Source organism: Megascapheus bottae, chromosome 5 (assembly GCF_031878675.1).
Source record: "Megascapheus bottae isolate mThoBot1 chromosome 5, mThoBot2.hap1, whole genome shotgun sequence".
Classification (NCBI taxonomy): domain Eukaryota; kingdom Metazoa; phylum Chordata; class Mammalia; order Rodentia; family Geomyidae; genus Megascapheus; species Megascapheus bottae.
Window position 1 is genome coordinate 68,185,093 of NC_143513.1, and position 288,358 is coordinate 68,473,450.

Consider the following 288,358-nt stretch of genomic DNA (forward strand, 5'->3'; position numbering starts at 1 on the left):
CAGCCTCCTGAGTAGCTAGGATTACAGCCATGAACCACAATGCCCAGCTCAGTTCCCCCCCCCCCTCTCTCTCTCTCTCTCTCTCTCTCTCTCTCTCTCTCTCTCTCTCTCTCTCTCTCTTTCTCTCTTTCTTTTTTTTTTTTTTTTGCCAGTCCTAGGCTTGAGCTCAGGGCCTGAGCACTGTCCTTGGGCTTTCTCAAGGCTAGAGCTCTACCTCTTGAGCCTCAGCACCACTTCCGGCTTTTTTCTATGTATGTGGTACCGAGGAATCGAACCCAGGTCTTTGTGCATGCTAGGCAAGCACTTTAACCAGTAGGCCAAACTCCTGGCCCTCTTTCTTTCTTTCTTTTGCTAGTCCTGGGGCTTGAACTTAAAGCCTTAGTGCTATCCTTGAGCTTCTTTATAATCAAAGGATGGCACTGTACCACTTGAGCCCTAGCACCACTTCTGACTTTTTCTGAGTAGTTTATTGGAGATGAGTTTTGCAGACTTTACTGCCTGGGTTGACTTTGAGCCATGATCCTCAGATCTCAGCCTCCCAAGTAGCTAGGATTACAGGCGTGAGCCACCAGTGCCCAGGCTACCTGTGAAGTGCAATCTCAGCCTCCTGACTAACCAGGATTACTAGTGCCTGGCTTCCTCTTGTTTGTATAGAAATTATTTTGTTTTTGTAGTATTCCCACCATATCACCAATGGAAACTAAGACTGTCATGAATGCTTGCAGCCATGTTAATGTGTAGCTAGAAGATCTGACAGTACACAGTTGCTGAGTACAGGGACAGGGAGAAAATCAGGCATATTAATCAACTTTCTGTCACTCTGACACAATGCTGAGGAAAAGAAAGGAGGAGCCCGAGCTTGGTGGTTCACATCTGGGATCCTAGCTACTGAGCCAACCTGGGCAAGAAGCCTCTAAGATATTTGTCTTCAGAAAGCAGCAAAAGGCCAGAAGTAGAGGTGTGGCTCAAGTGATAGAATGCCAGTGTTGAACTAAAAGGTCAAGCCCTAGTATCAGTATAAAAAGGAGAAAGGAAGAAGGAAGGAAGGAAAGAAGGAAGAAAGGAGAAAAACAAAGAAAGGGTTTCTCAACTCATGATTTTAGCCACCACCTCTGGAACGATGCAGCTTGCTGGAGCAGAAGAAAAGAAAGAACTTGCATATGGGGTCTTTAAGTTCCCACTTGGAAGTGACACAGTTCTCCTACTAGCCAAGGTGGTCATGTGGCTATGCTTATTTCTGAGGGAGGCAAGAACTGTACTGTCATACCATTTCCTAAAGGAGAGCTTGAAATAGTGGTAGAATAACAGGAATAACTGCCACAGCTGGGCATTGCCTTTTCTAGTGAAAGGAGATCCAGAAGACAATAAAGGAACAGGCTAAGTATGGTGGCACACATCTTTAATTCTAGCACCCAGAAAGTTGAGGCAGGAGAATTATTAAGTTTGAGGGCCAGCCTGACTACCTAATGAGACTGTCTCAAAACAAAAGGGACTGGGGCAGGAGTTTGGCCTAGCAGGGCATGCACCAAGCCCTGGGTTCAATTCCTTGTATACCACATAAACAGAAAAAGCCAGAAGTTGTGCTGTGGTTTAAGTGGTAGAGTGCTAGCCTTGAGCAAAAAGCTCAGGGACAGTATCCAGGCCCTGAGTTCAAGCTCCAGGACTGGCAAAAAAAAAAAAGGCTGTGCATTGGTGGCTCATATCCACCAGTCCTAGCTACTTAAGACGCTGAGATCTAAGGATAACAATCAAACTATTCAGTAAAGTCTATGAGACTGTTCTCTCCAATTTACCAAAAAGCTAGAAGTAGCATTGTGGCTCAAATGATGAGTAGAGCACTAGCAAAGAAAGCAAAAGGGACAGTGTCCAGGCACTGAGTTGATGTGTGTGTGTGTGTGGCAAACAAACAAAAAAAGAGGCTGAGGGATAAGGAGCACCAGAGTTAAGTGAAGACAGCCATATAGGCTTCCCTGACTACCGTCCTCAAATTTCTTCATCTCTGCACTAAGATTTCTGTATTACCTGTCTAGGAACCCAAAGCTTTGAGGATATCTGAGCAAAGCACACAAACTTTTCTTACCACTGGCCACATTTTCTTCTGCCGTTTTAACTCTTAAAGAGATTGCCCTAGCCAGCGGAGATTCATGCCTGTAACCCTAGCTACTTGAGAGGCTGAGATCTGATGATCAAAAGCCTGGGCACAAAAGGCCCTGAGACTCTTTATCTCCTGTTAACCTCTAGAAACGAGAAGTGGGGCTTGACTCAAGGGTAGGGTGGTAGCCTTGAGCTGAAGAGCTCAGGGACAGTGCCCAGGCCAAGTTCAAGCCCCATGACCCACCCAAAAAAAAAAAAAAGCAGAAGAAGAAGAAGAAGAAGAAGAAGAAGAAGAAGAAGAAGAAGAAGAAGAAGAAGAAGAAGAAGGAGGAAGAAGGAGGAAGAAGAGGAAGGAAGAAGGAGGAGGAGGAGGAGGAGAAGGAAAAGGAAAAGAAAAAAAGAGATTGCTCAAATAAGATAACTGTCTCAAAATACATTGGTGCCAGAATTATCAAAATGTATACAGGACACATGGGTGTAATCTCAGCTATGTAGGAGGGGCCAGAGAGTTGCTGTCCAAGGCTGTCTAAAGCAAATAAATGTAAAACCCTATCTGAAGAAAACAAAACAAAGGACAGGGGCAAGGCTTAAGTAGTAGATCACCTCCCTGGCAAGCACAAGGTCTTGAGTTCAAATCTCAGTACTGCAAAAACAACAATGGAAAAAACAAAACAAAACACCCAGAATTCAGCACCCTGGTGTATACCCAGGTGTATATATATATATATATATATATATATATATATATATATATATATATTTGCCAGTCCTGCAGCTTGAACTCAGGGCTTGGGCACTGTCCTTGGACACATTTTGCTAAAGGCTAGTGCCACTTGAGCCATAGTGCCACTTCTGGCTTTTTCTATGTATGTAGTACCGAGGAATTGAATCCAGAGCTTCATGCATGCGAGGTGAGCACTCTACCACTAGGCCACACTCCCAGTCCCTATATTCTCAATTTTTTTTTTTTTTTTTTGTGGGTCGTGGGCCTTGAATTCTGGGCCTGGGCATTTTCCCTGAGCTCTTCAGCTCAAGGCTTCCGCCCTACCCCTGGAGCCATACACTACTTCCCACTCCAACATTTCCTCTTTTTAAATGCGACTTGAATTCAGGGTCTGGACACTGTCCCTTAGGTTTTATTTTTTTCCTCAAAACTAACTTTGAAACTCAGCCTCACTTATAGTTTGGAGATAAATGTCTCAGCATCTTTCCTACCTGGGCTGGCTCTGAACTGCAATCTTCCGTTCTCAGCTCCTGAGTAGCCAGGATTATAGGTGTGAGCTACCAGCACCCCCCAGAATCTGACACTCCTATGGAAAATTACAGATAAAACTTCTGTAGGCTACGTTCTGAATGTGACCCTCATCGCCCACATTGATGTATAGTAACTTAGTTTCTAGGTGTATATGTAGTGTCCTCCTTAATAGGGTAATCGTATTAAATAAATAGTATCTCAGTCAATAGCAGGGTGCAGTGGCAGGTGCCTGTCATCCCAGCTGTGACAGGAAACCTCAACTGGATCATGGATCAGGTGCACACCTTCCAGGAAGCAAGACCCTATCTCAAAAGCAGAACCTCTGTCTAGCAAGTGCGAGGCTTTGAGTTCATGCCCCAGTGCCATGAAAAACAAATGATCAAAACATTTTAAAAATAATATTCAAAGAAGAAATGAACTGAAGCGCTTGTAACTTCTGGGTCAACAAGGGACTGCAGTCGTTTGATCATGAAGTCATCTCAGCTCCCTCAAGGTTGTGAGTTTTGTTCTCATAAGAGACAAAGATAAGTACCAAAACTTGCTTTGTTTAAAACCACTCTTGTTCACATGGTAACAGTCCATCAGTTCCAAAATATACAAAAGGAGCTACAGCCCCATGAAGAGGTTACCTCGACAACTGGTGTATAGAGTATACATTTTTAAAGGCATGTAGGAGGATTTAATTTCACTTTCTTCCAGAAAGTCTGGGTAGGATGAGTCAAGAATTTTAGAAAATGGTGGCTGGGGCTGGGAGTTTGGCCTAGCAGTAGAGTGCTTGCCTAGTGTGCAGAAAGACGTGGGTTCGATTCCTCGGTACCACATAGAAAAAGCCAGAAGTGGTGCTGTGGCTCAAGTGGTAGAGCTCAGCCTTGAGAAAGCCCAAGGACAGTGCTCAGCCCCTAAGTTGAAGCCCCAGGACTGGCAAAAAAAAAAAAAAATGGTGTCCAAGTTTGGGGTAATCACAGTGTCAACTGGAAGTGATCATGACAAAGCTACTGGCTTGCTAGGTATGGCTCAAGTGGTAGAGTACTTGCAAGCACAAGGTCCTGAGTTCAAATCCTAGTGCCTCTAGAAAGAAAATAAAAGTGTGTCCATTAGAAATCATTTCATTGGGGGTTGGGGATTTAGCTCAGCAGAAGAGCCCTTGCCTGGCAAGTGCAAGGCCTTGAATTCAGTCCCCAGCTCCGGAAAAAAGAAAGAAATCACTTCATTGAAATAGTGCTCTCTCATCAGAAATTCTACAAAAGATATTCTTGTGTAGGAGATAGGCAAGATTAAGTATGAACATTCAAAGAGAGGAACTATAGATTTCCTAACCTTTATGAAATTTATAGACATGGAAGATTTTAAGAAATAAGTTTGCTGGGAAGTGGGGTTTGGCCTTAAGCTGAAGAGCTCAGGGACAGCACCCAGGCTGAGTTCAAGCCCATGACCTACGGGGGGAAAAAAAAAGTTTGCTTTGAAAGGCGTCTACTGCTGGGTGTTATGGCTCACACCTGTAATCCTAGCTACTCAGGAGACTGAGATCTGAGAATCAGGGTTCAAAGCCAGACCATTTAACCCCCAGAAAACCAGACGTGGCGCTGTGGCTCAAGAGGTTGGGCGGTAACCTTGAGCTGAAGGACTCAGGGACAACACCCAGGCCCAGAGTCCAAGACCGAAGACCAACAAAAAAAGAAAAAGATGTCTACTATTATATTTAGTAAACTTTCTGGTGTGGAATATACAGAAACTACTAGGAATTTGAAAAGGAGAGAGCATTTCCATCTTCATCCAAGGTGGTAGATTTCTTTTCAACCTGGTTCCAGGAGAACCAAAAAGACTGTCTTTGTTGAGTGTTTATGAAACAGCCCTGATTTTGGAAAGGTCAAAGGGTGCCAGCCTCCTCTGGACCGCTCAGGACAGTGAGCACTCCAGAGCAACTGTGTGTCCTGGGTCCTCACGCAAGGTATGGTTTCCCCGGATAATGGTGTTGACTTCCTCCTGACTGCACTGAATGTCACAAGACCCTGTCTAAAAAATATCTAAAGCAAAAAATGTTGGTGTGGTATCTAAAAAAATATCTAAAGCAAAAAAGGTGGTGTGGCTCAAGTGGTACAGTATCTAGCTTAGTAAGTCAAAGGCCCCGAGTTCAACCCCCAGTACCAATGGGGGAAAAAGAAAGAAGAAATATAGATGCATCTTATTGGTGTCCCAGTTGGGGAACCAATTTAAATGCAAGTGTTCCCCAGACCTCTGCTGTCCCCTGAAATGTCTTCCTAAGACAATCACTTCATCTGGATGGCTGACTAGTTCTGATTCACTGAGTCTGGCCCAGGAATGGTCACTGAAGGTATGAAAATGATGCAGAACCACCCCAACTGGCTCCAGAGTGTTTTCAGAGGCTGAAGTTGTACAGCCAGAGGGAGACCTAAGGAGGGAAGCTTCTGTACACAGATTCTTCCTTCCGATCCATTTTCCAGCCCACGGTACCTAACAGCAACTAATGAAGTGAAAGTCCAGGTAGTGTAGCTTTCCACTGGCTGAAGACACAATGGGCTGTTGAAGTGCCTGAGAGTGAGTGACTCTTATTTTGCCATTTTGGTTCTCATACCCATGCCAACAGGAGGGGAGAGAAAAGGGAAGGAGGGAGAAGGTGTCTGCCCCTCCCCCACACTCTGGTGCTCCTGTATTAAGCCTGCTATTTATCTCTATGACCTAAATCACCGCACACAGGCAGGTACCAGAGCTAGGAACAAAGAAGCCAGAGCCTGGTTTAAGGATCCAAACCACCCAGTCAAAGCTGCTCAGCTATCCTGCCTGTCTCCATTCCCATAAAGTGGGAAATGTGTCTTTCCACAAAAACAAGAAATCAAATGTGGTGGTGCCTATCTTAGGAGAATGATATAGTAGGATCTGAGTTCCAGACGTGCCTGGGCTGCATAGCAAGAGTCTAGCTACAAAAAACACTGGGCCTTTCTCCATCTATCCTTCTGCCTCCCCAGCCAGTTTTTGTTGCTTCATCACGTGATCCTGCTTCATATGGCATGCCGTCTCCTCTAAGGAACAATAACAAATGGTCTGATCAACTAACCACACCTGAATAAAGGCAAAGTCCTGGGATTCATTTAAAGCATGGGAGAGTCGGGGAGGGGAAGGGGGGTTCACACAGTAATCCTGGTTTTTCAGGAAGCTGAGATTTGAGGGTTGTAGTTCAAGGTCAGATGAGGAAGATAAATCTGAAGGACTCTCCAGTTAACCAGCAAAAAGCTGGAAGTAGCACTGTGGCTTAAATGGTAGAGCTCCAGTCTTGAGCAAAAAAGCCAAAGGAGCATCAGACCTTGAGTTCAAGCTCCTGTACCAAGTACGCACAACCATGGGAGAGAGGAAAGAGAAGCATTGAGGCACTCCTGCCACCAGGGCCTCCACCCTTCACCCTCTTAGCATGTACTGTGCTGTCACCTGTATTCCATTAACGCTAAGATTCCTCTACTTCCTGCCTTTCCTGGCCTTGCCCTAAAAACCAGAAGGCCAGATCTGTCCTGGTTGTTCTGGGACCAGGTTAAGGTCATGACCTATTTCACCTTTCTTCCTCTGGTATCCATGCCACTCTGAGAAGCACTGTCAACCTCAGAACCTTCCCAACCACAGAGGGTGGAAATCTCTTCCTGTGGCATTCACTTGGTTCAGTCCAAGGTTTTGGCAGGCTCCCTGGGGAGGAGGCAGCTGAGTCCCAACCCCGGAAGAGGCCAGGCTGCACTGGTCTTCCATTACCAGCGCACAGGCCAGGCAGGCACCACATCTCACCTTCCTCTTTCCCCCACCTACACCGATGATTTCCACAACGCGGGTCAGCTGGGTTTTCTGCATTTTATGGTCTTAATCTTAGCTGACCATTTTTTATTGGCAGCATTGGTAATAGATGGCAGAGAGTATGGCAACACTAACCAAAGTCACAGAGTCTGTGCCATGGCTGGTGTTTTCATCACAGTGCACACATCCACACAGGAGTTGTCTGGAACGGGGGCGAGAGCCCTGGGAAGGAAAAGGCTGGAAGAAGGAAGGAAGGGAAAGAGATATGGGTTAAGAGAAGTAGTAGCCAGGCTTGGGACTTCCCCCTGAACCTACAAGACACAGCTCCTCCCAGAGTCTGAGAAGGGCGTGGCCAGATGTGTGAGGTCTGGGGGTTGGAGGCTATGGGTGAAAGAAGGGAAGAAATCGTCAGTGCCCAAGAGCAGGTAAGCCTAACCCACAGGCGTCACAAGGGGATGGAAGAGATCCTGACTCTATGAGGGGCTCTGCAGGCTCTCTAGAATCTCCGGTTAATGGCCTCCAGGATGGGCTAGGGATCGAGTGTCCCAGGCTATATGATTCTGTTCCCACTCCACAGTGACTTGGACCTTCTCTTGGACTCCCGATGAGAAGGTAGGTGGTGGCTCCCCTCAAGGTAACTGGAGGGCACCCCCACTCATGAGGCTCATCCCTGGAGTCCTAGCTACTTAGGCTGAGGTCTGAAAGGCAAGAAAGTCTCTGAGTTCAAGGTGTAGGACACACACACACACACACACACACACACACACACACACACACAATGCTCATGACAGCAACTAACTCCCTCAATGAAATAGGTGATTCCTGGCATTCAAGGATGGGAAGTGCCTGCATTAGAGAAGGAAGAACTACTCTGTGGGCAGCAGAGGCTCAGAAAGAGATTGGAGTCCTCGGTGAAAAACAGTTGACAAAATGGTTTTCAAAGATTCTCCCAAAATGTTGGCAAATAGTCTAGATGTTTCATCCCTTGGACTGTGGGTGCTGGTGGCTCACACTTGAAATCCTGGCTACTCAGGAGGCTGAGATCTGTTGCGGCAGGAAAATACGGAGACTTATCTCCAACTAGCCACCCCAAATCCAGAAGTAGAGCTGTGGCTCAGTTGATAGAGCACCAGCCAGCCTTGGGCAAAAAAGCTCAGGGACCGTGTCCAGGCCCCAAACCGGCCACACGCACATACAACACTGCCGGGAGTGGACTGTGGCTCAAGAGGAAGAGCACCAGCCTCGAGGGAAAAAATGAACAGAGAGCGCTAAGCCTTGAGTTTAAGCCCTAATACTATCACGAGGGCGGGGAGTGCCTAAGCCTTCTTCCTTCCCTTCTTCAGAGACGCTTCCTCTCGGAGGGGCCTAATCACTCAGCTGTGAACTGGAAGCATGTTCAAGCCACGTGACTCTCCTGGAAACACCTTCCCTGGGCACCTGCTGCTCTCACCCCATGCAATTTGAATCAGGTCCTGCCCTGAAGAAAAACCATCTGTACTGATCCTTCGTCCTCTTGGAAGTAGAGACGTTCCCTCTGGTGGTGAGGAGTAGTGGGCTAGCACGCTTGCCAGCCTGGTGGTGACATAGCAGCCTCAGCTGCCTGGGTTTTATAACCTGCCATGCATTTTTGGCAGAGGGGCCTAATTTTTCTCTTAATTATAAAAACAATTAGGGACATTTAGAAAGTATAGAAAAGAAAAGCAGCACATACACACAAACCTATAATCCTATAATCTCACCACACAGAGGCAGTCCCTATTAACATTTTGATATATTTCCTTCCTAGCTTTTAAATGCATTTTTTATAGCTGAGATCATACTGTATACAAAATTTCATGCTCTAGATTTTTTTATTTTTTTACTAATTACAGTATTTTCCCATGTTAAAAACATTCATTTTTCCATATTGGTTTTTTATTAGGCAATACATGCTCACTAAAGCAAATTAAAATAATTCAGAAATATATAAAGGAAAAAAGTCAATTTTTCTTCTTCTGCAGTCGATGTGCTTACAAGGAATGTGCTACCACACCCACTTGTTTCAGAGGCAGGGTCTCATTAACTTTTTCCCAGCAACTTCTTACTTGCAATTCTGTCTCTATCTCAGAAGTAGTTGGCAGTACAGATGGGTGCCACTACACCCAGCAACTGATTACTTCTTTTGTTTTTAGTGATAATAGAAATTTATTTCTCATAAGTTGGAAGCTAGGAAGCCAAAGGTCAAAGTGCAGGAAAATTCAGAGCAGTTAAACTGGTTTCCAAAAGGATGCCATCTTTGTGCAATTTCACCTGTAGGATAAAACCTGTGTTTTCATCTTGAAGACTGGGAGACAAAAGAGATAATTAGCTGTCTTCAGTCTGCTTTTATGAAGACAAGTGTCTTTTTTTTTTTAACCAGTCCTGGGGCCTGAACTTGAACTCAGGATCTGAACACTGACCTTAAACTTTTTCAAGGTAGGGTTTTTTTTGTTTTTTTTTTTTTTTTGCTAGTCCTGGGCTTGAGCTCAGGGCCTGAGCACTGTCCTTGGACTTTCTCAAGGCTAGAGCTCTACCACTTGAACCTCAGTCACACTTTTGGCTTTTTCCTATGTATGTGGTACTGAGGAATTGAACCCTGGTCTTCGTGCATGCTAGGCAAGCATTCTACCACTTGGCCAAACTCATGGCCCCTCAAGGTAGGGTTCTATAAATTAGCTACCACTTCCAGCTTTTTCTGTGTATGTGGTACCAAGGAATCAAACCTAGAGCTTTCTGCATGCTAGGCAAGCACTCTACCACTAGGCCATGCTCCCGGTCCAAGTATTCTTATTCTTATTCTGTTGTTGTGGAGTTTGAACTCTGGGCCTGGGCACTATCTCTCAGTTCTTCAACTCAAGACTATCACTACCAATTGAGCCACAGTACCAGGTTCCAGTTTTCTGGTGGTTAATTTGAAATGAGAGTCTGATGAACTTTCTTGCCTGGCCTGGCTTTGAACCATGATCCTCAGGTCTCAGCCTCCTGAATTGCTAAGATTCCAGGTGTGAGCCACCAGTGTCCAGCTGCAAGGGTTCGTTTCCTTTTTTTTTTCCCTGTGGGTAATGGGGCTTGAACTGGGCCGGGGCGCTGTCCCTGAGCTCTTTAGCTCAAGGCTACTGCACTACCCTTAAGCCAAGCCCTACTTCCCATTTTCTAGAGGTTAATTGGAGATAAGAGTCTCAGGTCCTTTTATGCCCGGGCTGGCTTTGAACCTTGATCCTCAGATCTCAGCCTCCTGAATAGCTAGGATTACATGATGGAGCCACGGGACCCGGCTTAAGTGTTCGCATTCTTTTTTTGCCAGTCCTGGGCTTAGGCTCAGGGCCTGAGCACTGTCCTTGGATTTTTCTCAAGGCTAGAGCTCTACCACTTGAGCCTCAGCACCACTTCTGGCTTTTTCTAAGTATGTGGTGCCAAGGAATCGGACCCGGGTCTTCGTGCATGCTAAGCAAGCACACTACCACTAGGCCAAACTCCCGGTCCCAAGTGTTCATATTCTTAAAGATAAAACACTCAAGCTTTGACACTTGGCAAGTCTCATATAATATTTAATATCATAGTGTGGATAAATATTATCAGGTATTTTCAACAATGGCAATTTAAATTATCATAACAATTCTATGAGACCAGTTCAATTTGTTATCACATCAGTGCAAAACTCCTGAAGAAGATACGTACCTGGAAAACTTAGCCCAACACCTACTGGAATGGAGCATCCCAAAGTTTGGCACTTACATATGTGTTATCTATTCCTAGGTCAATTGTGTTTACACACATCCAGGCACCACGCAATGCATGGTGAACATTGAGGATAGTCAATGGTGGAACATGAGGAGGCAAACTACAGTACTTAGTCAGTCCAAGAGGTAGAGAGTTTTATCCTGCTGTTATCCATCTGTTACAATAAAAACAAAAGTCGCAGGCCAGAAGTTTTGCCTAGTGTTGGAGTGCTTGCCTAGCATTCACGAAGACATGGGTTTCATTCCTTGGTGTACCACACATAGAAAAATCTGGAAGTGGAACTATGGCTCAAGTGGTAGAGCACTAGCCTTGACAAAGCCCCAAGATAGTGTTCAGGTCTTGAATTCAAGTCCCAGGACTGGCAAACAGAAGGAAGGAGAAGGAGGAGGAGGAGGAGGAGGAGGAGGAGGAGGACCGGGAGGGGGAGGGGGGAGGGGAAAGAGGGGGAGGAGGAGAAGGAGAAGGAAAGGAAGAGGATGAAGGAGAAGAAGAAGAAGAAGAAGAAGAAGAAGAAGAAGAAGAAGAAGAAGAAGAAGAAGAAGAAGAAGAGGAGGAGGAGGAGGAGAAGGAGGAGGAGGAGGAGGAGGAGGAGGAGGAGGAAGCAGCTGCAGCCTAGGACATCTCGTCTGTAGTGCCCCTAATATCAGGGGTCCCAGTTCAGCACATGGCAGCATCCCTAGCTCATACCTGTGCCTGGGACTTCAGATTACAGGCAAATATGAACAGTGGATATAGCACTCCAGAACTTCACCACTTAAAGTGAATGAGCACTGAGGTTATATTAAAGCCAACAGTTTATACTGAAAAGGAAGAACCAGAAAATATGAAGGAGATATTTCTCCAGGGGTGGGGGATGCCATCTATATTACTTGGATTCTCTAAAGAAACGTAAGCAATAGGATAGATGATAGATAGATAGGTAAATAGATAGATAGATAGATAGATAGATAGATAGATAGATAGATAGATAGTAGAGACATACATACATACATTCACACATACATACATTCATACATGGAGAGAATCTATAGATCTTTATATTGATACATATATCGATATGAATATATATGGTGGGATTTATAATGGGAGGGAATAAAGGTCAAGAAATACCCCACTTCTACCAGTCTGAGAGTTGGAGACCCAGGAAAGTTAGTGGTATCATTCAATCTAAGAACAAAGGCAAATCAGGGGAACTAATAAAGTAACACCAGCTCAGGGTCAAAGGCAGGAAGAGGGGGAAGAAGACCTATTAATGTAAGTCCTAACAGCTGAAGGCTCAAGAAACAAGTACTCTGCTGTGTGAGGGAAGAGCAGTGTGAAAGCCCGGAGTGGGTGCATTTGTCCTGGATATGTCCGATGGTGCCCATTCCTGTGGGTGAGGGTGGATTATTTACACACTCCACTGATTCAAATGACGATCTCTTGGGAGAAACACCCCTGTAGACACACCCAGAATTAAAGTTTAACAAGCTAACTGGGCATCCTTTAATCCAGTCAGTTGACAAGATAAATGAACCATCACAGAATCCTACAAGAGGAGCTGTGGGATAAATGGTATGTGTCTCTTAAAGTTGTGATACAAGCTGCACAAAAGCCTTTAAAAATGTTTCTGGCTTTAGGGTCAGGAGTTTGGCCTAGTAGTAGAGTGCTTGCCTAGCATGCACGAAGACCTGGGTTCAATTCCTCGGTATCACATACATAGAAAAAGCTGGAGGCGGTGCTGACTCTCAAGTGGTAGAGCTCTAGCCTTGAGAAAGTCCGAGGACAGGACTGGCAAAAAAAAAAAAAAAAAGTTTCTGGCTGGGAGTTTGGCCTAGTGGTTGGTAGAGTGCTTGCCTCGCATGCACGAAGACCCAGGTTTAATTCCTGGATACCACATACACAGAAAAAGCTGGAAGTGGTGTGGCTGTGGCTCAAATAAAGAGCTGTAGCCTTGAGAAAGCCCAAGGTCAGTGCTCAAGGCCCTGAGTTCAAGGCAGGGCTGACAAAAGAGATAGGGGGGGGAGAGAGAGAGAAGAAAAGAGAGGAAGGAAGGAGGGAAAGAGGGAGGGAGGGAGGGAGGGAAGAAGGAAGGAAGGAAGGAGAGAAAGAAGGAGGGAGGGAGGGAAGGAGGGAAGGAGGAAGAAAGAAAGAAAAGAAAAAAAGGAAGAAAAAAAGAGAAAGATATAATTTTTTTTTTTTGCCAGTCCTGGGGCTTAAACTCAGGACCCGAGCACCGTTCTTGTGCTTTCCTCAAGGCTTGAGCTCTGCCACTTGAGCCACAGCACCATTTCCAGCTTTTTCTATGTATGTAATATCAAGGAATCAAACCTGGGTCTTCGTGCATGCTAGGCAAGCACTCTACCACTAGGCCAAACTCCTGGCCCCCAGTCCTAGATATTTCTTATATTATGGCTGTCCTAGGCTTGAACTCAGGGACTGGGCACTGTCTCTGAGGTTTCTTCTCAAGGCTATCACTTTACCACTGGAGCCACAGCTCCACTTCCAGCTTTTTTTTTTTCTGGTTAAGTGAAGATACAAATCATACACATTTCTTGTCATGACTATCTTTATTGTTTTTTTGCCAGTCCTGGGCTTGAACTCAGGGCTTGACCACTGTCCTTGGGCTTTTCTCAAAGCTAGAACTCTACCACTTGTGCCACAGCACCACTTCCAGCTTGTACTATGTATGTGGTACCAAGGAATTGAATCCAGGGCATCTATGCATTCTAAGCAAGCACTCAACCACTAAGTCACATTCCCAATCCTTGAATCACTCTTCCAACTTTTCTTTTTGAGCCACAATGCCACTTCTGGTTTTCCAGTGGTTAATTAGAGATAAAAGTATCTGGGCTGGAGGGAGGGAAATGGGGATCAAGACATGAGAAAGGGTATCAATGTTTGTGAAGTAATGCATCTTCTGTCTGGTGAATATAATGTAACCCTTCTATTAATTACAATAAAAATATATTTTTTAAAGTATCTGGGTTGGCTTTAAACTGTGATCCTCAGATCTCAGTCTCCTGAGTAGCTAGGATTACAGGCAGGCAGCCACAATGTAACTTTTTTTGCTGGTTAATTGAAGGTAATCTCAGACTTTTGTACCTCAGACTGATCTTTAGATCTCAGGAATTATAAGTATTAAAGCACTGGCATACAGCAAGTTTTGTTCTGTTTTTTAAGTTTGAATAGTTGATATTTCAACAACTTAACAGTAAATAACTTTCATGGCTCCAGTCATCTCTATATATGCTTTTTTTTTTTTTTTTTTTTTTGCCAGTCCTGGGCTTGAGCTCAGGGCCTGAGCACTGTCCTTGGACTTTCTCCAGGCTAGAGCTCTACCACTTGAGCCTCAGCACCACTTCCGGCTTTTTTCTATATATGTGGTACCGAGGAATCAAACCTGGGCCTCTGTGCATGCTAGGCCAGCACTCTACCACTAGGCCAAACTCCTGGCTCCTATATATGCTTTTTTATAACTAAGTATTCTCCTCTGCGGCCCATCTACATGTAAACATGGTTTCTGCAGTAACATGTGGCCCTTATACTTTGTTCTTCAGGGCCAGGAGTTTGGCCTACTGGTAGAGTGTTTGCTTAGCATGTACGAAGTCCCAGGTTCAATTCCTTGGTACTACATACACAGAAAAGGCCAGAAGTGGTGCAGTAGCTCAAGTGGTAGAGTTCTAGCCTTGAGAAAACCCAAGGACAATGCTCAGGCCCTGAGTTCAGTCCCCAGGACTGAAGCCAAAAAAACCTAAATTCTTTGTTCTTCAAGCACAGTTGCGTAGGTGTTTGGGGTACAGATGGGGACAGTGATGACACAATGACATCACAGAGCCCAATCCATACTGGGTTTAAGAAGCAATATTATAAAGGAATGTGCCTTCTATCTGGCAAATATAATGCAACCCTTCTATTAATTACAATTAAAAATTTTAAAAAGAAGCAATATTAATAAGAACAGACTCCATAATGATTTTTTTGCATTCCCAGAAGGTGACCCAATAATCTGAGACCCCACATTTACTTCCAACCCCTTCCACTTTCCCTGGTGATTTCCTAGTAGACAGTTCCTTAATCTCAGGCAGTCTAAGTTCTGAGCTGGGAGAGTGCCAGAAGCTCTTGGATTATACAAGTGCAAGACACACAGGTGGCTGTTCAGCCCATTTATGGAGTGGGCAGGATTCTGTCTAGAGGTGTGAGACTGGAAACACAAAGTCAGGTTTGCCGTTGGATTGACCCATAACAAGGATTAAATAGGCTGCCAAAGTCACACGTGTCAAAAATAATGACGTTTACAAGCCCTGGGATAGCCTGGCCTCTGCTTTCTGGCACGCCTTGCCTCAGGCGTGTGGGGTTATGAGGATCCTGCACGGAATGCTTGGCAGCCGAGCAAGGGCCTCGGCGTTTACGGGACAGCAGAACCCTCCTGCAGTGGAAACACTCAATAAGCCCTCCAGGCCTCTACTCTAACCTACAGCTCCAGAGGCAAAGGATCCTGGGTCTCCAAGTCATCTCAGCCCTCCACCCTCCCCCTCCGCCTGCTGCTGTGTGGCAGGGCCCAGGTCCCCAGCTTGTAGAAAGTTCCTTGGTGGCACCACAAAGATTTGCATTGTATCATTATTTATACAATACAGAACACTGAACAGCTCTACATGTTGTACCTTCTTAGAATCCACTGTGACACCTGGCATAGACAGATGCTCCCCAAAAATGCTTTTGCCAAACCTTAACAACGCACTAAATACCTTACTGAAAACCAGTTCATGTCATGGCACTCACAGGAACTGTCTATGTTTTTATGATGCACTCACACTGGAGGGGGCTTAAGGCTCTCTGTGTAGCCCAATGGAAAAAGTCACACTTTCTTTCTATTAAAGAAGTATAAAAGTGAAAATAAAGTCATTAAAGAACATATGAAATACTGAATTTGTATGACATTTTCCAAATAAAATATTTCCAAAATTTTAATGAGAAATCTGAGCTTACTTCCATAAACATAAAATTTAAAAAACATTTATAATGTATTTTATTTAACCTAGTATATCCCCATAATTATGATTTCAGCATGTCATTAAGACAAAAATCACTAATGGGATATTTTACATTTCAATGTCTCATTAAGGCTTTGGGACATCCGGTGTGAGTTTTCGACCCACAGCACATTCTACTTTGCACCACCCACACTTCAAGTGCTTGGTGGCCACCTATGGCCAATGCCTGCCGACTGGACAGCATCTCATACAGCAAAGATGGTAAATATAGCAGGACTGTCTCATGTGCGTGCGCGCGCGCGCGCGCGTGTGTGTGTGTGTGTGTGTGTGTGTGTGTGTGTGTGTGTACTAAGACTTGAACTCAAGGACCCCACATCTCATTTAGCTTTTTAGCTCAAGGCTACCGCCCTACCCTTGAGCCACAGCGCCTCTTCCAGTTTTCTGGTGGTTAACTGGAGATAAGAGTCTCCTGGGCTTTTTTGAGTAGCTAGGATTACATAGGCATGAGCCACCACATTCGGCTTGGCCCATCACTGTTTGTTTAAAATGTTCTTTTCAAGTACTTGCTCTATGCTGGTGCACGACCACTTGAGTTACACTTTCACTTCCTACTTTTGGCTGGTAACTTGGCAGTAAGAGTCTTACAGACTTTTTTTTTGCCTTGGCTGCTTTCAAACCTTGAACCTCAGATCTCATCCTCCTGAATAGATATGATTACAGGTATAAGCTTCCAGCACACAGCTAATATTTCTTTTGGGAAAATAATTTCTTGTAGGAAAATATGTATCTTTGGAGAAAGGAATCTTGAAAAATCTCCTGGGGATACATGTGTGACTGGCGGGAACAGAGCTGGTATGACAGAGAAAGCTGATCTGCCTGCAGCAAGGGACGATGGTGCTGGTTTGCCCTAACTAGAGTGGATACCAGTGGGCCAGAAACAGGAGGATGAAAGAGAAGCCGAAGACATGAAGAAGAACCAAAGGCTGGAGAGAAGCCAGAGCTGGTGAGAAAGAAAGGATTTTTTAAAAACTTACAATTATTACTACATATTGCTGAGGTGAATGGGGTTCATTGTGATATTTGCACACATGCATACGATATACACTGGTCATGCCCACTTATCCTTTCTCCTCCTCCTTCTTTCCCTTTCTCCTCTTTCCCCCTAGATTCCTCCTCTGTCCCTAGTAACCCTTCTATTTTTAGGGTGTTTTTAAGTTTCCACATATAGGAGAAAACATATAATGCTCATTTCCTTCCTTCCTTCCTTCCTTCCTTGCTTGCTTTTCTTTTCTTTTTGCCAGTCCTGGGGCTTGAACTCATGGGACTGAGCACTGTCCCTGAATTTCTTTAGCTAAAGGTTAGCATTCTACCACTTGAACCACAGTGCCACTTCCAGCTTTTTCTGTTTATGTGGTACTGAGGAATTGAACCCAGGGCTTCATGTATGCTAGGAAAGCACTCTACCACTAAGCCACATTCCCAGCCTATAATGCTCATTTTCTTTCTTTCTTTCTTTCTTTCTTTCTTTCTTTCTTTCTTTCTTTCTTTCTTGTTTCTTTCTTCCTCTCTCTCTCTCTCTCTCTCTCTCTCTCTCTCTCTCTCTCTCTCTCTTCCTTTTTTTTTTTTTTGTTAGTAGTAGTGAGACTTGAATGCTAGGCCTGGATGTTGTCCCTGAGCTCTTCAGTTCAAGGCTATCACCCTACCCCTTGAGCCACAGTCCCACTTCCGGTATGTTAATTGGAGAAAGACTCTCGTGGTCTTCAGTGCCTATGCTGGCTTTGAACTGTGATCCTCGGATCTTAACATCCTGAGTAACTAGGATTACAGGCATGAGCCCCTGCTTCTGGCTATAATGCTCATTTTCTTGTGTCTAGCTTATTGTTTAATATTGCGTCCTGCAGTCCAATCCATTTTCCTGTAACTGACATTATTTCCTTGGTTTTTTTTATCACTGAATAATAGTCCATTGTATACACATATCATGTTTTATCAGTTCATCTGATGATGAACACATAAGCAGTTTGTTTGGCTTGGATATTGTGAGCTGTGCCCCAGTTAACATATATGTATGTACAGGTATCTCTTTTGTATGCTAACTTTTATTTCCTTAGGATAAATGTCCAGTAGTGCTACAGCTGGGTTATATGATGGTGGTTTTCTGAGGAACCATGATAGCTATACTAATTTCCATTCCCGCCAACAGTGTGGAATGTAAATTAATGGGCACAACTAACATCAGTGGACACTAGTTTTGTTACCAAATAACTCAGCTGTGCTAACTGCAGCTCTGGATAGGTGAAAGTCAGGCCAAAATGTCATCTTGAAGCCACCAGATACTGAAGCATGGCAGAATTGGAGTGGAAAACCTAGAAGCCTGGGACTAAGTAGATGTGAGAGGCAGACACTGCCTGGTTACCCAGTCTGCTCCAGCAGGTGTGACTGGGCTGAGAAATTCAAATTGTCCATCTCCCCAGAGACTGATCATTGTAACAGTGATGAGTACCAGGCCGGCACCAGACCAGCCTACCAGACTACCAAAGTCCACAATCCTCTCCCGTAGAGACTCCTTTGGTTTCATTTGGCATTTACCTTATGGCTAGAATATCTCAACAGAATGAGTTTATACCTAGCTCATATATCTCCTGACTAGCAGGCTGATTTGAGTGACTTTCTGTAAGTCTTTGTTTCCTCTTCTGAAAAATGGTATGTTTACTCCATAATATTATATTTCTGGTTTTGCTATGTGATAAAACATATAAACTGTAAAATGTCTTACATTGACCATTTATGTATACATGTATGTGTGTGTGCACATTGGTATTGGGTCTTGAACTCAGGGCCTTGAACTCAGCTTTCTTGCTCATAGCTGGTGCTTTACAACTTGAACCATGCCTTCAATGATGTTCTTGCTTGTTAATTGGAGATGGAGTCTAATGGACTTTTCTGTCTAGGCTAGGCTAGCTTTTTTTTTTTTTTTTTTTTTTTTGTGGGTCATGGGGTTTGAACTCTGGGCTCATGTTCTTTAGTGCCTAGGCTGGGTTTGAACCATGATCCACAGATCTCAGCTTCCTGAGTAGCTAGGATTACAGGCATGAGTCACTGGGCCTGGCCCAGGTTAGCTTTAAGCTGAGATCCTCCAGGTCTCAGCCTCCTGAGTAGCTAGGAAACTTGAGCCATAGTATTTAACTTAGCCATTAAAAAAACTTACATTAATTATACATGGGAGGATTTCCTGGTTTCATTTTCATATATTTACAGTATGTTCCAATCAGTCTCATCCCCATCACTCTTCTAGCTCAGTTTCTGACTTCCCCAATTTCAACAGGTTTCACTCTATTATTTTTTTTTCTATGTATGTGGTACCGAGGAATCGAACCTGGGTCTTCGTGCATGCTAGGCAAGCACTCTACCACTAGGCCAAACTCCTGGCCCCTCACTCTATTATTTTTGTAGTTACAAATAATCTGTTTCTATATTGACCAGTTTAAGTGTTCATTCAATGTAACTAAACACCATAGTTATTCTGGAGGATTAACAATGTACATCTGGCTGGGAATGTGGCTTAATGGTAAAATGCTTGCCTAGCATGCATGAAGCCCTGAGTTCAATTCCTCAGTACCACATAAACAGGAAAACCCAGAAGTGGCACTGTGACTCAAAGTGGTACAGTGCTAACCTTGAGTAAAAGAAGCTCAGGGACAGTGCCCAGGTGCTGAGTTCAAGCTCCAGGTCTGGATAATAATAATAATAATAATTTAATAATAAAATACAACTGTGGCCCACAGTGCTGCGGATGAGCAATGATGCCTCCGTCAGTTTGAGGTTTTGGTCAAACTCCTGTCTAATCTCTTGGTACAGCGCTAGCCTGCCCCAGCTGCTCTAGCTGCTTATCGCTGGGTTGGTTCTGTGTGGAAACCTGATCTTGAGAGGAAGAAGCAAAGGGACTGGCAGGTTTAGGACAGCTACTTCCTGATAGATCTGCCTCCAGACACTCAATGTCCTCTTAGGGAGGAGTAAGCCATATCCAAGTCCTTCCCAGCAACCAAACTGGGATGAAAATTACAGAGTGGACTTTAATTTAACTTCTACTGCCTATGAACTTACAATATTCAAGATCACTGATGGGGTTGTTTTGAGGATTTTGTGTTTCCTGTTTTAGTTTTGGTTGAGTCAAAGTTATCTGCCATATAATCTACAAAACCAAATTTCAAACTGGATGCTGGTGGTTCTGGCCTGCAATCCCAGCTACTGAGGAAGTTGAGATCTGAGAAGAGTTATTCAAAGGCAGACTGAGCAGAAAAGTTGGTGTGACTCTTAACTCCAATAACCTGTCAATAAGAAGTGAAGCTGGGGGTCAGATGTGGTGGCTCATGCGGTGATCCTAACTACTCAGGAGGCTGAGATTGCGGTTCAAAGCCAGCCTGGGCACTAAAGTGCATGAGACTCTTCTCTCCAATTAATCACTAGAAAATGAGAAGTGGTGTGATTCCCGTAGCTCAAGGGATAGAGCATAGGGCAGTAGCCTTGAGCTGATAAGCTCAGGGACAGCACCTAGGCCTAGAGCTCAAGCCCCAGGACAAAACAAAACAAAACAAAACAAGAAAATCCGCTTGATTGGTGAAATTAGCTGTGAATTGAAATCAAAGTCTAATTCTAAAAATTCTCTTTGGCCTGCACTGCAATCTGAGGCCTAGCTGGCTTTTGAGAGCCTTTTGTCATCATTATTATGAGTGAAGTTCTAGCTATAGATTCAGGCATAGTTAATGTAGGTGGAGGCAGAACGATCTAGCAGAAAGAGCATCAGCCATGGGCTGGGAATGTGGCTTAGTTGTAGGGTGCTTGCCTAGCACGCATGAAGCCCTTGGATTGATTCCTCAGTACCATACAAACAGAAAAGGCTGCAAGTGGCACTGTGGTTCAAGTGATAGAGTGCTGAACTTGAGCACAAAGAGGCTCAGGGACAAAGCCCAGGTTCTGAGTTCAAGTCCCAAGACTGGCAAAAAAAAAAGGAAAAAAGAAAAAGGAAAAGAAAGAAAGAGAAGAAAGAAGAAGCATTAGCCAAAGAGAGCAGATTTTCAGAGTTCAGGTCAGTCACTTAACTGTGCACGTGGTAAATTAGTTCACCTTTCTGTCTCTCTTGTCTATGCAGCAGAGACAATGATCCTGACTGTGTACAGTTGAATCCTCTTATACTATAGGTCCCACACAAGCTTGTTTTCACTTTTCCACACATTTAGCCACTGGCAAGAAATTCAGTTGTATATATTATCCTCAGATTTAATGCCTGCCCAGGGGTCCATTTATTTCTCAGGCACACTTTAATGACTGCAGCTGTAGATGAAAGCCAGATTCTGAGCTAGAAAACGTTTCCCAGAGGCTGGGTCCTTCGAGCAGCAGTGTCTGCTCCCAGGTAATAATCTGTGAGTACAGCCATCCTTCAATGTTCATGATTTAGTTCCAGGACCCTTCCCGCCATGGATCTCAACATCTGAGGATGCTCAAGTTTGCTACATAAAATGTAGAAACCAGATGCTGGTGGATCACATGTATAATACATACTAAGGAGGCTGAGATCTAAGGGACATGGTTTGAGGCCAGCCCAGGCAAAGAAATCCAAGAGTCTGTTATCTCCAAGTAACTACCAAACCATAGCTCAAACCATAAAGCACTAGCCTTGAATAGCAGGAGGAAGGCATGCAGGAGTGCAAGGCCTGACTTCAAGCCCCAACACACACACACACACACACTAAAAAGACTTGACCCAGACCTTTGTATATCCTACCATATACTTTATTTTATTTTATTTTTTTGGCCCCTTTCTCTTTCTGGCCCCGCTTGCTTCCGCCCGGCTCGCTCCAGCTTGCTCTTGGCCCCTCTCGCTCCGGCCCGCGCTCGCTCCGGCCCGGCCAGCTCTCGCTTGCTCCTGGCTCTGCTCGCTCCGGCCCCCTCTCGCTCTGGCCCCTTCTCGCTCCGGCCTCGCTGGCTCTGGCTCGGCTCGCTCCCGCACGCTCCGGTCCTGCTCGCTCCGGCCCCACTCGCTCCGGCCACCACTCGGTTGGGCTCTGTTCACTTCAGCTCAGCTCGCTTCTTTCGCTCTCTGTCGCCGTCGCAGTCTTGTCTCTGCCACTTTTCCGGTTTGGTTGTGTCTCGTCTCTGCCACTTCCGGCTTGGTTGTGTATGTGGTACCGAGGAATCGAACCCGGGTCTTTGTGCATGCTAGTCAAGCACTTTAACCACTAGGCCAAACTCCCGGGCCCCCTACCATATACTTTAAAATCATCTTAAGTTTACTTATAATCCGTAGGTACCTGTTTATGGAAAGAAAAAAAGGTACGTTTTCAAAACAAATGTGATTTTTGTTTTTCTGAATATTTTCAATCATCATTTCCCTGGATTCAAGGATGTGATACCCACTAGAAACCAAGGATCAGCTGAACTTCTCTTCTGCTCTCTAGTAAAGAGTCTATGAGTGCTATACATTGATGCAGCTTGTGCTTCTGCTTTGAGTCCATTCATGTAGTCAGGGGAGGGAAAATATTGGTTGGAAAGGACTTGCATCTGGTTCCCAGTCTCAGAATTATGAAACCAGAGTGGGGATCAACAATAATGATACCATCAAAGGAAGGTAAAGGGCCAGGAGTTTGCCCTAGTGGTAGAGTGCTTGCCAAGCATGCATGAAGACCTGGGTTCGATTCCTCGGTACCACATATATAGAAAAAAGCCAGAAGTGGTGCTGAGGCTTAAGTGGTAGAGCTCTAGCCTTGAGAAAGTCCAATGACAACTCAGTGTCCCTGAGCTGAAGAGCATCCAGGTCCAGAGTTCAAGTCCCACAACTGACAAAAAAAATGTTAATATCTAAAAGACAACTAGATGCAATATTTCTACTGAGAGAAGCAAACAGCATCCAGCATCCTTGTCCCATCCCAAAATGTTTAAATGAAAATCTAATTGAGCCTGTAAATTTAATTACCAATCTCTAGGCTACGTACAGGTCGGGTCTTAAGCAGTAAAATCTAAATTACTCTCTAACACACACACCACTTCCTTATGTCATACTGAAAACCAGAAATATTGATACTTTCTTTTGAGTGAACCATGAATGAATATATTGTTGGCATCATCAACTTATGAACAAGTTCTTTTTCCCCATAAAGTAAGGCAATTTCAATTTGCCATAAAAGTAGTGTTTCATGCATTAATCAGGATTGATTATTCTTTACTTTCACACTGTTTTTGCCAGTCCCAGGCCTTGAACTCAGGGCCTGTGTGTTCTTAGGCTTTCTCAAGGCTAAAACTCTACCACTTGAGCCACAGCACCATTTTCACATTTTTTTCAATGTACGTGGTACAGAGGAATCAAACCCAGGTCTTCGTGCATGCTAGGAAAGTAACTCTACCACTAGGCCAAACTCCTGGCCCCGACTTTCACAATTTTAATGCTGCTGCCAGTGCCTTCTCAGCATTTGCTCTGAACTCTATGTTTATTATATCCCTCAGGGTTTTTGCACAGATTTGGGATTAAAAGACATTATCTGAGTCCAGCCTGCCACCAGTATGCCACCATAGTGTCCTGAGAGTGAGGTACCTCTGGTCGAATAATAGTACATGGCAGTGCCAGGCTCAGATAGGCAGTCCAACTGCTGGAAGTTCAGGCCTGGGGAAAATCTTGATACTTTATTATCATCATCTGCTGCTAGAACCCAGAGTTTAAGACAGGCTAAATCCATGCTGTTCAATCAGCTATTCCTGAGCTACCATATACTACTATGAACTAGTTGATACTTTATCCAGAATGCCTTAGTTTTCACCTAATATCTTAGGTTGCTTCCAGGATCCCATGTAGAACACCATATTACATTTTTCAGTTTCTCATACTTTCCTTTGTTGTTGTTTTGTTTTGTTTGTTTGTTGCCATTCCTGGGGCTTGAACTCTGGGCGCTGCCCTCAGGGTTCTTTTGTTCGAGGCTAGACTAGTGCTCTACCACTTGAGCCACAGCTCCACTTCCAGCTTTTTCTGAATAGTTTATTGGAGATAAGAGTCTTATGAACTTTCCAGCCCTGGCTAGATTTGATCCTTAAATCTCAGCCTCCTAAGTAGCTAGGATTATAGATGTGAGCCACCAGTGCCTGGTTATTTTCTGTTTTTGATGGCCATAGCAGATAGGTATAGGCTAGACATATCATAGGATACTTCTCAGTTGAGAAAATTTAAATTAAATGGGTTTATAGGTTTTTGAGATTATTGAAATCAAAAGTTCATATCACCGAGATGCCAGGGGTTCAGGTCTGTAATCCTAGGTATTCAGGAGGCTGTGATCTAAGGATCACAATTTTCTAGACAGGAATGCCCATGATATTCTTCAATTATCCAGCAAAAAGCTGGAAGTAGATGTGTGGCTCAAGTGATAGAGTGCCCAGTTTAAGTTTATCTCTCAACCTTTGAAAGGTCCATACTGTCCACATGAATTCTCACTGCGCTAGGCCTCGGTTACCTAGCTAAGGTCATCCGTGAGCTTGTTATTTTCTTCAGAGACTTAGGCTGGTGGCTCATGCCAGTAATCCTACTTAGGGTGCTGACATCTGAGGATCACAGTTCAAAGCCAGCCCGGGCCCAAAAGGCCATGGAGACTCTTTATCTCAAATTAACCAGAAAACCAGAAGTGGCACTGTGGCTCAATGTGGTATAGCATTAACTTTGAGCTAAAGAGCTCAAAGACAGCACCTAGGCCCAGAGTTCAAGTCCCGTGACTCACACACATACACACACACACACACACACACACACACACACACACACACACCCCAGTACTGGGACTTTTACTGTGGGCCTTACTCTCTTACTTGTTTGTTTGTTTGTTTGCTTTTGCCAAGGATGGTACTCTATCTCTTAAGCTGTGAGTCTCAGACATCAAGCTTCCTGAATAATTAGCATTATAGATACAATCCACACAGATATGCTAGTTCTGGAGTTTGAGCTCAGGGCATGGACATTGTCACTGAATTTTTTTGCTCTACCACTTGAGACACAGTCCATTCCTGGATTTGGGGGGAGTTAATCAGAGATAAGAGTTTCCTGCCTGGCTGGGTGGAAAAATGTTTGCTTAGCACACATGAAGCCCTTGGTTCCATTCCTCAGTACCAAAGCAGCCATACATCCAAATGCTCAAAATTCAACATTTTCAAATTAGAAACACTGAAAAGTTTCTTCTCTATTAATGACCTCCCACTGCCCATTTCCCCTCGCAACAGGCCGCTAATGTCATCAGTTTTGTGTATATTCCTCTAGGGATGTTCACTAGTGCATTCCTTAATGATATAAACATGTTCTACAAAATTTATCCTTAGATGATTTCACGGTTACAGGAGCATCCTAGGGTGTACTCACCACAAATGAAGCTGGGTGGAACATCAGTAGATGATACTGATTGCATTTGGGCCCACCACTATATGGTGATATATCCCTGGATACACACAGATGTTTGCTTATGTATTTCTCCTTTCCCCTTTTAAAATTACAAGTGATATGCTGGGTGCTGATGACTTATGCCTGTAATCCTAACTACTCAGGAGGTTGAAATCTGAGGATCAAAGCTAGCTAGCGCCAACAAATCTGAAAGACTCTTATCTCCAATTAACTAGCAAAAAGCTAGACGTAGAGGTGTGGTTCAAATAGCAGAGTACCAGCCATGCATGGAAAAATCTAAGTAAGAGCGTGAGGTCCTGAGTTCAAGTCCCAGAACCAGCACACATACACATATATACCCCCCACCCACACCCTCAGTACAAGTGATAGCATACTGCCTGCATAGTTGTTTTGTCTATGATATTTCTCTCTTGTGTTTTGTGCATATGTGCCTTGGACATGATTTCATGGACTACTTCCTCATCTTTTGTTATAGGAACATATTTTTTTTTAAATTTCTCCACTTGTCTCCAACATCCAACCAACCGCCAAGTCATCCTAGTTGCATATTATTTTTCCTACAGTGTCTCTATTCCTGGTACTAATTAGTCTAGACAGTCCCCATTTCCCTGGATTGCCACTTTAGCTTCCTGTTTACCCTGCGCTCCTTTGGTTCATTCTATTTTGTTCAACTCACCTGAAGCACTGCTCTGATTAGGTCATTTCCCAGCTTAGCAATTATCACTATTTTCTCATTGCCTACAGAAATGAAAAACGAATTCTCTCCTTTCTTCTTACTTTCCATCTTCCTGTATGCATTGTACATTTGAGTCATCAGTCTGATGATTGTAGAACAGACTCTGGGAGTTCTCACGTGAATATTGTCTGTGATACTATTTTACCTTGACATATGCAAACATTGACATCAAGTTTAAACCCTGCTCTTCCTTCTGGGTTCAGCTTTCCCTGAAGTCCTTCTGATCCCTGCTATTCTCAATTGAAGGAGATGCTCATGCTTAGCCTCATATAAAACCAACCCAGCACTCACATCCCTTGGGAAGGGTTCTTCAAATTATGTGCCCTCCAAGCCTTGCTTGTATCTCCGTAGTCCCAGCCTTACAGTTGCAGCTCTAGCCTCCAAGAACCTGATTGGCAGACTGTAATGTGTATTCTGTGCTTGTCTATATTGGCTACTGGAACACAAAATCATCTTTTCCCTTGGTTCTAAGCTCCTTGAGACAGTGCCATTGTTGACCTGCGTTGGATTACACCCACCAGATAAGATTCTGTAGAATTCTTTAAGTTGGAAGTATTTGCTCCTTGGATTTTCTGCAAAACAGGCAGTTTACTAGGGGTTACTTGGGAACTTATGAAACCCTAAAGCTGGGGGTTCTGTGTCTGAGAACCAGAAATTGGAGCACATGGGGACCCTGGGAAATCTCTTCTGTGTGCATCTATCTCACTCTGTAGCTACAGAAACTATTGCCTAGTTCATCTGGTGAAAAGTGACTACTCTCTATAGCTTACAAAGCCACCTAAAATGTAACACAAATACAAAGAGAGGGAGTGGCACATAGCTACTCAGGAGGCTGAGATCTGAGGAACCAGGGATGGTTGGAAAGTTGAGAGAATCTTACCTCTAATTAACCACTAAAAAAGCTGGAAATGGAGTGGTGGGTCAAGTGGTAGGATACTAGCTTTGAGTGCAAAAGCTAGGTATAGCTTAGGTATAGTTAACCTAGAACCCCAGAACCGGCAAGAGAGAGAGGGAGAGCAGGGGGGAGGGGAGGGAGATAGGAATAGGACAGACACACAGACGGATGGATGGATGGATGGATGGACAAACAAGACAGATAGACACAGACACCATAGATTTCAGTTTCAACTTCAAAATCTCCATGAGGAGATCTAATTGGCCCAGCCTGAGCCAAGAACTAACTTCTGCACCAATGATCTGTGGTCAGAAGACAATGACAGTGTTAGGGAACTCACTGGTATTTAAGACCTTATCTCTATAGCTTGGTCTTTAATGTGACTCAACCCACTCCTAGACCAATCATCTGTGGCCAGAAGACAATGACAGTGTTAGGGACCTCAGAGCTATTCAGAATCTTATCTCCATAGCTCATCTTTAATGTGACTCAGCTCTCAGCTTCCAGCTTCTGTGTCTCTTGGCCAAGCATTCTAAATTCCTGTGACAGAGAACACACGTGACCCAGCTCCAGCCAGGAAACTATCAGCCAAAGGAGGGTGGTTAGAGGGAGGCTGTGAGTAGAAAGTGACTGGTTAGGGCCATCTCTGTGAATGGGGGCAGTTTCTGGAGAAGGGAGATTGTTGAAATGAACAGCCACTCTAGGTGACTGTTAGACTGTTAGACCCACACCGTAATCCTAGCTACTCAGGAAGCTGAGATCTGAGGATTGTGGTTCAAAACCAGCCTGAAAGTCTCTGTGAGACTCTTATCTCCAATTAACCACCAGAAAACTGGAGGTAGGGCTGTAGCTCAAAGTGGTAAGAGTGCTAGATTTGAGTTGAAGAGCTTATCTAGGTCCAGAGCTCAAGCTGAAGCTATTAGCTCCTGAAGCTATTAGCTAAGTTTAAATTACTGGAAAATCTACTCAATCATTCTCAGAATTCAGTAAGTCTGAGCCTGATGAAACTTTCTTCCCAACATCTCTCAAATATTTGTCTATCCCCAGCCTCTAGGACCTCCACACAATTTTCCCTGAGGGCTGACTTGAATGTTCTGTCTTCCCTGCCTCTGTTCAACACTGCTGACTTGCCAATACTGGGCTTTCCCTATTACACGTCTACAACCAAACGTGTCCTCTTTCTAGGGCAACTTCCCTTTAGATGACTGCCAAAGTCACTTCCATTTCCATCTTTCCATCATTTATTTAGGAATTACCTCTTCCCTTTGCCTTCCTAATCTTTCAACATTGCCAGCAGTTACGAGGGAGTGCTGAAGTTTCCATGTTTACCTCCTTCACAGATCCTTTCCTCTTCACCCTTTCATTTCCATACCTACCCTTATTCTGGTCTTGTAGGAAGTTATATTTCAAGGATTGATATGAAGGGTGTAGGTGGTTCATTATAATAATCCTGTCTACATTGGAGGCAGAGAATTAAGGTCTGAAGCCAGCTTAGACAAACACATCCCAGAGACTCATTTCCAATTAGCCATCAAAGTTAGAAGTGGAGGCTTGACTCAAGCGGTGCAATTCCAGCCTTGAATGAAAAAAGAAAGCCCAAGGCTGTAAGTTCAAGCCCTGGTATTGGCATACACACAGACAGACTGATATGAGAACAGTCTGGATAGTATAAAGAGGATGTGTGACCCATCACCTGAGAATTCCAGGAGTCCTGCTTTGGCCAGCCTTCTCCAATCTCCGTGAGGACCAGCTACCTCGTGAAAAGAGGGAGGAAGAATAAAGTGGCTGGCCTCTTTTTGAGAAGGGCAAAGACTTGCCCTATCACCACTGTGGAGGTACTAAAGAATGGGAGGGGGACTTAACTATGTGGAAGTCTTTTTTCTTCCTCCCTCTCTCTCTCTTTCTTTCCTTCCCTCCCTCCCTCTTTCTTTCTTTCTTTCTTTCTCTTTCTTTCTTTCTTTCTTTCTTTCTTTCTTTCTTTCTTTCTTTCTTTCTTTCTTTCTTTCTTTCTTTCTTTCTTTATCAGTCACTGTGCTGGCCAAGTTAGAACCTTTATAAGAAAAAAGACTCATAGTCAGCAAGTGCAGTGGCTCACGCCTGTAATCCTAGCTATTCAGGAGGCTCAGATCACGGTTGAAAGCCAGCCTGAGCACTAAAGTTCCTGAGATTTTTGTCTCCAATTAACCACCAGAAAACTAGGGTGAAGGGGTGGGGAGGTAGCCTTGAGCTGAAGAGCTCAGGGACAATGCCCAGGCCCAGAGTTCAAGTGCCATGACTGACAAAAAAAAAAAAAAAGGGCTGGGAATTTAGCCTAGTGGTAGAATGCTTGCCTAGCATGCACGAAGATTCGGATTCCGTTCCTTGGTACCACATACATAGAAAAAAGCCAGAAATGGTGCTGTGGTTCAAGTGGTAGAGCTCTAGCCTTGAGAAATCCCAAGAACAGTGCTCAGGCCCTGAGTTCAAGGCCTAGGACTGGCAAAAAGAAAAGTTCTAACCTGAAATATGGAACATACTTTACATCTTCACGTTTTTTTGTGTTTTTTTTTTTTTTTTTTTGGTCAGTCCTAGGCCCTGAACTCAGGGCCTGGGCACTATCTTTGGGCTTTCTCAAGGCTAGAGCTCTACCACTTGAGCCACAGCACCATTTCTAGCTTTTTGCTATGTATGTGGTACCAAGGAATCGAACTCAGGTCTTCGTGCATGTTAGGCAAGCACTCTGCCACTAGGCTAAACTTCTGGCTCTCTGAGCTTCTTTTGCTCAAGGCTGGCATTCTACCAATTCAGCCACAGCACCAGTATCAGCTTTTTCTGCCTATGTGGTACTGAGGAACTGAACTCAGGGCTTCATGGATGTTAGGCAAACACTCTACTACCAAGAAAATTCTCAGTCCCACATCTCCAATTTTAACAAGATTTTCTCCTCTGTGTTTTGGAGGAGAAACTGAAATTTTTGCTAGCCAGCTATTGGCAGCACCTCAGGAGGAGTAGGAAGAGAAGGCAGGGAGGAACTGCAGCGTCCTTTATATTCCAGTGGCTAAACTCATGTTTTAGATCCACCGCTGGTGAAGCCACACTGCCATGATTTTAGCCCTTGATTGAAACAGTCAAAAGCTATGTGTCGACTCTCAAGGAGGCCATTAGGATCTGTCTGCCTTTTTTCATTTTTTCAATGGTTGATGGAAAAGTATGTCACATCTAGGAAACAGATTCCTTAATCAAGAGGGGGAGCAAGTGGAGATAACAGAATTTTGTCTAATCAATAGGTAACAAATCTACATAGGAAATTATAAGCATCTAATTCAGTGAACTGAGTCTGGGAAAGCCAAATGAACACAGCATCCACATACCAGGGACTTGGTGGGAATTGTTTGGTTGGTTTTTTTGTTTTGTTTTTGTCCTGGGGCTTGAACTCAGGGCTTGGGCTTTGGTCCATGGCTTTTGTGTTCAAGGATAGTGCTCTACCACTTGACCTCTTGAGCCATAGTTCCCTTTCTGGCTTTTTATTTTGTTGTTGGTGGTGGTGGTTGTGGGACTTGAACTCTGACTCTGGGCTCTGTCCCCTTGAGTTCTTCAGCTCAAGGCTAGTGCTCTACCACTGTGAGCCACATCCAGTTTTCTGGTGGTTAACTGGAGATAAGTCTCACGGACTTTAGTGCCCAAGCTGGCTTTGAACCGCAATCCTCAGATCTCAGCCTCCTGAGTAGCTAGGATTACAAGCATCAGCTTGTAATCTGTGTACTCATAGTATAACAATCTCAGTTGTGTTTCTTAGCAAAAAAAAATTCTCTGGCCAAGGAAGTCTTAGCCTGTTGATATAAAAATCATGTAATCTTGTAAAGGTATGCCAACTTGGGTTAGGGGCAGTAACCTCAGTGTGCTAGATTTGTTTTTCTCAGTGTGTTTGAGATGATGTTACTTATCCCTAAAGTTTGAAACTAAATATAAGGTTGCTGGAAAAAAAAAAAGAATCAAATCCCACTGGGTGCTGGAAACTCAGCTGCTATTTATCCCAGCTACTGAGGAAAGTGACATTTTAAGATCTTTGAAGCCAGCCCAAGTAGGAAAGTCCGTGAGACCCTTATGTCCAACTAAGCACCAAAAAGCCAAAGTGGACCTGTGGATCAAGTGGAAAAGCACCAGCATTGAGGAGAAAATACTCAAGGACACAGCCCAGGCCCTGAGATCAAGCCCTAGAATTCTTCCCCTCCCCCAATCAAATCAACAGTATTTCTTCTTTTGTGTTAACTTTGGCAACACTCTGTGTAATTTGATATTTTCAATATAATATTGTAAACACTTCTAATATTAGAAAATTAGCAAAGATTTCACAAAGGGCTAAGTTGGATCTTATCAGATATTATCTATTTTATAAATGTTGACATGATCCACTATTTCTTTTGTGCTTGATAAATGGATAAATTTGTAATCACAAAGATGCTGGGGATGTGGCTCAAATAACTAACTCAAATAAATGAATAACAGGTTGGCATTGGGCCAGGAGTTTTGCCTAGTGGTAGAGTGCTTGTCTAGCATGCACGAAGACCCGGGTTCAATTCCTCGGTACCACATATTGAGGCTCAAGTGGTAGAGCTCTAGCCTTGAGAAAGTCCAAGGATAGTGCCCAAGCCCTGAGCTCAAGCCCAGGACTGGCAAAAAACAAACAAACAAACAAACAAACAAATGAAGAAAACAAGTTGGCCGGGCTGGCTTTGTGGTAGAGTGCCTGAGTAGCATGCATGAAGACCTGGGTTCAATTCCTCGATACCACATACACAGAAAAGGCTGAAGTGGAGCTGTAGCTCAAGTGGTAGAGTGTTAACCTTGAGCAAAGGAAGTTCAGGGACAGTGCCAAGGCCCTGAAATCAAGCCCCATGACTAGGGGGAAAAGAAAAAACAAAACAAAACAAAAAGAGTTGTCAGTGAGGCAAATGCAAGGCTCTTAGTTCAAAACCCAGTACCACATACTGTGCCTCAAGTGGTAGAGCTCTAGCTTTGAGACGGTCCAAGGACAGTGCTCAGGCCCAGAGGTCAAGCTCCAGGACTGACCAAAAAAAAAAGGGCCTAAGTATTCAATCTTGGGGGACAAGGGAAATGTTGGGACATGAAAGAACAATGAGAATTAATTATTCAGATTAAAGTTCCAGCAAGGGAGAGGGCAGAAGTGAACAAAGTTCTGGGAACTGTGAGGCTGGAAGGGGCAGAATTCCCTGATTTACATGATGTGAGAGCATCCCACTGGGTTGCAGCCTGAGAAATAAGAGCAAAGTGGATGAGGTTAAAAAAACAAAAAACAAAAAACAGCAGCATGAATGAAGTCATCAAGAACCCCAAATGCATCTCAAACAATTTTAGACATCAGCCTACAGGTAATGGGATTTAACTGAGCATCTTAAGCAGGGAAATAGCAGGATTTTTATTTGTGTGTGTGCCTAAAACTTGAATCAAAGCCTGGGGACTATAGCTGAGTATTTTTGCTCAAAGTTAGCACTCTACCATTGAGTCTTAACTCCACTTCCAGTCTTTTGGAGGGAAATTGGAAATAATACTCTTACACACACCTATAATCTTAGCTACTCAAGAGGCTGAGCTCAGAGGACCTAGGTTCAAAGCGAGCCAGAACAGGAAAGTTCAAGAGACTCTTTTCTCCAAAAAGCTGGATGCAGAACTGTGGCTCAAGTGGTAGAGTGCTAGCCTTGAGCACAAAAGCTCAAGGACAGTGCCAAGGTCCTGACTTCAAGTCCCAGACCTGGCATACATATATACATACACAAAGTCTCATAGACTTCTTGCCCAGTTTGGCTTTGATCTGGAATCCTCAGAGTAGCTAAGATTATAGATGTGAGCAATTGGTGCCAGGCTATTTTGTGTGTGTGTGTGTGTGTGTGTGTGAGAGAGAGATGGAGCATGAACTCTGCCTGGGTACTGTCCTTGAGCTCTTCAGATCAAAGCTACTGCCCTACCCCTGGGCCTACGTGCTGTTTCTGAGCTCTTTAGCTCAAGGCTACCACCCTAGCCTTGAGCCAAGCCCCCTTCCCAGTTTTCTAGAGGTTAATTGGAGATAAGAATCTCAGGTTATTTTGTGCCTGGGCTGGCTTGATCCTCAGATCTCAGTCTCCTGAGTAGCTAGGATTACCAGTGTGAGCTACCTGGACCAGGCTATGGATTTTTTTGTTTTTGTTTTTTTAAAGGACATTCAAGCTGAGATATAGCGAATGGATTGGAGAGGGCAATCCTGGTGGAGGACACAGCTTTTTCTGCATATGACAGCAGCCTGAACCAAGAAAAAAAAATGATAAGGAATAATGATAAAGATCGAATTCTGTGTATGTGTGAGGGAGCACAGGGTTTCTAGCTAGAGCACTAGGGAGTTGATGGTAATAATCACTATCTTAGAAAACACACAAGAGGGTGTGTGAGGCAAACATTCAACTTTTGAATATGTCAAAGTATGGAAGAAGATATTTTCTTGACAAGTAATGCTTCCTAATTAAGCCATTTTCTGATGCCCTGTAGGATATTTAGTAATTCCTTAGTGTGATGGTTCTTACACTCTGGTGTGCCTAAAAAACCACCATTTAGAGCTGGGTGTGGGTGGCTTACATCTGCAATCCTAGCGACTGAGGAGGATGAGATCTGAAGATCTCAGTTCAAAGCCAGGCAGGGCATAGAAACACACGAGACTCTCCTCTTTACTACCAAAAAGATAGAAATAGTGCTGTGGTTCCCAGTGGTAGAGCACTACTGACCCTGAGCACCAAAGCTCAGGGATAGGGCACAGGCCTGGAGTTCAAGCCCCGGGACGAGGGACACAAACACACACAGCCCACAGTTAGGAGTGGATATCATTTAAAAAGACGAAAGCAAAGTAGACTCCTAGACCATCGAGGCTAAAATACTATTCTGCTGGGATCAATCTTTGGGATTCTGACGGGGACAGCCTTCTGATATCACTTCAAAAGCGGCAAAAACCACATTTCCAGTCTCCAACACTCGGTGAACAGCGTGTACTACATTTATGAAACATACATTTATATATGAATTACATATATTACTTCTTCTTTCAGTTACTGGGGGTCAAACCTCATGTTGCACTGAGCTCCGTCCCAGCCCGGCTTTGTTGTTTTTTTTTCTTAAAACTACTTTGTTTTCAGCACGCGGTCATTATCTTTATTTGGAGGGCGGGAGAACAAGCTCCCGGGACTTCTCCCTAACAGGTGCACCTCCGGGGCACCCAGGACAATATTCGGCTCAAAAATGCCCCCCCTCCCGCGCCCCGAGAAACGTTCGCCGAACCCACGAGTCTGCTTTGCAGAAGCACTTTTAAAGTAACTGGGCAGGGCCGGGAAACGCGGAGGCAAAGCCGGGCGGGGCCGGGCGGCGCCGAGCCACGCTCGGGGAGCCGCTCGCGGGTCTTCGGGGCACACTCGGGAGGTCCCCACTCCGCGGTGGCGGAGGACGGACGGTCCTCTAACCAGAGCAGCGACCATCTTGGGCCGCGCGCGCCTCTTCTCGGCGCCGTCCCCGTCCGGCTACTCTAGCTGCCTTCGTAGTTCTGACCTGAGTCGAAGCGGGAGAAGCCGCAGAACTCGGGGAGGCGGCGGAGGGCTGACGGGGCCCCGCCGGGAGCCCCCCGCCCGAGCCGGCCGCGCCGCGCCGATCGCGGCATCATGGCGGCCATCGGGCGGGGAGGCCGAGCCGTGCGTCGCGTGCGTGCCTCCTCCTCCCCCTCCCCCTCCTCGGCGGCGGCAGAGGCGGCAGCGCTCGCCATTGCCGCTGGTGGCAGGAGGCTGCGAGGAGCCGGCGCGGTCGCAGTCTCCACGGCGCAGGCCCACGGTAGCGCAGCCGCTCTGAGGTGAGTGCCCTACCGCGCAATCTCCAGCTATTTCAGCCCCGGCGCAGCCGCAACACGCCGCCCGCCCGCCGGCCGGCCGGCCCGCCCCGCAGCCGGCACCCTGCCGCCCCCGGCTCCGGGCCTGGGCCCCCGCTGGATTCGGCCCGCCTGGGGCGGGGGGCCCCGGCCCGGCCCAGTCAAACCGCCACCCCGAGGATGAGCAGGCCGCACTAGGCCCCAGGCGTCCTGACGGGCCCGGGAGGGAGGCGCTGCCCTCCCGAGAGCCCCAGGGTTCCGGCTTCTCCTGCCGCCTTTCGCTCTCGGGGCCTCGGCCTCCTCCCGCCGTGGAACCCCGGACCCGGCCTTCCCGCGGGCTTCAGAGCGGGCGGCCCGGGAGAGCGCGCCGGGCCCGGGAGTGGGAGCGGGAGGTGGGCGGGCAGCGCGGGACCGGAGCGGCGGCTCGGCGCTCGCCCCCTCGGCTCTTCCCGGGTCCGGTCAGCGGGCGGGCGGGCGGGCGGACCGGCGGGCGGCGGCGCGCTGGGGCGGGCGGGGCGCGGGACCCGCTGTCTTCCTGAGGGAGTGTAGGCTGCCGGTTCGGGCGACCTTCGAAGCTTCCCTCCTGCCGGGGCGGCGTGGGTTTGTTACCCAGGTAGACCGGAGGACGCTGAAATATGGCGCGTTGCCCACCTTCTCGCAAGTTGTTAGGAGGCGACCCAGGCGGCAGTTGGAGGAGGACGGCGCAAAGTCCTTTTGTACGCAGAAATAAGGAGCGACATTGTGTTGTGTTTTTTTTCCTTCTGCAGCGGAGATGTGCCCGCCGAGGGGCTTTGATTCTTTCCGTGCCTGGGGGTGGCGGTCCCCTGGGTCGGGGAGCGCGGGTGACGCGCCCCTCCCACGGATCGAACCTTTTTCTGCTGGAGAGACAGGAGGTCCGGGGGGGTCTTGTGAATGATCCTTGGGGGGATCTGAAAGCTTTGCCATGAAGGGCCATATGCACTTGAGTGTGCAAGGATGTCCACTGCGCCTCTCACCTGTTGTGTGGTGGTTACGGGTCCCAAAGTTTCTGCGGTGCCTAGGGCCGTATCCACTAGAACTTGAAGTTTGAAAGAAAAAAAATGTTTTTTAAGGCTTCTCTTTGATATAGGCTCCAGCCAGTTGGAGGAGCTGTTGCCTGTCTTCCATCCTTTTCTTCCCACCATTCAATGTAAAATAACTGTGTAATTATTTGTTCACTTTAGAGCTAGTGTCAGTCGTGTTGAATTGTTCATGAGGTCCGAGCAAACTTCAGATAGTCTTGAGACTTTAAGAAAAGGCCATAAGGAAGAAGATCGTAGGAGTAGCCTGTCGGCTCGGACAGGTGCTGGGTAAGAGAAGAGGGGTAGCTTTTGGTCCAGAGCATCTTCTGGGCTGATAGTCTTCCTTTTCCTTTGCGTTTCAGTCCTGTTTCTTAAGAAATTATAATTATTATATATATATATATATATAATTGAACTGGATTGTTTCTCCACTCCGGGGAAGGGAAGTTCATCGAGATGAAGTGTGTTGTGTGTGTGTGTGTGTGTGTGTGTGTGTGTGTGTGTGTTTTGTTGAATAGTATTTTGACTTGGTAGTATTCCAGACAGTAAAAATATGGCTATGTTGTACCTTCATGGAAGTGTAATTTCCTCATGAGTACAAAAGGAAACATACAGTTATCACATGTAGTGTATTTACTCTTGAGTCTAGAATTGTGTATAGTTTTTTTTTTCCTGTGTCCAGAGCTTGTCTCTCCCTTTTTCCCTTTCTTTTTTCTTTTTTTTTCCCTTTATTTTGTGTTGAGAATGGAGCCTAGGCCTTGCATATGCAGACCATCTACCACTGAGCTGTTTTTCTTCTGATTGTTTCTCCTGACTGTTGCTTTCAACAGAGCTTCTGACCCAAACAAAAACAAAGCAGTCAGATTAAGAATAACTGTTTACTTAATCTTTTGGCACACCTTATTTGAAATATTTTTGATTTTATCACAATCTCAAGACAAGCATAGAGGAGTAAAATTTACTTTTGCTTAGTAGTGAGTGGCCCATATTCTTATTTAGAAAAAAATCCGTATCCTCAAGTCAGTTTTCATGCAAATACTTTTCTTAAGTTTTAATGAAATTTTAACTTCTGGAGTTAGAAGGAGCTATAACCGTGGGAGATAATGCAGGCCCTTGTTCAGATATAAAGGGAACAGAAAGGATTTCAGTTTTTCCTCTTATTTATTCTGGAGTACCCGACATGGTATGGTTTTGTTTTGTTAAAGCATAAGCATCCACTGGTAATTAGGTAACTGAAGGTGAACTTCTACTGATTTAATAAATAATATACCTCAGTTGCCATTGCCTGTTTTCTGTAAATCTAACCACACTTCTAGATTGTACATTTTAGACGAAGTAAGGACAAATGTGTGATCATCTTAAGGGACATTTCTTGTTATCCTAGAATTCTTTTTTTTTTCCTTCTTAATTGTTGTGATATATAGATGGGTTACAGTTACATTCATCAGGTAGTGGATACATTACTTCCTGAATGACGCTAGAATTCTTATTTATAAGCCCTATTTATAAGGGCTTCAGTACATATTGCAGAATGAGAGTAATGATGAACAGCACTTAACTGAAAATGAAAAAAATTTCATGAATATTTGAAAGGCCTACTGATTTTTTTTGGTGGGGGAGGGGTAGGGACTACTATGAACTGTCAACCTTAAATACACTCTCCAGGAAGTTGTATGTATGTCAGCTTCTGTTCCATGTCTTTAGCAAGTCCAGCGCTTTAAGCTAAAGCTGGCTTATTCATTCACTCACAGTTGGAGGTGAGGGGCACTGACTCTGAGCTGTTGAGATTTGTAAATGTCTACTCTAACCTTAGGAGTTTAAGGAGCAACCTTGCTAGGCCTGCCATCATTCCAGAAAACTTTTGTGTCTAGCTATGTGAGATGCTTATTATCGCATAGATAAATCATACAGGGAAAAATCAGTCTTATAAATAAGGACCAATCTTGTGTGAAAAGCATTCCACAAAGCATTTTATGCTAAAGGATATTTTGTTTAATGTTTTCATATTGAGAGATAAAACTAGTATTTTTTTCAACTCAGGCTTACGCATATGTAATTTTCCATTAGTGCTTAGTAATGAACCAAATGAAAAGGAAACCTATGAGATTTCTTTAGAAACGTATAATTTATGTCAGGTCCAAAGTTCTTTGAATCTGTGGATAAATGTTAAATTTTGCTAATGTGTTATGTATCATACCATTCATGTTTAACCATGGTGAATTGTCCCCTTCTATGTTTTTTTCATATTATTTTTTATTATCAAGGTAATGTATAGAGGGGTTACAGTTACATTTGCCAGATAGTAGGTGCATAACTTTTCACAAATTGATATCCCTTTATAATTGTTTTTGTCTCCATTTCCCCCCCTTTGTTTTTTTTTTAATTTTAAAGTATTTTATTGTAAAGATGGTATACAGAGGGATTATAGTTATATAAGTTTGGTAATAAGTACACTTCTTTTTTTTTTTTGCCAGTTGTGGGGCTTTAATTCAGGGCCTGAGCACTGTCCTTGGATTCTTTTCAAGGCCTGAGCTCTACCACTTGAGCCACAACACCACTTCGCACTTTTTGGTATGTATGTGGTACCGAAGAATTGAGCCCCGGTCTTTGTGCATGCTAGGCATGCTCTCTACCACTAGGTTAAACTCCCGGCTTTCCCTCCACTTTCATCCATAAGTTTTTTTGTTGTTGTTGTTATTGTTTGGTTTTTTTTTTTTGCCTGTCGTGAGGCAAAACTTTGGGTCTGGGTACTGTCCTGAGCTTTTCAGCTCAAGGCCAGCACTTTACCATTGTGAGCCATAACACCACTTCCGTTTTTCTGATGGCTCATTGGAGATAAAAGTCTCACAGACTTTCATGCCCAGGCTGGCTTTGAACCGCAGTCCTCAGATCTCAGTCTCCTGAGTAGCTGGGATTACAGGCACAAGCCACTGGTACTCAGCTCATCCATACTTTATTCTGTCTGTCTGTCTGTCTGTTTGTCTGTCTGTCTGTCTATCTATCTATCTATCTATTGTCTGTCATGGGACATGAACTCTAGGCCTGGGCCTGGGCCTTTTCCCTGAGCTCTTCAGCTCAAGACTACCACTCTACCTCCTTAAGTCACAGTGCCACTTCTGGTTTTCTGGTGGCTAATTTGAGATAAGCATCTCATGGACATTAGTGTCTGGGCTGGCTTTGAACTGTGATCCTCAGATCTCAGCCTCCTGAGTAGCTAGGATTACAGGCGTGAGCCACTGCAGGCTTCATAAGTTTTTGACTTTTTTCCTTCAGTACTGGCGTCTGAACTCAGAACTTCTTGCTTGCTAGGCAGGTGCTCTTTTGAAAACTGGAGCCAACCTATCAGCATTTCTTTTTTCTTTTTAAAATTAGTTATATTAATTGTACAAAGGTAGTTTCATTGTGCTACATCCAGACATGCATAATATACTTTAATCAGGTATCCTTAGCCATTGGGTGATACCAGTCTAAATTAAAAAATACTTTCATTTTATTAAAATCACCACTAAAACTTTATATTAAATATTTGTTATAAGAAACAGGTTATACATGGATGTTTTGCAAGTGATCTTTGCCTACACCTCTTTGCCCTTTGTGTTTCTGCTATTATTCACTTGAAATGTTTTTTTTTTCTGAATCCAATACATTTTTTTAAAATTATCTCTCATTGTTAACATTACAGGTACAAGAATTCAGTCCAAGTTACTTGAAAATATTTTTGAGTAGGCATCATTCATTTTAAAACTCAAGGAGAAGCAAAATGTCATACCATTTCATGGTACAATTTTGTGGTTCACATGGTTTTATTCTTATTTGAATTATTCTTTTTTTATTATTGAGGTTAAGTAGTTACATAAAGTTTTACAGTACTGTGGCATAGTTATACTTAGCTAATGTCCACCCATCACCATTTTAAGGTAAGCAGGCTGAAGAGAAATAGTAAAAATTGTTAAATCAATTTCAAGTGTTTTCAGATTACAACATTGAGGTTTTGAAAACGTAATCCTAGAGCAACAAGAATGCTTTGAAATTAGAACATAATGTGGACAAATTTGGAAAATGAGTTTTTGGCAGTTCAAGAAAAATGCATTGAGCTGGGCACATTCTCCTACCCCTTGGCCTAGGCATTGTCCCTGAGCTCTTCAGCTCAAAGCTACCCCTTGAGCCACAGCACCACTTCCAGTTTCATGCTGGTTAATTGGAGATAAGAGTCTCAGATCTTAGCCTCTTTTGTAGCTAGGATTACAGGCATGGCCACAGCTTCTGGTTCAGTGAGACTCTTACCTCCACTTAACCACAAGAAAACTGGAAGTGGCGCTGTGGCTCAAGGGGTAGGTCAGTAACCTTGAGCTGAATACCACAGGGACAGTGCTTTGGCACAGAGTTCAAGCCCCATGACAGACAGAAAGAAAGATGCATTATGTATTACCTGGGGTAGCGGGCAGTAGATAGATGTTATTTATATTTTTCTAAAGTGTAGAATTTAGAATTTGTATATTATATATATTCCCTGGGAGATAGATTATTATTTATATTTTTCTAAAGTGCAAACTTTACAATTAGACTAGTATTTTCAGTTATGAACCATCAAAGAGTCTTCATCATGTGGTTCTTTATGCCTGAAATGTCCAAAAACATGAGCATTTATATGATATCAAGTTATAAACTTTGAGCTGAAGAGTCTTATGTCTAAGTATATTAAAAGATAAGCTAGAGCTGTGAGTTTTGCCTAGTGGTAGAGTGCTTGTCTAGCATGCACAAAGACCCGAGTTGGATTCCTTGATACCACATACATAGAAAAAGCTGGAAGTGGTGCTATGGGTCAAGTGGTAGAGCTCTAGCCTTGAGAAAGCCCAAGGACAGTGCTCAGGCCCTAAGTTCAAGCCTGGGGACTGGCCAAAACAACACAACAACAAACAACACACACACACAAACACACAAACTAGTTGCAGTTGTAGCAAGTGTATTCCACTCATTATCCCTTGAAACAAATCTATTGTATCACTAATGGTAATAGTTTAGAAAATAAATAGGAATGATCTTCTTTTATCTCAAACTGGTAGTTTGGTTTTCCTAGTTAAAAAAGTTTAGAACTCTATACCTGCTACCAAATGATCAGATAATATCTTGAGACTAAGAAACTTCCCTCCTAATGAGGGAGGCAGTGTGTATATTGAAGGAGATTGGTGGGAGAAGTGAGAGATGATGGGGTAGAGGAATGTAGATTGGTGTGATTACTGGGAACTTTTTGGAAGTAAGGTGTTTTTGTTTTCAGAGGAGCCATGAAAAGTACTTTTAGTGGTCAGTTTGGTGATTTAGATGTGCTAACGGGTAATTGTATAGTATTTAAGCTTGCTTGTGTCTTTGGTTACAAATGTGTTTGTAACTAAGAAAAAGTTTGGTGATAATGTAAATAAATTTTAAGTTCTCTTTGAGTGATGCCTGTTAAATATACAATGTTGGGCCCTTTCCTGCCCCCCCTCTGGAATTTTTGTAAAGAATTAGTTTAGTATCCATATGTGTTAAGATCATAAAAACAAAACCAAAAAACTTGTGTTTTACTTTTAGAAAGACAGTCTTTGCATTTTAGAACTTAAGAGTCTGTGTTGCTGCTGTTGAATGCTAATGTGTCAGCAGGGGAAGTGAAGAAATGTCCCCATGAAACGTTGCTTAAAGCTGTTGAAGAAGTGGGCTAGAAATGGGAGCTAGGATGTAGAGGTCCTTTGAGAAATAACATCCTTGAGAAGAGGGGCTTGGCTCAAGGGTAGGGCGGTAGCCTTGAGCTGAAGAGCTCAGGGACAGTGCCCAAGCCAAGTTCAAGCCCCATGACCCCCCAAAGAAAAAGAAAGAAAAAAGAACATCCTTAAGTGTATTCTCCCTTTGGAGCTTGATTAGATATTGATTAAAGACAAAAAATATTCTAGTATGTGTCAGGTACTGGTGCCACAGAGGCTTTGTGTAAAGGGAAGAAAGATAGATGGCTCTAACTGTAATACTGCTAGTTGAAAGCAAAATATAGAACTGGAGAGGGAGGGAAAAATTCCCTTTGGGCAAGGATGAAGTGGATGACTAGGAACAATTTCTTGAGGACTCTATAAAGAGTTAGCAGATGCTTTACTGGTGGAAACCAGGGTAAAGGAACATCAAAAATAGTGCAGTTTGAAAAATAGCAACTAAATTTTACTTGTAGAGTAGTAGGAATTGAAGTTCATAAAGGTTTTTAATCCATGTATACAAGAATTAACTTTATTGTATGGGCATTTGAGGGCCATAAAGATTTGAGTAGGAAATCTACTTTGGTTTCTATTTATTTATTTATGTATTTTTATGTATTTACTTATTTATTTTTGGTTTTGACTTTTTTTGTCAGTCGTGGGGCTTGAGCTCTGGGCGGAGACACTGTCCTTGAGCTCTTCAGCTCAAGGCTACTGCCCTACCGCTGAGCCACAGTGCCACTTTCAGTTTTCTGGTGGGTTAATTGGAGATAAGAGTCTCGTGGCCTTTAGTGCCCAGGCTGACTTTGAATCTTGATCCTCAAATCTCAGCCTCCTGAGTAGCTAGGATTATAGGTGTGAGCCATCTCGCCCTGCTAGGTTTTGACTTTTTTTTGAGTGGTTAATTGGAGATACGAGTCTCACAATGACTTTTCTGCCTTGGCTATCTTCAAACCTTGATCCTCACATCTCAGCATCTAAAGTGGCTAGGCTTACAGGTGTGAGCTACCAGCATCCAGCTTCTTTCATTTCTTTTACACTGACTTTAGAGTCTTGAAATTTAAGACTCATATAATTAACTTCACTGTCCAATCTCTTAAAATACAAATTCTGTTCAAGTTTTTTTTTATATTGTAATATATAGCGGGGTTACAGTTAACCTCTAGAAAATGGGAAGTGGGGCTTGGCTCAAGAGTAGGGTGGTAGCCTTGAGCTGAAGAGCTCAGGGACAGTGCCCAGGCCAAGTTCAAGTCCCATGACCCCCCAAAAAAAGAAAGAAAAGAAGAGGAAGTAGTAGTAGTAGTAGTAGTAGTAGTAAAGGCATCAGAGGAAGATTTCGATGCTCAAACTAACAACTTAGGAATTTGCCAAGTTTTAGGATTGTTTGATTTTCTTTTTAACATTCCCAGACTCAGACAAGGTTATGACTATTCATATGATACAGATTTTGGGAAAGGTTTGGGGAAAGGATCAGATAGCTCCCCAGTTGGTGTATATACCTGTATGTACATGTGGAATGTGTGTATACACACATGTACACACATATGTATAATTGGGGGCAAGATGGGATTCAAATTCAAGGCTCTATGCTATCTTGGCAAACAATCTACCACTTGAGCCATAGTCCTAACTGAAATAACTTTTTTTTTTCTTGACAGTTCTGGGGCTTAAATTCAGGGTCTGGGCACTGTCCTTGAGCTTTCCCAAGGCTTAGAGCTCTACCACTTGAGCCACAACACCACATCTAGCTTTTTCTGTTCATGTGGTACCAAAGAATTGAATCCAGGGCTTCATGTATGCTAGGCAAGCACTCTACCACTAGGCCTACACTCCTGGTCTTGAAATCACTATTTTATTAAAGGTAGAACAAGCTTTTAAAGAAACAAATTGGCTGATAGGTTGTACTCACTGAAAAAAGTTACGATTAGCTGGGCACTGGTGGCTCACACCTGTAATCCTACTTTGGAGGTTAAGATCTGAAGATCACAGTTTGAAGCCAGCCTGGATAAGAAAGTCTGAGATTCTTCCCTCCAATTAACCACCCAAAAAGCTATAAGTAGAACAGTGAAAAACCTAAGGGATAACTCCCACATTCAGAGTTCAAACCCTTCAAGCCCCAGTATCTGGGGGGAAAAAGTTAGGAGTTGCATATAGTTTAGAAGACTTCTAAGGGGTACAGATGTTCTAGTCTACTTACAAGAGACAAAATACTTGTTCTCCCCTTCCCTCCCCTCTGTCATTCATGGGGCTTGAACTCTGGGCCTGGGTATTGCCCTTGAGCTCTTCACCTCAAGGCTAGTGCTCTGCCTCTCTACCACTTGAGCCACAGCTCCACTTCTGGCCCTTTAGTGGTTAATTGAAGGTAAGAGTCCATGGAGTTGGGCCTGGAGTGTGTGCTTGTGGTAAAGTGCTCCCCTAGCATGCATAGAAGCCTTGGGTTCGATTCTCAGTACCACATACACAAGAGCTGGAAGTGGTGCTTTGGCACAAGTGGTAGAGTGCTAGCCTTGAGAAAGCTCAAGAACAGTGCCCAGGCCCTTATTTCAAGCCCCAGGACTGGCAAAATAAATAAATAAAAGTCCCATGGACTTTTATGTCCAGCCTGACTTAAATCACAATCCCAGATCTCAGCCTCCCGAGTAGCTAGCATTACAGGCTTTAGTAGCCACTGACCTCAGGCTTCTACTCTACTTTCTAATCAATGAAACAAAGGTAATTTAATCCTCCGTTAAAACTTTTGCAGCTGAGTGCCAGTTTCTTAGGCCCTTAATCCTATCTACTCAGGAGTCTAAGATCTGAAGATTAAAGTTCAAAGCTAGTCTTGGAAAGCTAGCAGGAGAGTCCATGAGACTTAACTCTAGCTAACCACTGAAAGGCCAGAAGTGGAGCTGTGGCTCAAGTGGTAAGAGTGCTAAACTTTGAGGAAAAAAAATAAGTTCAGGGTCAGCACTCAGGCCCCGAGTTCAAGCCCCAGGACTACCACAAATGCCAAAACAATAGCAAAAATAAAACATCACAACTATTTTTGTACCTTTTAGCCAACCCTTGTCTATCACTTTTTTGCTACTACCTGTCCCAACCTCTGGTAACTATTATGTTTGATTTAATCGTGTGTGTTGTAGGTCTTTCTAAAACAGAGAAGTTTACACTTGATAGAGGGCTTTTTTGATTGGGGCAAGGGAGTTACAGGGGCTTGAACATTTTTTTTTTTTTGGTGGGTCATGAGGCTTGAACTTGGCCTGGGTGCTGTCCCTGAGCTCCTCAGCCCAAGGCTACCACCCTACCCCTGGGCCTACGCATTATCCCTGAGCTCTAGCTCAAGGCAACCACTCTAACCTGGAGCCAAGTCTCACTTCCTGGTTTTCAGGCGGTTAATTGGAGATGAGTTTCTGGTCCTTTTGTGCTTGGACTGGCTTTGAACCTTGATCCTCAGATCTCAGCCTCCTGAGTAGCTAGGGTTACAGGCCTGAGCCGCTGCACCCAGCTGAACATTTATTTTTTTAAAAAAATTCTAAGTGGTCTTGGGGCTTGAACTCTGGGCCTCTCCCTCCTTCCCCCTCCCCCCCCTCTTCCCCTCCCCCCAGTCTCTTTCTCCCTCTCTCTCTCCCACTCCCCAACTCCCCCTCCCTCTCTCTCTCTCTCTCTCCCCCCCCCCATGGGGCTTGAACTCAACCTGGGTGCTGTCCCAGAACTCTTCAGCTCAAGGCTACCACCCTGGGCCTGAATGTTATCCCTGAGCTCTTCACCTCACAGCTACCACCCTACCCTTGAGCCAAGCCCCACTTTCCATTTTCTAGAGGTTAATTAGAGATAAGAGTCTCAGGTCCTTTTGTGCCTGTGCTGGCTTTGAACCTTGATCCTCTGATGTCAGCCTCCAGAGTAGATAGGATTACAGGCATGAGCTACCACACCCAGCCTGGGCACTGTTTCTGAGCTCTTTTGCTGAAGACTTGGTTGCTTGTTTTGAGCCATGCCTACAGCCTGACTTTTTGCTGGTTAATTGGAAATCTGCCTCTCCCCTCTTCCGCTTCCCCTTCAATTTTGTTCTTTCCTTCAATTCTGTTCCTGAACGTTTTTGCTCAAAGCTAGTAAGTACTTCACCATTTGAGCCACAGCTCTACTGGCTTTTTTTTTTTTTTTTTTTTTTTGGATCAGTCATGGGGCTTGAACTCTGGATCTGGGTGTTGTCCCTAAGCTAGTGGCAGGCTAGTGCGGTACCACTTTGAGCCACACTGCCACTTCCTCTTTTTATTTTTTCTCTTTATCTTTCTCCTTTTTTCTCCCCTCCCCTTCCTTCCCCTTCCTTCTCTTTTCTTTTCTTTTTGTAGTTGGAGATAAGAGTTCACAGAGGGGCCTGGAGTTTGGCCTGGTGGTGAAGTGCTTGTACCACCTATGTAGAAAAAGCTAGAAGTGGCATTGTGACTCAAGTAGTAGAGCCTTAGCCTTGAGGAAACCCCCCCCCCCCCCAAAAAAAAAAAGACTCACAGACTTTCCTGTCCAGGCTGGCTTCAAACCTCCATCCTTAGATCTTAGACTCTTGAGTAGCTAGAATTACAAGCATAAGCCTGATTCAGCCTCCAAAGTTTAAAGATAATTTAATGTTAACATACTGCTGATGTTTACATTTCTGAAGTCATAAGTGAAATTTAGACATTCAAGCATATTACTCAGAAATTTTCTGTGTGATAATTGACTTGATTCCCCAAAAGCTTTATTCTTTGAAATTAGGAGACATTTTTATTAGCTTGTCCCTTGTTTGTTTTTTGGCCAGTCCTGGGGCTTGAACTAAGGGCCTGGGCACTGTCCCTGAGCTGCTTTTCCTCAAGGCTAGCACTCTACTACTTGAGCCACAGCACCACTTTTGGCTTTTTCTGCTTTTGTGGTACTGAAGAATGAAACCCAGGGCTTCATATGTGTGCTAGGCAAGTACTTTATCACTATGCCACATTCCCAGTGCGTTGTCCCTAAGTGTGTGTGTGTGTGTGTGTGTGTGTGTGTGTGTGTCTGTCTGTCTGTCTGTCTGTCTGTCTGTCTTGGGGTTGATAAAATCCAAACTGCTACATTCATACTAGACAAGTACTCTACCTGAGTTATATCCCTATCCTACCCACTTTTGATTGCCATGCTCTAAATAATACCTAAAGCTAGTTGGCTTTGCTTGTAGAGGTATTGTACAAAGAATGATACAAATAAACATAAATAAGAATAAAGTAAATAAATATATGGTTTGTAATTGCTTTTGTTGTGGATTATCTCTTTAAAATTGATACATTGTATACAATGAGCTATAGGATAATATTTTTGACAAGTATACAATACAGTTCAAATAAGTAATTAGCATATCCATAAAACATTTATAATTTGTACATGTAAGCATTATAAACTCCCTCATAGTTATTCGGATACCCTACTAGTTTAATCCTTTTATTGAACTCTACTTTTGTACTTATTGGCCAACCTTGCTCTACCCCTATTTTGCTACTGCCTTTCTCAGCCTCTGGTAACCACTGTTTTGTTTTTGTTTTTGTTTTTGTTTTTGCCGGTTCTAGGGCTTGGACTTAGGACCTGAGCAGTGTCCTTGGTCTTTCCTCAAGGCTAGAGTACTACTACCTGAGCCACAGCACCACTTTCTGTGAATATGTGGACTGAGGAATCAAATCCAGGTCTTTGTGCATGCTAGGCAAGCACTCTATCAGCCTGTAACCACTGTTCTATTTTACTTCTGAGAAGTATCAAATATTTGGGCTTCTACATAAGAGAAAATATTTAATCCTAATGTTTTCTAGATTATCTGTGGTGCTGCAAAATAGATTACATTTGCTAAGTATACATACAAGGTCCAAATGAACTTCTACTTTTTGTCTTTTGTTTGGGAACTTTTCCTTCTCTTTTCCTCTCCTTACTCTGCCTCTCTCCTTTCTTTGTCATTTATTTATTTATTTATCCAGTCCCGGGACTTGAACTCAGGGCCTGGACACTGTCCTTGGGCGTTCTCAAGGCTAGCACTCTACCACTTGAGCCACAGCACATAGAGCCTTTCTCTATGTATGTGGTGCTGAGGAATCAAACCTAGGGCTTCGTGCATGCTAGGTGAGCACTCTACCTCTAGGTTATGTTCCTGGCCCCCTTTCTTTGTATTTCGCTAAAACCATTCTGAAAAGTTTTGACAATATTCTTTTTATAAAAACAGCTCCCAGGGCTGGAGTTGTACCTCAAATTGAGCTCAAGTGATAGTAGGCTCAAGAGCAAGGACTAGAGTTCATTTTTATTTATTTATTTATTTATTTATTTATTTTATTTGTATTTTTTTTGCCAGTCATGGGGCTTTAACTCAGGGCCTGAGCACTGTCCTTGGACTTTTTCTCAAGGCTAGAGCTCTACCCCTTGAGCCTCAGCACCACTTCCAGCTTTTTTCTATGTATGTGGTACTGAGGAATCGAACCTGGGTCTTCATGCATGCTAGACAGGCACTCTACCACTAGGCCAAACTCCCGGCCCTAGAGTTCATTTTTAGCATAGCACAATGAACAACTAAATAAAACAGGCTCCAAATAAAAGAATCCAGCTGGATACTAGTGCTCAGGCGGGTAATCTTAACTACTTAGGAAGCTGAGATTTGAAGATTTCAGTTTGAAACCAACCTGGGCATGAAAGCCATAAGAGTGTTATCTCCAACTATCAAAAAAGCCAGAACTGGAGCTATGGCTCAAGTGGTAGAGCTCTAGCCTTGAGCACAAAAGCTAGGACTGGCCAAAAGAAAAAAAAAAATCAGCTAAGGTGGAGCTACATCATAGAATGTTGGCTGAAAAGCCAGGCTCAGTGGCTAATGCCTATAATCCTAGCCACTCAAGAGGCTGAGATCTTAGGATCATGGTTCAAAACCAGTCCAGGCACTAAAGAATGGGAGGTGTTTTTTTGTTTTTTTGTTTTTTTTTTTGCTTTTTCTTTATTATTTCTTTATTTATTTATTTAGCCAATCCTGGGGCTTGAACTCAGGGCACCGAGCAATGTTCTGGGGCTTTCTCAAGACTAGAGCTCTACCATTTGAGCCACAGCATGACGTCTGGCTTTTTCTATGTATGTGGTACCAAGGAATTGAACCTGGGGCTTTGTCCATGCTAGGCAAGCACTCTATCACTAGGCCACACTCCCAGCCCCAAGAATCAGGAGACTCTTATCTCCAGTTAATCACTAGAAAAGGTAAGTGGGGCTGTGGCTCAGGGGTAGGGTGAACATAGAAATAGTGGAATACTTAATATACATGCCTTATGCCTTGTTAATGATAGGATAATTATTAAGATTGATAGTGTAAGTTTATTTTTTCTTACATTTTTCTAGGTTACACTTTCAAAGGGGGTCAAGTTTTTGTGTAAGGCTGGTTTTATACTATTTTGTACTTCAGTTGTATGTACATTTGTATATACCTCTAACTCCAGCAGAATTATGTATTAACAGATTTTCCTAATAGGTGAAGGGCAAGGATTTTATCTAATCTTAATCTGCTCTAAGGACTAGATATTCTGAACTAGTCTTTCTGTTAAATACCTGAAGAGCCATTGGTCCACTGTGTCATAGGGCACAGTAGGTGTTTTGCTTTGTTTTTGTCAGTCCTGGGGCTTGAACTCTGGGCTTGGGCACTGTTTCTGAGCTTGTTTTGCTCAAGGCCTGCGCTCTACCTCTTGAGCTACTATACTACTTCCAGCTTTTTTTGTGTATGTGGTACTGAGCAATCAAACCTAAGACTTTTGCATGCTAGGTAAGTACCTTATTACTAGGACATACTCCTGGCCCAGTAATTATGGTGGTGGTGTTTTTGCTTTTTTTTTTTTTTGCCAGTCCTGGGCTTGAGCTCAGGGCCTGAGCACTGTCCTTGGGTTTTCTCAAGGCTAGACCTCTACCACTTGAGCCTCAGTACCACTTCCGGCTTTTTTTTCTATGTATGTGGTACCGCGGAATTGAACCCGGGTCTGCGTGCATGCTAGGCAAGCACTCTACCAGTAGGCCAAACTCCCTGCCCCTGTTTTTGCTTTTCTTTGTGCAGGCTACTTGGAGTCAGTGCCCCTAAAGGTTGTCATAAATGTAGTTATAACTCTCTTCACCCCTAACTGGATGATCTGCTGGCTAGGATTCTGCTCTAGTTATCTGTTTTCTTTTTCTTTTTTTTTTTTTTTTTTTGCCAGTCCTGGGCTTGAGCTCAGGGCCTGAGCACTGTCCTTGGACTTTCTCAAGGCTAGAGCTCTACCACTTGAGCCTCAGCACCACTTCCGGCTTTTTTCTCTATGTATGTGGTACCGAGGAATCGAACCCGGGTCTTCATGCATGCTAGGCAAGCACTTTAACCACTAGGCCAAACTCCCAGCCCCTAGTTATCTGTTTTCTTTTTTTTTTCTCCCTCCTTTCCTCCCTCCCTCCCTCCTTCCCTCCCTCCCTTCCTCCCTTCCTCCCTTCCTCCCTTCCTCCCTTCCTCCCTTCCTCCCTTCCTCCCTTCCTCCCTTCCTTCCTTCCTTCCTTCCCTCTCTCTCTCCCTCCTTCCCTTCTTCCCTCCCTCTCTTCTCTCTTCCTCTCTCTCCCCAACCTCCCCACCTCTCCCCCTCCCTCCCCCTCCCTCCTTTCTTTCTATCTTATATCTGTCATGGATTTTGAACTCAGGGTCTATGTGCTCTCTCTGAGTTCTTTAGCTTAAGGCTACTTTGAGCCATAGCTCTACTTGGTTACTTGGAGGTAGGGTCTCATGGGGACTTTTCTGTCCAGGGTAGCTCCAAGTATGATCCTAAGATTTTAACCTTCTGAGTAGCTATGATTACAGGTGTGAGCCACTGTCACCAGGCCTTACCTGTGTTTTCTTAAGAGTTGCATACTGTATCTAATTCTTTTTCTTCATAATAGGCCATTAATATTTAATATTTGGCATTTTCTCTAGTCCTGGTTAACATATTTCTGTGTTTTTAAAAAAATGAAGTATAGGGGCCAGGAGTTTGACCTAGTGGTAGAGTGCTTGCCTAGCATGCATGAAGACCCGGGTTTGATTCCTCTGTACTACAAACATAGAAAAAAGCCAAGTGATAGAGCTCTAACCTTGAGAAAGTCCAAGAACAGTGCTCAGGCCCTGAGCTCAAGTCCATTACTGGCAAAAAAAAAAAAAAAAAAAAAAAAAAAAAAAGAAGTACAGGGGACCGAGAGCATGGCTTAGTGGTATAGTGCTTGCCTAGCATGCACAAAGCCCTGGGTTCGATTCCCTGGTACCACATACACAGAAAAAGCCGCAAGTGGTGCTGTGGCTCAGGTGGTAGAGTGCTAGCCTTGAGAAAGCTCAAAGACAGTGCCCAGACCCTGAGTTCAAGCCCTCCCCCCCAAAAAAAGTACAGGGTTTGGGGACATGCTTGCCTAGCATACACAAAGCCCTGGGTTCGATTCCTTGGTACCACATACTCAGAAAAAGCTGGAAGTGGTGTTGTGGTTCAAGTAGCAGAGTGCTAGCCTTCAAAACAAAACAAAAATGAAGTCCAGGCCAGGAGTTTGGCCTAGTGGTAGAGTGCTTGCCTAGCATACACCAAGACCTGGGTTTGATTCCTTGGTACCACATACATAGAAAAAGCCAGAAGTGGCACTGTGGCTCAAATGGTAGAGCACTAGCCTTGAGAAAGCCCAAGGACAGTGCCCAGGTCCTGAATTCAAGCCCCAGGACTGGCTCACGCGCGCACACACACACACACACACACACACACACACACACACACACACACAGAGAGAGAGAGAGAGAGAGAGAGAGAGAGAGAGAGAGAGAGAGAGAGAGAGGGAGGGAGGGAGGGAGGGAGGGAGGGAGGGAGGGAGGGAGGGAGGGAGGGAGGGAGGGAGGAAAGAAGTACATAGTACCAAATACAGAGGTAGCTACACACACACACAGAGAGAGAGAGAGAGAGAGAGAGAGAGAGAGAGAGAGAGAGAGAGAGGAAGTACATAGTACCAAATACAGAGGTAGCTATTCTATTCACATTTTGCTTGCCGCTTGTCATGTCATACTTGCTTCCATGTGGAGATTTTTTTTTTTAAATCACCACAAATAAGTCTTTACCTTTTTTTTTTTTTTTAAATGGGTCATGGGGCTTGAACCCTGGGTCTGGGTGCTATCCCTAAGCCCTTCAACTCAAGGCTACCACCCTACCCTGGGAGCCACGTTGCCCTTTCCACTTTCTAGTGGTTAATTGGAGATAAGAGTCTCATCGACTTTAGTGCCTGGGCTGGCTTTGAACGAGATCCTCAGATCTCAGCCTCCTGAATAGCTAGGATTATAGGTGTGAGCCACTGCACCTGCGCCCAGCTTCTTTATCTTTTAAAACTTACAGTGTTCCTTTTTACTAAGGGTTTACAACTAAATTGAGAGCCTGCATTGTCTTGTACAACTCAAAGAATCTATTGTGAGGCATAGCTCTAGTTTTAGTTGTACCTCATTGTTCACTCTTTTTCACTTGTACACTCTTGAGGAATATGTGATAGATGTTATTTTTTCTAATTGCTTCCTTTCCTCTGCCTCTACTATACATCGTTCCCACAGTAAGTGTCAAGCTACAGATGCACATAGCCCTTTTCTTTTGGGCAATAGCTCTAATTTAATGTCCCCTTTAATAGAATACTTTTCTTAACAGCAAAATCTTGGCAGCCAGAATTAGAAGTGACACTTTTATTTCAGCATATTACTGCTGTTGAAATAGGCAGTTGACTTGTTTTGACCCAAGTGAGCTTAGTTCTAAGAGAGTAGGAAGGTGGGTGACGAGCAGTTTTTGGCGGTTTGACAGGCAGCTGCAGGGTGCCCATTGTGGCCAAGACCAAATGGCTGCAGGAAAGCGTATATGGCAAATTACATTTGATGGCCTCTTTTTCTCTTCTGTTTTTGAGAATTATATTAGAGATTACATTAAGAAAATGATAAAGAGAAAACATATTTTATAGGACACTTTTGGAAATTTTCTCTCCCTTGTCCAGTGAGCTATGTTTTTTTTTTTTTTTTGTGGGTACTTATTCTAAATGGATGCAACATGAGTAATGATGGAAAAATTTTTGTCTATTTTTTTCAATTAACAGGAAACATTGTGTACATGTTAACATTTTAGAAATCTGTACCTTTTTAAGTTTAGGGATACCTTTTGTAAGTTAAACCAATTCTAAAATGGAGATGTTATTTCTAGTCTTAGGTGAAGTCATTTTAATTTTAAATCTAACCACTTTCTAATTTTGTTCCTTTCAGTGTTTTACTTTGTACTCCTAGATGAGGATTTTTCTAAAGATAGCTTATTTTAGTGAATGATACAGTAAACATGGAGATTTGAATTTTTGATAGATTCAGTTCAAACTTAAATTTGTGATACTTTTGAAGTGTTTATGTGCAAGAGTCCTTTTTTTTTTTCCTTTTCTCTTTTTTTTTTTGACCAGTTCTGGGGCTTGAACTCAGGTCCTGGGCACTATCCTTGAGCTTTCTCAAGGCTAACACTCTACCACTTGAGCCCCAGCACCACTTTGTGTGTGTGTTAATACTGTGGTTTGAACTTGGTGTCACATGCTACCACTTGAGTCACACATTCACTTTTTTTTTTTTGCCAGCCTTGGGGCTTGAACTCAGGGCCTGAGCACTGTCCTTGGGCATTTTCCTCAAGGTTAGCTCTCTGACACTTGAGCCACAGCACCGTTTCTGGCTTTTTCTGTGTATGTGCTACCGAGGAATCGAACAAGGTCTTTGTGCATGCTAGGCAAGCACTCTGTCACTAGGCCAGACTCCTGGCCCCACACATTGGCTTTGTGTGTGTGTGTGGGGGGGGAAGGGGTCATGGCGCTTGAACTAGGCCTGTGCACTGTCCCTGAGCTCTTCAGCTCAAGGCTACCCCCCTGCCCTCGAGCCAAGCCCCACTTCCCATTTTCTAGAGGTTAATTGGAGGTAAGAGTCTCAGGTCCTTTTGTGCCTGGGCTGGCTTTGAACTTTGAGCCTCCTGAGTAGCTAGGATTACAGGCATGAGCTACCAGGCCTGGCTCACACATTCACTTTTTTTTTTTGGCCAATCCTGGGCTTGAGCTCAGGGCCTGATCACTGTCTTGGACTTTCTCAAGGCTAGAGCTCTACCACTTGAGCCTCATCACCACTTCTTTTTTTTTTTTTTCTAGTATGTGGTACAGAGGAATTGAACCCGGGTCTTTGTGCATGCTAGAGCACTCTACCAATAGGCCAAACTCCCAGCCCTCACATAGTCACTTTTTAAAAGTAGTATAGCCAAGATTGAGCCACATGAAATTGCTAATCTACAAAAGGCAATTTAATATTTAGTCCAATAGTGTGTTTTACCAGTTTATAAAAAATAAGGGCTGGGTAAGCCAGTGGCTCACACTTATAATCTTAGTTATTCAGAACACTGAAATCTGAGAATCGAGGTTCAAAGACAGTCTGGGCAGGAAAAGTCTGAGAGACTCATATATAATTACCCAAAAAGCTGGAAGTGTAGCTCAAGTGGGAGAGCACTAGCTCTGAGAAAAAAAAAAAAAGCTCAAGGATCCTACAACAGATGAGTAGATCCAGAAAATGTGGTTCCTATACACATTGGAATTTTACATAGCCATTAAAAAATAATATTGCAGGAATATGGATGCTCCTTAAACAAATCAAGTGAGGTAAGCCAAGCTCAGAGGCACAAACAAGACATGTTTTCTTGTATGCAGAACCTAGATCTAAAATACATAGGATTCTAGAGATCCACACAACAGAGACCAAAGGAGGATATTCCTAGGAGAAGAGCACAAAGGTACAATGCCTATGCGCATCTGATCATTCCAACATTCACAGAAGTGAACTCTAGGAAATAGTTTTGCTTGTTTGTTGTTTTCCACTGCCAGTCCTGGGGCTTAAACTCGGGGCCTGGGCAATGTCCCTGAGCATCTTTTGCTCAAGGCTAGCACTCTACTACTTGAGCCACAGTGCTTATTTATTTCCAGCTTTTTCTGTGTATGTGGTACTGAAGAATTGAACCCAGGGCTTCATGCATGCTATGCAGGCACTCTACCACTAAGCCACATTCCCAGTCCCTTTGTTGCTGTGTTTTTTGTTTGTTTTGTTTTGTTTTTGTCTTGTTCATTTATCAGTGTTTAGAAGAGTAAGGGGGAACACAGCATGGTACCTACTAAACACTATGTTGAAAATGAACTATTCAGTGGGCACAGTCACTCACACTTGTAATCCTAGCTACACAGGAGGCTGAAATCTGAGGATCGATTCAAAGCCAGCCTGGGCACTAAAGAATGACAGACCCTTATCTGCAATTAATCACTAGAAAATGGGAATTGGGGCTGTGGCTCAGGGCCAGGGCAGTAGCCTTGAGCTGAAGAGCTCAGGGACAATGCCAGGCCCAGAGTTCAAGCCCCCTGACCCACAAAAAAATAAAAAAGAAGAAAATGAACTATACAACTTGTAGTTGGGGATGGAGGGAAAAACAGAGAGGGAAGGCATTACTTTTTTTTTTTTTTTTTGCCAGTCCTGGAGCTTGAACCCAGGGCCTGAGCACTGTCCTGGGGCTTTCCTCAAGGCTAGAGCTTTATCACTTGAGCTACAGCACCATTTCCTGCTTTTATTTTCTATATGTGTGGTACCCAGGAATTGAACCTTGGTCTTCATGCCTGCTAGGCAAGCGCTCTATCACTAGGCCAAACTCTGGGCCCAGACATTACCTTTATAATAAAAAAATTAAAAATTAAAAGCAATTAAGAAAAAAGTTTTCGGGACAGTGCCCAGGCCCTGAGTTTAAGCCTCAGGATAGGCACTGGGGGTCAAGGGGACTTATTTCCATTTCTTAGGGTTCACTTTTGCATGATCAGGTGCACATAGGCTGGGTGCTGGTAGCTCGTACTGTAGTCTAGAAACTCAGGAGGCTGAGATATGAAGATCAAGATTGGAAGCCCAGACAAGAAAGTCTGTGAGACTTATTCCAATTAACCACCAAAAAGATGAATGGGGAGCTCTAGCTCAAATGGTAGAGCACTAGCCTTGAGCACAAAAGCTCAAGGCACAGTGCCTTTTCCCTGAGTTTATATATATGTATATAGTTTACTTTTACATGTGCATAATACACATATACATACTGTAAAGCACTATACCTATTGCCAAGATGTGAATTCTGTTCCTGCCACTCCATTTACCCTAGATCAGTAACCTAACCTCTTGGATGTCAGTGACAGTAATAATGCCTCATGGAGTTGGCAAGATTACCTGACTGTACAAAAATGCCTAGTATAGTACAGATAGTAAGGGCTCAATAAATGTTACCTGTTATTGCTGTGTGAATGAATGCTTTACAAGGCAGGCATTATTGTTTCACTGATGAAATAAACATGTGAGTTTCCCCAAACTTACATAACTAGAAATCAAGAGCAGGAGTATCTAACTCCCGAATTCTAGCATTTTTTTCTGCGTACACTAAAGCAGGGAAAGAAGAAGAGGAGGACAATTTTTATAGTAATTTACATAGTTAAGTACATTGTTTCTGTGTGTATGTGTATGTATGTATGCACGCACGCATGCACATATACATATGTGCCAACACTAGGGCTTGCACTCGGATCTTTGTGCTCTCGCTTGGCTTTTTTTTTTTTTTTGTCATAGTTGGCATTGTACCGCATTAGTCAAACATCTAGTTCTGACTTTTTTTTCTTTTTTTTTCCCCTTAATTGTAATTAATAAAAGGGTTACATGATATTTTAGTTCTGACTTTTTGCCAACCATTTGGAAATAAGAGTTTCTCAGATTTGTCTGTCCAGATTTCATCCTCCTGGTAGCTAGGATTATAAGCATTGAGGCACCAATGTTTGGCATCCCAGGACACTTCTCAATCTCTCCAGTGTTTTGGAGAGCAAGTTTCACTTACTTTGTGTAGTTACTGTGTGTGTGTGTGTGTGTGTGTGTGTGTGTGTGTGTGTGTGTGTGTGTCCCACCATGATGTCCATAGAGGCAAAAGGATACCAAGTTTTATGGTAGCCTGGGTTCTGGAGACAAAGCAAGGTTCTGTTTCCAAAACAAAATAAGAACTTTCCAAATACGATGGCCATATCTGGAATCCTGACCTGCAAGAGGATTTCCTCCACTTCTGGCTTTTTGTTGGTTTATTGGAAATACAATTGAATTTTTCTTCCAACCTGGTCTCAAACTGCTATTTTTAGGTCTCAGCCTGCTGGGTAGCTACACTTACAGTGTAAGCCACATTACCACACGAGCACCCTTCTACCATACATTTTTTTAGAGAATGTTCTGTAAGCTTTTTTTTTTTTTTGGTCAGGGGCTTGAACTCTAGGCCTGGATGCTGTTCCTGAGCTCTTCCGTGTAAGGCTAGAGCTCTACAACTTAAGCCACAGCGCCGCTTCTAGTTTTCTGGTGGTTGATTGGAGATAAGAGTCTCACGGACTTTCCGGCCTGGGCTGGCTTTGAACCATGATCCTCAGATCTCAGCCTCCTGAGTAGCTAGGATTACAGACATGAGCCACTGGTGCCCAGTAAACCTTTTTTAAATGATGCAAAAAAAATGTTAGTAACATGGAGAATTTTATGTTATATTAAATGGAAAAAACCCAACAACTTGGAAAACAGTTGATGTTATATAAACTGGCTTTGGTTTAAAGCAACAAACCAGACAGGAAACCAGGAGGTTATGCTTAAAAGCATATGCAACAAATTGTTTACTTAGTAATAGCTATCTCCAGCGTTTTTCAGGTTTCACGTTTCAAATAGAAGAGTTTTCGTTTTTGCCCGTCCTGGGGCAGGAACTCAGGACCAGGGCATTGTCCCTGAGTACTTTTGCTCAAGGCTAGTGCTCTACCCCTTGAGCCATAGCTCCATTTCCAGCTTATTTGCTGGTTAGATAAAAGTCTCAGGGACTTTATTTACCAGGCTGACTTCAAATGTAATCCTCAGATCCTCAGATCTCAGCATCCTGAATCACCTAGCTGAAGTTTTCTTTTCACACACACACGCACACATTTTTCTCAGTTACTCACAAAGACACCCCTGGCAGTCTGTAATCCTAGCTACTTAGGAGGCTGAGATCTGAGGACCTTGTTTCAAAGCCAGCCCGGGCACTAAAGTCTTCAGCAGTCTTATCTCCAGTTAACCTCTACAAACTGGAAGTGGTGCTGTGGCTCTAGGGGTAAGGCCGTAGCCTTAATCAGAAGAGCTCAGGGACAGTCCAAGACCTGAAGTCAAGACACTTCTCTAAGAATACATTTTTGTAACTAAAGATGAGAATTACATTCGGTCGGCTGTGGCTCACACCTGTAATCCAAGCTACTCAGGAGGCTGAGATCTGAGAATTAAAGTTCAAAGCCAGCCCAGGCACAAAACACGTGAGACTCTTGTTTCCAATCACTAGAAAATGGGAAGTGGGGCTGTGGCCCCAGGAGTAGGGTGGTAGCTTTGAGCTGAAGAGCTCAGAGTTCAGGCCCATGACCCACCAAAAGAAAAAAAAAAGATGAGAATTACCAGTCATTGTTTTCTTTTTAATCTTCTTGCTAATATAAAGTACCTGATAAGAACGGAAAAAATGATTACACTGCAAAATTTTTCTAGATCCATGACATTGGTATTTATACTTTTGTAATTTTGTACAGATATAAGCCCTTTGGTTGTTATCTCAAAAAAAATCATGTGAGGCGTGATAACGAATACCTATAATACCAGAAGTTGGGAGGCTAAGGCAAGAGGATCAAGAGTTTGAGGTTACTGAGCTGCAGATGAATTTGAACTCATTCTGCACTACCTTGCAAGAATCTCTATTTCAGAAAATCCAAAGAAAGGGAAAAACATATCAAACCTTCTTTCAGCTGTCTCTTCCTTCAGAGACAGTTTTCACTAAAAGTTGGTTGTGTAGTGACAGATCCAGCAGAAATGAGGCCTGCTGTGGAAGCAGGCAGGCAACAATGCTGTGCTTCACAGTATGCAGACTGAATAAAGTGTCCTTTGTGCTAGCCTCAGACTGAGGGGCGGAACTTGTGGCAATTTATGTTATTTCTCCTTAATGGAAATTGAGGCAGCCTCTAATCCTGCTATCAAATGACAACTACTTATTTGATTTTGGTAGTTTGGGAGCAGGTGTCGACAGATGATTATTCTGCAAAATAATAATAATGATACCAGGCCAAACTGCATTTTGACCCAACCATCAAGTGGTTGTATACCAAACTAACCATGTTCTAAAACAGACATAGCCTTAGCTTATAAGTACCTAGATGTATATTTTCTAATACTTTTTTATTAACATTGTCACTAATACTTACCAAGCATTGTGCCAGACACTGGGTGGTAAACCTTAATGTTTATATTCAATGTGGATTGATGGCCTTCCTCTTTCACAGGTTGGGTCAGCCTTAGCTTTATTTTGTATCTGATTAAGTTGCAGCAACAGCTGTTCAGAGACAACTGGGTGCTGTTCCTTTAGTCCCAGACTCCCTGTATATTTGCCATCTAGGTATTCATTGTTGCCCTCTTGCCATGCTATGTGCTTTTCATAAAGCTGTTATCTCTGGGGTTTTTTTTGGGGGGGGGGGGGAGTAGCCAGTAGTGGGGCTTGAACTCGGGGCCTAGGTGCTGTCCATTGAGCTGTTTTTGCTCTACTACTTTGAGCCACAGAATCACTTTCAGTTTTCTGGTAGTTAATTGGACATAAGAGTTTCACAGACCTTCTTGTCCAGGTTGGCTTTGAACAAGTGATCAAACTTCAGTTAGGATTAATTAACTAGGTCTGTAGCTAGTATTGCTGGCATGAATCACCAGCACCCAGCTGAGGAGGGTTTTTTTTTTTTTTTGCCAGTCCTGTAGCTTGAACTCAGGGCCTGGGCACAGTCCTTGGACTTTTTCTTTTTCCTCAAGGCTAGAGCTCTACCACTTGAGCCACTGCACCATTTCCAGCCCTTTCTATGTGTGTGGAACCTAAAGAATCGAACCTACATGTTTGTGTATACTAGGCAAGCACTCTACCACTAGGCCAAACTCCTGGCCCATTTTCTTTTTTTTTTGGTGCCAGCTCTGGGGCTTGAACTCTGGGGCTTGAACTCAGGACCTCAGCACTGTCCTTGGGCTTTCTCAAGGCTAGAGCTCTATCACTTGATCCACAGCACCATTTCTGGCTTTTTCTGTGGATGTGGTGGATTGAACCTGGGTCTTTGTACATGCTAGGCAAACACTCTACTTCTAAGCTAAACTCCCAGCCCTGTTTTTGTAGTTGTTTTTTAAGATGGCAAAGACTACTGATTTATTAATTCAGCCCTGCAGCACAAAGGATTGGTTATTTATTTATTTATTTATTTATTTATTTGTGGGTCATGGGGCTTGATCTGGCCTGGGTGCTGTCCCTCAGCTCTTCAGCTCAAGGCACTTGCCCTACCCTTGAGCCAAATCCCATTTCTTTCATTTTTTTTAGAGGTTAATTGGACAGTCTGAGGGTCCTTTTGTGCCAGGGCTGGCTTTGAACCTTGATCCTCAGATGTCAGCCTCCTGAGTAGCTAGGATTACAGGCATGAACCACCACACCTGGTGGTTTTTATTATTATTATTATTTTTACCAGTCGCAGGGCCTGAACTCATGGCCAAGGTTAGAGCTTTACCACTTAAGCCAAGTACCACTTCTGGCTTTTTTTCTATGTATGTGGTACCAAGGAATTGAACCTGGGTCATTGCATGCTAGACAAGCACTTTTGCCAGTAGGCCAAACTCCTGGCACCTAGGATTTTTTTTTAAGGTCTTATAATCCAATGGCTTTTAAGAACGTTTTAGGGACTTGTAGGTAGTGTGTCCAAAGAGTAAATGAGAGCTTTACTTTGGGAGAGCTTTTTTTTTTTTTTTCTTCTCCAAAATATTAAATTAGTCTAACAGACTTTCTCTATGTATGTGGTACAGAGGAATGGAATCCAAGACTTCATGCATGCTTGGCAAGCACTCAACCACAGGCCACGCTCCTTGCCGCCCCCCCCCCTTTTTATTATAATCTAATTGAAAACTTAGACATCTTGTTGCTTGTGTTTTACATTTTTCCCTTGGTTTTAGCACCCTCTAGTGTTTCAACTTTGATTTGCAATACCGCATGAAATGGTCCATTTTTTTGTTTGATTGGAATAAAAAAATATCAATTTACAAAACTATGTTGTTGTCATTTTTAGGAAAAACAGTTTTTCCATCCTTGAAAATATCTGTTATAAAAGAGCAAGAACCACACGTTGGTGGTTCACACCTATGAATCATCGCTACTCGAGGAGACTGAGATCTGAGGATCACCTAGGCACAAAAGTCTGTGAGACTCTTGTTCCAATGAATTACTCAGAAAAGCCAGAAGTTTTGCAGTGGCTCAAGAGGTAGAGAGCAATGACCTTAAACAAAACAAGTTCAAGGACAGCAGCCAGGCCTTGAGTTCAAGCCCCACTTCTCCCCCCTCCCCCCACACCAAAAAACAAAAACAACAACAACAAAAAACTTTCCTGCTGGGCACCAGTGGTTCATGCCTATAATCGTAGCTTTTCAGGAGGCTGAGCTCTGAGAACACTATTCAAAGCTAGCCTGGCCATGGAAGTCTGTGAGATTCATCTCCAATTAGCCATCTGGAAACCAGAAGTGCTGTCGCTCACTGTGGTAGATGGCTTGCCCTTGAGCTGAAGAGCTCAGGGACAGTGCCCAGGCCCAAAGTTCAAGCCCCATGACCGACCAAAAAACAAAAAATCTCTCTGACAGAGAGGTCTTTGTATGGTCAAACTTCTGGTGTGATCTGTAAACAGTTCTGTAAACAAGACCAGGCTGGGACTGTGGCCTAGTGGTAGAGTGCTTGCCTAGTATACCTGAAGCCCTGGGTTCAATCCCTTCGTACCACATAAACAGAAAAAGCTAGAAGTGGCACTGTGGCTCAAGTGGTAGAGTACTAACCTTAAGCAAAAAAACAAAAAAAGTGGTGCTGTGGCTCAAGTGGTGCTCTGACAAAAAAAAGCAAACAAACAAACAAAAAACAGGCCTGCCTTACATAACTTTAGATACTTCTGTGTTGTATGTGCCTTATTTTGAACTCAGGGCCTGGGCACTGTCCTTGAGCTTTCTCAAGCGTAGCACTCTACCACTTGAAGGACAGCATCAGTTCTGGCTTTTTCTGTGTATGTGGTACTAAGGAATCAAACCCATGGCTTAATGCATGCTAGGTGAGCGCTCTACCAGTAGGCCACATTCCTGGCCCTGCTCCTGTCTTTATATATGAAATTATAAGACATGTCACACATATCACTCACCATATACTGTGTCTGATTTTATGCCGGAAAACACAAAGAATTTCAGCTTTCTTAAATTTCTGCCACTGAAATAAACATTCTTCACAAAAATAATTATATGAATCTACTTCATAAATAGCAACTCATTTTGTCTTCACAATAATTCTATGAAAGTGATCTGTTATTCTCTCCATTGACATTTAACCAAATTAAGGCAGAGATATCACATGAAAATTGTGTGAGATGGCAACAGTTGTCAGAGAAGGGATTCAAACCTAGTACCGTGTACTCAGCCAGCTTATTGCAGCAGTGAGGATCTTTGTTGCTCCCTATCTACACTTTTGTTTTCTGTGGTTCAGTTAAAGGCTGAAAATACTATATGGAAAATTCCAGAAGCAAGCACTTCATAAGTCTTAGGTTGTATAATATGTGGGGTGGAGGGGTAAAATTTTGCCCCATTCTGGTCCTGGGTATGTTAATCCTTTCTCAGTCTGACCTGCCTGTGGTGGAGAGGCAACCTTCTCAGATAGGAGAACATGGCAGCACTTCTGTCCAAATAACTGTTACTTTACTTGCTTAATGTCCCCAAGAAGGTAAGGAGAGTGATGCTGGCAAATCGCATGTGCCAAGGTAAGGTGTAAACACTCTCCTTCACTGACGTAAAATAAGTTTGTCACAGATACACATGTATGGAGGGAAAAAAACAAACATACCCAATATATAATATAGATTTGAAGGCAGTCAAATGTTAGACATTCAGTGAGGCTCTTGAAATGTTCCCCCATGGATAAAGGCAGACTACTGAAGTTGGCCAATAAGTAGAGGAATGGAGGAAGTTCGAAGCTGCTATGCCACTACATTTTCTTTGGTGTGTATAAACTACCTGGCATCTTCATTGAATCATATGACACATCATTTTATGATGTTTAACAAGACATATGGCTCTCCTGGGACTTGAACTCAGGGCCTGAGCACTGTCTCTGAGCTACTTTTTATTCAAGGCTAGCATCTACCACTTAGCCACAATGCCACTTCCAGCTTTTTCTGTTTATGTGATACTGAGGGATCAAATCCAGGGCTTCATGCATGGTAGACAAAGACTCCACCACATTCCCAGCCCCCAATGTATTTTATTTATTTATTGTTTGGCCAGTCTTGGGGCTTGAACTCAAGGCCTGGGCACTGTCCTTGGGCTTGCTCATGACTAACACTCTACCATTTGAGCCACTTCTGTTTTTTTCTATGTATGTGGTACCAAGGAATCAAACCCAGGTCTTTGTGTGTGCTAGGCAAGCACTCTACCGCTAGGCCAAACTCCTGGCTGCCCCTGATTATTTCGATTATTTTTAAATTGTATTTTCATTATCTTTTTTTTTTTCTTCTTGTCCTAAGGCTTGAACTCAGAGCTTGGGCTCTGTCCCTGAATATCTCTTGTACTCAAGGCTAGTGCTTTGCCACTTGTGCTACAGCTCTATTTCAAGCTTTTCCTGGGTAGTTCCTTGAAGATAGAAAAGAGGCCTTGGAAATGGGACAGCACAAAATCTTACAGAGAACTTATAGAAACTGTAACTGTCTTTTTTTTTTTTTTTTTTTGTCTAATCCTGGGGCTTGAATTCAGGGCCTGGGCACTGTTCCTGAGCTGCTTTTGCTCAAGGCTAGTACTCTACTGTTTGAGCCATAGCACCATTCCTGGCTTTTTCTGTGTATATGGTACTAAGGAGTTGAACCCAGGGCTTCGTGCGTGGTAGGCAAGTACTCTACCACTAGGCAACATTCCCAGCCAAACAACATGCGTTCTTTTTTTTTTTTTTTTTTTTTTTTTACAACATGCGTTCTTGACTTGAGGATCACCATCACTTTCACTCTGCTATTTGGGAACCACTTATTTTGGAGAGGCATGTTTTCACAAAATCAAGTGCCTGGGATTCCCCAGCAGATCATACAGCAATGTAAACACAGTTGACAATAATGTAGAACTGAGAGCTTCATATCAACAAGTTATCTTTTTATTATAAAAACAACATATATCCCATTGTGTGGGAGGATAAAATGTATTTCTCTACAAGTCAGATATTACTCCTTTAAGAGAATGTTCCTGGTTAAAGATATTCCCATCCCTTCTCCCCTCGTTCCTCTCTTCTTCCCATTCCTTGATTCCTTCCCCTCCTTTCCTCTCTCCTTGGGCGGTAGAGATTAATCTTAGGTCGGTCAGTCGTGGGGCCTGTGCACTGTCCCTGAACTCTTCAGCTTAAGACTACCACTCTACCTCTTGAGCCACAGTGCCACTTCCACTTCCTGGTGGTTAATTGGAGATAAGAGTCTCATGGACTTTAGTAACTGGACTGGCTTTGAACCATGATCTTCAGCTCTCAGCCTCCTGAGTAGCTAGTTGTGAGCCACCACACCAGGCTAATTTCCAGCTTTTTCTATGTATGTGGTACCAAGGAATCAAACCTGGGTCTACTCTACCATTAGGCAAAACTCCTGCCCCTTCACTTCTATTTTCATATTGACTTTTGGTTGTTTTATTTTTTCCTACTAATTTTTGGTCCATTACCATTGTCTCCTAAGAAGTTAATACTATTGTTAGTTTGGACATTTTGACTCATAAGTACAATTTCTATTCTAGTGATTCACTTTAGCTTCTAGATGTGTCTATAGGATGTGATTTGGACCTCTTGATTTTCTTCTAAACACAGTAGCCATCCCACTTGGTTCTGAAAAGCTTGAAACATCTCAGCTTTGTTTTGGGGTATGTAGAATACAAGTAATTAGAGAAGCTGGTAGAATGGGCTGGGGAGGGAGGCAGGAAGAGAAGAGGCACTAGGGAGGTGTGACAAGCCTGTGAGCGGACAGCCCTATTGATTTATGCTGCGAACTGCATTCTGGAACAAAGAATTGAAATCCATTATGTCAAGCAGAAAGCATACAAATCCCTTTGAAAAGCAGTTAGATGCCATCTAATCCCAAATCATTTAAAAGCAATTTTGAAGTACCAGAATTCTAAAATGCCCTAAGCAATTTGTCTCCTAGACTAGAACAGTGAAATGAATGGAAAAACAGCACTTTATTGGTATCTTCCTCTTATATATATTGTATTTAATTGTGTGGCTGCTAAATTGCATTTTAGGTAAGTACAAATCTGGGGGCTAAGATATATCCTTATTGTGAAACTCATATTAAACATAGAATATGGAAGAAACCTAAATGCTGCTTATTAGGTATCTCCCTTTAAATTTACTCTTCTCCAAAATATACTGTAATTTGAGACTCATCAAAAAGCTACAAGAATAGTACAAATAATTCTCGTATACTCTTTACCTAGATTTTTCTATGTATTAACATTTAATCTAGTTTTCTTTATCCTTTTTCACTCTAAAAAAGTTTTGTCAGTTACCTCTTAAAAAGCTTTGTGTAGGGGTACGGGAGTTTGGCCTAGTGGTAGAATGCTTGCCTAGCATGCACGAAGACTCAGGTTCAATTCCTTGATACCACATACATAGAAAAAAGCCAGAAGTGGTGCTGTGGGTCAAGTGGTAGAGTGCTGGCTTTGAAGAGAAAGCCCACAGATAGTGCGCAGGCCCCCGGCACTGCCACACACACAAAAAAAGCTTTGTGTGGGCCTGGAGTTTGACCTAGTGGTAGAGTGGTTACTTAGCATGCACAAATACCTGTGTTTGTTTCCTTGGTTGCCACACACTCAGGAAATGTCAGAAGTGGTGCTGTGACTTAAGTGGTAGAGCACTAGCCATGAGAAAGCCCCAAGGACAGTGTCCAGGCCCTGAGTTCAAGCTCCAGGACTGTTTTTTTTTTTTATTAAAAATTTATTAACATTGATTTTTATATCGTATTTCTAATGTCATGTTTGACAAACAAGTATTCTAAAAGGGAATCTATATACAGTCACTGGCACTTAGATTTTTAGAATGTAATTAAAATTAAGCTGAGGGTTTGTATGTCATATTAATGTATGTAATAAAACATTATGTCTATAGAGTATATAGCCCATCATAGATTTTTTTTCTTCTTTTTTTTAAAAATTGTAATTAGTAAAAGGGTTACATGATATTTGCCAGATAGAAGATGCATTAATTCACATACATTGATACCCTTTCACATGTCTTGGTACCCATTTCCCTCCCTCCCCACACCCCCCATCATAGATTTTTTTTTTTTTTTTTTTTTTTTGCCAGTCCTGGGCTTGAGCTCAGGGCCTGAGCACTGTCCTTGGACTTTCTCAAGGCTAGAGCTCTACCACTTGAGCCTCAGCACCACTTCCAGCTTTTTTCTATGTATGTGGTACCGAGGAATCGAACCCGGGTCTTCATGCATGCTAGGCAAGCACTTTAACCACTAGGCCAAACTCCCGGCCGCCATCATAGATTTTTCATGTCTATGTAGTTATGTTTATATCTCTTAGACCATGTCCATAACATTGGGTACCCAGACAGGACTGGTTTTAAGAACAGGTTTTGTGTAAGCTGAGCTCTGGGGTGGTGCTGTAGCTCAACCAGTAGACCAGTAGAGTACAGAGTCTCAGGGACATTGCCCAGTTCTTGAGTTCAAGCCCCAAGAGGACTGGTTAAAAAAAAAAAAAAAAGCCTTGTGGCAAAGCATTTGCCTAGCAAGTGCAAGGTACTAGGTTCTATCCCTAGTACAGAAAAGCAAAAAGCTAAAAAAAAAAAAAAAAAAGCCAAAACAACAACCTTGTTGAAAGCTTAAACTCAGAGGAGCAAAGCATTTTACAAGCTTTCACAGATGGAAAATTAGATTTTTACAATAGTACAGAGTAAAAGAGGATAATTTGCATACATAGAAAGTCGTTCGTTTTACATGTAGCCATAAAGATCACATTTCTATATATGGCTGCTTTGGGTGGGAAAAGGGAGGAGAGGAGAGGAAACTACATAGACAGAGATATGATGTGATTTTTGTTTTGTTGGTTTTGTTTTTATTGTTGCTTGTAGGACTTGAGCTCTGGGCCTAGGAACTGTCCCTGAGCTCTTCAGCTCAAGATACCACTCTACCACTTTGCGGGCCACAGTGCCACTTCTGCTTTTCTGGTGGTTAACTGGAGATAAGAGTCTCATGGACTTTCGTGCCCAGGCTGGCTTTGAACCTTGATCCTCAGATCTCAGCCTTTTGAGTAGCTAGGATTACAGGCCTGCGCCACTGGTGCCCAGCGAGTTATGGTTTATTTTAATAGTCAAATGTCAAGTTTATGTGTAGGTTAGCACAGAGAGAGGTAAAATTAGAATGCAAATTTAATACTTCAGTATAAATCCAATTTGTGGTGCCAGGAGTTTGGCCTAGTGGTAGAGTGCTTGCCTAGGATGCATAAAGACCTGGGTTCAATTCCTCTATACCACATACATAGAAAAAGCCAGAAGAGGGGCCAGGAGTTTGGCCTAGTGGTAGTGTGCTTGCCTAGCATGCATGAAGACCTGGATTCAATTTCTCAGTTCCACGTACATAGAAAAGAGCCAGAAGTGGTGCCAAGGCTCAAGTGGTAGATAGAGCTCTAGCCTTGAGAAATTCCAAGGACAGTGCTCAGACCCTGAGTTCAAGCCCCAGGACTGGAAAAGAAAAAAATCCAATTTGTAATTTTAAATCCAACAGTTTACCTTTACGACATACATAGAAAAAAAAAAAACAAGTGGTGCTGTGACTCACGTGGTAGTGTTCTAGCCTTGAGAAAGCCTAAGGGCAGTGCTCAAGCCCTGAGGTCCAGGCCCAGGACTGAGGGAGGGGGAAGTGGTAGACCACTAGTCTTGAGCAAAAGAGCCCAGGGACAGCACCCAGGCTTAGAGTCCAAGCCCCACCACCACCAATAATGACAAAAAAAGGAATTCATTCTTAAGGATTTATCAAATAATATAAAAGTTTTTTTAAGAATAAATATGGACCGTTTTAATTATTCTATTAATTTATTTGAATATAGATCTTACCAGTGTAAAGTATAATATAATTTTTTAAAATTATGGTAAAGTATACATAACAAGTGAAGTTACATCTTAAAACTTTTTAGATATCCCCCCACTCCCCACCCCTGTCCTGGGCTTGAGCTCAGGGTCTTAGCACTGTTCTTGGGCTTCTTTAGAGCTCTAGCCTATCACTTGAGCCTCACTACCACTTCTGTTTTTTTTCCTATGTATGTGGTACCCAGGAATCAAACCCAGGCCTTCGTGCATGCTAGGCAAGCACTCTACCACTAGGCCAAACTCCCGGCCCCTAGCTGTATATTTTTAAAATGTTGAATACATTTAGATAGTTGTGCCTCCAATCTCCAGGATCTTTTTTCATCTTATAAAAGTTAAGACTAACTAGCCATGGTGGTTCATGCCTGTAATCCTAGCTACTCAGGAAGCTGAGATCTGAGGATCAAGGTTCAAAGCCAGCCAGGGCACAAAAGGACCTGAGACTATTATCTCCAATTAACCTCTAGAAAATGGGAAGTGGGGCTTGGTTCAAAGGGTAGGAGATAGCCTTGAGCTGAAGAGCTCAGGGACAGTGCCCAAGCCTAGACAAAAAAAAGTTAAGACTACATCTGTACAATAGTTTCCTCATTCCTCTTTCCCTGGCAACTTGTTTCCTAGAAAAGTAGCTTAGGCAATTCTAAAACTACTTCATATATGTGGAATCATATCACATTTGTCTTTGCTACTGACTTATTTCATGGAGCAAAATGCACTTGAGGCTCACTTATGTGAACATGTGTCAGAATTTCCTTTTTCAAGAACACGGGTGTCAGCAGGGTGTGTGGCCTAGTGATAGAGTGCTTGCATAGCATGCATGAAGCCCTGGGCTCGATTTCTTGGCACCACATACACAGAGGTTAGAAGTGGTGCTATGGCTCAAGTGGTAGAGCTATCTTTGAGAAAGCTCAAAGACAGTACCCAAGTCCTGAGTTCAAGCCCCAGAACTGGCCAAAACCAAACCAAAACAACTACAACAAAAAAACATGGTTTCATATGGACTTTGAAAAAACAAACAAGTTTACTGCAAAATTGAACAGAAAATAAAGATTTCCTATGTGCTACCTGCCAGATACTCTGTGTGCCCTCTTTATTGCCTCCTCTCAAATGCCAACATCCTGCCCCACAGTGGTGCATTTGTTCTCGTCCATGAACCTGCTCAATAACATTGTTTTCACCCAAAGTGGACAGTGTACATTACAATTTATTCCTTGTGCATTCTATGACCGAAAAATATGTATGTGTCCGCCATTATAGGTTCACACAGAGGAGTTTTGTTGCACTGAACGTTCCATATCCGACCGTATATGATTCCCTCTTGTCCCAATTCCTGGAAAGCACTGATCTTTTCCCTATCTCTATAGCTTTGCCTTTTCTAGAATATCATGTAGTTGAAATCAAGTAGTATGTAGCCTTTTCAGGTTGATTTCTTTCACCTAGTAATTGTCATTTAAGTTTCTGCCATTTCTTTTCATGTCTTCCTGGTGCTGAATAGTATTTCACTGTCTAGAACAAAACTTTTCTATACTCATATTTACTGAAGGACATGTTATTTGCTTCTAAGTTTTGGCAATTGCAAACAAAGCTGTTACAAACATTCTTGCTCAGAGTTTTCTAGAGACCAAATTTTTTCAGTTCTTTTGAGAAAATATCAAGTGCAATTTCTGGATCATATGGTCAGAATATGTTCAGTTATGGAAGCAGCTTACTGATTTTTGAAGTAACTCTACCCAACAGTGACTGAGATTTCCCATTCCACATCCTTGCCAGCATTTTACCCATTCTAATAGGTTACATAGTGATGTCTTACTTGTTTTGTTTTTACTGGTCCTGGGACTTAAACTTCAAGGATTTTTTCACTGTACAGAATGATGATTTTAGTTAATGACAACATAGTGTATTGTTGAAAAATGGTGAGAGTAAATTGTTTTCACCTCCAAAATAATTATGTACAGTAATGCATATTATAATTTGATTTAAGCATTCTGCAGTATATGTGTATATAACTCAAAAGATATGTTGTGTGCAATACAGGAACAAAATGTATCTGTCAATTTAAATAAATTTGGAAAAGAAAATAAGATATGTCTTTTTTTGGGGGGGGGGCGGTCAAGGATATGTTCAGAGACTCCCAGTGGATGCCCCAAACTGTATAGTACCAAACCTTAAAACTAAGCACTTGTTACAGTGGCTATAACTTATATAGTCTGAAGTGCAATAGCCAAACAAGCATGAATTTATTTTCCTTCTTCACAGCTTTGTGCATGATTAATTTCACTTTACATATTGTTTGCTTTAAAATATTTTCAAAAATAAAGATTTTCAAATAAATAAAACATTTTCAAGTCAGGTATCAGTGGCTCACAACCTATAATCCTAGCTATTTAGAATTCTGAGATCTATTGCCATTTGAACCCAGTCCAGGCAGGAGTTTGTGAGACTCCAGTTTCCAGTTAACTACCAAAAAGTAGGAAGTGTGGCTGTGGCTCAAATGGTAGAGTGTTAGCCTTGAGCAAAAAAGCTCAAGGACAGGGCCTAAGCCCTGAGTTTAAGCCCCAGGACCAGCACTCCAGCATATACACACCGTGTGTGTGTGTGTGTGTGTGTGTGTGTGTGTGTGTGTGTGTGTGTGTGTGTGTGTGTGTGTGTTGTGATGCAGACACACTGCTGTCTATACCTACATGTATATAGCACACTTTAATTATATCCCCCAGTTACCTTCTTTTGTCTTTTTCTATTGATCTTGTATATATTTGATTAGATATATACCTTAGTATTCACTTTTAGGGGGTTGCTAATATAAGTGCTAGTGTATTTTAATTTCAACTTCTATTTGTTTATTGTAAGTATATAATATTGACTACTTATTTAATTTAAGTCTTTAATCTGTTGTCTCCTGGGAGGTTACATGTATTAGAAACAGTGTATTTGCTGCTTTTTGTGTGTGTGCAGGTCCTAAGGCTTGCGCCTGAGCACTGTTCCTGAGGTTTTGTTGTTGTTGTTGTTGTTGTTGTTGTTTTGTCAGTTGCTTGGCTTGAACTCTGGGCCTGGGCACTGTCCCTGAGCTCTTCAGCTCAAGGCTAGTGTTCTACCGCTTGAGCCACAGCATCACTTTGAGTTTTTTGGTAGTTAATTGGAGATGAGAGTCTCAGAGACTTTAATGCCTGGGCTAGCTTTGAACCATGATCCTCAGATCTCAACCTCCTGCGTAACTAGGATTATAGATGTGAGCCACCAGTTCCTGGCTTTGTTCCTGAACTTTATCTTGAGCCACTGTTCCACCTCTAGCTTTTAAGGTAGTTTCCTGGAGATAAGAGTCTGAGTTTACTGTCTGAGCTGGCTTTGGACCATGATAATCAGGTCTCTGCCAAAGTAGGTAGGATTGAAGGTATGAGCCACTGCTGCCTACCTAGTATGTGCTTTCATCATTGCTGTGACTAAATAGCTGACAACACAACTTCAGGGAGTAAGTACTTATTTTGCCACAAGGGTTTAGAAATTTCAGTTTTTAAATTGCTAGTAGAGCATCATGAAGTAGTTCACATTATGACAACCAGGAAGCAGTCAAGGAGTACAAAACGAAGCCAGAGCATGACACAGCACTCAGTGAGTGTACACTCCCTCATTCTTCTAATGTCCAACTTCCTCCAAGTAGGTCCTACCTTTCACCACTGCCTTCTAATTCTGTCATATTATGAATCCATCATAGATTAATCTATTGATTAGGTCAGAAGCCTGGCCTATGATCGAATTGTCTATCAAAATGTTCTCTGTCTCTTTTTTCTCTCTCTCTCACACACACACACCCATAAGTGTGATTTTTTTTTTAATTTGTAGGTATTTCTTAATCCATTCAAGTTGAACCCCTGGCTTCTATATATTTACATCATATGCTGTAATCTTGTTATCACTATTAGTTCTGAGAGTTTTTGTTGACAGGTTTTCTACATAGATAATCATGCCATCTGTTACTCAAGAGCGTTCTTTCTTCCCAGTCAAGGTTTTATTTGCTTATTTAATCTGTGTGTGTGTATGTGTGTGTGTGTGTGTGTGTGTGTGTGTGAGAGAGAGAGACACACACACACACACACACACACACACACACACACATACACACACACGGGACTTCAACTCTGGGCCTGGGCGCTGTCCTTGAGCTCAAGAGCTCACCACCCTGCCCCTTGAGCCACAGTACTACTTCTGGTTTTCTGGTGGTTATTTGGAGATAAGAGTCTCATGGACTTTTTAGTGCCTGGGCTGGCTTTGAACCGAGATCCTCAGATCTCAGCCTCCTGAGTATTACAGGTATGAGCCACTGCACCCAGTGTGCTTCTTTAATCTTATTTCATTAGTTAGAATTTCCCGTACTGGGTTGAACATTGCAGTAAGAGGAGAAATCCTTGTTTTTCCTTGGTTTTAATGTGAAAATTTCTAGTTCTAGTTTCTCACTAGTAAGTGTGTTAGGTATAATACGGTTTTGGTTTTATTTTTGGTACATTTTAAAAAATCAAGTTAAGGAAGTTCCTCTTTGTAATTTGACTTTTTTTTTTCTCTTTTTAAGGTAGAATAATATGTGGTACATATTTTGTTCCCCATTAACCCACTGATGGACGCTTGGGTAGCTTCCACCTTTTGGCTATTATGAATAATGCTATGAACATGGATGTATACAAATCTCTTTGAGATCCTGCCTTCACTTCTTCTGGGTAAGTACCAGTAGTGGAATTGCTGGATTTTATAATAGTTGTATTTAAAATTCTTTTGGAGCCAACAGACAAAATTTTATATACAAGGATGTTCACTATGCTGGTGTTCATAATAACAGAAATATGGAAATCTCTTTGCTTCATCAGTAGACAATTGGTTACATAAATTATCCAATGAAGTATAGGCCTTTCAAGGAGCATAGTTTTGTATGCAGAAAATAATGTTGAATTATTATATTTTGGTAGGGGGAAAACATTGGCTTGGAATATGAAGAAAATACTAAATATGGGGTGGGGAGTTGGGCCTAGTGGTAGAGTGCTCACCTAACTTGCATGAAGGCCTGGGTTTGATTCCTCGGTACCACGTACATAGAAAAAGCTGGAAATGGTGCTGTGGCTCAAGTGGTAGAGTTCTAGCCTAGAGAAAGTCCAAGGACAGTGCTCAAGTCCCAGGACCAGCCAAAAAAAGAAAAGAAAATACTAAATATTTCAATCACTAAGTGATTGTATGTCCACTATATCATATGCTAGTCACAGGATGGTTTATCTTTTTATTATATATTATCTTTATTATGATGATATTTAATGTTTTGTGACTCTAGGTACATACATACAGTGTGAATTTCCATCAAAATAGTATCATATAAGGAAAATATTCTACCATTTTCCTCTCGTATTTGAATTAAGTTTCCTATTTCCTATGCTTGGGTAAATCAGAGATTTGTTAAAGTTCTTATGTCCTGGAAGATACTCTCTTTTCGTTTAAACACTGTGTTACATTATTCACTGAATCCTTTTTTTTTCTGATGGTAGATCTTCATGGAGGAACACGGAGTGACCCAGACTGAACACATGGCTACCATAGAAGCCCATGCAGTGGCCCAACAAGTCCAGCAGGTCCATGTGGCCACTTACACGGAACACAGTATGCTGAGTGCTGATGAAGACTCCCCCTCATCCCCTGAGGACACTTCTTATGATGACTCAGATATACTCAACTCCACAGCAGCTGATGAGGTAACAGCCCATCTGGCTGCTGCAGGTAATGTTTGGACTGGAAGGTCTTTTTATTTTTTTTTTCTTCCTTTTTTAAACTTAATATCATTCCTGTCTGAAAGAGCCTAGGATTTAAGGACTCTCAGTTTAAAGACTTATATTTTAACTCGAACCTAAATTATTCTGAGACCTGAGTTCTTTGGTCATTTAGTATTAGGGTTATGGCTTTGGTTTTGTTGTCTTGTTCATTATGACAGTCTTGGCTAGTTTTGTTTTGTTGTTTCTATTTAAACAAGGTCTCACTTATATAGCCCAGTCTGGCCTGAAATTCATGGTCTTCCTTCTTCAGCCTTCTGGGTACAATCTTGTACTCCCACACTTGGCTTCTTTTGGTTCCTTCCCTCTCTTCTACCCTCCCCCTTTCCCCCCCCCAGCCTGGGGCTTGAACTCTCAGGGCCTGGACACTGTTCTTGGGCATTCTCAAGGCTAGAGCTCTACCACTTGAGCCACAGTATCACACCTGGCCTTTTCTGGGTATGTGAATCGAGCCTGGGTCTTTGTGCTTGGGCATGCACTCTACTATTAGGCCAAACTCCCACGCTAGTTTTTTTTTTTTTTTTTTTTTTTTTTTTTTAAGACTTGTTGCCCCGGGCGAGGTAGCTCATGCCTGTAATCCTATCTACTTAAGAGACTGAGATCTGAAGATCGGAGGTTTAAAGCCAGCCCAGGCACTAAAGTCCATGAGACTATTTCCAGTTAACAACTAGAAAAATGTAAGTGGTGCTGAGGCTCAAGGGATAGGGTGGTAGCCTTGAGCTGAAGAGCTATGAGACAATACTTAGGCCCAGAGTTCAAGCCCCAAGACTGATAAAAAAGGAAAAGATTTGTTGTTGCTGCTGATGTTGTGATGGGATTTCAAACTTAGGACTTCCTACATGCTAGGCAAGTGATACTTCTCAGCCCTAGAATTTCTAGTGTGGATTGTTGTTTGTTTTTGTACCTCCATCCTTTTTTTTTCACCCCTCCTAAATTACCACTAATTATTTCTTGTTCTGGTTCTAAAAAATACTTTCTTTAGATCTCTATAGTAAACATTACAATTTTACATATGGTAACTCAGCATTTGAAGTATTTTTAGAGCTATTTCTTGTTCATGTTGACCATTCTTCTTACATACTGTTAATATGTGAATGCATGTTGGATGATGTCTTTGGAAAATTATTTTTAGAAATTGTCATTTTTCGTGCCAGGAAGTTAGCCTAATGGTAGAGCCAAGTGGCTCAAGTGGAAGAGCTCTAGCTTTGAGAAAGTCCCAGGACTGACCAAAAAAAATGAAAGAAAAGAAAGCCAGGTAATGGTAGCTCATGCCTATAATCCTAGCTACTCAGGAGGCTGTGATCCTCAGATCACAGTTCAAAGCCAGCCTGTGCACTAAAGAATGGGAGACTTTTTTTTTTTTTTTTTACCCGTCCTGGGCTTGAGCTCAGGGCCTGAGCACTGTCCTTAGACTTTCTCAAGGCTAGAACTCTAGCACTTGAGCCTCAGCACCACTTCCAGCTTTCTCTATATATGTGGTACCAAGGAATCGAACCCAGGTCTTCGTGCATGCTAGGCAAGCACTTTAACCACTAGGCCAAACTCCTGGCCCTAGAGTGGTAGACTCTTATCTCCAATTAATCACTAGAAAATGGGAAGTAGGGCAATGGCTTAAGGGGTAGGGTGGTAGCCTTGAGCTGAAGAGCTCTGGGACATCGCCCATGCCCAGAATTCAAGCCCCATGACCCACAAAAAGGAAAAAAAAAGTCATTTCTGCCAGGCACTGGTGATTCATACTGTTAATTTTAGCTGAATATTCAGGAGGCTGAGATCTAAGGATTGCAATGCAAAGCCAGCTTGGACAGGAAAGTTCATGAGACTCCTATTGCCAATTTACAACCAAAACTAGAATTATGGAGTTGTGGCTTAAAGTGGTAGAGTGCTATCATTGTGCAGAAAAGCTCAGGGACAGTGTCAGGGCCTGAGTTCAAGCCTGAATTACAAAGAAGAGTTACTAAGAAAGGAAGGAAGGAAAGAAGGAAAGTCATTTCCTCTAGAGATGAATTTTGTTTCTACCTTGTGTCAGAGACCACTAAAAATACTGGATCAACTTAAACAAAAATAAGATTTTGAGATTTTTCTGAGATCCTAGATTGTAAAGCTGAATTGCAGTTTTTAAAGTCATTTTGTGGGGGCAGTATAGCCTAGTGGTAGAGTGCCTGCCTAGCATGAATGAAGCCCTGGGTTCAATTCCTTAGCACCAGATACACAGAAAAAGCCAAAAGTGGAACTGTGGCTCAAGTAGTAGAGCACTAGTCTTGAGAAAGCCAAGGACAGTGCCTGGGCCCTGGGTTTAAGCCCCAGGACTGACTGACATACATAAATACATACATACATACATAAATACATACATACATACATACATACATACATAAAATCATTTTTAATATATAGCATGATAATGAGAAGACTTCATATGAACCACGAGTCATAGGAACTGAGTCTGCCTTTGCTTAAGGAACATTAACAAAAGAAAGTTTTAACAATATGCTGTGTTTAGGGAAGGGGAGGTGGTTAATAGCAAAATATATATGAAAAATGTGTTTTTTGTTTGTTTTGGTTTTTTTTTTTTGAGCAGGCGTCATGGGGCTTGAACTCTGGGCCTAGGCACTGTCCCTGAGCTCTTCAGCTCAAGGCTACTACCCTACCACTTGAGCCTCTGCCCTACTTCCCATTTTCTAGTGGTTAATTGGAGATAAGTCTCACATTCTTTAGTGCCTGGGATGGCTTTGAACTGTGATCCTCAGTTCTCAGCCTCCTGAGTAGCTAAGATTACAGGCATGAGTCACTAGGCCCAGCTTATTTGAAATGTGGGGGTTTTGCATATATTTTGTGAAATACTTACACTTCCCAGAAGAGGGCATCCTAACATAATGAATCCAGATGAATTTAGGATGTTAACCTAAAGCAGTGCTTTTGAGATACAGCATTGGTATTTTGGCTTTGACAGGAAAAGTGGCTGGAGATACAGCTAAGGAGTAGAATTCTTGCCTGGCATATGTAGAGGAAGCTTCAGGTTCAATTCCTAGTACTACTCTCTCCCATTTTCCCCCCTGTCCCCCCCCATCCCCCCAAAAAAAGATCAGAGCCTGGTGCAATGGCACATGCTTGTAATCCTAGGATCACTTGACCCCATGAGTTAAAACCAGCCTGAGCAACATAATGAGAAAAAGAATTTTTTTTTAATCACGAAAGGACTTATAATTTAATACTTTCATGTGGTGGTGTAGAAACTGGTCTAGATAATAAAAATGACTTGTTATTTCATCATTTAATAATTATTGAGGAATTATACTATATGTCTTACTAGGTATATAGTACTACAGTTGAATAAGCTTGTCCTGAAGGAGTTTTTAGTTCCATGGCAGAGAAGCCTACAAATAGTAAAGTAATACAAACTTTTAGATATAAATAAACTAATAGTAAAATAAAATAAAACTTTAGAAGCCAGGCATTGGTGGCTGATGACTATAACCCTAGCTACTCAGAAGGCTGAGATCTGAGATCAGGGTTCAAAGCCAACCTGGGTAGAAAAGTATCTAAGATTATGCTGCTCAGGCTGGTTTTAACACCTAAGGCCAAGTGATCCTCCTGTCTCAGGTTCCTTAAATAACTAGGATTTCAAGCATGTGCCATTGCACCAGGCTCTGATCTTTTATTGGGGGGGTAGGATGGGGGAGAGCAGTGCTAGGAATTGAACCTGGAGCTTCCCCTACACATGCCAGGCTAGAATTCTACTCCTCAGCTATATCCCTAACCACCTTTCCTGTCAATACCAATATACCAATGTCATATCTTCAGTTAACCAGCAAAAAGCCAGAAGTAGAGCTGTGGCTTGAGTAGTAGAGCTGTCATTTGGGGTGGGAAGCTAAGGGAAAGTGCTCAGGCCCAGAGTTCAAGCCCTAATTCTGACACATAAATAAATAAATAAATACATACATACATACATACATACATACATACATACATACGTACATACATACATACATACCACTGGATGCTCTGAAGAAAATATTGATGTAAAGTAATGGAGAGAGGAAGTAGCATATTGCAGCTTCCTGTTTTATAGTCTGGTAAGGCTCCTGTTCGGGGGTGAGTTGTGCTGATGAGGCTCAGCACAGGGTAGTGACAAAGAGTGCATTTCATACTGAGGAAGTTAGAAAAGTAAGAACTTCCAGATGGTGGCTCATGTATGTAATCCTAGGAGGTCAAGTTTGGGAAGATCAAAGTTCCAGGCCTGCCCAGAAAAGAAAGTTCATGAGATCTCATCATAGCCTGTACAAATCTAGGTGAAGCTGTGAGCATATGTCATGCCAGCTATGTGGCATGATAAGGAATATAAATAGGAAGATCATAGTCTGAACTGGCCCTTGCAGAAAGTGAGACCTTATTTGAAAAATAGTGGAAGCAAAAAGGACCGGGGACATGGCTTAACTGGTAGAGCACCTGCCTTGAGGCTTTGAGTTCACACCCTGATACCACCACAGGAAAAGAAGGAAATCCTGCCATATATAATAACATAGGTTAACCTTGAGGACATTTTGCTAATTGAAAGAAAGAGAGGAGAGTGAGGAGGTAGAGAGGAGGGAAGGAAGGAAGAAAGGAGAAAGGAGTGAAGGAGAAGAAAAAAAAGGGAGAGAGGAATAAAGACTGCAGTATGAATACATCCATTTCCTACCAGCTGTTGGTAATGGAAAGCAAGCAGTCATCTTGATTTTGCTTGCTTTGGGTATTTAGACAGGCTTATTTAAGTCAGACTAGTGATATTACCAAGACTCATATATCAATGTTCATGTACGTTTATAGGTAAGATTATTGTAATCAGCTACACAGAGCAGTTTACTTAAAAAAAAAATTTTTTTTTTTTGGTCAGTCGTGGGACTTGAACTCTGGGCCTGGGCATTGTCCTTGAGCTCTTTAGCTCAAGGCTACCACCGTGACAAAAGTCAAATGCCCTTTTAAAGGGGTGAGGGTGGGGAGTCATCTTTGTTGAGATAGTAGAGGTTTGAGTAGCATTACCTTTCGGCTATTTTTTCTATTATATATTTGCTCCAGGGCAAGCTAGATCAACTTTTATTAACATTTTCTTAGAGTAGGAAAATATTTCATCTTTTTTTGCCAGGGTGCTTTCATCAACTTGACCTTGTAGTCAGCACCTGCATTTTTGGCATTATTCCCAGATACACATGAAGAGTTTTCCAAATAAGTCTGTATTTTTCCAAATATTCCTCATATATATTTATATTGGAATTCCAAGTGTGAGTGTTTCTGTCCAAATTCCTTAACTTGGCAGTGCTTGGGGTAATGGGAATGGCACATAGGAATAGAAATGAAATTTTCAGTCTGTAACTGGTTAGGGTTTTGGCAAGCCTCCTCTCAATGTTGCAATTATTCCTAGCACTTCTAAGAATACTGCCTTAACAGTATAGGCAAAACAAAACAACAGCCTCATATAAAATTCAAGCTAGAATGTAGTTGCAAGAGGCAAAAATTGTTTGCTTTATAAAAAGATCCATTTTAGATGGGTGCTGGAGGCTTATGCCTATAATCCTAGCTACTAGATCATGGTTTGACTCTCCTTGGGCAGGAAAGTCCATGAGATTCTTACCTCCAACTACCTACCTACCAGAAGACCAGAAGTGGAGTTGTGGCTCAAAGTGGTAGAGTGCTAGCCTTGAGTGAAAAAACTTAGGGACAGCACCCTAGCCCTGAGTTCAAGTCCTGTAGGACTTGAACAACAACAAAGATTTATTTTAAGTTTTATTGGTAAACCACTATGTCTGATTAATGTAAAAAATAGTATATATTAATAATATCAGGAGACATTCTATATTCATGAACACCATTTGGGTAAGAAATTCTAGCTTTTTATCCTGTAATTGTGTTCTGACTTCTACAGTTACAGTCTCCTGCCTAATCCCGGCATATACTTATTATTTCAGGTCCTGTGGGAATGGCTGCTGCTGCTGCTGTGGCAACCGGGAAGAAACGGAAACGGCCTCATGTGTTTGAGTCTAATCCATCTATCCGGAAGAGGCAGCAGACACGTTTGCTTCGGTGAGGCTGCTGCTCCTCAGAAACTTCCATGCGGATAGCAGTTACAACATACATTACTAGGTTCCTCCAGACACCCGATTAGAGTCCTTGATGATAGATTCAGTTAGACTTGAAAATGAAATACAGAAATACAGTTTAATCAATATATCAGTGTATAGTAGTGTGATATTTATCACATTAATTCGTTCCGAGAAAATGTGTATGCCTTTTATGTGCCAGGCAATGTTCTAGGTAGGCATTGGAATGTAAAAATAAACAGCAAGTTCTAACAGAGGAGGAAAAAAATGAAATGAACAAAATACTGAAGACAGCCAGGCCTAGTAGCTCACGCCTATAATCCTAGCTACTCAGGAGGCTGAAATCTTAGGACCCAGGTTCAAAGCCAGCTGGGGCACTAAAGTTTGTGAGACTTACCTCCAATTGGCTCAAGGGGTAGGGCAGTAGCCTTGAGCTAAAAAGCTCAGAGACAAAGCCCAAGCCCAGAGTTCAAGTCCCATGACTGACAAAAAAAAAAAAATACTAAAACCAGGAGGTAGGAGCATAGTAATTTCTCTCCTCTAGGGATGGTTTGAAGGAACTGGAAGAATAACCCTGTGGATATCTAAGGGAAGAAATTTCTGGATGAACATTTCTGGCTCTTCATAGAGAGCCAAGGCTCTGAAAGTGAGACTCTGAGATGGGACTTGGTAGCTTGTTTAAGGGACAGGATGAGAAGATGTGGTCAGAGTAGCCAAGAAGAGCCCCAATTGAGAGATCTTCTATATCAGGGACTTGAGTGTTGTTCCAAGCAAAATGGAAGTCAGTGAAGGCTTTGACCAAAACACTGATAATCTGACAATGCATTTGAATAATCATACAGGCTAGTCAATTGAGTAGACAAGTGGATGCAGACAATGATCAAGAAGTTATTGTAATTCTAGGCCAGAGATGAAAGGCCCAATGTGGCATATGGGTGCCAGTGGCCCATGCCTATAAATTCCTGTTACTTAGAAGGCTAGTTCTGTGGATCATGGTTTGAACTACCAGGAGGCTCAGATCTGAAGATCTCGGTTCAAAGCCAGCCCAGCGCTAAAGACCAAGACCTCAGAGGCTCTTATCTCTATTTAATTACTAGAAAACAGGAAATAGGGCTGTGGCTCAGGGGTAGGGTGGTAGCCTTGGGCTGAAGAGCTCAGGGACAGCGCCTAGGCCCAGATTTCAAACCCTATGTCCCACAAAAAAGAAAAAAAAAGGGATAACTCCCAGGCTCTGAGTTCAAGCCCTAACATATTCTCCTCTTCCCCCTGCGCCCCCCCCAAAGGGGGAAAAATAAGAATCATTTATTCTTGAATTTTCCATGTTAGTGAGACCAGGAAGAATGATGATTGCTGTGTTCAAAATCAGCACAAATTCCCTGTAGTCCTACATAGATGGGTTAGTCATTGGTCATACATATTTCTGCTGAACAAGATTTCGTACCACATTCTCCTTTTTTTCACATTTTGGGTAAAAGGGCACAGAATCATCTTAAATCAAAGAAAATTCTATCCATTTTCTGTCAATGTAATTTTTTTTGAATTTCTTATTTATTTGCTTATGTGTTTATTTATTTATTTTTGCCAGTTGTAGGGCTTGAACTCAGGGCCTGAGCACTGTCCTTGGACTTTTCTCAAGGTTAGAGTTCTACCACTTGAGCCACAGCACCACTTCTATGTATGTGGTATTGAGGAATTGAACCCTGGTCTTCGTGCATGCTAGGCAAGCATTCTACCACTAGGCCAAACTCCCAGACCCAATTTCCATCTTTTGTGACTTTTTATTCTCTTTTTGTTCTGTTTCAGGAAGCTTCGAGCCACATTAGATGAATATACTACTCGAGTAGGACAGCAAGCAATTGTCCTCTGTATATCTCCCTCCAAACCCAATCCTGTCTTCAAAGTATTTGGTGCAGCACCTTTGGAGAATGTGGTAAGTCTACAGCTGTGGTCTCACATGGTCTTTGACTTGTGTGGGTTATTGACTTTTGACCCACTTTCTAGTACAATAGTTGGCACTTTTGCAGGACTGTCTTGCAGAGGTAGAAGTTAAGATTTACTTTTTTTTTTTTTGCCAGTCCTGGGACTTGAACTCAGGGCCTAAGCACTGTCCTTGGGCTTTCTCAAGGCTAGAGCTCTACCACTTGAGCCACAGCACCACTTCTGCCTTTTTCTATGTATGTGGTACCTAGGAATCTCCCTGGTCTTCATGCATGCTAGGCAAGCACTCTTACCTCTAGGCCAAACTCCCAGCCAAGATTTACTTTTACAACTACTTCATGAAGCAAAATAAAGAAAGATGATAGGAATTTTACCTCAGGAGATGCAGTGAGAATAGAGAACAGTTAGGAAACCAGTGTAATTTGTGGAAATCAAACCTCAAATTGGAAAATGGAGAGCCATATGCATATATACACAGGAATGAGTTTCCATGGTATAAACTCCTTTGACCAAATTAGGTTTTTAAAGTTACAAAGTGAAAGTTTTATTCTTCATTTGTTTACTTACTCAACAAATAGCTATTTTACATTGTTACGTACCATATAAATCCTTCAGAGGTTCAGGATTTAAATCAAGGAATATTGAGACCTACAAACCTAGAAACCTCACCTGAGGCCATAGAGGAAATGAGACTGGCACTGGGGCTGGAGATAGAATACGATGAAGCCTGCAGGGTTTTGTGGGCCACAGCTGAGTTTGGCTTTGGGCCAGGTGGCTCTAGAATTAAAGGTCTGAGGGCAGCTCTGCTGTCAACAGTCAATTCTATACCTCAAATAAGAATCAAATTTTAGTTTCATTGGAGGTGCTACACTCTTGTGTGTTTGTGGCATGATTTTCCTATGTAGTCCAGGCTGGCCTCCAAATTTACAGTCTTCCTCCTAACTCATCCTCTTTAGTGCTAAGATTGTTCATTCTTAGTAAAAGCCTACATCTAAGAATTTGTCTTGATACAATAAAGTTCAAAGAACTGGGTGTTGTGGTTCATACCTGTAATCCTAATGACTCAGAAGGCTGAGATCTGGAGAGCATAGTTTGAAGCCAGCATGGACAGGAAAGTCCACAAGACTCCTCTGCAATTAACCACCAGAAAACTGGAAGTGGCACTGTAGCTCAAAGTGATAGAGCGTTAGCCTTGAGCAGAAGAGCTCAGGGACAGCTTCCAAGCCCTATGACTGACAAAAATGAAAGTTCAGAGACCCAGAACCCAGGCTTATACCTTATCAGTTTTTTCCTGTGGGCTTCTAATACAAAAAAACTACATTAGAATACTAAAACATCGAGAATAAAAAATAGAATTCCCTTGCTGGGAGTTTGGCCTAGTGGGAGAGCGCTTGCCTAGCATGTATGAAGACCTGGGTTTGATTCCTCAGTACCACATACATAGAAAAAGCTGAAAGTGGTGCTGTGACTCAAGTGGTAGAGCTTATCCAAAGGACAGTGCTCAGGCCCTGAGTTCAAAAAAGAAACCAGGATATCCTAGCTACATGGGAGGTGGACATTAGAAGGACTGAGGCCCGAGGAATTGAACCCAGGTCTTTGTGCATACTAAACAAGCACTCTATCACTAGGCCAAACTCCCAGCTTCCTACTACAATCTTTTGAGTCCAAACCCCTGTACCACCAAGAAAGGAAGAAAAGGAGAAGTGGGGGAGAAAAGCAGGCAAGCAAGCAAGCAAGCAAACAGAAGCAAATTGTCTACAATGAGTCTATAAATTTGTAATGTTTTTCTTTCATCCTCTTAGTCATAGAAGATTCTGTAACTACAACAATCATACTGCTTAATCAACAGCAATACCAGTAATACTTTTTTTGTGTGTGTATGTGTGTAGGGGGTGGAGTTCATGGGACTTAGACTTGGTTAGGGCACTGTCCCTGAGCTCTTCAGCTCAAGTCTACAGCTCTACCCTTGAGCCAAGCCCCACTTCCTATTTTCTAGAGGTTAACTGGAGATAAGAGTCTCGGGTCCTTTTGTGCCTGGGCTGGCTTTGAACCTTGATCCTCAGATCTCAGCCTCCTGAGTAGCTAGGATTACAGGTGTGAGCCACCATGTCCAGCAACAGTGATGCTTTTCTAAATGTTTGGAGTGGAATAATAAGAATCTTTTTGTGTATGTGTGTATGCCAGTCCTAAGGCTTGAACTCAATTCTTGCCTACTGTCCCTGAGCTTTTTTTTTTTTTGCCAGTCCTGGGCTTGAGCTCAGGGCCTGAGCACTGTCCTTGGACTTTCTCAAGGCTAGAGCTCTACCGCTTGAGCCTCAGCACCACTTCCAGCTTTTTTCTATGCATGTGGTACCAAGGAATCGAACCCGGGTCTTCGTGCATGCCAGGCAAGCACTCTACCACTAGGCCAAACTCCTGGCCCCTGTCCCTGAGCTTTTTTGCTCATAGTGCTCTCCCACTTAAGCCACAACTTTACTTCTGGTTTTTGGTGGATAATTAGAGATAAATGACAGACTTTCCTGCCTGGAATGGCTTTGAACCATGATCCTCAGATCTCAGTCTCCTGAGGAACTAGGATTACAGGCGTGAGCCGCTAATGCCCAGCTGAGATTCTTTGGTTTATAATCCTTACGAGATACCAGTAAGGAAACCTGACTTGCTGATACTTTCGTCTACTTAGCAGAAGGCCCAGAACCCAAATATTGTTGGAACTTTGGCAAACCTAATCTTGTCTGTCTGTCTGTCTTTCCTTCCTTCCTTCCTTCCTTCCTTCCTTCCTTCCTTCCTTCCTTCCTTCCTTTCTTTCTTTCTTTCTTTCTTTCTTTCTTTCTTTCTTTCTTTCTTTTTGTTCTAAGATAAGCCCTTGAGCCCTAAAGCAAGTTAATTTGAGCCCTAAATGTAAGTTAATTTCCTACTGCCCCTGGAGGTGCCCTCACTGCTTCCCCTTGAGTATTCTTATATGTGAATGAATTCATTACTAATGGTCATAGGACCCTGCATCTACATGTATATAGATGTATATGCATCTGTGCTTTGCTGCATGCTTTGCTGCTGCAGGGTTCTCTGTCCTTGAGAAACTTTTCTGTGTAGTGGAACCAAGGAACCCTAGTTGAGACCTGGGCTAGTACTACAGAGACATCACACCTTTGATGTTCACTGCCGATATTCCCAGCACTTTTTGCACTCCGCTCTCTAGTATGTGCCTCTTTTCAGTACAGCCTCTTGTACACTTGAATCTCCTGTCTGTGTGATATTTGGCTTTTGTAGCAAGTAGTGGTTTTGACTAGGTTACTTAGAACTTTAGATACATAAGTCCCTGAGGATCTTCAAAATGATTTTGAGAATCAACTGCCAGTTAGGTGTAGCCTGGGAAATGGAGAGTATTGATTGCTGTTCCTGTTAGATCTGTAACAGATGATACACCTGTGTTGACAAATATTTTAACTGAAAAGCAGTATTTCCATAAAACTTTTCCCATTAACTTGGTTTCTGCTGTTGTTACATGTAATTTCATCATCTTTTCATTTAACTCTGTTCAGTGTAATGTCTTTGAGGCCACAGGTATTTTTACCTGCCAGTTGTGGAAGGGTTTGTTCTTTGGCCCTCAGTGGCTCCGGAAGGTCAGCCCCACCTACTCTGTTGTTGCTTGGCACCACTCTCCTTCCTGGTTGTTAAGCATCTTGTTTACTTCTGTCCTTAATTCCCTGCAGGTGCGAAAGTACAAGAGCATGATCCTGGAAGACCTGGAGTCTGCTCTGGCAGAACACGCCCCTGCGCCACAGGAGGTTAACTCAGAGCTGCCACCTCTCACCATCGATGGGATTCCAGTCTCTGTGGACAAAATGACCCAGGTAAGAGGCGGGAAGTGAGGAGGAGATGCAAAGAGGCATGCATAGTCGTGGGCGGACCTCTGCTTTTCCTAGCTTTGTCCTTGGAGATCCAACTAGAGTAAGATGCCGACTTGGAGTGTGCTGATCAATCATGAGCAGCCTTGGGGAAGCTGGGGAATTGCTGGAGGAGGGTCCTGACTGAGGACAGGCTCGCATTCCTCCTACTGGCAGTTCCTTTTCATTGGGAAACTTAGCTTGCTTGGAACTGGTGGAGTTTAATGCATCACATGGGACGTGTGTCAAATGGGACATGTTAGTATCATGGGCTGAGCTGCTGCTCTATGTAAATTCCAAGTACTGAAACAAACATCAAGTAAAGGTTCCCCTTCCACCCCCCGCTTGGAAAATAAGAACACAAAATTCAGAGTGACACTTCAGGCTGTTGAAATAGTTTTAAGAAGGGTAAATAAGACTGATAAAGGGAGAAAGGTTGATGGAGTACATTGTATGCATGTGCGGAATCCTACTTGTATAATTAATGTATACTAATCAAATACTTTGTGTGGGAGGATACTGGGACTTGAACTCAAGGCTATGAACTTGGATTTAGCTTTTTCACTCATGGCTGGCATTCTAATGCTTGAGCCATACTTCTCATTCTTCTTTGGGGGGGTGGAGGGAGAGTCTGTCACAGGTTTTGAACTCTGAGCCTGGATGCTGTCCCTGAGTTTCTAATGGTTAATTGGAGATAAGACTGTTAGGTTTGTCTGCCTTAGGTAGCTTTGAATGATGATCCTCAGGTTTCAGCCTCCTAAATAGCTAGGATTATAAGCATGAGCCACCAGTACCTGGCTGTTCAAACATTCTTTTAACCATAAACAATAAGGAACATCTCTTGAGTCATTCATTCTCTCCCTCTTTATCTGAGAAGGGTTATCAAAGTATATTTAGCTTAATGTATCAGCATACCCAAGCAATTTTACTGGGATTGTTCCTTTAGTTTTTTTTTTTCAAGACTCTCAATAGCATGATCAAGATCACTTTATAAGGTATACTTCCCACATTTTTTCTTTCTTAGATCTTTCTGTGTCTCATCCTCAGTGTTTCTTATTTAGCCTTCTGGTAGTATTTAGGTTGACTGCACCTTTCTTCCTTAAATATTTTCTTGTCCTGTTCTCTGTGACCCACAAAGGACATCCTCCTACCTCACTTGGCCCTTCTGTTGGCTCTTCCGCTGTTCATCTGATGATCACTATTGGTATGTTCCAGGGCCTGGGCCTTAGTTCTGTATCTTTAGTGTTTCTCCAAGTGATTTCATCCTGAACAATCTTATTTTATAAAAGTAAACAGAGGCCGGGAGTTTGGCCTAGTGGTTAAAGTGCTTGCCTAGCATGCACGAAGACCCGGGTTTGATTCCTCCGTACCACCTACATAGAAAAAAGCCAGAAGTGGTGCTGAGGCTCAAGTGGTAGAGCTCTAGTCTTGAGAAAGTCCAAGGACAGTGCTCAGGCCCTGAGCTCAAGCCCAGGACTGGCAAAAAAAAAAAAAAAAAAAAAAATGAAAGTAAACAGAGAAGGGAGAGGGGGAGAGAGAGAGAGAGAAATACTAGTGGCTCATGCCTGTAATCTTAGCCACTTGACTTAGGAATCCAAAATGATTTGAGGCTAAGAAGAGTCTACAATTGAGACCCCCCTTTTCAACTAGTAGTTAGTGCCACAGTGTCTGTCATCCAGCTTGAATGGGAGGCTAAGACCAAGATGATCACAGTTCCTGACCAGGAGAGAAGTCCTCTGGAATCTACCTTAGAAAAGAAGCTGAAGGTGGTCACCGGTGGCTCACACCTTTAATCCTAGCTACTCTGGAGGCGGAGATCTAATGATTGTGGTTCAAAGCCAGCGGGCACGAAATACTCTTATGTCCAATTAACCACCAGAAAACTGGAAGTGGCCCTGTGGCTCAAGTAGTAGAGCAATATCCTTGAGCTGAAGAGTTCAAGGATAGCACCCAGGCCCAGACTTCAAGCCCCACAGCTGACAAAAAAAAAAAGAAAAGAAGCTGAGTATGGTGGTACATGTTGATCATTCCAGCTATGCCACCTCTCAACCTACAAACCACTGTCTAAAAATTAGGAGTCTGAGACAGGCACTGGTAGTTCATACCTGTAATCCTAGCAGTTCAGGAGGCTGAGATCTGAGGATTGAGATTCAAAGCCAGCCTGGGCACAAAAGTCTGTGAGACATTTATCACCAGAAAACCAGAAGTGGCTCTGTGGCTTAACGTGGTAATGTTAGCGGTAGTGTTAGCGTTGAGTTGAAGAGCTCAGGGACAGCATCCAGACTCAGAATTCAAGCCCCAGGACAGGCCAAAAAAAAACCCATTAGGAGTCTATACTGATGTAATTTAGTATATTGGCCTAGCTCACAAAATATAAAAGCTATGGATAAGACCCTCCCATTTTATACTGGGGGCTGGTGGCTCATGCCTGTAAACCTAGCTACTCAGGAGGCAAAGATTTGAGGATCATGGTTCAAAACCAGTTGAGGCAGAAAAGTCCATGTGACTCTTTATCTAGAGTTAACCCCCAGAAAGCCAGAAGTGGTGCAGTGGCTCAAACTGATAGAGCATTAGTCTGAGCAAAAGAGCTCAGGGATAGCACTCAGGCCCTGAGTTCAAGCTCATGACCAACCAAAAGCAACAACAACAAAAGAACATCATTTTGCTGGCTCCAGTGGATCATGCCTATAATCCTAGCTACTTGGGGAAGCTGAGGTCTAAGGATCACAGTGCAAAGCCAGCCTGGGTAGGAAAGTCCATGAACTCTTATTTATCTCTGGTAACCACTAAAAATGCAGAAATGGAGTTGTGGCTCAAGTGATAGAGTGCTAGCCTTGAGCAAAAAATGCTCAGGGACAATGCCCAGGCCCTGAATTTCGGGGCTGGCACCAAAAAAAAAAAAAAAAAAAGAAAGGAGAAAAATAACAGAAAGAGACAGACACATAGTTTGGTAGTGTTTGTAATGATTAAATGAAAACTTTAGCTACCTTTAAGAATAAATCACTAGAACTCAGCCTATATGCTATAAAACCAGAAGTGGCACACTGACTCAAGTGGACAGTGCCCAGCTCTTGAGTTCAAGCCCCAAGACTGGCCAAAAAAAAAAATTTAGATGAAATAGTGTCAAACTTTCTAAGTTATCTAGGATAGTCTTGAATTCCTGGGCTAAATTAATCCTACATCAGCTCCTTTTAAATCAGTTAGGAAAATTTTCTAGGATATTGCAGACTAGAACAGGGATCATGTTCAACATGTCTTGTGTTACTGTTAGTCAGTAGTTTGAAATGAGATTCTGCCTTTATAAACTCTCAAGCCATGCCAATGGGTATTTGAGTCAAGGAATTGCTTTATTTGCTAAAGAATCTTTAACAATAATTACTGTTTTGCTAATAGAAAGTCACTTCTGCTCTTTATGATGGTTGAAGCCTTTAGAATTCTCATGTACACTCACAAAGTCTTTGGAGGAAGCTGGGTTCAGGCAGTGGCTCCTGCCTATAACCCCACCTACTTAGGAAGCTGAGATCTGAGGTTCACAGTTCAGAGCCAGCCCTGGCAAGCAAGTCTGTGAGATTCTTTATCTCTAATAAATTACCAAAAAGCTAGAAGTGGAGCTGGGGCTCAAGCAATAGAACTCTATAGCCCCGAGCATAAAGAAGCTCAGGTCAGTGCACAGACTGAGTTCAAGCCCCAGGTTCAGCACATATACACAATCTTTTGAGGCAAAGATAATATTATAGATAATAATATATTCTTATAATATATGTTATATATGATATATACTGTTATATATGGTATTACATATCATATATAATATTATAATATCTTTTCAGGCAAATATAATATTATAGAAAATTCATCTTCGTAAAAGACCTGAACAGGTTCAAATCCACTCCTCTTTCCCTTCTCCCTTCCCTCTACTCTCTGAACTTGCTGTCCTTCTCTTACTCTCACTGGGGCCATTTCTATTGCTTTACTATTCCCAGGAGTGATGATGCAACAGGGTAGTAATTCTTCATCAGTTTCAGAGAAAATTAAGCACAGCAATTGCTTGGTTAGAAAGAAGTTATTCACAAGACATGCCCTGTATAACTTGGAAAACTTGCAGTTAATTTACCCAATCGTCCAGAAACTAGGACATACTAAATCCACTAGCACAACAATGTTCATTGCCGCACTACTTACCATAGCAAAGATATGGAACCAACCTACATGCCCCTCAGTTGATGAGTGGATCAACAAGATGTATTTATACACAATGGAATTCTGCGCTGCTGTCAGAAAGAACGACATCGCCCCATTTGTAAGGAAATGGAAAGACTTAGAAAAAATCATATTAAGTGAAGTAAGCCAGACTCAAAGGAACATAGGCTCAATGGTTTCCCTCATTTGTCATAATCAGTAGAAACCTTGGGCTCTTCTAGCAGAGATTTACCATAGAACAAAACCTAGATTCATAAGGCCATATAGAATTACGCTAAATGAAATGACCTCCAGGATATAGAAACAAAAGCCATATAACAAGTGATTGTTGTCCTTAACACACTATGTTATCTCTCATCTCCTTTGCTGTCCCTTAGTTATCTCATATTATTACAGTATTTCACCTGGTTATCTGATATATTGGATATATGCGTATTTGGTTATTTGAAGTCGGATAGGGAAGGGAGGAAAACAAGATGAGGGGTGGGAGGAGGGAAATGGGGACCAAGACATGAGAAAGAGTATCAATGTATGTGAAGTAATACACCTTCTATCTGGTGAATATAATGTAACCCTTCTATTAATTACAATAAAAAAAACATGCAGTTATCAGTTTAGGTTTTTGAGGGTTTTATTTGGTTATTGGTAATAACTGGGGTTTGAACTCAAGGCTTCATACTTGCTTAAGCAGGCATGCTAATGTTGAGCCATACCCCCAATCTTGAGGGTTTGGTCCTATTTTAACAAAGCATAGTAAGTCTAGTCTTTTTTTTTTTTTAATCATAAAGTAAAAACAAATGATAAGTTGAGTAAAATAAGGTAGACTTGCCAGGAAAATAGTTTTTGATCATTATGTACGAGATGTTTTAAGTGGATAAAATCATAGAGACAGAAAATGGAGAAGTTACTAAGAGTTGGAGAAGTAGAAATCAGGAGTTAGGGCCTGGAGTGTGGCATGGTGGTAGAGTGCTTGCCTACCATATACAAAGACCAGGTTTCAGTTCCTTAATCCCAGGTACATAGAAAAATCCATTGGTGTTGTGGCTCAAGTGGTAGCTCAAGAACACTCCTAAGTTCAAGTCCTAGGAGTGGGAGAAAAAAAAAATTGATCTATCTAGAACAAATTAATACGCCCTTGAAATTAATAAGAAAAAGATTTAAAAATTAAGCAAATCAGTTCATAGAGAGAAAAAATAATCAGTAAGCATATAAAAGGATTCTCAACTCACTAGTAATGAAAATTAAAATACGAAGTTATGCTGAAAGGCACTAAAGACAATGAGACTCTTATCTCAAATTAATCTCTAGAAAATAGGAAGTGGGGCTGTGGCTCCTGGGGTAGGGCAGTCACCTTGAGCTGAAGAGGTCAGGGACAGCGCCCAGTCCCAGAGTTCAAGCCCCATGACTCACCAAAAAAAAAGTACGAAGTTATTTCTCACACATCAAATGTGAGAGAAGGCATGAGAAAGGAGGCATTGTCCTGCACTCTTACTGGGAGTGGGACTGGTATCTATTACAATACTTAGTGTATATGTCCTATAAATAGCAGCCCTACTTTTCAAATTTGTTGTAAAGAAATAACATGTGGGGCCGGGAGTTTAGCCTAGTGGTTAAAGTGCTTGACTAGCATGCATGAAGACCCGGGTTCGATTCCTCGGTACCACATACAGAGAAAAAAAGCCAGAAGTGGTGCTGAGGCTCAAGTGGTAGAGCTCTAGCCTTGAGAAAGTCCAAGGACAGTGCTCAGGCCCTGAGCTCAAGCCCAGGACTGGCAAAAAAAAAAAAAAAAAAAGAAAGAAATAACATGTACCTGAAGTATATACAAGTGTTATTTGTAAGTGTAAGAAATTCTGTAAAGAACTAAAATAGTTATTAATAGAGATGTGATTGATAAAATGGTAAACCAATAGTATGGATGCTAAATAACTGTTGAAAAAAGATTATTAGGCCGGGAGTTTGGCCTAGAGGTTAAAATGCTTGCCTAGCATGCATGAAGACCCGGGTTCGATTCCTCGGTACCACATATAGAAAAAAGCCGGAAGTGGTGCTGAGGCTCAAGTGGTAGAGCTCTAGCCTTGAGAAAGTCCAAGGACAGTGCTCAGGCCCTGAGCTCAAGCCCAGGACTGGCAAAAAAAAAAAAAAAAAAAAGATTATTAAACTTGTACAACCATGATAAGATCTACATAAGGGAATGTTAATTGGAAAAGGCAAATTGTAAGATATGTACACTGTGCTTTTTGTTATTCATAAAACTTCAAAAAGATATAGCATGTTTATATAAGTATGTAGAATTTGGCTTACAAGGAAGGGTAATTTACATTTTTTAATGAAAGAATATAGCCAGAAACTGATTAATCTGAGACTCTACAAAGACAAGATTAGATTTTAAGGGTAACCTGACAGGGTGTGAGGTACAACAGCAGATGTTTGGATTGAGAGAAAACTCTGAAGGAATCTCTAAGTATCTTCATTGACTTCACTCATTCCAAAATTATTAATCTTCCCATGTTTTCTATAGGAATATGTGTTTGGAGAAAAACTGGGTTTGAGAAAACCAGTATTTCTGTTTGCAATTATAGGTAGACGTTTTTCTTTTCTTTTCTTTTCTTTTCTTTTCTTTTCTTTTCTTTTCTTTTCTTTTCTCTTTTCCCTTCCCTTCCCTTCCCTTCCCTTCCCTTCCCTTCCCTTCCCTTCTCCTTCCCTTCTCCTTCCTTCCTTTCCTTCTTTCTTTCTTTCTTTCTTTCTTTCTTTCTTTCTTTCTTTCTTTCCTTTCTTTCTCTCTTTCTCTCTTTCTCTCTTTCTTTCTCTTTCTTTCTCTCTTTCTTTCTCTCTCTTTCTTTCTTTCTTTCTTTCCTTTCTTGTCCTGGGGTTTGAACTCAGGATCTGGGTACTGTCCTTGAGCTTCTTTTATTCAAGGCTAGCACTCTACCACTTGAGCCACAGCACCACTTCCAGCTTTCTCTGTGTATATGGTATTGAGAAATCAAATCCAGGGTTTCATGCATGCTAGGCAAGTGCTCTACCACTAAGCCACATTTCCAGCTTCTTTCTTTTCCCCCTGGCCTCATACCTGCTCTACTTCCTTGGTTTTTTTTTTTTGCCTGGCACTCTGCTACTAAGCTGCACCTCCAGCCTGAGAGATACTTCTAATAAGGATAACTACCTTCATCGTCTCCTTCAACAGACAGCTCTGATCAACAATGCAAATAATCCAGATAGTGGACAAGGAAGTCATTTGGTTTTATTTCCAGTGATCTGTCACCTGTCAAGGGAGTTATGTTCCAGAGACCCTTCATAGGTGAAAACCTGTGATGTAACTACATTAGATAGTTGTCTCTCGCTATATCTGTTCACTTATTGCTACTTCATGGATTTTCATCTGTTGCAAGGGCTTCTGGAACATAACTCCTGCAATACATGGGCAATCCCTATTTATTTTTAACCCACAACACAAAAAAAGTCTCAAGTAAACCTTAATATGGGGAGGGACAACTGCACTCTCTAATGTCCTTTAAGTATTCATCTGGATATATAATTGGGCCTTTCAACCTAGAAGTTCATAATTTTAAATTAAAATAACATCATATTCTGAAAATGACTTCTGCCACATTCCTGTTTACCTAGAAGGTATACAAACCTTGGGAGTTAAAACCAGCCTGTATTATATACAGGGAAACCTTGTCTCAAAAAACAAGCAAACATACAAAAAACACTTTTATTTGAGAGGTGGGAATGAGGAGAATAGTGGTTGGAGTCCAGTTTAAGAAAGAAGTTGGCAAGGTCCCATCTTAGTAAGCCAAGAGAAGTGCTCCGGCTTTACAGGAGACTGTAAGTAGGGAGGATCACATTTATTCATTAACATGCTTGATCTCAAAAGACTATTATAGTAGGAAAATTAGTTGTCCAGTATAAAAAGAGTTAAATAATTCCTTTCCAGAAGTCACCACTGTGTCCTCATTACCAGTTAGATTAATTACTGGTCTTAGAGTTTTGGAAACCAAAGCTACTCAGTGTGTTTATGAAGGGAGGGTTGTTGTAATCCACAGGGAGACAATCAACAGGATCAAAAAAGGTAAAGCCAAAGCTCTCAGGCTGTCCTTTAATTGGGCTGGATAAGCTTTCTTGGTTGCTCTCATTCTGACTGAGGGCTCTAGACCTAAAGTAATCCAACTTGGTCAATAAACTCACTCCAAACCAGCAGAGGGGAAAATATAACTCCTTCTAGGACACAGTCTAAGAGTATCAAATTCAAGTCAGTGACAAACAACAGATCATGTGGATATCAGACAGTTTTATAAAATAAGGTTTTAAAAAACTCTAAAAAGCCTGAACCAGTGGTTAGCTCAGGAGCAGAGCACTTGTTTAGCATGTTTGAAGCCTTGGGTTGGATCCTCAGCATTACATTAGACGAACCAGAGAAATACCAGTCATGGTGGCTCATATCTCTATTCCAGCTACTAGGAGGATTAGGCTCAAGAACAGAAAGTTCACATGACCCCATTCTATTGATTGATTGTGCTCTGGGGGCTTGAACTAGGCCTGGGCATGGTCCCTGAGCTCTTCAGCTTAAGGCTACTGCCCTACCCCTGGAGCCACAGGACCACTTCCACAAGACCCCATTTTAACCAACCAAAAATTCACAAGACCCCTTTTCAAACAGGTGTGGTGACAAGATCCTAAAATCCTAGCTATTTAAGAAGCATTATTTTGCCATACAAAGTATTGAATCCTGGACCTTCCATATCCCAGACAAGTGCTCTGTCACTGAGCCATTTCCATTAGCCTGCTTGTACATTTGTCTGCCTCTGCTGTTTCCTATTTTATCCATCTTGAAAAACTTAAGGATGAATGTATACATTTGAGTGGAGGGAATACTTTAGGAAGGAAACAAAAGGTAGCCAGGTGCTGGTGGCTCACACTTGTAACCCTAGCTACTCAGGAAGCTAAGATCTGAGGATAGTAGTTCAAAGCAAGTCTAGGCAGGAAAGTCTTTGAGACTCTTTATCTTCAATAAACCACCAGAAAATTAGAAATGGAATGTGATTCCAAATGGTAGAGCTCTAGCCTTGAGTGAAAAGAGCTCATGGACAGCACCTAGGCCCAAAGTTTAAGCCTCACAACTTATTTCAAAAAACAAAAAACAAAAACAAGCTGGGCTTGGTGGCTCATGCCTGTAATCCTCAGAAGGCTGAAATCTGAGGATCAGGTTTCAAAGCCAGCCTGGGCACAAAAGGACCTCAGACTCTTATCTCCAATTAACTTCTAGAAAATGAGAAATGGGGCTTGGCTCAAGGGTGGGTTGGTAGCCTTGAGCTGAAGGGCTCAGGAACAGGGCTCAGGCCCAGCAGTAGGATGGTAGCCTTGAGCTGAAGAGCTCAGGGACAACACCCAGACTGAGTTCAAGCCCCAAGACCCACAAAAAAACAAAAACAGAGAAGCAAGAATTCATGAGATACAGAGATTTATCTTACAGAACTAGAGCTGCTATAGGCAATAAGTGGGAACTGATTTAGCATGAGGCCACATTGTGGTGGGCGTGTAGCTGGGTAGAAGCGTATAGTTTAGTGATTAAAGGCCATTTGGCTTTTTAATTTTTATTTATTTATTTATTGCCAGTCCTGGGGCTTGAACTGGGCACTATCCTTGGGCTTTCTCACCATTTCCAGCTTTTACTGTGTAGGTGGTACTGAGGAATCAAACCCAGGGCTTTATGCGTTCTAGGCAAGCACTCTACCACTAGGCTGCACTCCTGGCCTGGCTTTTTAAATTTTTTTAAATTTATTTTTTGGTCATGGGCTTGAACTCTGGGCCTGGGCGCTGTCCCTGAGCTCTTCAGCTCAAGGCTACCACTCTACCCCGTAAGCCATGGCCCCACTTACCATTTTCTAGTGATTAATTGGAGATAAAAGTCTCACATTCTTTAGTGCTTGGGCTGGCTGGATTTGAACCACTGGCTTTGAACTGTGATCCACTGATCCTCCTGAATAGCAAGGATTACAGGCCTGAGCCACTGCTCCAGACTTTTTAAAAAATTTTTTGACATTCAATCTATATAGCATTAAGGAAAACCTCTCTGGCAAGGATATGTAGGGTAAGAGACAGCTAGGAGAACTATATGTTTATAATTTTATGTAATGTATATATTAATATAGTTTATACTTTTGATATAATTTGTCATTTATTTGTATATGTAAACTATATATTTATATAAATTTTAAATATATTTTTATTAATTTAGAGACAACCTCTCAGTTTACTTTCTCCAGTTTCTTTAAGGATGGATGGAAAGTTCTATCCATTCTAGAGGTGATTAGTGGCATTAAAATTAAGGGAACCCTAAAAAATCTAAGGCCTCCAGGCATGGTGATTTATGCCTGTGATCCTAGGCTAAGATCTGAGGATCGTGGTTCAAAGCCAGCCAAGGCACTAAAGAATGTGAGAATCATTAGAAAATTGGAAATGGGGCTGTGGCTCCAGGGGTAGGGTGGTAGCCTTGAGATGAAGAGCCCAGGCCCAGAGTTCAAGCCCCATGACCACCCTCCCTTGCCCCCCCCAAAAAGCCTAAGGCCAGGAGCATAGTCTAGTGGCAGAGTGCTTGCTAGCATACACAAAGCCCTGTGTTTGCTTCCCCATACCACATGCACAGAAAAAGCAGAAGTGGTGCTGGGTCTCAGTGGTAGAGTGCTAGCCTTGAGCAAGCCCCAGAACTGGCCATTAAAAAAAAAAAAAAGCCTATGATGTCATTTTGTTCATTTGTGAAAAATATAATATGAAGAGATATAAAATGTGTGAGAGAAATTAAGCCCTTTTCTGCTCTGCATATGTGAGGGTACAAAAGACAAATACTCTTAAGAAACCAGGGAAAATGACTTTGAGATGCACTTTCTTAAAATAACTAAAGGAATGACCTCATGAGCTAGCTGATAAAATGGCTTCACAAATGGATACATTTCTTTTCAGTCTGCTGCTTGATGCCACAGAGCCAAATATATACAAAGTGTGTTATATCATATCCTGTAGTCTGGTCAGGAGACTGTCTGCGAGTGTGTGTGTTGAGGGTGGGGGGTGGGGGGTGGGGACAGTTAAGAAGAGAAGTAAACTGGCAGGGGAAGCACAGGAATTAACAGTATAAATCTTTATAAGATCCATCTTTTTTTTTTTTTTTTTTTTGCCAGTCCTGGGCTTGAGCTCAGGGCCTGAGCACTGTCCTTGGACTTTCTCAAGGCTAGAGCTCTACAACTGGAGCCTCAGCACCACTTCCGGCTTTTTTTCTATGTATGTGGTATCGAGGAATCGAACCTGGGTCTTCATGCATGCTAGACAAGCACTTTAACCACTAGGCCAAACTCCCGGCCCCAAAAGATCCATCTTTATAAGGTAAACATTACTGATCTGGGTTCCTAATTTTCCACTATCTAATCATTTGTATTACCTTCTGGTAAGATAAAAGTATATATTATAAGGCTACCCGACAGATAAACTCTATAGTAAAGTGTTCCTATAATCATTCTGTCTCATATATCCTCCTCTTTTTACACGAGTACACTCCCTTTCTCCCTCTTTTCCTCTTTTCCTCTTTTTCCCTCCCTCCCTCTTTTCCTCCCTCCCTCTCTTTCTCCTACCTTCCCTCCCACCATAAGTCCTTGAACTTTACTCCTTGCTCAAAATGCCCTTCCTCTTTCTTCTTTTCTTTTCTTTCTTTTTTAAACAGTACTAGGGGGGCAGGAGTTTGGCCTAGTGGTTAAAGTGCTTGCCTAGCATACATGAAGACCCGGGTTCGATTCCTTGGTACCACATACGTACAAAAAAAAGCCGGAAGTGGTGCTGAGGCTCAAGTGGTAGAGCTCTAGCCTTGAGAAAGTCCAAGGACAGTGCTCAGGCCCTGAGCTCAAGCCCAGGACTGGCAAAAAAAAAAAAAAAAAAAAAAAAAAACAGTACTGGGGTTTGAATTTAGGGCTTTATACTTGCTAGGTAGACTACCAGGTGAGCCATATCCCTCAACTCTCCTCTCTTGTGTGACAGAGGCAATGCAGATGTGTCTTTAGTAGATGCAGAATGCTGCTCCCTTCAGTAGTATTGTAGGCCCTTGTCTGTGTTATAGACATCCAAGTTAAAAAGAGAGGAGGAGGTATAGGAAGAGTTCAAGTTTATAAATTGGTGAGCTGCTTTTCTTGCCTTAAATGCTAAACAGTTTTTACAAAGTAAATTTCCTTTTTCCTCAGCATACACAGACTGTGGTTACCATGCCAGGAAATAAAGAAGTATGGCAGTGGATTCTGATTTAAAACCTGCTGGTTAATGGTTTTGACTTGTAAAATAAGTCGGAGTATACTGTATTTAGAACCACGCAGGAGCTGGGCTTGGACTTGGGAGGCTGAAACAGGGGATTGCAAGTTCCTGAATTATATAATCGCAACTTACATGCCAAGCTAGGTTATATATCAAAACTTTGTCTCTAAAATAATGCATACAGATTTCACTACTGTCTATATATGAGACTCAACAACACCAGAATGGCTTTTTCTAGGAACTTTCTAGAAGAGTTTTAGAGTCATTTTCCTGACTTTGTAAGTCTGTTTTCATATATTTTATAATCAACCTTACTAAGTTCACTTGTTGTTTATAGTAATTTTTGATTTATAGCTCTGGGGGTTATTGTATCTACAGTAAGGAAGATTTTGCATGCTCTTTACCTGTTACTCTTCTCTTATCTAATAGCATTTGATTATCACCTCCAGAACAATGTTGAAAGCATAGATCCTTTAAATACTTGAATGTAGAAGAGCTGTGAGCTCTAGTGCCAAGTGTCTCAGGAGAAAGAAGTCAAACTTGGGGGCAGCTACTCAAGTTCATGTAAGGAAAAAGATCACAAAATGTAGTTTTCGGTGCTCTTACATGTATATTTTTCAAGCACCCAGGCCAGCTCTGTTAACCTGTGGAAAATAACGGTTCACAGCAATCACATTTGGGATTTTCTCGGACCCTTCAGGAAGGCTCTTTGTCTCATAATCTTAGTGTTTTGGAAGACAAAACACATCTTTAGGTATCTTTCATGAGTACTGATAATCACTTTTCTCTTCCAGGCCCAGCTTCGGGCATTTATCCCAGAGATGCTCAAGTACTCCACAGGTCGGGGAAAACCAGGCTGGGGGAAAGAAAGCTGCAAGCCCATTTGGTGGCCTGAAGACATTCCATGGGCAAATGTCCGGAGTGATGTCCGCACAGAAGAGCAGAAGCAGAGGGTGAGGGTTTTCTTGGTCTGAGTTGCTCATTGCTTTTTCATTATGTATCGTTACTTCCATTTTCATCATTTCTTAGTGCTTAAATGTTTAAAAATATGTAATCCGTTACATTCCTCTAGATAAGTTTTGAATTTGCACCTTTTCTTTATAATTGCCTTTTAGGGGCCAGAAATTTAGCCTAGTGGTAGAGTGCTAGCGTGCACGAAGATCTGGGTTCAATTCCTCTGTACCACATACATAGAAAAAAGCCAGAAATGGTGCTGTAGCTCAAGTAGTAGAGCTCTCGCCTTGAGAAAGCCCAAGGACAATACCCAGGCCCTGAGTTCAAGGCCCAGGACTGGCCAAAAAATAAATAAATAAATAAATAAATAGATAGATAAATAAATAAATAAATGCCTTTTAGAGCACAGTTCATTTTTTGAGGTGCTTGGAGAAACTAAAGAAACTTGAAATGAAAATATTAATGAGTTGAAGACTTAGAAATGTCACTATTAAAAAATATAAATGTTTGGCCTAGTGGTAAAGTGCTTGCCTACTAGCATGCACAAAGACCCGGGTTCAACTCCTCATTAACACATACATAGAAAAAGCCAGAAATGGTGCTGTTGGCTCAAGTGGCAGAGTGCTAGCCTTGAGGAAAAAGCCCAAGGACAGTGCTCAGTCTCAAGCCCCAGGACTAGCCAAAAAAAAAAAGGAAAAGAAAAATATAAATATGGAACTAGAGAGAGATGAAATCTGCCAAATGAATCTGTTGGTAACAAAACTTGGGGAAGCAGTATTAAACTAGATAATATCCTTTTTTCTGCTTGCTTTATTTATCTATTTATTTATTTTGTCAGTCGTGGGTCTTGAACTCTGGGCCTGGATGCTGTCCCTGAGCTCTTAAGCTCAAGGCTAACACCCTATCCCGTGAACCACAGTGCCACTTCTGGTTTTCTAGTGGTTAATTGGAGATAAGAGTCTCATAGACTTTTGTGCCCTGGCTGGCTTTGAACCCTGATCATCAGATCTCAGCCTCCTGAGTAGCTAGGATTACAGGTATGAGCCACCGTCCTCAGTTGACTTTTTTTTTATTCCACTTGGGATTTTAGTGATTTAAAAAAAAAAAAGATCACTACTGTAACCCCTTTGTACAACTACATAATGATAATAATGATGATGATGATTACTATAGTCAGAAACATTATATTAAGCCACCATGCCCAGCTTAGTAATCTTTTTTTTTCCCCCCAGTACTGGGCCTTGAGCCCAGGGCCTGAGCACTGTCCTTGGGTTTTTCTCAAGACTAGAACTCTACCACTTGAGCCACAGCACCACTTCTGGCTTTTTTCTATGTATGTGGTACCAAGGAATCAAATCAGGGCCTTTCTGCATGCTAGACAAGCATTCTACTACTAGGCCAAACTCCTGGCCCCATAATCATTTTTTTTTTTTTTTTTGCCAGTCACGGGGCTTGAACTCAGGGCCTGAGTACTGTCATGGGATGTTTCTCAAGGCCAGAGTTCTACCACTTGAGCCACAGCACCACTTCCAGCTTTCTTCTATGGATGTGGTACCAAGAAATCAAACCCAGGCCTTCCTGCATGCTAGGCAAGCACTCTACCACTAGCCAAACTTGTGGTCCCGGTAATCATTTTTTTTAAGTGATAAGTTTAAGAGTAATCTGCTTTCCTCAGAATAGAATAGGGTCCAAAATCTGAACCCAGTGCTGAACCCAATTTAGATCAGGAAGGAAAGCAGGGAGAAACCTTTGATTCAGAATTAGTTTGTGGGAAATAATCCTAAAAACATTACTCTGTATGAGGTCTAATCAATAAACAGCTGACTGTTCCATAAGTAAGACTAAATATCAGTGTTTCTTATGGCTTAATATGTTCTTCTGATCTTTTGGTCACAGGTTTCATGGACTCAGGCACTACGGACCATAGTTAAAAATTGTTACAGACAACATGGGCGGGAGGATCTTTTGTATGCTTTTGAAGATCAGCAAACACAAACACAGGCCACCACCACACACAGTATAGCCCATCTTGTACCATCACAAACTGTGGTGCAGACCTTCAGCAACCCGGATGGCACGGTCTCGCTTATCCAGGTGGGTAGTCCTGCCAATTACAGGGAGATGGGTCTGGGAACATCTCATCTCAGACTAGAATAGGCTTTATTATGCCAGCTCTTGTCTGAACTTTATATGCTCCCCTAAATCCCCCCAACTAAAGTTGACTTTTGAACTATATTTTGTTTTTACTTCTATGGTGCAGTGTTTTGTTCGTTGGTTTGTTTCTGCATCTAAGCAAATATTCTGCTACTCAACCAAATCCCTGACCTTTCAACAGGATTCAGTTACATGTTTTTTTCTTAATTCAGAGCTGTATTTGCCTTCTTGCATATTTCCAAATATAGCACCTGAAAATTGGTTCATTTTTTTTATTCTTTCATTATCAGTGGCCAGGAAATACTCCTTCTAAATTACCTCTTCGGTGGTGAAGCATGATTTATTGATATAAAGGGAACTTCTGAAGTTCAGGTTAGGATAAGAGTTGGATAATAAGTACATTTCTTTTGAAGACAGCAAGTAGTATTTTCCACTATATACTTGTACTTGTCCTTCCTTCCTTCCTTCTTCCTTCCTTCCCTCCCTTCTTTCTTGCCTCCCTCCCTTCAAGATGTAGTCTCAGTATGTGGCTTCAGACTCTCAGCTCATTACCTGACTTATGTAGCTGTAACTCTTGTATATCACCTTTACAGTAAAATATAAAGAAAAAATAAAGAGTTGGAAATCAGTCGACACTGGACACTGATGATGAAACACAATAGCTCTTCTAATATTGATTTATTTGGTTGAAATAAAATTCTAGAACTCATGCTAATCTGATGTTCGTTTGCTGGTCCTGGTGCTTGAACTCAGGTTCTGGGTGCTGTCTTTGAGCTTTTTTGTGCTCAAGACTAGTGCTCTGTAGGTTGAGCCACAGCACTACTTCCAGCTTCTTCGAGTAGTTTATTGGAGATAAGAGTCTCATGGGGCTTTTTTGCCCAGGCTGGCTTCAAACTGAGATCCTCAGATCTCAGCCTCCTGAGTAGCTAGGGTTGCAGGCATGAGCCACAGTGCCCAGCTCTAATAAGTTTAATAACTCATTTCATATCACAAAGCATGAATCATTATCCATACTAAACTTATGATGAGCTCTTCCTTGTAAGTCAAGATGAGGCAGAGGGCCTGTCTATTGCTAACTTACCACTTCTCATGTTTTTCGGTAGGTTGGTACAGGGGCAACAGTAGCCACATTGGCTGATGCTTCAGAACTGCCAACCACAGTCACTGTTGCCCAAGTGAATTATTCTGCTGTGGCTGATGGAGAGGTAAGAAAAGATTCTGTCTGCATCTACTTAAGTATTTGAGTGGACAGGGAGACAGAGAGAAGTAAGGATCCAGAAGTAGCTTCTATATCTTTAACGTTATGTAATTGGGGTTCTTTTAAGATCAGACCATGACAGTTTAAGAAAGTATCTTGGGCTACATATGTTAATTGAAACAATTAGAATTGATAGAGTACTACAACCCAAACTCAACAGTTAGGAACTTACAGTTTTACATTTGCAATACAGCTTTTCAATAAGGGGTGGTTATCCCTTAATACTTTTATGAGAAAGACCTTTTGGGGATCTGGTATGCTATAATATGAGTAGTTATAAGAAACAGAAGAATTCTCTTGCCTTAAGCAGTTTAAAGTTAACTAAGAATAAAATCTATAGACATTTAGAATTGAATAAGGATGGAATTTCAAAAAAAAAAAAAGGTGTTAACTTAAAATATGCAGCTTTCTGGCCGAGAGTTTAGCCTAGTGTAGAGTGCATGAAGGCCCAGGTTCGATTCCTCGGTACCACATACATAGAAGAAAGCCGGAAGTGGTGCTGAGGCTCAAGTGGTAGAGCTCTAGCCTTGAGAAAGTCCCAGGACTGGCAAAAAGAAATACAGCTCTCTGGGCTGGGAGTTTGGCCTAGTGGTAGAGTGCTTGCCTAGCGTGCACGAAGACCTGGATTCAATTCCTCGGTTCCACATACATAGAAAAAAGCCAGAAGTGCTGTGGCTCAAGTGGCAGACCTGCTGCTTTGAGAAAACCCAAGGACAGTGCTCATGCCCAAGTCCAGGACTGACAAAAAAAATTAATAAAAATAAAAATAAATGCAGCTTTCAGCTAGGAGCATGGCTTAGTGGTAAAAGCCCTGGGTTCGATTCCTCAGTACCACATACACAGAAAAAGGCAGAAGTAGTGCTGTGGCTCAAGTGGTAAAGCTCGGAGTTCAAGCCTCAGGACTAGCATTAAAAAAGAAAGAAAGAAAGAAAGAAAGAAAGAAAGAAAGAAAGAAAGAAAGAAAGAAAGAAAGAAAGAAAGAAAGAAAGAAAGAAAGAAAGAAAGAAAAGAAAGAAAGAGAGAAAAGAAAGAAAGAGAAAGAAGGAAGGAAGGAAGGAAGGAAGGAAGGAAAGAAAGAAAGAAAGAAAGAAAGAAAGAAAGAAAGAAAGAAAGAAAGAAAGAAAAAAGAAAGAAAGAAAGAAGGGGCCAGGCCGGGAGTTTGGCCTAGTGGTAGAGTGCTTGCCTAGCACGCACAAAGACCGGGGTTTGATTCCTCGGTACCACATACTTAGAAAAAGCCAGAAGTGGTTTGAGGCTCAAGTGGTAGAGCTCTAGCCTTGAGAAAAATCCAAGGACAGTGCTCAGGCCCTGAGCTTAAGCCCAGGACTGGCCAAAAAAAAAAAAAAAATGAAAGAAAGATAGAAAGATCAAAGTGGTATCTGATGATACTAGAAGAACCAAAAAGCTATCACCACCATACAGATATTAAAAACATGAATATTAAATAGCACCATGAACACATACAATAGTTTTGAAAATTGCATGATACATTTTAATGGGTTTTAATGTATATCAATTTAACTGAAATATGATAGGCTCAAAAAACAAAGTAGGAAAAGATAAATAAAGAGTATGTTCTGCTGGGTGCCAGTGGCTCACTCCTGTAAGCTTAAATACTCAGGCACTGAGATCTGAGGACTGCAATTTGAAGCCAGTCTGGGCAGGAAAGTCTCTTGAGTTTCCTATCATCAGTTAACCAAGAAGGCCAAAAGTGAAGCTGTGGCTCAGATCTTAGAATACTAACCTTGAGCGAAAATCCTCAGGGACAGCTAAAAGGATAGCACCTGAGCTCTGCAAAGCAAAGGATATGGCATGGGAGTTATATTCCTGCCAAGATGGGAGTTATATTCCTGCCAAATATGGTAGTTCGTTCTGTGCATTAGGTGTAAAAATGTAGGCTGGCCACAGTGATTCAGTCTAGTTAGAGGTATGTGGAGCCAAGACTTGATGATCCTTCAGTATAGTGGGTCTCTCTAACATGCCTAGAAGCCAGTGGGACATCATCTGAGTGTCTTTACTTCTTGGGACTTGTGACACTTTCTTGGGGACAGGATGACATCCAAGTTCATTGGATTCCGGAGAGACATTTAGAGACAATAATGCAAAGCTGGATTTATCACCTGCTATGCTTCCAATTTAAAAATCTCTTCCTCAGCCAGGCATCAGTGGCTTACATCAGTAATCCTAGCTGAGATCTGACCCAGGTCATGAGACACTTATCTCCAGGAAAGCCAGAAGTAGAACTGTGGGTCAAGTGGTAGAGAACTAACCTTGAGCAGAAGCAGGTTAAGGACTGTGCTTAAGACCTGAGTTCAAACCCCAGGACTGGCACCCAAAAAAAAAAATCTCTTCCTCCATTTCTTCCTGTTTCTCTTCTGTCATTTACTCTTATCCCCATTAATCTCATGCCTGTCATTTGACTTCCTTAAAGTACACTGCAGCCAGGTAAGGTGGCAACATTTGGGAAGCTCAAAGTTGAGTCTGAGGCCACATAGTGAGGAAGGGGGAAAGGAAGGAAAGGAGGGCAAATAGAAATACAATATACAGTAGAAAGTCTTCCAAAATATTTTATGTTTTTGTTTTGTTTTATTTTGTTTTTTGGAATAGAGTCTTGCTATGTAGCTTCAGCTGGCCTCTACTGTCCTGTTTTAGCCTCCTGAATGCTGAAATTACAAGTGTGTAACATTTTACTTGGTCCAAAAAGTATATTCAATGGTTTCTCTATGTTTCCTTCCTGAATTTATGCAAATGAAAACAAATATGTGTGTGTGTGTGTATATATATATATTTGAATTTATATATATATATATGTATATTCTAATACCCCTATTCCTTTTATATAAAAGAAACTTATTGAAAACTATATCTCTGCATTATAGGTCACATTGATTTAAAAATGTATTGTTAAAATACCTTTAAAAATCAAAACCACCAGGTGATGGTAACTCATATCTATAATCCTAGCTTTTGATGAGGCTGAGGTCTGAGGATCTCAATTTGTAGCCAGACTGGGCAGAAAAGTCTGTGGGAGTCTTATCTCCAGTTAACCACCAGAAAAATGGAAGTGGTGCTGTGGCTGAAAATGATAGACAGCTAGCCTTGAACAGAAAAGCTCAAGGACAGCACTAGGCCCTGAGTTCAAACTCCACGACCACTACCACCACCAACAACAACAAATCAAAATCTTTCTGTGCTTTAATTTTAATTGACTTGTCCTTCTTGTCTCAGGTGGAACAAAATTGGGCCACATTACAAGGAGGTGAGATGACTATCCAGACGACGCAAGCATCAGAGGCCACCCAGGCCGTGGCATCATTGGCAGAGGCCGCAGTGGCAGCTTCTCAGGAGATGCAGCAGGGAGCTACTGTCACCATGGCACTCAACAGGTGGAGGCAGGGGTGGGGAAATCAGTGAGCACTGCAGGTCTGTCCCTAGACAGACATGCCATTCCTTAGTCAGCAGTTGGAGCTAATGCCGTCAGCCTGTAGGATATTGTAGGTTGGTTTTATTTTAATTTTTTAAATTTGTTTTTGTAGTTATGAGAATCAAACTCAGGATTATGTGTTCAAAGGGTGTTGTGGAATGGGATAGTCCAGTAAGAAATTGTTTGCACAACTCAATTATAGGTTTCTTGCTTGGTTCTTTCTATGGCGTACTAACAGAACAGATCATCTTTGTATCATTCCTCTTTGTTCATGACACAATTTTATTTTCAACAGACAGGCATGTTAATTAATCATTAAGAATGTGAGCTTTGAAGCCAGACTGTCTGTATTTGAAACAGCTCTGTCACTTGCTAGCTGATTGACCTTGGCAATTTAAACTGTCAGTGCCCAGGCTTTCCTCTTCTGTAAGCAGGGGTAGAGGGGGAGAAACTGTAACTACCTTGTGGGGCATTATGAGAGCTAAGTTACTACAGTTAAGATCCTTGGACATGTTATAAGAATTACTGCTATGTACAGCAGCTATTAGTTTCCCGTAGTGAGTAAACTTGTTGAAGTTGTAAATAAGTGTGTTCCAGCACATAATCTCAGCTCTCAAAAAAGCTCTTATTAGAAAAACTGAGGTCAGTAAAATACTTAGCAAATTATATTAGAATATACAGTAAACCCACCCTACTGAATTTATTGCACAGTTATGATTGAGTGCCACAATCATCAAAAGATATTTCAAACCTAAAAATGTGTAATTCTCAAACCCAATTTATGTTCTGTGTTAGCAGCAGTTGTAGTTTAATCATTGTGTGAGCCCCTATGTGTTTTCCTGCCCTTAATTCTTATGTAACAATGCTTCCAAAAAAGTTAATGGTGCCCCAAAAGTAAAGTTACAGTAATCTTCCAAGCTAAAAAAGATACATGATGTGCAAAATGACATGCAAGGGTGAACATTTGAGATTCATTTAAAAGTAGCATGTCTTAAGCAGAAGTTGGATAGCATTATGGAAAAATGGACCAAACATCGGCAGTAAAACGCTGTACACAGTTTTCCCTCAGCAATTCCTTGAGACCCTGTTCCCACAGAATTGTTTAATTCACATATAAATACTTTAAAGTTCAAAGGAGGGAGTCACCTGCCCCAAAGTATAAAAATCATCTGAAGTTTAGGTCAATGGTGATAGATGGAGAGGCTTGGTGGATTTCTGTGCAAATAGTATTCCTAGAAGCCCTTTCTGAACTAGCACCCAGTAGAGCTTCTGGGGTTACACAGGTTCTTGGTTGAATCCAGGGCCAGTACTTACTGTTAGTTGCCCTTGAGGAAACCACCTGCGCATTGGTTCCTTCCTCACTATTAGAAGAATAGTATTCATCATACAGACTCAGTGAAGTGGTCTATGTAAAGCACTTCTCAAATCAGGCTGTAGTGGCTCACACTCAGGAGACTGAAATCTGAGGATTGCAGTTCAGAGCCAGCCCAGACAGAAACATTTGTGTTGACTCTTACCTCCATTTAACCACCAGAAAACCAGAAGTGGGACTGTGGCTCAAAGTAGCAGAGCACTAGCCTTGAACAAAAAATGTTCAGGGACAGAACCTAGGCCCTGAGTTCAAGACTTACAATCAACCAAACACATACACAAAACACATAACATACCATACACCATTTGTCCCCTCAGAGTTACTAAGTGAGTGACCTGAGATTGAAATGTTCACATTTCCCTATATAGTGGCTCAGCCTTACACCTTCCTTTAAGAGAGAACATCCCCATATGGGGCCGGGAACTTGGCCTAGAGTAGAGTGCTTGCTTAGCATGCATGAAGACCCGTGTTTGGTTGCTTGGTACCATGTATACAGAAAAAGCCAAAAGTGGCACTGTGGCTCAAGTGGTAGAGCACTAGCCCAAGGACAGTGCTCAGGCCCAGAGTTCAGCCTCCAGGACTGGAGGGTGAAGGGAGGGAGAGGGAGAACATCCCTATGTAAACTTCCCAACAGCCACACTCATAGGAAAAGCCGCCTCCTGTTAGTCTAGTAATCCATCACTGTGACTTTAGGCCTAACAAGCCGTCGTAAAGACCAGCAAAAAGTGATCCCTCCTACAGCAGACACCTTCAATGTTCCAGTGAAGTATGAATGTCCTGGGAACCCTGTTCATAGTGGAAACTCTGAGACACATTCTGGCTCCCTTTGCTATGAGGACCAGGACTTGTTTCTAAAGGCTGCAAGGGTAATGGTGCCCCATGGGAGCTTGTTAACAAACTTGATTGCAGCTGAGGTGGCTACAGTGTTTACTCCAAAGGAAGGAGAATGTGGTTCACTGTGGCATGAAGGAGGTGTAAAGAGATGTTGAAATCTGTTTGCAATCAGGCAGACCAATGCCCCAATGAGTCTAGGCAAGGTAACATGTTGCAGCTTCTTATAGCTATAGTTATAGCTTGCTATAGTCTAATATCTTTGTCAGAGGGAGGGGTGGTTTAAGACAACCCCTTGGTGATTGCCTCTCTGTAGAAGAGATGCAATGGAATTCTCTATCCCCTGTCCTGGTAGCCTCTCCACCCCAGAATTTGTTTTTGGAAGTCATCATTGAAAGATACACAGAGAAATCTGGCTTTTGTTCTTGTGTTAACAAAGAAATTTCATAATCTACCCCTTCAGCCTGTCTCTGTTTCAGGTACAGATGGAATAAACATGGTTCTCTAATAACCACCTGGACTGCTGCTGCACTGTAAACAGCAGATGTGGGCACAGGGGAGAAAAGAGAGGCCAGCTGTGGGGAATGGCAGGTGGGGGACTACGCAGGCACAAGGCCTCCTCCAGCCATTAGAGGGAAGGGGATCAGAATGGATGCAGGACACACCTGGTTTTCAACCATGCTGTTAAAAGAGTTTTGTGCAGCATGTCAGAACATGTGCCTGGAACTCCACAGTTTTAACCCATCCTGCCTTCATAAAAACCCAATGCGGCTATTTTCTTTCTTTTTTTTAATTTTATTGCTATTAGTAAGGTGTTGGACAGAGGGGTTACTATTTCATGTTAAGTAATGAATATTTCTTTTTTTTGAACAATGTTACCCTTCACTTTCCCCAATTTCTCCCTCCAATCCAACTATTGTCAAAATAAATCAGCACTTTTAGAAAGGTGATGGAGAGGGAATAAAGGGAGAACAAATTAAGAACAGACAATCGTAGCATCAGGGTAAAACAAATAGAACCAAATAGCTATTCAGCCCTATAACCAAAGAGAAAAGAAAATTACTCCATCATTCGTTGCATACAGTGAAGAGTTGAAGTTCCACTATTTTGGTTAGGCTATTCTAGACTTACAATGCTCTTAAACAAGTCTTCCTGTGAAGACAGTTCTCAAATACACCCTACATGCCTTTCATAAATAGGTACACAATACTGCTAGGTAGACTAAGGCTACATTTATCATAGTCAGAGCTTGCTTCACACTGTTGATATCGATACAGAGTATTTCTTGTCTCTACTGTACACAGGGATATGGCAGCACTGTGTGAAAACATGCTTCACTCACTTCCCTCATCAAGAAGCCTGAAATTTCTTCTTCTTTAGCAGTGGAGACCTTTCTTTAAAAGGACTGAACCATATTTTTAAATAAAATTTCACACTGCTGGGTGCTGGTGGCTCATACCTGTAATCCCAGCTACTGAAGCTGAGATCTAAGGGTCACAGTTCAAAGCCAGCCTGAATGGGAGCATTCATTGAGACTCTTAATCTACAATTAATCACACACACAAAAAAAACCTCAAAAAACAAATGGAGCTGTGACTTGGAGTCTTGAGTGAAAAGGCACCCTGGCTCAGAATTCAAGCCCCAGTACTACAAATAAATATTTTTCTCTTTTTATTTTTAACTCATATATAATTATTATATCTATTTATGGGCACCATGTCATATTTTATTAAACTTTCTTTTTTTTCTGGTTGGTCGTGGGGCTTGAACTCTGGGCCTGGGCACTGTCCCTGAGCTCTTCAACTCAAGGCTACAGCCCTACCCCTTGAGCCAGAGCATCACTTCTGGCTTTTTCTATGTATGTGATACTAAGGAATTGAACCTGGATCTTTGTGCATGCAAGGCAAGCACTCTTACCACTAGGTCAAACTCCTGGCCTAAACAATTTTTTTTTTTTGACTTTTCCCCACTTTTATATGTCAGATAAACCTGTTAAGAAATAGTTTCAGGGCCGGGAGTTTGGCCTAGTGGTTAAAGTGCTTGCCTAGCATGCATGAAGATCTAGGTTCGATTCCTTGGTACCACATACATAGAAAAAAGCCGGAAGTGGTGCTGAGGCTCAAGTGGTAGAGCTAGCCTTGAGAAAGTCCAAGGACAGTGCTCAGGCCCTGAGCTCAAGCCCAGGACTGGGGAAAAAAAAAAAAAAAAAGAGTTTCAGTTGAGCTTCTCTATGAAGCCTAACCTTTTTAGATTGATGAATCTTTTTTTTCTTTTCTCTCTTTTAGCTTACTGTCCATAACACATATTTTGGAATTTGGTAATAATGTTTTATATGGTATGCAGTGTTTCTTCAAACACACACAGATTTTAAGAGCAGACGCTATCAGATTTGTTTGCAAGTGATGAAAACACTTAATATTAACATGGTTAATTGAGATTACATTACTAAAGGATTTACTTTTGGGGTTTTGTAGTTGGTGCATCAGTTCATGAAATTTATCTTGAGCATCTGGCAAGTCCATTTTATTAATGACCAGTAGTGCAGGTTTTGCATGAAGTTCTTTGTACAACTCCAACTCTTTTGAAAGCAGTATTATGGTTTCAAAGGCAGTTCTGTATTAAGTTTGGGAAGAAAGCTGAAATCCAGAAACATCAACAACAAAAAGTAGTTGTCTTGTTCTCTCTATATGCTTGAGGAATTTGTGGCCCATTCCTTTGTTCTTAGTGCTCCTTCTATCAAACCTGGGAGATCAGCCACTGAGATCTGTTTGAAGTCATCGTCCATAATCTTTCCGAGTTCAGGCTTTAATGTTGTAAATGCATAATCTGCAATCATAGGTTTTGCACGAGATACCTGGCTTAGCAAAGAGGACTTTCCAGCATTTGGGAATCCTGCTAGGCCAATATCAGCTATCAGTTTTAAGTCAAGGTTAATTGTTCGTGTCTGGCCTTTCAAAGGTAAGAAATTTGTAAGTAATTTACCACCAAGGCCACCTTCAGCTACCAAAATCCTGTCTTCTTCTTTGTTGAGTTCTCCTATAATTTTACCATTTTCATTAGTTATTGAAATACCCATAGGAACAGGAATTTCACAGTCTTTTCCTTTGGAGCCTTTCAATGCATTCACCCGACCGACTATTTGCTCCTTGTCCAGCCACAAACCGTTTCTGAGGATATTTGTCTTTCAGTTGTTTTAATGTCATTCTTTTATGGGCTACAACCCATACATCACCACCTTTTCCGCCTTCTCCACCTAATCGAGGGTAACCCATTCCGCCACTTCCACCCTTGGTGAAGACTCTCAGCTTATCAATGAAATTTCCATACTTTCGGAATAACTGGCAGCTGCAGTGTACCATAACGACTCCGGGCTAAGACCCTAAACAATTATTTTTAAGATGAAAATCTTATTAGCTTATTTTATTAAAATAAAGGCTTTAACATATATACTGATATTAGCCCAATAAAATAAGATATGATACAGATCAGAAATCTCTGAAAACATTGGGCAAAGTCTCTGCAACTGCTGAACACTTAATGATTAAAAGTTAATGGGAACCTTTTATTTGTTGTCTGATTTGGAAATGGTTTTTCTCTAAAGTTATAATGATGGCTCAGAAACATTTTAATCTCTATTTACCTTTTTAAGTAAAGGTAGTCTTTTTCTAACAGTTTCATTTGGTTGTTTCCTATGAAAACGGGTACTAGTGGTTAGAATCATAGTCCCACTGACCCACAAGGCGTTGTCATTGTTTTATGTCCTTTATAACAACCCACCCATCCTGTTGTTACTCTGCTCCTGTTTGCATGGAATAATTAGTCGATCAATCTGTAACCTCCTCTAGACACCTTATCTCTTGGCATCCCAGATTGCTTTAGGTTGTTGTTGGTATGTAGCTTTTCTTCTACCTTTTTTAGAAGGGAATTAAAATATTTATAGCTTCAGATAAACTAAAATGGACAGGATTGGGGGCAGATACACTGTGTCAGGGTCCAAGGAGCTCCCTTCCTCTCCATTGCCCTGAAAACACATAGCCTGTGTTAAGGGTGTATATTTTATCACTTTGGAAACTCTCAGATCAGAGTATTGATATATCATTAAAAAAATCCATAATAGGCCCACGAGTATGGCCTAGTGGTAGAGTGCTTGCCTGGGTTCAATTCCCTGGTACCACATATACAGAAAAGGCCGGTGCTGGGGCTCAAGTGATAGAGCACTAACCCTGAGAAGGCTCAAAGACAGTGCCCAGGCCCTGAGTTCAAGCCCCAGGGCTAGCAAAAAAAAAAAAAATCCATGATAATTGAATACCTATAATCCCAGCCTGCTTGGGAAGCAGAGATTAGAAGGATTTAAGTTCAAGACCAGCCTGAGGAAGAAGCTAGCATGAATCTTAGTGAATAAGATGAGTGTAGTGACATGGGCATATATATAGGAGGCCATAGATTCAGGCCAACCCTGAACAAAAATGAAGACCCTATCTAGAAAATAACCTAAAAGCAAAAATGATCAGAAGCATGACCCAAGAGCAGCTGAATTCAAAGCTCAGTACCACTGAAATTAAAAGTTTAAAAAAAGATACGGCCGAGCAGTCCTAGCTAGCTACTCAGGAGGCTGAGATCTGAGGATCATAGTTCAAAGCCAGCCCAGCCACTAAAGTCCATGAGACTCTTATTTCCAATTAATCACCAGAAAATGGGAAGTAGGGCTGTGGCTCAAGGGGTAGGGCAGTAGCCTTGAGCTGAAGAGTTCAGAGACGTTCAGGGACAATGACTAGGCTGAGTTCAAGCCCCATGACCCACCAAAGGGGGGGTGGGAAAAAGATACAAAAGCTGGCCACCAAAGGCATGCGTCTGTAGTCCTAGCTACTTAGGAGGCTGAAATGTGAAGATCACAGTTCAAAGCTAGATTGGGCAGGGAATTCCATGAGACTCTTATCTCCAACTAACTACCAAAAAAAGCTGGAAGGAGAACTGTGCCTCAAGTACTAGAATACTTGCCTTTAGCAAAAAATAAAAAGTTCAGGGATAGCACCCAGGCCTGAGTTCAAGTCCCTGGACTGGCACCAAAAAAAAAAAAAAGATGTGAAGTAATACATAAGGGTTAAATGCTATAAAATTGGGTCTGTAGTATTATTTGCTGGTACCAGTTTCTTAGAAAAATATTTAAAATTAGACTAGTGATTATGTTGTCTCTAGTGAGTACATAGGAGGTACTTTATAGTTAAGCATATGGTGAAATGTATGAGGAGTAGCTTTAGCAGTAATTTCAGATTAGAGGTGTCTTTGGACTCCAGCTTTGTAATGCAGATAGTATGGATTAACGTGCTGTCAGTGTTAGGTGTTGTAGCACCATGACTGCATTAGCAGTGAGAATGATCTTAACTTGTATCCACGCTGTATAGATAATCTATGATTACGCTTTTTGCTCTACTTCAGTTGGGTCACAAATTTTTTATGAAGAAAGCAAATAGCTTAAAATGTATAATCATGGCCAGACGAAGGGGCTCATGCCTGTAATCCTAATTACTCAGGAGGCAGAGATCTGAGGATCAAGGTTCAAAGCCAGCTCGGGCACAAAAGGACTTGAGACTTTTCTCCAATTAACCTCTAAAAAATGGGAATTGGAGCTTGGCTCAAGGGTGGGTTGGTAGCCTTGAACTGAAGAGCTTAGGGACAGTGCCCCAGGCCAAGTTCAAGCCTCATGACTCCCCCCCAAAAAATTAATAAATAAATTGTGTGTGTGTGTGTGTGTGTGTGTGTATGTGTGTATAAAAAATCATGACCCTAAACTGAGTCATAAAACTGGTTGCTGGTGGCTGATGCCTATAAACTTAGCTACTCTACTTAGAGGATGAGCTCTGAAGATCAAAGTTCAAAGCCAGCTCAGGTAGAAAACTCCATGAGATTCTTATCTCTAAGTAACCACCAAAAACAAGTAAGTAGAACTGCGACTAAAGTGGTAGAGTGCTAGCCTTGAGTAAAAAAACTCAGAGACAATGCATCACATTTTGTTTCTCTCTTCCAGCTAGGAGTAGTTTCTACAATTAACCAAATTCTATAAAAGAGACCATAATTTGCGTTTATCATTTTGAGTAGATATCAAAAATACTTTCATAACAAAATAACAATATTGGGCTGGGAGTTTAACCTAGTGGTAGAGTGCTTGCCTAGTATGCACAAAGCCCTGTGTTTGATTCCTCAGTACCGCATACCCAGAAAAAGTCAGAAGTGGTGCTGTGGCTCAAGTGGCAGAACACTAACCTAAAGTGAAAAGTATCCAAGGACAGTGCCAGGGCTCTGAGTTCAAGCCCCAGGACTGGCAAAAAAATAAAAATGTTAAATGTAAAAAGCAAGGTATAGAAACTATACATGGCTGGGCATGTGTAGATGCATAGCTTAAGGGTAGAGCACTTGCTTAGAATATCCAAGGCCTTAAGATTGGATCTCCTGTTCCACAGGGTGAGGTATATCAACAGAGTAAAACAAAATGGGAGAAAATATTTGCAAATTAAAGCCAGGTGCTGGTAGCTCATGCCTGTATTTCTAATGACTTGGGAGACTAAGATCTGAGGATTGTTTCAAAGCCAACCCCAGAAGGAAAGTCCATTAGGCTTTTTTTTTTTTTTTAAGGGGGTGTGGCTCGTGGGGCTTGAACTCTGGGCTTGGGCGCTGTCCCTGAGCTCTTCAGCTCAAGGCTACTGCCCTACCCCTTGAGCCACAGCACCAGTTCCAGTTTTTTAGTGATTAATTGGAGATGCATCTCATGGACTTTAGTGTCGTGGCTGGCTTTAAACCATGATCCTCAGATCTCAGCCTCCTGAGTAGCTAGGATTACCAGGGTGAGCCACTGTGCCCGGTTTCCATTAGACTTTTATCTCCAATAAACAGTAGGTGGAACTGTGGCTCAAGTGGTAAAGCACCAGCTTTGAGTAAAAAAGCTGAAGTATAGTACCCAGGCCCTAAATTCAATCCCAATTACAGATGTGCATGAGCACGCCCACATATAAGCACACATATTGAAACTAAATATCTGAAAGAAATTGTAGAGAGAGTTTCTGAAGGTTAGCAAAAGGAAATCAACTCAAAGATGGACAAAGGACACAGGCATTTCTCCAAAGATACTGACAGCCACTAAACATGATCAAATATGCAAGATTGCTGGGCCAATGGCACTCCTGTAATTCTAGTTTCTGGGGAGCCTGAGATCTGAGGACGGAAGTTTGAAATCAGCCCAGGCAGAAAAGTCCATGAAACTCCAAAATTACTAGCAAAAAAAAAAAAGCTGAAAGTGTGACTCAAGTGGTAGAGCTCCAGTCATAAGTGAAAAAATTGAATGAGAGCATGAGGGCCTTAAATTAAAGCCCTTGAATTACAAAAAAAAAAAAAAAAAAAAACCAAAAAAAAAAAAAAACCTGTTCTATAATATAGCAGTTCCATGCTGGCTAAATACTCTGAAGAGTTAAAATCAAAATCTCAAGGAAATACTGTGTGCTCATGTTCATAGCAGCATTAACTGAAATAGTACAATAATTGAACTATGGATGCTACCCAAATGACCATCAAAAAGAATATATGGCTGAGTAAGCAAAACACAGTATGTATGTAAAATGAAACATTAGAGCCTTAAAAAGGGGAAAAATTCTGACATGCTACAATATGAATGAATTTTGATTATTGACTAAGTGAAATAAGTCAGTAATAAAAACATAGTATGTGATTCCATTTAGGTGAGATAGAATAGTAAAATTCACGGAGACAGAGCTAGAATTAGGGGCAGAGGTGGATGTGGGGGACGAGGAACTATGTTTAATGGATACTGTTACCTTTTGCAAAATGAAAAGTGTTAGAGGAAGATGGTGATAATAGTTAAACATTAAGAATATTTAAAGCCAGACACTGATGGTACATGCCCATAATCTGACTAAGCTACTCAGGAAGCTGAGATCTGAGGATTGCGATTCGAAGCTAACTCAGGAAAGAAAGTGAGACATATCTCTACTAAACTTCCAAAAAATCCAGAAGTGGAATGTGGTTCAGGTGGTAGAGCACTGACCTTGAGCAAGAGAGAAGCTCAGGGATGGAGCCCTGAGTTCAAGTCCCAAGACTGGCACCAAAAAAAAGAAATGGTATTTAATAAGCTGTGTGTGGTGGTATATGCCTATACTCCTAGAACTCAGGAGGAGCTGCAGGCAGGAGGATTGTGAATTTGAAACTAGCTTAGACTACATAGTGCAACCCTGTCTCGGAACTCTGAAGGCTGGGATAATAGTGGAGTGTGTTAGGTATGCGCAAGCCCAGCCCACCAGGTTCCATCCTCAGCACGACAATAACAACAGAACTATATATACTGTATGATTCTGATTGGTTAATGCTTAACTATGATACTTTAATTTCCCAAGTTTCCTACTTGTGTTGCTTTCATTATCAGGAAAAATAAAACCCTTTAAACAGATTTAAAAAAAATAAAGCTAGGAAAGTTCATATGAAGGGGAGAATTTTTTTTTTTAATTTAATGAGACTTCTCTGTCCATTTGCTTTCATTTACTGCTTGTTAGACTGCTCACAGTGACAAGGAAGTCTTCCCAGACAGTTCCTGATCTGTTGCTTTACAGGTCTGTGTCTTTCTTAGATGAAAGGGATTTTATCCACATTACTTTGTCTAGTCATGACATGTTTACTCCAGCCAATCCCTGCCTCCTCACCTATCCTCACTTAGAGCCTGTGATTTACAGATGACTGCCTTAGAGGCACCAAAGCTGAATCAACTGGCTTATTTGGGAATTAAACACAGGATTTTGCCCACTTCTGCTAAACTCACACTGCCGTGTGTGTGTGTGTGTGTGTGTGTGTGTGTGTGTGTGTGTGTGTGTGTGTGTGTGTGTATGTGTGTGTGCACGTGCGCGCGTGCGCGTACACGCCGCACACACGTGCACATACCAGTCCCTAGGCTTCAACTCAAGGCCTGGGCACTCTCGAGCTTTCTTACTCATGGCTAGCACTCTACCACTTTGAGTTACAACTCCACTTCTATCTTTTGTGGCTTATATTTAGAGGTTTATTGAAGATAAGAATCTTACAGACTTTCCTAACCCAACTGGCTTGAAACCTTGCACCTCTGATCTGAGCCTTCTGATATCTAGGATTACAAGCAGAGCCACTTGAAACCCAGTGGTGCTGCATTCTCTACCACTGTATGCCCACTTTTGATATGTCCTCAGGAACAGCACCTGATGTCTTCCTGCCAGGAATACTGAATTGATCTGTTATTGTTATTTTCAGGAGGTTTTTTTCCTTTTTTTTTTTCTTACTGGTACATGAAACATAGTGTATAGCATCAAAGAAGCAAGAAAAATGGGCCTTTATGCACATCGTAAAAATATAACAGGGATGGTGCCAGTGGCTCTTGCCTATAATCTTAGCTACTTAGGAGACTGAGATCTGAGGATCATGGTTCAAGAAAGTCTGTGAAGACTCTTATCTCCAAATAGCCACAAAAAAAAGCCAAAGTGAAGCTGTGGCTCAAGTACTAGCCTTCAGCAAAATAGCTTGAGGACAGCACTCAGGCACTGGGTTCAGGTTGCATGGCTGACAGCCCCTCCCCTCAAAAAATTATAATAGCAAGGAAAAGAAAGAAGGGGAAATAAAAGCTAAAATTCTGCAGATGGTTAATGTTTTTATGTTCTTCATAGTGTAGGATGTTTGTAGATGTTTGTATCTAGAGGCAAGATGTTTGGGATTACAATGATAATTTTAAATGAGAAGTTTTCAGTTTTCAGAGATGTCTGCATATATACCAAAGCAAAAGGAGGGTTTGGACTTTCTGGTTGTTAGTCATACATTAATTTGTATTTTAAAAAACATGACTATCATGAATTATTATCTAATATTAATAACAGATTGCTTGCTCTTCATATTATTATCTATCCTTGTCTTAAAGGGAGGATCTCAGATGGAGTGTTATCATAATGAGGAAAAATTAAAGGAAAACCTTGTGATTCAAAACTGAAATGTATTTGCATTGTAATATGGATCAGAGCGTCCCCTGCGATTCAGTTGATAAGGAGAGACTGTGGTGCTAGGTTCTAATGGTGAGGCCAGGCGAGGCTAGACTGGGCTTGGATGTTTTCTGTTCTCATTCATTACCTAGGCTTAAAGAAAATTTCTTATTAGCTTTATAAATATGTAAGGCTTGGAATCCCTCTGTCTATATTATCATTTTAAACTCCTTCCTGGCTTTATCCATTAGCACTGGTATCAAATACTTGATGGGTGTCTCATAACCAGGAAGCCCATAGTAGAAAGAGCTAAGGATGGATGGTTTGTCTTGCGACAGGTGCCATACTTTTATTCATCTTGTATATCCTCCTCTCTTCTGTCCCTGTATGCACAGCGAAGCTGCTGCCCATGCTGTCGCCACCCTGGCTGAGGCCACCTTACAAGGCGGGGGACAGATCGTCCTGTCTGGGGAAACCGCAGCAGCCGTCGGAGCACTTACAGGAGTCCAAGATGCTAATGGTAAGAGATCATAAATATTTTATTGAATTTATTCCCTGTTTCCACTTAAACCTTCCTGACACAGCTGGCAACAAACACTTCAAAAAGAGTTGAGCTTGGTTTGAGTTTCTCTTCCTTGATAGTCATCGGAACATCTGATTCCTTTCAGTGGTAGGAGATGCGAGGTTTCTTAATGAAGAAATTCCCTAGTCATCACTGCCTAAGTGAACTACTAGTTTTAAGAAGAGAACCATTTGCTATGACAAAACTTGCTGTGAGGCACTGGAGAATTTTCTGTGGGGCATATTTTTCCTCTCCTCTTTCTTTGACTGCAGCAGAGATTCTTCTGTGGGTGGGTAAAATATGCTGGCTCCCATTAGAAAAGAGCCACCATTTTGCCTAGCCCCAGTTTGAGCAGCAGACTATGATGAAGGTGCTTTTCTGCTCTGCTTCTTGTTATGTGTGACCTTACCAATGACATCTGGATTTAGCCAGTAACATGCCACCACCCTGCCCTTCTTTCCCAGCTCTTTGACTTCCTAGATACTAGTGAGCATCCCAAAGAAACGAAAGAGATAAAGTTCATAGACATGTGGTGACAAAGCTTACAGTTCCATCCCAGCTCTTTGAACTCCTCCAGCAGGCTCTAGAAGTCAGTGGCCTGGGCTGCCTGGGGAAGTACCTCAGAAGTCCAGGTCAAAGAGGAGGGCCAGCCCTGATCTGAGACTCTACAATTGTGCTACTGAAGTTTGAAATATAGAATGAAGCAGGTTTTAGGGAAAATGTTGCTTAAAAGTCTTGGAAAGAAGCAGATAGGTAACATACTCTTATTTAGAAAGAAAGCTCCTTAATGGCATTCATTGTGCTGGAAAAAAGTAGTAGCACTTTTTTTTTTTTTTTTTTTTTTTGCCAGTCCTGGGCTTGAGCTCAGGGCCTGAGCACTGTCCTTGGACTTTCTCAAGGCTAGAGCTCTACCACTTGAGCCTAAGCACCACTTCTGGCTTTTTTCTATGTATGTGGTACAGAGGAATTGAACCCGGGTCTTCGTGCATGCTAGGCAAGCACTCAACCACTAGGCCAAACTCCCGGCCCCGGTAGCGCTTTTTTTTATAGTCATTCCCTGAGAACAAAATACCCTGCTAAGTTGGAATTGTATCTTTCTGTATCCACCTTTGCACTTGGGAAAAGGGAAGAATAATGTAGGAAATACAGAATCATTATAGCTTCAGAGAATCTCTTTGCAGAAGGAACTCCTACTCCCCCACCGTCCCCCCTCCACCCCAATTCCAGAACTATAGTTACAGACAGTTTTTTCTGGATGGCTGGTGCTTTTTAAACTAACCTAAATGGACATAGGGCTGATTTAGCAGAAATGCTGCTGGATAAAGGATATCTTACAGCTGTTTGTTAAGTTAAAATGGACCTCAGATGGAATTAAAGAAAGTCTTACTCTTGTTTGCTCACCTTTTCTCTTCCTCATCTGAGTCCTAATCTACTCTGAATGAAAGGTCTGCAATTTAGCCTTATTGCATTCTGCTTAAATGTAGTTGATCTTGAGGTATTCAGTAGAAATTTTGTTACTGATGCTAATGGACTTGACCTATCTGGGAAAGAACTGACTATTTTATAATCCCGGTTCCTCCCCAACCTCACTTGTTTGGATGGATAAATTTGCAGGCAAATCCAAGGATATTCTTTTTTTTTTTTTTTTTTTTTTGTCAGTCCTGTAGCTTGAACTCAGAGTCTGAGCACTGTCCTTGAGCTTTCTCAAGGCTAGAGCTCTACCACTTAAGCCACAGCACCACTTCCAGCTTTTTTCTATGTATGTGGTACTAAGGAATCAAACCCAGGTCTTCATGCATGCCAGACAAGCACTCTACCACTAGGCTAAACTCCCAAGCTCTCCAAGGATATTCTTGACCTGTTTAGTCATACAATAAAGGTGGACCACAATCACTACTTGCCCCTTTGCAGTAATCTTCATGCTGTTGCCTGCATTTTTGCTAAGAGAAAATTCAGATCTACATTCTAAAAGCCCGTGCATGATTCTATCTAAGCATTAGCATGTGTATGTAGTCTCAGCTACTAAGGAGGCTGACAATTACTCAAGCTGATCACCAATCTAGACAACATAACAAGATGCTTTCTGAAAAATACAACAACTAAATACAGTTCCCCCAAAGCAGGCCATCCTGTTTGCATCTGCTGATGCTTGCTGAACTCACGCCTGTATAGTTGGACTTACCCTTTCTCATTGTAGCTTCTGTATCAAATCAAATGCAAATTAAAATAGCGTTCTGCCTAGCCCAGCAAATTTTACACAAAGACAATCATTTCATCTACTCTTGGGAATCTAGAGCATTAGTCTGATAATGGAAATAATCCAAAATAATTACGATATTTCTTCTGTATTTTGACCTTTCCAAGTGCTATAGGACTTACTCTTGGACTAGAATCACATTTTCCCACATGAAACTGGCCTATATGGTTTCTGGATAGCCTGTTAGAGATTCTTTTCTTATTCTTTCAGATTGTGACCCCATTGCTCAGCTTTGTCACTTCAGCACTGACACACTTATGATATCTGCCAGTAAATCAAATTTGCTTTTTTTTTTTTTTTTTACTGGAACACTTCACAGATTTGTATGGCATCCTTGCATGAAAGCGGTGACTTTTTCTTTAGTGTGTGTGTTGCTGACGCGAACACAGGTTTACCTTTTTTTTTTTCTCTTGCCTTTTAAAATTAGAATGAGTATATTATTAGGAAGAATCAGAAAATGGCAGAGCATGGTCCTAATTATAGGTATAGAACTAACTTTTATCCCTCTGGGATAAAAATGAATCACTAATTCCAGAGTGCAGATACCTAACCATTCAGCTAGCTGATTGATTTTTCTAGGAACATTTTTTAATATAGTTCAGTCCTGAAACAGTTTATGGAACAAAGCTAGTAGAGATAAAAGACAAGTATATGCTGAGTTTGATGGAATATAGTACAAGTGGGTAGTGGCTGGGATATCAAGGGTATAAAGTGGTATCTTGTAGGATAGTGTTTAAGATACTGTGATATGTGTGGCAAAGGTTTAAATTCTGGGTTACCAAGGAAGAACTGACAAAGACAAGATATTCTGCACCCGAGCCTGCAGATATCCCTTTTTTCTGATCATTAACCCTATCTCAAATCTATAGGAACTGCTCAAGCACTAAAATTACTGTATTTGATTTTATGTCCTCAATTGTTTTCAATGGAGGAAATTGAATCTTTGATCTGTTAAAACTGTGTCACATGGTTCAGTTTGGTCTGATTTGGTTCTTTAAATTGAAGCAAATTTTAAATTTTCATAGGTACCTTTTCATTGAGAAGGAGGTAGAATTGCCTGTGGCTGAGAAAGACAACCAAATAAATTCCTAAGGTACCTTAACATAAGAAGTCATGAGCTGGGCATCAGTGGCTCAAGCCTGTAATCCTAGCTACTCAAGAGGCTGAGACCTAGAGGATGGAAGTTGGAAGCCAGCTCAAGCAGAAAAGTCAAGACTCCAGCTCCAGTTAACCAGCAAAATGCCAGGCAGGAGGGCCTGAGTTCAAGCCCCAGTACCAGCACCCCCCCAAAAAAAAGTCAGGCACTTTAGCCCATTCATTTCCCTGTGCTCTATCTATCTGTCTCTATGGGTCCCTGTCCTCCCAGGACTCTTAGCTTCTAATATCAGCAAATACAGGCACTTCTGGAAGAGAGAGGGTTAATCGACCTTTTATCTTCCTTTTATTCTGCAACAAAAATGATGAAAGATAAGAGTTATATTGGCACTTGGCTACCTCCGCCTCTGAGCTTATGTTTGAGATCTTATTTCGGATTCATACAGCTTTGTTTGCAGGGAGTTTGGCCTAAGTGGTAGAGTGCTTGCCTCGAGTGCACAAAGTCCTGAGTTCAATTCCTTGGTACAACACACATAGATAAAGCTGGAAGTGGTGCTATGGCTCAAGTGGTAGAGCTCTAGCCTGGAGAAAGCCCAAGAACAGTGCTCAGGCCTGAGTTCAAGCCCCAGGACAGAGCAGAAGAGTTCATAAGTAATCGAACCTCTTGCCAGAGCCCCTGAGAAAGCCTCAACATTTTCTAAACTAGTTGGTCCTTTTTCTGATGATTTCATAAGAACAAAGAAAGGACAAAGACTGCAGTTAGTCTGGCCTTCTACATCCTGATAATAAAAATCCTGGGCTTTTTGTCCTGATGGCAAAAATCATCCATAACTCTGCCAAGAGAATTTCAATGTTTAAGGTCTATTTTAATCTGGCCTTTTTTTTCCATTCATAAAAATTGTTTTTGTTTTTGTTTTTTAAAAAAACATTTTTAACTTAAATATGGTTGTTTTGTTAGTATTGCTTTGTAATTTATTTTCAACTGTCAGAACCATTTTCATGTCATTAAGTCATTTTTTTAAAGATTACTTTAAATGCTTGGTAATATCTATCATATTGTCCATAATTGGCCAATTCTACTGTTAATAACCTAGATTACTAAGAATTTTTACAATAAAAAGTATTTGCTTGTTTTTGTACAAAGTCGTGCCCCACCTTTGATTATTTGGTCTCCTCTGTGCTTGCTTCCAGCTCCACAGTACTGTCAAGAGCCTACCTCTTGACTCCTCACCAGCACAACTGCAGTATTTTTGCTTATTTTAGATTTAGCAATAACTGTATCTTACTTAATTTGCGACCTTTATATTAGTGAAAAATGTTTTCACTTCTTTCATGTTTAATCTGCATTTATATTTTTCTTGCCTTATTTTGGGGGGGAGTCTATATATCTTTCTCCTTTGGCTTTCTGGGTTGTTTTTGTTTTGTTTTGAGAATAGGCTCTTAATCTGTAGCCCAGGTTGACCTCAAAACTCTTTATCCTCCTGTTTCTACCTTTCCAGGGCTGAGTACCTGAATATGCCACCATACCTGGCCCTTTTATCGTTCTCTTACTGATCTGAAAATGCCAGCCCCACCTGTGTTTAAAATGAGCCCTGTTTTGTTTTGTTTTTTAAGCGGTGGCTCGTAGCAATTCTGGAAGCTGCAATCTGAGGATTGAGGTTCAAAGCCAGCCTGGGCACTAAAGAATATGAGGCTCTTATCTCCAATTAATCACTAGAGAAAGGGGAAATGTGGCTCAGGGGTAGGGTGATAGCCTTGAGCCATGACCCACCAAAAAAAAAAAAAAAAGCCATTTTTTACATGTTGTAAGTAGTTTTTCTGAGTTTACCGTTCCTTCTATTTCTTTTGTAACTTTTGTATTTACCTCATGATTTTTTTTTTGCTTTTATTTTCATGAGTTTTGAGGGGGGGGGGTTGTTTCAGTTTATTTTATTTTGAAAGAGTCTCAAAATTTTGAGAGTTCTACTTTAACCTCCCAACTGTTGGGATCATAGGCATGAACCACCATAGTAGGCTATTTTTATGGATCTTATTTTTTGTTTTATCTGTCATAAGGCTTGAACTCAGGGCCTGGGCTCTGTCCCTGAGCACTTCCTCTCCCCCTGTCCCCACTGCCCTACCCCTTGAGCCACAGCGCCACTTCGGTTTTCTAGAAGTTAATTGGAGATAAGAATCTCACAGACTTTTATACGGAAGCTAGCTTTGAACCTTGATCCCCAGATCTCAGCCTCCTGAGTAGCTAGGATTACAGGTGTGAGTTACCGTGCCTGGCACCTTTTTTTTTTTTTTTTGCCAGTCCTGGGGCTTGAACTCAGGGCCTGAGCAGTGTCCTTGAGCTTTCTCAAGGTTAGAGCTCTACCATTTATACCACAGCACCACTTCCAGCTTTTTTCTATGTGTGTGGTACCAAGGAATCAAACCCGGGTCTTAATATATGCTAGGCAAGCACTCTACCACTAGACCAAACTCCCGGCCTGTCCCTGAACACTTTCGCTCACACAATTCTAGCACTTGACTACTTTGAGCCACAGTGCCACTTCCAGTTTTCTGTTAAGTGGAGATGAATTCTCACAGGCTTTTCCTGCTTTGAACTGTGACCCTCAGATTTCAGCCTCCTAAGTAGGTAGAATTACAGGTGTGAGCCAGTGATGCCTTGCTACTTTTATGTTTAATAAATCTTCTCTATGCTTAAAATTAGATAAATATCTTAACTATTTTCTAACATGGTCTTAATTTTTTTATTTTGAATCCTGCAAAATACCTGAAATTTATTTTAGTGTGTAATATTAGGTAGCAAGATCGAAATATGCCCTTTTATTCATTTGTGTGCGTACACGTGTATGTATATTTGGGCAGTACTGGGAACTGAATTTAGGGGCTGGTACTTGCTAGGCAGGTGCTCTACCATTTGATTTATACCTCCAACTTTATTTTATTTTACCTTAGTTATCTTCAGTGTAGGGTCTTGTTTTATTCTGGGGCTCACCTGACCTACAACTTTCCAACTTGTGCTTCTCCCGTAGCTGGAATAATGGGTAAGCGCTACCATGCACAGCTTCCTTTTTCCTATTTCCCCAGTTCTTTGTACCATAATCTTTTATCATTGTAGCATACTAGTAGTTATTGAAAGGCCTATTTTTCTTTCTTTTTTTTTTTTTTGCCAGTCCTGGGCTTGAGCTCAGGGCCTGAGCACTGTCCTTGGACTTTCTCAAGGCTAGAGCTCTACCACTTGAGCCTCAGCACCACTTCTGGCTTTTATCTATGTATGTGGTACCAAGGAATCGAACCCGGGTCTTCATGCATGATAGGCAAGCACTTTAACCACTAGGCCAAACTCGCGGCCCATATTTTTCTTTTTTTTATTATTTTAATTTAATCTTAATTTTAATTTAAACTTTCAAAGGTTTTTTTGGGAGAGTTAGCTTTACACTAATTTTGAAGTTCATTTAGAGAAAGCCTTTTATCTATACTCTTCATTCCCACAACCTTTTAGCAGTACTACCTGCTGTCCTGGTCAAGACCTGGGGTCTTAACCTTCTGTCCTCATGCTCTGAAAGAAGGGGAATAGATGAGAGAACTATTTAAAAATGAAAAGCTGATGACAGAGCATTAACACTACACTTACAGAAAGAGCATCCCTGCATTTATCTGCAGAGCAGCAGGGCTGACTTTGCTCAGGCTTCTGCTGGTGCTCTTCCTTAAGACTTTCAACATAAAATTGCCCATACAGGCTTGCTATACTGCAGAATAATGAAGGCACATCTTCATTTGCTGTCTTTTCCTTATGAAAACATGTCTTCACATTCTCCTGACTGTTTTTCACTGCACTTACTTAAAAGTTTTAAAAATAAGCCAAGAGCTGGTGGCTTATGCCTGTAATACTAACTACTCGAGAGGTTGAGGTCTGAAGATTGTGGTTCAGAGCCAGCCATAATAAAGTCCATGAGACTCTTATCTCTACTTAACCACCAAAAAAGCTGAAAGAGAAACTATGGTAGAATGCACTCTGAGCAAAAAGCTCAGACACACTGGGCACTGATGGCTCATGCCTGTAATCCTTGCTACTCAGCAGGGCTGAAATCTGAGGATCAAGGTTCAAAGCCAATCCAGTCAGGAAAGTCCATGAGACTCTTATCACCAATTAATTACCCCCAAGAAGCCAAGCTGTAGCTCTAATGGTGGAATGTTAGTCTTGAGCAAAAGAAACTCAGGGATAGCACCTAGGCCCAGAGTTCAAGCTCCAGGACCAGCCCATCCTCCCCTCCTCCCCAAAAATATTTTTTTAGTGTATGTTTTCCTAATTGAATTTAATCTAAAATTAGCTAGATAGAATTACTTTTTTGGTATTTTAACCAGATGCCAATGACCCATGCTAGAGATGTGGTTCAGATGGTAGAATGTCAGCTCTGTAAGCATAAGCCAAACATGCATATGGTTCTGAGTTCAAGCCTTGGTACTGGCATAATAGCTTTTTGATCTTTTGGGGTGAAGGCGTGGCTTAAGCACAAGGCCCTGAGATCAAATCAGGAAAGAAGGAAAAAAAGGAAAGAGAGAAAGAAAAACTTATTTTAATAATGGATCTTTTGAGCCGGGTATACACACCTGTGACCCAGCATTGGGAATCAGATTCAGGAGAATTGTGAGTTCAAGGTCAACTCTGGCTACCAAACAAGTTGGAAGCCAGTCTGAACTATATCTTGGGACACATGTACACACACTTAATCTTTTTTTTTTGTTTGTTTTGCCAGTCCTGGGTCTTGAACTCAGGGCTTGGGCACTGTCCTTGAGCTTTCTCAAGGTTAGTGCTCTACCACTTGAGTCACAGCACCATTTCCAGCCTTTTCTTTGTATGTAGGCTGGGTGTAGCTGACACCTGTAGTCCTAGCTACTCAGGAGGCTGAAATCTGAAGATAGTCTGAGGATAGCAGTTCAGAGCCAGACTAGGCAGGAAAGTCCTATGAGACTTTTATCTCCAATTAACTGCCCCCCCCCCCAAAAAAAAGCCCAGAAGTGGAGCTGCGGCACAAGTGGTAGAGCACTAGCCTTCAGCAAATAAGCCCAGGGACAGCACCTAGGCCCTAGGTTCAAGCCCCAGCACCCACTCCACCACCACCCCAACACAAGTTCTATGTACAGAACTGACTGCTGCCAGGGGAAGTCAGCATTGTACTGCAGCATCCTGGGAACACTGGCAATGTTTACTGACCTCCATAGCTCAGGAAACAGGCTTTCTTTGCAGACAGGGTTTTCCCATTTGAGTCAACCTTTCTCTTAAAATGAATAGTTATTGTAGAAACACATTGGTAGATGTCTTACTAGGAACCACAACAACCCTCCCTCCCCCCCCAAAAAAAAGGGCACTATTTCTGGTTTGCTCTATCTCTGCCTGACTCTTAAGCACTGCGGGTAACTATTAAGGAGCGTTATCTTTTCCTTTCTTTCTCTGCTAATTTATTTTTTAACTTACTGCCACCTGTCTTCCCCTTGCAAATGACCTCTCACTATCTTCATCTTTCTACCTTCCCCAGTAATGAATAGAACCTACCTTACAAGGCCTGTTGTACAGAAGAGGCAGCTAAAACTGTGGTTGGCCAGGTTCTGTTAGCCACATAATGGTGAAACTGGCAACCCAACCCCTATCTCCAGTGCTCTTTTCACTGCCAGTGTAATTCTGTTCTTTACCCTTCACTGCTTGTTGCCACCTAGGAAGCAAAGAAGGTGTAAAACAAATGAAAATTATGGTCTTCAGTCTTCTTCTAGATAAACTAGCACTTGGTATGATGACCATTTTGCAGGGTTAACGACAAATACAAGATTTCAAAACCTAAGATCTATAAAACTGTCAAAATCTGGTGTAAACCAGGTGTTGTGGTTAGCTACTTACTTGAGAGAATCACAGTTCAAGATTAGACAAGGCAAAAAAAATTTGTAAGACCCCTTCACAATCAGTATCTGGGCCTGCCTGTCAGCTTTGTGGGAGGCTGTGGTCAGGAGAATCATGGTTCTAGGTGAGAATTCCTCAGTAAAAGAAACTAGGCATGGTGTTGCACCCTTATCATCTAGCTATGGTGGAAAGCATAAAATAGGAGGATTGTGGTTTCGGAACAGACTTGGGCAAAGAGCAAGACCCTATTTTAGTTTGGCCAAGCTCTGGTGCAATTCAGGAGGCAGAAATCTGAAGATTATAGTTGAAAGCCAGCTGGACAGCAATGTCTGTAAGACTTCTATTTCCAGTTAATCACCAAAAGCCAGAAGTACAGCTGTTGCTTAAGTGGTAGGTTACTAACCTTTAGCAAAAGAAGCTCAGGGACAGTGCCCAGGCCCTGAGTTCAAGCCCCAGGACTGGTACAATAAATACAGAAACAACTCTGCAAAGGGCTAGAGCTATAATTCCATTGGCAGAATACCTGCCAACCAAGAGTGAACCTCTGGGTTCAAACCCTGATACCGCAGTAGAAAAAAAAGAAAAAAATAGGCACACACCTGTAGTCCCATCTACTTGGAAAGCCAAATTGAGAATATTGCTTGAGCCTAAGAGATTGTAAAAATAGGACTGCAACTGTCCAGTATAGTAGCCATTAGCTAAATATGTCTGTTTGAATTCAAATGTAAATATATTAAAATTAAATGTAAAGTCGTTCAGTCACATTAATCATACTTGAAATAGTTAGCAGCTATACACAACCTGAGGTGTCATTTTATTTTCAAGTATTCATATTTGAATAGGCACATGTGTGTAGAGGTTTCTGTGGTGGATTGTACAGAGATTTCCATCATTACAGATAGTGTTGACTAATAGCTATAGCAAAAATATGTGATTACTTCCAGCAAGTTGTATCCCCTTCACATACAAGGGGGGCAGGCAACTACACTCCTTTATGAGGCTTGTTTCTTAGTGACCTTCTCAGCTCATAGACAGCATGGCTTTGCATTACCAAAAACAAAAAGAAGCCATCCATGTGACTGCAGTAATCCGCAGCCAGTGAACAGCAGGACAGGAGGCTTGCACGAAGAACTGGCCTATTTTTATACACTGCAGAGCCCTGAGCTAGAGAACCTGAGACAGGAGGCAATGGCAATACCTAGACCCACATCCTAGTGTATTTGTGCATGCTGCAGGCCACTTGCATTTTTCCACTCACTCCACACACAAGCTCAAGTTGCATTTTATAATTAAAGGTATCTGTAGCCAGCCAGCTCTAATGGATTTATAGTAGCCACCAAAAGATTCAGTTATCCAAAGTCTGGTGGGTCAGAAAGCTGAAAGAAACCATTGCTGTTAGATGAATTTCAGATTTCACACTGCTAAGCCTCTGTGTGATGGGCTCTCAAATCTGGAATACCCAGATGGCTGTACACTTCTCTTCATCTCATGGCACTGAAGGAAGGAAGGGGCAGCTTCATCATAATTTGTCATTGCTGAAGCTTGTTCCTTCTTCCTCCCTAATGACTTCCTGAAGTCTAAAGTGCCTTCCAGAAGAACTCTTGGAAGTGGCAGTTTTCCCCACCAAGTCTCTTCCACCCAGCATGGTGGCCATGCTGGGAGGCAAAGGTGATTTGGTGCTACTCTCTTTAGGGCCTTTGGCAGCCTAAGTATACCATGACTACTGTCTACTGTCACTATTCTTTCTTTTTTTTTTTTTTTTTTTTTTCTTGTCAGGCCTGGGCCTTGAACTCAGGGCCTGGGCACTGTCCTTGGGCTTTCTCAAGGCTAGAGCTCTACCATTTGAGCCACACCACCATTTCTGGCTTTTTTCTATGTATATGGTACTAAGGAATTGAACATGGGTCTTTGCGCATGCTAGGCAAGCACTCTACCACTAGGCTAAATTCCCAGCCTGTCACTATCATTTCTATTGGTTCTACCATTATCATTTTTAAAAACTCTAACATGATGGTTGGCTCTCATCTCTAAATCGTAGCTGTTCAGGAGGCTGAGATCTGAAGATCACAGTTTGAAGCCAGTCAAGGCGGAAAAGGTCCTTGAGATTATCTTCAATTAGCCAGCAAAACGCCAGGCTGGAAGCATAGAAGTACCAGCTGTGAGCCAGCACAAGGTCAACAAAAACAAACAAAAGAAAGCATTTCTGAAATATATCCTCAGGACCTAGGCCTTATTTATTTAGGAGAGGAGTTAGTGAACATTGTAGATCATACTGTGGATGTCTACTTGAGGAAACCTATGGTAGACACGAAATCATGTTCCCCAGGCTTACTGAAGTTCAATTCCCTCGGAGTCCCAGGCCTTTTCTATCACTCCTCAAGCATAGCCCTATAGCTGGAGGAATTCCACTGGCAGGGTTCTTTAGTTTTTTTTCTCCTGTTCTGCAGGTGGGTTGAGCCCAGGTTTCTTCTTGCAGAGATATGTTATCCTCCCAGTCTACATACTAGTGAGGTCTAGTTTGTCTTTACTTGTATACCAGGAATTACTAATGTAGGCTTTGCTATTGAAGACTTAGAACTAAAGTTAGGCCACTAGGCCTTAATCTCCCGTCTGAATATCTGATATCTGAAGCTATCTTTGTAGAAGGCTTTAGTTTTTCTGAGGCCAAAAAGAAAATCTCCACATAGCGTCAGCCTTGACATACCTTCATTTGCTTTTGTGATAAGATAGCTATCCTCAGCTTAGGAGACATTCGGTGAAATAGGCACCAACCTGAGCCATGCCCATTCTAGGCAGAAGAGGACGGAAGTCAGAACTCCTGAGCAGAGATTTCTAGAAGGTCCTCTCCAACTGACAGATGGACACCAGTGACCATGATCCTTCTTACCCAGGGGACGATGTCTTCCCCTTAGGCCCTCCATTCTAAGTCTGTCTTAGATAATTCCACCACTTTATAACCAAGGTAGAACTTTAGTGTCTGTCATTAAAGGCAATATTCTGCAAAGGGATTTTTTTTTGTCATACCAAATCTAAAGCCATATTGGGCAAGTTTAGTTGGCACTATTTCTATTCAGTAGATGGAAGAAAAGGTGGTTTTAATGAGCCTGTTAAAGATGCAGTAGTAAAAATTCACATCCTAACAGGACAATTTCTTACAGAAGAAAGGTTTTAAAGTTCTTGTGTAAAGGGGACTTTCCGCTTTTTATTTATGCTTCTATTAGGATTTTGAAGGAATGTCAGCACACTATTATTAACTCTAATAGCTTGCACATCGCAGCCTGGATGGTTTGAGGCCCTCCAGCTCTCAGGTTACCCATGTAAATACAGGGATTGACTTCTCTGTGCTCAGCTCTACCATTTGCTTAAGAAAGAGCAAATGTGCACAACCCAGCAGCAGCCTGGCAGAAGCAGGATATCAAATGAAGGGGAGGTTATGGTTGGAGTCAGTGAAGTAAATGCCTGAGTGGCACCTGCTTCATTCAGCAGATCTGCTTTCCTGGGGCCTCCCACTGCACATCTGCTCCTGACAAAGCCTCTTTTCTCCTCCCGTTGGTCAGACACAGAGTAAAGGCCCAGCAAGGAGTCATGTTGGTTTTCTTCTGTCAGTACAATTGCCTGCGATGTTATAATTGCACCAAATCTTCATTATTAGAATGGCCCCAATTTAGAGATTTTTCAGAGCCTAAATGGAGTTTTTGAAGTGAAATTGACTTTAAAAAAAAAAAAGAAAGAAAGAACTTGGCTGTTTTAAGCTAGCATTTGAGTCTGAGAATCATTGAAGGGGGCCTAAATATGGAAACCGAGACACTGTTTGGAGCAGAACTACAAAGGCCTTGCTATCAGATTGGCTCAGTAAAGAGGCATCCAGCAATCTTTTCTGACTTTGCATAGTCCTACCTCTCTGTTCCTCTCAAAGCACTGTAGTATACTTGTACAATGCTTCTTCTTAAATGCTAATGAATTTCCTCACATATGTCTAGGGGGCTAGAGATCATTGAAATAAGTTACCGGGGTAGAATGGAAAAGGAGGAAAGAACCTGTGATATAAATAAGGGAAATGCTCAGGAAATATTACAGGCAACTGTAAAGCATCTGATTTCATATTGAGTTTCCACCAAACAAAGGCAACTTGTAACAGTGTTAGACTGTGTATGTACACGCATGCGTGCACATTTATGACGTAGATTTAGCCCCATGGAAGCTCTAGAAAGGTTTTGTTTTGTTTTGTTTTGTTGCCAGTCATAGGGACTGAACTCAGGGCCTGAGCACTGTCCTTGGGCTTTCTCAAGGCTAGAACTCTACCACTTGAGCCATAGCACCACTTTCAGCTTTTTTCTATGTATGTGGTGCCGAGAAATCGAACCCGGGTCTTTGTGCATACTAGGAAGCACTCTACCACTAGGCCAAATTCCTGTCCCCTAGAAAGGTTTTTGAGCTATGTTCTAGTGATTAAACTTAATTAAAATCACATAAAACTAAAGAGGTTTTTTAGGGTGTGAGGGATTGTTTGTTTTGTTTTGTTTTTTCTAGTTGTTGTACTTGAACTCTGGGCCTGTGCGCTGTCCCTGAGCTCTTCGGCTCAAGGCTACCACCCTACCCCTGGAGCCACAGCGCACTTCTGGTTGTCTGGTGATTGATTGGAGATAAGAGTCTCAGGGACTTTTTATTGCCCGGGCAGGCTGGCTTTGAACCGTGATCCTCAGATCTCAGCCTCCTGCTTAGCTAGGATTAGTGAGCCAGTAGGCAGGCAAAACTAAAGGTTTTGTTTCTTAAACATACTAGCAACATTTCGTTTACTCTGTAGCCACAACATTTCATTTACTCTGTAACCACCATGCTTGTCACACACATAGTTGACACCTACATTGTAGCAGAGAGACTATTGCCCAGCCTTGATTGAACCTTTCTACTTGTCTTGACTGCTTCAGGAAGCCTTGGAGTTCCAATTTCAGTATTGGTGAAAAAATTTGCATGAATACTTCTGAAACTGCTCCTTCTAGCCATGTTGCCTAGATTGTATTCTTTATCTTTTTGTATTCATACTTTTCTTTTTAAATTCATGTTTTGTATTTCATATTTTTCTCCCTATTCGTTCCCCTTTCAAAAAACTAGTGGGTGATATAGCAAGTAAGGAAAACATTTCATTTTAGGAATGTCTGTTTTCAGCTAGTCCTCTTGGCTTTCTCAGCATTACTGTTGAAAGAGACTAGAAAGTTATTTTCTTATTAAATATTAAAACAGCCTCTGGATGACAAGAGACCATGTAAACTGGGGGCCAAGGAAGAATATGTGAATCACATAATTATAGTGTTGCTTGGGCTCATAATAACCCTGAGTCAGGAGTAGCCTGTGGGTTTTATAAATGCAGATACAATCAACTCTTAGTTGTCGCATACAGATTATCCCTCATGCAGATTACTTGTGACACATTTTTAATCCTTGGATAGTTCTTCTGAACAAGCTAGTGTAAGCATAAACCATCTCCTCCAGCTGCTAAGTACTTAGGAAATATAAACTAGTTTTCATATTAGCTTAAGAAAAATGTAATTAGGAAGGTAAGTCTACAAGAATATCACATTATAAGTGCCAGTTTAGGAAAGACTTGAAGAGAAACTAATTTTTTTTAAATGCACCCTTAGCACTCAGTAAGCCGGCATGTGTAGTGAAGGGTTTGTAAGATGCTCTGTGATGGACCTCAGAGATGCTTATACCCCGGGACATGTGGGGAGCTGCAGAAACGCAGCAGGTTCTAGTGACACATCTTGCCCAGTGCTTCTTAACAGTTCTGTGTTCTTGTCAGGCCTCTTTATGGCAGACTGTGGAGGTTACAAGTGGATCCTGGCAAGAAGTTTGCAGGTGGGTTCATCTGTGGGGAGAAAAGGAAGCAGCTGAGGGTGGAGTTACTCTGAGGCTGCCATTCCAGGCTCTGTTTCCTGCATGTATGGTGTGATTCCCTCGGATGCAGCCCCATCATCTGGTCACCTAATAGCTTTCATAATCATTGATAATTGGTTATTTCTAGTGTCATTATTCCTCCTTTTTTACTGATTAGCTGGGATTCTTTTATAAGGAACTTATCCCAGTAACTATTTGCCTATGTTAAGTACGGTTCAGATTTAAAAAAAAAAAAATTTAAAGGGAGACCAAATACTTGATCAGGATGAAGTTTACTGGGCTCAGCCAACACCAGGACTCCACGATGGCGTCAGTCAACCGATGAAGGAGAAAAAATCTCATGGATACACGACTTAGGGGAGCTGCTAAGCCGGACACTGAAGTGGGCTTTTACCCCTTAAGCACCGTTGGAGCATTTCAAAAAGGTTACTACTGGTATTACGGCAAGCATGTGAGCATGAAGAAAGCAAGCCTTGCTGGGGTTAGCGTGGTGCTGACAGCTTACCTGCTTTTCAGCCACTTCCTTTCTTACAAGAAACTCAGATGTGAGCAGTCATTCAGATGCCATCGAAGAAGGACTACACATGAGCCCCGCATTGTGCACTCCTGACCATGGCATTGCGTCCCTGGCTTTCAGGGGAGTGGGAGGGGGTGTCTCGGGCACTTCTGAATCCTCTCAGACCCTGAGAATTAACACCCAAGGGGATTGACTAGTGGGGTCGGGGTGGGGGGGGTGATGGGGAATGAAGACTCACTGAGATAGATTTTTTTTTCCTGTGTGTCTATCAAAGCTCCTAACTGTCTGCTTGTTTCCCCTTCACAGTCTGCCTTCTTTAGGTATCTCACTGCCTATAGCAATGTAATCTTACTCTTCATATGTTCTTAGACAGGTTGAGAGTATCCCATCTTTTCAGAATTGCTGCTCTACATGATTATGCAGTGCAAGCTTCGGCACCACATACACTAAAACTGAAATGATATAAAGAAGATGAACATGACCCCTGAGCAAGGATGGCACACAAATTCATGGAGCATTTTACATTTTTTAAAAATATGATTATGGGGCCAGGAGTTTGGCCTAGTGGTAGAGTGCTTGCCTAGCATGCACAAAGACCCAACTTCGATTCCTCAGTACCACATACATAGATAGAAGCTGGAAGTGGTGCTGTGGTTCAAGTGATAGAGCTGTAGCCTTGAGAAAAAGTCCAAGGATGGCGCTCAGGCCCTGAGTACAAGCCCCAGGACTGGCAAAAAAAAAAAAAAAAAAAATACATATATGAGATTATGAGGACCAGGAGCATGGCCTAGTGGTAGAGTGCTTGCCTACCATGCATGAAGCCCTGGGTTTGATTTCCTTGTACCACATACATGAAAAGGCCAGAAATGGTGCTGTGGCTCAAGTGGTAGAGCACTAGCCTTGAGAAAGCTCAAGGACAGGGCCCAAGCCCTGAGTTCATGTCCCAGGACAGGCAAAACAACAACAGCAAAAACAAAAAATACACACACACACGATTATGAGAGTTTTTATCAAAGTAAGAAGTTGAAAAATCAAAAGTATATCTTTGAAAGCTACTTGTCTGTGCACTCAGAAGAGCAGGGTTGGGTGGCAGGCACACGCAAGTTCCTGGTACTATTCTTGCTCCTTTTGTGCTTATTTGAAACTTCCCATAATAAAGTGTTTGAAAATAACAGTATCAGAGATCTCTGTCCCTGAGTCTGGGTGAGTCCTGTGTGGATCTGCCCACTACTCATTCTTGCAGCTCACTACTGCAGACCTTCTGACAGCTCTGTGGCTTGTGAGCGTTTCATCATTTCCACTCACTTCCTGTTTGAAAGTAGTGGTTGTCTTGTTGTCTTCACTGCCCATGCTCACTGTTCTGTGGGCTTTGGAAACCTTGAGTGTGGTTCTGGGCATTTACTGGACATCTCTGTGCCTACTCTGTGCACGTGGATTAGGTGTCCTTCTGAGTCCATGGGATTCCATAGGCTTACTTGGCAGTGCCCATCCCTCGCTGCTTTCCATGAAAGCCTTTCTGGCCAGGTCAGCTAGCTCAGCCCCACACCGAGCTCAGTCCAATGGCTCTGAATTCTGAAGCACACAGCTCTTGATTTCATAACCTTCCTAAGCATCTCCAGTAATTCAAGAGGACACCATGAAGTTCTGTATCCAAAATGTGTTTTGAGATGTAGTTACAAAAGTGAAAATGCCTTGCCAACTCAGAAGGCTGAGATCTGAGGATTGCAGTTCAAAGCCAGCCTGGGCAGAAAAAGTCCATAGGACTCTTGTTTCCAATTAATTGCAAAGGAAACAAACAAACAACAACAAAAAAAAAGCTGGAAATGGAGCTGTGGCTCAACCGGTAGAGTGCTAACCTTGAGCAAAAAATACTCAGCTCCAGGACTGGTACCAAAAACAAAATGCATTCTGTTTTGACATTTGGGTTGCAACTCCACACCAGTGGCTCACGCCTTTAATCCTAGCTACTCAGAAGGCTGAGACCTAAGGATTGTGGTTCAAAACCAGCCTGGGCAGAAAAATCTATGAGACTCCCATCTCCAATAAACTACTTAGAAAAAGCCAGAAATGGTGGTGTGGCTTAAGTGGTAAGAAAGCTAGTCTTGTGCACAAAGAGGCTCAGGGACAACTCCCAGTCTGAGGCTCAGATCATAGACTGGCAAAAACATTTGGCTTGAGGAATTCCATGATGGTCTGCAAAAAATAGGGCCAAGGACAGAGTGGCTCTGCCCCAACCAGACAGAGGTGCTGCCATGCTCATTGTTACAGGAAGTGACTTTTCTAAGTATGCCTTGAGATTATCTGGCAAAAAGGAAAACTTGGTTTCCCTTGGTGTCATGACTCAGAAGTATAAGAAAAGAAATGCTTTATCTTTCTTCTCCTTTGTCTTACTATCTCTTTTAAGAGTCACCTGGACTGCCTTCTGCTTGAATTTGACTTTTTATGACCTATCATCTCTTTTTTGCTCTACATTTGTCTTCTTCCCATCTGAACCTTGTTTAGACTGCCACTTCTCTACTTGCCACCTACCTACTGGGCTACCTTTCTTACCTGACTTCCCCTTACCTTTCTCTACTCTGTATCTGTAAAAAGTATGCCTCTTTTTCTTCATATCATATTTGATTTCCTTAGACATCAGCCACTGATGTAAATATTTTTCCAGGCTTACAAGTGAGAAATTTTAATTTTTTTATTCAGTGGGCTTCAGATCTGGAACTTAGGTTATGAGGATAATGCATATTGATAAGGTTATCCCTTCTATCAGAGAGATAAAGGGGTTTTTTTGGCCAGTCCTGGGGCTTGAACTCAAAGCCTGGGCACTGCCCTTGAGCTTTCTCAAAGCTACCATTCTACCACTTAAGCCACAGCACCACTTTTGGCTTTTTCTGTGTATGTGATACCAAGGAATCAAACCCAGGGCTTCATGCAGGCTAGGCTAGCACTTTAGAACTAGGCCTTGCCTCTGGCTCAAGACAAAGATTTTTAAATCTTGAAAAAAAAAAAAAAAAAAAAGGCGGAGGACAGGGAAGCTGGATGCCACTGGCCTAGCTCTTCAGGAAGCTGGGATTGTGTTTTGAAGGCTGCTTAAGAAGTCTATGAAACTCTTAGCTCCAGTAACCACCCTAACGCAAGAAGTAGAGCTGTCGCTCAAGCAGTGGAGTGCTAGTCTTGAGCAAGAATGCTCAGGGACCCCCCAAAAAAAAAATGCTCAGGAACAATGCCCAGGTACTGAGTTCAAGCCCTAGGACCAGCACTAAAAACAAAGGTTTTTTAAAAAGACATCCCTCCTGCCTAATTAGCCTTAGAAAAAACATGTAAATACCCATGATGACTATTTAAATCCTCCCAAGTAAAGTATAAGGCACTGATGCCACATGCCTATAATCCTAGCCACTTGGAAGCCTAAGATTGGGAAGATTGCAGTTCCAGGTCAGCCAGAGCAGAAAAGTCTACGAGAGTGGATCTCAACAGAAGAGGCTAGGCAATGCCTGTCACCACAGAAACAGAAGCAAAAGATAGGAGGATTGTAGTCTAAGTGCAAGCAGGATGCTAAGCCTTACCTAAAAGTAGCCAACTAAAAAGGGGTGAGAGCCAGGCTAAGTTTCTTGTACCTGTTATCCTAGCTCAGGAGCTTGATCTGAGGATCAAGGTTCAATGCCAGTCCTGGCACAAAAGTACCTGAGACTCTTACCTCCAATTAACCTCTAGAAAATGGGAAGTGGGGCTTGGCCTGAGGATAGGGAGGTAGCCTTGAGCTGAAGAGCTCGGGGACAGCGTCCAGGCCAAGTTCAAGCCCCATGACACACACAAAAAAAGGCTGGGAACAGGATTTGGAACACATGCCTAGAAAGTATAAGACACTGAGTTTAGGGGCCGGGAGCATAGCCTAGTGGTAGAATGCTTGCCTAGCATACAGAAGACCTGGGTTCGATTCCTTGGTACCACATACACAGAAACAGAAAAGCTGGAAGTGGTGCTGTGACTCAAGTGGCAGAGTACCAGCCTTGATCAAAAAGTGTCCAAGGACAGTGCCCTGAGTCAAGCTCCAGGAATAGCAAAAAACAAAACAAAACAGAGTTTAAACCATCACTACCCTAAATAAAAAGCTTCATGAGATGCATAATCTGTGCATTTATTCCTTCTTTATTATCCTTTCCATCTACCTTTTGTTGGTTCTCCAGCAAAGCTGGTGTTTTCCTGACATGAACAGTTGGCTTTTATCTCAATAAACTACAGAAGGCATTGCACCATTGATTTTGTTTTTTGTTTTGTTTTGTTGATAATCCTGGGGCTTGAACTCAGGGTCTGACACTGTACCTGAACTTCTTTTGCTCAAGGCTAGCACTTTACCACTTGAGCCATAGCTCCACTTCCAGCTTTTCCGTGTATGTGATACCGAGGAATTGAGCCCAGGGCTTTGTGCATGCTAGGCAGGCACTCTAGTAGGCCACACTCCCAGCCCCTTTGGGTTTTAAGAGTTATTTCTTAAAGCATCAACTATTGTGTTTTTGTTGTTGTTTATTTAGCTCTATTTTTTTTCTCACAACCCTATTTTTCTCCCAACTAAAGATATTTCCATGGCCAACTTGGAAGGCCTTTGGGGTAAAAGATTCAGTTACAGCAAACAACAATTCCCAAAGGTTTCCTTGCTTGGAGGCAAATGAAAGGCCTATTCTTCCACCAGCCGTCTCCCGTGCCCTATCTTGTCGTTGGGTGGGGGAGAGCAGGCTACAGCCCTGGATTCTGCTTAGCTGATGCCTGTCCTGCTACAAATTGGAAGAGCTTGGTATTTGTTGCAATGATGATATCATATACTGTCTCTGATCATATACTTATTTTTTTTTTTAGTAGTGCTGGAGATTGAAGTCAGGGCCTTACATGTGCTAGATAAGCACTTTAGCACAGAGCTAAGCCCTCAACCTCTTGGTCATATTTTTGACATGCTTAATATTGACTAGCATTTCGGCCCAGATTATTTATTTATGGGTGCACTGGACAGGCAACTGTTCTGTCTCCATTATGGTATAGTTCCTGTGCCAGTTGTGAGCACTTCAGTGTCCTAGAGGAACACTTTGGGTCAGCCTTTCTGCCTGCTTTTCTGGCTTTTATCTCCAGTCTTCATATCTTTGGAGGCCTTGGGCAAATAATATGGCTCCCGTAGGGGTTCACTCCCACAAGATATGTGCTACCTCTGCTTCTGCTCTGTTTCCTTAGAGCTTTAGCAATTAACAGTGCTGTGGACCTACTCTGTGTCCCACTCTGTACCAGGCTCTACCTATGTGAATTTAACAGCCCTGTGAGATTAGTCTTTGCCATTTTGCACTTGAAACAGGTTTAAAAATTGTCAGAATAGCAACATCAAGATTCACACATGGGAGGGCCAGGAGAGTGGCCTAGTAGTAGCATGTTCAAAGCCATGGGTTTGATTCCTTGATAGCACATACACAGAAAAAGGCAGAAGTGGTGCTGTGGCTCAAGGGAAGAGTGCTAGCCTTGAGAAAGCTCCAGGACTGGCAAAAAAAATTAAAAAAAAAAAAAAAGATCACATAGAGGTCTTTCTGACTGGGAATATGTAATGGAAATACAGTGGCCTATTTTATCCTGCCAGAACAGTTCCTGAGGTGCCACACAGCATTTTAAGAATGTGTCCTTACTGGGTGCCAGTGGCTCACTCCTGTAATCCTAGCTATCAGAAGGCTGAGATCTGAAGATTCCAGTTGGTCTGAATCCAGACCAAACAGTAACATCCAAGAGACTCTTATCTCCAAGTCAGCACCAAAAAACCTGGGTGGCTCACGCCTGTAATCCTAGCTACTCAGGAAGCTGAGCTCTGAGGATCAAGACTCAAAGCCAGCCTGGGCACTAAAAAGTTTGTGAGACTTTTATCTCCATCTAACCTCTAGAGAATGGGAAGTGGGACTTGGCTCAAGGGTAGGGCAGTAGCCTTGAGCTGAAGAGCTCAGGGACAGCACCCAGGCCCAGAGTTCAAGTCCCATGACAGACACCCCTCTCCAAAAAAAAAAACTGGGAGAGATAGAGGTGCTAGCCTTGTGCAAAAAAGGCTAGGGTCAGCACCCAGACTGAGTTCAAGCCCCAGGACCAGCACATACATGCACATGTGTATGCACGCCCCCACACATACACAAGAACGTCATGCAGAAAGCAGGTTTTTCATTAGTCTGTAGTAAAACACTTGAAAGCTCTTTGGTCTGCAGAAAGCAAGGCTAGAGGGAGTATAGTCCATTTTTCTAAAAATCATGAGAAATATGATTGATTATAAATCATATTCAGTTGTGTAGTGCCTACTATGACTGTTTGGTACTCAATGATATAGTCCTGCCAACAGTGTAAACTAGAGAAAGCAAAGCCATTTAAAAGCAAGTCAATACAGACCTGGTACCAAGTAAGTGATAGAAACTAAAAATCAGAGCTGGGCATGGTGGCTCATGCCTGCAATCCTAGCTACTCAGGAAGCTGAGATCTGAGGATCAAGGTTCAAAAGTAGCCCAGGCACAAAAGGACCTGAGACTCTTAGTTCCAATTAACCTCTAGAAAATGGGAAGTGGGGCATGGCTGTAGGGTAGGGTGGTAGCCTTGAGCTGAAGAGCGCAGGGACAGTGCCCAGGTCTAGTTCAAGCCTCATGACCCACAAAAAAAAAAAAAAAAAAAACACCTAAAATCACCAAAAAGAAGAAAACTGGTGGGTTTATCTATCTGCTGTTAGCCCAAGAAATACTATAGGAGTCAACAGAAGAGTAGAATTAGACCCACAAGGAATAATCTAGGCAGAATAATCTGCCTGAACATATAGTATTTAGGGTACATTGAAAGGCCAACATGACTGATGGAATTATAATGTAGTGTATTGGTGTGAAAGACTGGTATATAGTCACTCAACTAAGCATTTCAAGATTTAGCTACCTAGACAAAATGGTATGTGTCTGTAAATCCCAGCATTCGGAAAACTCAAAACAATACTCAAGAGTTCAAAAATCACCCTGGGCTACATTGTGAGATTCTATCTCAAAAACAAAAGGGAAGGAAGGAGAGGAGAGGGCTGGGGGTATAGGTAGATCAGGAAGTAGAGTAGCTGCCTAGCAAATTCAGTGTCCTGAGTTCAAATCCTAGTACTGTCAAAAAAGGAAAAATTAAGCTGGACACTGGTGGTTCATGACTGTAATCATAGCTACTCAGGAGGCTTAGTTCTGAGGATAACAGTTTAAAGCCAGCCTAGGCAGAAAAGTTCATGAGACTTTATCTCCCTCCAATTAACCACCAGAAAAGCGAAAGTGGAGCTGTGGCGCAAAGTGGTGGAGTGCTGGTCTTAAGCACAAAAGCTCAAGGGCAGCACATAGGACCTGAGTTCAAGCCCTATGGGTGACATTTTTTTTAAATGAAAAAAAAATTGTTTTTTAAACACCTGCCTAGAAAGTGAGACATGTTTGGTAAGTTGTGCTTGTGATCCTAGCTTCTAAGAAGGTAAAGATCAGCAGAGCTGTATTTCAAGGCCAGCCCTCACACACACACACAAAAAAAAAGCTGGAAAAAACCCAATTGAACCAATAAGCTAGGTGTGGTGGAATGCATCTGTAATCCCATCTAAGTGGAAGGTTGTGGGTAGGAAGGTCCTGGTCAGACACCTGCAAAATAATTAAAGAGCTAAAAGGGGTGGGACATGGCTCAACTGACATAGTGCTTGCCTGGCAAGTGGAAGGCCCTGAGATCAGACCCCAGTACTAGAAAAAAAAGAGTCCTGAGGAGAGACAAAAGTGTCTGAAAGTGAGCATGACAAAGTGCTTTGGCACAGATCATTAAGGCTGGGTTTGCAGCACTCCAACTAGAATACTTTTTCACTGCAGGCCCAGATGAAGTGCATGCATGGGACGTCAGGAAAGCGGTGAAGGCTCCTCAGGCTGCAGGAAAGATTCACACAGATTTTGGAAAGGGATTCATTATGGCTGAAGTAATGAAAGACGAAGATCTTAAAGAGGAAAGTTCTGAAATTGCAGTCAAGACTGCTGGGAAGTACAGACAAGAAGGCAGAGCTTACATTGTTGAAGACGGAGATATTATCTTCTTCAAATTCAATTCACCTTCACAACTGAAAAAGAAATAAACTTAGCAATTAGCTAATTGCCAAAAGGCATGTTTGGGTTTTTTTTTTTTTAATTAAAATTTCTGGAAAACCTGAAGGGACAGACTTGGGAAGGGAATCCTGTACAAATTAATTTTGTTTGCCTTAATATAAAATATTGTGTACCTCCCATGAGCTACAAGTTACTCAATGTGAATAGTTCTTCGCCTGACTAGGCCCTAACTCCAGGTTGTAAAGCCTTGATGGTCCATTCATGTCCATTATATATACCATGCCAACACATCGCAGTGAGGTCTGGAAGGCCTCCTGTGGGAGCTCTAAATAATGCATGTTTGCCAGTACCTCACATATCTATGCCCTGCAAACCCTTGAAAAAAATCTTAACTGCCTATTAAAATGTATGTTCTCAGCTGGGCATGGTGGTATTTACCTGTAGTCCTATTTACTCAGGAGGCTAAAGCAGGAAGATCATTTAAGCCCAGGAGTTTGGGGTCCACCTAAAGAACAGAGCAAAACCCCTTTGTTAATAGTTTTTCCTGTAGATGATTGAACTACTTTCCTTGTTTGTTTTTTGTAATACTGATATTAGAATTAGCCCTTGCACTTGTGCAAAACGCTGTACCACTTCACCCCTGCCTCTGGTCTTTTTTGGGGGTGTGGGGGAGGGCGGTGCATGGAGGATGGAACTAGGTCTTAAGTCCAGTCTGGCCTCAGACCATGATCCTTCTATACTTTCCACAAAGTTGAGATTACAGGAGTTTACCACCAGTGCCCATCTTATTTATTGAGATGGAGTTTTGCTAACTTTTTCCCCAATCTTGCCTTGAACTGCAGTCTTTACCTCCTGAGTAGCTTGGATTACAGGCATGAGCCACTACACTCTGTAAGGATGTTGAACTTTAAAGAGACAAAACACTTTGCAAAAAATGATTACCCTAATGAACTGACTGTCCTGCTGTCAGGTTGATACTCTCAGTGAGCATTGCACTTTCAGAGAGAGGACATTACACACACACACACACACACACACACACACACACACACACACACACACACACACACACACACACACAGAGTGGGGCGAACATCCACGGGTGCAGTCTGGGATTCTGAGTTCAGAGCATGCTCAGATCCATCACTTTGTATAGAAATTCTGGAAGACCCCTCTGCAGGGACTGAAGCAGGGTCATCACAAAGCAAAATGCCTCCAGGCAAGCCATGATAGGTTTGGCCATGCAGGGAGTCTCAGAAGTGAAGTTTGGGTTTACCTTTGAAAGGAAAGTTGACAGGATTTGCTGATGAATTGAAATTGAATGTGAAGTTAAGAATGACTTCAGAGTTTGGGGCCTGAGCAACGGAAAGTATGTAATTGAGGTAAGGAGGAAAGGGAAGACTGGGAGGAGTATGTTTAATCATTTGGGTACAAAAATGATACCCAACAAGTTTAAAGGAGGAAAACAAAAATCAAAGCACAGCCAGTCAGGTATATCATGCAGGGAAATGGTACTGGAGCTAGCAAGTCTCCCCAGGGAGTTTGCAATGGCTGCTGATTGACAGAAAGAGCCCAGCGTTGGGAACTTTCATGCTTTCCCTGCTCCCGCTTTCCCTGCATACCCCAGCCAGGCAGTATGAAGAGCCAGAGAGCAGTGAGCCTTGAGAGTGATTCTCCTTTCTTGGTCATCCAAGGGTTTGCTGGGGCATGGAAAGACCCCAGATCTAAGGCCAGAACACCTGGCTCCACCATAAACTTATTCGCGGGGAAATCTCAGCCTGCAGTTTGGAAGGATTTTTTGCTTGGGTTTGGGACTATTGGGGGGAGGGAGGTGGGAATCAGCCTATATTTTGGAAGTGTTGTTTGGGTTTTGAAGTTTTAGTTTTTGTTTTTTAGATGGAGACTTACTATGTTACCCAAGCTGCTCTTGAACTCGGGTTTAAGCAAGCTTCCTACCTCTACCTCTCACATGGTGTAGGCATACATCAATTTATCTATCTATGTTTGCAAGAGAAGTGTTGGTTGTTGTTTGATACTTTCTGACAGGGAGTCATTATATAGCCCAAGTTGGTCTCAAACTCATCATCCTCTTGTTTTAGTCTCCCTACTGCTGGGATACCAGCATGCATCTTGCCTAGCAGCTGTATTGGTGCTGTCTTAATAAACTTTCTATGTTTAATTTTGAGTTTAAAGAGATTAGGACCCAGGTTCAATTCCTTGGTACCACATATATAGAAAAGCCAGAAGTGGTGGTGTGGCTCAAGTGGTAGAGCACTAACCTTGAGGAAAAAGCCCAAGGACAGTGCTCAGGCCCTGAGTTCAAGCCCCAGGACTGGCAAAAAGAAAAGGAAGAAGGATGGATTGCATTTACTAATGTCTTGAAGACATAGTGTCCTCCTGTGAGCCCAGGGGTCTGAAAATGGAGCTTGCCTCTCGTTTATGAAAACACACTGCCAGCATTCCTTCTCCAGGCTGGTATGAGCTCTGAGCAGTGCCACACTCAGGCAAAGAGTGTGAACACTAACATTGCACTGGGTCTCCCTGTGGGGGAGAGGGGAACTCTAAGCCCTTAATGCAGAATGTGAAGGGCCTCCTGTGCTTAGCCAATTGCAGTGACCCAGAATATAAACTCGGATTAATATGTACCTCCAGATTAGGGCTAATCAGGGCAAGCTGAGCAGATGCAGAGACAATCCCAACCTGATTACTGTACCTCAGCATTTAATCATGTGTCTTCGAAGGGCACCCGCCCCACTCAGTGTACTGAGATGGATATAAAGACTGCTGGGTCAGAGATATTGAGGTGACAATCTAATCCTGTGTCAGGATGTGTGTGGGAAGGGGGTGAGAGGGCGAGAACATAAGAGCACTTAAAAGTCCCACAATGAAATGGGCTCTTTAAGAGGGTAGTCGATTGAAACTACATGTGGAAAAGAGTGGGGTTAGTCATACACAATCCTCTGTGTAGTTTCTCCCTCTGAAAGGCATTTGGATGTGTAGTCGCTGTCACCAGTTATTCACTGTCAGACAGCTTTCCTTTTGTGGAAGTCATTGTGTTACCCACTCGTAAGGGCCCAATTTTCTTTTTCCCTGGCTGATGTGAAATACAGAAGGCAGAATTCGTAAGAATTTCTTGTGAATGGGTCTACATTGTGGCCCATTACATTTACATTTTACCCTATTCCCTGAACTGGGAGGTCTGCTCAGAGCTCAGCCTCGTTCCTCTAATACTCCCCTACCTCAGTCACGAATGTTCCCAGTCCAAGACATTCCTTGACAGAAGGCTGTACAGAGTGTAGGGCCATAAGATGGAGACCCAAGCCAAAGAAGGCAAAATCTAAAGCTGGTGCAGGGAAAAGCCTCGGCTGTCATTTCAGACATCTGCCATACAGGCAAGCACGGGGTGCACACGGCAGAACTTCAGATAGTTCCATCTATGGCACAAACCTACAATCCCAACATGGAGGCGCCTGAGATTGAAGGGGGAGGATTGGGAGGATGAGCCTAGTCTGAGCTACATGTCAAGACCCTGGTTGATAAGGGTAGCAGTTGGGAGTTAGTGGAGCAACAAATCTATGTGCCATGTTTATCGCAGTGCCAGCCATTGTGTGTTTTTGTGTGTGAGCCTTTCTCCATCTTATTCTCAGGCAAATCTTCCATAATACTAAATACTTTTGATAACACTGGGCAAGGGTCCATGTCTTAAGAGTCAGAGTGAAGGATTTATCTTTATAGTTCTTTACATTTCCGTCCACCCCAGCACTAACCTAACCAAGCAAAAGGGAGAGGTCCGAGTTCAAGCTCCTCTACCAGCACTAAATAACAGCAGTGAGACATTCTGATGATACAGTAGACTACAGGCGTACACTCAGGCCCAGGCCTGTTGAGAAGGAGCTGCTGGCCATGCCTTTGTTTCTGTCACTACACTGTGAAGAGCAGGGGGTCCAACAAGCAAACCTTAAGCAGGGTTTAGTGCAGATCTGTGACCCTAGCACGTAGGAGGCGGCGGCAGAAAGATCAAGCAGGAAGATCAAACCAGCTCTGTTGGAAGGTCAGGGAATGGTAGGTGGGGAGGGTAGATGGAGAGAGGGTGAATGAAGGTGAGTATGGTTGAAGTACTTTGTGTACATACTTGGAGAGAACAATGGAACCTGTTTGTTTGTTTATTTATTTATTTAGTCTAACATGGGGCTTGGACTCTGGGCCTGGGTGCTGTCCCTGAGCTCTTCAGCTCAAAGCTACCACCCTACCCCTTGAGCCACAGCCCCACTTCCTGTTTTTCTAGTGGTTAACTGGAGCTGAGAGTCTCATGGACTTTAGTGCCTGGGTTGGCTTTGAACTGCGATCCTCAGATCTCAGCTATAGCTAGGATCACTTTTCTCACCAGCCCATACTCCTGAAAAAGAAAAAGAATTTTTTAAGACCTCTCCAAAAAAAAAAAAAAATCAGTTCCGTTTCATGTTGCACTGGCAAACATCTCCATGTTGTGTAGACGCACACACAATTTCACATTGTAAAGGAATACCTTATTTCACCTAGGTTTGTCTGCATTGCCTCCCTGCATTCCTAGCAGAGCCAGTGGAGGGCTTTTGATGGGAGGCCTCTAAGTCATGATGGCAGAAGTGGCTTTGGCTTACTAGGCAGGCTTTACCACGGAGCCACACCCACTCTCACTACTGCTCCCTGGTTTCCGGTTAGGCTGGGACTGTGATCCTCCTCTGCCTGGCTGGGCTGAGGCAGAGGGCTACTGCGTCAGGCTACTTACTGCGCCTGGCTCTGCGGACCCTGGGCAGCTCAGGGACAGGTGGCGTGGTACCTTCTAATCACTGCATTACAAGCTCTTCAAGCGATATTTTAAATTGATGTTCTTCCCCAAGCAAGGACTAACGGGAAAAGTTTATAGCCCAGGGATTTTTTTTTTCTTACTGTTTAAAAAAAAAAATAGACTATCATGTTAAGTCGAATGATAGTTTTTGGACAACTGGTTATCTATGTTTAGGTTCTTATGACCACACAAAAAATGTTTGTTGCTAAATGTGGTATTACTTTTCCTTTTTATATAACTTTTACTTTCCTTTCAAGTTAACACTTGCTTAGGGTGGGATGGCGTCACTTTCAAACCAAAATCACCACTTATACCCAAGCCTGAAAAATCCTCTACACATCTTCTACTCCTTCCCTCTGCTCCAGTCGTTTTCTCCCCTTCCCACGCCCCATTTCTCAGGATCCCCAAGAGTGGGGCTGCGATGGGTCTAGATGGGTCCACTTCACCGCCCATGTGATCCGCACAGGTGATGACAATGCCAAGTCCAGAACTGTAGACTGAAAGCATCTTCATCAGAATTGGTGGAGGGTATTGTTCTGCCTTCAGCTTCTAGGTTTCTCTAGGATTCAACACTGAGCTTATTACCAGCTCTTTGTATATGACTGCTTAATTCTACAATCTTTTAAGATTCTTTTTTTTATTTTTTTTTTATTTTATATTTTTTTGCCAGTCCTGGGCTTGAGCTCAGGGCCTGCGCACTGTCCTTGGACTTTCTCAAGGCTAGAGCTCTACCACTTGAGCTTTAGCACCACTTCCGGCTTTTTTTTTTTCTATGTATGTGGTACCGAGGAATCAAACCCGGGCCTCCGTGCATGCTTGGCAAGCACTTTAACCACTAGGCCAAACTCCCGGCCCTTTTTTAAGATTCTTGCTGTATCTCTACTGTTCAGCAAATTTGCAGCTGGGCCTGGTGGCTCACGCCTGTAATCCTAGCTACTCAGGAGATTGAGATCTGAGGATCTTGTTTCAAAGCCAGCCCAGGCACTAAAGAACATGAGACTCTTACCTCCAGTTAATCACTAGACTTGGGAAGTGTGGCTGTGGCTCCAGGGTAGGGTGGTAGCCTTGAGCTGAAGAGCTCAGGGACAGTACCCAGGCCCAGAGTGAAAGCCCCATGACCCACAAAAGAAAAAAGAAAAAAGAAATAAATGTACTATTGTGTTTAGTTTGTGGGTCTTTTTTTTTGCCTCTTGTGCAAGCAGGTGTCAACTGAGCATTCTTCCCCTCCCCCCCCCAGTTCTGGAAATTTACTTACATGTTCAACTATTTCCTATCTTCTATTTCTGACCCATAGGCCATAAGGTTATATTAGGAGAACAGGCCTCCCTCTTTCCCGCCACATGTGGTCTTTTCTTGGGATCTCCCTACGTCTCTTTCTCAGGGCAGATAAGATTCAGCCCTCTCATGGAGGTCTAAGCATTAGCGCTGGGTATCGACTTGTCCAGCTCATTCAATAGAATCTTCCTGCCAAATCCTGTTTTCAGTCTTTTCCTTTCTGCAGGGGCCAGATTTCCCCATTGCCTGTCATTCTGGTCTCAGAAGGAGGAAAAGGTCAATGTGGAGACCTGATTATTTATTTGTTTTCCCAGTCTGTGTGGCAAGCTTGACTCTGAAGGGAAGGGACAGGTGGAGTAAGAGACTCCACTCTGAGAAGAGTGGAGAGGAAACACTGAAGCTTTTCTCTTTGAGTTGTGAGAAACTGGAGCGTGTGCAGCGATGAAGTTGGCAGGCAGTGTCCCAGAACATCAGAGTACGAGGGGCTATTCCCAGAGGAAGATGGCCAAAGAAGGGCTGGCCGGCCAGCCCATGAGATGGGAGCATTTACACTGACTGGGTCTGTGCATCTCCCAGAGGAAACATTTGTGCCAGGCAGTGATACCTGATGGCACTGGACTGGTTGCTCACAGCCAGCCTTCATTCGGGCACTTGAGCGGGAACCTGACTAATGCTCTTGCCTTTTGTCTTTCCAGGCCTGGTCCAGATTCCCGTGAGCATGTACCAGACTGTGGTAACCAGCCTCGCCCAGGGAAACGGCCCAGTGCAGGTGGCCATGGCTCCAGTGACCACCAGGATATCGGACAGCGCAGTCACCATGGACGGCCAGGCTGTGGAGGTGGTGACATTGGAACAGTGACATGCAGCCGTATCATGGCATCGTTTTCTAGTCTACTTCAACATTTTTTACACATTTGCAAAGGTGCAATCAAATGAAATTAAGTCTCTCGACTTTGGAAGAAAAGTTTTGTTAACTTTTTTTTTTTTAAAGGAAGAAAGACAGCAGATTTTGGAATTGAATTTTTTTAAGCACCACTTTTGATTTTCTGGGATTGGTGGAGTAAGAAACTGCACTGTCAATTTCACCGTCCCAAAAAAGCCAAATTGTGGCAGGACTTCTTTCTGCAGAAACATGTCTATAGTGTGTGTATGCGCGAGTATGTGTGTGAATATATATGTATATGTGTACATATGGACATACACATTTACATATATAAAGTATATATATACATATATATATATATTGAAACCCGCATGGAATTACCTGTATGAATCAAGGTGAGCTGTGGAAAGAATAATTCACCCAGTTTAGTGGGTGATAGGGTACGTGGGCAGACACAGCTATCCGGTCTTTGTTCATACCAGGGTCATGCGTTGAGCTACTGACAAACTCAGGCAGAGGTGACCATGCCCTTCACCAAAGCTGCCTCCCAGTGGCCGCCCAGAACTCCCTGCTGGACTCCCCTGAGGAAGGAGGTTCCAGGACGAGGCGGGGGGGAGGGGGGTCCACAAAGCGCTTGCAGACCTCTGTGGTCTGCCAACCAAGACACTCCTCCTCAGGCTGGGCCAGGTGCTGAATTTGCCATGGGCAGATGAATGTCCTGAAGGGGATCCCAGGCTGGGGCAGGAAGGTGTCCCACCTCCCGTCTCCTCCTCTTTCAGGAAATCCCTCTTGATCTCATGACTATTGAAGAGTTGCTTTGACTTTAAGGTCAATCCTGAATTGGTCATGTATATGAACTGGAGCAGAAGTATTAAAGGTCTGAGGGGTGCGTGTTGAGCGTGCTTGTGGGTAGGGGGGAGGGGAGGATGGGACGGAGCAGAAGGGAAAGGAAGGAGGGCGAGACAAATTGTAGAGCAGGGTGCACCAGTGGGACCCATTTCCTCCAGCTGTCTGTAGCCATCACTGAACAGAGGAAATTGTGATGAAAAGGACCCTGGCTGGGGAAGAGCTGGCATCCTGGTTCAGCCCCAGCTTCAGGATTCTGTAGGCCATGTCCCCTGTGTTCTTCAGAACTGTTAAATCCCCTGCTGTCCTGTTTGCAAGCGCTGAGCCTCCACTGGCTAAATTCACCTGACTTTTTGACAGGCCAAAACTCTGCTCCCTCAGTTACAGGGGTAACAGTTCCTCCTCCTAAGTCCTCCCATGAGTGTGACAGTGTATTTAATGTGGTTTTTTTTATGCAACATTAAAAAATTCTTCATGTCTTGCTCAGCCTTTGAGAAAAGTTTCAGATTCTTGTATTTGCTTGTTTTATATAAAACTTCCCAATGTTCTTTGTATGTTCTTTTCTGTACGTAACGGGAGGGAGGGTAGGGAAATTTACATATAAACAGTCCTAGTTCTATTATTTGTTATTTTTTTAATTATTATTTTTTTATCGTCATTGTGAACCTGTCCAGGGCTTTAAAGTCCATGTTCCTTTGTGATGAAATAACTTCCCAATTGTTTGAGAAATGGCCAAGAAGAAAAGAAAAGAAAAAAAAAAAAAAGCAAAGTCAAACCCCCGTAGCAGAGCATGGATTCTGTGTTGTTCTCCATTCTGTCAATACTGCCTCATTCAATAAATAGTTTAAAATGTGGCAACAGGAAGTGAAGTGTTCCTCTCTGTAGGACATCTTTGGGATGTCTTCTGTGCTTCTCCAAAGATGCTGACATTCAAGGTCAACAGTCCTAGAACTGTGCCTCCTGGTGCTGTCGAACTCGGCAAAAAGGAAGGAGCTCGCAGAGGACAGATCAAGGCCTCCTGTATAAGCCCCAGTACCAGACCAGCTCTGTCCCACACACCGAGTCCTTTTCTGGGAGAAAAGCCTGCTTTGAAGACTCCTAAAGATGGCTTGAAAGGCTCTGTTCTGGAGTTTTGTTTTTTTGTTTTGGTACTGAGGCTTGAACTCGGGGCCTGGGCATTGTCCTTGAGCTTTTTTGTACAAGACTAATGCTCTACCACTTGAACACAGCTCCACTTCTGAATGTTCTTTTTTTTCAGCAGTTCAGTTATATCCACATTTACAAATCCTGGTGATGATGCCTTTGTCTTGGAAAGGTCTCCCACCCTGAGTGCTCTTTAATACGGAAGTATCAAGAATCTCCAAGCCATGAATTCTTCCCTTGGCTCCTTACTTGGTTTCTATTCTTAATCCTGCCACCTTTATTATTATTATTATTATTATTATTATTATTATTATTATTACTATTTTGTACCAGTGAGTACTGGAGCTTAACTCAGAGCCTGCTGTCTAGCTTTTATACTCAACTTTTGCACTTTATCATTTATGCCACAGCACCACTTCCAGCTTCTTCTGAGTATGTATACCAAGGAATCGAACCCAGAACTTCATGCATGCTAGGTGGGCACTCTGTCATCAAGCTGTTTTTCCAGTCCCCCCACAAAGCTCTTGTCTCTAAGAAACTCCATGCTCAGCAAAGCAAAACAAAACTCCGAGAGTGGTACTATGGCTCAAAGTGATTAGAAAGCTAAGCCTTGTGCAAAAAGAAGCCAGAGACAGCATCCAGGCTGCAAGTTTAAGACCCATGACTGGGAAAAAAAAAAAAAAAAAAAAAAAAAAAAAAAAAAACAAGGGCTCCCTTGCACAAAAGGCTCACTACCACCACTACTCATTTTCTTCAGAGAGGGTGGACCAGAGAAAGGAGTGATTACAGTCACTGAGGGAATGGCAGAGAGGTCTGGAGACCCTGATTGGGGTAATCCTTGGAAGGTGAGAGCAGCTACACACCCCTGCTATTGCCTGGTGAGATCCTGCCTTCACCAAAGACTTAGGTACACAACTATTTTTGCTACAACCAATAGAGGCCTTCCTTTATTGTTTGAGGCATGGATAGGAGATGCTAACTAGTTCAGATTGTGAGTGAAGCAGAAATAGCTCCAGTGGAAAGAGCAGGTCATCACCTCACTAAAGATGTCCTATCTTCAGAATTTTCCAGATAATCTAGGATCCAGATTTTTTTCAAATAAAATCTCCTGATCTCATGCATAAATTAACAAAAAATGTCTTCACATGTTCTGCAGGCAAAGCAAAATTGGGATGGAGCCAGGCGCAATGGCTCAGGAGGCTGAGATCTGAGGATCACAGCTCAAAGCCAGCCCAGACACTAAAGTCTGTGAGACTTTCATCTCTAACCACTAGAAAACCGGGAGTGGCACTGAGGCTCAAGGGATAGGGCCGTAGCCTTGAGCTGAAGCACTCAGGGACACCTAGCCCCAGAGTCCAAGCCCCACCACCGACAACAACAAAAGACTGGGATGGAGATCGGATCTGGCCTGAGAGTCCATTTTGCTTAACATCACAAACACCTAGTGTCAAAGTCTGGGATACAAAGAAGCAGAGCTATTCAATTATGAACCGGTCACTATAGGCCAGGATGGTGAGGGACCAACTGGACAGAGTGCTGTAGTGATGAGCCGTGTTATCTGTTCCACTGGAGGGGTGCTTGTGTTAATACATTATCATCCTGCAGAGATTAGGACCATACACTCAAGAAGCCCACCAATGAATTGGCTGTTAAGGTCTACACTTGAGGCAATGGCTATTATCCTCTGGCCTTGTCCAGAGGGGAGTCAAAATAGGAAGAGGAATCCCTCATCTGCAAGTGCTCAGGCTCATCAGGGCTCCCACACTCGTCAAGCCCCCTGAGCCTCACGTGCATGTATGACAGACGGACCAGGCCTATGGGTCCCCTTAGTATCAGCATCAAGACATCAGGGAGGAAATGAATTTGTCGGGGAACAGCCCCCGTCCCTACTGACTTGCATATAAGCAGGTCATAAGCCAGCCGGGTCACCTGTCAAGGCCTCAGTATAGCTGTTGACTAGATTAAGATCACCATTGGTATATCCACCTGGTGTCTGGTAATTATTGCAAGAGTGCCACTCTTGGAGAAGGCTAAGATGGTAGAGGTAGCTTGGAAGGAGGAAGCAGGATACGGGGAGGTAGGACTTAGGGGTGGTGCTCTCCCCACCTGCTATTTACTGCCAGTCGATAGTAGCTGTGATGAAGTCTTTGGGCCACTCTGTGTTTCACCATCCTGAACATTGCTTGTGTTATCAACAGACATTTTGTTGGGGGTACTGTTGGCCTGGAGTCTATTTTTGCCAAGTGGAAGAGGGGTAAAATCACCTAGAGGACAAACCATGGTCATGAGAACCTGGGGTTATCTGGAGCTGCCTCGGAAGGCAAGCCTGGCCCACCCTGGGCCCTGAGCCCATCCACAGGCTCTCTTCTAGCTCTTGTTCATGAGGACTGGGCTTCTCAACAATTAGAGGATTTCTACAGTAGCGATGGGTAAGAACCCTGACACCAAGTTTTATACTTACATGCAGTATTAACTAATTTGACAAACTACTAACACACCAACCATGACATGCAAAGAGATTAAATTAAATTTAACCTAGCCAAATTTATTCTGCTAGTAAAAGGCAGTTAAGACATGAACTTGGGCAGGCTAGCCCAGCATGCCTGTGCCTGGAAACAATACTTGATAAACTTTTCTTATGGCCTAAGATGTATTCATCTTGGTTGTAAGAAGATGTGCTACCTATTTTTTTCAGGGTTTTTGTGGTTTGTTTCTGTGAGAGGATTGGAGCTTGAACTCAACGTCTAAGCACTATACCCAAGTTTTTTACGTAATGCTGGTCTTCTACTACTTGAGCTACAACTCCACTTTCAGTTCTTTTCTCAGTGGTGGGCCTTGAACTCAGGGCCTGGGTACTGTCCCTGAACCTCTTTGTGCTTCCACTTCCAGTTTTTGAGTGGTTAATTGTAGAGAAGAATCTCACAGGGATTTTATCATCTGAGCTGGCTTTAAACCAGATCTCAGCCTCCTAAATAGTTAGGATTACAGGCATGAGCCAGGCCCTAAGTTCAAGCCCCACAACTTGCAAAAAAAAAAAAAAAGCTAATATTGGGGGCTAGTGGTAGAGTGCTTGTCTTGCATGCCTCGGTTCAGCTTGCCCTGGGTTCAACTCCTTGGTACCACATACACAGAAAAAGCCAGAAGTGGTACTGTGGCTCAGTTGGTAGCATGCTAGCCTTGAGAAAGCCCAACAATAGTTCTCAGGCCCTGAGTTTAAGCCCCAGGACTGGCAGAAAAAACTTACTAATACTGGGCTGGGAATGTGGCAAAGTGCTTACCTGGCACGCATGGCTGAGTTCAATTTCTCAGTACCACATAAACAGAAAAGGCTAGTAGTTGCTCTGTGGCTTGAGTGGTAGAGCACCAGCCTTGAGCAAAAGCAACTTAAGGACAGCACCCAGGCCCTGAGTTTAAGCCCCAAGGCTTAAACTCAAAAACTCAAAAGCTAATATTGTCATGCTCGGGTAGCTTATACTTATAATCCTAGCAACTCAGGAAGCTAAGATCTGAGGATCGCAGATCAAAGCCAGCCTGGGCAGGAGAGTTGGTGAGAATTTTTTTTTTCCCTGGGTCATGGGACTTGAACTCTGGGCCTGGACACTGTCCCTGGGCTCTTCAGCTCAAGGCTAAAGCCCTACCCCTGGGCTGGGTGTTGTTCCTGACCTCTTCAGCTCAAGGCTATCACCCTACCCTTGAGCCAAGCCTCACTTCCCATTTTGTAGAGGTTAACTGGAGATAAGAGTCTCAAGTCCTTTTGTGCCCAGGCTGGCTTTGAACCTTGATCCTCAGATCTCAGCTTCCTAAGTAGCTAGGATTACAACTTGTTCTGTGTAATGTGGTACGGAGGAATTGAACGCAGGGCTTTATGCATGCTAGGCAAGCACTCTACCACTAGGCCACACTCCCAGTCCTACTCCTGCCTTTTAAAATTAAGTAGTTATACAAAGAGTTGGTTTTGTTTTGTCAGTCATGAGGCTTGAACTCATGGCCTGGGTGTTGTCCATGAGCTCTTATGCTCAAAGCACCCTACCACTTATAGCCATGGCTCCACTCCGTTTCTAATGGTTACTTGGAGATGAATCTGACTTTTCCTACCAGGGCTGGCTTTAAACCCTGATCCTCAGATTTCAGCCATCTGAGTAACTAGGATTACAGATGGGAGCCACCAATGCCTGGCTCTAGTTTGTTGTTTGGAAGTACAGCCTGAGAGCTGTCTGAGTTCTGCTCAAGCCTAGAGCTCTAACGCGTTGAGCCACAGCTCCAGCTCTGATTTTTTAGTTAAGAGACTCATGTCCTTTTTGTCTGGGTTGGCTTTGAACCATGATCCTTAGCCTCCTGAGTAGCTCACAGGTGTGAGCCACCGGAACACAGCTAGGATTCTAGTTGGGTTTTTTGTTTGGTTTGGTTTGGTTTTTGTGGTTCATAGGGCTTGAACTCGGGGTGCTGTCCCTGCCTGAGTTCTTCAGCTTAAGGCTACCCCCTGCCCTACCCTTGAGCCACACCCCACTTCCCATTTTCTAGAGGTTAATAGTCTTTAGTGCCCAGGCTAGCTTTGAACTGGAATCCTCAGATATCAGTCTTTTGAATAGCTAGGAATACAGGCGTGAGCCACAGCACCAGGCCAGAATTCTAGTTTTTAAAATAAACCCTAGGTATGTCTTGAGCTTAACCCAGGGCAGCCCCTTCTATGGTTGGTCTGCTGTGAGTTCGTTCTAGGACTGGACCACAGTCCTTGCACAGAGCTTTCCAGACTACCTGGAGCAGATTCCCAGATGAATGAACTGTTTTCTATTAGTTCCTTAATTAAGAAGATAATGATGCCAGACCTGGTGGCCTACAATCCTAGCTACTCAGGAGGCTAAGATCTGAGGATCAAGGTTCAAAGCCAGCCCAGACACTAAAAAAAGAGAGACTCTCATTTCCAATTAACCACCAGAAAATTGGTTCAAGGGGTAGGACAGTAGCCTTGAGCTGAAGAGCTCAGGGACAGTGCCCAGGCCCAGAGTTCAAGTCCCACAATTGACAAAAAAAAAAAAAAAAAAAAAAAAAAAGGAAGATACTGGAAAGCTAGGTGCTGGTGCCATAATCATAGCTACTCAGGAAGCTGAGACTTGAGGATCACACCTGCAAGACAACCTAGGCAAGAAGGCCTATCTTCAGTGAACCCTTACCGTGCTGTCCACAGGGTCCCAGCTACTGCATCCAGACCCCAGGTGGTGGCAGCTCTCAGGAGGTTTTGGTGCCAGGAGTAATAATGCTGCGTGAGCACCCTCCACAGCCCACCTAGATGCCTGGTGTGTGAAGAACTGAATGGGCGCATGGGGCCAGCAGAGTAACCTGTGCCATTCAGTCTTCACCACAACCACAATCCCTCAGTAACCTCATCCGCTTAATAGTGTGCCATTCAGAAGTCTTCAGTATATTTATAAAGTTATATATCCATCACCATATCTAATTTAGAACACTTTTATTATCCCTAAAAGAGACAAGTTTTTTTTAGAGACAAGTTTTTTTAAAACACTTTTTCACAAAAATAACTTGAAGCAAAATATACACAATGAAGTTTACACAGAAAAACCAAGAGTATGACAGGTGTAGTGACTCAAGCCTGTAATCTTAGCTACTCAGGAGACTAAGATCTGAGGATTGAGGTTTAAAGCCAGCCCAAGCACAAAAGGACCTGAGACTATTATCTCCAATTAACCTCTAGAAAACAGGAAGTGGGGCTTGGCTCAAGGGTAGGGTGGTAGCCTTGAGCTGAAGAGCTCAGACACTGCCCAGACTCGGGTAGGGCGGTAGCCTTGAGCTCAGGGACAGCGCCCAGGCCCAGTTCAAGCCCCATGACACACAAAAAAAAAGAAAGAAAGAAAGAAAGAAAGAAAGAAAGAAAGAAAGAAAGAAAGAAAGAAAGAAGAAAAGAAAAACCAAGAGTAGGTCAAAGACCAAAGGAAATCACATAGCTGCCAACTCGGGGTAAGCAGAGTGAAATGATGGTACTTTCTTTTCACACCTCCAGAGGCTGAGTGGTCCAGGCTCTAGGATGCTCAGAAGGCACCTGATACTCAAAATTCAAACAAAATGACTGATCAAGAATGTATGATGCATTTCCCATTTGCTGAGATGGTGTCCAGAGCTATGACTGAGTTCTCCCTGGCATCTCAACGGAATCACTAAGGCAGGAACTGTCCCCACAGCAGGGAGCCTGCCCAATGCTTCCCAGGTATCTCCAGGGACATGGTCTTAGGGAAGGGCTTAAAGATTTTTGCCTTCTCTTTCCTGTCTTCCTGTGTATCCACAATCCTCCATCCCCAATCGCAGAGGGTCTGGACCAGACAAAATGGAAGTATCACATCCATGAAGCAGAGGCATACCTGCCCCACAGTTAGGGATCCAGTGTAACTGAACTCAAGTTTGTGATTGAAGCTTCTGAGTGGATGGACTTAATGATGGGGTATATTTACAGCAAAGGAATTCTTGAAAAATGTCCTCAAGGATGGGACTGGGAATGGGGCTTAGAGGTAGAGTGCTTGCCTAGCATGCATGAAATCCTGGGTTCAATTCCTTAGTACCACATACACAGAAAAAGCCAGGAATAGTACTGTGGATCAAGTGATAGAGTGCTAGCTTGTGCAAGAGAAGCTCGGGGACAGCTTCCAGGTCCTGAATTCAAGCCCTGTGACTGACAAAAAAAAAAAAAAAATATATATATATATATATATATATATATATATGCATGCCTGTAATCCTAATTACTCAGGAGGCTGAGATCTGAGAACTGTAGTTCAAAGCCAACCTAGGCAGAAAAGTCCATGAGATTTATCTCCAATTAGCCACCAGAAAAGCCGAAGTAGAGCTTTGGCCAAAAGTGGTAGAGTACTACCCCTGGGCATAAAAGTTCAGGGACAGTGCCCAAGCCCTAAATTCATGAAAGAACGAAAGAAAGAAAGAAAGAAAGAAAGAAAGAAAGAAAGAAAGAAAGAAAGAAAGAAAGAAAGAAAGAAAGAAAGAGGGGCCGGGAGTTTGGCCTAGTGGTTAAAGTGCTTGCCTAGCATGCACGAAGACCCGGGTTCGATTCCTTGGTACCACATACATAGAAAAAAGCCGGAAGTGGTGCTGTGGCTCAAGTGGTAGAGCTCTAGCCTTGAGAAAGTCCAAGGACAGTGCTCAGGCCCTGAGCTCAAGCCCAGGACTAGCAAAAAAAAAAAAAAAAGAAAGAAAGAAAGAAAGAAAGAAAGAAAGAAAGAAAGAAAGAAAGAAAAGAAGCAGCAGCAGCTCAGGGACAGTGTGCAGACCCTGAGTTCAAGCACCAGGACAGGCATCAAAAAAAAAAAAGGAAAAACAAACAAACAAACAAAAAAACCCAACAACAACATGGAGATGGGAACCCCTGCCTACAGCCTCCTCCCTTCACAACCTCCACTGACAGTTGTCTTTCCTCCTCTGTTCAACGCGTTCTGTACCTACTCCCACCCCGCCCCCATGCCTCCCTCAGAAGAGCTGGATGCAGAAGGCTGGCTTTCAGGTGGCAGGGGCCTCACCAGGGCTGAGCAAAAATGCAAGAGAGCCTCCAAAAGCATTTGCTGGCAGAGCTGGGCAGGGGCTCTGACTGGGAAGAGTAAGCCCTCATTGGACTGGGAGTTTGGCCTAGTGGTTAAAGTGCTTGCCTAGCATGCATGAATACCCGGGTTCGATTCTTCGGTACCACATACATAGAAAAAAGCCAGAAGTGGTGCTGAGACTCAAGTGGTAGAGCTCTAGCCTTGAGAAAGTCCAAGGACAGTGCTCAGGCCCTGAGCTCAAGCCCAGGACTGGCAAAAAAAAAAAAAAAAAAGAGTAAGCCCTCATTGCTCTGCAGACTTCTAGGTCCACTGTCCACTTTTTTTCCATCAGCCTCTCATCTCAGGATCAACCCAGTGTAGACAGGATCTCCACTCCTGGAAGGTCTGGGTCACATCTGGGAAACTTCTGCAGATCTTCAAGAACCCATATCCTGGAGTTGTGCACTTTCCACTTGCTGTAGGCTGGATTGAAGCATCTGCAATATGACAAGACATCCACGAAATGGAAAGAAGTTGCTCTGTGCTTATATTTTTATTATCATAAAGTCAGGTAAAGAGTACACTTTTTTTGGAGTACACTCCAAAAAGAGTACACTCTTTTTTTTTATTTTTATTTTTCAAAAACAACACACAGAAATGACGGGGCAAAGGGTCATCAAATGTGATAGTGGCTCTCACTGGACACTACGCTAAAAATAAACTATATAACCAGTGGGTAGAGATGGGGGAAAAACTGGAAAAGAGGAAGAAATACACTCTTTACCTGACTTAAGTAACTGTATACCACCTTTATAATACTATGAAAATAGAAATTTTAAAACAACAATAAAAGCCGGTGCTAGTGGCTCACGCCTGTAATCCTAGGTACTAGGAGGCTGAGTTCTGAGGATTATGGTTCAAAGCCCGCCTGGGGACTAAAATTCGTGAGACTCTTATCCCCAACTAACCACTAGAAACCCAGAAATTGTGCTGTTGCTCAAGAGGTAGGGTAGTAGCCTTGAGCTAAAGAGCTCAGGGACAATGCCCAGGCCCAGAATTTAAGCCCCATGACCTACAAAAAGGAAAAAGAAAAAAATACACTATAAATGCCCAGTTCTTTTGTGTGTGATCTGATTTAGCATTACCTGAGGCTAGCACCGGCTACAGAATACCAAACACCTTGGAGAACTCACCCCTTCTCAACCAGCCATCAAGTCCCATCCACAGACGCGGGCTGCCCTCAGCAGCCCTAAGCTTCTGCTCTCAGTGATCAGAGGCACCAAGAACTATGAAGCTCAAATACTGAAAACAGCTTCATCTTCCCATCCTCAGCTTTCTTCATCCAGGTCTCCAGTTTCAACCTGTGCAAAGGGATCAGACATTTCCAGTAATGGAATGGACTAGATTTCCTGAATGACCTTCCCCACAAAGCCCAAATGATCAAAAGATATGTGCCCCCTCCTACCACCTTCCCACCACTCCTTTTCTGGGGATGGAATCCAGGGTTTTACCCATACCACACAAACTCTGCCACTGAGCCACATGCCCAACTCCCCAAAAGTGCATTTTTAAACATTTCTTTAAATGTATAAATAACCCACAAAAAGATTCTTGGTACTCAGGTGCAGCTTAAAGAACAGACCTCTGGAGAAAATGTTAGAATCTGGGGCCGGGAGTTTGGCCTAGTGGTAGAGTGCTTGCCTAGCATGCATGAAGACCTGGGTTCGATTCCTCGGCACCACATACATAGAAAAAAAAAAAGCCAGACGTGGTGAAGTGGTGCTGAAGCTCAAGTGGTAGAGCTCTAGCCTTGAGAAAGTCCAAGGACAGTGCTCAAGCCCAGGACTGGCAAAAAAAAAAAAAAGTTAGAATCTGTCCAAGATTCTGCAGGGATGGACTGCTTAGTTCATGGCCTATAAGTTTCAATACTGTCCAGGTGAATATGTCTCAACTAAAGTCACCCAATCTTCCCTTGAGCTTCAGCCTGTCTTCTCTGTTCCTACCCTTGTACAATTGATTTTCTTCTAAACATAGAATGGTTGACTTCTTCTCAAATGTCAACCTGCTATTTGTAAACTATCATTTGACTGGCCTTGAACTCCAGAACTTCCTGCCTGTCTCCGAAGTGCAATGATTCTGGGTGTGCACCCATTATGGATGCTGTCTACATTCGGGCCTGGTTCAGGCCGGCTTTCTACCAACACTTTGAGCCAGACAGTTGTTTGTTGAAAAGGACCATCGTTGTATGTAAGATGTTGCGCAATGCCCTTGGCTCCCACCCACTAGCTGTCAGGGACACGTCCCCTCTACGTAAGCAATAACACCTAGACACTGCTAGATGTCCCTAGGAGGGGGCAAAATTGCCTCCCATTGAAATTTTGTGCTGGCCTAGCATGCCAATCATAAGCTCTGCTACCCTACTGCCAAGTGACTCAAGTGGGATCCTGACATACTCTAGTGCCAATATCCAGCCCATTATCAGTTCAGTGTCCAATCTTCATCTCTCATTGTCCCCTTAGGCAAACCTCATGGGTCTATAACTTCTTCCTTCATGCCTTCCTCTTCTCTCCTCAAAGCCTGCTGGACTCACCAGTTCTGGATCTATACCACATTCTCTTCTCCCCTCCATCCTCACTGCTGTTGAGGCCACCCTTTCCAGCCAGCTGGAAGCAGAAGAAAGGCCTGCTTTTATTGGATACTTAAAAGGTGCCCCTGGCAGCCTGCTCTGGGAGAATATGGAGTCCTTAGTCTCAGGCTGGAGCCAGCTGCCAGCCTTGGCCCTGGCTTGAACCCCCCTTTTGAAGGTCAAGACCAGGTAAGCCTTCCTGACCTCCTAGGATTCACTGGCTACCTGCCATGAGAGTCCTTGCAAGATGGATATGTGGACTCTGGCAGTGACCGGGATCCTGGAGAGGTCTGAGATTCCACACATGCATGTAGGAATGGGACTATCTGCCCCAGAGCTCCTTCAAATTGGGGGCAAGAAGCAGCAGACCCCCTTGGTCAGCAAGGGAAGGTAAAATGTGCCAGACAACATGCTGGAAGAACTGTGGCAGACAAGAGCATGAGATTCAAGGGTGAAGCACTTTCATATAGTCCCCTCCTGGTGAGCCTGACAGGTGTCAGAGTGCAAGGCAAGCCTGGGTCATGCTAGTTCTTAGCCCAGTTAAGGAGCTTGGGCTTGGCCCAGGGGGAGGGGCAGGAGGAGGAGGGTCCTGGGAGATTAACCAGGACAGCCTTCAGGGGGCCCAGCTGAGAGGTGGCAAGGACAGTGCTCAGGCTGGGGGGAGGGGAGGACAGCACATAAGAAGTGCTCCAACACCTCAGCTTTTACCAAGACTCAATCTATCCAAAGCTACTCCCCCTTTCCATTTCTTCTTCATTTCTAACCTGGTAAGGTTCTACTGCTGTCCCTGCTTGCCCCTTCAGACTACAAACCAGCCAACCTGGAGCCCCAGCTGCTGTACCAGAAGGAATGGGTGGAGGGGAACCCAGGACAGCTCTATTGCCTTCAGTTTTTTTTGTTTAGTTTTTGCCAGTCCTGGGCTTGAACTCAAGGCCTGGGCACTGTCCTTGGATAATTTTTGCTCAAGACTAGCACTCTGCCACTTGAGCCACAGCGCCACTTGCAGCTTTTTTCTGTCTATGTGATACAGAAGAATACCAAACCCCCAGCCCTGCTCCAGTTTTTTACTATAAATTACATGCTAATTGCAGCTGTTTACCTGAATGCATACCACTTAGCAGAAGCATCAGCAGTGATCAGGCACAGCATTAACTGCCCTTCCATCCGAAGTCTGCAGGGTTTATTAGCTACATGAAGGGTGCCACACACGTCTCCTCCTTCTCCTCGTTCTGCTATTAAGGCAGATCCGGCAATTCCCACTTACCTTCAGGAGTGTGTCAAAACCCCCTGCCTTCATTGTGGCCTCTGCCTACCTCCCCTCCTCCCCCACCACTTGAGGTAACCCTTAGCCTCCCACCATGCACCCATTGTCTCATGTGATTCTTCCTTTCTCATTAACTACAACAACAATCTGGCCAAAGATAGATCTGGTTATGTGACCCTAGACTGCTGTGGCTACAACAGCACTCAGTTTAAGAAAACATATAATCTAGCCTGGCAAGGTGGCTCATGCCTCTAATCTTAGCTACTCAAGAGGCTGAGATCTGAGGATCGCAGTTCAAAGCCAGCTCAGGCACTAAAAAGTTTGTGAGACTATGGCTAATTAATCACCAGAAAACCAGAAGTATTGTTGTAGCTCAAGGGGTAGGGTGGTAGCCTTGAGCTGAAGAGCTCAGAGGCAGCGCCCAGGCTCAGGCCCACAACTGACAATGAGCAAACAGAAAACAACAAAAAAAAAAACCCGTATAGCCTATATAATGGCCTGCCTTTCAGCTAGTAGAGAGAGAGAGAGTGTGTGTGTGTGTGTGTGTGTGTGTGTGTGCGTGCGCGCGCATTTAAACTGGTACTTGAACTCAGGACTTTGTTCTGTGTCTTAACCAGAGTTGCTGTACTTTCTCCAATAGCCTCCTTTCCTGCTCCTCAGTCTCCATCACCCCTCAGGCCCTCAATGCTCCCCAAGCGTGGACGAGCCCTAGACACGGGCACGCTTCCTCCCTCCTGCTGTACAGGGCCGTCCTAGCTACCTAACGCCTTCAGGGATGCAGCTGCATCCCCCCCCCTACACAGCACAACTTAGAGAGACCACTCTCATTCTTCTCTTGGGGTGCCCTTCTGCCTGCTCTTCCTTACTCAGCCCCATCTCTTTCTAGGAGGTTGCACAGAGATGTGCCAGCCTGAGGTGGTGAAGGTGTTAGCCAACCTATGAAGAGAGAGCAGGAAGAGCAGCAGCTGCAGTTAGAGTGATGGGACCAGCCCAGAGAACAGCAGCTGGTCCAGCCTGGGTGGGGTAGGAGAAAGGCTTTTATATGTGCTGGCCAGAGCACGTGCATGCACATTCCACACCCACCTCCACTTCTGCTGCCTTGCCCATCTATCTGTAGGCACGGGAAATTCTGAGTGAGATCCCAGGACCCAAGGTTTTCCCAAGGTCAGTCTGCCAGTGTACCACTGGGAACTGTGATGCATCATGTCCCAGCTGCGCTCCATAAACCTCTAGGCTGTCCTGACAGAGCCGCCACTGTGAATACAGGCTGTGAGGCTTTATCAGGTCTGAGGTATCAGCAGCCAATCCATGAGACGACACTACCTGTGTAGCCCATGAGCCACCACATCCTAGGGTACCAGCCTGGGAACAGTGAGTGTCCCCACCATGCTGGAGCCTTTGTCCCATGCGTCCTTCATTGGCCTTGACAAGATTAGCAGACATCTATGGGTGCAGTGTGCTCTGTCCTCCCCCTCCTAACCATGGCCCAAAGGCAGGACCCACTCTCATGTGGACAGGAAAGGCTCAGTGCCCACCTCAGTGACCTTCAGGGTAGAGTAAGAAGTCATCCCCCCCCCCAAAGAGCCAAGTCCAGACTCCCCACCTCCATGACAGAGGCCATGTGGACAAGGCTGCTCCATTCCCTCCTTGCAGCACTTGCTGGAGGCCAGGAGTCAGCCTCCCAGCTGATGGGGGGGGTCTGTGACCTCAGGGGGGGGCGCAGGGAAACACCTAGTCACTTCCAGCTGCGCTGACCCTCTGCCACTGCCCACTGATCTAGGGACCACAGCCCCCTGACCTCCTTCATGGGGAGCAGAAGACCCAACCCAGAAGACTCTCCTCAGAGGCTGGGCCTTCCCACCGTAGTTGGCAAGTCTAGAACCACCGGATCCCATTACCTCACCAGTGTGAGTTCTACCATTGCCAAAAATGGTGGGAGGCCAGCTGGTGCTGGAACGTGGAACTTGGAACTGGCGTGGCCATGGCTGAAAAAGAGAGCATTAGCAACTGTTGCCGTGGGAGTGGAGTGGATGCCACTTAGGGTCCTTCTGCTCTGCTGCCCTGGTGTGGGCGCTGTGTCTCCACAGCCCCGCTGCTGACCCAGCCTCTTCCCTCCCTCCCTTCCTTACATCTGTGCATGAAAGCAGGAAGGTGCAACGGGCAGCTATGGAGACCCCTGAGGGACAGAGATGGGAACCCAGGCTAGGGACAAGGTCTGCAAAGGGTACTTATACCCCAGGGGTGGAGGTGTCTGTGGGATATACATATCCTGATCACCAGGGAGAAAAACAGCTGTGGGAGCTGTGTTTTGCTACCTACCAAGTAGTCCACATCACCACCCCACACACACATACTGAACCCAGGGAGAGACCCATTCATTCCTCAGGGCATGAAGCCTTTAGGCTGCCCCACGGCACAGGGGGGTGTCTGCACATTTCTTTTTTAGTCTAATCTGAGACAAACCATTCCTTGGCCTTTGGTCTCCCCTAGGGAGGCAGTAGAGGAAGATCTGGAGCAGTGCCTTCCCAAGGGAAGGGGTATGGGCAGCCTCAAGGGATCAGCCATGCAGCAATAGGCCAAACTAAGCCCAACAGCATACCCCATCCACACAGATTATCCCAACAGCAGAACCCTCCCTCACCCCAGACCCCCCCACCCAGCATACCCCTAGAGGGATGGCATTGACCTGACTCATTCCAGTATTGCTACCATTCCTTCCCTTTGGGGCAGAGCACAGCAGAGGGAAAGATGCCTTGAGAAAAAAACAGAGGCATCAGTGGTTCACATCTGTCAGGCTAGCTTACTCAGGAGGCGGAGATCTGAGGATTGTGGTTCAAAACCAGCCAGAGAAAGAAAGTATGTGAGATTCTTATGTCCGATAAACTACTTAAAAAAAGGGGGGGGGGAAAGGGGGAGAATGCTCGGTATGGTGGCTCACGCCTGTAATCCTAGCTACTCAGGAGGCTGAGATCTGAGGATCACGGTTCAAAGCCAGACCTGGCACTAAAGACAGTGAGACTCTCATCTCCAATTAATCACTAGAAAAGAGGAAGTGGTGCTGTGGATCAAGTGGTAGGGTGGCATTCTTCAGCTGAGGAGCTCAGAGACAGCGCCCAGCCCCAGGACTCACAAAAAAAAGGGGGGGCGGGGAGTGTGAGTTTGGCCTTAGTGGTAGAGTGCTTGTCTAGCAGACACAAAGACCAGGGTTTCATCCCTCACTACCACATACATAGAAAAAGCCGGAAATGGTGCTGTGTTCCGATCTGGCCTTGAGAAAGCCCTGAGTTCAAGCCCTGGAACTGAGGGGTGAGGGGGGAAGGAGCTGGAAATGGAGCCTTGAGCAAAGGAAGTTCAGGAATATTGCCCAGCCCCGAGTTCAAAGCATTGGGGCCAGCACACACACAAAAATGGAGGCAAGAACCAGTCCTGACTCTTCTGGACTTGGGTGTTAGAGGATTGCACTGTAGAGAAAGAAACATTTGGTGGAAAAGGCATATGACTCCAATCAAGGGAAAGACCCCTCAAGCACTGGACTAGGTGAGCAAGCCTGTCTGCTCAGCAAGGACCTGGGCTTTCATCCCAGATATCCCCAAAGCCTGAGAATTTAGGAAACTATTTCCCCACCCCACCCCCACCCCATGGAATTGGGGAGCGGGTTGCCCCCATCACCACACCACACCCAGTGCAGTGACATCTAGGGCCATGTCTAAGGCCAATCTAGGGCCAGCCTAGGGCCAGAGGAAGAGAGCAGCCCTTCCCCCTGGCAATCAATAGAGCCATATCGGATTGCAGTTCCAGGAGCCAGAGGCCCTGAGGCCTGTAGTGCTAGGGCAGGACCAAGATAATGGCCTGGATTGAATAAGCAAATGGGTGGTGGGGGAGGGGCAGAAGTCTGGAAAATCCACTTCCTAGGGGCCCTGGGGAGCAGCCAGCTCCAAAGTCAGCCAGCAGGGCAGAGAGAGGACCTGCAGGGAAGCTGCTTGGACACCTGGGAGTGGTTGCTCCTGAAAAACAAGGAAAAACAGGGCAAAGTGCTCCTCAGATAAACCTCCCCAACACACCCTGGTTGGTGCCCGTGGGGCAGGTAAATCCTACAAACAGCCTTGGCCTAGGAGACTTGCAAGCAGCCAGGATAGGGTAGGGAGGCTTGAGCCCTCTCCCCACCATGTTTACCCACTCACCTAGGTAGAGGACAGCAGTCTCTACGACAGTGAACTTTTACATAGACCTGGCCAGTAATGGGCTAAAAAGAACCAAAAAGTAGATATGACCTGAGGTCCTCTTCTGGAATGCAGGCCCTGGAGACTGCAGGACATAGCAGCTGGCAAGGGGCACAGAACTGGCCATACAGTACCTACTAATCAAGGTCTAGGTTCCCAGGGCTGGTGTGAAGAACAAAGACAAAGCCACAGGCAAACAGAAGCCCTGAGTCTGAGGGCTGCTGCCGCTGCTTCCTACAGTCAGTCAATCCCTGGTAGGCAGAAGGAACAGAAAAGGAGTCAATACCAGAGATGCCACATGGACAGCTCTAGGCCAGTCACAGCCTAAGGAGGGACTGAGAGACGTTCCCTCTCTATTTGGTAACAATAGAAATAAATGACGTGATCCACCCAAGGCAATCCCTAGTGTACCCAGACAGGCAGCTTTAATGGTTCAGCCATGTTCCTGCCGTGCAGCCAGCTGGATCTGTGGTCCTCCAACCACCAGCTTCAACCACACACCTCATCATGCCCAGCGGGCTCTAATCACCTGACCGTCACTGGTCCTTCCTTGCCCAGGATTCCCCGGGGAAAAGCATACCCATTAGCGGCAGGCACCATAACTTCAGGTATGAAAAGTTCCAGCTGGTCAGGGTCCCAGGTCAGCAGGTTTCACAAAGGGGACAGACTGGCTGGCAGGTTCTTCCTAGTTTCGCTTCACCAGGTCTAGGCCTCCCACCTTCTGGTTCTGCCATCTCAGACATCCATGAGGCCGAGGGCTGCTTGCAGGGTCACAGCTGAGATTCTGTTGTGCACTGGCGAATAATTCCCAGAGCACAAAACCCAGCCTGCAGACCAAGCCCATACTCGCTTTGCTGTGGTGACTGAAGAGCCGCACGGCCCGCTGTTACACACTGCACTCTGCAGAGGCTCGTCCCAGAGCCAGACTCCCTGAATATGATTCTCCATCCATCACAGGTCGGGATGAAGATACACAAGATGACACATGTGACACAAGACAGCACTGGTTTAGTTAAAACACAGCCTGGATCCAGGGACACAGGAAACCACCAGTGAGCAGATGTGAAGAGAACACTGACTGGTCACTGTCCCAGAACCTTCCAGCACCTTTGATCTCAAGCTCTGCTACAATGCCCTCCCAGCTTGAGAGCTGAACCAGCCACACAGGCTCCAGGGACAGTGGCCCCACAGCAGAAGGCTAGGTCCCTTGCTGCCAGCCAAGGTTGTTACCCCAAGGGTGTGCTAAAGAGATGGGGGGCAGGGGGTGCTTTTCCCAACCGTGGCATCACTGAGGCCTGCCCTACAGATGGTGACCCCACCCCCACCTCCACCCCCACCCCGAGGGGCTCCATCTGGCGGCCCAGCTCAGATTGCCCAACTCCTGCTCTACTCTGGCCCCAGGCAGTGTAAGGCGATCTGACTGCCCACTGGGTTGGGCTGTGCCTTTGCCCAGCACTTAGCCAGATGGGCCAGGGAGGGGGTGAAAAGGTTGGGCCCCGGGCGCAGGAAGGCAGGGGAGGCAAATAGTGCTGCAGCAGTCTGCTTTTCCCATATTGGCACTGCACATGATTGCTCAGAGCGGAGACACAAGCAAAAATGTGCTAGTGCCAAAATTGGCCAAGCAGATGATACAGAAGCAAGCCCTCTGTGGGGACACAGTAGATGAGGTCTCTGCCTCCCTGTGCCCCTAAGAACAGCACCATCCAGGCCCTCAAGGGAGGCAGAAAGCACTCCAAGGCACTCGCGGATCTGTCTCTGCTCTGTTTATGGCCCTTCGGTAATTCACTGACCGAGACTGTTCACAGTGAATTCTACCAGTGCCATACACAGAACAGGAGTCACTCTCTCTGTCTTGCTGACATGTGGGAGACCAACTGTCCCCAGCTCAACTCCTAGATTCCACAAGGTCTAGCCACAGGCCCACTTTGGGCCCCTGCAGGTCATCAACTGCCCCACCCACTCACCTTCACCAACAAGAGCTCAGCAGCCTCCTCACCACCTTCTTAGCCAGCTTACCTGCCTCCGCAGCCCAAGATGACCTTCAGTGAGCCAAGGACAGTATGGAGAAATGCTGCGATCCTGGGTGGAGTCAGAGGCTGTGTCAAGATATTTCCTGGATCAAACTGAAGGCCAGGACCCCTCTACCACCACCTAGGCTGGATCAGGACCACACACATCTTCTTGCCAGTCAGTTCAGGCCCAAGAAGCAAGCAGCTGCTAGATCCCTCCTCCACCTACCAAGCCAAGGCCCACCTAGCCCCAAAGGGGCAGGAATCACAACATCCAAGATGCCTCTCCTTGCTTCCGAGCACAGACACCAACACCCGGCTCCAAGACAACTGGCTCTCCATTAATCCTGTCCCCAGCCTGCCCTGTGGCACAAGCAGACCCTCCCACCCTCTGGGGTCAGAAAGCAAGCCAAACCAGACTGTGAAGTGCAGGAGCCAGGTGTCATTGTGGTCATCACAAGGCCTAGATTGAGGTAAAAGTCCTATATAGCCAAGAAAGCAGCTTGGAAGTTGCTGGAGGAACACTGACCCTGTAAGAGACTCTGGAAGTGGCTCTGGCCAGGGACTATGGAGAGAGGGCGGGGAAGGTTGCATCAGTGGTTGCCAGAGTGGCTGCCTCAGGAGAAGGTACTGTAGAGGCTCCTGCCTCTGGTGCCAGGAGCTCTGGGGAAGGAAGAATGAGGGAGGGTGGATCTCTAGGGACCTGAGGGCCCAGGGCATAAGGGCTGGAGACTCTGAAGGGCAGCCACTATAGTCTCAGCCTGCCCTAGACCAGCCTGAAACCCAGGGGGCAAAGTGCCTAGAAAAACACTCTGGGGCTGGGAGTTTGGCCTAGTGGTAGAGTGCTTGCCTAGCATGCAGGAAGACCAGGGTTCAATTCCTCAGTACCACATATATAGAAAAAAGCCAGAAGTGGTGCTGAGGCTCGAGCGGTAGAGCTCTAGCTTTGAGAAAGTCCAAGGACAATGCTCAGGCCCTGAGCTCAAGCCCAGGACTGGCCAAAAAAAAAAAGAAAAACACTCTGATAAACATCAGGGGGCAGCCCCCAAACTACCCGATCTCCAGGTGAATAATAAACTAGCAATCTCTCAAATCCTCCTTTACTGCTCCATACATTCCCTTAGGATGGCTTTCTAAAATATGCCCACCACAGTTGGACTCAGACCCCCCAGCCCATCCATCTTCCCAGGAACCAATCTAATTGTTGGCTGGGAAAGTCAGTTCCTGGCTTTCAATCTGCTTTCCCCAATAGAAAAGGGTATGGGCCAATGTATGTAAATTAATGTACCTTCTATCTGGCAAATATCTGTAACCCTTTTATTAATTACAATAAAAAATTAAAAAAAAAGGGTATAGGCATTAAAGGAGGTGGGTAATTGTCAGGAAGAGTGGGGTGCCAGCTGCTTCTGCCTGTATAATTGTAGCTACTCAGGAGCCTGAGATCTGAAGACCTTAGTTCGAAGCCAGACTGGGCAGGAAAGTCCATGAAACTCATCTCAAGTTAACCACTAGAAAATCAGAAGTAGAGCTATGGCTCAAAGGGGTAGAGTGCTAGCCTTGGGTGGAAAAAGCTCAGGGTTAGCACACAGGCCTTGAGTTGGAAACCTTTACAAGCAGGTACAAGCAACCTCCCCCCACACCACACACACACACACACACACACACACACACACACACACACACACACACACACACGCACTGCATGCACTGCCAATGCAGAAAGGGCAACCACTACCAGAATCACCTAGGAGGCCCTTGAAATGTAGATTGATTATGACTCACTCTGAAATCTGCATTTAAATAGGAACTCAATCACTTTGAGAACTCTGCCAGAAAAGTTGTGTGTACTCCCACCTCCCCAAGCCCTTAAAAAAAAAAAAAAAACCAAAAAATTTTTTGGAGAAATAATGGCAGCTAAGGTAGTAGAAGCAGAGGAAAGGAGAACAAGAGTTCACTTTCAATCAAGAAGCAGATCTTGGTCTGAGAGCAGAGGACTAGAATCAAGGAATCAAGGCTCCCATACTAATCCTGTATCATGTCTGCTCCTTCTGACATGGCTTCTCTGTGGATACCCTTGGTCTCCAGTTTCCTCTTCCTTTGTAACTGACCCAGGAGAGAGAGCAAGAACAGCTTACAAAGCCAAATCCCCTTCCAGCCTTCAGTTCTAATCAGCTGGGCGAGGCCCCTCCTAACTCAAATGCAGAAGACAGTGCCGCAGTGACCTGGCTGCCACATTCCCTGCACAACCCAGCTTGGGTGGAGTCCGAGGGTGCATCAAGGTATTTCCTGGCTCAGCCTGAAGACCAGTACCCCTCTACCAACACCTACGCTGAATCAGGATCATCTTCTTGCCACTCAGCAAATGCTGTCTGGCAGTATTTGGCTAGGGCAGACCTGAGTCTCAAAGTTCTCCTGAAATGGGTGGCAAAAAAAGGGGGGAAATTTCAGAAGGGAAGAAATAGACATTGTTTGTGCCAATCCTCAGAATAGTCTCTTCTACTCTCCCTGACCTTGAAATCAAAAGCAAAGAAACTCACTTCCAGTAGTGGTTAAAAGACTCGGTGCTGATGTGCAAAGGAGACCTGTCCTGCAGGATAACAGAGGGCTGGGGTTTCCCGGAGTATGAACCCTACATTTCCTATATAATTCAAGGTCACCTGGCATTGCTCCCACTTATTCTGGGTATCAGCCCCGCCCTCTTGAGCTCTATTGAACCTTAAGACATTTAAGTAGTCACCTACTCCTTAGGGTAGGTTTTTTGTGGGTTCTCCCCCCCTCTCTGGGAGCTTGGATCCATAAGGAAAGGCTACATCCCAGACCCAGCTAGTGGTTCCCCAGAGGAGAGTGAAGCTGACCCTTGAGGCTTCGAGACACTAATCCACACATAACCCGGCACCTGGCTGCCTGCTCCCATCCACGGATCTGGAGCCCCAGGTCTGAGTGCCCTTCACTTTAACTCACCCAGGATCTCCAACGAATGCTTGGAAACCCAAGGGACTAGGGTTAGCTTGGCCCTCGGACACGCTTAGGGCGTGGCCGGCAATGCCAGCCTCTCCCAGAGGTCGCCCCTCCTCCGGCCGCCTTCAGTACAGCTCAGGACCACAGCGCACACACCAATAACGGGGCGACTGTGTGGCGGAGCACAGCGGCTCCCGGAGCCCCTGCACCCACTCGCCTGGTGGAGAAAAGGAATAAACGGAATTCTCACCAGTGAGACTGGCACACTGGAATGTGTCCTTCTTAAAATAAGGCCCCGCCAGAGGCTCCTCTCCGACATCCCCACGACTGCTTACGAAAGGCCAGGAGCGGTGCGGGTGAAGGCTGCAACTCCTAGGCCCCAGCTAAAACCAAACCAGGAGCCTCGCTGGCAAGGCGCCGGGTCCGAACGTCGAGGCTGAAGGGGGGTGAGGATATCAGAGCAGGTTACCTCGAAGGATCCACCTCGGATCTGGGACCTGCGGGCTCGGGTCTAACCGGATTACGACGGGATGCGCGCATTTGGCTGAACTGAGTGACCCGTGGAGGGGGGGTTAATAACCGAGGCGCGGGCACCCCCATCTGACTTGCAGGAGGGAGATCGAGATTTTAGTCCTCAGGAGTTTAGCAAAACCCGGTGGAAAGCTGGGAGGTTTTTTCCGCACCGAACCCCTAGGGGCGGGAGATGGCCTGCCCTCTGTCCCTCTCCCCAGCACCTTCCACCGCCAGCACTGGTAAATCTCTTTACGTACCGCGTAGGGGCAGCCCGGGCTGGAAGAAGGGGAGGCAAACGGATCAGCCAGGGAGGGCCCCGCAGAGTCGTAGGATCCCGGTCCCTCGACGGCACCCTCACCGCCCACACCCTTAGGATGCGCTGAGCATCGGTGCGCCGTCTGGCCTCCCCCACGTCAGCCCGATCGCGCTGCCCCCCCCCCGAGTGCTAGCCACGGAATTGGGGGGACGCCAGAGGGGCGTCTCGGCCGCTGGCTCCGAGCGCTCCAGGACCTGAGGCTGCGCAGTGGAGGCCAGCGGAAGAAAGGAGACCAGGAGACCAGCTCTCCCCCGGGACTGGGCGAGGCCGGCCCCGGGCCACGGAAGCCGTCACGAACTTTACCGGGAAGCCTCCAAGAAGACGCTGAAGATCCGAGCTCCGGGGCCCCGACGCCCCCCTTAGCACACATGGCCACCGGCCCCCGACTCTGTACTTCCTCCCAGGCCCACTAGGGCGGCGAGACGCGCGCGCGACCCCAGCCGAATTCCTCAGGGAGGCGGCGCTCGGGCCTGCGCCCTAACGTACCCGGGCAAACAATCCACAAACTGGCTGCCTCCCTCCGCCCGGGAAAACTTGGAAGCAGGGCACGTGCCACTCGGGGCCAGGGTCCCCGGAACCCCCACCGGATTCCGCTCCGGAGAGCCAGGAACTCGCAATGCCGAGTCATCTCCGAGGGCCCATCGCCGCCACCTCGAGCAGCCGGTCGGGAACCAGGGTTTCTGTGCGGCTGGCCCCAGGGCGCCCGCCCCCACTTTCTCTTCCTGGCCCTGCAGGGGCTCCGCCTAGTCCCGCCCCAACACTCACCTGCGCCGGCTCCGGGCTGGGCGCTCGGCCGCCCCCCAGCTCCTTCCTCACCGAATCCACGCACGAGGAATAGGCCAAAAGGGCCCTCGTGTGGAGGGGGCGGAATGGACGGAACTTACAGAGTGCCCAGATTGGGCCAGGGGCGGCGCCTCGAACCTCCACTGCCCAGGTTCCAGGGAGGTGGCGCCCAAGCGCGGAGCCCAGCGGGGGAACAAAGAGGAGCCGGGATGGGGCCGCGCGCTTCCTGGGTGTCGGGTGACAGATCTGAAGTCCCGGCCTGGCCACCTGAGGAGGAGCCGCCTCCACGCAGCGGGCGGAGCAGACCTGCAGAGGCACCCGGGCCCCAGAGCCTGATAAACTGGGTGCACCAGGTGCTCCCGGCCGCCCCAAACGAGGGGAGCAGGAGGGCAGCGGCGCGGCGGAGGCGCAGGGGTTCGACGGAGTGCGAAGATGACTCCGGCAGGGTTTTACCGCCCCCCCCCCCGCGCCCCTCCCGCCCCCCGCGCCGCGCCATTGGCTCAGGTGCCGCAAGGCGGGGGTGGGGTCAGAGGCGGGCCGAGATGATTCACCTTGAATGTGGCTCGGGTTGGTGAGCGGCGCAGGACACGCCCGATCCGGCTGCGGAGGCGCTGGGAGCCCCGCCTGCTCGTCCCAACCCCGCCAGGTCTGGCCCCCAAGGGTCTCGCCACCCACCTCCCTAGGTGTACCTAGGTACCGCTAGCCGATTTGCGCCCCGACGTCCTGCCTCCTCCACCACCCTGCGAACCCAGAGCCAGCGGAGATGTGTGGATCCCGGCAAGCTTGGAAATCCTACCCTAGGCTGGAGGAGGGGAAGTGCACGTTGGGAGCCCCGGCGCACTGCGGGGCCTCTGGAAGGATCTGAGTGTCCCCGTAGAAAGGGCCGCCGTCGACCTAGCTCGGTGGGCCCGTCTGGATGGGAGACGCATGGTGGGAGTGGAGACGTCTAACCTCGCGTTTGGTCCTCACCGGCTTTGCCCAGCCCTGAAGCCCCACAGGTGTCTGGCCACCTCCGACTCTGGGAACAAAGGCTGCCTGTCCCGGAAGGGGGGAGGGGAAGAGGAGCCGCCCCCAGACCAGTTCCCCTCTCCCTTCCTTTCCCCCCACAGCGCCGGGGCTCCCCGGGGAAGGGGCGGGGCCTGCCGGAGCTGGGGCGCAGGCCCGGATTAGGTCCCTCTCCATCATCCTTCGCTCCGGCAAACCACGGGAGCATTCGGGGAGGCGGGGCGGGGAGGGGTGGAGGTCCCTCCCCAGCTGTCAGCGTACCAGTGGCCTCTTCCTTCTTCCCCAGCATCCTGAACACACTGGAGCGCGCCCCACCCCCGCGGCGGCTTTGGGCGCCCTTCCCAGTCCCCGCTGAGCTCGGCCGCCCCAGACGGCTACCACCGTTCAAAACCAGATTAAAATAAAACGTTAATCCTCCTTCCCCCCCCTTTTAGCTCCTAGTTCTTCCAATGGACAAGCAGGTCTGGCAGCCTAGAAACCTTTAAAAAACAACAACAACAATACTATGGGGGGGGAGGGAGAAGCTGCTTAGCCGATGCCCCACCAAACCTAAAGGTCCCTTGCACCGAGATCGAAAACCGTTAGCACCTGTCTGGGGCTCGAGGGGGATGGGTAAGTGGAGGAGGGGGTTCGCAGTCACCCCGCCCCGCCGCGCCCGCCGAGCCGCGAGGGGCCGACCGTGACGGTGCACGTACGAATCCTCTACACACCGGACTCCTGGGCAAAGCTTGCTCCCGCGCTGGATGTTGCAGACAGATGGTTCCAGAAGCAAGACCCACCTCGGGCGGCATGGCCAGGCGAGTTTCTGAACCTCGAGGTCCCTCTCCCAGGCTAGCCAGGGATGGGACGCGCTGCGCCGGAAACCGGGGCGGTGGAGATAAAGAGCTGTGCTCGGCCCGACGGGGCCAAAGGGGGGTGGGGTAGTGACTGGATATTAACCCCTTCCCAGCCCACTCTCAGCCCCCCAATCCCACCTTTCAGAGCCTCCCCATCAGCGTCCCCATCCACGCCCTACCTGGTCTCCAAACCCGTCGGGTACTGGGTGCAGTGCGCCCCGGAGCGCAGGCCACGCCGGTTGCCAGTGCCCCCCGGGGCCTGCAGCGCCCCTTTATAGCGAGTGCCCCGCCCCCACGCCCCGCCCGGGCCCATTCACCTGCTGTCGAGAACCAGACACCGCACCGCCACGGAAAGCTAGCCGCCGGGCTGCGGGGTCCGGCGGTCGGGACTGGAAGGGGTGGGGGCGCGGTCGGGGTGGATCCGATTTCCACCTTTCTTAAATGCTCTGCTGAAAATCGAGATGGCCCAGGCCCAGAAGCCTGCGTCGCGGCCTCCTCTGCCGCTCCCCGCGCACCCCAAGGCCCCCAGCCTCGCGCTGGGCGGGGCGGCGAAACCGCACCCGCAAGGGTCTCATACATATTTTAGGGAGCAGGCGCGGCGAGTAACTGGAGCTGGGCCGGGACGATGAGGGGACGGCCCCCAGGGGCCGGGTACCCCGGATCCCTTACAGCTCAGGACTCGAGCCGGTTAAGAAGATGTGGCTCAGGCCGACCTCGGGTCCTCTCGTTGGTGGCCTGTCAAGCGCACCCCACGCCCGCAAGCACCCCGCCCTCCTCTGCGCTCCGAGGTCTGCCTGCCAGCTGCGGCATTCCGCTCCTCCTAAGAGATCCCTTTCCCTCCGAGCCGCTGAGACCCAACTCTGCCCCGAGACGTGGACCAGGGATGCGAATCCTGGGTGAAGAGATCACCGCTGTCCGCTCCACGAGCATTTAGGGGCTCGAGTTCAGCCCCCACCCAGGGACAGAGGTAGCTCGGCATTGGCGAGGTCCTCGTGTTAATGGCTTGCCCAAGTAACTAACACGTAACAAGTTTTAGGTCTGTAAAGATGGTTTAAAACAAGTAGTTGGCCTCAGGCACTATTTCGAGCAATTCACTCCTCTCTGAGCTTCTATTTCGCCCTGTCAGGGGGATAAAAAGAATACACCTATCCACGTGCGTCCTGGCTGACCCAGAGACCCTGGTAAAATGTAGGCCTGTTTTCTTGTCTTCAGGAAGCCCGCCAGTTGCTCCCTCTTCCCTCCGAGAAATCCCAGGCCCCTGGGGCTGCTCTGCCAGACCTTCCTCGCAGCTCTGTGTGGGGTAAGAAGATGGCCTTTCCATCTTGAACGCATCCCAGCCCTTCGGGCTTTGCCTAGAATTCAGACGTGCGTGGGTCTCTTTAGAAGGGTTAGAGCTCCAACAACTCCCTGATGTGCTTGAGCATTATGCATCTGCACTTTCCTGCGATGGGCGCAGATACACTGCACCATGCTTTGCTTTAGAGTTCAGGAGACACTGCAGCAGCTGTGGGAGCCCAAGCACGCAGTAGAACATGGGAAAGAATGAGGGACGGACCCACAAAGGAAAGACGATCTTGTTTTAGGAATCCACCCAGCTTTTGACAAGAATGAGGAAAAAGCCGGGAGCTGATGGCTCTCGCCGGTAACCCTGGCTACCCAGAAGGCTGAGGTCTAAGGATCTAAGTAGGAAGCCAGACAAGGCAGGAAAGTCTGTGAGACTCTTAACTCCAACTACCCACCAAAAAGCCGGAAGTGGCTGAGGTGGTAGAACTCCAGTCTTGAGTTGAAAAAGCTCACAGATAGCACCCAGACCCTGAGCTCAAGCCCCGTTTTACACGCACACGCACACGCACACACACGAATGAGTAATAGTGAGTGCTGGTGCACCCTGTAATCTAAGCTCTAAGGAGAGTAAGTTCTGTACCAGCCTGAGCTGCATGACGAAACCGATGTTTTTTCCTTTTTTTTTTTTGCCAGTCCTGGGCTTGAGCTCAGGGCCTGAGCCCTGTTCTTGGGCTTCCTCAAGTCTAGAGCTCTACCACTTGAGCCTCAGCACCACTCCCAGGTTTTTCTATGTATGTGGTACCGAGGAATTGAACCCAGGTCTTCATGCATGCTACACAAGCACTTGACCACTAGGCCAAACTCCCGGCCCAAAACCCGATTTTTTTTAATGAAGAAAAAACTTATAATCGTTATTGTATCTCAAAAAATAATTGGGGTGACACAAAACGGACCCACGGGCTCCTATTTGTATAAAGTGAGTAGAACTCGGGGTGTAATGTCGGGCTTTTTATCCACCAAAGGGGCTAAAGATATTTTTAGGACTTTTTTTTTTAATGTCCTTCTGGATTGTTCGAAGCAAATGTTTCTTGTATAGGCTTGTATTAAAATTTCAGTTTAAAAAGGAAAACGCAGGACCAGAATAGCTTGAAGTTGAAGCCTGAAGGAGTGGGAGGCCCTGAAGGAGAGGCGAGGTCCCGGGAAGGGAAGGGACCCCCGGGCGCCTGGCGACTCCCCAGCCCTCACCCAGGACCCGGGCGACCGCGGAGGGCGGCCAGGGGACCCTCCAGGTTTCCCCGGGCGGAATTTGCTCTCGACACGACCGACTCCTCGCCTTAGCGGCTCCTCCTCGACCCAAGTCGATAGAAAAGACGTCTGCGCGGGGACCAAAGACCAAGTTCAGCCTCAGTTACCTGGAAAATAGTCCTAAAAGCAATGGCTGGTCTTTTTATTAATGAATTAATTAGCTTTTATTTCTGGAGATGGGGAGATGCGAGAGAGAGGATGCCTGCCTGGGGGCCAGGCGCGCGCCCTGGAGTGGCCGAGCGGGGCCGAGGCGCCGCGCGGCTGGAAACCCGGCTTTCCTCCCCATCCCCGCCGGGCAGGGACCCGCGTCCACCGCAGCGAGCCGGAGAGCAGCTCGGGAGTCTTCGGACCCCGGGCCAGCTCGGCTTCCCGGGTCCCGATCGCGCCCGCGGTGGTGGGGCATTGGCCTCCCGCCGTCGTCCGCAGATCGTCCCGAGGTCGAGGGCTGGAGCCGGCGTTTCTCCGGCGCCCGCGGCGGCGTCTGGCCGAAACACTCCTTCTCCCCCAGACGGGGACTTTATTTTTTCCCCTCGTCTTGACTGGTTTGGAGGATCCGAGTTTAAACATCACCGCTTAGAACCACCTGCCCATGTATCCATCCTTTCGCCGGCACTCGGCGCTGGTCTGGCCTTTCCCGGCCTCGACGTCGTGGGGTGTGCACGGGCGCGGGCCCAGGCCAGCGGACTGTGAGGAGTGGAGCGGGCGGTGTTTCTCGAGGGTTTCCACCGTGGACGACGCGGCCTGCCTCCAAGGGACCGGGGCTTTCTAGTCTGGAATGCAGAGTTCAGTTGACCCCTGACTTCTAGCGAGTGAAGCTGTCCCCCCTCCTTTGGGGTAAACTGCGTGCAGGCGGGGTGTCTGGAGGGTTCTGAGGAGCGGGGGTCCCGTCCACCGATCCCGGGGAGCTCCTCCGCGCGCAGAGCCCGAGGCGCGAGCGGCCCCCGGACGGCTCCTCCGCGCCCCGCGCCCCGACTCCGCGGCACCGGTTCTTGACGTCTCTCCACTCTTTCCCACTTCCCGGGTTCAGGGCAGAGCGGGCGGCAGAGCCCGATTCCCCGGTGCCAGTGCGGACCTGTGCGCCCAGGACCCGGGCGTGGACTCCCACACGAAGACTCCACCATCTGCAGCGATTTTCCTGGAGACATACCTGAGGGGGGTGCCTGGTAAGGGGGTTCACCCCGGGATGCCGGCGATGGCAGAGGGGGAGGGGGGTGTTGGAACCCGAATGATCAGCTGGGACCCCAGATTCCCCAGGTGTTTTGATCACTCTTTGATCAGGTCTTCAGGAGCCTCAGCGACAACGACAATCAGGCTGTTGTACTGCAGTTCAGGCCTTGGGAAACTTGGGGACCCCTGTGGACTGCGGCAGGTGGGGGACTTCAGTCCCAGCCAGTACTACCCTGAGGACAGCAGCCTCTGGTCCAAGACAATGATGTCAAGCTGCTTAGGGGCTCAGTAAGGACGATGCTCAGCGCCTGGCCCCAGACAAGGAGGCAGACCAGCTGGCTGCCCTTGCACTGGAGGAGCTGGGCTGGGAGCCTGTTACTGGTGGCTCAGGCCTGTAAATCCTAGAAACTCAGGAGGCTGAGATCTGAGGATCTCAACTCAAAGCCAAACAACAACAAAAACATGAAACACCCATCTCCAATTAATCACCCAAAAAGCCGGAAGTGGAGTTGCAGCTAAAGTAGCCAAGTGCTGGCCTTGAGCAAAAAGGCTAAGGGACAGCACCGAGACCCTGGTTCCAAGCCCCAGTGCCGGCATAAAAAAAAAAATAAATAGCCAGGCACCAGTGGCTCACACTTGTAATTGAAGCTACTCAGGAGGCTGAGATCTAAGGATCGTGGTTTCAAAGCCAGCCTGGGCAGGAAAGTCTATGAGATTATTACCTCCAATAAACTACCCAGAAAAAGATGGAAGTGGCACTATAGCTCAAGTGGTACAGTGCTGGCCTTGTGCAAAAAGAAGCCCAAGAATAATGCCCAGACCATGAGTTCAAGACCCAGCACCAGCAAAAATAAACAACAACAAAAAAGAGGTAGGCTGGGTTAGATGAGAGCAGTCACTCTTAGTTAAAACCTGTCATTTGTAGGGTTGTGGGGTCACCAAGTATATGTGCCCTGCTACTTTAGGCTTTCAACTTCATTGGGTTGTAAATATCTACAGATCCAGCATGAATCAGGCACAGAAACCACACAGGTGACAAGAGAGGAGGCTAGCTAGGGCTGGTGCCACAAGTAGAATTCCTGAACTTTCTTCTCACTGGGTGTGGGAGATGTGCCTTTCCTTAGGCCCTAGGCATTGGGCTCCCTTCCATTCTCTGTCTCTGAGTTGGGGAGTTTCTTCCCCACAACACCCGCCCACCGACTCCCCATTTCATTTCCTTGTCACACACCCAGGCCTCAGCCCCAGGCCACTTGTCAGCTGATGGGGTCTCTTTAAAGAATTGATTTCCACAAGTCCCTGAAGTGTTTCCTCAGCAGTAAATCTCCTGCCACCCAGGCTGTCTTCCTCATGAATGATTTAGCACCTTGGAGGGGTTGGGCTGGTTTCCTGTGCAGTGAAGGCCTGTGGCTGTGACATCACCAGCTCTCCCCTCCACACACACCCCCGTGATGGATGATCTTCTCGGCCCTAATGGGGAGGAGAGTGCACAGGGCCGATCGCCTGGGAGGGGATTGGCAGGGAAGTGAGTACCATCTGGCTCCACAGGCTCTGGTTGGGGGTCTTACTGATGGACCAGCTAGCTAATTGCCCTCAGAGGTACCTAGAGAAGTGGCTTGAGTCTCTCTCTCTGTCCCCAGTCCAGAGGGACCCAGGCTCATTTCAGGGCAGGATTTGATTTGTCTTTTCAATTCCTTAACTGCTACAGAAAAAAAAAGTATTTTCCCTTGTGCTGTTCTCTCTCTCTCTCTCTCTCTCTCTCTCTCTCTCTCTCTCTCTCTCTCTCTCTCTCTCTCTCTCATATGCACTAACATGCTTTTACATACACACATGTCCATTTCTTTTCGTAATCTCTACGGGAAGTTCATCGTTTTGTCTCATCTAAATCTTTCCTGCTACCCACGAAGTCCATTTTTCTCAGACTCCATCTGGAATAGACAGAGAACAGCTGGTGGTTACCAGGCATATGGTAGCCTCGGAGAACACATGTCCAATGATGGCATGGTCTCGACCTCTCCCTGTCCTCAGAGCCTCCTCCCTCCTCTACCATCTTTTCTCTGAGCTTCCATGACCCCAGATTTCCAGGGAAACCACAGGGATTTTGCCAGTAGCATCCACAGTGTCCCCCTTCTTCAAGAAGAGGAAGATGAAGAAGGTGGCCTGTCATGGAGAGCTAGCCTCTGTCCTCACTCGCTGCTCTGACTCCAACTCTGGCAGGCCTGCCTGCCTTGGAGCAGATGTCACTCATGGATGGCTGGGGCTCATCTGTGAACTGGCTTCCCCATTGGCCTATCCTGCTGACAGCATGGGGTGAAGGAATTTTTGCAAAGACAGATTCCCCAGGAGGGCATTTACCTTTGCAGAGAAAGTGAGACCCAGAGTGGGAAAGGTTTTGGTTTTTGTTGTTATTGTTATTCTTGTTAAGACAGTTTTATGGACGTATAACTTACATTGAATACAATTCATAAAATTAAAATACCTAATTTCATGTTTTGTTTTGTTTTGTTTTGTCAGTCATGGGCTTGAGCTCAGGGCCTGAGCACTGGACTTTCTCAAGGCTAGAACTCTACCACTTGAGTCTTAGCACCAGTTCTGGCTTTTTTTCTATGTATGTGTTACCAAGGAATTGAACCCAGGTCTTTGTGCATGCTAGGCTAGCACTCTACCACTAGGCCAAACTCCTGGCCCTTCTTTTTTTTTTTTTTTGCATGCTCATGGGGCTTGACATCTGGGCCTGGGCACTGTCCCTGAGCTCTTCAGCTCAAGGCCTGACCCCTTGAGACACAGCCCCACTTCCAGTTTTCTAGTGATTAATTGGAGATAAGAGTCTCAGGGAATTTAGTTCCCCAGGCTGGCTTTGAACCTGGATCCTCAGATCTTGGCCTCCTGAGTAGCTAAGATTACATGCATGAGTCTCATGCTCGGCTAATTTCTTGAGCCTTGACAAATATACATACCATAATCAAATATTGAACATTCTTATCACCCCATAATTTCTCTTGTACCTCTTCCTGCTTAGTTTCCTATCTCTGTAACTCTCACCTCTGACTCTAGTTCCAGGCAGCTGCCTTCTAACACTGTGATTTTGTCTTTTTAGAATTCCATTTATATGCAGTCATAAAGCATGTGGCCTTTTCACCACTTACAACATGATTGTGTTATTCTTCCAAGTTGTGAGTTCATGCCTTTTCTTTGCTGAGTAGTATTCCATCATCTGGAAGTACCACCATTTTTTTTTAATCCATTCTTCATTTGACCAATATTTGGATTGTCTCTAGTTTGAGGCTATTATAATAAAGTTGTTTTTAATATCATGTACAAATCTCTTTGTGATCACATATGAGACTGGACTGGTAAATGTTTAGAACACATTTTTTTGGAGGGGGGGAAATCTCTAGTTTTTAGCACCCGCAGGTTTCTAAGTATAGCTTACTTCCAGCATTGCCAATCTGAGGCTACCCCCTCATTCTCCTTTCCCTTGGTTAGTGAGAAAAAAAGGGGGAGGGTTCCTGCTGCTTTGTGTTCTCCTTGCCAATCGTTGGTAAGCCACTAGTGTTTTGGTGGCTATGGAGTGCTGTATCACTGTGGTTTTAGTTTGCATTTCCCTGATGACTAGAGATGCTGGCCTCTTTATGACAGGACCTGGAGGGGAGGGAAGAAGGTCCTATCTCTGGAGTGCTGTGGAGATAGATTAAAGGTCAAGGGACCACAGTGAAGAGCCCTCGAAACTCAAGACACTTGGTCCAAGGCCAGGGCAAGGAAGTGTTCCTGACCGATCCTACAATCCTTCCTCTGCACTCTCTTTTCTGCTCTGGAACCACTGGTGGGGCAGGACGCGCCTTCTTGGTGGCAAGGCGCATTTTTTCCAAGTTCACTCAGAGGACACGGTGGGTGGGACCTGTTCTGAGAACCGTCACACACTCCATCTTGTTCGCATTGTCAGGATACATGAGCGCACAGGGGAGCAAATGGAGGGAGAAGCGCAGTGTGTGCAGGTCACAACCTACTTCTCCCCTGCTTCCACCCCAGTGCCTGGGAGATTCAGCTGGCCTCTTGCTCCCTCGCTGGGGACTAGAGGCGTCCTAGGCTCCTAGGCTTCTACCTCAGGCTGCAGCAGGTCATGCAGGAGTCAAATACCAACTGAGTGGTCCTGTTTTCTTTTGTGTGTGTGTGCTGGTCCCAGAGCTCGAACTCAGGTCCTGGGTGCTGTCCCAGAGCTTTTTATTTTTCGGTCGGTCATGGAGCTTGAACTCTGGGTCTGGGTGCTCTCCCTCACCTCTTCAGCTCAAGGTTAGTGCTTTACTTCTTGAGCCAGAGCACTTCTGGTTTTCTGGTGGTTAATTGGAGATAAGAGTCTCATGGACTTCTGTGCCTGGGCTGGCTTTGAACTGCCATCCTCAGAGCTCAGCCTCTTGACTAGCTAGAATCACAGGTGTGAGCCACCAGCGGCTGGCTGTCCCAGAGCTTTTTCCTCTCAAGGCTGGCACTTACCACTTGGGCCACAGCTCTACTTCTGGCTTTTTGCTGGTTAATTATAGATAAGAGTCATAGACTTTCCTGCCTGAGCTGGCTTTGAACCACAGTCCTCAGATTTCAGTTTCCTGAGTAGCTAGGATTACGTATATGAGCCACCAGCACCTGGCCAAGGGAGACTTCTTATCCCCCGGACATCAAAATGTGGGCCGCATGGTCTCAGGCCTCATTTAGCAGCCATTGCTGGCCTGGATTGTGACAGGTGAAGGCCAACAGAGGCCTGGATGTCAGCCTCGTGGGGCTCCACTACTCCTGGGGGTGGGAGCTGGTGAGGGGGGGTAGGCATGGGGCGGGGTGGTCTGTATTCATTTCCAAACTCCTGACAATCACCAGATGGTTCGCTTCATTTACTACCTGCTCCTGAAGCACTGTGAAGAGCCACAGCAAACAGCCAGGGGAAAAGAGCTGTTCCCCAGAAAGGAACAGCAATGCGCTCCCTAGCTCCAATGCTCTGAGCCATTAGAATGGTGGTGACTAAATCTGACTTTACACACTGGTCCCTCACAATACACACAGCAAGAGCAGACTTTGCATGACTTTACCAGCTCATGTCCAGGGGGCATGAGGGCACCAGGGGCTGGACAGAGGGCAGATCTGAGCCTGAGTTACAAAGTTTTGTTGTTGTTGTTTTTTTTTTTTCCATTCCTGTACTTGAACTCAGGGCCTAGGCGCTGTCTTTGGGTTTTTCTCAAGGCTAGCACTCTACCACTTAAGCCACGGCACCACTTCTGGCTTTTTTCTGCTTATGTAGTACTGAGGAATCAAACCCCAGTATTTGTGCTTGCTAGGCAAGGACTCTACTACTAGGTCAAACTCCTGGTCCCTATAGGCTTCTTTTGCTTTAAAAGATACTAGCCCCAGAGGGGCGTGGTGGCTCATGCTTGTAATCCTAGCTACTCAGGAGGCTGAGATCTGAGGATCAAGGTTCAAAGCCAGTCCGGGGAAGTGAACTCCCTGAGACTCATCTCTGATTAACAGCTAGGAAATGGGACGTGGGGCTGTGACTCAAGGGGTAGGACGATAGCCTGAAGCTGAAGAGCTCAGGGACAGCACCCAGGCCCAAAATTCAAGCCCCAAGACTGAAAAATAAAATAAAAATACTGGCTCCACCCAAGATGCCCAGTGAGTGGAACGGATGGGACCCTGCCGTCAGCTGCTTTGGCACCTGAGAGTTGCCATTGGTTCTGTAGGGTCCCTCCCTATGGTCCACCCCGCTTATGACCCTTCCACACTGCAGAGAAGGGTGGGAACGGGCTCCGCCCAGGAGCCATCGCCCATCAGAGTCTTCCCAGAACCACTGGCTGGGTAACAATGTCACTCGCCAGGAGTCTGTTCTCTTGCTCTCTTTCCTTCTGTAGCCTGTCCAGGTTGGGGAGGAGGGAGCATTTTTGAGGGGGATGGGCTGACTGGCGAAAGGCCACCCCAGGTGCTGTTCACCGAAACTATCCATGTCCAGTATAGAGTTACTTGTATCAGCTGTGCTGAGACTTTTCGTCCATTTTGTAATCAACGGCATCATTGGGGCCCCTGAGAGCAAGAGACGATCCAGGGCTTCCACCTACTTCCCAGGTAGAGGAATCGAGGTACAGGGAGGCCTAGAAATGATCTGTTCCACTGGCTCCATTTTCACATGTGTGCATGGGGCACTACAGGGATTGCATCCAACTCAGGACCTCCCATCTGCTAGGCAAGGGCTCTGCCATCGAGCTACACTCCAGCCCCTGAGGATTGGCTTTAATAGGCCAGAGACACAATTCTGGTCTCCTTCTCCTCTCCCTCTCCCTCTCCTCTCCCTCCTCTCCTCCTCTCCCTCTCCTCCTCCTTCCTCCTCCTCCCTCCTCCCTCCTCCTCCTCCCTCCTCCTCCTCCTTCTCCTCCTCCTCCTCTCCTCCCCTCCTCCTCCTCCTCCTCCTCCTTCTTCTTCTTCTTCTTCTTCTTCTTCTTCTTCTTCTTCTTCTTCTTCTTCTTCTTCTTCTCCTTCTTCTTCTTATTCCTCCTCCTCTTCCTCCTTTTCCTCTTCCTCTTCCTCTTCTTTGCAGCCAATTCTAGGGCTTAAACTCAGGGCCTATCCTTGAACACTTTTGCTCAAGGCTAGAGTTCTGTGACTTGAGCCACAACACCGCTTCTGAATTTTTCTGTTTATGTGGAATCGAACCCAGGACTTCGAGTATGCCTGACAAGCACTCTACCACACTCCTGGGCCAGTCCTGGCCACTTCTGCAGACACTGACAGTGACACATTTCTGCCTTTCACAGGATAAGCATTTTCTGCCTAGCAATGCTCCTTCTCCTTTGTCTCCTTGAGATACGACAACCCAAACAACTGGCATAGACCCTGAGCTGTCTGCCCTGGAGAGTCCTTACTCAGCCTTCCCTCATGCACACGGCTGCCCTATGAAGTGTTACCCAGTGATGACAGCAAGAACAACTACTGTGAGGATTCGAACTCATGCCTAGGGCCAGCCTGAAGGCATGAAGGGAAGGATGTCCTCCACCCCCACCCAGTAAGGAGAGGAAGAGTAGGCCTGGTCCACTCCCAGAGAGAAAAACCCCAACACTACGGCCCCTCCAGCCCTGGAATGTGAGCCCTGTTCTACCTGGGTCATACAGAGGGAGGAGGAGGGGGGGACCCTGGCCCTAAAGGGACCAGGGCCTTCAGTCATTTTTCTCAGGGAGGGGGGAGGCAGCAGGGTGGGTGTGTCCATGGCTGCGACATCAGTTCCCGCCCACCTGTAGCAAGGCTGGCTGGGACAACAAGAAGGCCTCACACATCTGTCCTGCCCAGGGGCTCAGCTGGCAGTAGATGGCCTCTCAGTTCCTTTGCAACCTGGAAAGGGGCGAAGGCCTGGTACCATAGGAATGGACCCAGCAAACTGGATTTCTGCAGGCCTTCTGTAGAGTGCTATCTTAAACAAGTGACCTCACCTCCATTAGTCTCAGGTTCTGCATCTGCAGAATGGGGTTAAGCTTCTCTCCCTCGTGGCACTGTTAGGCTTGCATTCAGTCATCTCTGAAGGGTTTTCAGGCCCAGTCCAGAAACAAGAGCAAGGCACAATTTCCTTTGTCTCTGTAGGCCCTCAATTGTCCAGATCTTATTACAAGACAATTCATAGAAGAGAGAGCACCCAGGGAGAGAGGCCTGCCTGCCAGTCTCCAGGATCAATAGATCTACCCCAGTCACTGAAAGCATTTCATGTAGGGACCCAATTTGTACCCAGTTGGGCCTGCCTATCCCTGCTTCCTCAGTGCTGAGATTACAGGAACATGCCACCACACCTAGTTTACTTAGAGGTCTTAGAACAGCAGGCTGAGCAGGGTGCTTGGTGACTCACGCCTATAATCACGAGGCTGAGATCTGAGGATTGCAATTTGAAGCCAGCCCAAGGCAAGAAAGTCCATAATAATTACTGAAAGCCAGGAAGTGGAGCTCTGTAGCTCCTAGCCTTGGCCCTGAGTTCAAGCCCCAGGACTGGTACCAAAAAAGCAAGAAAAAAGAAAAAAACAAAAACAACAACAACAAAAAATAGACAGGACTGGTGGCTCATGCCAGTAATCCTAGCTACTCAGGAGGCTAAGATCTGAAGACCACAATTGAAAGCCAGCACCAAGTGCAGGACCCTGAGTTCAAATACTAATACTGAGAGGAGAAAGGAGGTCATTTTTTAATTATTATTTAGTTTTGTGGGATACTAGGGGCTTGAGCTTCCTCAGTTGGTGCTTGACCACTTGAGCCATGCCTCCAGCTTTTTGCCAATTATTTTAGAGGTAGAATCATCAGTTCTTTTCTGCCCAGGGTGTCTTTGAACCTCTTCATGTCAGCCTCCAGAAAGCCTAGGATAATATGCATAAGCCACGGGTGTTCAGTTGAAGAACTGCTTCACAGGAAAAGCTTCCACAGCCTGGAGCTCAGCAGCAGAGCACAGATACACACCTTCAGTCTGCTCAAGGGTCTGCGCCCAGACGCTGCCTGTAAGCCCCTCAGGGACTCTGCAGTTAGGAATTAGGATACCATCCTGCCTCAGAGCCAGAGATCAGAGGAAGGGGACCATAGACAGTGCACCCTGTCCCCCAACTCCCCAGCGCCTTAGGAGCCTGAACTCAGGCCCTAGAAGAAGCCCAGCCAGCAGGGATAGCTCTTCCCCCTGCCCCCCAACACTGAGTCCCCAGGAAGCAGCAGGAGTGGGTGTGGAGGTGGCGGGGAGGGAGCCAGCCGGGCCTGGAGGCCCAGGGCCGTAGCAGATACTTGCAGCAATTGCTGTAATGCAGGACTTCCTGCTGTGTGCAATCCGGTGCTTCTGGCAGGGGCTGGCAGAGCAGCCTCCAGGGGTGGTGGGTGAGGCCCCTCATCCTGAATCCCATCAAAGGAAGGGCTGGGAGAAGCCCGTCCTCCACCGGGAGCCCTGTGTGGATTGGGCAGCCGGGTTATCTTTGTTTACCACCTAGAGCACGTGGAGGCAGGCAGGCATTAGCTGTGCCACCTGCTCCACACATTAATTTGCTCTGCCAGAGTTCCAGCCAATGGCGCCAGCAAGAAAGGAAATTGCTTTTGAAGTTGACAGAGGCTGACAGGCCTGTCTCCTCCAGGTGCAGCTGGGTGTCTCCCCATCCACCTGGCCCCCAAAACAGAGGGTGTGGATCTGGAAAGGGGTCTCCCACCGCAACATGGCTCCATATGCCAGATCCTGAGCACGACTGTCTGGTGCCAGAATGTAAAGACCCCTGACTCTCCGAGTCCAAGACGGCTCTGGCATCTAGCCTCCGCATGGACTCCCTCTGCCCTCTAGGCCACCTGTGATTGCTCCTGACTCTGCTTAGGCCCTGGGGTAAACCGGGCCTCTTCAGCCCAGCCCAGGATGGACTAGAACTTTCCTCCTTCCTTCCCTTCCTCCTCCCTTCTTCCTTTTTCTTCCTCTTCTTTCTGTGACACTGGTGTCATACCCAGGGTGTGCTACACCACTGAGCTACATCCCCAGCCCACACTAGACCTTCCAAAATACTGTGTGACACCCCAAAGGATGCCGTGTCCCCTGCAGTGCTGTGTCCTCAGTGATGGTTCTCTGAAAGGCTGGTATAGGGGGTTGAGCGGTGGACTCCTGATGGACAGCCACAAAGGGACAGCTCTGAGAGAAGCCAACATGGTGGAGAAGACACAGATAGCACTTTCCTGCTTGTCAGCAGCGTGGAACTAAAGCGCCCTGTGACCCTGTGATCGTTAACTGCTCTGGGGAAAGGATCGCTGCAGGTGTGATTGATCAGAGGATTTGGGGGTGACTGACCCCATTGACCTCATTCTGCGTGAGTCCTAAGTCCAATGACAAATGTCCTAATAAGAGCCAGATGGGGCAGAGGAGAAGACAAGAGAGCACGAGGAGGGAGGGACCCATTCGAAGGCAAGAACACTCAGGACTGCCCCGAGTGAGGACTGAGGGGAAGGAGGGATTCTCGGGCAGTGTGACCCTGACCCCCAGTCTGATGAGACTACGGTCCCCAGAAGGGACGGGGAGTAAGTGCCTGTTGCTGTCCGTCAGCAGTCACGGCCACTAGTCACAGGGACAGTAGTCGATGTTCTGGGGTTCCAGCCCCACCCCCAGTTCTGCTCCCTCCTTCCAGGGTAGCAGGTCAAGTCTGTCTTTCCCAGCAGAGCTCCGCCGGGAGGCTCAGCTCTATTTCTGGAGGCTCCTGGCCCAGGGCGGTCTTTGCTCTTTCTGGTCTTTGTCTTCTTGCTCCTGGGGAGCTCCTAAAGCCTTTGGAATTTCCTAAGCTGTAGGGGTGACTGTTGTTATTCCAGAGACCCAGCATTTATGCTAATGAGGTGACCAGGTGGGACCCCCTCTCTAACCTCTCTAGGTGGGGCTGGTCACCACATAGACCAAGTAATTAGATGTGCCTCCACTGGCACCGGAGGAGATGCTGGAGCTTAGGTGTCTTTAAACATAAAAATACCAGTAGCAGGAGAGTGGCTTAGTGGTAGAGTACTTGCCTAGCATGCATGAAGCCCTGGGTTCAAGTCCTCAGTACTACATCCCACAGAAAAAATCCAGAAGTGGTGCTGGGGCTCAAGTGATAGAGCTCTAACTTTGAGAAAGCCTAAGCACAGTGCCCAGGCCTTGAGTTCAAGCCCCAGGACTGCCCCCCCCCCGCCAAAAAAAACATGCCCTTAGCCCAGACTTGTAAACTACTCTTCACTATTGGTTAATGACACAAGTTTTGCATCTGTGTGTCCTTAACATGTTTTGAGACGATGTAAAAATCCAATGCTTGATTTATTTGCTTGTTTCATTTTGCAGTTGTGGAGCTCACACTCCTGGCTTTGCACATTAGGAAGTCATTTCTAGATAAGCTACATTTACAGCCGTAATTAATTTATTGATAGCAGGATACATCCAGGGATTCAACTTTTATTCATCATGTTCTTACTTGTTAATTTCCCTTTTCTTTCTGCTATTGCTCTTCCTTCCTTCCTTCCTTCCTTCCTTCCTTCCTTCCTTTCTCTCTTTCTGTGTCTCTCTCTGACTCTGTATCTCTCCCACCTTGCTCTCTCCTCTCCCTCCCTCCCCTCCCTCCTCTCCCCATTTCTCTTTTCTGGGGCTTGAACTCAGTACCTGAGCTCTGTCCCTAAACTGTTTTGCTCAAGGCTAGCACTCTCCCACATCAACCACAGTTCCACTTCCAGCTTATTTAGTTTAGTGAAGCTAAAGAGTCTCACTGACTTTGAGGGCTTGGTGGCTCAGGCCTGTAATCCTAGCTACTCAGGAGACTGAGATCTGAGGATCAAGGTTCAAAGCCAGCCTGGGAACAAAAGGACCAATCTCCATTTCACCTCTAGAAAATGGGAAGTGGGGCTTGGCTCAAGGGTAGGGTGGTAGCCTTGAGCTGAAGAGCTCAGGGACAGCACCCAGGCAGAGTTCAAGCCCCATGACCCACAAAAAAGAAAGAAAGAAAGAAAGAAAGAAAGAAAGAAAGAAAGAAAGAAAGAAAGAAAGAAAGAAAGAAAAGAAAGGAAGAAAGGAGTCTCACAGTCTTTCCTGCCTAGGCTGGCTTCGAACAGTGATCCTCAGATCTCAGCCTCCTAAGTAGCTAGGACTACAGGCGCGAGGCACCAACACCTGGCTCTATTGTTTGTTTTTTTTAAGACAAAGTCTCATAGTGTAGCTCAGGTTATCCTCAAACCTTCACCAACATTCCCGTTTTAGCTTTCCAAATGTTGGAATTACAGGCATGTACCACCATGATTTTTTTCTTTTTTGCCAGTCCTGGGCCTTGAACTCAGGGCCTGGGCACTGTCCTTGAGATTTCTCAAGGCTACAGCTCCACTACTTGAGCCACAGCACCACTTCTGGCTTTTTTGTATGTATGTGGTACTGAGGAATCGAACCCTGGTCTTCGTGCATGCTAGGCAAGCACTCTACCACTACATTAAACTCTTGGCCCCTCATGATTTTTTTGTTGTTGTTAATGCTATCTTACCTTAGATTTGGAGAATGGTAGTTTATTTGTCCCTACATTTCCTTGAGTATGTCCTTATTTTTGGCAGGAAATGCTCAAGTCTTTTCTTGTCCTTGGTCTGGAAACAGCCAGGCGCCATGGTTCAGTCGGTGGACCTGGGCAATCAGGGGTGCTCACTGATGTTCATTCGACTGCTTGCTTTTAGGAGATATTTGGACTTTCAGGTCCCTTTCGGAAGAAACTAGAAGCCATGGATTCTGGAGTTTAGAGGACTTGAGTCCGTAGCCCCATCACAGTGCCCTGTGTGCCCCCCAGGATACTTCTTTTAAGAACTTGCCTTAGACCTTTGAGAAATCTCCCACAGTCTGAATCTGATTAAATGTACCCAAAGCAGCCTGTGTGCGTGTGCACATGTGTGTGTGTGTGTGTGTGTGTGTGTGTGTGTGTGTGTGTGTGTGTGTGTACACCACAGACTGGACTACAGGGAGGCCAAAAGACTCTGAGGAACTTTGGAGACAGACTGCCAATTGGGCTTCTCCTTATGGGAGAGTGACACAAGTCCTAATCAAAGCCTCTGTTCTAAAAAGTGTAAATTCCTGTCTCATGTATAGAGGAAAGTCACAAGAACCTGACCTGAGATCTTTTCCATAAGAAGGGTCTGAGAGCCAGGCATAGTGGTACAGGCCTGTAATCCCAGCTATGAAGAGTGAGGAAGATTGAAAGTCCCAAACTCAGTCAAACAAATGAACAACAAACAAACAAACAAACAAAAACCCAAGCAAACAAATCCACAGAAAAGGCAAAACAACAACAACAGTCTTATAAAGGAGCCAGGCAGAACTAAAGAGGTAGGGGCCGGGAGTTTGGCCTAGTAGTTAAAGTGCTTGCCTAGCATGCACGAAGACCCAGGTTTGATTCCTTGGCACCACATACATAGAAAAAAGGCGGAAGTGGTGCTGAGGCTCAAGTGGTAGAGCTCTAGCCTTGAGAAAGTCCAAGGACAGTGCTCAGGCCCTGAGCTCAAGCCCAGGACTGGCAAAAAAAAAAAGAACTACAGAGGTAATTTCCTGTTCATGGGTATCCCTACCATAACTCTGGTAGACAACCTTCTGAAATTCAGTGGATAGAATTCTTGTAGGAGGGCCTGGAGTTTGGCCTAGTTGTAAGAGTGCTTACCTAGCATGCAGAAAGATTCCTTGGTAACACATACATAGAAAAAAAGCTAGAAGTGGCACTGTGGCTCTATTGGTAGAGCTCTAGCCTTGAGAAAGCCCAAGGACAGTGCTCTGGCCCTGAGTTCAGTCCCCACAACTGGCAAAGAAAGAAAGAAAGAAAGAAAGAGAATTCTTTTTTTTTTTTTTTTTTTTTTTTGCTAGTCCTGGGCTTGAGCTCAGGGCCTGAGCACTGTCCTTGGACTTTCTCAAGGCTAGAGCTCTACCACTTGAGCCACAGCACCACTTCCAGCTTTTTCTATGTATGTGGTACCGAGGAATCAAACCTGGGTCTTCGTGCATGCTAGGCAGGCACTCTACCACTAGGCCAAACTCCCAGCCCAAGAAAGAATTCTTGTAGGATATTAAATCTTGTTCTCAATCACACTATTTATTTATTCAACATTGTGTGTGTATCCAGTACTGGGGCTTGAACTCAGGAGCTGAGCACTGTCCTTGGGCTTTCTCAAGGCTAGAGCTCTACCCTTTGAACCATAGCACCACTTCCAGCTTTTTCTATGTATGTGGTACAGAGGAATCGAACCCGGGTCTTCGTGCATTCTGGGCAAGCACTCTACCACTAGGCCAAACTCCTAGCCCCCCTCTCTTTTTATAGTACACAATGGCATACTTCCTCCTGTTCTTGACACCACAAATATCAAATTACAATTTGAAAGATTTTGTCAAGGGCTGAATGATAGGACCAGGGTCTAGCATGTATAAAGCCCTGGGTTCAATCCTTAGCACCACAAAAATAGATTGAAATAAAGTGAGTGCCACTGACACACACCCATAATCCTAGCTACTCAGAAGGCTGAGATCTGAAGGTCATGGTTCAAAGCCAGCCCAGGCAGGAGAGTCCCTGAGGCTCTTACCTCCCATTAACTACTAAAAGAGTTGGGCACTGGTGGCTCCCACCCATAAGTCTAGCTACTCAGGAGGCTGAGATCTGAGGATCATGCTTCAAAGCCAACCTGGGCTTTGAAAAGTCCATGAGACTTTTTTTTTTTTTTTTTGGTGGATCATGGGGCTTGACCTCTGGGCCTGGGCTGGCTTTGAACCGTCTCAGATCTCAGCCTACTGAAGTAGCTAGGATTACAGGCATGAGCCACCCGTGCTGGGCCATGAGACTTATCTCCAATTAACCACAGGAAAACTGGAACTGACTCTGTGGTTCAAAGGGGTAGGTTGCTAGCCTTAAGCTGAAGAGCTCAGGGACAGCACCCAGGCCCAGAGTTCAAGCCCCACAACCAGGAAAAACAAAACAAAAAACAAAAACCTACCAAAAAAAAGTCTAGAAAATGGAGCTGTGGCTCAAGTGGTAGAGCACTAGTAAGCGAACAAAGTTCAAGGACCTGAGTTCAAGCACAGGATCAGCACAAATAAAATAAAATAGACAGACATAAAGAGGCTTCTTCTGATAAAGTTGTTTTATAAAGGTATAAAGCTACAGGTATTCTTGCAGAGAGAAAGAGCGTGTGTGTCCTATGTTTGCCTTATATTGTCTTATTTCTTATATTCATCAGGCCAGCCCCTAATGAATGAGTTTGAGGGCAATGGCATGGGGAGGACAGGAGGAAGCTTTCAGGAGGAGTTCTCCCTTTCCTCTCTCCCCCCAACACCCAGACACAGAGCCCAGAGACATCACTGGACCTTGTGCCTTGGTCCTGGGAGGAACTGGCTAAACATGGACACATACAGTCCTCCTGATTGCAGAAATTTGGGCCAGAGCCCCCAGAGAGAGGATGGAGAGACTGGTGTCAATGTTCCAGAAAGGTGAGAAGAAGGGAGACATGGTGGATGACTGCCCTGCCAGCTGGGCACAAATTATTCATGGAGTGGTTGGTATACATGCTTGATACAAGGAACTCTGGGCTGGCCACGAGAATGGTGTGCGACCTTGGTGAGCTCTGTTTGACCTTGAATAATTGGCAAGTGTCCTTTGCACACAGGGACTGCACAAGTGACCCAGGACAGTGGTAGTGTCCTGAGCACCTTGCAGGATTGAAGCTGGTCCCTACATCTGAACTTCAGCTCCCCTGCTCATGCAGCAAGGAGGGCATAGACAGAGAATAGACAGCCCGATGTTCCCAAACTCATCAGAATCCAGCCTGGGGACCCTTCTCCCCAGGGAGAAGCAGTCACCTGTCTGCAAGCTGCCAAGCCCAGTGGGTTGGTTAGGAGGCCCTGCCAGGACACTTGCCATTTCCCTTGCAAAACTGAGATTCAAATTTGCTGTGGTATTTGTGCCAGGGGAGGTAGCTGGGCACAGATGTGTTCTGGGAGCCCAGGAGGTTGGGGGGGGGGGCGCCCTGGGATGACAGCAACCAGACCACAGCCAAGCTGGCCTTCAGCCTGCCTCTTCCAGTTTGCTGCTCCATCCCCCAGGCCATAGGAGCTGACCATGGTCCCAGGTTTTCCTGGTATTTTCCCAGGGACTCAAATCTACCCCAAGGCCTGGGAGCCTCCAGGCTCCTTTGGGGCCCAGCTGAGGGCACAAACTGGTCTCCTGGCCAAGCCAGTGCATGCATTAGTAATGGCTACGGATCCCCCTGGCTCTGAGCCCTGTTTCCAGAAGCGGGGGAGAAACCTGAGCCTGGTGCGTCTCCCCAGACTCCACCCTCAACTGGGGGCATCCAACACCCCCAAGTCCAGCCTCTGCTGCTAAATGTAGAGACATGTAAGCAGATGAGATCCCCTTCATCTTAAGGTCACATGATCACTTCTTCCAGAAGCTTCCTCACCTCTGTATGAGGAGCCATTCCAGGGGGCATCTTTGGATACCATTGATTGTGACGCAGTTTCCCCTCCCCCAGGAGTGATCAGGTGGTCTGTGTGGAGGCGGGGTCCAGGGGCCTAGTCCTGCCCCAATGAGGTGGTCACAGTAAAGGGGTCCCCCACTGAGCTGAGTTGGGGGGAGATAACTACCAAAGGGCAGGAGAGGAGCAGGGGGGCAGGGATGCTTCTCCCCCTTGGGGCTGGGTGGCTCCTTCTCCCGTGGGGCATAGGCCCTGCTGCTCCTTCTGGAGTCACCAACAGCCCAGGATGTCCCCAGGCGCCCAGGCTGTCTTGGGCCTGTGGTCTGTCCGTGGCAGCTGCCTATAATTGCAGAGGTCCTGGCTACCAGTGGCTTCTCTGGGACCCTTTAACTCACCCCAACCCCCAGAGATAAGGCACTGACTGAGGCATCACTGTGGAGGAGAAAACATCCACAAGACTGAGGCCATTAGTGAGGAAGGAAGGGAGCTTGGGGTGGGAGGCCATGATAGGTGGAGCACACGAGGGCTTGAGGCAGTCTGGGGACACTGAGAAAGTGGGGTCCTCAGGGGGGCATTGGGAAAAGCTTAGGCCCGCAGGTGACCAGCTATGACCTGTGGGAAAGCACAACCTTTAAGAGACAGGTTCATCCAGCTTCCCACTTCCATGGCCCTAGGTGTGGCTTACGATTGCTGGAGACACAGCTGCCCATGAGTGTGGACAGGTGAGGCTGCCCCGTGTTGGACTTCGAGCCTCCAGAACTGTGAGTCAAAGCAGGTCTCTATTCTTTATAAATTACCCAGGCTCAGGTATTCTGTCATAGCAACCTAACGGAGTCTGTGACACGGAGTGGGCTGGGGCCAGGGCAGGAGTTCAGGAACAGAATGGCCAGGATGCTCCTTCCTGGTGGAGGGTGTGTATGTGTGTCGGTGTTGGTCCTGGGACTTGAACTCACTTAAACTCAGTGACTGGGCATTTTCCCTGAAAATTTTTTTTTTTTTTTTGCTCAAGGCTGGTGCTCTGCCATTTGAGCCACAGCTCCACTTACAGCTTTTTGATTGTTAATTGAAGAGTCAAGAATCTTCCTGCCTGGACGGGCCTTGAACTGTGATATTCTGCCTGGCTAGGGTTGTAGGTGTGAGCCGCAGGTACCTGGTAGAATTTTTTTTTTAACTCAAAAATTTCAAATATAGGGGCCGGGAGTTTGGCCTAGTGGTTAAAGTGCTTGCCTAGCATGCACGAAGACCTTGGTTCGATTCCTCGGTACCACATACATAGAAAAAAGCCGGAAGTGGTGCTGAGGCTCAAGTGGTAGAGCTCTAGCCTTGAGAAAGTCCAAGGACAGTGCTCAGGCCCTGAGCTCAAGCCCGACTGGCAAAAAAAAAAAATTCAAATATAGTACTTAGTACTTTTATTTAAAAGCAAAACTTTAAAGAAACTTCATGAAAATTGTAAAATCTCTTCAAAAACAGAAAAAAATGGTGTAAGGAACTCCCAGATAAATATCACTCGTTTTAGTTACTGTTCCATAGTGTTCATCTTTTACCTACCATTGGATTATTTTGAAACAAATCCAGACATCACATCATTTCATTCATAAAGTCGGTGTATATATCTCAAATGTAAGTTTTGGACCTGTGTGTGTGTGTGTGTGCCAGATGTGTAGTCTATTTTGCATTTTTTTTTTTGGCACTCCTGGGGTTAAAACTCAGGGGTTCACTTTTTTTTTTTTTTTTTTTTTTCAGGTCAAGAAACTGACCTGAACTTCTGGGCCTGATTGCTGTTCTGAGCTCTTCAGCTCACAGCTCTTGCTCTACCACTTGAGCCATAGCACCACTTCCAGTTTTCTGGTGGTTAATTGGAGATGAGAGTCTCCTAGACTTTAGTGCCTGGGCTGGCTTTGAACTAAGATCCTTAGCTCTCATCATCCTGAGTAGCTAGGATTACAGGCGTGAGCTGCCACACCAGCTTAAGGTTTCATTTTTGCTTGGCAAGCACTTTACCACTTGAGCGATGCCCTCCAGTCTTTCTCAAGGCTAGCCTTGTCTCTAAGTTGCTGGGTTACAGGCATGCACTAACTGTCAAGTCCCGCTTGTTTGTTGAGATGAGGTCTTCTAACCACCTGCTGGCAGTCTCCACTTCTTGGGAATGCAGGCCTAAGCCCCTCAGTCCATCCTGACAGTGTTTCAACCTTCCCCAACCAAAAGCTCCACGTGCTGTACTGAACAATGGGCCCTGTTGAAGAAAGTGACTTCCCAGGCTCCCTCGAAGCAAGGTGAAGTCTGGCCAAGGTGAGGGGGGCATGGAAAGACATCCAAAATGACTCAGTCAGGAGCTGTCAGCTAGGAGACGAACACCTTTTATTCTCTTCTTCCTGCTGCTTAGAACTAAAGATGATTCTGGAGCTTTAGCACCTATCTTGGACCACAAGATGACCTTGCAAATGGAAGCTAAAGTGTGAATGGTAAGATTGAGGGTAGAATGGCAGATAGAAAGAAAAGAAGCAATCAGGCACCCAACCACTCTACTGTTATTTCCATATATTTTTCGCCAGTTCTGTAGGCCCAACCCTGGGCCTTGGGTATATGAGGCAAGCATTTCACTACTGCAGCACACCCCGGACTGTCTAGTTATTGTTATGTAATTATTCAAGGTTAGATTCAGTTATATGAAATAGAAAACAAATGTTTGCTGGGTGCTGGTGGCTCACGGAGGATCCTGGTTCAAAGCCAGTCCCTAGGGAAGGAAAATCAGTGAGATTCTTTTTTTATTTTATTTTATTTTTTTGCCAGTCCTGGGCTTGAGCTCAGGGTCTGAGCACTGTCCTTGGGCTTTCTCAAGGCTAGCTCTCTACTACTTGAGCCACAGCACCATTTCTGGTTTTTTCTATGTATGTACCAGGGAATTGAACCTGGGTCTTCATGCTTGCTAGGCAAGCACTCTACCACTAGGCCAAACTCCTGGCCCAAATCAGTGAGATTCTTATCTCCAATAAGTCACAGAAAACAAACCAAGTGGTAGAGCACTAGGCTTGTTGAGTGAGAGAGTTCAGGAACAGAGTCCAGACTGAGTTCAAGCCCCACACACAACAGAAACCAAACCAAACCCAAACAGACTTTCAAGTAGTCGCTCACATATACTAGAAGTTATTTTTTTCTTTCTCTTTCTAAGTATGTGTAGGGGTGAGGACTCTTCAATACTCGTGGCTGCATAATAAACAATTCCACCAATGTCAGGCTTGATGGAAACGTGTCATCCACGGGGGTCACCGGGCCCCAGCCCGTGTGCCCAGCGGAGGGCGCACAGTGGCCTCGCCAGCTTCCCCAGGAAGGCCTGGGAGCCACACTCAGGAAAGGGCCTCAGCCTCCGCTTTGTCCTCCATTCGGCCCTGTGCTTCGGTCCCTGAGCATCCCCGCCCCCACCACCTTGCCCAGTGTCCCCACCCCCAGGGGACTCCCTGACCCTCAGGGTCCCACCTTCCTCTTCCCTCCTCCCTCCCATGCCCCGCCCAGCTGCCACTCCGCCCTCCCCCCTCCTTGCCACTCGGTCCGGGTGCCCTCCCCCTTTATCTGCAGACCTCGAGCCCCCTCCTCCAGGAAGCCCCTGGACCGGGGGTGGGGGGGACTGGGGTGTGGCGCTCTGGCTCTGGCCACCCTCTTCCTCCTTTCCCTTCCTGTGTCCTGGGGGTGCACAGGCGGTGACCATGGGGGCTCCCTCCCTTCAGAAGGGGTGAAGTGGGGGCTTTGACGCCCGGCCCGCAGAGGAGCCTGCCCCGCCCTCGCCCTTCACCCGGGGCCAAGGCGGGACCTGGCCCCTCTGCCCTGGGCCCTCCTGCCTGCAGCGAGCCCAGCGCTCCCTCTGGTGGTGAGGTTGGGATGCAGCCGCTCTGCCTTCAGCCGCTCCGCCTCCGGTGGCGGAGGGAGGGACCTGGCCGCTCTGCCTTCACCCTTCGACGTGCAGCGCAAGTCTGCCCCCTGGTGGCCGAGGTGGGGACCCGGCCCTTCCTCGCTACCGCTTCAGCTTACAGCGAGCCCAGGGCTCCCCCTGGTGGTGAGATGGGCACCCAGTCCCTCCGTCCTCACGCTTCAGGGTGCAGCGCGAACCTGGGCTCCCCCTGGTGGCCCAGTGAGAACCCAGCCCCTCTGCCCTCATGCTTTAGAGTGCGGTGCTAGTCCAGGGTGCCCCCTAGTGGCGAGATGGGACCCAGCCTTTCCACCCTACACTTCTGGCATAGAGCCAACCTGCTGGTGGCTGAGGTGAGGACCCAGTCCTTCTTTCCTCAAGCTTCAGGACACCCCGGCTGGCCATGGTGAGGGATCCGGCACGCACAATTCCCCACACAGGTGGCGGCCTGAGCACTTTGGGTTCTGCAGAGCTGTGTAGACCACAATGACTTCCCAGAGCCTTCCAGGCTCCAGCCAGCAGGGCCAGGAAATCGCCTCCCCTGGGGTCCTGAGTGCTGCCCAGGTCCGCCTAGAGCCTGCTCCTGACACCCCCCCCCCCCTGGGCCCAGGAAGGCTGCAGAGCCAGCCCCTCCTCCCCCTTGCCTGCTGAGTGTAGGGGCCAGGGTCGGTTTGAAGTCGCCAAGGAAAGCTGCTCCTTCATCCTTGTGAGATTTGCCTTTATTGAGATCTCTGCCATAGAGGAGATTTTAGGCTGGCGCTGTCCAACAGGTGAGTCATGATAACTACATGTGGCTACGGAGAAAGGGAGTCAGGGAGAGAGGGGGAGAGGAGGTGGGGGGAGGGCTCATGCCTGTAATCCTAGCTACTCAGGAGGCTGAGATTCTTACTTTCAAATAGCCACTCAACCACTCAAAACCTGAAAGTGGGGCGGGGAGTTTGGCCTAGTGGTTAAAGTGCTTGCCTAGCATGCACCACGAAGGCCCAGGTTCGATTCCTCGGTACCACATACATAGAAAAAAGCCGGAAATGGTGCTGAGGCTCAAGTGGTAGAGCTCTAGCCTTGAGAAAGTCCAAGGACAGGGCTCAGGCCTGAGCTTAAGCCCAGGACTGGCAAACAAAACAAAACAAAAAAACAAAGTGGAACTGTGGCTCAAAATGGTAGAGCCCCAGCCTTGGGCAAAAAGAACTCAGGAACAGCACCCAGGCCCTGAGTTCAGGTACCTCAACTGACAAAAGAAGAACAAGAACTGGAGGCATGGCCCGTGGTAGTTCATGTACTTACAAAATGGGGGGGAAAGGCACCATCCTGTATGAAATGAACAGAACAAGGAGTCAGGTGACCCCATGCCTCCTCCTCTTCCTAAGCCAACAATAGATGCTCTCAATGAACTCACAACGCTTCTTGGGCATAAAAACTGTCTTGAAAACTTGCTCTTGGGCTTTTTATAGAATCCTCTGCAGAAATGGAGATATGGTCTCTGGTGCTGTCTTTGGGGTTTGAAGTCCCAATGAGTCCAAAGGCCTCATTGTAGAGCCAAGTTCCTGAGGCCCAAAGAAAGCCAAGCAGGAGCTCAAGGTGGCAGAGGAAAGCCTAGAACTCACAGCTTCAGCCCTTAGCCCACTGGCTGAGCTTAGTGAGGGCCACTTACAGTGAACCAGTGAGTACTTCTGAGTGCTGGAGAAGCCAAGGGTGGCTTGAGGACGTCCTTGCTCTGGAGCCCAGGAACAGTCTTAGGAGGCTTTTCCCACAACCCTAAAGACAAGAGGACAAGAAGCTGGAGTCCTAGAGGATGTGTCCCAACGCAAGGAGGAACAATGTCTGGAGGAATGGAAGGGAGGAAACAGTGAAGAGAGGTAGTGGAGAGCTCAGCAGACTGGGCAGGGTTGCCATCTGGTGGCCAGTGGGGGATGTGCTCTGGGAGGGAACCCCATCCTGGACCAGGGTAGTGATATATATGCCCTTTCCATCCAAGGTAGAGCACTTGGCACACAGGTTCCTGTTGCCTAATGGGGCAGTTTACTGCCTGTCAATTCCAGGCCAAGTGGCCAAAAATAGGCGATAGTAGATTTAGGGGGTGGGACAATTACCCCTCCCTGAAACTTCACAGAAAAGATGGCTTTGCAAGACTTCTATGCAGAAGCCTCCAGCTCCTGATTTTAGTCAGTGGGTCTTTGGTTCCTACTGTCTGAAGATGACACACTATTTCCCTTTTTAACTCATCCTTTGTCTTGTGAGAAGGGCTCAGGAGTCAGGAGAACAGAGGGAATTTTAAAGAATGGGCTTAAGAGTCAGAATGGGGGCTCATCTTATTGATCAAGATCCAGCCATGTGCTAAGGTATATACACATTTTATTTAAAAAAGTTTACAGTTTTCATTATACACAACTATTAAGAGGTTATAGTCAGAGGAGGCAGTTGTCTGGTGACAGACGTGCCCATTAGATCACCACAATGCAAGGAGTAAGGTGGAAGGGAAGAGACAGGGCAAGGGTAAAAAGCAGTAAAAAGCTTAGATCTCAATTAAGGGCTGGTAGATCCCTTTTATCTTTTCAAGTATCACACAATATGTACCAGATACAATCAGTAAATAGTGGCCATTTCTTCCCAAACTCTCAGCCAAGTATCTGCTAAAACCAGAGCCCTTCCTCAGGAGAGTGGCTCTGCGCTCCAAGGGCTGATTCAGCCCGAGGGTCTTTATTCAGCCTATGATGGGGTGGCCAAGGTGTTCAGCAGCCAAAGTATAAACGTGGATTCAGAATCCAAAGAAATGCACCTTCCAGGCCCGTTCAGAAGCCATCCGATTTCCCCACAAAGCTATGAGCCCAGTCAGGTTGATGAAATAGAATAAAACAAAAAACCTTTGCTAACTTTTGTAAATGGCCTTTACTTTTGAATCATTACAATGTACAAGGGCCAGATACCACTGAAAACAAACCACCAGTTCCCAAATCTTGGTGTCTATAAATCTGACCCCATGGAGGCTGGCCGAGGATCTGGCTGACATGATTCTCACACATCCCAAGAAAAAACGCAAGCATCAGACCAAGGCTCCAGGAGCCCTTTGGAGAGCAAAATATCTTTGGAAGGAGATAGTCTCAGGAGCTTGTATTGGGCAATTGGCAATTTAGCATAGCCTTTGAAGTGGATGAAACTCCTTAGCATTGGAATATATGCAAACTTTTGATCACTTTCTTGCTAGTATAAGATGCTGGCTGAAACCACAAGTAACCTCAAGGGCAGTAATGAGACTTTGGACAAAAAAAATAAAGCCACAATGTCAAGGTCTAGGCTGGATCCACCCACTGGCCTATGTTGGCTTCTGGAGGGCTTAAAGCAGGAGATTCAGTGCTGCTGGCTATTCCGCCTTGTTTATTGGGTGTTTGGCAACAGCATGAGCTCAATCATTTGAATTGGAGCAAACAGTGGTAAATCACAAGGCAGGACCTCAAAATCACAATGGGTGCTAAGGGAGGCAAACTGGCAGCAGCAGTTCTGCAGGGCTCCAGAGGCCTTTGATGCTGGGGAAGGCTGCATCTATGATAGGGGTGCAGAGCCCTCCGGGAGGCTGCCTTCCAGCTGCTCTAGTGGTAGTCCCCCCTCACCCGGGAGCAGGGAAGAATTACAAAGGTATAGCAGAGTCAGTTCTTAGTGGAGAAAAGGCCTAGAACATGCATGGAACCATGTTAGTGCCCAGAAAAGTGTGCAGGTGAGTTGGAGAGTCACAGGAGCTTCCAGTGCCGAGGCCTAGACACACCTTTGTCATCCACCTGGATGGATGTGTGCGCCGTGAGCAATGGCCTCCCTCATCTTCACAGGGGAGTTCTAAGAACTCAAGAGTGGCTGCTGCTGGAGCTCCAGGAGGCAAGAAGGCTGACATGTTTATGGGAGCCAAGTCAATTTTATGAGGGGCAGAGCTGTAGTACTACTGCTCACAGACCTTCCTGAAACTTGGTTAAACTACGGTGTGTGTGTGTGTGTGTGTGTGTGTGTGTGTGTGTGTGTGTGTGTGTATCTGTATGTGTGTCTTTGTTGGTCCTGGGGCTGGAACTCAGGGCCTAGGCTCTGTCCCTATGCCTCTCTGTGCTCAAGACTAATGCTCTACTACTTGAGCCACAGCACCACTTCTGGCCTTATCTGTTTATGTGGTACTGAGGAATTGAGCCTGGGGTTTCATGGATGCTAGGCAAGCATCCTACCACTAAGCCACCTTCCCAGCTTGGTTTTGTATTTTTGGACAATATCAAGTGCAATTATCTGGAATTTGTATTTGTGTGTGTGTGTGTTTTGAAAGGTAATTAGAACACTATTGTGTATACAATATTGAAAAAATACATTTTTTTATTGTTTGAAGTCAAATCACCACCCAGCACTTCACGCCTACCTAGTAGCACCTACAGTGAAGGTTACAGCACAGGCAAGCTGCTAAAGCATCAGGGAAGCAAGTGACAGTGCTGCCAGAGACCCTCCCGCCCCCAAAGCAATGAGAAGACAGTGCCATAGGTAAAAGTACACCATTACATGTTCAACAGTTAATACTACCCCTCAACAAGCCACCAGTGCTCCAGAGAACTCAGCACGGTTACTAACCACAGCCCTACAGAACTTCACGTTTTCAACAACCTTTTGCTTCATGCCCGTAATTAACATCAAATAAGCAAATTGTTTGTCTTTTTATTTAGGAAAATAATCATGCTAAAAGCAAGTTGTACTCTATATAGATTTTCAAAGAAAAGATTGATTGTGCTTTTGGAAATTAAAAAAAAAAATAAGGGTATCTTCCAACCTCATTGACTTAAACCTTGTGGAATATAGTACTTCTAAACTAAAAACACACATCAAAAAGAAAAGTTATCCCAGAAGGACACCCAGAAGTTGTCTTTCGCAGGTTTTAGGATCGGCTAATTATGCTATTGTCCCACTGGTTGTGGCAAAAATAGAGCTCTGCCTAACTGTCTCCAGTTTCCTCCAGATTCTGCAGACAACACTCAGACAACCTGGGCACAGGTTAGCTGAGCACTGCCTGAACCAGCAGCAGGCATGAAAACTTTCTCACTTGCTCTATGTGTACACAGGAGACAACTATCCCCGCCCTCCCCTCCCCAATCTCTGTCTCCTGTCTCCAATCCCTTCTTCCCAAACTCAGAAGCTGGTTTTTCCCTAGATGGAGCCACATTGAGTACAAGATGTCTATTTGTTTCAATTATTACTCTGTAAATGTCAAATGTGTTGGGTGTGAAATACTGTTCTCCCTTCTACAAGCAGATGATGACCAGGTTACCCCAGGAACAGCAGCCAGTGGGGAGATAAAACCCAGACATGGAGGAGAGTGCCCAGGCCTGATGATCACTAGGCAGGCGGTCTTCGGCACCGAATGGTCCACGGAGAGGCTTGACCACAGAGGAGACTGTCTCTTGGTAGGGCAAGATTAAATTCATAACCTAAGCACAATTCACACAAATTAAAAAAGAAACAACAAAACAAAACAAGAAACTCCCTCCAGTTTAAAGCTTTTGTCCTGGGTAGTGGTCTCCAATTGGCCCGGATCAGGATGAGTTTCGTTTCTTCCCGTCACTTTTCTCCTCCTGTTCTATCCTCTCAAAAATGGTCTGGATGGCAAGCTGTACCCCAAGAAAAAGAATCAGGATCAGAGAACAATTCTCAAAAGTTCTCCAAAGCAAAAACACTGTGGCAAAAACACTGTAGCTGCAGGTCTAGTAGCAAGAAGGGCAGGAATCTACACATAAAAATGTACTCAAAACCCAAGTCAAAAAATATGTTAAAGTTTCATTTTTCCAATTAGCTCCCTGTTTTACACTGCTGCTCCACAGAAACGGCCCCCATCCCAGGCCTCACAGGTAGGAACAGTTGATTTACATGCTCTCAAAGCAGGCCTCTTCCTCCCCAATTTTTTCCTTTCCACTCTGAAAATGCACTATTCTATTCTTCATCTAAGAGCTGGTAGGTTTGGTTTGTTTCTTTGGAACCATCGATAAAGAAGCAATTCCTGTAAGTTTCATTCATGTATACGCATCAGAGCGCCTATTTCTTTTGACAGTTCAGCAGCACACAGACTGACTTGGCCAATGGACTTATGAATGCATGCATTCGGACCGCATATTGCTACCAAAATGGAATGTGGGAATATGCTATGCACCTCAGGTTGAGAAATGACCAAGAAATCAAGATCTAAAGGGTGATATATAATATATATATATCAATGCTATTATTCATAAAAACCTTGTTTAGTAATAAAAAAAATTGCTTTGTTTAAATATGAATATTATAGTCTGCTTCTCATGGTTAGGAAATAATAGTCTTTCTGAAAAGCAGGTGCTTTTTCTACTACAACTCCATGTCCTGGGCTTCATCTTCCGAAAAGTCAGACATAGAACTCTCTGAAGAGCTGTCACCAGTGCCCTCTTCCTGCTCCTTCAGTGCCTCCTCCGTTGCATATTTCTGGATGTATTCTGTACAGGGGGTAGGAGGAAGGAAACACAAAGAGTGAGTGGATAGACATGTGCTTCAGGAGATTAATTCCACAGTGATTTACCAGGACCTTGCATGTTTCTGAATAAACTCGTTTCCTAATATGCACAGTTTCTAACTACTGCTAATAGAGTATGAGCTAGACGGTGCCAATCCCACTAGGCATGCAAGCTGTACCCTTTGTGTGTGGACTTTCAGGGGCTGGAATCCAGAGGCTGGAAAGGCCCACGGAGTGAAAGCTGAGGAGCTGGCACAGGGGTCGTTATGCAACCCCACATTTTTTTTTTTTTTTTACCAACTCTGCACATGTGAGACTTACAGCCCCTTCAGTTCACTATAAATTTATTTTAAGCATTTACAATAACATCATACCATAAAATAACCTTTAGGTCAGAAGTTGCCTCTGCCGATGAGGGAAACGCCTCAGGACCTCTTCCTGCTCAGGAGCTACTGCTGTACACCAGCTTTTGCTTTCTTGGTGCGGGGAGGGCTGGGGGCTGGCTTGGGGACTGGAACATAGCTCCACTTCCAGCTTTTTGGTGGCTAACTAAAGATAAAAGTCTCATGGCATTTCCTGCCCAGGCTGGCTTTGAACAGTGATCCTCTCATCTACACCTGAGTAGCTATGTTTATAGGTGTGAACCACCAATGCCTAGTGCCTGGCTTTGACACTTCCAGCTTTCTTCAGTATATGCAAGGAAACAAATTTATGAAGTGCTTACTCAGGAGTTGTGAACAAAGTCACTGGTGAGGAGACAGAGGCACAAAGAGCTGAGAGAGACAAGGGGGGGAGGAGAGGGAAAGGGAGAAAGGGAGGGGGAGGAAAGGAAGAGGAAGGTGGGAGAGGGAGGAAGAAAGGAAAAAGGGAAGGGGGAAGAGAGAGGGAGTGGGAGAAGCACAGGGAGGGAGGGAGAGAGGGGGAGAGGGAGGAAGGAGGGAGGGAGAGAGAGAGGAAGAGAGGGAAGGAGGAGGGAGGGAGAGAGAGGAAGAGAGGGAGGAAGAGGGAGAAGGAGAGGGAAGAATGGAGAGGGAGAGAGAGGGAGGGAGGGAAAGAGGGGGAGAGAGAGAGAGAGAGAGAGAGAGAGAGAGAGAGAGAGAGAGAGAGAGAGAGAGAGGGAGAGAGAGGGAGAGAGAGGGAGAGAGGGAAGGAGGGAGGGAGAGAGAGAGAGGGGGAGAGAGAGGGAGGGAAGGGGAGGAAGGGAGAGAGAGAGAGAGAGAGAGAGAGAGGGGGGGGGGAGAGGGAGAGGGGAGGGAGAGAGAGAGAGAGGGGGAGAGGGAGAGGGAGAGGGGAGGGAGAGAGAGACTAGGGCTGGGAACTGTGGAAGGATTCAGCAGAGGGGCCAAAGAGGCAGGGCAGCCACTGCTAGCTTCAGTGTGCACAGGCTATTCCAAAGGAAAGGCTTAGCCTCATCCAATTCTAAGACATAAAAACAAGATTAAGAGAGGCCTATACCTGTCGTCTTTCTTGAAAAGTATCTAAAGCAAGTAATGTTATATAGGTAGGTGGTGAACACATGGGATTAAGTTGTTCTATATTTTTCTGGAGGTTTGAAACTTTCTATATCTAATAAAATGAATACATTTGGGTCCTTTAAACCCACCCAAACCTCAGCATCAGAGGCTGATGCCATACTTAATCAAATATTTGAGAGCAATAAACCAACATCTATAGACAACTGGAAGGTACCACGTGTACAGGCTGCCAATATTAAGCTGCTTTCAAATCTATAACTCTGCAAAAAAAGCTGGGCTGAAGACTAGAGGTGCTGTTCCAGGTAGGGCATCAGTCCAGCAAATGCAAAGCCCTGAGTTTAAATCTCAGTACCACAAAAACGACAAGAAAATCAACTTATTAACTCTGGAACTTGGAGGTGTGGCTTAAGTGGTAGAGTGCCAGTCTTGAGTGAAAGAGCCAGAAGCCATGCAAGAGGGCAAGACCCTGAGTTCAAGGCCCAATACTGACATACACACAAAAAATACTGATTTAGCTGGGTGTCAATGTCACATGTTTATAATACTAGCTACTCAGGAGGCTGAGATCTGAGGATCATGGTTTGGAGCCAGCCTTGGTAGGAAAGTCTGTGAGACTTGTCTGTAATTAACCACCAAAAAGCTGTAAGTATGGGCTAGGAGTTTGGCCTAGTGGTAGAGTGCTTGCCTAGCATGCATGAAGACCCGGGGTTTAATCCCTCAGCATCACATATATAGAAAATGCCAGAAGCAGTGCTGTGGCTCAAGTGGCAGAGTGCTAGCTTTGTGAAAGCTCAAGGACAGTGTTCAGGCCCTGAGTTCAAGCCCCAGGACTGGCCAAAAATAAAAAACATTGGAATGACAAGATTTAGAAAGCTAGAGGGGAAACACCAAAGCTTCAGAGAGGTCCAGGAAAATGTAGCTTGAAGAGTTCATAAATCAGGAAGAAATGAGGTCACAGATTCAGCAGAGAAGTAATGACTGTAGAGTTTAGGCAAAGAGGCAGAAACTTGAAAATGACACAAATAGTCTGTTTCCTAACAGCCAACAGAAGCAGATAAAGGAAGCTCTGGAAATGGGGTAGGGAAATCAAAAAGTGCAGATTGGAGAGGGGAGTAAGTCTGAGAAAGAATCAGGAGGGGACAAAAATGAAAGGGTTACATAAAGGCACAGAAGGAAGCCAGGCTGAGCTCAGGTCTGATGGTCATCATTCTCTTAGACTATTAGGGAAGACAAAAATGACCATCCATACTAGTATTTCCTGGAGCTATAGCCTAGTGGTAGAGTGCATGCCTAACTGCACAAAGTCCTGGGTTCAAATCCTTGGTACCACATACACAGAAAAAGCCAGGAGTGACGCCATGGCTCAACTAGTAGAGTGCTAGCCTTGAGAAAGGTCAAGGACAGTACCCATGCCCTGAGTTCGGCCTTGGGACTGGCAAAAAAAAAAAAAAAAATTACGCGACAGAATACTAGTATTTCAGAAAGCTAGAGCTCCTTCAATTAGAGCTAGTCACATAAGATTAACGTAGACAGGGCTCTTTGTAGCAGAACTAGAGCAGATATACATTAAAATAGAGCTTGTGTTAATTGCTGAGGCATACATACTGAGCATAAAAACTATAGAAACGCATTCTATTGAGATATCTGTGGCTTGCAGGCACTGTTAAGTAATTCCTATGTCAAACTTTTTTTTTTTTTTTTTTTTGCCAGTCCTGGGCCTTGAACTCAGGGCTTGACCACTGTCCTTGGGCTTTTTCAAGGCTAGAGCTAGAGCTCTACCACTTGAGCCTCAGCACCATTTCTGGCTTTTTCTATGTATATGTGGTACCGAGGAATCGAACCCAGGTCTTGGTGCATGCCAGGCAAGCACTCTACCACTAAGCCAAACTCCCGGCCCCTATGTCAAACTTTTAACATAATTTTGTAATGTAATTTTATCTGGTTGAAATGGACTGCCTGTTTCTTAGAATGTATATTGGTCTATGAAGTGATTATGTCACATAAATTAAATATTTACAAAACACTTTGAGACCTAAGTAAATTAACTATACATTTCTACTTCATCTAAACAAAAGTACCAAACAATATCCTATAGAGACCGGGAGGAAATAAGAAACAGAAGGAAAATTATTATTCAGTAAGTAATTCTCAATGCTCTTGTACATCTTGTACTTGCATAGTTAGGAGTGAAGACTTAGGTATTAAAGTGCTCATAAGTACTCCTATTGCCATTTCTTGCAAATAAACTGAGCGGCAACATATTCTGAGGAAGCTAGTGTTGTAGATTCTATGTCTAATACTTAAGTATATTTTCAATGACTTTGAATCCTTTTTCTTTTTGGTAGAACTGCTTTCTGTATATAGACTTGTCATAATGAAGGGTCTCATATGTACACCTAGGGCTGAAGGCTTGAACTCTGGTTCTGGATGTTGTCCCTAAGCTCTTCAACTCAAGGCTAGCAAGTACTCTACCATTTTGAGTCACAGTGCCATTCCCAGTTTTCTGGAGGTTAATTGGAGATAAGAGTCTCACAGTGATTCCTGCCCTGGCTGGCTTTGAACTGTGAACCTCAGATCTTAGCCTTCTGATTAGCTAAGATTTCAGACATGAACCACCACACCAGTCCTGGGCCTTGAACCCAGGGCCAGAGCACTGTCCTTGGGCTTTCTCAAGGTTAGAGCTCTACCACTTGAGCCACAGCACCACTTCCAGCCTTTTCTATGTATGTGATACAGGAATTGAACCTGGGTGTTCATGCATACTAGGCAAGCACTCTACCACTAGGCTAAACTCCTGGCCATTATTATTTTCTTCTTTTCTTTTCTTTTTTGGAGGGGGGGGGGTGTCATGGGACTTGAATCTAGCCTGTGGGCTGTCCCTGAGTTCTTCAGCTCAAGGCTACTGCCCTAACCCTTGGGCCAAGTCCCACTTCCCATTTTCTAGAGGCTAATTGGAGATAAGAGTCTCAGGTCCTTTTGTGCCTGGGCTGGCTTTGAACCTTGATCCTCAGATGTCAGCCTCCTGAGAAGCTAGGATTATAGGTGTGAGCCACCAGTCCCAGCCTCCTTGAACGCTTATGCTTAAGGCTTAGAGCCACATATATTATTATTATTATTGTTTTGCCAGTCCCTGGCCTTGAACTCAGGACCTGAGCACTGTCCTTGGGCTTTCTCAAGGCTAGAACTCTACCACTTGAGCCACAGCACCACTTCCAACTCCCAGCCCTCCACTTAAAGTTTTTCTGAGAGCTAAGAGTCTCACTAGTTGAGTTCGAATCGCAATCCTCAGATTTCAGCCTTGGGAGTCGTTAAGATTACAGGTGTGAAAGGTGTTAATGTATTTCAAGGCTAGCCCAGACAAAAATTCATTGAGACCCTCATCTCAAGTAATAGAAAGCTGGGTTTGGTAGTGTGGGCTTGTCATTCCCACTACTTGGGAAGCATTAGTAAAAGATCATGGTCCAGGCTAGCTGGGGCAAAAAGTGAGACCCTATCAAAAAGTCCCTAAAGCAAAATAGAGGTGTGGCCTAGCAGTAGAGCACCTGCCTGACAAGCTTGAGAAATTTATATCCCAGTACTCTTCACCCCCTAAAAAAAAAAAGGAAAAAAGGTTTTAAATGATAGACTTAAGTTCTTCTGACCCCTTTTTATGTGCCTTTGTGCCTTTTTACCTTTAATTTTCTGCTTGTATTCTTCTGGTCGGTGGAGGTACATGGCTGCAGCATCACCATTGAGAGGGTCTATGGGGTTAGGATAGGCCAACAACTGGGGCAGGAAGGACTCAAATATATTGGTAAGATCTGGAAAAAACAAACAAACATTTAATGCTGGGAAACATGCAGGTTCACATAAATTCACTTGAATTCAGCATTCAACTCTGCCTTCTTAGATACCTTCTACCTACCTTTTTAGATACTTAACGACACAGGAATGGTTTTCCATAACAGTATGCTATGCTTCACTACACATGACTTATATTACACATTAACTTTCAATACAACTAGATTCCTAAAATGTATCTTTCATTTGAAGAACCAGATTAAGATAGTCCCTTTGAAGGACAGTTTTCCCACTTCTCTTATTTTTGTTACTGCATTGCTAGGAATTAAATCCAGGGCCTTAGTCAAGGTACTCTAAAGTACTTTTTACATACATTTACATTTTATTGTAATATATGGGATGGGTAACCATTACTGTCTCCAGCTCTATTTTTGATCCTAGGGCTTGAAATTAGGGCCTAGGAGCTGTCTGAGCTTTCTTGTGTTCAAGGCTAGTGCCCTACCACCTAAGCCAATGCTTTACTTTTTCAGCTTTTTAATGATTAATTGGAGACAAATCTCATGGACTTTCTTACCCAAGATGACTTCAAACCATGATCTACAGGTCTCAGCCTTATAAGTAGTTAGGATTACAAGCATGAGCCACCAGTGCCTGGCAAACTATCTCCATTTTATATGTAAAGAAACTGAAGGGGCTGGGAGTTTAGCCTAGTGGTAGAGTGCTTGCCTAACATGCATGAAGACTCAGGTTCAATTCCTTGGTACCACATACATAGAAAGCCCAAGGACAGTGCTCAGGCCTGAGTTCAAGCCCCAGGACTGGCAAAAAAAAAAAATTAAAAAAAGGGGGAAAGAAAAAAAGAAACAGAGATTCAAGTAATTTGACAAAGAAGTTCGATTTCAAACCTGGCATCTTCATTATGTTGTCTCTGTTAATGGATAAAACAAACTCTCAACTTCCATGATGGGGCAAGTAACCCATACATGCAGCATAATTTTACAGCCTTATGGTCAGGGAAACCAAAGTATGATCTAGGACATGCCTTCCCCTTCCCGAAGTTGCCCTCTCTCACAAGCTCAAGGCCAGCAGGATGAGCTTTATGTGGAGGTTGTCTAGGCATCTATAGCACATTACAGAGGTGGTGTGATAATTAAATGACAACACCAGAAGTATGCTGTTCATACATGCTTGCTCACAGAGGATTTGGGGTGTTGCTCAAAAGGATTAGCTACTGAATACTCCTACTAAATAAACAACAGAAACCTTTAAAAAAGTATAGTGGGTTGGGAATGTGGCCTAGTGGTAGAGTGCTTGCCTAGCATGCATGAAACCCTGGGTTCAATTCCTCAGTACCACATAAACAGAGAAAGCCAGATGTAACACTGTGCCTCAAGTGGTAGAATGCTAACCTTGGGAATAAAAGCTCAAGGGCAGTGCTCATGCCCGAATTCAATCCTCAGGACTGGTGAAACAAAACAAAACAAAACATGCTCATGATTATCTTCCTAGCAGATAAAACTATATTAAAACAAAGAAACAAGCTGGTCACCAGTGGCTCACACCTATAACCCTAGTTAGTCAGGAGGCTGAGATCTGAGGATCACAGTTCAAAAGTCAGCCTGGGCATGAAAGTCCACAAGACTCATCTCCAAATAACCACCAGAAAACTGGAAGTGGCATTGTGGTTCAAATAGTAGAGTGCTAGCTTTGAGCTGAAGAGCTCAAGGACAACGTCCAGGCCCAGAGTTCAAGGCCCACGACATACATGCATACATGTATGCACACATACATACACACATACACATACACACATAGGGCCAGGGGCATGGCCTAGTGGTAGAGTGTTTGCCTAGCATGCACGAAGACCTGGCTTCAATTCCTCAGTACCACATACATAGAAAAAGCCATAAGTGGTGCAGTGGCTCCAGCGGTAGAGCTCCAGCCTTCAGAAAGCCCAAGGATGGTGTGCTCAGGCCCTGAGTTCAAGCCCCAGGACTGGCAAAAAAAACAAAACAAAACAAACACCATAGTTTTTGTTCTCTTTTAGTAATGTTCAGAGGTGCTTTGAAGAAACAGATAATATGTTCCATAAGCATGTTCTATAATATGTTCTTCTTGTGTTCCAGGAAGAGATTTTATATCCCTTCTAATAAGTTTTCCTCAAGCTACCAACAAGTAGCTTTCCTTATGTTTGTTCTAAACAAATAAAACCTCAACTATTAGTTCTTTCTGTTTCTATGTTTTGCTGCATTAACACACCTTTGATCTAGTTCTATGGATGTGCTGAGTCACCTCTATAAAACAGAAGAGGAAAAGTCCAGAGTGGTTTTGGGTGGAGGATAGCTGCTATAGGCCAGGAAGTTCTGGCTCTGGCTCTTTATATCAGTGAGGCATTCCTCAAAATCACCAGCATAGTACTAAGCCAGAGTCCCATCAAAAGGAGCTGCTCTCATACACATATCTAGAAACCTTTCCAGGTGAAGACCTGAGGCTGTGGAAAAAACTCAAGGATACAGCCATGAGCATGTACATGGCCTAAAATATTCAATCTCTAGGCCCATAGTAAGAAAGAGGGAGGGAGGGAGGGAAGAAAAGATAGGAAAAGTGGGAAAGAGGAAGGGAGGGGGTTGAGAAGGTACAAAGGTAGGTAGGTAGGTAGATAAGTAGGAAGGAAAGAAGGAAGGGAGGGAAAGAGGAAGGGAGGGAGAAAAAAAAGAAAATAGGAAGGGAAGTCGATACTGCAGAAGCTCTACATACTTGAGTTTCTTTCCTTGACTATTTCATATCCCTCCCTCCCTCCCTCTCCCTCTCCCTCTCCCTCTCCCTCTTTGCCAGACCTGGAGTTTGAACTCAGGGCCAAACTTCTGCTCCTTTTTAAGAACAAAATATCAATTTATTTCAAGAAACATCAGCCCCTTGCAGAGTAGGACTGTAAACAGTATTGTATTAGTATTGTAACAGCTCTGGAAAAAAAAGTCAGCTATGGAGGGGCTAACATTGTTCACAAGGGAATGTACTCCTTTCCTGTAACCCCTCTGGCACATCACCTTTACAATAAAACAAAAACCGTGCACACATTCATTCTGGGAAAAAGTTTTGTAATTTTAAAGGACTACGTGTATGCTAACTAACAAATTTTTATGGTTTTTTTGTTTGTTTGTTTTTGGGTTTTTTTTGCCAGTGCTAGTACTCTACTACTTGAGCCACAGTATCACTTGCAGCCTTTTTTTTTTTTTTTTTTTTTTTTGGTCATTTGTGGGACTTGAACTCTGGGTTTAGGTGCTGTCTCCCAGTTCTTCAGCTCAAGGCTACCGCTCTACCACTTGAGCCACAGTGCCATTTCCAGTTTTCTGGTAGTTAACTGGAAATAAGTCTCAGGGACTTTCTTGCTTTGAACTGCAATTCTCAGATCTCAGCCTCCTGAGTAGCTAGGATTACAGATGTGAGCCACAGCACTGGGCTATAATTGGTTCATTATATTTCTAATTTTATCAGACTTGACCTGTCTCAAATTACTTTTCTGAAAACCCATTCTCTTCTTCTAATAAAAGGGGTAGGCTGACTTTAACATTCTGGTCTCATGGGCTATAAACCTCGGGAAGGAATCTGGTTGGGCTTCCTTTCCATACTCCATATACTTCAGACAGCTCCCAAAGTCTAACTGCCCTAACAAAATGTATCCAACTTTGTGTGGTGGGGCTCAAGTACTCAGAAGATATAGACTCTATTCAAATGAGCAAAACCTTTTTAACTAACAGCCAACATATCTGTGGTCCCACCAGTGAGTGAGGGATAGGTAGGAAGACTAGGGTCTAAGACCAGCACCAGGCAAAAAGCACAAACAATGAAAACAAAAACAAAAGTTTCTAGCTCCTGTTCTACTTCCCCTGGCATGACTCTGTAAAGCTGGATGTCATTTCAGTGCTGAATCAGGACAACTACTTCCTGAATGATCTCCAAGACTCTAAACGTCTGTAACCAGAGAAAGCTTCCTTAAAACAAATGATCACCCTGGCGATTTCTCATAAAGAGCAAGCTTCTCTTGCCTTTCCTTCAAATTCTCCTATTCTTGCTACTAAGCAAACTTGCATTCATTTCAGTCTCTCTTTCCCTCTAGTGGGACAGTCATTACACTTTTTGCTTTATAATTCAATAAGAAGTAGGGCTGAAAGAAGAGAAAGGAAATCCTATTCTCAACTAGAGGGGGAAAAGGTGAAGAAAAAAAAAATCATAGGACATCAATTCTCATGTGACTTAGATGAAACTCTTCCTTGGGTTTTTGGTCATTATAGTTGAAACTAATGCCCAAGTAAGTTGCAATCATCTGGGAATTTCAGCTGTGTATTTCATGTCCTTGACTATATGGGAAAACCAGCCCCTGGTCTTACCTTACCAAGGTGTTTTTTTAGAGGTCATTCTAGTTTAAACTTAGTAAGATCTTGCTTACCAGAAAAGACTGCAAGCTAGAACATGGTAATAGGATTGTTATTAACCTTCCTGAAATGAAGGCAGTTAATGTGTATTTAGCTAGTCATGTATTCTTGAGATTATACTAAAACTTGTTAAAAGTTTTAATTTCTAGGCAATTACTTAGTTGTCATTAATGTCAGAAAAGAGTTAACAAGGGATAACCTCATACAATTATGAGCCAAGTCTCTACATGCAGGGCAGAATTTATATATTACAATAAAAAAAAAATTAGGGTGCATGTCCACTTAATCAAGAATGAAGCTTTTAGCCTAGCGGCACAGGGCTTGCCTAGCATGTACAAAGTCTTCCATACCACAACCAGAAAAAGCCAGAAGTGGTGCTGTGCTCAAAGTGGTAGAATGCTAGCCTTGAGCAGAAAGTGTCCAAGCACAGTGCCCAGGCCCTGAGTCCAGGCCCCAGGACTGGCAAAAAAAAAAAAAAAGAATGAGGCTTGGTCCCAAGCCATAACAGAACTTGCTGTGGTAGTTTTTTGTAGCCATCCTCTGGCTGGCTGATGTTCCTCAACCTACAATATGGATCATTCCATAGTTCTAATGGTGACTGCCAGTACTCAAAATGAATCTTTACTCAACTGTAATCCAATAAAATCCATTCTCTGTGATAAACATTTAAAATTCAGAGACACATACTAATACCACTTCAGAAGATTTCCAAGATGAAAGAGAGCCATTATGGAGTCAACTAAGTAATATAAATGCCAGCAAATCAAAAATTCAGTTTGTGTGTGTTTGGTGGTGATATGGTGATACTGGGGTTGGAACTCAAGGCCTTATACTCTTGGCTTAGGTTCAGCTTGCTTGCTCACAGTTGACATTCTACCACCTGAGCCAGGCCTCAAGTAGTCTATATATATATGACAGATGACATTACACCTACAAATTAAGCTCTATTCTACCTATTAACTCACTATATCCAGGTGCTTCAGATGTGGGGTTATGCCTTGATTCCAATATAGATGGATCACTATTCAGTTTTTGAGACAGTTCAGATATAGTTGTTGGCCAATCTCTATACTTGTCAGTATAGCTACAACACCTGGAAATAGCACACACTAGTGTAACATAAAGCATTAAAGATACAACTACCTTCAGCCAAACCAATTTAGAAAGATTCATAGGATACTTGGCTGAAAAGGACATAGCAAACAAGCGTATATTTCATTTTTTTTTTCTAAATGCCTGATAAAATTAGCCTTGTCTTGCAGAATCTCCAAGCTCCTTCTGTCAGATTCAATGTCACTTGTGTTTTACTAAAGCCCAGCTGACTCCAGAGAAAGTGGAATCTCAAATGTTGATTTTTCTCTTTACTACAGTAACAGGGCTGTCTAATCTACTGGTTACCAACCCTAAGTGTAAGAATTGTAATCTGTCCAATTTTATATGAGAAGTCTTCCACTTCACTTGTCTAGTTAATTAGTAATGTGCATAATGTACCAGTTCAGGAGCAATAGAATGAAGGTTGGAGAAATGAGGGTGAGTGTACATTACGGCTATATGGCAGTGAAGTGCTCGGCTCCAGCTACACCTGAACTACATCTTCATTTCCAGATTTTTGCTGATTAATTGTCTCATATATTTCCCTGCCTGATCTGGCTTCAAGCTGCAACCCTTAAATCTCAGCCTCCTAAGTAGCTAAGACTATACATAGGAGATATTGGCATCAGACACGGGTTTTTTTGAGGTGATAAAATGTCACAAGCGGCCAGGAGTTTGGCCTAGTAGTAGAATGCTTGCCTAGCATGCGCAAAGACCCAGGTTCGATTTCTTGGTACCACATACATAGAAAAAGCCAGGAATGGTGTTGTGGCTCAAGTGGAAGAGCTCTAGCTTTGAGAAGGCCCAAGGACAATGCCCGGAGTTCAAGCACCAGAATTGGTAAAAAAAAAAAAAATAAAAAGTCACATAACTGATATACTTAAAACTACTCAAAAATATACCATAAGTGTATGAGTTATAGGTTTTTAAATTTTATTTCACAAAAAAATTTTGTTCTTATATATGAGTTACTTGAGAATCAACAAACCTGATCTAAAAACCTTTCTGGTCAGTTTAAAATACTTAGTGAAACTAAAGTCCAATTTACGTCACTATAATTGGAACCAGCTTACAGTATGTATTTTGATATGTACATTTCTAAAATGTGAATGTAGTTTAAGAAAATACATAATTACATCAGATATTCCAGGCAGCCTGCCATAAGACATAATTTACTTTAAAAAAATCTTTTTAGCCGGGTATGATAGCTCATGCCTGTAATCCTAGCTACTCAAGAGGCTGAGATATAAGAATCTCGGTTCAAAGCCAGCCCAGGCACTAAAGTCCATGAGACATTTACCTCCAGTTCACCATCAGAAAACTGGAAGTGGTGCTGTGGCTCAAGGAGTAGGGTGGTACCTCTGAGCTGAAGAGATCAGGGACAACACCCAGGCCCAGAGTTCAAGTGCCACAACCAACAACAACAAAAATCTTTGTTTTTTCCTGATTGTAAGGCTTTAACTCGGAGCTTGGCACTATCCCTGAGCCTCTCTGTGCTCAAGGCTACCACTCTGCCATTTGAGCCACAGCGTCACTTTCAGCTTTTTCTGTGTGGTGCTGAGGAATTAAATCCAGGGTTTCATGCATCCTAGATAAGCACTACCACTAAGCCATACTTCCAGCCCCCATTTAATCAATTTCAGAGTATATGTTTTCTCTTATTGCCTTATCTTCTTACAAGTCACTGTCTCCCTAAAACAGTATTGTGATGCTGGGAATGTTTCATTCAACACATAGTTGAACCCTACAGTACACCAACCATTGTAGAATGTGTGTGTGTGCGTGTGTGTGTGTGTGTGTACACAAGGCTAAGACAAGTCATAGAGTTTACAATCCAACAAGACAAGATAAGCAATAAGCAAATAACCATGTAACAGTTTTTAAGAGGTTTTTTTTTTTTTTTTTAGGTCTGGGACTGGGACTCAACTCTTATCTGAAACTACATTCCATAGACGGGTACCCTACCACCTGAACCAAACCTTTTCTTTAAGTTTAAAACAGAAAAAATAAAAATGAGGTGGCAAAGAGGTGTCTATGAAGAAGTGATGTGTGAAGTGAAAAAAGAAGGTATTTATGCAGAGAGTAACTTTTGAATAGGAAAATTAAGGAGGAGGAGTTGGGGATGAATAAAATGTGTGCTACTGGTGATTCTCATTCACCATCCTTTGAGTCTCATTCACCAACCTAACAAAAAAAGATGACTTTCAAACTATAGATGGAACATCTTGTCTACCTCAGATTGTTAAAAGGTTTCATAACTCTTCAACCAAGGAAGTCACTCCTAGGAAAGTTCAGCTGTAAGGGATCTTTTCTCTTTGCTTATGCCCTTTTAGCAACTGCAATATGACAAGTGAAAGGTACTGCATTGTAAGTCCTAGGACTTGGTTCAGTGATAGAACGCAGAAACACAAGACCTTGAGACTAAATTCCAGTAGGGGAAACAGAGACAACCACCCTCAGGCTTTATAGACACATCAGACATTTGTCCAACAGCAAGTATAAACAATAAATACAAGGTATAAAGCAAAAGTGGGCCCTAAAAGCAAGCTATAAAATATAAGGGCAACTAGCAATCATCACCAGCAGAGGAAGCTTCATTGGGTAGAGGCAGCAGAGTAGGGATTATCGATGAATCCTAAGGATTTCCACTTATGGGTAAAAATAAAGATTTGTTGCATCCCTAAATAACTTTAAAATATTTTTAGCTTCTCAACCAGGTTACAAGTTCAAGAAGATAAGTCACTCCTTATAGTCACACAAAGTATTTTTCAGAGGTTGATCAGTTGTTGATTTATTATAAGAGATGAATTAGCAATTACAGTACGGAAGGAAGGCTAAAATACTCCTTGCTTCATAAGGAGCTTTTGATCTTTGAAAAAGATGACTTTTGAAACCTTTTATGCTATCATTCCCCTAATTCTGGAGGAGTACTCCTAAGAGTTTTTCTAAAACTAAATGAATATATAAACATAATGGGCTTTTGAATACACATAAAAATTCTTCATATGTGTTTGTGTACCTTTTGATATATGCCATAACATGGAAATTGCATACGTTTGCATTACCAAATTGAAGATTATATTTTTTTCTTTTTTTTTCTTTTTTTTGGCTCAGGGCCTGGGCTTTCTCTACACTTGAGCCACAGTGCCACTTCCGGCTTTTTCTGTGAATGTGGTACCCAGGAATCAAAGCCAGGGCTTCATGAATGCTAGGTAAGCACTCTACCACTAGTCCATACTCCCGGCCTACATTATACTTTTTCAAAAAGTCATTTTTTTCATTGATCAATTTTCTCATTCAGCCTGTCAAAATCCCTACCCAACATAAAATTCAAAAACAGCATTTTAAACCACATAAGAAAAGCCAAATAGCCTTTTCAAGACAGTGTCTCAACATCTTCAAAAAAATTCCATGGCCAAACTCACCATAGAGAGCTGTCCAAGTTTGATTAATTACATCTAGACATACAGTTCCTGACCTGAAATAGATGGAAAGAATGGCATTTTAAAAGAGAATTAGCAACTTAGTTCTAAGAATCTGGCAACTAATTTTATTCATCAAGAAAAACTATTTCAATAAACTTAAAAATTTGTTGGAAAATAAGTATAATATTTACAGGCTCTTAAATGCTTCATGTATAGATGGAGAAGGAAAAACTATACAACAAAACAAAAGCAGAAAACAGGTCATAGGAATTAAGGGGCAGAGAGACCTTGTGCTACCCAGAGTATAAGTTTAATATGAGCATACCTTGAATGTAATGAACAGATATATCTAAAGCAATGGAAGATCTGTAAAAATACTCTATATTCCTTACTTTTACTTATCTTTGCCAGTCCAGGGGCTTGAATTCAGGGCCTGGGCTCTGTCCCTGACCTTCTCTGTCAAATCTGTTTATGTGGTACTGAGGAACCGAACCCAGTGCTTTGTACATGCCAGGCAAGCACACTAGCACTTAACCACATTCCCAGCCTTTGCTCTATATTCTTTAAAAATGTCAACTTTAACTGGGTACCAATGTCTCCTACCTATAATCCTTCCTCAGGAAGGCTGAGATCTGAGGATCGTGATTTAAAGCCAATCTGAGCAGGAAAGTCAGTGAGACTCTTATCTTCAATCAGCCATCAAAAAAAAGCTGAAAATAGATCTGTGCCTCAACTTGTAGAGTGCTAGCCTTCAGCAAAAATAGCCCAAGGACAAGCACCTAGCCTTAGGGGTTTAAGTTCCAGGACCAGCACCAAAACAAAAAAACAAGTTAATTTTATAAGACAAAGGTTAGATGAGGAATTGTTCCAGACAAGTGTAGTTTTAAGAAAACCAGACAACTAAAAGCAACGTATGATTTTAGATTGAATCCTTTCCTAAAAGGAAAACGAAGTGGTAGATTACAGTCCTATTAAATTCTTGGATCTAACAACTTCACCGTGGCTATCTTAAAAAAGCATACTAGTTAGGGGGCCGGGAGGGAGTTTGGCCTAGTGGTTAAAGTGCTTGCCTAGCATGCACAAAGACCTGTGTTCGATTCCTTGGTACCACATACATACAAAAAAAAAAAAAGCCAGAAGTGGTGCTGAGGCTCAAGTGGTAGAGCTCTAGCCTTGAGAAAGTCCAAGGACAGTGCTCAGGCCCTGAGCTCAAGCCCAGGACTGGCAAAAAAAAAAAAAAATACTAATTAGAATGTCTAATAAATAAATATTAAGGGACACAATGTATGTATCCAAGTTCAGAAAAACTTTATGTGTAAGAATCAGGAGTGTGGCCTAATGGTAGAGTGCCTGCCTCGCATGCATGAAGCCCTGGGTTTGATTCCTTGGAACCACAGGCACCGAAAAAGCTGGAAGTGGTACTGTGGCTCAAGTGGTAGAGTGCCACCCTTGAGAAAGCTCAAGGACAGTCCCCAGTCCCTTAGTTCAAGCCCCAGGACTGGAACAAAAAGAAAAAAAACTTCACATATAAATTGTGTAAGGAACAGCAAAGTTGAATGCCATTAAAGTAAAAGCTGCAGTCCAAATTCATGTGTTCATATATTCTAAATACTTTAGATACATTTTTTAAGTATCACTAATAAAATACAATAAAAGTACATAAGATTCATTAACTAAAACAAAGCTTGTGAAGCTAATCAGTCACTCATAGTTGCCTTTTTCTCCTTTTTTTGTGAGTGAATAATTTCCACATTTATTTAACTAATGCATAGTTGCCTTTTTCTTAAGGACTAAGAAATACTTTAAGGGCTGAAAATAACAAATTTGAACCCAAAAACAATTGTGTTTAAACAATTAAGAACATTTGAAATATTTGTAATATTATAAATGTTCAGTAGATATAGAGGGAAATGAAGGACCTGGTCACAAAAACAGAAACAACAGCAGCAGCAGTAAAACAAACTCCAAACCAGAAAAACTTATAGAGTGATTGCTGAAGTATAACTTAGTAGTTCAGATTTTAGTGTCGAGCATTTACATAGTTCTATGCTCCTCTCCATAAAACCTCAAAGGAAAGGCTAGTTTTTGAAACAAGGAGCAGGAAAAAGGAGAGAAGGAGGGAAAGAGGAAGGGAGGGAGATAAAGGGAGAGGAAGGGAGGAAGGAAAGGAAGAGAGAAAAAGAAGGAAAAGGGAAAGGGGGAGAGAGAAAAAGAGGGATGAATTCTTAAGTGTAGTCGCTGCTAAAATTTAAATTTTTAAGTAGTTACTTACGCTTCATCAATGTTGGGATGGAAAATTTTATTCATAAATCCTGTAAAAAGAGATGTTAATTAGCAGCAAAAAGTATCCAGACAACAAGTTTTCGAACATGTCAGGACTGGAAATATTTCAGTTTTGGAAAAGGTGATTATATTTGTAACTCATTACTTTCAACCTTAGATCTTTGGCTACTTATATCAGATTCTTATGGAAGTGAGGGTTTTTTGTTTTTTTGCTATTTTTCTTTTCTTTTTGTCTTGTTTGTTCAGTTTATCTGTCTTTGGGAGGGTAAAATGGGGTACAGAAATGGAGAAACAAAGGGTGAAAAAATGAAACAATGGTATTCACTATTCATAGTATTTCACTATGTTGAAAATGAACTTGTGGATGGAGATGAAAAGCTTGAGAGAGCTTGAGGGAAGGGATGGCACTGTCCAAAAAGAAATGTACTGGTTACCTGATTAATGATAACCCCTCCGTATATCATCTTTGGGGCTATATTCTCCTGATGGCCCCAATTAATTAAATATTTAAGTCAATAATTAAGATGATAATATTAAATATATAATTATCAATGAAATACAATAGTTAAAGTATTTAAGAATTTTTAATAAGCAAATATTGGGAGCAATACAACTTTTTTTTTTTTTGCCAGTCCTGGGCCTGAGCACTGTCAAACACTTTTGCTCAAGGCTAGTGCTCTGCATTTTAAGCCACAGTGCCACTTCTGGCACTTTTGGTACCACATATACAGTGCTCTACCACTACCCTATGCTCCCAGCCCCAATCCCAGGCCCAATACCGTTTGTTTTGTTTTTGTGACTTGTGGAGTTTGAACTCTGGGCCTAGGCGTTGTTCCTGAGCTCTTCAGCTCAAGGCCTCTGCCCTACCCCTGGAGCCACAGCACCACTTCTGCTTTTTATTTTATTTATTTTATTTATTTCTTTGGCCAGTCCTGGGCTTGGGCTCAGGGCCTGAGCACTGTCCTTGGACTTTCTCAAGGCTAGAACTCTACCACTTAAGCCTCAGCACCACTTCCAGCTTTTTTCAATGTATGTGATACCGAGGAATCGAACCCAGGTCTTCATGCATGCTACCATGCACTCTACCACTAGGCCAAACTCCCGGCCCCCACTTCTGCTTTTTTAGTGATAAGCTGGAGATAAGAATCTCATGGACTTTAGTATCCGGGCTGGTTTTGAACTGAGATCCTCAGATTTCAGCCTCTTGAGTAGCTAGGATTACAGGCGTGAGCCACCACACCCAGCCCCTTCCAATAGTTTTATTGTTCAAGCTAAATATGTGAAGTTCTGCCCTTGAACTTCTAAAGCTGTTTCCTGGTACTGTTTGGCCATAGCATGCGTGGAACATGAATGAAATGGCTGAAATGCTGGATGAACACTTCCAAACCACAAAAAGAAAAAAAAAAAGAATCAACGTATTTCTTTAATTTTCATTTCCTCATCCAAGGAAACCAAGTTTTGACTAAAATTGAGACAACCAAGAATTAGGGAGTTAAAAATAAATTCTCTAAGGATCGCTATATTTGCCAGAGATTTAAGTTTTTTTTTTTTTTTAAATCTATTCTTAGAAAAACAAGTACCAACTTAAAAATCTTATTTAAATTCCAAGGAGAAATTTATTTTCTAGCTTAAAATCAGTTATATGTACAAAGGAGAATATTCTTAAGTAGAGACATATTAAAGCAGTCATCCTGAGCCTGACAACCTCATCACTTGCTTCCTTATTCAGGACCTGCTTGCTGTTTCCCACACTTCTCAAGTTACTTACTAAGGTGATTATCACATCTTTTTGTTCCAATCTCATCCCCATAGGTTCTCTTTCTTTCACTCAAAATATACTGGTCAGCACATGCATGGCAGGCATAATCCAGGCAATGGTGGTTCATGCCTGTTATCTTTGCTAGTCAAGGAGGCTAAGACAGGAATATCTAGGTTTGAAGTCAGTTTGGACAAGAAAGTCCAAGAGAGTCTTATCTCCAGTTAACTACCAAAAAATCTACAAGTAGAAGTGATGCTGTGGCTCAAGTGGTTGAGTACTAGTCTTGAGCAAAAGGAGCCCAGGTGCAGAGTTCAAGGCCCGGGACTGGCAAAAAGAAAAAGAAAAGCAGGATGAAGACATGTGGCTCAAGTGGTAGAACACTTGCTTGACTAATAAGCTAAGGTCCTGCATTCAAACTCCCAGTACAAAAAAAGCGCAAAACTATATATAGGGAAAGATCCATAGCATGATACCTTTACCACTTAAATAAACTAAAAGAAATAATATTTATTTTATGGGAAAAAATCATTTCATCAACACATACATATTTCATTAGAGAATGGGGTCATTCTCACAGCAAGATGAGAGAACAGAACAGATGATGGTTAAACATGATTTTGCTAGCCAGGCATGACTGGCTAGCAGTCAGGAGGCTGAGATCCAGAGGACTGAGGTTTGGAGCCATTTTGAAAAGCCTATAATACTCCATCTCCAAAATAACCAGCAAAAGGTTATTTTGCTGGGTGTGTGGTTCATGTGGTAGAGCCAAGCATGCTCAAGGCCCTCATTTCAATCTTAGGCACTGGCAAAAAAGAAAAACAAAGATTATCCACCAGGCGTGGTATTATATACTTGTTATCTCCACATTCTAGAGGCAGAGGCAGAAAGCCGATAAATACTCTGCTTAAAAAATTAAAACTATACCGGGTGCCAATGGCTTATGCCTGTAATCCTAGCTACTGAGGAGGCTGAGATCTGAGGATGGCGGTTCAAAGCCAGCCTGGGCACAAAGTCCATGAGACTCTTATCTCCAGGTATCTACTAGAACATCAGAAGTAGCTGTGTGGTTCAAGTGACAGAGCATTAGCCTTGAACTGAAGGGTTCAGGGACAGCGCTCAGCACCAAAGTTCAAGTCCCACTACCGACATAAAAGAATGAATGAATGAATGATGCCAGTCCTGGGCTTGAACTCAGAGCCCGAGTGCTTCCTTTTTTTTTTTTTTTAAAGCTAACACTACCACTTTGAGCCACAACCATTTCCAGCTCTTTGGTGGTTAACACGACATAATGTTACAGACTTTCTTACTCAGGCTGGCTTTTAACTGATCCCCAGATCTTTTTCTTTTTGGCCTGTTCTGGGGCTTGAACTCAGGGCCTGAGCACTGTCTTTGGGCTTTTCCCGTAAGGCTAGCACTCTGCCACTTGAGCCCAGCACCACTTCTGCCTTTTATAGGTACATGGAACCGAGGAATCAAACCCAGGTCTTCATGCATGGTAGGCAAGCACTCTACCAGCCCTGATCCCCAGATCTTAGTTTCCTAAGTAGCTAAGATTGTAAGTGTGAATGAGGCACCAGTGTCCAGCTAAACTATATTATTTTTAAAAAGAGACAATGGGGCCAGGAGTTTGGTCTAGTGGTAGAGTGCACGCGTGAAGACCTAGATTCGATTTCTCGGTACCACATACATAGAAAAAAGCCAGAATGGTGCTGAGGTTCAAGTGGTAGAGCTCTAGCCTTGATAAAAGGAACCCAAGGACAGTGCTCAGGTCCTGAGTCCAAGCCCAGGGCTGTTTGGCAAAAAATAAAAATAAAGAGACAATGTTTGTAATTTGCAATCTATTTTTTTACAAGTGTGTACATCAAGTAAGAAACTGGAAACAAATCTGCCCAAAGGTTAACAATGTTGAATCCTCAGTGCTAGAACATTTTCTCTATTATACTTTCCAAACCTGCAACCAGGAGTACAGCAATGTGAAATGTGCCATGTTTCAGAGACTCCCCATTATTTTTAAATCTCTTCTGACTCCTAAATTTATTCAACTCTAGGCTGGTGTTCGACCACTCTGAACCACAGCTCCATTTCTGGCTCTCTGGTGGAGTTAACTGGAGCTATGACTCATGGACTTTCCTGCCCAAGCTGGCTTTGAGCGTTGATCTCAGCCTCTTGAGAAGCTAGGATTCCAGGCATGAGCCATTGTTGCCTGGCTAAAACCAACTTTTATTTGATATATCATATCCTAATTTCTTGCTTAATATAAACACATTACAAAAAATGAGACCCTCAGTTTGTAAGGCATATAGTCCTAATAGGACTATCTAATCATAAGGAAATTTTGTTGTGTGTCAAGATCTCATTATACAGCCCAGATTTTTTTTTTCCTGTGGGTCATGGGGCTTGAACTCTGGGCCTGGGCATTGTCCCAGAGCTCTTCAGTTCAATGCTACCACCCTACCCCCTGGGCCTGGGCATTGTCCCTGAACTCAACAGGTCTAGGCTACCTCCCTACCCTAGAGCCAAGCCCCACTTCCCTAGTTTTCTAGAGGCTAGTTGGAGATAAGAGTCTTAGGTCCTTTTGTGCCTGAGCTGACTTTGAACCTTGATCCTCAGATTTCAACCTCCTGAGTAGCTAGGATTACAGGCGTGAGCCACCGGCACTGGCACCAGCACCCAGGATGGTTTTTGAACTCACAATTCTCCAGTCCTACGCTCTCAAGTGTTGAAATTATAAGCACGAGTCACCATGCCCAGCTCTGGATCCCTCCTTCTTCAATGACCAGAGGATTGAAGGCGAGGCCTCACACATGCTTGGCAAATACTATACCACCAAACTATATACCCCTTCCAGGAAACCTGATTAGTGAAAAATGAGGCTGAACACTATATTGTTTAACTCAAGAGAACGGTTCTACTACATGAGAAGTATTTTGTGTTTTGCTACTATGAAGAATTCAAAATATGTCCTTGGTGTTTAAAAATCTCACCTCTGGGGGCTGTGAGTTTGGCCTAGTGGTAGAGTGCTTGCCTAGCATGCACGAAGACGCGGGTTTGATTCCTCGGTACCACACACAAAGAAAAAAGCCAGAAATGGTGCTGAGGCTCAGGTGGTAGAGCTCTAGCCTTGAGAAAGTCCAAGGACAGTGCTCAGGCCCTGAGCTCAAACTCAGGACTGGGGGGAAAAAAAAAAAATCTCAACTCTGCTAGAAGTCGCAGAGTCTACTGCAAAATGTCTATTGCATGCTGCTTACAAATGAGAGCCACCTGGAGAGCTTTTTTTTTTTTTTTTTGAGGGGGTGGGGTTTGGGGACTTGAATTCCGCCTGGGTGTTGTCCCTGAGCCCTTCAGCTCAAGGCTACTGCCTTACCCCGGAGCCACAATTCAAGGGTCTCTCTTTTTCTAGTGATTAAGTGGAGATGAAGAGCCACAAGGTCTTTAGTGCCCAGGCTGGCTTTGAACTACAATCCTCAGGTCTCAGCCTCCTGAGCAGCTAGGATTACAGGTGTGAGCCGCCAATCCCAGCTAATTGGGGATCTTTTTAAAGAATAACAGCAGACTTTCATTTCATTCTGAGGGAGAAACAAAATTACTGAGACTAGTGTTTTGTTTTTTCTTGGTGGGTTGTGGGGCTTGAACTTGGTCTGGGTGCTGTCCCTGAGCTATTCAGCTCAAGGCTACCGCCCTACTCTTTCAGCCTCAGTCCTACTTCCCATTTTCTAGTGGTTAATTGGAGATAAGAGTCTCATGTTCTTTAGTGCCCTGGCTGTCTTTGAACAGTGATCCTTAGTTAGATCTCAGCCTCCTGAGTAGTTAGGATTACAGGCATGAGCCACCTCAACCAGCTTGAGACTAGTATTTCAACACTCATATAGTGTTCACATTCTGAAGGTTTTGTTTTTCACAAATAGCTTTAAAAAACAACAAGGGCCGGGAATTTGGCCTAGTGATAGAGTGCTTGCCTAGCATGCATGAAGACCCAGGTTCAGTTCCTCAGTACCACAGCTGAAAATGGTGCTATGGCTCAAGTGGCAGAGCTCTAGTCTTGAGAAAGTGCAAGGACAGCGCTCAGGTCCTGAGTTCAAGCCCCAAGACTAGCCAAAAAAAAAAAAAAAGTCTAGCTTGGTGCTGGGAGTTTGGCCTAGTGGTAGAGTGCTTGCCTATCATGTACACAGATCCTAGATCGATTCCTTGGTACCATATACATAGAAAAAAGAAAGCCGGAAGTGGTGCTGTGACTCAAGTGGTAGAGCTCTAGCCTTGAGAAAGCCCTAGGACAGTGCTCAAGACTGGCAAAAAAAAAAGTCTAGCTTGGTGCTGGTGGCTCATGCCTATAATCCAGAAACTCGGGAGGCTGAGATATGAGGATTTTGGTTCAAAGCTAACCTGAACTAAAAAGTTCATGAGTCTAATCTCCAGTTAAGTACCAAAAACAAAAAGGATAGCTGTGGCTCAAGTGGCCTCCAATGAAAAAGCTCAGGGATAGCACACAGGTCCAGAGTTCAAGCCCTAGGAGTGGCTTGAACAAGTGAGAACAATACAAATCTACTGGGAGGAAAGCTCAATCAGCTCCCAGAACCTTAGTGTTACAAAGACAGGAATAGTAGATAGATGGAATAGGAATTCCACAGGGAAATTAAGCTTCAACAATTGCATGCCACAGGGTACTCTAAAGGTGCAAATCAAGAAAACATGTGATGGTTAATAACATTAAACTGTTTCTCAAAACTGACTTACTCAGGGCTGGAGCTCTGTCCTGGATTTCTCAAGGCTAGAGCTCTACCACTTGAGCCACAGCACCATGTCCAGCTTTTTTTATGTATATGGTAACAGTCGAACCTGGGTCTTCATGCATGCTAGACAAATACTCTACCACTAGGCCAAACTCCCAGCCCTCAAAACTGACAATTAGGAGTGACTGTTGTTCTTGATGTATTATGTTTGTTTTTTTCTCTTCTCTTGTGCTGCCCTTTGGTTAATCTCATATTGTTACAGTATCTAACTTTGTTACCTGGTATATGTTATTTGAAATAGGAGGGGGAAAATATTAGGGGAGGGGGTGAGGGAAAGGAACTGGTGACAAAAATAGGAGAAGGGGTGGGTATCAATGTGTGAGAAATAATGCACCTTCTATCTGGCGAATATAACTATAATCCCTCTAAACATTAAAATTTAAAAAAAGGTTAAGCTGCACCACCACCCCTCAACCATGGTCTGGTAGAGTATAACTGGATTCAATATAATTTCTACACTGTCCAATTAAATTTTAATTTGGCCTTGTTGAGTCCATAAGAATATAACAGATTTTCTTTTTGATAGTGCCTGTTTCTCAAAGCTAAGATAGACACTACCAAAAGTGTACCAACACCAAAAAATTAAAAAACCTTTCTAGACTACAGTCATCTCTTCCTCTAACAGGCCATTTTTTATTATTTATTTTTGGTAGTGTCTATCTTGGCTTTGAGAAAGAGGCACTATCAAAAAGAAAACCTTTCTAGACTATAGTGACCTCTTCCTCTAACAGAACATTTTTTATTTTATTTTTAAAATTATATGGTGTTGGTTTTTTTCTTTCCTAGGACTTGAACTCAGGGCCTGGGCACTGTCCTTGGACACTTTTTGTCCAAGGCTAGCACTCTGCCATTTAGCACCACTTCTGGCTTTTTCTGTTTATGTGGAATCAAACCTAGGGCTTCATGTATGCTAGGCAAGCACTCTACCATTTAGGCTACACTCCCTGCCATTTTCCAAGTTTTTAGTAGTTCGTTCAAGATAAAAGGTCTCATGGACTTACCTGCCTGGGCTAGCTTTGAACCATGATCCTTACATCTCAGTAGCTAGGATTACAGGTATGAGAGCTACTAGTGCATTTCAGGCCTTATACATTGTTAAAAAAAATATCCAAAGCACTGGGAATTTGGCTTAGTGGTAGAGTGCTTGCCTAGCTTGTACTATGATCTGGGTTCTATTACTCAATACCACATACACAGAAAAAAGCTGGAAATTGTGTTGTGGCTCAAGTGGTAGAGCCCTGAGAAAGCCCAAGGACAGTGATCAGGCCCTGAGTTCAACGCCCAAGACTAGAAAAAAAAAAAAAAAAAAAAGATATATCCAAAGCAAGTTAGCAGAAAGTAGCATATCCTTTTTTTTTTTTTTTAAACAGTTGTTCTTGGGCAAGCTGTAAGCAGTATTTTGGCAGTGATTTACATTCTGGACAATAATGCCAACAATGGATCTCGTAGATGAGGAGGGGAGGAGACTGGGAAAGAACAGACTAGGAATTCAAGGAAGGAATATTCTCAGGACTGAGCATGTTTGCCCTGGCATGTTCTCCTTCCTTTTGGCAATGCTATCACCATACTAATAATATGTCTGAAACAGGAGAATTTTCCCAACACTTGTTTCCATTGAACCAGGAACTATTTAGAAGATATTTTAAGAGAACATATTTTGAAAACAGCTTTTATGGAAACATAAAAGTGGAAGCATTAAGTTTTTGTTTTGTTTTGTAGTGCTGGGAAATTAAATTTAGGGTTTCATGCAAAGCATGTTTTCTATCACTGAACCACACTTTCAGTACAACAAATTAGTTTTGATCTACATGAGATAGTATTGTATTCACTACTAGATATCTAATAATATATTTCAGTGATCTGATGTAACTTAATTTCTTTAATTTTTTTCTGGACAATTATTTTCTGGTATTGTTCTAGCAATTTGTTGCTGTTGTTTTAAAAGGCAGAAAAGGACAGAGCAGGACTAAATGTTGAACTAAAACCTTGCCTTGCCCTCTGCTCATGCGACTCATGTCTGTAATCCTAGTTATTCAGGAGACTAAGATCTGAGGATTTCAGTTCAAAGCCTACTCTGGCAGGAAACACACACACACACACACACACACACACACACACACACACACACACACACACACACACACACGAGAGAGAGAGAGAGGGGAGAGAGGAGGGGAGAGAGAGAGAAAGAGAGCGCCAAAAGTGGTGCTGTGGCTCAAGTGGTAGTGTGCTAGCCTTGAGAAAGCCCAAGGACAATTCCCAGGCCCTGAGTTCAAGCCCCAGGGGAAAAAAAAAAAGCTGAAAATGAAGGTGTGGCTCAAGTGACAAGAATGTGTGAGCCTTGAACAAAACAAAAGCTAAGGAACAATATCCAGGCTCTGAGTTCAAGGCCCAATAGTGTCATACAGGTACCCCCCACCCTGCAAAATAAAAATAAATAAATAAACCAAACCAATCTTGTCCTCCAAACCTTTTCTTTTGACAGTACTGGGGTTTGAACTCAGGGCCCTGCACTTGCCAGGCAGGCTATCACTTGAGCCATGCTGCCAGCCCCTGTTCTACATCTTTCAGTGGAAGGGAATCAGATGATTTATAACTCTAGAAGAGGAATTCTAATTCATACATAGTTGACAAAAAACTCTTTCCAAAATATAAAAAGCTGTTTCTAGTAGATCCCTATAAATGTCAGTTACTGAAGTCATTGTAGTTTCAATGCCACAAAGTAAAAATGATAGAAAAAACTTCAGTGTTTCTGGTAATCATGGATCCTTCTCCTATGATGGATACACACACACACACACACACACACACACACACACACACACACACACACACACACACACACAGTTATATAGTCATATAGTTTATTATATGCATCTATACACATATATACAATAAGGGGAAAAATGCTCATTAGTTTGCATGTTCCATTCTGATACTCAGCTGTTCTAGAGTATACTGCTTGACCCATGGGCTAAGAAGGTAAGCATTGTGCCAGTCATGCTAACAACTTTTTGTTTTGTTGCTTTTTTGTCACTACTGTGAATGCAGGGCCTGAATGCTATTTTACCTAAGGCTAGCACTCTACCACCTGAACCACAGCTTCACTTCCGGCTTTTTTGGTGGTTAACTTGAAGTGAGAGTCTCATAGACTTTCCTGTCAGGGCTGGCTTTGAACTGTAAACCTTAGATCTCAGCCTCCTGAGTAGCTAACAGCACCCAGCTAAAAACTTGTTTTTATTTCAGCTAATTTTTGTTTACAGAAAGAAGTCTAGGGCCGGGAGTTTGGCCTAGTGGTAGAGTGCTTGACGAGCATGCATGAAGACCCGGGTTCGATTCCTCAGTACCACATACATAGAAAAAAAAAAAAAAGCCGGAAGTGGTGCTGAGGCTCAAGTGGTAGAGCTCTAGCCTTGAGAAAATACAAGGACAGTGCTCAGGCCCTGAGCCCAAGCCCAGGACTGGCAAAAAAAAAAAAAAAAAAAAAAAAAGAAGTCTATATAAAGTTGTATATATTCTCCACACCTGCATTTGGTGGTACTGGGTCTTGAACTCAAGGCCTAATGCTTATTAGATAGTTGTTCTTACTACTGAGCCATAGCTCAGTGGGCTGTTTGTTTCCAGCCCAAGCACATGCCTGGCTGCATTCAGCCAATGTCAGGCTTTCCATCATAGCTAGGGCAAGAGGTAAATCTCAGTACACCCAGTTCTTGGTGGAGAACCTTTTCCCTGTCTGGGCTGGCAATTTTCCCAATCTCAGCTTCCCAAGTAGCTAAAAGCTGTGCACTCAAGCCTAAAAGTGGTGCACATTTTGGCATGATTTCTAATACTGGGGTTAATAAGATTAATTTTGTTTTTTATTCCCATATTAAAAATCCATCTTATTTTTCTTTTTTTATTTTCTTTTCTTTTTTTTTTTTTTTTTTTGCCAGTCCTGGGATATGAATCAGGGCCTGAGCATTGTCCTTGGTCTTTCTTCAAGGCCAGTGCTCTACCACTTGAGCCTTATCACCACTTCCAGCTTTTTTATATGTATGTGGTATCAAGGAATCAAACCCGGGTCTTTGTGCATGCTAGGCAAGCACTCTACCACTAGGCCAAACTCCCAGTTCTCATCTTATTTTTCAACCTTTGGTTCCTTTGAGAGAATACTAGTGATCAAACTTGTGGGTAATTTAATACTGTAAGCCAATCATCTATTCATCAATTTCATTCAGAATTATTTTTTTGAAATGAGAGATTAGACAAATAACTAAAATCTACCCTAAGAGAAGTAGAGAAAAGAACTAAAGGTAAATATGATGGCGCTATCCAGAGATAAAACGAGTTTGATAGAAATGGTTGAAGGTAGCTGTGGCTGGTGCACTCAAACTAGACATGAATTCCTGTGAGAAAACAGTGAGTAAAAACATTAAGTCATTCTGAGATTCTATTTTCAGGACCAACACTGTACAAAGTAGAGTATTCAAAGCCAAACTGATTATTTTTCTAAGTAGTCACAAATATTTAAAATATATATAGGACTGGGTGCTGCTAGCTCATGCATATTATCCCAACTACTTAGCAGGCTAAGATCTGAGGTTTGTGGCTAAAAGCCTCACAAGACATCTTTGCGACTCTTACCTCCAATGAGTCAGCAAAAAGTAGACTGGAGGCATGACTCAAAAAGTAATAACAGCTGTGAGTGAAAAAAGCCAAGCTAAGAGTGTAAAACAGAGTTCAAGCCAAAGTACTAGCACAGAAAATAAATAAATAAATACACACATACACACATACACACACACACACACACACACACACACACAAATTAGGGGCTTTTTGGTGTGGTTTAGTGGTAGAATATGTACATAGTAAATATAAGGTCTTGGGTTGAATTCCCTGCACCTAAAGCCAAACAAATAGTTGTATATATTAGAAACTGAGTATCATCTTTCCTTTTAGTGTCTCAGACTAATTTTTCAAAGAGTAATAACTTGAATTTAGCTCCTAGCCTAAGGAAGATAAGCAGAGTTGGAGTATTTCACCTGAAAAAGGAATGGGAATACTGTAAACTTCACTGGTGAAAGCCAAATGCCAGCTGTGTGTATTAACACACAATCTGACAGGTTTTCTTCTTACCTCAAACAGCCAGTCAGGGGACGCCTACACCCAGGTGGTGTCTCTTTAGAAAGAAATACAGGAGAGAGGGACCTGGACTTGTTTCTTCTTGAGGAAACAAGCAAGGAGCTCACTCTCAATGCCCTGTGTCATGCGAACTTTTGGACTGATGCTGTGTATGTTCAGGTGATCAAAACTCAACAAGGGGTCCTTTTTTCTGTTTCTTCCTTTCTCTTTGATAATATGGAGTCTGAAGAACAGGCCAGCTGAATAAGAGAAGTTCATTTATAATGAAGAGAAAGTGAAGTGCTATCCTTCAATAGCCTAATTCTTCTACCAACCTAGTAGATTATCAGCCTACTTGACCTGCCTATAGTTTTATTTTTGGAAGACTATAACCCTTTCCCATCTATAAACTTCATGTTTCAGTGTCTTACTCATTTATATATTCCAACTATTGGCAGTATATATTTCTTCCTTCCTCCTTTTTTTTTGGGGGGGAAGGGGGGACAGGTGGTCATGGGGCTTGAACTCTGAGCCTGGGTGCTATACCTGAGCTCTTCAGCTCAAGGGTTTCACTCTACCACTTGAGCCACAGAGCTACTTCCAGTTTTCTGGTGGGTGATTGCAGGTAAGAGTTTCAGGAACTTTTATGCTTGGGCTGGCTTTGAACCTAGAACCTTCCATCTCAGTCTCCTGAGTAACTAGGATTACAGGGCTGAGCCACCAGTGCCTGGCCCACTATGTGTGCTTTTTGTCAAGTTTATTTCTCCCTTCCTAGATTGAGTAGTAGACTGAGGGCTGCTGTAAGAATTAAATTAGTTAATATAAGTGAAGCATTTGAATAGTAACTGACATTGAGTAAACACTAATAGTTTTGGGGGGCTGTATGTGTGGTAGTGAATACATATAATCCCAGTGCTTGGGAGGTAGAAGCCAGAGAGGGCTGCAATAATGGAACATGTGTCAAAAGAATGAAGACTGAGGCTGCAGTTCAACCACAGAATGCTTGCTGTATGTGCAAAATCCCGGGGTTCAATCCCTAGCACTCTTTGATTGAGTTAGGTGCTACTCTGAGGCTTGAACTTAGGGCCTAGTCACTGTCTTTAAACTTTGCTCAGGCTAGTATTCTACCACTTGAGCCAGAGTGACACTTCAGATTTTGTTTTGTTTTGTTTTTTTTGGTCAGTAGTGGGGCTTAAACTCTGGGTCTGGGAGCTGTTCCTGAGCTCTTCAGCTCAAGGCTACCACCCTACCCCTGGAGCCACAGCACCACTTCCTTCCAGTTTTCTGGTGATTGGAGATAGAGTATTATGGACTTTTTAGTGCCCAGGCTGGCTTTGAACCTTGACTCTCAGATCTCAGCCTCCTGAGGAGCTAGGATTACAGGCACAAGCCACCACACCCAGCTCTAAAGTTCTACAGTTGTTTTTTTTTTTCAAACCAACACCACAGCACCACTTCTGGCTTTTTCTATGTATGTGGAGTGCTGAGGAATCGAACCCTGGTCTTCGTGCATGCTAGGCAAGCACTCTTACCACTAGGCTGAACTCCCAGCCCCTACAGATTTTCATTCTAATTCCAAATTCTAAAGAAAGAAATGGATTTCATGCCAGAAGGATGTTATAATAACCAACTAAAATGCAAAGGTCACCTACTTTAAAGTGGAAAGTTAGGCAGTAATACAATAAAAAATATATTTGGCATATGGAAAGATGACATAATAATGAATTGTCAAAGGAGAACTTTATAAACTGGCTTAAGTCAAGAAGGAAGTAGTTGGTCACTAGTGGCTCATGCCTATGAGTTTGAAGACAGCCCAGGTAGCAAAACCTGTGACTCTTACCACCAATTTAAGACCAAAAAGCTGGTGGTGAAGTTGTGGCTCAAGTGGTAGAGCACTAAGCCTTGAACAAAAAAAGGTAAGGGACAGTGCTCAGGCCCTGAGTTCAAGCTTCAGAGCTGGCATTAAAAAAAAAAAAGTAGGAAGTAACAAACACATGACAAGGTTACCCTTTGAAAAGGAGGAAAAGACAGGCACCAGAGAATTATGACCATTAAGTACTCAGGAGGTGAGAGGAGATCTAAGAACACAGTTCAAAGGCAGCCTGGGCAAGAAAGACTATGAGACTCTTACCTCCAACTAACTATTAAAAAAGCCAGAAGTGCAGCTATGGCTCAAGTGGTCGACCACTACTCTTGAGCAAAAAAGCTCAAAGACCCAGGTCTCAAGTTCAGGACTGACACAGAAAAAAGAAAAAGAAAAAAGCTACTATATTATTTTTACTATAATATCACAATAAAGTAGGGATGAATTTAGGTAATATAGATTACTAATAGTAAATAGGGTCAATTTGATCCCTATAAGCTGGGAATTTTGGCATCTGGTCCCCAGTTCTCTCTACTCCAACTCCTACCATTTTTTAATGACATTACCAAAGACTATACTCTAGACATCCTGGCACTTTGGTTCCTACACAAGTTTCTCTTTAATGATTTTTCTTCTAGCACTTCACATTGTCCAGGACACCAGAGAACTTCGTTACTTCTATACAAGGCTCTAGCTCTTTATCACAAATCCAGATAGAGATTCCCTCTCCTCCTAGTCTCTTTTCCAAGCTAAGTATTTTCCCATGAACTGTTCTCTCAACTTGTGAATTTTTTTTTGTGGGTCATGGGGCTTGACCTTGGCTTGGGTATTGTCCCTGAGCTCTTCAGCTCAAGGCTATCGCCCTACCCTTGCGCCAAACTCCACTTCCCTTTTCTAGAGGTTAATTGGAGATAAGAGTCTCATGTCCTTTTGTGCCCAGGCTGGTTTGATCCTCAGCTCTCAGCCTCCTGAGTAGCTAGGATTACAGGCGTGAGCCAAGGCAGTTCAACTTGTGAATTCCCATTTTCTTCCTGTTAGCTTTATCTTCAACTTCACATTCAAAACTTTTTTTCCTGAACTTCAAAAGATTGTTCAAGGGGGTTACAATTTATCATGTCCATCTTAGTATTTGGTGCTTCATTTTTCTTTTTTTGGGGGGGGGGGAAATCAGTCATCGGACTTAAACTCTGGGTTCTTCAGTTCAAGGCTAGCTAGCACTCTGCTCCTTGAGCCACAATGCCAATTCCAGCTTTTTGGTGGTTAATTGGAGGTAAGAGTCTCATGGACTTTTGAGCCTGGGCTGGTTTTGAACTGTGATCCTCAGATCTCAGACTCCTGAGTAGCCATAGGATTACAGGCATGAGTCACCAGCACAGAGCTTCTGATGTTTCTTGATGACCAGAGTCATCTGTTGTTCACCTCCATGCTGTTCCTACTTACTCAGCAATTAAGAGCTATCACAGCCGGGCACAGTGGCTCACACCTGTAAGCCTAGCTACTCCTGTGGCTCCAGGGGTATGTGGTGGTAGCTTTAAGCTGAAGAGCTCAGGGACAACACCCAGGTCCAGGGATAGGGCAGTAGCCTTGGACTGAAGAGCTCAGGGACAGTGCCCAGGCGCAGAGTCCAAGCCCCACCACAGATTAAAAAAAAAAAAAAAAAGTTCAAGAGACTCTTATCTGTAATCAACCACCAGAAAACTGGAAGTAGCCTTGTGATACAAGGGGTAAGGAGGTAGCATTGAGCTCAAGAGCTTAGGCTTGCACCCAGGCCCAGTTCAAGTCCCACAACCAACACCCCCACCACCACCAAAAAAAAAAAAATCTATCACTACCATTCCTCTCTAGAATGCTATCCTTGAGCACTTAAAAGTGTCCAAGAACAGTGCCCAGACTGAGTTCAAGCCCCAGGACTGGCAAAAAAAAAAGAAAAAGGACTCTTATTTCCAAATAACCATTCAAAAACTGGAAGTGGAGCTGTGGCTCAAAGCACTAGCCTTGAGCAAAAGAACCCAGGGACAGCGCCCAGGCCCAGAGAGGGGAGTGGGGAAGGAGAAAACTTTTCTCTAACAGAACTGAAAAAAAAAAAAAAACTAATTGAGACTGAAACTAAATTCAAACTAAAGGTATAGAAGTAGGGAAGGACAGCCGGGCGAGGGGGCTCACAACTGTAATCCTAGCTACTCAGGAGCTGAGATCTGAGGATCAAGGTTCAAAGCTGGCTGGCACAAAAGGACCTGAGACTCTCATCTCCAATTAACCTCTAGAAAACAGGAAGTGGGGCTTGGCTCAAAGGTAGGGAGGTAGCCTTGGGCTGAAGAGTTCAGGGACGCCCTAGGCCCAGGAGTAGGGTGGTAGCTTTGAGCTGAAGAGCTCAGGGACAGTGCCCAGGCTCACTCAGTTCAAGCTGCATGACCCACCAAAAAAAAAAAAAAAAAAAAGGACAAAGTAGTCTTAGTAGGATTTTTTTGCTTCCTCCACTTAAGAATTCATTTTATGGGGGCCAGGAGTTTTGCCTAGTGGTTAAAGTGCTTGCCTAGCATGCATGAAGACCCGGGTTCAATTCTTTGGTACCACATACGTAGAAAAAAGCCGGAAGTGGTGCTGAGGCTCAAGTGGTAGAGCTTTAGCCTTGAGAAAGTCCAAGGACAGTGCTCAGGCCCTGAGCTCAAGCCCAGGACTGGCAAAAAACAAACAACAAAAAAAAATAATTCATTTTATGGGGCGGGGATATAGCTCAGTGACAAAGGGCTTGCCTACCAAGTGTAATGTCCTGGGTTCGATCCCCAGTACCAAAAAGATAGACAAAAAAAATAATTCATTTTATTTGTGGAAATATTGTGGTAGCCCCAAGTCCAAGTAGACCCTTGTTAAATAACTACTCCAAAACCTCTAATGAATGAGTGACACACTCCTCTCCAATACGAACACTGAAGTTACTTACAGTACCTCCTGGGGAATAACTAGAATTTTGCTATCTGGCAACATGCAGAATAAAAGTGTACCCATTTGAAGTTCTATAGTTTAATAAACCATTTTATAAAACATTATGAGCTCACTTCTGACTACAGTGAAATTTTAAAAATATATGCCAAATAATCGATTCTGATGACAAAGAAGATTAAACTATTTCCTTTAATTACTAGCACAAACTTTTAAAATATAATATACTGTATCAGAATCTTCCAATTGAGAACCTAGGGCAAAATGGGAGACTTAAAATGGCTTTTGATTAAAAAAAAATGTCAACTGAAATATCTAAACCATCTAAAAACTGTTTAGTCAAACATTTTAAAAGACCACTGATATAGCTCAATATTGCATTTTCTTTGTTGTTGTTAGTTGTAGGGCTTCAACTCTGGCCTGACTGCTGTCCCTGAGCTCTTCAGCTCAAGGCTACTGCTCTACCATTTGAGCCACAGTGCCACTTCTGGTTTTCTAGTGGTTAGTTGGAAATAAAGAGTCACATAGACTTTAGTGTCCAGGCTGGCTTTGAACTTCGATCCTCAGATCACAGCCTCCTGTGTAGCTAGGATTATAAGCATGAGCCACAATACCCGGCTCAATATAGCATTTTAACTATCACTATTGTTCAGAACTTTTTATTGTATTTCCATTTTACTCACATTAGTTTGGGTAGCTCTTATGTCAATGACATCCAATTTCACAGCATCATGAGCTTTCCAAGTTTTCTCTTTGATATTCGATCAACATTCAGCAGACCTATTATAAAGTGTCTGTAGACTTCTATCTTCTTATTTCTCTTATACTCAGCTTTGGTATCATCAGATTGCAATTCAGGCATTCTATATACAGCTTGATCCTAGGAGAGGGTCTACTTAATGAGAATAGGTAGATTCAAAGCAGCACCAACATTTCAAAAGCTGGCTTTAAAACTTGTTGACCAGATCTTAACAATATAGTTTTCTATTTAGTGGGGTGGGGAGGGGGTAATATGAGCATGATGATGAAGGTACCATTAAGGTCTTGAGGGTATTTATAGAAGCTAATAAAATGTTCTTTAAGTAGGCTGCTGGTAATACTTCTAGCATACTTCTGTAACCTTAGCTACTGAAATCTCAGGATTGTAGTTCAAAGCCAGTCCAAGCAAGGAAGTTCATGAAAGCTGTTATCTCCAATTAACCAGTAAAAGGCTATCCTTGAGCAATAAAGCTCAAGGAACAGAACCCAGGTCCTAAGCTAAAATTCCAGAGCAAGCACACATACAATTTTCTTTAGTTCTATCTGAAATTATTAAAATGCAGTTCTCTATATACACTATCCAGTAGTGATTATTTAAAAATAAAATGACTTTGCCAGGAGCAAAGTAACCCTAGCTACTTACTCAGGAGGCTAAGATCTGAGGATTGCCGTTGAAAGAATTTGTAGATACTTATGCCATTATGTTGATTAAAAATACCTACTCATTTAGAGATACAAATTGTTTTTAGAAAAGAGTAACTTATGCAATCATGCAATTACTGAAATATTCTAAAGCTGTATTTGCAATGTATACCAAAGGTGAATATAGCAAATTATAATTAAGATATATTGACATCTGGACACATTAAAAAACAAAACAAAACACTGCTGTGCGAGGTGGCTCACACTTGTAATCCTATAAGCCTAGTTTCTCAGGAGGCTAAAATCTGAGGATCATGGTTCAAAGCCAGCCTGGGCACTAAAATAACTTTGTCTTTGAGACTTTTTTTTTTTTTTGGCTGGTCATGGGGCTTAAACTCTGGGCCTGGGTGCTGTCCCTGAGCTTTCAGCTCAAGGCTACTGCTCTAACTAGGCTTGGGTGTTGTCGCTGAGCTCTTCAGATCAAGGCTTATCGCCCTATCCCTTGAGCCACAGCCCCACTTCCATTTTCTAGTGTAGAATTGGAGACAAGAGGCTCTTGGTCTTTAGTGCCCCAGCTGGCTTTGAACCAGGATACTCAGATCTCAGCCTCCTGAGTAGTTAGGATTACAAGCGTGAGCAACCGTGCCTGGTTGTGAGACTCTTATGTCCAATTAATCACCAGAAAACCAGAAATGGGAAATGGCGCAGTGGCTCAAGTGGTAGAGCATTAGCCTTAAGCTGAAGAGTCCAGGGACAAGGTGCCCAGGCCCAGAGTTCAAATCAAGTTCAGGTCCCATGACCCACCAAAACAAAAACAACACACAAACAAAAGCATACACTGTCAATAGCAGGGTGCCGGTGGCTCTCACCTGCAATTCTAGCTACTCAGGAGGCTGAGATCTAAAGACAGAAGTTCAGGGCTGGGAGTTTGGTCTAGTGATAGAGTGCTAGCCTAGCATGACAAAGACCTGGGTTCGATTCCTTGGTACTACATATATAGGAAAAGGCTGGAATTGGTGCTGAGGCTCAAGTGGTAGAGCTCTAGCCTTGAGAAAAATCCAAGGACAGTGCTCAGGCCCTAAGCTCAAGCCCAGGACTGGCAATAAATAAATAAATAAATACAAAGTAAGCCCAGCAGAGAAGCTTTGAGATACTCTTATCTCCAATAATCTAATCAGTAAAAGACAGAAGTGGCTCAAGTATTAGAGTGTTAGGCTTGAGCACAAAGAGGCTCAAGGATAATGCCCAGGTTCTGAGCTGAAGCCTCATTACAGGGAGAAAAAAAAGTATTTAAGGTATAGGTTTGGAATATTTGTAATTTTTTTGGTAATTTTTTTTGTAATTTGTAATTTTTTTTGCTCACCTAACTTCATTATGTTCTGTCAATCAGTATGGATCTTTTATATCATACATATACATACACACACACACACAAAAACATTTATACACATATCTGGGTGCCAGAAGCTCACATCTATAATCCTAGCTAATCAGGAGGATGAAATCTGAGGATCATGGTTTGAAGCCAGCCTGGGCAGAAAAGTCCATGAAACTTCTTTAGTTAGCCACCAAAAAGTGAGCTATGGCTCAAAAACAGCATCAAGGCCCTGATGAGATCAAGATCCAGGACTGGCACCCACTCAAAAAAAAAAAATAATAATAATAAATAAAAAAGATAAGCCATGGCTGTGGCTCGCCTGTAATCCTAGCTACTCAGGAGGCTAAGATCTGAGGATCAAGATTCAATGCCAGACTCTTATCTCCAATTAACCTCTAGAAAAAAGGAAGTGGGACTTGGCTCAAGGATAGGGCAGTAGCCTTGAGCTGAAGAGCTCAGAGACAGCGCCCAGGCCTAGTTCAAACCCACACGTGAATAAATAAATAGGATATATAAATATACATTTAAAATTCAAAACTGGGGCTAAGAGTTTGGCCTAGTGGTGGAGTGCTTGCCTAGCATGCACAAAGACCTGGTTTCAATTCCTCGGTATCACATATAGAGAAAAAGCTACAAGTGGTGCTGTGGCTCAAGTGGTAGAGCTGTAGCCTTGAGAAAGCCCAAGGACAGTGCTCCTGTCCTGAGTTAAAGCGAAGACTGATTCCCTGCCCCACCCCCCAAAAAAAAAATCAAAGCTAGGTATGGGCTAATCCCAGCACTGCTGAGGCTGAAGCTTAGACTACATACTGAAGCCCTGTCTCAACAGAATGAAACAAAGCCAAAACCAAAAATCCAAGATGTATGCGTTAAGGATGTTTAATTTACCAGACATCAGTGGCTCATACATATACTACCTAGCTACTCAGGAGACTGAGATCTGAGGCTCATAGGTCAAAGACAGACTGGGCAGAAAAGTCTGTGACTCTTATCTCCAATTAATAACCAAAACAACTTATGTGGAGAACTGTGTAGCTTAAGTGATAAGAGTGCCAGCCTTGAGCAGATAAAGCCCTGATTCTGCAACTCCCTTCCCATGTTTAAACCAATTTACATCATTTGTTTTCCAATGCTAAACATTGTGTTTATGGCCTCATACATATTGGACAATTACTTCCAGCCCCACAAATTTCAGAGCTTAAAATATAACGCAGGAGAAGAATGACACACCTGCCAAGATACAATGGCATCAAGGTTTAAAAAAAAGTTTGGGTTTAGCTGGGTACCAGGGGCTCTTGCCTATTAATTTTAGCTGCTCAGGAGATTGAGACCTGAGGAATACCATTCAAAGCCAGCCCAGGCAGATAAAATTAAAAGACTCGTATTTCCAAATTAGTCAGAGGAGGTAGGTGGGAGGAGAATTATTAGGTTTGGTTTATCTTTTTCCGCTGTGTAATTTTGTATGTATAGCATTCAAAGTAGGAAACCTGGTCTTTTCTAAAGCATGCCTCTCAACATGCTTAAAGCACACCTCAACAGTAATTACACTGTTGACAACCTGAAAATGGGTCACTTCACAAAACTGATTAAAACCCTTATGCAATATTCCTTTGGAGGAAATGAGGACAGCTTGTACAAATATTTCAACTAGATCTACTTCCTTAAGAGAAGATAACACATTTGCCAAGTTCTGAAAGCACTTAGGAAAAGTAAAGAAAAACTTGAGAAATTAAATTAGCCTGCTCATTTGTACCTTCCAATTTCGTAGTATATTATTAACTCAGGAAAGGGCATGTTTCTATTTGTGCCAATGGACAGCAAGTAAGCAGTGTCTTAAAGTTTTGATATTCTACAGTATAGGTTATAATGTAACTCAATGGTAAAGCATTGCCAAAAATGCCTTTAAGCCCGTAATTCAATCCCCAGCAGTTGGGAGACATTCTTGGATAAAGTTTAGATATTTTTACTTATTCTGAAATAATGATATTGCTTGGGCCAGGCACTAATGCCTCTACTTAGGAGGCTAAGATGTGATAGCAGTTCAAAGCCAGCCTGCCCAGGAATGCTGAGACTCATCTCCAACTAACCACCAGAAAACCAGAAGTGTCCCCATGGCTCAAAGTGGTAGAGCACTAACCTTGAGTAAAAAAGCTGAGAACAATGCCTAAGCCCTGAGTTCAAGCCCCACAACTGACCAAACAACAACAAAAACACACAAATTACTTGGAAAAATTAGTTAAGATTCAATAACTACATTTTTATAGGAATTGCAACAGCATTTTTCTCAGTTCACTAGTACTTTCAATAAGCTGTTTATTATTTCCTATGATTAGAAAGAAATACAGAGCAACAAAACTAGATTCAGAATACCAACTTTCAGCATTTAAGTAAATAGAAATTTATCACAAGTGGAAAGAAAACAAGACTCTAAAGTTGAGATGAATAAACTGGGGGTCTTTTTTGGAAGCTAGAAAATGTGGGATACCCACTTCTGTTATTATGGAACGGAGCCCAGAAAGTTGCACAGACTTCTCAGCTGTGCTTGTGAGCTGTCCCAGACACTTTACAGCTCCCGTCCTACTTTACCATTTCTAACTCTACAACTTGGAAGGTCCTTGAAGTGATGAGAACATTTCTGACTTATTTATCCATAAAGTATCTTGTTGAATGCTAGGCTTAAAAAATCACCTAAGAACCTGACAAAAATGACCAGCTGTTGTTCAAATGCACAGTACAAGTTCCTTAGCTTAAAAGGAATGAGATGCTCTATATTATTTTTAGAACACAGAAAGTAGATAGATGCTGGGGGAGAGGTTGCTCCTTTTGTTGGCTTTTATTTATTTATTTTTCCTCTTCCAATCTTGAGGATTGCACTCAGGGCATGAGCACTGTCCTTGGGCTTTCCTCAAGGCTAGAGCTCTACCACTTGAGCATAGCACCATTTCTGGCTTTTCTATGTATGTGGTACAGAGGAATTAAACCCAGGTCTTCCTACATGCTAGGCAAGCACACTACCACAGGCCAGACTCCCGGCCAATGTTGGCTTTTATTTCTGTGACCACTCTAACTCATATAGTGTCAAGGGAGTTGATGTAAACTCTAGCAGATCTAATGTTAGTTTTGAAGACAGTCCACAACAACAGCAAGATGCTGGTAATTCTTGCCATGAGGTATGATCTGATTCAACAAAGATTGCTCAATGTATTTCCATTTTATTGCTCATGTATTTCAATTTTATTGTTCCTATTTAAAATTGATCAATATTTTGCAACATTTAAAAATAATCTAGGGCCCAGAGTTTGGCCTAGTGGAAGAGTGCTTGCCTAGCATGCACAAAGACCCTGGTTCAATTCCTTGGTACCACATACACAGAAAAAAAGCCAGAAATGGTGCTGTGGCTCAAGTGGAAGAGCTCTAGCCTTGAGAAGTGCTCAGGCCCTGAGTTCAAGGCCCAGGACTGGCAAATAATAACAATAATCTATAATAGCTGGGTGTTCACACCTATAATCCTAACAATGTAGGAGTGGAGATCTAAGGACCATGGTTCAAAGCCAGCCCAGGCAGGAAAGTCTGTAAGACTCTTACTTCCAACTGACTCCTAGAAAACTAGAAGTGATAATGAGGCTCAAGTTATTGTTTTGTCATAAATGTTAAAAATAATAAAAGTAAAAAAATCATATACAGATGAAAGTAAATTACGACTACTCTATAATCTCAATAAAAAACATTTTTGGTTGGTTGTAACTCAGAATCTGGGCACTGTCCCTAAGCTCTTTTGTTTAAGGATAGCACTCTACCACTTTGAGCTACAGTGCTCATTTTGTGGTGATTAATTGGAGAGGACTTTCCGCCCAGGCTGACTACCAACCATGATCCTCAGATCTCAGCCTTCTGAGCAGTCAACCTCAAACTACTTTAAGTTGTTTACTTCCAAACAGATATACAGTTAGAGTTTCTGATACTAAAGTGCTTAAAATTATTAGTGAGCCGGGCTGGTGGCTTATACCTGTAAACCTAGCTACTAAGGAAGCTGAGATTCGAGGATCCTGGTTCAAAGCCAGCCCAGGCACTAAAGACGATGAGACTCTTATGTTCAATTAAGCCCTAAAAAAACTGGAAGTGGTACTGTGTTCAGGGGTATGGCAGTAGCCTTTAGCTGAAGAGCTCAGGGACAGCGCTCAGGCCCAGAGTCTATGCTTCACGACCAATGACAAAAAAAAAGAAAAAGAAAAAAGCTGGGTGCGGTGACTCACGCCTATAATCCTTGCTACTCAGGAGGCTGAGATCTGAGGATCAAGGTTCAAAGCCAGCCCAGGCACAAAAGGACCTGAGATTCTTTTTTTTTTTTTTTTACCAGTCCTGGGCTTGAGCTCAGGGCCTGAAACTGTCCTTGGACTTTCTCCAGGCTAGAGGCTCTACCACTTGAGCCTCAGCACCACTTCCGGCTTTTTTCTATGTATGTGGTGCCAAAGAATCAGACCCGCGTCTTCATGCATGCTAGGCAAGCACTTTAACCACTAGACCAAACTCCCGGCCCGTGGACCTGAGATTCTTATCTCCAATTAAACTCTAGAAAACAGGAAGTGGAGCTTGGCTCAAAAAAAAAAAAAGAAAAAAAAAGAAAATTCTATGCTTTCTGTTACACCATGAAATCCTCCTAAAGCCACTGATTACCCAACCCTAAACATGATAAATTCAATTAAATAATTTGGAATTATCTTCCACAAAATGCACATCTTTTTTCTCCCCACCCAAAATTATCTAAGGAGAGAAATCAAGTAGTCACATACCTATAGATGGTGATTTGAAAGGGTATTTGTCAGGAAGATCCACTCTAACTTTCCATACTCCACCTTCATATGGTGCTGAAATAAAAATAACAAATGTCATACATTAAAACTACGTCTTCACAAACAAACTGACTTAAGGAGGTAATACTTAGGGGAGGAGTCCAATGAAGTAATTCCTTTGAATAACAAATGAATGTTGAATTACAGAACTAACATGTTGGGGGAGAGGGCCATGATAGAGGCGGACACAGGAGTGGAGGAAGAAAGGTGAGCAAATGCAGTCTTTATACTAAATACATATACATTATAGAAAAGTTGAACTATGTAACTTGAGGATAGGGATGGGATGGGGAAACTAGGGGAAGAACAGTAAGAATAACACCGACCAAGATGCATTTGATATATTTTGATCATTGGTTGTGGGGCTTGAACTCTAAGCCTAGGTGCTGTCCCTGAGCTCAGCTCAAGGCAACCGCCCTACTTCTGGAGCCACAGTGCCACTTTGGGTTTTCTAATGGTTTGAATCTCTCGATCTTTAGTGCCCGGGGTTGGTTTTGAACCAGGATCTTCAGATCTCAGCCTCCTGAGTAGCCAGGATTACAGGTGTGAACCACTGCACCTGGATTAAAATACTTTTCTAGGGGCCAGAGTTTGGCTTAGTGGTAGAGTGCGCTTACCTACCATACATGAAGACCCGGATTTGAGTCCTTGGTACCAAACACACAAAAAAAGCCAGAAGTGGTACAATGCCTCAAGTGCTAGCCTTGAGAAAGCTTAATGTCAGTGCCCAGGGCTGAATTCAAGTCCCAGGACTGGCCAAAAAACAAAAACAAAAAAAAAAACTATGCATGGCATCATCTCTGATATTCCTACTGATCCTACTGTCTATTGAGGAAGAGAGTGAAAAAAAAATACTATAATACGGGATTGGGAGTTTGGCCTAGTGGTAGAGGTAGAGTGCTTGCCTAGCATGTACGAAGACCGGGGTTCAATTCCTCAGTACCACATACATAGACAAAAGCCGGAAATGGTACTGTGGCTCAAGTGATAGAGCTCTAGCCTTGAAGAAAGCCCAGGAAAAGTACTCAGGCCCAGGACTGGCCAAAAAAAAAAAAGTGTGTGTGTGTGTGTGTGCATGTGTGTATTGTAATAATGTCAGGGGCAATGGCTCATGCATGTAATCCTAGCTTAAAATTATTAGTGAGCCGAGTGGGTGGCTTATTCCTGTATTCCTGGCTACTAAGGAAGCTGAGATCTGAGGATCCTGGTTCAAAGCCAGTCCAGGCATTAAAGACCATGAGACTCTTATGTCCAATTAACCCCTAGAAAACCAGAAGTGACCCTGTGGCTCAAGGGGTAGGGCAGTAGCCTTGAGCTGAAGAGCTCAGGAACTGTGCCCAGGCCCAGAGTCCAAGTCCCACCACCAATGAAACAAATAAACAAATACTGTAATGGAAAAGCACATAGTAACACATATACTTACTTCCTTGTGGTCCATAAAACTTCACTACAAATTCATTGAGTCCTCCCAGGATTGTAACTTCATGTTTACTCTCAATGCTGAGTTAGAAGTAAAGGAAATCACACAGGCTATATATTATAGCAAAGGACTATTGATGACATCAAGATATGCCAGTTAAAAAATGCTACCAAAACTTAATAGGATACTAATAAAATGTAAAATACGGCCTAGCATTCATGCAAGACCCGGGCTCAATTCCTCGGTACCACATTCATAGAAAAAAAAAAAAAAGCCGGAAGTGGTGCTAAGGCTCAAGTGGTAGAGCTCTAACCTTGAGAAAGTCCAAGGACAGTGCTCAGGCCCTGAGCTCAAGCCCAGGACTGGCCAAAAAATAAATAAATAAATAAATAAAAGTTAAAATATATATATATATTTAACATCTCTACTGGTTTAGGAGGTGATTTATATGCTTAGGAGAAGGATATGCATAATCACTGGACTCAGAAAGACTTACATTCATATCTCATGATTGTCATTTACATTCCTATCTTATGATTGTCATTTAACGTGGTTTTTAGCTTAGACAAGTAATGCAGCTGACTACACAACCCTTTGTTCTTTCTCAACACAGAAAATATCACTTCATAGGACTTCTTCAAGGGAAAATTAATAATATGCAAATGAAAGGCACTTTCAGTATTTCTCCCCTCTGTATCTCTTCCTTTCTTAAGGGCCCAATGAGCCCTTAATAACTGAAATCTGGTAATCCTTTTAGTCAAATTCAAATGTTTAACAAAATATTTAATCTAAAACTAGAAGAGCTATGTTGTTAAAATAACAATTTACTAAGGATAATCCCCACAATTTTCTCTTTGGCTCACTGAACTATCAAAATAGGTAATACAATGTATTACAACCACCCATACCGCCCCCCACAAAAAAATTTTAAGTGTCTTACTTGTGGCATTTTATTTTCACCTACCCTTTACTTTCCTTTCCAAATTCCCTTCCTCTAGTTTTGCCTTTCAGTTCTAGTGTTGTCTAATCACAAAAAGTTAACCCTTCTAATTCTCTTCCTCTGACAATTACCTAGCTCTAAGACTCTGCCTTCTTTTAAAGTACTAGGATTCAATTACAAAAATCAAATTAAATCTGTACCAGTACGAGAGAAGCTGACTGTTCTAAATGTATCCTATGTCTCTGTACTTTGTGGTGTATAACCCAGAAAATTTGATAGAATTTTAGGCTTTGGGTAGCTTTCAAATCTCACTGAAATAGGAAAAAAAAAAAAAAAGAAAGAAAAGAAAAAGGGAGGTGGGTGAAGGAATCTAGAGACAACAGAATGGAAACATCTTTCTCAACCAGCACAGTAATTTATATTTTAATTACACATACTACACAAAAATAAAATGAAGAGTTGGGCACACCTGTATTCCTACTCAGGAGGCTGAGATCTTGAGGACTGAGGTTCAAAGCCAGCCTAGACACTAAAATCTGTGAGACTCTTACCTCCAATTTACCACTAGAAAACCAGAAGTGGTGCTGTGGCTCAAGGGGTAGGGCAATAGCCTTGAGCTGAAGAGCTCAGGGATAGCACCCAGGCCCAGAGTTCAAGCACCACAACCAACAGCAAAAACAAAAAGGAAAAGAAAAATAAAACGAAGAGCCAGAAGCTTGGCCTAGTGGTAGAGTGCCTGCCTAGCATGTATGAAGTCTTGGGTTCGATTCCTTGGTACCACATATACAGAAAAGTCCAGAAGTGGTGCTGTGGCTCAAGTGGCAGAGCACTAACCTTCAGAAAGCCCAAGGGCAATACCCAGGCCCTGAGTTCAAGCTCCAAGACTGGAAAAGAAAAAGAAAAAATGAAATCAAAGAGAAAAATTTAATGATCTCTTAAGTAGAGGGAAAAAATGGGTGGGAGGGTCTTGTTATAGTCCAAGCTGTCCTCCAACTCTTAATCCTTCAACCTCATTCTTCCAAGCATTGAGATTCCCGGTGTGTATGATCAGGCCTGGCCAAAAAAATGAAGTGTTTATTTTTGTAAGTTTGAAATTAAGTTTTTTGGTTCCCTTGGACTGCACAAGTCCAAGTATGTATGTATAATATATATGTGTATATGTGTATATATATATATACACACACACACACACACACACACACACACACACACACACACACACACACACACGTTAGCCTTAAGCAAAAGCAGCTCAGGGGCAGTGCCTAGGCCTGGCCAAAAAAAACCCAAACAAAAAACAAATAAAACAAAACAATAACAACAACAAAAAACAACACAGAGGCCAAGAGTCTGGCCTAGGGGTAGAGTGCTTGCCTAGCATGCATGAAGACCAGGGTTTGATGTCTTGGTACCACATACATAAGAAAAAAAAGGCTGGAAGTGGTGCTATGACTCAAGTGGTAGAACTTTAGTGTTGAGAAAGTCCAAGGACAGTGCTCAGGCCCTTAGCTAAAGCCCAGAACTGGCAAAACAACAACAACAAAAAAGAAAACACAGGAGGAGGAGAAGAGAGGAGGAAGAAGAAAGAGGGAAGAAGAAGAAGGAAGAGGAAGGAAGGAAAGAAGGGAGGAAGAGAGGAAGAGAGCAAGGGAGGGAGGGAGGGAGGGAGGAAGGGGAGAAATATTAGATTTTAGAAGTGATTTTTTTTTAAATACTCTTCAGAAAGGAAGGCAAAAGCTAAGCCTATATCACAGGATTGGTATGATCATGCCAAAAATCCAGAATCCAGATATCATCGTGTTCTAAGCTTGCTGACAATAAGTTTATAAAATAAGAGGGTGGCCTCCAGAGCAAAGTTCCTGGACTGAAGAATGTGCTTCAGCATAGAAGTAGAACTAAGCTTAAGCTGTGTTGGTGTGTGTGTTGGTGTGTTGGTGTGTGTGTGTGTGTGTGTATGTGTGTGTTGCTGCAGATCAAACCTGTGTTGGTGTGTGTGTTGGTGTGTGTGTGTTGCTGCAGATCAAAGTGTGTGTGTGTGTGTGTGTGTGTGTGTGTTGCTGCAGATCAAACCCAGGACCTCACACATGATAACCATATGCTCTACCACTAAGCTAAGCTACATCCACCAGCTTCATATGGCTTTTTCTTTAGGTTTAGTGCTATGTGTTTCCAAAAAAAAAAAAACAGAAGATTGAAGAAGATTTAGAAGACTGAAGAAATTAAGCAAACTTTACTACCTAGTTTTCTTGGTAAAAGGTAGTATGTCTGTTAACTATTTACACACAAAAATATTACCTTGGGAGCCTATGTTTATAAAAATTCTCTAAAAGAAACAAATTCAAGGGGCCGGGAGTTTGGCCTAGTGGTAGAGTGCTTGCCTAGCGTGCACAAAGACCCGGGTTCGATTCCTCAGTACCACATACGTAGCAAAAAGCCGGAAGTGGTGCTGAGGCTCAAGTGGTAGAGTGCTCAAGCCCTGAGCCCAAGCCCAGGACTGGCAAAAAAAAAAAAAAAAAAGAGAGAGAGAGAGAGAAACAAATTCAATTATTTAAAACATATCAAATCTAGGATTTTCTCTGAAACAGCCAAGACGTATACAAGAAATAGGTATAGAAGAGAAGTGTAGTGGCTCAAGCCTATAATCCTGCCTTCTTGGATCAGAGATATCAGTGTTAGAGGTTAAAGACCTGACTATCCATATTAATTTTAACTCTATAATCTAAGCGAAAAAGTCTAAAAGCAAGCTCCTTAAGATATAAATACCTATAAATCCAAAGGAAAAAGAAAAATATAACACATGTATACATATGTGTCCTTATAACAGTGTAGATACCACTGCTCTAAAAGCTCTGATTACAAGACCTTCTTACTTCCTACTTTTTTCCAGAACATGAATGGCTGACACCTGTTTCCTTTACTATTCCATGCTCATTAGACATAGTAGATATCAAATATTAGGTAGAATTAATAATTCCACTTTGGTTTCACAAAAATTAAAAACACTAGATAACAGACTTATACCTGTATATGTGCTTTGCTTTAAAAAGGCCTAACAGGCAGGGAGTTTGGCCTAGTAGTTAAAGTACTTGCCTAGCATGCACAAAGACCCGGGTTCGATTCCTCGGTACCACATATAGAAAAAAAGCCGGAAGTGGTGCTGAGGCTCAAGTGGTAGAGCTCTAGCCTTGAGAAAGTCCAAGGACAGTGCTCAGGCCCTGAGCTCAAGCCCAGGACTGGCAAAAAAATAAATAAATAAATAAATTTAAAAAAAAAAAAAAAAAAAAAAGGCCTAACAGGTTCAAGATCCCTGCCAAGATTTTATACTGAAAATGCAAAATAGGTGAACTTATTAGAATGCTAAATGTGATCTATATATGGTCTAACAAGTAGACAACTCCCTACTTCAAAACAAATGAATGTATTCTTACGTAACTGGGCTACTTTCAAATGTCCATTTGGATAACTTATGAGAGACAAGATTATCTTCTGGAAGTTTAACAAAAGCCTTGATGATGTTTAAAAAATAATCTAAAGTGATATAGAAAACAGTAGCATTTACATTGCTGAAGTCTGCTTGATAAATATTCAAAAAGGTAGTTACTAGGCAAATATCCTATCTGACTATTTGCTCAAGTAGTTATAAGAAATTGCCTTATGTTTAATAATAATTAGGATGAGGGGCTAGGAATTTGGTCTAGTGGTAAGAGTGCTTGCCTAGCATGCATGAAGACCCCGGTTCGATTCCTCGGTACCACATATATAGAAAAAAGGTGGAAGTGGTACTGTTGCTCAAATGGTAGAGTTCTAGCTTTGAGAAAGCCCAAAGACAGTGCTCAGGCCCTGGGTTCAGTCTCCACGACTGACCAAAAAAATAATAATAATTAGGATGAGGCTGGGAGTGTAACCTAGTGGTAGAGTGCTCCCCTAGCACGCACCGAAGCCCTGGATTTGATTTGTCAGTAGGACGTACACAGAAAAAGCCAGAAGTAGTGCTGTGGCTAAAGTGGCAGAGCTCGAGCCTTGAGCTAAAGAGCTCAGGGATAATCCTCAAGCCCCATAACAACAACAATAACAATAACAAAAATAGCTGGCTCGCACTTGTAATCCCAGCTACTCAGGTGGCTGAGATCTGAGCATCATAGTTCAAAGCCAGCCCAGGCAAGAAAGTCTGTGAGACTCTTATTTCCAATTAGCCATCTGAAAATCAGATCAAAAAATCAGAAGAGGTGCTGTGGCTCAAGATAGTGGAGCAGTAGTCTTGAGCTGAAGAGCTCAGGTCTAGCACCCAGGCCGAGTTCAAGCCCCATGACTAACAAAAAAAAAGTATTAATTTCATGGGTTCATGATACAAAGCTCAAACCTAATATCCCCAACAAAGTATCTGCAATTGTAAGATATATTTCATCTAAGATGGAATTGTAGTTTTTCAATCATTATTATTAACATACCAGAGAATATGCAAAAAAGAACATGCAAAATTTGAATCACAAGTTCTAACAGTACTATTACCGAACAAATCTTACCTATGTGTCTCATTGTCTCATTTCCCTCCCCCAAACCTCAATATGATTGGCACAATACACCACACGTTCTCTGCCTTTCCAATCATATTTCCTGAAGTACAACAACCTGTCTTCTTTGGTTTTCTATGGATACTTGCTTCTTGTCCTTTATGTGTCTTCAATGCCACCTCTAAAACTATGGTAATGGTGTTGAAATCTGGGCCTCCCCCTTGCTAGGTAAGCACTCTCATCATTGGAGCCATGCCTCTAATCCTTTATTTCTTTTTTTTTTTTTTTTTTTTTTGCCAGTCCTGGGCTTGGGCTCAGGGCCTGAGCACTGTCCTTGGGCTTTCTCAAGGCTAGAGCTCTTCCGCTTGAGCCTCACCACCACTTCCGGCTTCATGCATGCTAGGCAAGCACTTTAACCACTAGGCCAAACTCCTGGCCCCTATTTCTTTTTTTTTTTTTTTATTGTAATTAGTAAAAGGGTTACATGGTATTTGCCAGATAGAAGGTGCATTAATTCATATACATTAATACCCTTTCACATGTCTTGGTACCCATTACCCTCCCCCCATAATCCTTTATTTCCTTATTATCTCAGGTTTCCACATTTTTGCCCAGGGTTGAACTGGACCATGATCCTTCGACCTATGCCTCTCCTGCCAATGGGATTATGTCTGAACCACTACTATCCTAGGCTGGGATAATATCTCAATAACCTTATGTTAAGGCTGGCCTTGGGCCACTAACATCCAGATCTCTGCCTTTTATGTGCATGGGATTATAGGTATGTGCAACATTTTCTGGTGCTATTACTTTTTCTATTTATTGTGGCAGAACATACATAACCCCCAATTATTTTCTACCCTGGCCTATTATCTGACTCCTAGTAATTTTTTTTGTAAAAAATTTTTCAAGTTTTATTTTTCATTTTACTTTAATTGTATTTTATTTTCTGGGTAATGTATAGAGGGGTTAGTTACATTCATCAGTAGTGGGTACATTACTTCTTGAACATTGATAACCCCTAAGTTTTTTTTTTTTTTTTTTATGTGGTACTGAGGAATCACACCCAGGGCTTCATACATGCTAGGGAAGCACTGCACTCTACCACTAAGCCACATTCCTAGCCCAAAAATCCTTCCCATGAGTACTATTTGTCTGTTTATATCTTCCTTCACTCCCACAAAATTCAAGTTTCAAAGGGCAAAAAATAATCTGATTCATTCTTTTATTCGTGCCAAGTGCATGCCTCATAGTGGGGTACTCAACGGAAGCTGGCTGATAGTAAATACTGGCCAGACAGTAGGATCTAGAAACAAGAGCACTAGTCTTCAGACAGCTCAAAGCTCAGTGGGGAACAGATATGCCATCCATTATGAGGCAGAAAAATAGAGGGACATGGCAGGGAAACCTTCTGAAGGAAGTGTTTCTATCTTAGCCCAGAAAGGTGCTAAAGGAAGTAATCCAGGGGGAAACTGACATTTTGTTCTTACATGATGGCTGAGATAAAGGCTTCTCTAACACAAGAAAATAAGGAGACTCTGCTAGAGCTCAACTTGAGATCAAATGAGATCAATATATAATGAATGGGAAGAATGGGGTACAAACCACCTCAAAGAGAAAGTATGGTTTCTCCCATGGCAAGACACAGTATAGACAGACTGAGTGAATTTAAGCAAGGTAGTTGTTAGACACTGGTGCTTCATACTTATAATGCTGTCCATTCAGAAGGCTGAGACATGAGGATACAGGTTCAAAGCCAGCCTCCCCAGGAAAGTACATGAAACTGACCTCCAATTAACCACCAAAAAGCTGGAAGCAGACCTGTGGCCCACCTTTTATTGAGGCTGGCCTCAGCTGGAGCACTAACCTTAGAAAGAGCACCAGTTTGGACCAGGAGTTTGGCCTAATGGTAGAGTGCTTGCTTAGCATGCACGAAGACCCAAGCTCGATTCCTTGGTACCACATACATGAAAAAGCCAGAAATGGTGCTGTGGCTCAAGTGGTAGAGTGCTAGCTTTGAGGAAAAAGCCCAAGGACAATGCTTAGGCCCCAAGTTCAAGCCCCAGGACTGGCAAAAAAAAAAAAAAAAAAAAAAAAAAAAGAGTACCAGTTTAAGCCCTATAGCACGGGCATACATGTCTGAGCATACCCACACCCACAGTGCTAGACAGAGTAAGCTCACTCTGTAAGTACCAAAGAAAAAGTAAAAAGAAATGCTAGCAGGTGCTGGGGAGAAAAAGGAAACTTTCTGTACTCACAAACATGAGTGCTAGTACCGCATATCTCCACCATAGGACTGTGCCATCATCCATCAAATTATGTGAGATCATTATACATTTGATTCATCTTGTTACCTTTGCTCTGATTGTCAAATAAAGTTCAAACACACCAGTTCACACTGAAAATTATATACTAGCTTTCCAGTTTTCACTTTCAGATTTATAGCTTGGTTAATATGAAGCTAAATGTACTCAATTCTCTGAAGAGAAATGTACTTGCTCTTTGTTTATGAATTAAACATTTGGGAGGGCAAGCAATAAGGGCAACAAATGATAAGATTACTATGAACTCAGACAAGGAAAAGGATTTAAGAAAAATGTTTGGAGAGTCTTTAACTCCTATTTCTTACACGAGAACAGGAAATGTTTTTCTCTAAATTTCTTGCTTTACCACTTTAAAAATACTAGAGATAAAGAAAACTGTTTTGAGGTGGGCTTGATACAGAAGAGGGCAAACAGACTAGACAAGGACGATTCCAAGATTTTTAGTTCCAAGTTATTTAGAGATATCATTGAGTAAACAACAATAAAAATAAGGTCTTGTGAAGAAAGATTCTACTTTGTACATGTTGAATCTGAAGAAAGCCAAGATGTTTAGCAGATGATATCTGGTCATTCAACAGTAAAGCTTGATATGAAATTTAAAATTCTGAATCTAATATTTGGACAAAAAAATTTTGTCCGGTCCTGGGGCTAGAATTCAAGGCCTGGGCACTGTCCTTGAGCTTTCTCAAGGTTAGTGCTATATCCTTGAGCCTCAGCACCATTTCTAGCCTTTTTGTGTGTGTATGTCTTGGTCATGGGGCTTGAACTCTGGGCCTGAGCACGGTCTCTGAGCTCTTCAGCTCAAGACTAGCACTCTATCACTTGAGCCATAGTGCCACTTACGGTTTTGTGGTGGTTAATTGGAGATAAGAGTCTCATGGACTTTTGTGCCCAGTCTGGCTTAGAACCGTGATTCTCAGATCTCAGCCTCCTGAGTAGCTAGACTTACAGGTGTGAGCAACCAGTGCCTGGCACTTCCAGCCTTTTCTGTGTATGTGGTAGCAAGCAATCAAACCCAGGGCTTCATGCATGCCAGGCACCCTACCCACTATGCAACACTCCCAGCCCTTAAAGATTCTTGAATTGAGAAACAACCACCTAGAATTAATTTAAGAATTTGTTAAATTATCAATGACTGCTTTCAAGAAGTACTTTATAACTTCTTGCAGAGAGAAAAACAGTAGTTTTAAAGACAACTTATGCGTAATAAAATTACTGAAAAACACACAAAAGTTCTTTCAGAATGCCATGTTTTAGCTTTCTACAGCAGGAAGGAAATTAATGAGACATGCCCTCCTAACATCTCTTACCAGTACTTAGTATGTGATATCAGTACTTAGTTATGTGGTAAGTCAAGCTGGGGAGGGGGGGTTTCTTTAATGTTTAGTCCTTGTCAAATGTCTGAAATCCATGATGATACTACCTTTGAGTATTTTGTTTACATCTGCATGAATTTTGTTGCTAGGCTCCATGGTACACAATTGTAATTGCAGCACTCAGGAAGGAGAGGCAGGAAGATTGTGGGTTTGGGGCCATCATCGGCTACATAGCTTGACTCACTAAATAAATACCAAACCAACAACAAAAAAGAGCTATTTTATTTTTTTGTTGATGATGCTTCAATACGTGAATCCAGAGAAATAGAACAAAAAGTAGGCATGGGTGCGGGGCTCGGTGGCTGACGCCTATAATCCTAGCTACTCAGAAGGCTGGGATCTGAGAATCTTAGTTCACAGTCAGCCCAGGCACTAAAGTTCTTGAGACTTTTTTTTTTTTTTTTGCCAGTCCTGGGCTTGGGCTTAAGGCCTGAGCGCCGTCCTTGGGTTTTCTCAAGGCTAGAGCTCTACCACTTGAGACACAGCACTACTTCTGGCTTTTTTTCTATGTATGTGGTATTGAGGAATTGAACCCGGGTCTTCATGCATGCTAGGCAAGCACTCTACCACTAGGCCAAACTCCCAGCCCTTCCTGAGACTCTTCTAGCCAATTAACCACTAGAAAACAGGAAATGGTGCTGTGGCTCAAAGGGAAGGGCACCTTGAGGTGAAGAGCTCAGGGACAGCATGCAGGCCCAGAGTAAGACCCATAACTACCAAAACAAAAAGTCAATCTGTATCTGCCATCTATGTATACAAGGAACAATCAGCAACATGATTGTAGTAGAAAATGTGTTTATTAAAATTCTCCAATGTGTGTTGACTAGTCACCAATGTGTGTGTAAACTAGTCAATAAACTAAGGTTTTGCTTTTTTTTTTTTTTTAAGTAAAGATGAAATAAGATAATTTTTTAAAATACAGGCTTATGGGACTGAGGGCATTGAGGGCATGGCTCAAGTGACGAGAATACTTGTCCAACATCCAGGCTTTGAGTTCAAGCCCCATCGACAGAAAAAAAAAAATGCATTTACTAGGCACTGGTGACTCACACCTATAATCCTAGCGAGCAAGGAGGCTGAGATCTGAGGAGACCCCGCAAGAAAGTCTACAAGGCTCTTATCTCCAATAAATTACCCCCCCCCCCCAAGGTAAAGCCAGAAATAGCACTGTAACTCAAGTGGTAGAGTGCCAGCCTTAAGCAAAAGCAGCTCAGGGACAGAGCCTAGGCCCAGAGATCAAGCCCCAGGATTGACCAAAAAATAAAAGAGTATTTGTCTAGAATGCGCAGGCCCTTAATTCAATTCTAATACTCCCCCCCACCCTCAACACACACACACACACACACACACACACACACACACACACACACACAAACATAATAAAAGCTTTATTCTGGGGCACAGTGATGCACCCTATAATTCTAGCCACTTAGTAGACTGAATCAGAAGGATCATAGTTTGAGGTCAGCCCAGGCAATACAAGACCAAATCTCAAAAAAAAACAAAACAACAAAGAAATAAAAAAGAAAAAAGGCTTAAAAATAAGCTGTAAAATCTTGATTATTGGACAGCTAAGGCTAATTCAATTGACTAATTTAGCCAACTATACATACCTCTTCCCAACTTCAAATTCAATGACATCATATGAGTAGATAGGCAGCCATGGTGGAAGACTTATACCTCAGAAATCAGCAAACTCTACAAACCAGGGATTTCATTATTCACCAACACACCCAGTGTTTTTTCTTTTTTTTGCCAGTCCTGGGCTTGAGCTCAGGGCCTGAGCACTGTCCTTGGACTTTCTCAAGGCTAGAGCTCTACCACTTGAGCCTCAGCACCACTTCCAGCTTTTTCCTATGTATGTGGTACCGAGGAATCGAACCCGGGTCTTCGTGCATGCTAGGCAAGCACTCTACCACTAGGTCAAACTCCTGGCCCACCCAGTGTTATTTCTATACAAGGTCCAGCCTGCATGTGGCACTAAATGAAGTGTCCCTTGACATTTTCTTCTAACTCAAAATAATGACAGTTCTGAAGCAACAATTCTTAATCTTACCATCAGCAGATGATTACCAAAAAAGTAGACCATGTAAGAGCTTGATGTTTTCTTAGTTTCAAGAACTAAAGCATGTCTATGAATAAGACAGAAACCTTTGTGTATCTCAATCAAGATTTCTAGCTATTATGTGGGTCTGCCTGAGACTAAACCAATTGATGATGATAATGTACAAAATTTCAGTATTCATTCCATTATAGTAAAGGCTAATTACATGGGTCTATTATTGGAATATGCTTTCCTAGTTCAAACTAGATGCATTTCAATAGAATACAAAAAAGTTTTCTACAGAAACCCTACTGTGAAAAGATGAACTTTGTCTTAACAACTTTAGTTTCAAAAACTACTCATTTATAAAACCAAAATGGTTCATTTGTTATGTAGATTACCAAGTAGTCACTTAAGAATAAAGAGATTTCTTCTTTAGAAGCTTAGCTAACTATATGCATAGGCTCAGGCTCAAATCAGCAAGGAGTACTCCCAAATATGACAGCAAAGGATTGTTTCCAATGCTTCTGATTCAGCTGCACAGAACAAATGGGCACCTCCTTCCCACTTTGCAACCCACTTTCAGGGGCCAATCTAGGGCCCCAAGAAAAGCTGTCTTTAGAGAACTCCTAAGAGTCTAGCTGTGAGGGAAAAGATAGGGTAAGGATGAGTCCACGAGACTCATCTCCAATTAATCACCAGAAAACTGGAAATGGCGCTGTGGCTCAAGTGGTAGAGTGCTAGCCTGAGCTGAAGAGGTTATGGACAGTGTCTAGGCCCAAAGTTTAAGTCCCATGACCAAAAAAAAAAAAAGATATGCAGAATGAAAACCTACAGCTTTCCAAAATATTAACAATTCTGTTTTAAAAGTTTTTAAGTCCATACTCAAGACAGGACTAAGAATGTAGTTTCTCAGGAACAGGGGTGAATTTATATTCAAAGTATACTGTTGGGTTTTGTTGTTTTTTGCCAGTCCTGGGGCTTGAACTCAGGGCCTGAGCACTGTCCTTGGGCTTTTCTCAAAGCTAGAGCTCTACCACTTGAGCCACGGCACCTCTTCCAGCTTTTTCTACGTATGTGGTATCAAGGAATTGAATGTGGGTCTTTGTGCATGCTAGGCAAGCACTCTACCACCAGGTCAAACTCCCGGCCCATACACACACATTTTTATACACACCATCTACCTTGAATCAATTTTGGGAACAAGTAATACCTATTACAAATGAATATACATATATATATATATATATATATATATGGAGCATTCATGTCATAATTAGATTATCTTGATTTGCTACTGCTAATTAAACATTAACTTTTAAAGTAAAAGAAAATTAAAGTGTCATTTGAACCTCACTGTGATGAAAGTCCTGTATCTTAGAAAAAGGGAGAGACCAAGGAAGAACTTGAAGAATTTTGTAATATAAGGAGCAGGGAGAAAATGCCAGATGGGGAAAAATAATTGGAAATATGAAGATGTATGTACAACCATCACCAGAGCACTAATACTACTTCCCCACTGACAGGTGGCAGTAGGGAGGGAGTGTCTTAATCAAATAGTTATACTTGGACGAGGTACCCTCCCCATGAGTTTCTGATCTACATGCCCAGACAGCTATTAGCATTAGGGATTACTACCAGGCCAGGGAGAGTAAAGAAGGGCCGGGTATTGAGGGCTCATGCCTGCAATCCTAACTACTCAGGAGTCCTGGTTTGAAGCCAGCTCCAGAAAGAAAGTCCTTGAGACTCTTATCTCCAAATAACCACCAAAAAAAACAAAATGGAACTGTGGCTCAAGGTTTAAGTGGTAGAGTGCAGGCCTTGAACACAAAAGCACAGGGGTAGTGCCCAGGCTCCGAACTCAAGTCCCAGAGCTGACACCAATAAACAAACAAATGTATATGAGGGAACATTCTGAGCCTTGGCCTGCCTACCAAATGTTCTTCGTACCACAGACCCCGATCTAAGGACATTTTCCTCTTGCTGTTTTCCTTAGGCTTCTAAATTCCTTTTTGAAGAAAGGACCTTTCAATAAGTAAAAATCAATGCATATTTATCATTATTTCCTTCCTGAACCCATTTCTTCAAAATGACCCAGCTTAGATGTACAGTGTACAACTGTAGAGTAAGATACAGAACCAATCCTCTGAAGAGCAGCTTGAAGAAGGTTGGTGTTGCAGCTACACAAACATTTGATTACATAAAGGGTAACTGCTTACATATAGGGAAAACACTATTGCATTACTAAAGCTTACAGCAGACAAGAAAAGTAGGCCAAATATGGAGTGGGAGTATCAAGGAAGACTTTGAGGAAGTGAAAGGGGATTAAGCTGTACCCTGGGCACCAGTGTACTGGTACCTAAATAGCTCAGCAGCACTGAATTGTGGACCTATATCTAAGAAACACTACATCTCTATGAAAGGATATTTGTATTTTTTGGAGTTTGGACCTAGCTATATAGCTGAGGCTGACTTTGAACTTGAAATCCTCCTACTCTGGCTTTGCAAGTGCTGGTATTATAGGTATATACCATTACACTCATTGGAACTCACTTTTATATTAAGGCTCATAACTTCATCAGCAACTTCATTCAACTGACTTTTGTACCTGTTAGGCTTTCATGGGCACTAAATTGCCAAACAATGGCACTGGAGACTGAGAGGGGAGAAGAGTACAAGAACAGAGGAAGTAGAATGAGGAAAGATTTAAGACACATAGGCAACAGATGAAAACACACACATACATACACACATACATACATAACAGGCCTGGAGATATGGCTCAGAACCTAGTATGTGTGAGATACGGGGTTCAATTAGAAAAGCCCCCAAAAAAGCGGGAGGTGGGAAGGAAAGGGAAAGAGGAAAGGAAAGACAAAACAAAACAGGCTACCAGGGAATAGTGGTATATGTCTATATTCCAGCAGTTTAGAGGAGGTGGTAAGGGAATCCAAGGTTAAGATCCAGCCTGGGTACCACATAAAGTATTTGAGGTCAGGGCTACAAGTGAGACCTTGTTTCAAAAAAACAAAACTCTTGGGTTTGCAGGATACAGTACTGAAATCACTATATATGTAAAAAGTTTTAGGGACCTGTTCAGATGTGCTTAGACATGTTTTAGAGGCAGGCAGCTGTACTAATTTGGCAAATAACTCAAATGGAAATGTGTGTGCGCACACACATGTGTATCCAAGTATATACGTGTGTGTTTATATGTGTACATATATATATATATATATACACACACACATGAAAAGCTTTACAGCAAAGTGTAAGTTAAATGTGTATGGATGCAGGACAAAAGTAGGACTTCATGATGAGGTTTAATTCCTTCAATCAGGGGGTCCACAAACTATGGCCCACTTGTTTTTGTAAACAAGTTTTACTAGAACATGTGATGCCAATCTGCTTTAACGACCAAGGGATGTTTCTGCACTGCAATAGCAGAGTTGAATATTTGCAAGAAAGCTTAAAATATGGCTGGGAGTTTGGCCTATTGGTAGAGTGCTTGCCTAGAATGCATGAAGACCCAGGTTCAATTCCTTGGTACCACATACATAGAAAAAGCCAGAAATGGTGCTGCGGCTCAGGTGGTAGAGCTCTAACCTTAAGAAAGCCAAGGACAGTGCTCAGGCCCTGAGTTCAAGCCCTAGGATTGGTGCCAAAAAAAAAAAAAAAAGAAGAAAGCTTAAAATATATACCACTTTGTCCTTTTCAGAAAAAGTTTGCCTATCGTATTCTAGTCAACAGCTATAGGGAAAGCCTATCTTTGTATTTCACCTCAGTTTTACCAAGAAACAAAAAGTACATTAAGTTCAATAAGAACTTAAAGGGGCCAAATGCCAGTGGCTCACAACTATAATCCTAGCTACTCAGGAGGCTGAGAGCTGACAGATCATGGTTCAAAAGCCAGCCCAGGCAGGAAAGCTATGAGACTCTTATCTCCAATTAACCACCAGAAAACTGGAAGTAGAGCTATGGCTCAAAGTAGTAGAGCTCTAACCTTGGGAAAGCTTAGTGTCTCACAGCTACCAGGCCCTCTTGAGTTCAAGTCCCATGAACACTCACTCCCACCCTCCTCAAAAAAAGTAAAGGGTTTATATAAGTGTTAACTTAATAGTCAAACTATTTATCACAACTTTACTTTTTTTGTTGTTGATTGTGGGGCTTTCAGGGTCTGGGTGCTGTCCCTAAGCTTTTTTGCTCAAGGCTAGCATTCTACCACTTGGAGCCACAGCTCCATTTCCAGTTTTTTGGCGGTTAACTGGAGGTAAGAGTCTTAGCATAAATAAATAAGCAAGAAAGCAAGCAAAGCTGGTTGCTGGTGGCTCATACCTGTACCTGTTAATTTTCTTCTAATGACCAGTTTTTTTAAGGTAAATAATTGAACCTATTCTAGGACTCTAATATCTTAAAACAATTACTAATTTAACACATAAGTCCTCTGCCATCAAAGATTCTAGGAAGAAAAAATAAGGAAAACAATGTCCAGATTGAGCATGAGCTTTCATCCATTACTGAAAACAACAAATGCAGTATAATAGATCTTAATTAATCTACTTTGCATTTCTCAGCCTTTTAACATAAAACATGTGCAAGTGATTAATGTGTTTGTATTTTCTTCCTACTTAAAAAAAAATAGGGGCCGGGAGTTTGGCCTAGTGGTTAAAGTGCTTGCCTAGCATGCACAAAGACCCGGGTTCGATTCCTCGGTACCACATACATAGAAAAAAGCCGGAAGTGGTGCTGAGGCTCAAGTGGTAGAGCTCTAGCCTTGAGAAAGTCCAAGGACAGTGCTCAGGCCCTGAGCTCAAGCCCAGGACTGGCAAAAAAAAAAAAAATAATAATAATCCGGGCCTAGCAGAGTGCTTACCAAGCATGCATGAAATTCCAGGTTCAATTACTTAGTACCACATACATAGAAAAAGTCAGAGGCCGGGAGTTTGGCTTAGTGGTTAAAGTGCTTGCCTTGCATGCATGAAGACCCGGGTTCGATTCCTCGGTACCACATACATAAAAAAAAAAAAGCCAGAAGTGGTGCTGAGGCTCAAGTGGTAGAGCTCTAACCTTAAGAAAGCCCAAAGACAGTACTCAGACCCTGAGCACAAGTCCCAGGATTGGCAAAAAAAAAAAAAAAAAAAAATCTGTTTTCAGGTTATAACTGAATTATACACTTACACTAACACATATACTTCAGATCCAGAACCAGGCCATTCCTTTTTTTTTTTTTTTTTCAATCCTGGGGCATGAACTCTAGGCCTGAGCACTATCCTTGGGTTTTCTCAAGGCTAACGCTCTACCACTGAAGCCACAGCACTACTTCCAGCTCTTTTTATGTATGTGGTACCAAGGAATTGAACCTGGGGGTCTTTGTGTACACTTTGCAAATAATCAACCACTAGCTCAAACTCCCAGCCCACCGGGCCATTCTTTTCAGCATCTTGCAATGCCTACCTCAGATGTAAAAATCGTATTTTGTCAAACTAGGAGAAAGGAAAGTAGCTTTTCAGCTCTGGAAATGGAAGTAAAAACAAGGCTTCAAGGTTACACCGTACACACACAGAACATCCTGTCCACTTGCTAAATACACTGAGCATACTTATAGCTAATGGCCAAACCATCTGCAAAGTTCCCATTTGCCCAGTCTTACAACATGCCTTCAAGTTCACACAGCTTAACTTTATTTCCTAACAATCACCTTGTATCCAATTAATCCAATCCCACTTTCATGCCAAGATGTTAATGGGCACTGTATTTGCTAAAGACAGGGAGTAATAAACAGCCCAACTGTTTACCCTCACATTCCTACTCCTTACCCACCCATGAAAACTTGTGTGCAAATGTGTGCACACTTGTGTGTATGCTTAAGCTAGATGATAGAGCTGAAGTGGATGACAGAAGGGTAAGGTTGAGTTTACCTACAAACCCTGGGGAGTTTCTAAGAAAGGATCCAGGCAAGGATATTGTGCAAAACATACTTCTATTTAGAAATGTAAAGAGAGCCTTGCATATTATGGGTGGGTGGGTGGCACACATGCAGATGAACTTTGTCTTAACAACTTTAGGGGGCAGGGGAAGGACACACATGTGTGTACCAGGCCTGTGTCTTAAACTCAGGACCTGGACACTGTCCTTGGGCTTTCTCAAGGACAGCACTCTTCCACTTGAGCCACAGAACCACTTCTGGCCTTTTCTGTTTGTGTAGTACCAGGTAATTGAATCCAGGGCTTCATGCATGGTAGGCAAGCACTCTACCACTAGGCCATGCTCCCGGCCCGCTATTCATTTTAAAATATCAAGTAGGAAGTAGAGCTGTTTCTCAAATGGTAAGGAGTGATGGCTCTAAGGAGAAAAAGTTTAGGGACAGTGCTCAAGTGCACCAGTACTGACACAAATTTAAAAACAACAACTTGTGGTTCAGACTTATAATCCTAGGTATTCATGAGGCTAAGGTTTGGGAGAAACAGTTCAAAGCCAACAAAAAAGAGGTGTCCAGGTATAATTTAAATTTCTAAACTTAACTCTCCATGAACCAAACCAATATTAGATTAAAAAAAAAAAAAAAAAAGCATAGCACCCAGGTATAGACTGGTGGTGCAGCACCTGTTAAGAGGAGACCCTGGATTCAATTCTAGCCCCAATAACTTACTAACCAAACACATGTACCTTTGGATAGTATGTCAAATAAACTTTTGAATATACTCCTTTGACAGTTCTTACCAAGAGCTGATGCCAAACACATAAACACCAAGGGCTGACCATTCTGTGCTGTATGATTAACATTATTGTTTTAAAACACTAGGCAAATTTCCAAACAACTTTTTTTTCCTATTTGGTCTCCTAAAACTGCTTCTATTAAATCAGGGGCTAGCAGGTCTTAATGTTCATGCCTTCAAGCAAGACAAATGCTCCTATCAGAAAAGAACTAGCAGCTGAAGAATGCTAGTAACGGAAAGGAGCCCAAAGAATTCTCTCATATTATGATCTACAAACATACCTAACACACACACCCAGCTGGTCAACTATTCATTTTGGCCTTATGAAACACATTCTCAAAACATATAAAAAAATGTTAAATTACCACCCCCATACAAAGATATTCCTATGAAGACCATCTGTTGTCCAACTCAAACTTAAGATGCAGCATGACACAGTTTCAAGGTTTGTACTATTGGTAAGATCAAGGAATAAGCTGACAGGCTAGCTTTCAGACATACAGGCAGGCTAAAGAAGTTGAAACTGTAGGTTTTCACACTTGTGGATGGTGCTCTCCCACTTAAGGCACATTTCCATTTCCAGCTTTTTGCTAGTTAATTGGAGGTAAGAGTATAATAGAGCCAAGTGCCACTGGCTCACATATAATCCTAGCTACTCAGAGGCTGAGATTTAAGGATCGAGGTTCTTATCGCCAATCAATCACCTGAAAACCAGAAGTGGCACTGTGGCTCAAGGGGCAGAGTGGTAGCCTTGAGCTGAAGAGCTCAGGGACAACACTCAGGTCCAAAGTTCAAGTTCCATTACTGACAAAAAAAAAGAAAAAAAGAAAAAAAAAAAAGAAAGAAAACCAAAAGTAGCGCTGTGGCTCAAAGTGTTGGAGTGCTAACCTTAAGCAAAAGAGCTCAAGGACAGTTCCCAGGCCCTGAGTTCAAGCACCACAACTGATTTAAAGAAATATATATTAAAAACCACAATCCTCAGATCTTAGCCTCCTAGGAAGCTAGGATTAAGACATAAGCCACCAGCCAGACAAGGTGGCTCACACCTGTAATCCTAGCTACTCAGGAGGCTGAGATCTGAAGATCAAGGTTCAAAGCCAGTCGAGGCAGGAAAGTCTGAGACTCTATCTCCAATTAACCACCAGAAATGAGAAGTGGGGCTGTGGTTCAAGCATAGAGCTAGAGTGGTAGCCTTGAGCTAAAGAGCTCAGGGACAATGCCCGTGCCCAGGGATAGGGTGGTACCCTTGAGCTGAAGAGCTCAGGGACAGGTCCCAGGCCTAGAGTTCAAGCCCCATAACTACCCCCCCCCCGAAAAAAGATATAAGCCACCAACACCCAGCACTTTGACACTATCAATGTTTATGGCAGTTTGCAGTAATTCAGAAAATGAAAGTGATCACCAGTTTCTATGACATTTCTAATAGTGACTGAAGATCCCTAAACTGCAATTATAAAATATCCAAATTCTAAATCTTTTTCTGGTAGGTCATGGCCTACTGGTAAGAGTGCTTTCCTAGCATGCACAAAGATCTGGGTTTGATTCCTCCGTACCACATACATAGAAATTAAGCTCGAAGTGGTTCTGTGGCTCAAGTGGTAGAGTTGTCGCCTTTCGAAAGCCCAAGGACAATGCTCAGGTCCTAAGCTCAGTTCCAATGACTGGCTAAAAAGTAAAATTTAGGGCCGGGAATTTGGCCTAGTGGTAGAGTGCTTGCCTAGCATGCACGAAGACGCGGGTTTGATTCCTCAGTACCACATATGTAGCAAAAAGCCAGAAGTGGTGCTGTGGCTCAAGTGGTAGAGCCCTAGCCTTGGGAAAATCCAGGGACAATGCTCAGGCCCTGAGCCCAAGCCCAGGACTGGCAAAAAAAAAAAAAAAAAAAAGTAAAATTTAAAAAATTAGGACATGGGGCCGGGAGTTTGGCCTAGTGGTTAAAGTGCTTGCCTAGCATGCATGAAGACCCGGGTTCGATTCCTCGGTACCACATACAAATAAAAAAAAAAAAAAAGCTGGAAGTGGTGCTGAGGCTCAAGTGGTAGAGCTCTAGCCTTGAGAAAACCCAAGGACAGTGCTCAGGCCCTGAGCTCAAGGCCAGGACTGGCAAAAAAAAAAAAAAAAATAGGACATGGTTGAATAGCTCAGTACCAGCTGAGCAAGCATGAGGCCCTGACTTCAAACCTCAGTACCAAACCAAAAACAAAAAAAAACTAGGAGAGGAACACAAAAGGCACAAAATGTAAGTGCATGTGATATTGAAATTTAAAAAAAAGTTTGAGTCCCCAGCAAAGAAGAACCCACAATACCTAGAATACCTGGAATACCTAGAATAACATGTACATTTATGAAAAAGATCCAAAGTGGCTCATACCTAGCTACTCAGGAGGCTAAGATCTGATGATCAGGGTTTGAAGCCAACCTGGGCAAGAAAGTCTGTAGGACTCTTAACACCAAGAAACTATTCAGAAAAAACTGAAAGTGGTTCTGTGGCGCATGTGATAGAATGCTAGCCTTGAACAAAGGAGCTCAAGGAAAACACTCGGCCAAAAAAAAAAAAAGATCCAAAATACAGGAGATGATAATTTTCTTAAATGTGTAAACAAAAGGAAGAAATAAAACTAACACTGACTGTGGCAGACACTGCTATTATCCAACTAATTCAGTATCTATTGTAGCATGATTTAAATAAGGGCAGTTGAAAAGTCTTGTTTCAAGCCTCTGCTGCAGCTAGGGCTGGGGCTGACATTTCTTATCCAGGATTATGAGGGCAGTTTGTAGGGAGAAACTCTCAGGCAAGTTCCTTAAAATTTAAGAAAGGGAAAGACAATGTTTTTTATCTCTTTGCCTTACTCAATACTAATGTGATGGCAGGAGACCTTTAATATGTATGTAACACAATATCCAATTGAGTAGACAGAAGGAATCAGTCCATGAGGACCAATGTATTTCTCAACTATTAGCATATAGTTCCTGGTCAGACTTTGTGGGTACATTCTCCTCTGTTAAATGTGGCCTTATAGGCAGGTCTCAGAGTGTTTCCAAATTGGGGGGGGGGGGGGGGGGGAGGAGAAGCTCAGCCTATTCACCTTACAGCACCTTACACAATCTTGGTCACATTCTACAATCTAGTACATACCTATTTGCAGTGACTCATTTAGTCAAGCAAAGTCACCAACCACCTCCCACTCTTGTTTATTTATCTCCTGTTTCTATGACATTTTCTTCCAGGAAGGTTTCCCTTGAAAGACAGTCAACTTCTGGGGTTGTGGCTCAAGTGGTAGAGCTTCTGCCTAGCAAGCTAACAGCCTTGAGCTTAATCCCTACTACTTAAAAAAAAAAAAAAATTTCACCAGGTGCAGTAGCTCAAACCTGTAATCCTAGCTACTCAGGAGGCTAAACCTGAGGATAGAAGTTCAACGCCAGCCCAGACATTAAAAAGTCCATGAGACTCTTATCTCCAATTAACCACCAGAAAACTGGAAGTGGCACTATGGCTCAAGGGGTAGGACAGTAGCCTTAAGCTAAAGAGCTCAGGAACAGCACCGAGGCCCAGAGTTCAAGCCCTAAGACCAACCAAAAAAAAAAAAAAAAAATTTAATTTGCTGGGTGCTGGTGGCTCACGCCTATAATCCTAACTACTTAGGAGACTGAGATCTGAGAACTGAGGTTTAAAGCCAGTCCTGACAAAGCTTATTTCCATCTAACCAGCAAAGTGGCAGTGTCAGCCTTGAGCAAAAAAGCAGAGGGAACACAATGCCCTGAGTTCAAAGCCCAGCATACACACAAACACATGCACACACACACTTCCCTATTTTTATAATGCCTGATTTTTGTTTTAAACCTATGATTAACGAGTGAATATGCTGAATATGCTGCTAGACTCATACATGTAGTACTAGCTTCTAAGGAAAATAAGATCTGAATATCATGGTTTGAAGCCTGCCTTACAGTAAAGTTCAAGAATTCTTATCTTCAATTAAACTTCCAAAAACTCCCAAACTGGAACCACATGGACATACAGCCACACACACAATAATGCATAAGCACACACAATAATGCATAAGCTATTTATATAAGTATTGGTCAAATTCACTTACCTTTTTTTTTTTTTTTTTTGAGACAGAGACTCACTGAGTAAAACCCAGGCTGGCCCTGAACTCTTGATCTTCCTCTGCCTCACCATTCCAGTTTCCATGTTTGTTCATTTTGTCTTTGTTTTTTTTTTTTTGGTAGGTTGTGGGGCTTGGGTGCTGTCCCTGAGCTCTTCAGCTTAAGGCTAGTGCTCTACCACTTTGACCCACAGTGCCACTTCTGATTTTCGGATGGTTAACTGGAGATAAGATGAACCACGATCCTCAGATCTCAGCCTCCTGAGTAGCAAGTATTACAGATGTGAGTCACCCAGTGCCCAGCTGTTTGTTTTTGCCAGTTATGGAACTTGAACTCTGGGCCAGGAGCCTGTCCTGAGTTCTTAAGCTCAAGCCTAGTACTCTACTACTTCTGGTTTTCTGGTGGTTAATTGGAGATAAGAGTCTCATGGACTTTTGTGCCCCGGCTGGCTTTGACCCGTAATCCTCAGATCTCAGCCACTGGCACCCTGCTCCTATGTTTGATTTTAAACACCTGTATTCTAGCATTGAAATCTAGGATTATAGCTTGAAATAAAGATATTGTATGAATGGAACAGTCCAACAATAGACTCATAGTAAACTGCCCAAGGTCTTCTGTGGCAAGTAAGAACAGCAGCTAAGGCAACATCCTCTAGAGCTAAGGAACCAAATGAAAATCCAATGTTTCTCCCCACACAAAAAGTGACATTACCCTAGATTATATGATGTGTACACACATTATTATTTTATGACACACCAAGGAAGAAAAAAAAGTCAATTAAAGTGACTCACCACCCATTTTAAAACATCTCCATTTCAAAGATGTTCAAATGTGGAAAAGCCTTGCCTTAGAACTTAGAAAATATGGTATAAACTTGGCATTGTTTACTAACATAAATATGCTTGTCATCTTTATACAATACCAATTTTCCTTCTTGGCTCAATGTGCATTTTTATAACTTACTATATAATTAAATTCAATCTGATTCATATAATTTATTAAAGAACCTACTAATCCACCAGATACTACACTGGGAACAAATAGAACATATCTTGACTTTTATCAAAATGTGACTTTTTTATTGTTGGCTGGACTCTTTTTTATTGTTGGGGCTTGGACTCGGGTCTGGGCACTGTCCCTGAACTCTTCCTGATCAAGACTAATGATCTACCAATTTGAGCCACAGCTCCACTTTCAGTTTTCTGGTGGTTAATTGGAGATAAGAGTCTCAAACCTTCCAGTCCAGGCTGACTTTGAACTACGGTCCTCAGATCTCAGCATCCTGAGTAACTAAGGATTATAGGTGTGAGCCATCAGCCACAGTAATTTTTTTTCAATGTGTACCTGTTAAGAACATTGGCTTTCTGGGCTGGGAGTTTGGCCTAGTGGTAGAGTGCTTACCTAGCATGCATGAAGACCCTGGTTTGAGTCCTTGGTATCACATACATAGCTATTTCTATGCTGGAAGATGTGCTGTGACTCAAGTGGTAAAGTGCTAGCCTTGAGAAAGCCCAAGGATATGCCCAGGCCCTTAGTTCAAGTTCAAACCCCAGGACTGGTTAAAAAAAAAAAAATGAAGAATGAACATTGGCTCAGAGCTGAGAATGTGGCTTAGTGGTAGAGTGCTTGCCTAGAGTACATGAAGCCCTTGGTTTTTCCTCAGTACCACATAAATAGAAAAGGCAAGAAGAGGCGCTATGGCTCAAGTAGTAGCCTTGAGCTAAAGCAGCTCAGGGATAGTGCCCAGGCCCTGAATTCAAGCCCCAGGACTGACCTGCCACCCCCCCCACACCAAAAAAAGTTTCAACATTCTTTGGTGGGGAGCCAGAGTCAGTGGTGGGGCTTGAATTGCAGGTCTGGGTGCTGTCCCTGAGCTCTTCAGCTCAAGGTTATTGCTTTACCACTGTGAGTAACAGCTCCACTTCCAGTTTTATGGTCGTTAATTGGAGATAAGAGTTTCCAGGACTTTTGTGCCCCAAATGGCTTTGAACTGCGATCCTTAGATCTCAGCCTCCTGAGAAGCTAAGATTATAGGCATGAGCAACCAGCACCAGGCTCAGCATTCTTTATATACTTAAAAAGTAAGGACTTCAGGGCCGGGAGTTTGGCCTAGTGGTTAAAGTGCTTGCCTAGCATGCATGAAGACCCGGGTTCGATTCCTCGGTACCACATACATAGAAAAAAGCTGGAAGTAGTGCTGAGGCTCAAGTGGTAGAGCTCTAGCCTTGAGAAAACCCAAGGACAGTGCTCAGGCCCTGAGCTCAAGCCCAGGACTGGCAAAAAAAAAAAAAAAAAAAAAAAAGTAAGGACTTCAAAGAATTATTTTTATGTGTGGGTTATTATCAATATTTACCATTTTAGGGCCGGGAATTTGGCCGAGTGGTTAAAGTGCTTGCCTAGCATGCACGAAGACCCAGGTTCGATTCCTTGGTACCACATATATAGAAAAAGCCGGAAGTGGTGCTGAGGCTCAAGTGGTAGAGTTCTAGCCTTGAGAAAGTCCAAGGATAGTGCTCAGGTCCTGAGCTCAAGCCCAGGACTGGCAAAAAAAATATAAATAAATAAATAAATAAATATTTACCATATTAGAAAATATTAATTCATGTTGAAATAATAATAAATCTTAAGCTTATTAATAAAAACTACTATGGGCTGGTCATGGTGATATCTGTCTGTCATCCTTGATATGCAGGAGGATAACAGCTGGAAGCCAGCCCAAGCCCAAAAGCTCATGAGACTTCATCTCAAAAGAAAAAGCTAGCCAGCATGGTGGCTCACACCTGTAATCCTAACTACTCAGGAGGATGAGATCTGAGGATCAAGGTTCAAAGCCAGCCGGGGACACAAAAGGGTCCAGGTACACAAAAGGACACGAGACTCTCATCTCTAATTAACCTGTAGAAAAATCTAGAAAACAGGAAGCAGTATGGTAGCCTTGAAGAGCTCAAGGATAATACCCAGGCCCAGGGGTAAGGTGCCAGCCTTGAGCTGAAGAGCTTGGGGACATTGCCCAGCCCGAGATCAAGCCCCATGACCTACAAAATACATACATACATACATATATATATTATATATATATGTATTATATATATAGTATTATATATATTATACTAGAAGAAAAATACCATTTCTTAAAAATACACACATATTTAAAACAAAGCCAGTCTTAGCTGGGCAACAGTGGCTCATGTAAGCAGTCATACTTCGGAGGCTGAGATCTGATCTGAGGATCTCAGTTTGTAACTCTGTGAGACTCCTATTTCCAATTAACCACACAAAGCCAGAAGTAGAGCTGTTGCTCTAGTAGTAGAGCACTAACCTTGAGCAAATAAAACCCTCAGGGACAATGTCCAGGCCCCAAGTTGAAGCTCCAAAACTGGCACACACAAAGTCCTATTGGCAAATGAGAAGATAAGTTATTTATGAATTCCTGAAGAGCCATGTCAAAGTATGACAAGCCTAATTTGAAAATTTCAAAAGGGATAGAGAACAGCTATAAAACCAGCTTCAAAAAATATAACTAGAAATAAGGGCTTTAAGAGCATATTTTAAAATTACAACTGTTATGTTAGCTGTACTTGTTTATTATATAAGACTGTCATCCAATAAGTTACATTCAGCTAGATGTTAAGTGTAAGACTAGACATGGTAGCCTATACCTATAAAATCAACACTTGGGAAGCAGAGAGAAGGCCTGTCAAGGCCAATTTCAAAATAAAACAAAAAAAGTAAACATATATCTAATATATAATCCAGTTATTCTTATTTCAATGACAGCATAACAGCCATTCAAATGTTGACAGCAGCTTTACCCAAACTTAAAAATAATCCAAACGTCACCAACATCTAGAGCTAATTCATAATTGGGTACAATGATTCACACTTGTTCTTCCTGCCACATGAAAGATAAGAGATTGAGATGATTGAAGTTTAAAGTTAACAAGAAGCCAGATCAGTGGCTCACGCCTGTAATCCTAGGAGGCAGAGATCTGAGGATCTTGGCTCAAAGCCAGCCTGGGCACTGAAGTCCGTGAGACTCTTATCTCCAATTAACCACCAGAAAACTGAAGTGGCACTGTGGCTCAGGGATCTAAGCCCAGAATTCAAGTCCTACAACAGACAAAAAAAAAAAAAAGAAGAAGAAATGCATTCTTGGCCGGGAGTTTGGCCAAGTGGTAGAGTGCTAGCCTAGCATGTACAAAAACCTAGGTTTGATTCTTTGAACATACACAGAAAAAGCCAGAAGTGGACCAGGAGTTTGGCCTAGTGGTATGCTTGTCTGGCATACACAAAGGCCTGGGTTCGATTCCTTGGTATCACATACAAAGACAAGCCAGAAATGGTGCTGTGGCTCAAGTGGCAGAGCACTAGCCTTAAGGAACAAGCCTAAGGACAGTGATCAGGCCCTGAGTTCAAGCCCCAGGACTGGCAAAAAAAAAGAAAAAAGAAAAAGGCAGAAGCCATACTGTGGCTCAAGTGGTAGAGCTCCAGCCTTGAGAAAGCCCAAGGACAGTGCTCAGGCCCTGAGTTTAAGCCAGGACTGGCAAAGTAAGAGACAGTAAGAGACAAAAAGAGACAGAGAGAGACAGAACCAAAACTAGAAGTGGTGCTATTGCGTGCTACCCCTAAGCTCAGGGATAGTGCCCAGGGCCAGAGTTCAAGCCATACAATCAACCAAAAAAAAAGTACTCTTTATGTACTTATGTAATTCAATGATTAGTGAAACTATTAAATTTGTTAACACTAACAAGATACCAAATTTAAATACATGTATATATTGTATGTATGTATAAACATACATACAGCTTGCTAGGGCAAGCTGCAACACTAGTAAAAGCAATGAATATACATTGGTTTGACACATGTACTCAAAGGCAAAGGACCTTCTTTATGAATCACAATTGTTAAAGATTAGTGTCCCCTAAAAGCAGAATCTTTAGACTGTTGTGTAATTTACTAGAACTACACTCCAGGACTTAGATGTTCTACAGCTGTGGATGCTTACCCATGTAAGATCCCGCTTAACCAATGTAAGTATCAGTTTGTTGTATCTGTCACCAAAATCTAGGCAGGGAAGAAGACCAATTCAGAACACTGGGTACTACAAAATCTTTAATTTTTGCTTAAAGACCATAAAAGTGTTCCAACTTTCATCTCACCAACTCACTAAGAGAAGCCACAGGAAATAAAAGGCAAACCACAGGTTTCCAATCTATATTGGAGCCAGTTAAAAAAAAGGTTGCCTACACTTTGAGCACAAAGAATAACGCCCTACTAACTTAAGGACAGAGTAACTACAGAATAACAGCAAAATGCTAAAGTTGAAATCAAGGACAAATGGCTACACATTTCTATTTTTTAAAGTTTTTTAAAAAATCTTTTAAGTAAGTTTCGATTCTCCATATGTACCCCTTGCTTAAATTTACTTTTAAACCTATTTCTTAAAGTCAATTCTGAAATTGAATATTATTTATACAATAAGCAAGGTGATCCATACAGTGCTGACCTGACATAAAGATTGTCCTTTCTGATTCAAAGAAAAAAATTAACTTCATAACCACCATGAATACCCACACTGAAATTTTCACCACTAAACCACAACACCAAGAAGGTGCACAAAAACTGAAGCATTTGGACATTTTGTTACACACATTTCTGTAAAATTCACTCAAGCTGTTAATGAGTAGAGTGCAACTGCCCTCCCTTTCTGCCACAGTGAATCTTCTCTGAGAGTTTATATTTCTATGATACCTTTGAACTCCGGACAAGAAATCAGTTGAAATACAGTTAAAGAGGTATATCTTGTTTTGTTACTAGACACCCCCTGAAAAACAATCTTTGAAAACTTTTGGTATAGGTTGTTTCCACCAAAAACAAATACGATATATGCCAACTCTCTCTTATGATCAGACCCCACTTCTCTACTTTGAAAATGTACTTGGCCAGTAGAGCTGCTCAGGCCTCCCCAACCCCCACCTCTTTTGTATGTAAACACACTCTAGTCTCACACACACACTCCATCAGCTGTTTGGTAGCTCCACCCCTCCTCCTTTTCCGGGTAGTAACAGAGCAGCCAATGAACTGCGAGGAGCTGTGCCTGCGGCCTTTTGCCTGAATACGCTTTTCCAAAACAAGCAGCTCTAGCCTTCAGCCGAGGCCACAGGTTTTCAGATAAAAGGATCACCAGAACTGTGCAACAGAGTGAGACGAGTAACCCCCACCAACAAGGAAGCCCGTGTAATCTGAGCTGTTTGTTCCTCCACTAGGGAGAACTTAAACTGATATTCCTTCAGGGCAAATCACGATTTAAGGTCACCAGAGTCCCAATACTCAGACAATCTAAATAATCAGGGGATAGAAGCCTCAAAGGCTGGTTATCCTGTTTTTGCACACTGGCAATCTATCTGACTTTGCAAACAAACAGCTTCACTATTAGAGGCCATTCCACAGGATTTGGGCTACCCGTACGTTTTCTGATTGAGGCACATTCCTTCAGTGCCCAAAAGTCATGTAAAGCAGTTTCTAGGTTTCTGGGGAGGTTTGCACAACCCTTAGCTAAGGAGCAAAAGAGAAACAATGAGTGAGTCAGAGTTTCAGAGCATAATCACCCAGCAGATTATTAAGTGCACCAGTGCAAAACACTTACTCCCTGCGTAACTTGGGAGTCAGCTCTCTTCCTACCAACCCATCACAAAGGAACTACCACAGACAACCAGTGTCTGGAAAGAACCTAGCAAGGTGGTGTAAGGCAGCAGCCAATTAGTTACACATCCTCTTCTCTCCCTACCCCCACACCGCTACTTTGCTACTATATAGATTCCCTGCCAGGCTGTAAATTGTGGTGGTATAATTACGCCCAGGAGACAAGCAAAAATGGACTGAAACAGGAGACGGCAATGAAGGCAGCTATCAGCCTCCACACCAAGGAAATCATCAAGGGGCAACGAGGGGCAAAAAGTACTGTACATTCCTTCAGACCTTTCTTTCCCACTTTCTCTCCACCATATTTCATTCTTACCCCTCAGACCTGTCATACAATTGTACTCATTTTAGTAGGCTGGAGAATTTTCCCTTAAATTTTTTTTTACTAAGTATACCTTACTCAAAAACTGTGAGCTCCATTTGGGCGTGCTGATGTGAATTCAACTAAGAAATGAGGCCACAAAATCTCTCCCTCTCACAATAGACACGTACACACAAAAGGGAAACTGAAAATTTTAACTTCTAAACCAGAAAATAATAAACATTAAACAAAGATAACCTCTTGCTTTCAAATCCCGACTGTTATTCTCCTGTCTCAGAGATCTCCAATTTTAAAGCGCCTCTGCTTTCTTTTGTCAGCAAGGAGGAAGGTGGGGAAAGAACAGAAGGCCAATGCATCTTTGCCTTTCTTCATCTTCTACTAAAAATAAGCTATGAAATAAGCCACTCAGGGGGGAGGGAAAAAAAGACACCCTGCTGTTCTTTGTCTGTTTTCCACTCTTTCTACACACACACCCCCAACACACACACCCCGAGTCCTAAATGCAGTAATCATTCTAGATGCCACAATTCCTAAATGAACAAAAGGCACTGTATGGAAAAGGCATCAGGTCAAATTAGGCCTCACTCTTTATCCTTGATCTTTTAGAAATCTATGTGTGTACGTAATTTGAAGATCTGACATCAATCAAAAACAGCTGGAATTCTCCCCATCCCAAGTATACATTAAGTAGAAATTTGCATTAAGTATGACTCTCAATTCAATATAAAAATAACTCCTCAGTCTGCCACCATGTCATTTCCTAGTTTCTAAACAAAAATAAAACCCCAAACTGCTTTGTCTAAAATGTACATAGTTACAAGTTTTCCTGTAACCTCATGAAAAGCCAACATTACTGGAATCATTCAAGCATTTATAAAACAATCACAGCCACAAACAGCTCCTACGAGTTGATTGCACTTGTGCCTAGATAAGTAACTTGCTCCTCACTGATTCCTAGCCCCCCCACCAAAAACCCAAAAAATCCTAAACTTAGAAGTTTTTGTACTATTCTTAATTTCTAGCCAAGTTTTCCCTAACTGGGAAAACTTTATTACTCCTCAAAACATTATGAAAAAAACAATAATCTCTTATCCAGGCAACTTCCCTCCCATCCTCCATTTTTCAAACTCTATGAAAAACTACTTTTTAAAAACTTCAGTAAATTCGGAGTATCTGACAATCATCTTTGATCTCTACAAACAGCTAAAACAGTCAATCAAGCACGTTAGGTAACAAATAAAAGAAAGAAGGAATTCACCTGAAGAATCTAGCCAAACAACTTGAGTTATATAAACAAAACCCTGCAACAGGGGGAAATGGTTGGGGGATGGGGTGAAGCAGAAAGAGAAACAGGAGACAGGACTTTTTTTTTAAAACAGCCTTTCACACACTACAGCCCTCTTACCCCCCACTACCCTTACTCTCCAGGGATTAGCTATTCAGAACACCGGGATCCTTCCACCCCCACCCCCCAAAACTAGCCCTCAAAAAAAAATAATAAATATTCGATTTGTCTCAGGAACCTTCGCGAATTTCTCTACCTAGTCATGAAATAGTCTGGACTCCAACCAAAACCACTGCCTTAAAGGACTCTTATCAGCAATAGCTTTTCCTTGCAACCTCGGTGTCTAAGTTAGGGAGAAAAGAAGGTAGAAAATAAAGGGTGTCACTTGGCAAGATCTGGGCAAACAATCCCCAAGAACCTTACCCTTACAGAGGGAGGATTACTTAAGTGGTTCGTGCAGGGGCTATTTTGTCCAAGAGCTCTTCTTTCTCTCCTTCCTCCCAGCTGTCAAATCCACAATATGGAGGGTGGGCTGGCAAGAGGGGCTTGGGGTCCTTACTGCTTACAACTACGGGTGGGCTTGGCTTTGTCAGTGGAAAGGAAAGGAAGAAAGGGCTTTCCGCAGAACCAGAAAGCCGAGCAGTAGTCTCCGTGTTAAAGCACACAGAGCTCTTTATTAGAAGAGGGGCCCTGAGCAGACGACTCTCTTCCTAATATAGAAAGGAATTAGGGATAAAGGAGGTCGCCTGAATTACCCCAGTTCAAGCAGCACTACGAGTGGAACCAACGGGGACGGTTTCCAGAAGGGGAGAAAGGCTTCCCTCTTGGAAATTTCCACCTTGCGCCCCTAAATCCAGAGCTACAAACAGGAAGCAGAGCCCCTGAAGATAGGCTCGGTGAGAGTACAGTGAGCCGACTAGTCCTGACCCCCCCCCCAAAAAAATAATAAAATAGGCCGTCTAGGGAGTCCAAACGTCGTGCAGAAAGTCTCGGGCTCTGGGGGTGCAACGCGTATTTCGGGGTGCTTCAGATAAAGGCGAGCTGAGAAAGGCCCTTGCTTCTTGGGAGGTGCCAAACAGCCTCCGATGGCACTGACGGGAGTGTCGGTCGGCCAGGGGCCTGGAGCACCCCAGGGCCCTCGCCTGATTTCGGGGGTTTTCAGTGCAACCCCCCCACACACGCACGGCCCCCACTCCCCCTCCGCGAAGGATACAGCTTGACCACGTCCGTGTCCATCCGCCTCTTGCCCGGACTGGGGGATGACATGGTGTCGCCGCTGCCGCCCCGTCGCCTGCGCCGCCGCCGCCGCCTCTCTTCCTTCCTGGACCCGTCTGTCACGGGCCCCGGGCCCGCCTCTAAGGGGCCCGCGGCCGGGCCGGCTCCTCGGCGGAGGTGGCAACACCGCCCGAGTGCTGTCTGGTCGGGTCAGCCGCCGCCGCCCCCCGCACGGGGGAACACCGGGCACCGTCCGGCCGAGTGGGGGTGGGGACCCGCGGCGCCCAGCTCCGGCTGTGCTTCCGCCGTGGCCAGGGCCCGGCGCTCCCGTGCGCCGCGCGACGCCCCTTCTTGCCTGCCTCTCGCTCGCTCGTCCACTCGCCCGCTCACCCACTCTCACCGGCTCCGAGCAGCCTCCACGACAAGCGGACGACTCCAGCTACGGTCGGCCTCTCTACCCTAGCCTCGCTCTAGGCGCCGTGACGTCACCTCTGTGACGTCACCGGAGAGGTGGGATCACCAGCGAAAGAGGTGGAGTGCCGCTGCGACGTGGGCTTTTTTTCTCCCGGGGACTTCTGGGAGATGTAGTTCCTCTTTCTCCTGCCCTGTCACGGCCCTCCGCCCCCTCCCCCAACCTTGTCCTCACACTTCATCGCCCAACTGCCGATGTCGTTACTATCACCATAAACGATGGTAATAAAGAATGGAAATGCTATTACATGTGTGCGTTTTGCCTACCTTCTGCTCTCACACTGTGAAGAAAAGCTGTTGGAGATTTGGAGGAGGCCAAAGTGGCAATTACAATTTGACAGGCATCAAAATCTGGAAATTCCCACATCAACAGGTTTCCGGGCTCTGTTAACCTCTTTGGATGGAAAAAAGGTGTTTGCAGGGATTGCAAGCCTTACTCAGAGCTTGCAAACTAAGGTTCATTACCCTTCACACACATAGAGCGCTAGACTAGAGGAGTGGATTGAGGCAGTCGGATGGCAAGGACTGAAATAGTTGAGTACTAACTTCCCCATTCTACAGAGTTCAAAAGAATTTGAAACTCACAAAGTGAGTGATTGTTAGAAACTCCTCCCAATAATGCAGTAGTTCTGGATAAAAAACTGCCCTCTAAACTCCAGCCTCTTCATTCCTTCATTGCTTCAGTCATTCAGTAAATATTTGTTAAGTACTTCCTATGTGCTCACACTTTGGGGGTCCCAAAAACATAGTCTAAATGAAGATAAAATTTACAAAGCCCTCTCAGAATGAACTGACAACCTGGAAACTTGTCAGAAATGAAGACTAGAGCTTGCCTCAGTCTAAATCAATTAGCATATAAGTAATTGAACAAGGTCCCCATGTGATTCCTATGCTCCAGTAAAGTTAGAGAAGCTTGCTCATATCCTTCCATCCCTAATTCAGACCAAGTATTGTAACATAGGCATAACATAAAACTTACCATTCTAATTATATTTAAGTGTACCATGCAATGGCATTAAATACATTCAATATTGTGAAATCATTGCCACTATGTATTTCTAGAACATTTTCATTAATCCAAATAAACTCTTTATACCTATTAACCAATAATTCACAATTATCATGTTTTCCAGCCCTTAGTAACCTGTTCTGAAAAAGATGAGTTGTTTTAACTACTTCTGAAAGAAGTGTATTGTTCTTTCTTATTGCATTTACCATATTGTCAGAAGTGAACCGGGCGCCTTGGCTCGTGCTGTAATCCTAGCTACTCAGGAGGCTGAGATCTGAGGATCCTGGTTCAAAGCCAGCCCAGGCAATACAAAGCCCAGAGACTCTTATTTCTAATTAGTCACTAGAAAATGGGAAGTAGGCCTATGGCTCAAGGGTAGGGCAGTAGCCTTGAGCAGAAGAGGTCAGGGACAGCACCCAGGCCAGAGTTCAAGCTCCATGATTCCTCTTCCCCATCCCACCCCCCAAAAAAGAAGTAAGAAATGTCCTAATGAGATTGCCACTCTTTTTTTTTTTCCCCCTAGTCCTGGGGCTTGAGATTGAATTTAGAGCCTGGGCACTGTTCCTGAGCTTATTTTTTTTTTTTTTTTTTTGCCAGTCCTGGGCTTGAGCTCAGGGCCTGAGCACTGTCCTTGGACTTTCTCAAGGCTAGAGCTCTACCACTTGAGCCTCAGCACCACTTCTGGCTTTTTTCTATGTATGTGGTACCGAGGAATCGAACCCGGGTCTTCATGCATGCTAGGCAAGCACTTTAACCACTAGGCCAAACTCCCCGGTCATCCTGAGCTTATTTTGCTCAAGGTTATCACTATACCACTTGGGCCACAGCACCACTTCTGGCTTTTTCTATTTATGAGGTTCTGAAGAAGCAAACCCAGGGCTTCATCCATGCTAGGCAAGCACTCTACCACTAAACCACATACCCAGCCCTGACTACTTTGTTAAAGGGAAAGACAAAAACCCAATTTGTCTTTCTTGATGAGTCCCACTCTCCTTGGCCTGATTAACTTGGTCCCTCCTGCCTAAAACAATGGTTCTCCAATTTGATATAGCACTTGAATCACTTGAAGAGCTTGTTAAACTTACAGATTCCCCCCCACCCAATCCTGGGACCTAAACTCTGGGCCTGGATGCTATTGCAGAGTTTCTTTTGCTCAAGGCTTGTGCTCTACCACTTGAGCCGCAGTGCCATTTACAGCTTTTTCTGAGTAGTTTTGTTTTTTTTATGTTTCTTTTTTTTTATTGTAATTAGTAAAAGGGTTACATGATATTCGCCAGATAGAAGGTTCATTAATTCACATACATTGTTACCCTTTCACATGTCTTGGTACCCATTTCCCTTCCTCCCCCCCATTTTTCTGAGTAGTTTATTGGAGATAAGAGTCTCATGGAAAGGGTATCAATGTATGGGAATTAATGCACCATCTATCTGGCAAATATCATGTAACCCTTCTATTAATTACAATAAAAAATATATGAAAAAAAAAAGAGTCTCATGGACTTTCCTGCCTGGGTTGGTGTCAAGCTGCAATCCTCAGATCTCAGCCTAGTGAGTAGCAGAGATTACAGGTGAGCCACTGGTACCTGGCTCAGGCTTACAGAGCCAGGTAACTCTCCTAGGGATTCTGATTCAGAAGTTCTGGGTGATGGCCTGGACATCTCCCTCTTTAGAAAGTTTCTCCTACCCTGTAGTTCTGATGCAGGCCAGAGTTTGAAAACCATTGTCTTTAAGATTCCCGTGAGGGCCAGGAGTGTAGCCTTGTGGTAGAGTGCTCACCTAGCATGCACAAAGCCCTGGGTTCAATTCCTCGGTACCGTATACTCAGAAAAGCCAGAAGTGGAGCTGTGGCTGAAGTGCTAGAGTGCTAGCCTTGAGCCAAAAGTGTCCAAGGATAGTGCCCAGGCCCTAAATTCAAGCCGCATAACTGGCACAAAAAAAAAAAAAGATTCCAATGGGCATTTCTCAGTTGATTAAGTACACCCATAACCATCATAAACCAATAAGGTAGAGGACCTGATGGGAACAGTCACAAACCCAGATGAAAAGTTATTGTCTCTAGAACCATGGTGTAAAGTCCAGAACAGATAGATAAAAGAAGCCAGGGAAGTGCCTGCAGTAGGGACTAAGGAATTTTTCCTGGTACTTTACTTGCCTGTAGATCTGCTGTAATCCAAGGTCTAGACAAAGGATTTATGCTACAAAGTACTACTCTATGAGAAAATAGGGCTGCTCTGCCTAGAAGTGCAATGAAGGAGGAGCCTGCTGTGCAGCCAAGGCCAAGGAATCATCCTTTGTCTTTAGGACGTATTTTTAGCTTTGGGTTCCTTAGAAACAACCAGCCCTTCCCTGCTTTTAATTATGCCTCAGTTAATTGCATACATCCTCTCTAAGCCTCAGTCTTCTCCTCTGTAAAATGTGCCTCTAATGCCCTACCCACTCAAGTAGGTTAAGGAAGTCAATGGGAAAAACCCCTGATAAACTATAAACTGCTTTCATAAAGGCAGTGGTAGTGTTGATTACTAGGTGTAATATAGTATTGGTTCTGGTATTATTGTGTAACTATTACTATAGCACCAACATCTAATTTGCCCCACTGCTTGTAAATACAGCATGTATTGTTTAGGTCACCACTTTGAAGCTGGACTCCTATGGCTTATGCCTGTAATCCTACTTACTCAAGAGGCTAGGATCTGAGGATCCCAGTTCAAAGGCAGCCTGGGCAGGAAAGTCCATGATTCTCTTATCTCCAATTAACCACCAAAAAAACCCCAAAAGTGAAGCTGTGGCTCAAGAAGTCCAGTGTCACCCTTGAGCAAAAAAGCTAAGGGACAGGTACTTAGTTCAAGCCCCAATACTAGGAAAGAAAGAAGAAGAGGAAAAGGAAGATGAAGAAACAGAAGAAGAAGAAAAAAAAAAAAACAAACAGCAGTAGCAGCAGAAGAAGCAAAAGGAGGAGGAGGGAAGAGGAATAGGAGGAAGAGGAGGGGAAGGAGGGGGTAGAAGAAGAAAAGAAGTGCATCACTTTGTGAGATGTGTGCTGTATTGCATTGTTTGGAAGACAGAGTAATGGAGACGTAGTCATGTATATTCATATTTTTAAGCAACAGTTTTTCTCTCTGGGAATTTTGCCACTTTTCTCTCATAAATCCAAGACTTCTAGTCTGACCTCTTCTTCCTCTCCTCACTGCTACCCTTTCCTCCTTCCAGAGCTACAGAAAACTGATCCTGACACAACCAAATAGATTTTAAAAAGGTGGCTCCAGTGCAGTCTCAAAGAACGCCCTAATTTTCCATGGTTTGGCTTCAGAAAACTGGAGTTCCTCTTGAGTAAATATAGGTTTGCTCTTGTTTCTTTCCCCTATGTTTCAGACAATCAAAATGTCAATAATTTACTCTAGGATAGCATGGGGCCTGGGAGTGTCTGTTTACATGTGTGCTCACAAGACAGTGCTCTGGAATGAGTGATGTCCTTCCTTATCAGGTGCAGCCAAGGGGCGCCTGTGAGGGTGCAGCTGTTCGACCCTGCCTGACTCATGAGTGTTGCAATCTGGGAAATGGATTCCGGGCCTGTTTATCTCTGCCCAGGGCAGGGCCAAACTTGACCGTGAAGCCTCTAGTCTCAAAAGCAGCTTCTCCATGGCAAAAATAAATAAATAAATAAATAATAAAATAAAAGCTTGAAGACAATATAATGCAAGATACTAAAAGAGAGTAAAATGAAACCAGTCATTGGGTCGAGTGAGTAGAACAGTCCAACCTAGAAACTGCTCAGTCTCTGAACTTACCTGTTAACCCCTATGGTTCAGGAACCAAAACAATTGATCTCTCTCCCTACCCAGAGGGAAAATCTCTACCAAGTCCATTGGATGACTTCTTATGAAGGAAGCTGTTCATTTGGAGCCAAGACATGCAATCAGGAATCACAGGTTCAGGTGCCTCAAGAAGTTTATAATCATATCCGCAATGTCTTCCCTGCTGTAGAAGTTAACGCTTAAACTCATTTCAAGTTATTTCCATGTAGCTGAACACTGGCAGCTCAAACCTGTAATCCTAGCTACTCTAGAAGGCTGGTTTATCTGCTTTGAATGGCAGCCTGGGCAGGAAAGTCCATAAAACCCTTTCTTTCCAACCGACCACCAAAAAGCTGGAAGTGGAACTGTGACTTAAGTTGCAGAGAACTAGCTTGAACAAAACAAGCGAAGGGATCGTTCCCAGGCCCTGAGTTCAACTTCTAGTACCAGCACCAAAAGAGAAACAGAAAATTTCCGTGGTCCTAGAGAAGGAGTGAAAACGGAGGAATATGCAGCATGATACAAGGAAAGCTTAGAGACAAAGACCCTTCCAGGACCAGGCCTCCCTATTACTGATAGAACCTTAGACCACATGGCTGAGTCTTTACGCTTAGTTCCCCCATTGGTAAACCGGAGGATTGTTTTCTGCCTCCTTTTGTTCAACAGGAAATGCTGCAACCTCTACAGCCTAGCATATGTGAAGTGTCATCAGACACACATGCAAGGGAGCTTGGAAATGAGTATCCCTCACAACGACAAGCAATAAACAGAAATACATGAAGTTGTTTCTTAAGGTTAAGAACTGTCAGTGATTGGCAGTTTTATTTGGTCCAATGTAATACATCTTTCCACTGCTCAATAAACCCTCCATTCAGTCAGCAGAGCAGTCTGTGGTCTCTACTAGCCAAATACATCAGGGATCTTTTCCTATCCCTTCTGTCAAGCCACCATTGTCAATTACTTACAATCACTTCCCATGACCCCCTCTCTTCAATCCTTCTATAAACAAAGATAGAAACTGATTATTATTAAAATTTTAAGCCAGATCAGGCCTTTCTATGTTCAAAACCTTCCAAGGCCTTCCCAATTCATGCTATGAAAAGCCCAAGTTATCACAAGCTTCCTGTAGGACAGCTTGACAGAAACCATGCTATCATTTCCCCGCATTTATTCCTTTCCAGCTATTTGCTGTTCTGCCAAGCATGTTGCTTCCCCCAGGGCCTTTGCACTTGCTATTCTCTCAGCCTGAAATATTCTTCCTTGGGATAATAAACACATGTATTACTCTCTAATCTGTCTTTGCTGATATTAGTAAGAGCCTTCTCTGGGTACCTTATGTACTACTGTAGTATCCAATACCTCTTCCTTTCTTCCTTTCTTTTTCTTTCTTTCTCTTTCTTTTTTTTTTTCTTTCTTTCTAACTTTCTTCCTTGCCTTCTTTCTTTCTTTTTTTCTCCCTAGGACTTACCACTATCTACTATATTTTTCCTGGTTGTCTTCTCCCTGCAGTAGAACATAAACTCCACAAAAATAGATTATGTCACACTCACTGATAGATATCTGGTGGTACACAGTGCACTCAAAAATCGCTAGCTGGGCACAGTGGCTCTCGCCTGTAATCCTAGCTACTCAGGAGGCTGAGATCTGAGGATCACAGGTCAAATCCAGCCTAGGCATGTGAAACTCTTTTGTTGCTCATGGGGCTTGAACTCTGGACCTGGGCACTGTCCCTGAGCTCTTCAGCTTCCACATGAGACTCTTATCTCCAATTAACCACCAGAAAACCAGAAGTGGTGCTGTGGCTCAAGTGGTAGAGCTGTAGCCTTGAGCTGAGGAGCTCAGGGGCAGTGCCCAGGCCCAGAATTCAAGCCCCACAAAAATTGAATCACTAGGGCCTGGGAGTGTGGGTTAGTGGTAGAGTACTTTCCTAGCATGCATGAAGCTCTGGTTGAATTCCCCAGCACCACAAAACAGAGAAAAACAACCAACCAAACAAACAAACAAACCAAAAAAAACCCAGAAGTAGTGCTGTGGCTGAAGTGGTAGAGGGCTAGCGGTTACCAAAAGAAGCTCAGGAACAGTACACAGGCCCTGTGTTTAAACCCTAGGACTGGCACACACACACAAAATTGAATCACTAACTGGATGCCATGCTTATAATCCTAGCTACTTAGGAGACTGAGATCTGAGAATCAGGGTTCAAAGCCAGCCTGGACAGACATATCCACAAGTAGCCAGCAAAATACAAGCCAGAAGAAGAGGTGTGGCTTAAGGGATATAGCAGCAGCTGTGAGTGAAAAGATGAGAGCTTAAGGTCCAGCGTTCAAACCCTGGTACTGGTAAAAAAAAAAAAAAAAAATGGATGACTAAGATGGTCCAAAAGGACAACTAAGGAGCTTTCGGGAGCCATTTTTGTCCTTGGTCATTGTACACTTTAATTTATAAGTTTACGGGACATTATTCTGGCCTCTAAAACTTGCCAATACAAAATAAAGAAAAAAGTCAGTAGCCTAGAATATTCAGGCTTGGACTTCAGTCAGAATCTCAGGCTTCAGAGTGGGTGACACTCATCACGATGCCTTGTAGTCAAAAATTGACATGTTGCTTGAATCCCTTTGTACAGCTACTTCAAGACTTTTTTCTTTTGTTAGTCTTGGGGCTTGAACTCTGGGCCTGCGCAGTGTCCGTGAGCTCTTCAGCTCAAGGCTAGTGCTCTATCACATTGAGCCATGGCGCCACTTCCAATTTTCTGGTGGTTAATTGTAGATAAGTCTCATGGACTTTTGTGCCTGGGCTGGCTTTGAACAGCGATCCTTAGATTTCAGCCTCCTGAGTGGCTAGGATTACAGATATATGAGCCACCTTGCCTGGCTAAGATTTTTTTTTTTTAATCCTAGTTTATTCAGAGCAGGCCTGCCATCTATGCATGAGGTCTCAGACCCTGGGAACCTGAAACAAGATGCTCAATCTCAGTGTCTGGTTTTTCCTCTTTTTTTTTTTTCTTTTATTTATTTATTTTTATTTTTTCAGTTTTGTTATTCTTGTTGATTTCTTGAAACAAGGTCTTGTTCCCTAGCCCAGATTGGCCACCTCCTGAGTGCTAGGATTAAAGGTATGTCCCAATTCAGTATCTTAATTTGAGCCTCTCTGAACCCACTAGTTTGCTGAGAGTATGGAAATAAGCCTCTGAAGCTCTGGAAGAGCATACCCTTTCTAATGTTCTCAGACTGTAGATGTTTTTGCTTTTGTTTTTGCCAGTCCCAGGGCTTGAACTCAGGGGCTAAGCACAGCCCTTGGGCTTTCTCAAGGCCTAGTACTCTACCACTAGAGCCACAGCACCAGCTTTTTTCTATGTATGTGGTATCAAGGAATCGAACTCGTGTCTTTGTGCATGCAAGCACTCTTACCACTAGGCCAAACTCATGGCCCCTCAGACTGTGAATGTTAATAATTATTGTCACATTCCATGTTTCTCCACCCATATTGGGGCTTGAACGCAGGACCTCACAGTTTTTTTGGTCAAGTCTGGCACTATACTTCTTGAGCCCCAATTCCACTTCTGGGTTTTGGTAGTTAATTGGAAATAAGAGTTTGGGGAGTCATTCTGAAGCTCCCACAGTCCTTCTCAAGGCCCTGTACAGAGTGGTGGGAAGCTTTATCCATCGAGCCACCTGCTCAGCTGCAGGCACCATGCCAGTATACTTTTTTTTAAATTAAAGAATTTATTATCATTGATTTTTACATCGTATTTCAAATGACATGTTAAACAAGTATTCAAGAAGGGAATCTGTATATACAATCACTGGCACTTAGATTTTAGAACATAATTAAAATTAGGCTGAGGGTTTGTATGTCATAGATACATATTAATCTATGTAATAAAACGTTATGTCTATAGAGCCATAAATTTTTATGTCTCTGTAGTTGTGTTTATATTTCCAATACCACATCTATAGCATTGGGTACGCAAATATTGAGTCCTCGCTCTTGTACTGTTTGGATCTAATAGCCACATATTAAGGATACCATGCCCCTTTTGTTCCTTAGGTCTTGACTTGTCTCACTCAACACGATTCGCTCTAGATTCATTCACTTCCCTGCGAATGCCATTATTTTATCTTGTCTGTTGGCTATGTAGAATTCCATTGTATATATATACCACATTTTCTGTATCC

At 43.8% G+C, this 288,358-nt stretch overlaps 3 protein-coding genes, 1 long non-coding RNA gene, 1 other non-coding gene and 1 pseudogene across 10 annotated transcripts in view; 3 read left to right on the forward strand and 3 right to left on the reverse strand.

Moving 5' to 3' along the window:
* Smkr1 (small lysine rich protein 1) overlaps positions 1–8,832 on the forward strand; it is a 16,164-nt gene extending 7,332 nt beyond the window's left edge. Inside the window, exon 3 of the transcript XR_016535441.1 lies at positions 8,485–8,832. The gene's annotated coding sequence lies outside the window, so the exon portion shown is untranslated. The remainder of the gene's footprint in view (positions 1–8,484) is intronic.
* A 25,877-nt stretch (positions 8,833–34,709) lies between these two features.
* On the forward strand, positions 34,710–150,934 carry Nrf1 (nuclear respiratory factor 1). 6 transcript variants are annotated; one of them, XM_090333282.1, is made up of 13 exons: positions 34,710–34,783; positions 72,345–72,489; positions 73,303–73,531; positions 79,524–79,638; positions 81,459–81,585; positions 85,304–85,444; positions 98,761–98,919; positions 100,817–101,014; positions 102,178–102,279; positions 105,561–105,718; positions 118,350–118,474; positions 133,553–133,612; positions 149,047–150,934. In XM_090333282.1, exons 3-13 carry the CDS (start codon positions 73,309–73,311, stop codon positions 149,208–149,210), a joined length of 1,572 nt encoding a protein of 523 aa, XP_090189408.1. In that variant the 5' UTR covers positions 34,710–34,783; positions 72,345–72,489; positions 73,303–73,308; the 3' UTR covers positions 149,211–150,934. The 6 variants fall into 6 exon arrangements, with proteins under 6 accessions (XP_090189408.1, XP_090189407.1, XP_090189406.1 ...); XM_090333281.1 differs by lacking the exon at positions 149,047–150,934 and adding an exon at positions 142,024–142,164 and having other exon boundaries at positions 133,553–133,608; XM_090333280.1 differs by lacking the exon at positions 149,047–150,934 and adding an exon at positions 133,912–134,343 and having other exon boundaries at positions 133,553–133,608.
* Positions 108,435–111,324, reverse strand: LOC150063564 (GTP-binding protein 10 pseudogene; annotated as a pseudogene).
* Positions 134,587–134,693, forward strand: LOC150063565 (U6 spliceosomal RNA). The gene has a single exon (XR_016535772.1). It is a non-coding gene; the product is annotated as a U6 spliceosomal RNA (small nuclear RNA).
* An 8,134-nt stretch (positions 150,935–159,068) lies between the features above and the next one.
* On the reverse strand, positions 159,069–161,413 carry LOC150063566 (uncharacterized). Its single transcript, XR_016535442.1, has 3 exons — positions 161,352–161,413; positions 159,955–160,122; positions 159,069–159,258 (listed from the first exon to the last, which is right to left on the reverse strand). It is a non-coding gene; the product is annotated as an uncharacterized LOC150063566 (long non-coding RNA).
* A 41,803-nt stretch (positions 161,414–203,216) lies between these two features.
* On the reverse strand, positions 203,217–279,395 carry Ube2h (ubiquitin conjugating enzyme E2 H). The gene is made up of 7 exons (XM_090333288.1): positions 278,911–279,395; positions 247,371–247,447; positions 245,888–245,962; positions 221,858–221,897; positions 219,586–219,638; positions 210,527–210,655; positions 203,217–205,363 (listed from the first exon to the last, which is right to left on the reverse strand). Exons 1-7 carry the CDS (start codon positions 278,961–278,963, stop codon positions 205,239–205,241), a joined length of 552 nt encoding a protein of 183 aa, XP_090189414.1. The 5' UTR covers positions 278,964–279,395; the 3' UTR covers positions 203,217–205,238.
* Between the last annotated feature and the right edge of the window lie 8,963 nt (positions 279,396–288,358).

What these genes read in the sequence shown, in the direction of transcription:
- Nrf1 (XM_090333277.1), top strand. Translation starts at nt 73,309, where the DNA reads ATGGAGGAACACGGAGTGACCCAGACTGAACACATGGCTACCATAGAA. An exon ending in CTGTGGACAAAATGACCCAG is followed by an intron (nt 85,445 to 98,760) that starts GTAAGAGGCGGG and finishes TTTCTCTTCCAG; the next exon opens with GCCCAGCTTCGGGCATTTAT. An exon ending in GCACGGTCTCGCTTATCCAG is followed by an intron (nt 101,015 to 102,177) that starts GTGGGTAGTCCT and finishes GTTTTTCGGTAG; the next exon opens with GTTGGTACAGGGGCAACAGT.
- Ube2h (XM_090333288.1), bottom strand. Translation starts at nt 278,963, where the DNA reads ATGTCATCCCCCAGTCCGGGCAAGAGGCGGATGGACACGGACGTGGTC. An exon ending in TTTCAAATCACCATCTATAG is followed by an intron (nt 221,898 to 245,887) that starts GTATGTGACTAC and finishes CTCTTTTTACAG; the next exon opens with GATTTATGAATAAAATTTTC. An exon ending in AACTTGGACAGCTCTCTATG is followed by an intron (nt 210,656 to 219,585) that starts GTGAGTTTGGCC and finishes TGTTTTTTCCAG; the next exon opens with ATCTTACCAATATATTTGAG.